The following is a 277,500-nucleotide window of genomic DNA, read 5'->3' on the forward strand; positions in this document are numbered from 1 at the left end:
AACTCCGTTCAGACATTGATAATATTATACTGAACATGCATTGTTTTGATTTAGATGGAGGGTGGACCTTCTGAATTAATTTCTCTGGTGGGCCCAAGGACCCCAAATACGATACTGCCTCCCTCCCCGAGTCCCCAGGCTACATCTCATTATTGCAGCGGGTCCCCCCTCCCAGCTTTTTGCTGCTTCAGAATACCTGTGCTGTGTGAGCCCGTATCCCCTCCGCCTGCCCACATACTTCATCCCGAGTGACAGCGCAGTGTTGCGATCACCTTACACAGCTGAAGTCAGTCAGAAATAAGTCAGACCTAAGGCAAGGGCCAGTCTGTCCACAAACTCTCCTCCACTATAAGGTAAGTAAATATATTTACAAATTACTGTCATCCCCACCCTCTCCATGGGGAACTGTAACTTCCAACATGACCTTAAAGCTGTAGACCAGGGGTCAGGAACCTTTTTGGCTAAGAGAGCCGTAAACGCCACATATTTTGAAATATAATTCCGCGAGAGCCGTACAATATGTTTAAAGGGCCATTGACAGATCAATCGCTCCAATGTTCACTTAGTACAGCAAGGAATGCTCCTCCCTGCTGTATAAAGCCACAACTGGACTGAAACAATGGTAATTAGCAGTAAAAAAATTAAATAAATAACTTACATTGTGAGCTTGCGATGCATGACATCAGTCCAGCAGTCTGGCTTCTTCTTTTTCCTGCGCATGACTGGAAGCTGGCATTATTCCCACCTGATGTTGAGAGAATGCCAGCTTTGAGGCATTCGCAGAAGAAAGAAGCTGGAATGTTGGACATGTCACACAACGCATTGTCAGTTATGTCAATTATCTATTTTATTATTTTACAGCGAATTATTGTTTAGGTCCAGCGGTGGCTTAGTGCAGCAGAGAGGAACACTCCTTTGTGTACTAAGTGACCGCTGGAGCAATTGTATCTGTCAGTGGCCCTTTTAAAAGTGTTGGTCTTACAGAAAATGAACAAAAAAGAGAGGCTCAGACCCATAGGGAACTAAAGCATTTACTACTTAAAGTGGTACATACAAGCAGGCACACCCAGCGTAATAAATAATTGAACTTTATTAAATAGTCTCACTGTACATAAAGTGCACACATTGACTTGTATTTAATTTTAAAGAACAACAAATCTCCGAACTCTTTTTTTTATAACATAATAACGTTTTAATGCTGTTGCTAACCAACGACGAATAGAATACTTCCTACCGTTAACGTCCAAGGGAGACACAAGGGAGGAGGCAGATGCCGCTTCACTAGGGGACGCAGGTGCGTGCTTGCAGACGGCGCGGCTATGCAGGGAGTTATGGGAAATGTAGTCCATGCTCCCTGCCGCTCACCACTGCCGCCAATGCTTATCAGGCCATCAAAGAACTACCAATATCAGCGTGCACCGCGGCCTGATGGAGCGCGGTGCACGGGCTGATGGAGCGCGGTGCATGCATCCTTCCCATAGACAGGTAGGAGCCCTGTCTGCGAGCCAGATACGGCCATCAAAAGAGCCATATCTGGCTCGCGAGCCATAGGTTCTCGACCCCTGCTGTAGACCTTCAGGACCTGCAGGGTATTATAGTTTTCCCCACAGATTGCATTCAACAATTATGATATGCCATCACTTTATGATCTGTTGTGGTCTGACCTATGGGACCCCCTATGATTCAGAGAATAAAGGGACCCCAGCGCATATTTAGCACTGCACCCACTACGCTGATTTTTCCTGCAAAGCGGTGCTCCCATTCACTTGTTGTGCAAGAGAACATACAAAGAGGAAGCCCGACGTACCCCAGTCTGACTTTGGACAGCATGCATGGTGGGCCTGTGGGCTTTGAAATGCCAGGCATTCCCTGCTTACATCTTGACCCTCTGCTTCTGCAAATAAGTCTGTAGGTTAGCAAGAAGAGAGGGTAAGAGTATTTGCAATGTTCGTTCATTTTTCTTTATTTTAAATGCACTGGTACCATAGAAAATTCTTGAAAAGGTGTATGTACCCTTCAACTTATACCTTCCTATTATTGATGAACTTGTACTTTTCCCTAAACAGGTCAGGTTTATGCAGCGCTTTAGTAAAAGAGCTTAGGTACAGTATGTGCTCAATCAATAGGCATTAAGAATAAATTCTGAATTGCTAACAACATGTAATATAATCCAATCTGTATCATAGCCAATATCCCAATAACACAATACCTTTCAATGAATAGCAGCATCAAGATGAAGAGTTCAGAAGACTTATCAGATTATGACTGGCTGTCCCAGGATTTTAAAGAGGACTCACCATATCCCTTCTGGGCTATATGCAGAAAAATGTCAGATAAACATATTTTAATAGTCTTACTTACAGGGGCTATAAACAAATCCTAAAAGGCCATAAACATATATTGGTAATACACTGTCAAGCTCAGTTATGTGCTTACAGCTGTAAGGACAGAAATAATTATATAGAAATCAATATAAGCCTCTCTGTCCTTTGTAGCTATGAGGAAAGATGTGACCAAAAGTCCTCTGATTTTCTCCTAGAGTCACCATCTGTGACAACATTTTGACAATTTGTACTGGAAAGAGTGAGGATGATTTGTGTTCCCACAACTGTGGATTCCCTTTAAATATGACTGTTTTGTTTAATCATAGGATACAAACAGACCTTTCCCCGGCCACCCCACTCTTCCACAACCCACTGAACCCCAGGTATTTCTCCTGGTAGAGACCCGAAAAATTGACAAAGCTCCAGAACTTTTTGATTCAAATTAAACTGATAAAATTCTCACACTTTAATGGAAATGTCTCATGTATTATATTTTCATTTATGTATCATGCCTCATGTATTTAATTTTAGTTTCATTAACTAGAAGTACAAGAGAAATACTGTCCCAAATTCACTAATGCTGTCTAACAGTTAGGCCACATGCATGTGGCCGTGTTCGGTCCGTGATATACGGACAGCATGTCGGCTGCATCTCCCGGACCGAACACAGTGCAGGGAGCCGGGCTCCTAGCATCGTAGTTATATATGACACTAGGTGTCCCTGCCTCCCCGCGGGACTACTTTCCTGAACTGAAACATATCACGGTCGTGTGCATTAGGCCTTAGACAGCGTAATCTTAGTCCAGGCAGTCACAACATTCCCAAATTTGCTGTATGATCATTTTCCCACATCTTGCATGACCTGTTAGACACTTTTTTCTTACTTATACCACTTTAATTGTGCTTATTTTGTGCCAGTTTTTAGCGCATTTTTGGTGCACATTGGAGTATTTTAAGTGACACCCCTCTCTACCAAGTGACACCCTTTCTCTCTAAACCATGCCCCCTTTTTGAAGCCAATTAACGCCAAAATATGGTGCATTTTCGACATATTGTAGAGTAAGACACATTACTAAATCTGCCCCAATGTGTTTGTTCTTTTTTTTTTAAATGTTGTAGCTATTTATTTTTTATTATTTATAAAATTCCAGGGAGTACAGTGTTAGCATCCTGCCTTATCCAGTACAATAGAGCTGTCATTAAATCTTCCATTCTCTGCTGACCCTGCCCTAGTCTACACAGCAAAGCTGTATTAGCTTATTGTTTATGTGCTAGTGGCCAGCGTGAAAACGGGAAGATTTTTTTTCTATATGGATAGTTAAATAAACAAAAATATATAAACAAAATTAAAAAATTTATTTATTTATGTCATTTTCTGATAACCTATTTTCTTTTATCATATGTCTACCCTCCCACCTAATTCATGGATGATAGCTAATTCAAAATTCTCTTTTTTTATACATCTTGTTGAGTAGTTTTACAGATATACATTTTTTAGAATCCTCTTTGCTTTATACACCACTTAGGAGGAGAATTATGTCTCTTTCTACAGTTCTTTTTATGTCATATAGTGGGAAGGGGAAAAGGGCCTTTCTAGGTCAATTCAGAAATGGCACCAGTGTTGCAAGATACTGAGCAAAGGTCACCCTAACGAAAATGCTACACAGGACATATGTACCTCCAAAATCTTACCTACCAGTCTAAACCCTATGTTTAAGAAAGTGTACCAGACGTGTGTGTCTTGTCCTGTTGCTAGGATTTATTAGATGTTGATATCCATTGTTCTTGCCGTAAGAGTTCATAGGTAGTTTGCTAAAGTTCATCAGGAATTAAATTGTGTCCATAGTCATGTGATGAACACACAGGTGCACGGCTCGTTACAGTATGTGTATCAGAGCTGTGTCTTGTAACAATCCCAGCTCCTGTGTGTCCATCACATGACCATGGACAGAATTGTATCCACTGGAAGTAAATAGTGAATGTTCCTACTGAATAATAACAAGCAGAGATCTTGAAAACCGTAAAGGAATTAATCCAGAAAGTATTTTGGAAAATTTTATAACTTTATACAAAAAATAACATTAATTTGCTGAAATCGGACAACCCCTTTTAATTAAACATAGCTGATCTTAACATTGTCCATATAGTAATACCACTTATAGAAGTGCACATAAGGGTAGAGCCTTCATATACATTACATGTAATGACAGTCATAACATGGCCCATACTATATGTCTAACCATTAGAACGCCTACATAGTGCCAGAGACAGATGAGCCAAGACATTGTAGGCCCCGTCCAGTATTTCTAACAATAGCTGTAAGACAAATTCTCAACGTACAGAGGATGCGCTGCCGTCTACATCCTGAAACATACAACAGAACAGACTTTAGTGATAACCTGACATAAGAATTTACTGTATCACTGCTCAGAAAAATGTGAATTAATTTGCCAGTGTGCCCACTGGGCTGTGCTGGTACCTGGTGCTATATTGGCTCCAAAAAAACTGACCAGAAGTTTACCCTACATATAAAAACATGGCTTCTGCTAAACAGGAAGACTTTGTGTTATCTGTATTTCCATCAATGTGTTTAATAATATCACCTCAATCATCATAAGTAGATTTAGTGAGCGCAGTTATAAAGATTAATGTGATAATAATGTAAAGTCACTGGTGATATGTTTGTGGAAAAACAATAAAACTAAGAGGTTAAAGTTTGTGGTATAATTACTTTTTTCCAGACAGTCAGCAACCTTCACATGACAGTCAGCGATCCCGGAAAATAAGAGCAACTCATGCTGTAATATAATGGATCATTCATTCATAACTCTACACTCATAGGTTCTAGTTGAAGAACCGGTTTTTGTCCAGGACTTGCACGGTATATTTTTAATACTATGTGTCTGCTTGGTATTGCTGGATGAGCTATGAACTTCACTGCATGGAATACATTCATTGCATGGAAAGCAATTCCATATCGTAGTTTTAGGTCCCAAACCATTCCTTCTATAAGTGGAAGGCTTCTGATAACAAGATGACGGGACTGCTGTTTTTTAATGGGCTTGTGTCTCCAGTTTTATTTATTTATGTTGCTTATATAGCACCATCATATTCCACAGTTCTGTACAGAAGTTGTCATCAGTAAACCCACCCTGTTCAAATGTTTGTGTTGTTATGTGATTCATATATGTGGGGTTAGCGACTGCCTCCATTTTTTGTTCTTGCACTCCTCCCATTCTGCCCTGGGTGATTTTAATTAGTTTAATGCTGGTTGCTACCATCCCCAGATATATGTGTGCTTAATCCCAGTTCTGGGTGTATGTGCAAAGTAGGTCCCCACCTAATAGAGATCTCCTTGTCGTGGCAGATGGGCTCACACAATTTGATCAATATGTGTGCTTAGAACCTCCCTATTGTTAGTAGATTTAGCAGTAATGCATATTTATTTATATTTAGCAGTTTAGGTTACATTGGTGTTCGCAGTGTGCTGTCGCCATTTTTTTGTGTGCTTAATCTGGCATATGATATTCCAAAAAAATCTGATAATCTGGCACAGATGTAATTTCACAAGACCAGATACAGAAGCCCAAGCAAAGATCAGTAATTAAGAAACTCCTCTTCCATTTAACCGGAAGGTTCCCAAAACCCTTACAAGCGAGTTTTAGATATGTTTCTATGACCACACAAAAATCCAGAATATTTGATAATTTGGTACACCAGACACTTTGCATTATGCAAAATTTATACTCGACCTAAAATGAGTCATGCAAACCAAAATACTGGATTCATGGATATATTTAAAATATACATTTTATTGGAAAATCTACATTAACAAAAAAGTATAGAACAACATTAAGCCAGTGTACACGTTGGACTGAATACACAAAATAACATACATGGATAGGTATCAAGCTGAGTGTTTAAAAGTATATGGTCAAATAGGTATATAGCTTGCCTATCATCAAGGTTACTTATAGGTGGCTAACAGAGACATATATTACATGTAGATAAGAATTTATTTTAAAACTGAATGAAAACAGTAATATACCTATATACCTATTTGACCATATACTTTTAAACACAGCTTGATACCTATCCATGTATGTTATTTTGTGTATTCAGTCCAAAGTGTACACTGGCTTAATGTTGTTCCATACTTTATTGTTCATGTAGATTTTAAAATGTATCCAATAAAATGTATATTTTAAATATATTCATGAATCCAGTATTTTGGTTTGCATGACTCCTTTTAGTTCGAGTATAAGTTTAGTATATGCATATGGAGTTTGAACCACGTTTAATTGTTGTTTTGGACCTCATATAAGTTTGTTCACTTTGCATTATACACAATACTGGAGGTGAGACGATTGTACGTGGATTGGGGTGTCATATAACATAATCTCTCCTGCCAGACAAATTGTCAAGCTTCATTACCTGTATTTGCAATAAACCCTATTTTTTATTGGACCTGTTTGGGGATATCATTGGAAGGAACACAGGAAAGAATTATACCAGCACAAGAGCGCCCCACGAAGGAGTCTTTTTCCCCAATCCTTATCAATTTGATCCAGACTACGGGAAATCTTCATTTTTGCAGAAAACACCTAGAGTCTACTCCGAAGGCCCGCAGACTGTATGCACACCAGCGGCAATCGACTCGATGCGTTTAAAAGTTGAGTTGTGCCGATGAACCTGCACAACTCATACAGGTGAGTCTATATAGAATGACCATTTTACATTACACCTAGCCCCTACGATATTACTTAGTGCTGGATATCGCTGTGTGAGATCAGACAAATTACATTGGTCAATACCAGGTGTTTTCCAGTTCTCCTCATCCAAAAGGCAAACATTTTAGTGAGCGAACCCAACAGCAACATGTCAGATGCTTGATGATGGTTCCAGCAAATTTACCAATGATTGTTTTTAAAGAAGTTCTATGCCTCTCATTAGACCAGGAAAATATTAACCTATGAAAAAGCCCCAAATGATTAAAACTATGGGGTATTGGATAATATTAATGATAATGGGAATTTTTCCTGATAGTTACCACGTGTCTGGCACCTAAATGATAAGTCATAATCAACAGCGCCAAAAAGGAATTCTATTGGACATTATTGATCAGAAATTGTTATGTAATTGTAACATGTTACATTATCTGGACCATTATTTCCATCTAGTCATGCTGATGGTCACTTTTTATGTATTTATTTTTGGTAAGGGACGTTGGGTAAGTATATTGTGCTCAGATATAAATATATATATATATATATATATATATATATATATATATATATATATATGTGTGTGTTTTGGATATACTCATCACAAAGTGCCAGCATTTTGAAACAAATTGCACAAAAAAAGTGTGGCTTACAATTTCTCTTGTATTTTAGACACTTTTTATGCCTCCCTGTCCAGAAAAAGGGGCGTAAGATGTGCAAAATAAATTACCATCCTGTTGACACAAAATATTGGAGATGGCAAAGGGGAGGGAAAAGTGTAACATGTTCAATGAGTTGTGCCAAATTCATATTGTTCGCCTTTGTGATAACCATGGTGCAGATTCTGCCTGTCTGGTCTAGTTTTATCCTAACTTTAACACAGACTTAATAGATCTGCCCCATTGTTTTTTTTACCAACAATCCCTATTATACTGTATATGTTCTGCTAAATTTGCACTAAAAAGTTGTTACATTTGTCATTTTTCATTAATATATAAAAGGTACTTTTTCGGTGGCCCTTTTCTTTAAGGTCACTATAGGCAGGAAGGAAAGGTGGAGGCACTCAAGGTGAAGTAGACATAAAACTGACAGAGGAATGGAATAAAAGGAGTGTCCTGGGAGGTGCAGGGGGAGGGCTGATGACTGTCACTGCCATATATACACTGCTGGGTGCTGCTTCCAACTTCAAGTCAAGCAGCAGCTACTTTCAGCACCAAGGACAGCAGCAGCCTCAGCAGCACATTACACTATGGCAGAGACTCACCTCCAAGGAGTGGAAATCTCAGCCACACAGTTCCTGGAAATCTGGCGTCATTATGATACAGATGGTGAATATCCTCTACTCTTTAAACTATATCCTCTGCCTGCATAACCATTTCATTGCCAGAGAGATGCAATGCCCTGGCATAGAAACGGTTAAAGCTCTTTCTCTTCTTATTGCTGTCATTTCCAGGCTGGCTTTATCTACATACTGGACTAATGACATCTCTTAGGTAGTTGTCTATTACTCACAGTGCACTGGAGTGGATCTCATTGTGTGTTGGTATCTGTTTTCAGGCAATGGGTACATTGAAGGGAAAGAGCTGCAGAACTTTATTCAGGAGCTCCAGCAAGCCAGGAAGAAAGCAGGACTGGTATGTGGCTATACAATATATATATATATTGCTATTTCTGTACTAAAATGTGGACCTTCCTTCTAATAATCTTTAATAAATCTATCTCTGTATGTGTATCTATCTATCTATCTATCTATCTATGTATGTATGTATGTATGTATGTATGTATGTATGTATGTATGTATGTATGTATGTATGTATGTATGTGTGTGTGTATCTATCAGTGTATGTATGTATGTATGTATGAATGAGTGTGTGTGTGTGTGTGTGTGTGTATTCATCTATGTATGTATGAGTGTATATATGTATGAGTTCATGTATGTTTGTGTGTATGTATATATGAGTGAGTGAGTGAGTGAGTGTGTATGTATGTTTATATGTATGTATATGATGTATATTTGTGTGTATGTATATATGAGTGAGTGTATGTATGTATGTATATGCTGTATGTATGTATGAGTGTATGTATTTATGTATGTATGTTTGCACGTATGTATGTATGTATGTATGTATGTATGTATTTATAAATATGTTTAGTGTTATGTCAACCACAGCTGCAGAAGCTGTAAATGTATTGATGCTTATTGACACTCCCCTTAACTAAGATTGGTGAAGTCTAAATCAATTTAAGTTTAACTGCAGCATCTACTTAAAGTATCACTTGTCACCTGCTCCATCCCCTAGAGCCTTATGTTAGGGGTTGAGACACAGGAGCAGGATTTTTTTTATCTCATGTCTGGAAATCTAATGACTTGGTATATGTGTGTGTACAAATAAATAAATGTATATATGTATATGTATGTGTATGTATATATATATATATATATATATATATATATATATATATATATATATAAAAGCCTTGTTCTTTGAATTTTTGACTACTTGATGTCCATCTAAATGACAGTCACTGGTGAAAATGTTAAGTATATGATTTCTTTTGTAAAAAGAATTCTGTTAACTATTTACTGTAGACACTTAAAATAGACTCTAAAAGGACATGAGGGACTGGAAGGCTTGATCCCTATGAGATGGTATTTTTAGATGTGGCTTTTGATGCATTGTAAATCTGCAGGATTCATATCATGACTTTCAGAGATTGCTGTGTATAGATGTCACCCATATGGTCTTGCAATGTCCATTCATTAAATGTAATGTTTGCACTGAAGTTACATAAAAATAATTAGGACTTATTGATTAATTGTCCAGACGTGTGGATTTGCAGGAAAGTCACAACTTTTTTTTAGATATTTTATTTACGGAGTTGCTAATTTACTTTATTTAGCTGGATGCTAATTTTACTATGCTTTTGTATTTTTTGTAGGCTTAGGCACAATTGAGCAATGTTAGCAAATAAATGACACGTGTTATTGAATGCTGACTAATATTTCTGTGAACTTATTATATATAGTTTAAAACATAAATACACAGGATAGATAGATAGATAGATAGATAGATAGATAGATAGATAGATAGATAGATAGATAGATAGATAGATAGATAGATAGATAGATAGATAGATAGATAGATAGATAGATAGATAGATAGATATGAGATAGATAGATAGATAGAGAGAGAGATAGATAGATAGATAGATAGATAGATAGATAGATAGATAGATAGATAGATAGATAGATAGATAGATAGATAGATAGATAGATAGATAGATAGATAGATAGATAGATAGATAGATAGATAGATAGATAACACTACTAGAATACATTAGTTATTTCGTTTTTTAAAGTTCATACAACGTAGTCATATTTGTTTTCCTACTGCTGCTGAGGGAGACAATATTTAGCTTTAACATTTCTCTCCAGCAGGTTGACATATCTTCATACAGAATAATGCACTTGTTCTGCCCAGAGGTCCCCTGTATGCTTATGTATATGTAAATAACTAAACAATCCTTCCTGCCTGCAGCCATGTCACTGAGATCATGACTTGGGGGAGGACTGATTTTTAGCTCACACTATATTAAAGAGCAGAAATGTCAATTAAATAAGTTGACAAAAAGCTATAGAACTCTAGTTTATCGTGGGTGTTCCCCAAAATAATGACCATTCAATATTAGTAAAGCAAGATTTGAGGGCAATCTTAGTGTTATCCAGGACTTCCTAAAACTCTTACAAAGTCATTTAGCATAGCTTATATAAATGTTTATTGAGCCTAGAGGACCATTGAACTGTTCATTTAGCTTTTAGAAATGTGATTCACTGACGCAAATAGATCACATATATACAAATGCCAGACAGATAGATGGGTGACCTTGGTTTACAGGACGTACAGGACGCTCATTCTCCTGGCTCTCTTTTTAGAATGGTTTTGTTATTGTTCTTATACAGGATCCATTGGACACTAAAGTAAATATTCAAAACTGAATGGCAAAGAAACCATGGGCCCTTTCTTTGTCAGGTATTCACCAACTGTCTATTCCTGACCAATATTGTCAACCTATCTAATCTCCTCTGATCCTCTCACTTGTTCTTTTCTTTACCCGTTCATTTAAGAATGTGAATACCTACTAATCTATTTCTAGAAGTCTATCTCATTCCATCTATCCTTCCTCTTCTTCTCTCATCTTCTTTTACCTTTCCTTCACCCTACCTAACCCCTCTCCCACTCCCTGTCTCCTTTCTTTTCCTATTCAATTTCCAATCCCATGTCCTCTATCCTTCCCTTTCCTCCCCCTCCCTTACATACGCTATTCTACTCCCCTTACTTCCTATATTAACCTCTCCACTCCCTTCTTTTCATTGTATCTTCTTCCATCCTCTCCTTTCACCTGTCCTTCCTTTATCTTCTGAACCCTCCACGTCCCTTACCCTCACTACCACTCTTTTCCCTTTTCTTTTTCAAGACTCTGCTTTCTTCTCCTCTCAATTTCTATTCCCATCCCTTATCTTCCCTACCCTTCCTCTCCTTTGCCTTCCCTTCTCCACTTTCCTTATTTTAATTCTATCCTTTTCTCCTTTCTGACCATTCCCTCCTTTTTCCTGTCCTTCATTCCTCTCCTTCCTCCCTTCCATTCCCTTCCCTTCCTTTCTCCTCCATACTTCCACTGCCTCTTCTAGCCCTTTTATCCCTCTTTCCATCTTCCAGGCTCTCTCCTTCCTTCTCCCTTTCAATATCCATCCCTTATCTCCTCTCTTATTCTTATTCTTCTTCCTCTCCCTTCCCTTCTCCACTCTACTTATTACTTCCTTTCATTCTATCCTTTTTTCATCTTTTTTCCTCTCCTTTGTCCTATCCTTCCTCTCCTCCCCCCTTCTTCTATCCACACCAATAACCCCATTCATCCTCCTTTTCTTCTTCCAGCCTTTTCTTTCTTTTTTTTCCCCCTCCCTGACATTTCCTTTTTCTCCTCTTCCTTCTTCATATATTTAATACAAAAGATCACTCAACATTTATGGAAAGACCAAAGCATTGACTACAAATCATTTTGACATGTTACTGGGTATCTACCACTATTGCCTTTTATTGGAAATTGCTGAGACGGTTATACAATCTAGTTATTGTTATATATTGAAGTCTTTCATTTAATCAACTGCTTAAACTGAATGTAACATCTCAGAGCAGATAGTCCAGGAAAAAAAATAATGTTAAATCAGCAGTACAAATAATTCAGAATGTAAGGAATACGGCAAGTTTCTATCATCTTATCATAAGAACACCTGACTGTACCCGACATCCCTATAAAAACGAATCTTGGTATCTGCTTTAGTTGGTAACGGCGCAAGTACATTTGTTATATTGTCGCTGCACTTACAATTTCTTCAGAACATTGGCTGTTACAGGAAGGAATCTTGAGGTATCTAGCCGTGAATTATTGGTGTTTTTATCTTTATGGTTTGGCTGTGACAATTTCTTGACCTTGTAGCACAAGACTATGCAGCACTGAAAGTTCCTTGGCAATTTTTCTTATAAGATAAAAAGTCCCAAAAGGCAATCACGCTCCTGTGACCCTTTGTTAGACTACCCTAAAAGTGAGCAAATGTTGTATGAACTGCGCCATCAGCGGACTTTAGAGTGATCTGGGCATTAAAGGTCATGGGCCCCCCATTAACCGTGTTATACATGGTTCACTTCAGTTTAGTTAATAAAATGTATTTTACATGCAAATGCATTTTTTACAGGTTCTGCACTTAAGTTTTAATAAGTGCTCTAACTGACTGATGGGCTGCAGTCCCATTCTGGTCATGGGCACTCAAGCACTCCCCTAATGCCCAAATGGTCACTCCACCCCTAAACTGAACTATTGTTACCAATATTTATCAGTACTTATCCCTGCAGAAAATTCAACGTCAGTGAAGTGTTTAAAAATATGTAAATATATATATATATATATATATATATATATATATATATATATTTTATAGTTCTATCTCCCTCTGACTGCATCAGTTTTATTTCATTTTCTACTTTTGTTACCTCTTAATTTTGATGAATTAGTGCAGCTTATGATACACTTGAATTGAAAATAATATTGAAATTACTAAATTGCTAAATAAGATTTACAGCTATGTGTAAGCAGATTTATACAGCTCTATTTGAAAGCAAAAAAAAAAATTGTATGCAGTAAGCTCCCCCTAGTGGTGGCTTCAGGCAGTCTCAATTTTATAATTTGAAGGGGCTGTCCAGAATTAGAAAGACATACCTACCGTTCTTCCAAAAATATTACCACCATTCACTTCAATGGTGTGGCACTGTTTTTGGAAGAGAGCAGCCACGTTTTTCTAATCCATGTTAACCCCTTTACCTCCATTGTTATGCAGGAAATATGGGGATTGGGGCTCTGTATAAGACAAACAAAACTCCGACTCCTATAAAGATATATTATGAAATTAATCAGCACAGATTTTATACCTAAATATTAAATGAATATTCACTATTCTGCATTTTCTAACACAAAATAATAATTCCACTCTCGACTCATCTATGAATCAGACAGACCCCTTTAAACCAGGGTATGTGTAAACAAAACCTAATAAAACTAAACTAAATGGACCCTGAATCGGGTATTTTAAAATAAAGCATGACCTATTTGCTATTGTAGCACTTATAAAAAGCACATTAGTGCAGTTCACTTCAGACTCCAGTAAATTTGCCATTTTTCTTGTTTGCAGGAATTATCAGATAAAATGAAAGCCTTTGTGGAGCAATATGGGCAGAACAGTGATGGAAAGATCGGGATAGTAGAGGTAAGATTCATGACCAATGTTTAGATGCATTTTATGGTTTGCTCACACACAATGGTCCGATGTGCAGGATAAATTGTATTGTATAAATTAGTGACTTTTCATCCATTTATTCAGCCATGAAGAAAATGAACAGAGCTCAAGAAAATTAGCAAGGAACAGTATAAAGGAAGCATATTCATTATCTCGTGTTGTAAGTCTGAGAGCAAAAGGCTTTTGAGCTTCTCTTTAGGGAAAGCAGAAATAACTCATAGCAGGGTAATGGGACATTGGATGGAGGCGCTAAGTCAAAATAGCCTTATTTTTTTACAGTATTTATTAGCAAAGAGAATTTGAATTACATTTTGATCTCATTTTCTCTCCATGAACGGAAATTCAAGGACAGTGCATTAAATAAATTCACTAGAAAATACTTGTAACCATGGTTTACATTGAAGAAGGAGGGCGCTATAGAAACATTTTAAGTGCCCGTGCTTCTATCCTGGTGCACACCTTGTACAATATGGTGGCCCCAAGTGAAATCTGCCCCCCTGCCCTTTTATGCTCGTGCCCCATCTCTACTCCAGATGGGGAGTAATGCGGAGCTTTTGTCTTGAAAACCATGGGGCAGAAGCAGGAAAGGGGCTCATTTCCACATACATGTCCAAAAGTGGTGTGGTAGGATGTAGCAGTGTTACACATGCTCCTAGTTCTGGAACCAATAGAGTATTTGGGCAAAACAATGACCCCCCGGTAGTGTGACAATTCTTATTATGTGCCTCTATATTGTACCACTGCAAGTGAAATGTGATATGACATGGCACCCATTGGTGATTATGTAATACATGGTCTTTTGCTGAGTCCTTCACCCATTAAGTCCTCCATGATACCGCTGAGTCTTTGCAGTGGGTCTTTGCTCTGGCTAATAGAGGGGGTCACTAGCAGGTGACGCTCTCTTATGACACCCATATGCCCTAAAAGAGCATATGGAAAAGGGTTGTTAACATATAAGTCGTTTTTACAGGTACTAGATGTTCACATTTTAACGACCTCTTAGTACTAACTGGAGACATATAATAGGTTTTAATAACAGCAGTAAGCCTACCAACAGATGGTTTCCAAGTAGCAAAAAATAGTAAAAATGAATGCAAAAAAAAAAAAGGAAGGTATCTGAGATATAACATACATGCTAGATTCTAGATCTGCTGATTATATAGTCAAAGGTGGCGCTTTACTTACAGGAAAATGTTAGACAATGATGCTTAAAAACCTCCATTGTATCAAGTGCTCATTATGTTGAAATGATGGCGTATTACAAATGTTTTAGAGCTACTAAAAAAAAAATGTAGGCACATCTTGTAGATAATGACAAGCTTGTATATAAGGCAGAATATTACGTTACACTTTATAACTGTGTACAATGCTGTAAATATCCATTATCAGCAAGTCTCCATAACAAGCAGCAATTATATCTAGAACTTGATGATAGACACTTTCTGCCTCTGTAATTGTACCGGTTAATGACAGTTCCGTGGACACAGTTAAGCGTAGATGTGGTTGTTTAGAAGATTATATGAAGAGGAAGAGCATCATTGATTGTGGACACTCACATTGACCTGTCCAGAACATAGTTACCTATACTAAGGAGCAGGACAGAATCTGCAGGTGGTGAGTGTGTCAGCAAAAAATGGTTGGCCCATGAGACTTTGATGTAAATGTTGCAGATGTAGATGTCGATGACTGGTATGGTTGGTATGGTATGGTATGGTTATGGCAGCAACAAGTCAGCATTAAAGAACGATCTGCACTGAACATAACACAGTATGCTGGTTTCGCCCAGACACTTAGACTAACTGCTAAATAGGCATTTACACCAAAGTCTCCATGCTACAAGGAAGATCCTCTGATTTCCCGGTGAGTGTATGGTGGTCTTGTGCCAACACCAACGCATGTGAACATAAAAAGCTGCAGTGTAAAGCATGGGAAAGCAGGAGTCTTTCAGACAACTTCAGACCTCCTATCCTGTTTAGACTGCCATGCAGCTAAGTTGCAATTACTGGGCATATTTGTGCCCTAATGGAGCAGAGCTGAAAAGCTACCAAGCAGCCATCACTAAGGAAAAAATAGCAGTTAAGCATCACCCACAGGGTAGTAACATAAATATACTTTTAAAGACCTGACTTGGAATAAAAGAGCTCTCTTGATACAGGATGTCTGTTTTAGTAAATACTTGCATTTTCCATCTCTTAGAATTGTGCTTTGTGCCATTTCCATATTTTTCCTTCTGGAAATGTATGAATAATTTGACAACTGGACGTTACTATTTCCCTTGTCTATAAGATGTTTCCCTACATAGTCTGACACTGTAAGCACTGATTGGACAGCGTCAGCAGGCATAGGGATATGCTCCATGGGCAAGGGGAATGGTAACACCCAGTTGGTACATTTCCAGGAGGAATAACAGAGGAAAATCACAAGAAAAGATGATCCAGAATTGTTATTTTATGGGGAATACAAGTATTTACTAAAACAGAAGTGTCAGGAGAGCAGAGAGGTTAAGAATGTATTAAAGGGGTATTCTCAGAATCGACAGGAAAGGTGATAAGTGTCTGATTACTGGGACTTCCACTAATCACTAGAACGGGAGTCGCGATCCCTCCTTCCTCCTCACTGCTCCCCCTGCAGGAGAATCTTGAATGAGCCGCTCCATTTAATGTCTATGGGACTGACATAAACAGCTGAGCATTGTACTCGACCTTTCTCCATTAGTCCCATAGATTTTGAATGTAACAGCACAGCCAATGCTCATCCACCTCACCAGTCAATGTTCTCCTCACTGTGGATGAATAGGGGGCTTGGGACCACTGTTCTAGAGATCAGTAGGGATCTTAGCGGTCAGACACTTATTACCTGTTCGGTGGATAGGTGATAAATATAGATCCTGGGAATACACCTTTAAGGGACGCAACGCCATACTATATGGATAATTCCTAAGATGTTTTTTTTTCCTTTTAAGGGAGTTAAAGGAGATTTGTGTTAAGGGTTGCAGCTTTCTGTTTACAGGAAATGCAATTTTTGTGTTGACGATCCATTAGCTTTCGTTTAGGAAAACTTCTCCCAAATTTTGCCCAATTAAAATCTGTACGACTTTTCCAATATTATGTGTGTTTAACGCTTTAGCACAAATCTTGCTTAAAACACATCAATATTTTTTAAATTAACTCGGCCTGCAGCTAAGCACAGCGCCGTTCCTATTCCAATGACGTCTAGCAATAAGGGGTATATAGTGGATTTTACAATCCTTATGACTTGTGATGTATTCACAAGCACTCTTCCTATGAATAATATAGGAATATACAGCTGCGCTCACAGATGCATTGCCAAATATATTCTTTAATGTACACAGACAATGTATAATTTAATCACTCACCAAACATACCTTAGAAAGCCTTGCATGAAATTTCAATATCAAATGTTAAATCCTATACATTCTGTATGATAACCTACATTGTGGCTACAGCATCATTGACAAGATACATAAATATTGCCTACATTTACAGTATATTTAAGGTTTCATGTATAATGTATAAGCTCATATTATAGCAATGTCTCTATATTTATATGACATCAATCTCTCTTGATGAGCACTGTACCATATAATGATTTTACCATGTAATATACAATAGTGTCAAGCTGTTAAAAAAAATAGAGAAAGGAAATGTTAATATATTACAGGGTTACGATTGTGGGTATCGTTGGCAGCATTTGAATGCAAGTGATCTGTTTACTAGGAACCTTCTGATATGTGAGGTTATATAGAGGTATACTGGCTGTATGGTGGTATGTGAGGTTATATAGGGGTATACAGGCTGTATGGTGGTATGTGAGGTTATATAGAGGTATACTGGCTGTATGGTGGTGTGTGAGGTTATATAGAGGTATACTGGCTGTATGGTGATATGTGAGGTTATATAGAGGTATACAGGCTGTATGGTGGTATGTGAGGTTATATAGAGGTATACTGGCTGTATGGTGGTGTGTGAGGTTATATAGAGGTATACTGGCTGTATGGTGATATGTGAGGTTATATAGAGGTATACTCCCTGTATGGTGGTATGTGAGGTTATATAGAGGTATACTGTCTGTATGGTGGTATGTGAGGTTATATAGGGGTATACAGGGTGTATGGTGGTGTGTGAGGTTATATAGAGGTATACTGGCTGTATGGTGGTATGTGAGGTTATATAGAGGTATACTGTCTGTATGTAGGTATGTGAGGTTATATAGTTGTATACTGGCTGTATAGTTGTGTGTGAGGATATATAGAGGTATACTGACTGTATGGTGATGTGTCTGTGAGGTTATATAGAGGTATACTGGCTGTATGGTGGTGTGGGAGGTTATATAGAGGTATACTGGCTGTATGGTGGTGTGTGAGGTTATATAGAGGTATACTGGCTGTATGGTGGTGTGTGAGGATATATAGAGGTATACTGGCTATATGGTGGTGTGTGAGGTCATATAGAGGTATACTGGCTGTATGGTGGTGTGTGAGGTTAAATAGAGGTATACTGGCTGTATGGTGGTGTGTGAGGTTATATAGAGGTATACTGGCTGTATGGTGGTGTGTGAGGATATATAGAGGTATACTGGCTATATGGTGGTGTGTGAGGTTATATAGAGGTATACTGGCTGTATGGTGGTGTGTGAGGTTATATAGAGATATACAGGCTGTATGGTGGTGTGTGAGGTTATATAGAGGCATACTGGCTGTATGGTGGTATGTGAGGTTATATAGAGGCATACTGGCTGTATGGTGGTGTAGGAGGTTATATAGAGGTATACTGGCTATATGGTGGTATGTGAGGTTATATAGAGGTATACTGGCTGTATGGTGGTGTGTCTGTGAGGATATATAGAGGTATACTGGCTGTATGGTGGTGTGTGAGGTTATATAGAGGTATACTGGCTGTATGGTGGTGTGTGAGGTTATATAGAGGTATACTGGCTGTATGGTGTTATGTGAGGTTATATAGAGGTATACTGCCTGTATGGTGGTGTGTGAGATTATATAGAGGTATACTGGCATTATGGTGGTGTGTGAGGTTATATAGAGATATACTGGCTGTATAGTGGTGTGTGAGGTTATATATAGGTATACTGGCTGTATGGTGGTGTGTGAGGTTATATATAGGTATACTGGTTGTATGGTGTTATGTGAGGTTATATAGAGACATACTGCCTGTATGGGGGTGTGTGAGGTTATATAGAAGTATACTGGCTGTATGGTGGTGTGTGAGGTTATATAGAGGTATACTGGTTGTATGGTGGTGTGTGAGGTTATATAGAGATATACAGGCTGTATGGTGGTGTGTGAGGATATATAGAGGTATACTGGCTATATGGTGGTGTGTGAGGTTATATAGAGGTATACTGGCTGTATGGCGGTGTGTGAGGTTATATAGATGTATACTGGCTGTATGGTGGTGTGTGAGGTTATATAGAGGTATACTGCCTGTATGGTGATGTGTGAGGTTATATAGAGGCATACTGGCTGTATGGTGGTGTGTGAGGTTATGTAGAGGTATACTGGCTGTATGGTGGTGTGTGAGGTTATATAGAGGTATACTGGCTGTATGGCGGTGTGTGAGGTTATATAGAGGCATACTGGCTGTATGGTGGTGTGTGAGGTTATATAGAGGTATACTGGCTGTATGGTGGTGTGGGAGCTTATATAGAGGTATACTGGTTGTATGGTGTTATGTGAGGTTATATAGAGGTATACTGGCTGTATGGTGTTATGTGAGGTTATATAGAGGTATACTGCCTGTATGGTGATGTGTGAGATTATATATAGGTATACTGGTTGTATGGTATTATGTGAGGTTATATAGAGGCATACTGCCTTTATGGTGGTGTGTGAGGTTATATAGAAGTATACTGGCTGTATAGTGGTGTGTGAGGATATATAGAGGTATACTGGCTGTATGGTGATATGTGAGGTTATATAGAGGTATACTGACTGTATGGTGATGTGTCTGTGAGGTTATATAGAGGTATACTGGCTGTATGGTGGTGTGGGAGGTTATATAGAGGTATACTGGCTGTATGGTGGTGTGTGAGGTTATATAGAGGTATACTGGCTGTATGGTGGTATGTGAGGATATATAGAGGTATACTGGCTATATGGTGGTGTGTGAGGTCATATAGAGGTTTACTGGCTGTATGGTGGTGTGTGAAGTTAAATAGAGGTATACTGGCTGTATGGTGGTGTGTGAGGTTATATAGAGGTATACTGGCTGTATGGTGGTGTGTGAGGATATATAGAGGTATACTGGCTATATGGTGGTGTGTGAGGTTATATAGAGGTATACTGGCTGTATGGTGGTGTGTGAGGTTATATAGATGTATACTGGCTGTATGGTGGTGTGTGTGAGGTTATATAGAGGTATACTGGTTGTATGGTGGTGTGTGAGGTTATATAGAGATATACAGGCTGTATGGTGGTGTGTGAGGTTATATAGAGGCATACTGGCTGTATGGTGGTATGTGAGGTTATATAGAGGCATACTGGCTGTATGGTGGTGTAGGAGGTTATATAGAGGTATACTGGCTATATGGTGGTATGTGAGGTTATATAGAGGTATACTGGCTGTATGGTGGTGTGTCTGTGAGGTTATATAGAGGTATACTGGCTGTATGGTGGTGTGTGAGGTTATATAGAGATATACTGCCTGTATGGTGGTGTGTGAGGTTATATAGAAGTATACTGGCTGTATGGTGTTATGTGAGGTTATATAGAGGTATACTGCCTGTATGGTGGTGTGTGAGATGATATAGAGGTATACTGGCTGTATGGTGGTGTGTGAGGTTATATAGAGATATACTGGCTGTATAGTGGTGTGTGAGGTTATATATAGGTATACTGGCTGTATGGTGGTGTGTGAGGTTATATATAGGTATACTGGTTGTATGGTGTTATGTGAGGTTATATAGAGACATACTGGCTGTATGGTGGTGTGTGAGGTTATATAGAGGCATACTGGCTGTATGGTGGTGTGTGAGGTTATATAGAGGCATACTGGCTGTATGGTGGTGTGTGAAGTTATATAGAGGTATACTGGCTGTATGGTGGTGTGTGAGGTTATATAGAGGTATACTGGCTGTATGGTGGTGTGTGAGGTTATATAGAGGTATACTGTCTGTATGGCGGTGTGTGAGGTTATATAGAGGCATACTGGCTGTATGGTGGTGTGTGACGTTATATAGAGGTATACTGGCTATATGGTGGTATTTGAGGTTATATAGAGGTATACTGGCTGTATGGTGGTGTGTCTGTGAGGTTATATAAAGGTATACTGGTTGTATAGTGGTATGTGAGGTTATATAGAGATATACTGCCTGTATGGTGGTGTGTGAGATTATATAGAGGTATACTGTTTGTATGGTGGTGTGTGAGGTTATATAGAGATATACAGGCTTTATGGTGGTGTGTGAGGTTATATAGAGGTATACTGGCTATATGGTGGTGTGTGAGGTTATATAGAGGTATACTGGCTGTATGGTGGTGTGTGAGGTTATATAGATGTATACTGGCTGTATGGTGGTGTGGGAGGTTATATAGAGGTATACTGGCTGTATGGTGGTGTGTGAGGTTATATAGAGGTATATTGGTTGTATGGTGGTGTGTGAGGTTATATAGAGGTATACTGGCTGTATGGTGGTATGTGAGGTTATATAGAGGCATACTGGCTGTATGGTGGTGTGTGAGGTTATATAGAGGCATACTGGCTGTATGGTGGTGTGTGAGGTTATATAGAGGTATGCTGGCTGTATGGTGGTGTGTGAGGTTATATAGAGGTATACTGGCTGTATGGCGGTGTGTGAGGTTATATAGAGGCATACTGGCTGTATGGTGGTGTGTGAGGTTATATAGAGGTATACTGGCTATATGGTGGTATGTGAGGTTATATAGAGGTATACTGGCTGTATGGTGGTGTGTCTGTGAGGTTATATACAGATATACTGCCTGTATGGTGGTGTGTGAGGTTATATAGAGGTATACTGGCTGTATGGTGTTATGTGAGGTTATATAGAGGTATACTGCCTGTATGGTGAGGTGTGAGATTATATAGAGGTATACTGGCTGTATGGTGGTATGTGAGGTTATATAGAGGTATACTGCCTGTATGGTGGTGTGGGAGGTAATATAGAGTCATACTGGCTGTATGGTGGTGTGTGAGGTTATATATATGTATACTGGTTGTATGGTGTTATGTGAGGTTATATAGAGGTATACTGGCTGTATGGTGGTGTGTGAGGTTATATAGAGGTATACTGGCTGTATGGTGGTGTGTGAGGATATATAGAGGTCTACTGGCTATATGGTGGTGTGTGAGGTTATATAGAGGTATACTGGCTGTATGGTGGTGTGGGAGGTTATATAGAGGTATACTGACTGTATGGTGGTGTGGGAGGTTATATAGTGGTATACTGGCTGTATAGTTGTGTGTGAGGATATATAGAGGTATACTGGCTGTATGGTGGTATGTGAGGTTATATAGAGGTATACTGTCTGTATGGTGGTATGTGAGGTTATATAGTGGTATACTGGCTGTATAGTTGTGTGTGAGGATATATAGAGGTATACTGACTGTATGGTGATGTGTCTGTGAGGTTATATAGAGGTATACTGGCTGTATGGTGGTGTGGGAGGTTATATAGAGGTATACTGGCTGTATGGTGGTGTCTGAGGTTATATAGAGGTATACTGGCTGTATGGTGGTGTGTGAGGATATATAGAGGTATACTGGCTATATGGTGGTGTATGAGGTCATATAGAGGTATACTGGCTGTATGGTGGTGTGTGAGGTTAAATAGAGGTATACTGGCTGTATGGTGGTGTGTGAGGTTATATAGAGGTATACTGGCTGTATGGTGGTGTGTGAGGATATATAGAGGTATACTGGCTATATGGTGGTGTGTGAGGTTATATAGAGGTATACTGGCTGTATGGTGGTGTGTGAGGTTATATAGAGATATACAGGCTGTATGGTGGTGTGTGAGGTTATATAGAGGCATACTGGCTGTATGGTGGTATGTGAGGTTATATAGAGGCATACTGGCTGTATGGTGGTGTAGGAGGTTATATAGAGGTATACTGGCTATATGGTGGTATGTGAGGTTATATAGAGGTATACTGGCTGTATGGTGGTGTGTGAGGTTATATAGAGGTATACTGGCTGTATGGTGGTGTGTGAGGTTATATAGAGGTATACTGGCTGTATGGTGTTATGTGAAGTTATATAGAGGTATACTGCCTGTATGGTGGTGTGTGAGATTATATAGAGGTATACTGGCATTATGGTGGTGTGTGAGGTTATATAGAGATATACTGGCTGTATAGTGGTGTGTGAGGTTATATATAGGTATACTGGCTGTATGGTGGTGTGTGAGGTTATATATAGGTATACTGGTTGTATGGTGTTATGTGAGGTTATATAGAGACATACTGCCTGTATGGGGGTGTGTGAGGTTATATAGAAGTATACTGGCTGTATGGTGGTGTGTGAGGTTATATAGAGGTATACTGGTTGTATGGTGGTGTGTGAGGTTATATAGAGATATACAGGCTGTATGGTGGTGTGTGAGGATATATAGAGGTATACTGGCTATATGGTGGTGTGTGAGGTTATATAGAGGTATACTGGCTGTATGGCGGTGTGTGAGGTTATATAGATGTATACTGGCTGTATGGTGGTGTGTGAGGTTATATAGAGGCATACTGGCTGTATGGTGGTGTGTGAGGTTATATAGAGGTATACTGGCTGTATGGTGGTGTGGGAGGTTATATAGAGGTATACTGGTTGTATGGTATTATGTGAGGTTATATAGAGGTATACTGGCTGTATGGTGTTATGTGAGGTTATATAGAGGTATACTGCCTGTATGGTGATGTGTGAGATTATATATAGGTATACTGGTTGTATGGTATTATGTGAGGTTATATAGAGGCATACTGTCTGTATGGTGGTGTGTGAGGTTATATAGAAGTATACTGGCTGTATAGTGGTGTGTGAGGATATATAGAGGTATACTGGCTGTATGGTGATATGTGAGGTTATATAGAGGTATACTGACTGTATGGTGATGTGTCTGTGAGGTTATATAGAGGTATACTGGCTGTATGGTGGTGTGGGAGGTTATATAGAGGTATACTGGCTGTATGGTGGTGTGTGAGGTTATATAGAGGTATACTGGCTGTATGGTGGTATGTGAGGATATATAGAGGTATACTGGCTATATGGTGGTGTGTGAGGTCATATAGAGGTTTACTGGCTGTATGGTGGTGTGTGAAGTTAAATAGAGGTATACTGGCTGTATGGTGGTGTGTGAGGTTATATAGAGGTATACTGGCTGTATGGTGGTGTGTGAGGATATATAGAGGTATACTGGCTATATGGTGGTGTGTGAGGTTATATAGAGGTATACTGGCTGTATGGTGGTGTGTGAGGTTATATAGATGTATACTGGCTGTATGGTGGTGTGTGTGAGGTTATATAGAGGTATACTGGTTGTATGGTGGTGTGTGAGGTTATATAGAGATATACAGGCTGTATGGTGGTGTGTGAGGTTATATAGAGGCATACTGGCTGTATGGTGGTATGTGAGGTTATATAGAGGCATACTGGCTGTATGGTGGTGTAGGAGGTTATATAGAGGTATACTGGCTATATGGTGGTATATGAGGTTATATAGAGGTATACTGGCTGTATGGTGGTGTGTCTGTGAGGTTATATAGAGGTATACTGGCTGTATGGTGGTGTGTGAGGTTATATAGAGATATACTGCCTGTATGGTGGTGTGTGAGGTTATATAGAGGTATACTGGCTGTATGGTGTTATGTGAGGTTATATAGAGGTATACTGCCTGTATGGTGGTGTGTGAGATGATATAGAGGTATACTGGCTGTATGGTGGTGTGTGAGGTTATATAGAGATATACTGGCTGTATAGTGGTGTGTGAGGTTATATATAGGTATACTGGCTGTATGGTGGTGTGTGAGGTTATATATAGGTATACTGGTTGTATGGTGTTATGTGAGGTTATATAGAGACATACTGGCTGTATGGTGGTGTGTGAGGTTATATAGAGGCATACTGGCTGTATGGTGGTGTGTGAGGTTATATAGAGGCATACTGGCTGTATGGTGGTGTGTGAAGTTATATAGAGGTATACTGGCTGTATGGTGGTGTGTGAGGTTATATAGAGGTATACTGGCTGTATGGTGGTGTGTGAGGTTATATAGAGGTATACTGTCTGTATGGCGGTGTGTGAGGTTATATAGAGGCATACTGGCTGTATGGTGGTGTGTGACGTTATATAGAGGTATACTGGCTATATGGTGGTATTTGAGGTTATATAGAGGTATACTGGCTGTATGGTGGTGTGTCTGTGAGGTTATATAAAGGTATACTGGTTGTATAGTGGTATGTGAGGTTATATAGAGATATACTGCCTGTATGGTGGTGTGTGAGATTATATAGAGGTATACTGTTTGTATGGTGGTGTGTGAGGTTATATAGAGATATACAGGCTTTATGGTGGTGTGTGAGGTTATATAGAGGTATACTGGCTATATGGTGGTGTGTGAGGTTATATAGAGGTATACTGTCTGTATGGTGGTGTGTGAGGTTATATAGATGTATACTGGCTGTATGGTGGTGTGGGAGGTTATATAGAGGTATACTGGCTGTATGGTGGTGTGTGAGGTTATATAGAGGTATATTGGTTGTATGGTGGTGTGTGAGGTTATATAGAGGTATACTGGCTGTATGGTGGTATGTGAGGTTATATAGAGGCATACTGGCTGTATGGTGGTGTGTGAGGTTATATAGAGGCATACTGGCTGTATGGTGGTGTGTGAGGTTATATAGAGGTATGCTGGCTGTATGGTGGTGTGTGAGGTTATATAGAGGTATACTGGCTGTATGGCGGTGTGTGAGGTTATATAGAGGCATACTGGCTGTATGGTGGTGTGTGAGGTTATATAGAGGTATACTGGCTATATGGTGGTATGTGAGGTTATATAGAGGTATACTGGCTGTATGGTGGTGTGTCTGTGAGGTTATATACAGATATACTGCCTGTATGGTGGTTTGTGAGGTTATATAGAGGTATACTGGTTGTATGGTGTTATGTGAGGTTATATAGAGGTATACTGGCTGTATGGTGGTGTGTGAGGTTATATAGAGGTATACTGGCTGTATGGTGGTGTGTGAGGATATATAGAGGTCTACTGGCTATATGGTGGTGTGTGAGGTTATATAGAGGTATACTGGCTGTATGGTGGTGTGGGAGGTTATATAGAGGTATACTGGCTGTATGGTGGTGTGGGAGGTTATATAGAGGTATACTGGCTGTATGGTGGTGTGTGTGAGGTTATGTAGAGGTATACTGGTTGTATGGTGGTGTGTGAGGTTATATAGAGATATACAGGCTGTATGGTGGTGTGTGAGGTTATATAGAGGCATACTGGCTGTATGGTGGTATGTGAGGTTATATAGAGGCATACTGGCTGTATGGTGGTGTAGGAGGTTATATAGAGGTATACTGGCTATATGGTGGTATATGAGGTTATATAGAGGTATACTGGCTGTATGGTGGTGTGTCTGTGAGGTTATATAGAGGTATACTGGCTGTATGGTGGTGTGTGAGGTTATATAGAGGTCTACTGGCTATATGGTGGTGTGTGAGGTTATATAGAGGTATACTGCCTGTATGGTGAGGTGTGAGATTATATAGAGGTATACTGGCTGTATGGTGGTGTGTGAGATTATATAGAGGTATACTGGCTGTATGGTGGTGTGTGAGGTTATATAGAGATATACTGCCTGTATGGTGGTGTGTGAGGTTATATAGAGGTATACTGGCTGTATGGTGTTATGTGAGGTTATATAGAGGTATACTGCCTGTATGGTGGTGTGTGAGATTATATAGAGGTATACTGGCTGTATGGTGGTGTGTGAGGTTATATATAGGTATACTGGTTGTATGGTGTTATGTGAGGTTATATAGAGGTATACTGCCTGTATGGTGGTGTGTGAGATTATATAGAGGTATACTGGCTGTATGGTGGTGTGTGAGGTTATATAGAGGTATACTGGTTGTATGGTGTTATGTGAGGTTATATAGAGGTATACTGGCTATATGGTGGTGTGTGAGGTTATATAGAGGTATACTGGCTGTATGGTGGTGTGTGAGGTTATATAGAGGTATACTGGCTGTATGGTGGTGTGTGAGGTTATATAGAGGTATACTGGTTGTATGGTGGTGTGTGAGGTTATATAGAGATATACAGGCTGTATGGTGGTGTGTGAGGTTATATAGAGGCATACTGGCTGTATGGTGGTATGTGAGGTTATATAGAGGCATACTGGCTGTATGGTGGTGTAGGAGGTTATATAGAGGTATACTGGCTATATGGTGGTATGTGAGGTTATATAGAGGTATACTGGCTGTATGGTGGTGTGTGAGGTTATATAGAGGCATACTGGCTGTATGGTGGTGTGTGAGGTTATATAGAGGTATACTGGCTGTATGGTGGTGTGTGAGGTTATATAGAGGTATACTGGCTGTATGGCGGTGTGTGAGGTTATATAGAGGCATACTGGCTGTATGGTGGTGTGTGAGGTTATATAGAGGTATACTGGCTATATGGTGGTGTGTGAGGTTATATAGAGGTATACTGGCTGTATGGTGGTGTGTCTGTGAGGTTATATAGAGGTATACTGGTTGTATGGTGGTATGTGAGGTTATATAGAGATATACTGCCTGTATGGTGGTGTGTGAGATTATATAGAGGTATACTGGCTGTATGGTGGTTTGTGAGGTTATATAGAGGTATACTGCCTGTATGGTGGTGTGTGAGATTATATAGAGGTATACTGGCTGTATGATGGTGTGTGAGGTTATATAGAGATATACTGCCTGCATGGTGGTGTGTGAGATTATTTAGAGGTATACTGGCTGTATGGTGGTGTGTGAGATTATATAGAGGTATACTGGCTGTATGATGGTGTGTGAGGTTATATAGAGATATACTGCCTGTATGGTGGTGTGTGAGGTTATATATATGTATACTGGCTTTATGGTGGTGTGTGAGATTATATAGAGGTATACCAGCTGTATGGTGGTGTGTGAGGTTATATATATGTATACTGGCTTTATGGTGGTGTGTGAGGTTATATAGAAGTATACTGGCTGTATGGTGTTATGTGAGGTTATATAGAGATATACTGGCTGTATGGTGTTATGTGAGGTTATATAGAGGTATACTGGCTGTATAGTGGTGTGTGAGGATATATAGAGGTATACTGGCTGTATGGTGATATGTGAGGTTGTAGGCTTTGTTGTAAGGACACATAGAGACTAGTGTTAATATACTGTCCAATATTTTAATAGTAGTGACTGGCACACTGGCAGGGCTGGTTTTAGTCAAAGTGTGGCCCTGGACAAAGTTAAAGTGTGGCTCCAAATGCTGAATTAGGGCCTGTTCACATCGGCGTCTGGGTTCCATTGATGACTTCTGTCAGACCTTTCCGTCAGAGGAACCTATGAACGGAAACCAGACCGAAACCATAGCTTTCCATTTGCATTACCATTGATTTCAAATAATACCCGCATACTGTTACTGAATAATATAACCACATAGTGACTAAATAATACCTCCACACCATAACCACATAGTGACTGAATAATAATCCCCATATTGTTACTGAATAATACCGCCACACCATAACCACATAGTGACTGAATAATACCACCACACCATAACCACATAGTGACTGAATAATACCTCCACACCATAACCACATAGTGACTGAATAATACCTCCACACCATAACCTCATAGTGACTGAATAATACCCCCATACTGTTACTGAATAATACGCCACAACATAACCATATAGTGACTGAATAATACCCCCATTTCGTTACTGAATAATACCACCACACCATGACCACATAGTGACTGATGAATACCTCCATATTGTTACTGAATAACACCACCACACCATAACCACATAATGACTGAATAATACCCCCATACTGTTACTGAATAATGCCGCCACACTATAACCACATAGTGACTGAATAATACCTCCACACCATAACCACATAGTGACTGAATAATACCTCCACACCATAACCTCATAGTGACTGAATAATACCCCCATACTGTTACTGAATAATACGCCACAACATAACCATATAGTGACTGAATAATACCCCCATTTCGTTACTGAATAATACCACCACACCATGACCACATAGTGACTGATGAATACCTCCATACTGTTACTGAATAATACCACCACACCATAACCACATAATGACTGAATAATACCCCCATACTGTTACTGAATAATGCCGCCACACTATAACCACATAGTGACTGAATAATACCCCCAGACTGTTACTGAATAATACCGCCACACCATAACCACATAGTGACTGAATAATACCCCCTTATTGTTACTGAATAATACCGCCACACAATAACCGCATAGAGACTGAATAATACCTCCATACTGTTACTGAAAAATACCGCCACACCATAACCACATAGTTACTGAATAATACCCCCATACTGTTACTGAATAATACCACCACATCATAACCACATAGTGACTGAATAATACTGACATACTGTTACTGAGTAATACCGCCACACATTAACCACATAGTGACTGAATAATACCCCCATACTGTTACTGAATAATACCGCCACACCATAACCACATTGTGACTGAATAATACCCCACATACTGTTACTGAATAATACCACCACATCATAACCACATAGTGACTGAATAATACCACCATACTGTTACTGAATAATACCGCCACACATTAACCACATAGTGACTGAATAATACCCCCATACTGTTACTGAATACTACCGCCACACCATAACCACATTGTGACTGAATAATACCCCACATACTGTTACTGAATAAAATATACAATGTCCAATGTAACAATTTCAAAGGAATAAATCCAAGGAAAAAGGCAGCACTCCGGAATGTAGTACAAAAAGAGGTGTTTATTCACCCAGTGTATAGGCAATGTTTCACCTTCCCATTGAAGGCATTTTCAAGCAATGAATCAATGTGTGTACAGTTTATAAATCATTTTTCAGTGATACAATCAAATAATTTAGGATAATCAATAAGATTAATGTAAATCAAGTACAAAAATCGTGTTACATTGTGACATACAAATCAAGATAGAATCCATACAACACGTATGGTAAATATAAATAAACAATACAAAAGTGTTTAAAGATTGTACAACAAATAGAGCTAAAAACATCTTAATTTTGATAATAATGTCATAAGTAACAGCTGAAACACACCTCCGAGTAGTTACAAACAAATGCACGTGCCTACTTACATAACATGTAAATGTATGGCAGAACGGCATCTCGGCGTTGCATTGGACCCCTTCAGCATGCGCCAAGCGCCTCACTCAAAACATTCAGTGACGCTGTACCATATGATCAATAATTGTCACCAAGCCTCATAAGGCTTAATGCGCATGCGTATCCGGAATCTCGGGCGCTGAAAACGCCATCTTTTCGGAGACCAAAATAGTCAGCGGGCAGAACACTACCCTAGCGAAATATGGCGAAAATTGCATGCGTGCAACTAGAAGCTGTATACTGCAAAGCAGAATAAAAAGACCACACTTCCAATAACCAAATTATTAGGATGATACAAAGCACCATAAAGGGCTCTAGATAGACCTAAAGATGGAATCCAGCCCCTATAACCAGGGACTAGATACCATCTCAGAAAAACAACCCACAAATCTTAGGGAAGCGTAAATAATGCTCACCTCGATAGTAGTGGGTTAAATAAAATGGCTCACATGACCACTACACAGTATACAGCCTCTAGTTAGTCTTAGTACCCAATATACTCTACATGACTATGCAGTTCCTATTTCTTTGTATAGTAAAATCCAAACGAAGACAAATATTACCACCATGTAGTGACCATATAGTGGTAGATGCCATTTATACACAAGAGCTCTGCAGACAATATAAGTGATTACAGCACATTTATATCTAGTGACTCACAGGTGATGTCTTCTCTGATTTGAGTCGTTCGCTTTCCCTTTTTTCTCCATCTGGCCTTGACCACTGTGACGACTTAATCCAGCCATGACTCGTCTCTGCAGAATTTGACATACAGACATGTTGGTTTCTCGCCTATTCCAGCACCCTCCCCACCTATACCCCATCCTCTAAACAAACTCGTAATCTACAGAGCCCCAGATCATAAACAATAAAAGTGCCCCATCAGTAACCGTGCCCCCTTTGTGCTCAAACAGTAATAATAACCCCTTTGTGCCTCCTGTATATAGCGCCACACACAGCCCCCTGTAGATAGCGCCACACACAGCCCCTTTTAGATAGCTCCACACAGTCCCCCTATAGATAGCGCCACAGTCCTCCCCTTGTATATAGTGCCACACAGCACCCCTTGTTTATAGTGACACACAGACCCCTTGTATATAGTGCCACACAGCCCCCTCCCTTGTATATAGTGCCACAAGGCCCCCTCATCCCTTGTATATAGTTCCACCCAGTCCCCCTTAGTAGATAGTGCCACACAGCCCCTGTAGATAGCGCCACACACAGACCCCTGTAGATAGCGCCACACACAGACCCCTGTAGATAGTGCCACACACAGCCCCCTGTAGATAGCCCTTCTTCCTTGTAAATAGTGCCATACAGCCCCCCCTAGAAGATAGTGCCATACAGCCCCCCCTTTGTACAGTGCCACACAGCCCCCCCTTGTATATAGTGCCACATAGCTCCCCCTTGTGTATAGAGCCACACAGCGCCCCTTGTATATAGTGCCACACAGCCCCTTTTGTGTATAGAGCCACACAGCCCCCCTTGTGTTTAGTGCCACACAGCTCCTCTTGTGTATAGTGCCACACAGCCCCCCTTGTATATAGTGCCACACAGCCCCCTTGTATAGCCCCTCTTGTATATAGTGCCACGCAGCCCCCTTCCCTTGAATATAGTACCACACAGCAATACCCTGCAACCTATAGTATTCATTTGTATCTGCGTCCTGAGGATGCAGATACAAGTGAATGTGGCTGTCGCTAGCACCGTGGCCCACACCAGTGCTAGCGACGCCACCGGGAATGAGGGGGCCCCTGCCGCCCGACCCACAAATGTTATGGGCCGTGCGGCTTGGGCCCCTTAGCAGCCACAGGCAGGGGGCTCTTATTGGATGGAGGCCCTGGGCATTTGCCCAGTTTGCCCCCCTAACACCAGCCCTGCACAGTGTACAACACATATGACGCCTGTCCTCTGTAGAGGACAGTGGCTAAAATACTATAAACTGAAGGCAGCTAGTGGTTTTGGTAGTTTAGCCATTGTCCTCTATGAAGGACACACAGCATAACTAATGTAGAATTGCAGCCACCACTGTAAAGATACTATACGATAGCACTAACCTGTACCACCATCCTCGTGACAGGAACAGCAGTTATTGGAGATATTTGTGTGTATATATTGTCTACAGGGGTCTCCTTTATGGTGACCTGACATCCACTACCTTACCTCTTGGCAATCACTTACTTTACAACGCTAAATGGTCTGATCGTGCTTCCAGATATATCCCTGCCAATGTTAGCTTATTATCTGCCACTACGTGGAGCCCAGAGGTTTGAGGTGGCCACCCTGACAGCATTATTTCATTATTCCTGTGCCTGGCTAATATCATCATAATATTAGAACATAGTATTGCATCCACTGGATTACTCCGGGGTTATGAGTACAGTGTTTGTTTTACGCCTCACTGGTCGCTTTATTCATTTGTTTGTAATAAAAGGCTTATTATAAAATATTACAATGTTAAATGATATAATTAAATATTTAGTTTGCGGTCATATATTTGGCAGCTTTTTATTGTACAGACTTATCAACCCATTAATCGTTTTAACACGCCAACTTTGCTATTGATTGTTACTGAGGAGAGTGTAATGGGACTGCTGTGGCGAGGGTGATGTGGCAGCAGACTACGTTATATCTTAGCCATAGTCTGGGAATCTCATACTATGGTAGATGCATTACACAGTGCTATATCTGCTAAACAGAAAATGCTACAAAATCAAATAACACTTGCAAATTTCATAAAACACAATAGATCTGACACATTCATTACATAGAGAGAAATATAATATCACATTTGTATGTGTTTGTTAAACATCTCTTCACTTTACATGGCTCCGGGCCCATTCAGCTACTGCAAGAGCATTCGGGAGGTCAGGCACTGATATAGGACGACACTGCCCTTCATTTAGAAACATCTTTATTATACTGTACAGTATAGAATTTTTTTTTTATTTGTACCTATTTTCTATGTAAATGATAATGTGTTTTTATAAACTGATTGTTTATTAGGCTATGTTCACACCAGCGCTGTGTCATTCCATTGTTCTGCTCCGTCAAAGGAGCAGAACAAGGAAATAACGAAAGCAATGGTTCCGCTGCACGATGGACACCACCGGCGGCCGACGGAACCCTTTGACTTTAATGGGTTTTCGTCGGCTTGCCGTCGGGGTGTCCGTCGTTTTACAAGAGACAATAGCGCAGCATGCTACGCTATTGTCTCCGGTAATCGCGGCCAAATCTGCACTGTAGGTCCTTATGTGTTATATTTTTATGAGTTTACTCAAGTTAAGATGGCTATATATTGAAAGATACAGCTACTTGTCCAAAGTGCCATGGATCAGATCAATGTACATTTTGTAGCTCATGTATTTAGACAGACAGGATGCTCGAATTAAGGCCTCATGCACACATTAGAGTGTGCCGGTGTATGATGCCTCCGTATTGTATCACATCACAGAGGTATTTTGCCCTGTAAATTTTTTATTTTATTAATCAAACAAAAAAAAAATTCTATATGCAGGCACAATGTGGCCCCATATAACATTTATGTAATATTAATTGTGCGTTAATGAGTGCCATATTACAGCTCTGTACAACTCAAAGAATTAACGGAGCCATAACACAGCCATGGGCATAAGCCTATAAAAAAGTTGAGCAGATTGGAGAAAAAGATCTGCTTTTTTATTAACAGCTCCATATCTGTTTGTGGGCTGTGTCTGGTATTGTAGCTCATCCCTGCTGAGTTACAATACCGGACACAGCCTATGGACAGGTGTGGCGCTGTTTCTCGAAAAAACACAAATCCTTTTTTCGAATTCTGGACAACCCCTTTTTGAACCTGTCTGCAATACACAAACCCTTTTCATTGGAACTATCAATGTATATTCACTAAAAGAGGGAGGACCCTACTTCGGACTTTACTCTATTAGTTAAAACCAACATTCTTATACTGCACAGCTCTCCGCAATAGAAAACAACATGGCACTTACTGTAATCAAGGGACGTGATAGGTGTTTATTGATTTAATGGGTGCCCTGTCATCCTTTGTTTATCTCGCAACTTATTTTTTCGTTTAAGAAGTTTGTGGCAAATGTGCAACCAACAAAAGAACATGTTTTGGCCAGTTAGGTGGAATAAGTCAGTCTATTGATACTTGTCATATTATTCCTTAAGAATTTTTTTTGCTAAGAAGCAATTGATTACAAGGACTTTAACCCCTTCCCGCAAATGGGCGTACAGTAACGCCCTGAGGATGAAGCAGGCACAGGAGCTGTGCGCGCTTCATCCTCAGCGGGTGTCGGCTGTAATATACAGCTGACATCCCGCTGCAACGGCTGCGATCACTGTTATGTCCGATCGCCGCCATTTAACCCCTCAAATGCCGCTGTCAATAGCGACAGCGGCATTTAAGTGATTGATACAGAGGGAGGGGGCTCCCTCTGTACCCCGTTGGCCCCCCGCGAAAAATCGCGGGGTTCTGATGTTTGCAATGGCAACCAGGAAGCCTAGCAACGGCTTCCTGGTTGCCAGGCACGGGAGCCTATTAGGTCCTGCCCAAGGCAGGACGTATTAGGCTCAACTGTCAGTTGTAAAGTGACAGTTACAATACACTGCACTACATCAGTACACACAGAAGTAGTGCAGTGTATTGTGCAGTGGATCAGAAGATCAGATCTTCCAGTCCCCTAGTATGTGTAAAATAAAAAGTGAAAAAAAAGTAAAAAAAAGTTCTAGATAAATAAATAAATAAAAGTTTTATGTAATTAAAACAATAATCATCTTGTGTCCCTGATCAAGTCCTTTATAATTAGAAAAAAATGGAAAAAAAGACAAAAACTAGACATAATAGGTATCGCCGCGTTCGTATCGGCGTGACCTATAAAAATATAATATTATTTATCCCGCACGGTGAACACCGTAAAAAAAATACAATAAAAAACAATGCCAGAATTTCCTTTTTTGGTCACGTTGTTTCCAATAAAATGGAATAAAAAGTGATCAAAAAGCCGCATGTACCCAAACATGGTACCAATAAAAACGACAGTGTGTCACGCAAAAAACAAGCCCTCACACGGCTCAGTCGACATAAAAATACAGAAGTTATGGCTCTCAGGACATGGTGACACTAAAACATTTTATTTAGAAAAAAGTGTTTTTATTTTGTAAAAGTAATAAAACATATAAAAACTATATAAATTTGGTATTGCCATAATCGTATCAAACCGCAGAATAAAGCAAACATGTTGTTTATACTGCACAGAGAACGCCGTTAAAAATTGATTTAAAAAAAACAGCGAGAGAATTTCTGTTTTTTGGTCTCCTCACCTCCCAAAAAATAGAATAAAAACTGATCACATTATCACATTTACCCCAAAATGTAACTAATAAAAACTACAGCTCGTCCCAAGAAAATCAAGCGCTCACACAGCTCGTCAGCGGAAAAATAAAAAGTTATGATTCTTGGAACGCAATAATGAAAAACGACGGCCCAGACTAATTTATATGTGCAGTTCTTCACCTAAAACCCCACGTCATCATTTGCAGCCCCCATTGGTAGACCCTGTAAATCCAGCGAAAACGATGACGTTTTGGGGTCTGTGCTACATATGGGGCTAGTGAAGTCAAAGATTAGACAATGCTGGAGTGCGGATATTTTGTACAATACCACGGACACCCTTTAGAAGTGCGACTCCTGCACCCAAAAATCCAGCCTGTGCATGAAGGATTGGTTGAAAGCGTACGTCACTATTACATATACCCTGATGCACTCCACCCAGCTAACATATACCCTGATGCACTCCGCCCAGTTTACATATGCCCCCATATTATAAGCTGAAACACCAGTAAAACACTAAACAAAACTACTACCAAGCAAAATCTGCGCTCCAAAAGCCAAATGGCGGTCCTTCTGGGCCTCGCAGTGTGCCCAAACAGCAGTTAATGAGCACATATTTAAAAAATACAAATCTGAGGGTACAGCTGTAGCCTTTGTAAAATATAAAGAGCTTAATAAAATCTGTAAAAAGGTAATAAAATTAGCAAAAATACAAAATGAAAGGCAGGTGGCCAAGGATAGTAAAACAAATCCCAAAAAATTCTTCAAGTATATAAATGCTAAAAAGCCAAGGTCTGAACATGTAGGACCCCTAGATAATGGTAATGGGGAGTTGGTCACAGGGGATGAAGAGAAGGCAGAGTTACTAAATGGGTTCTTTAGCTCTGTATATACAACAGAAGAAAGAGCAGCTGATGTAGCCGGTGCCAGTGCTGTTAATATATCAGTTGATATACTGAATTGGATGAATGTAGATATGGTCCAAGCTAAATTAAAGAAAATAAATGTGCACAAGGCCCCGGGACCAGATGGGTTACACCCTAGAATTCTTAAAGAGCTTAGTTCAGTTATTTCTGTCCCCCTTTTCATAATATTTAGAGATTCTCTAGTGACTGGTATAGTGCCAAGGGACTGGCGCAGCGCAAATGTGGTGCCTATTTTCAAAAAGGGCTCTAGGTCTTCCCCGGGTAATTATAGACCAGTAAGCTTAACATCCATCGTGGGGAAAATGTTTGAGGGGCTATTGAGGGACTATATACAGGATTATGTGACAATAAATAGCATTATAAGTGACAGCCAGCACGGTTTTACTAAGGACAGAAGTTGTCAAACTAACCTGATTTGTTTTTATGAAGAGGTGAGCAGAAGTCTAGACAGAGGGGCCGCTGTGGATTTAGTGTTTTTGGACTTTGCAAAGGCATTTGACACTGTCCCCCATAGACGCCTAATGGGTAAATTAAGGTCTATAGGTTTAGAAAATATAGTTTGTAATTGGATTGAGAATTGACTCAAGGACCGTATCCAGAGGGTTGTGGTCAATGATTCCTTCTCTGAATGGTCACCGGTTATAAGTGGTGTACCCCAGGGTTCAGTGCTGGGACCACTATTATTCAACTTATTTATTAATGATATAGAGGATGGGATTAATAGCACTATTTCTATTTTTGCAGATGACACCAAGCTATGTAATATAGTTCAGTCTATGGAAGATGTTCATGAATTGCAGGCAGATTTAAACAAACTAAGTGTTTGGGCGTCCACTTGGCAGATGAAGTTTAATGTAGATAAATGTAAAGTTATGCATCTGGGTACGAACAACCTGCATGCATCATATGTCCTAGGGGGAGCTACACTGGCGGATTCACTTGTTGAGAAGGATCTGGGTGTTCTTGTAAATCATAAACTCAATAACAGCATGCAGTGTCAATCAGCTGCTTCAAAGGCCAGCAGGATATTGTCGTGTATTAAAAGAGGCATGGACTCACGGGACAGGGATGTAATATTACCACTTTACAAAGCATTAGTGAGGCCTCATCTAGAATATGCAGTTCAGTTCTGGGCTCCAGTTCATAGAAAGGATGTCCTGGAGTTGGAAAAAATACAAAGAAGAGCAACGAAGCTAATTAGGGGCATGGAGAATTTAAGTTATGAGGAAAGATTGAAAGAATTAAACCTATTTAGCCTTGAAAAAAGACGACTAAGGGGGGACATGATTAACTTATATAAATATATTAATGGCACATACAAAAAATATGGTGAAATCCTGTTCCTTGTAAAACCCCCTCAAAAAACAAGGGGGCACTCCCTCCATCTGGAGAAAAAAAGGTTCAAGCTGCAGAGGCGACAAGGCTTCTTTACCGTGAGAACTGTGAATCTATGGAATAGCCTACCGCAGGAGCCGTCACAGCAGGGACAGTAGATGGCTTTAAAAAAGGGTTAGATAATTTCCTAGAACAAAAAAATATTAGCTCCTATGTGTAGAAATTTTTCCTTCCCTTTTCCCGTCCCTTGGTTGAACTTGATGGACATGTGTCTTTTTTCAGCCGTACTAACTATGTAACTATGTAAAAATATGGGGTATTACTGTACTCTGGAGAACCGCTTAACAATAATTTATGGGGTGTGTGTCTACGGTGGTACAAGCTTGGCCCAACGCATTGGGCACTGAAATAGCATATATGTGGAAAATGGCAATTTTAAATCTGCAACATCCACTGTGCACTAATTTCTACAAAACCTTTGGGGTTAAAATGCTCACTACACTTCTAGATGAATTCCTTGAGGGGTGTAGTTTCCCAAATGGGGTCACTTTTCGGGATTTTTCACTGTACTGGTACCTCAGCGCAATGCAACATGGAGTAAAAAACAAATTTTGTAAAATCTCCACTCCAAAAACGAAATTGCGCTTTTTCCCTTTAGACTCTTGCTGTATGTCCAAATAGCAGTTTACAACCACATATGGGGTACTTCCCTATTCAGGAGAAATTTTTTCACACATTTTGGGGTGTCTTTTCTCCTGTATTGCTTGTGTAAATGAAAAATGATGTGCTAAATCTATAGGTTATTGGAAAAAAAAATTTTTTCATTTTCACTCCCCAATTCAAATAAAATCTGTAAAACACCTGAGGGATCAAAATGCTCACTACACCTCTAATTTAATTCTTTGATAGGTATAGTCTACAAAATGGGATCACACCTGGGGAATTTCTACTGTACTGGTACTTCAGGGGCTCTGCAAATGCGACATGGCCCCCAGAAACCAATTCAGCAAAATCTGAGCTGCAAAATCCAAATGGTGCTCCGTCCCTTCTGAGCCCTGCCGTGGGTCCAAACAGCAGTTTATTACCACATATGGGGTATTGCCGTAATCAGAATAAATTGCTTTACAAATGTTGAGGTGCTTTTTCTCCTTTATTCCTTTTAAAATTAGAAAATTCTATGTTTTTTCAGAAAAAAAGTATATTTTCATCTTCACAGACTAATTCTAATAAATTCAGCAAAAAACCTGTGGGGTCAAAATGCCAACTATACCACTAGAAAAATTCCTTGAGGGGCATACTTTCAAAAATGGAGTCACTTTTGGGGGGTTTCCCCTGTTTAGGTCCCTCCAGGGCATTGTAAACACGACACGGCACCGAAAAATATTCCAGTAAAATCAGTGCTCCAAAATCCAAATGGCGCTCCTTCCCTTCTGAGCACTGCCGTGGGTCCAAGCAGCAGTTTATTACCACATGTGGGGTATTTCCGTAATCGGGAGAAGTAGCTTTACAAGTTTTGTGGTGCTTTTTCTCCTTTATTCCTTGCAAAAATTCGAAAATTCTAAGTTTTTCCACAATAAAAGTAGATTTTCATTTTCACAGACTAATTCGAATAAATTTAGCAGAAAACCTGTGGTGTCAAAATGCTAACTATACCCCTAGATAAATTCCCTGACTGGTGTAGTTTCAAAAATGGGGTCACTTTTGGGGGTTTCCACTGTTTTGGCACCACAAGACCTCTTCAAACCTGACATGGTGCCTAAAATATATTCTAAAAAATGGAGGCCCCAAAATCCTCTAGGTGCTCCTTTGCTTCTGAGGCCTGTGTTTCAGTCCATTAGCGCACTAGGGCCACATGCGGGACATTTCTAAAAACTGCAGAATCTGGGCAATAAATATTGAGTTGCGTTTCTCAGGTAAAATCTTCTGTGTTACAGAAAAAAATGTATTACAAATGAATTTTGTAAAAAAAAAATGAAATTTTTAAATTTCACCTCTACTTTCCTTCAATTCCTGTGAAACGCCTATAGGGTTGAAACACTTTCTGAATGCTGTTTTGAATACTTTGAGGGGTACAGTTTTCAAAATGGGGTGTTTTATGGGGGTTTCTAATATATAAGGCCCTCAAAACCACTTCAGAACTGAAGTCGTCTCTGAAAAAAATAGCCTTTTGAAATGTTCTTAAAAATATGAGAAATTGCTGCTAAAGTTCTAAGTCTTGTAACGTCCTCGAAAAATAAAAGGACGTGAAAAGAAACGATGCAAACATAAAGTAGACATATGGGGGATGTTAATTAGTAACTATTTTGTGTGGTATTACTATCTGTTTTACAAGCAGATACATTTAAAATTAGAAAAATCATAATTTCTTCAAATTTTCTCTAAATTTTGGTGTTTTTCACAAATAAGCAAGAAATTTATCGACCACATTTTTTCACTAACCTAAAGTACAATATGTCACGAGAAAACAATCTCATAATCGATTGGATAGGTTAAAGCATTCCCGAGTTATTACCACATAAAGTGACACGTCAGATTTGAAAAAATGGGTCTGGTCCTCAAGGCCAAAAATAGCTTGGTATTGAAGGGGTTAACTGGACAAATGTCAATATACAATATATTTAGATACACAGAAATGTTTTATATGGTCAACATAGCTTTGGTGTCTGCAGAAAACGCTGAGTAACTATGTAAATACATTGTATTACTTATTTTTTCTCTAAGGCTATGTTCACACTGAGGTTTTTGACAACTTTTTGGACGCGGAAACCGCGCCGCAAAACTCGTCAAAAACGGCCCTAAAATGCCTCCCATTGATTTCAATGGGAGGCGGAGGCATCTTTTTCCCGCGAGCTGTAAAACCGTCTCGCAGGAGAAAGAAGGGACATGCCCTATCTTCGGGCGTTTACGCCTCTGACCTCCCATTGACTTCAGAGGGAGGCAGAGAAAGCGTATTTCACAGCGTTTTATGCCCACGGCGCTCAATGGCCGCTGGCGAAAAACGCAGCGAAAATCGGCGTGCAGGGAGAGGAAAATCTGCCTCAAACTTCCAAACTGAATTTTGAGGCAGAAATTCCGCCTGCAAAAAACTCCGTGTGAACATAGCCTAAGCTTGAGTTACAGCCTGTATTATTGTTCAGAGCCGCTGGTTGACATAGAAAAAAGTCAATACGTTTGTGAACAGACAGATTCCTAATATCTTAACGGAGCTCCTATAATGCACTTGGACAATGTATCCTATACTCCCCGCAATGCAAGTACATACATTAGTTGAATGCAGACATTGAACCAAAAGGGGATGCTAGGAAATTTGAGCTCTGAAGCCAACAGAGATATAAATGTGGCTCATTGCTATAATATAGACCCAGGACTAAAAGATACAGGCGACAATGTATTTACAGATATTCAATGTTTTATGTAGATTCATTCTTTCTATGAACTGTAAAATGGCAGTCGTGTCTAAGTCTTGTTCTGGTTGTTGTTGGTACAATTAGTACTTTAGGAAATTTCAGTTCATTGTTGACATGAAGTCGCTCCCTGAACTGTAATCATTTCTATTTCACAGTATTTTATTTTAGCGTGTCAAATGAATAAAGGAGAGCGTTCTCTCTTTAAGGGTATGTTCACACGATGAGAGGCATTTACGTGTGAAAAGACAGACTGTTTGCAGTTGCCTCGTTTCACACGTAAATGCTCCTCCTCGTAATTTACGAGGCGTCTGAGACGCTCTGAGACGCTCGTAAATCTTGAGCTGTGCTTCATTGAGTTCAATGAAGAACAGCTCAAATTACGTGGCAAAGAAGTGCCCTGCACTTCTTTGCCGAGGCAGTCCATTTACGCGTCGTCGTTTGACAGCTGTCAAACGACGACGCGTAAATGACAGGTCGTCTGCACAATACGTCGGCAAACCCATTCAAATGAATGAGCAGATGTTTGCCGACGTATTGTAGCCCTATTTTCAGACGTGAAACGAGGCATAATACGCCTTGTTTACGTCTGAAAATAGGTCGTGTGAACCCAGCCTTACATTGCTTATTTACAGCCAGTTCTAGAGTCCTTCGTTGTTTTCTACAAGGGCAATATTCCCAGAAATGTATTGTCCTTTTTTTGTCCTTTTTGTAAAGTGAAGATTGCATTATAAGTAGCTCCCAAAAAAAAACTTCCACATAACGCTATTTTATTGAGCTCTAGTGCAGTCCCATCCCGCAAGACTAAAACTATAAGCCAACTTTAAGATACTCTACAGGTTCCTCCTTACAAAGACTCATTCGGAATCATTCACATTCATTTAGACTACCTTAGACTGCCTGTAGGCAGAGTAGATAAGCTGTAGTCACATATCACTAATGGAACGGAGCTGAAAAGCAGCCAAGCAGCAAGTACTCAGGGCAATACAGCGGATATGCACCATCTATTATAGGTACTGACTACATTTATTTAAAGTGAAATTTTAACAGAAACCCTAAATTATCCATTTCTACCCATCAAAGTTTTATTTACCTGCATGATAGTTTTCCAGGCTGCGGAGATAAGCAGCGTCCCCTCCACCTGCTGCCTCCTTCCGATGCCCACCCATCAGCATTGTCATGATTTTCATACATAAAGTGCTGTCTAGCAGTGAGAGTATTTTCTTTGTAGGTTAATGAGCTGCTCATGACAACACTGGTTGATTGGAACCCTAAATATCTCCATGCATGGAGTAAAGAAGTAAAAGCTAAGATCAAGCATAAATTGATTTTTTTTATGAGATGTAAAATTAATATATATTAAAAAAAAAACTGAAATTGCTGAAATGGCGACAAACTTAAAAAAAGTTTTCTCTAGAGTTATTTCTTTATTCTCTGCGTTTCCTACATTTTATCAGGACGTGGTATATGTGTTCTTCAGTAGTAAAAGGCCATGGAGTCAGTGTGGTAGAAATGATTTGTTAAAGGTCAGAATAATAGGCCATGCCTAGAAGGTTATGAGAATTGCACTTTGCTAAGATTTGGTGCTCGCAAATTAAAAAGATTAAAAGAAAAAGCAGTGAATGGATAAGTGTATGCAGAATTCAACTTTTACTTCACAGCCCATAGTTACTGAAGCTTTAAATTGAATGAATGTTGGAGAAGTAGTTTATATAGTCTGGAATAAGCTTTCTGGAACGCTGCCTGTAGGCCTTCACATAGGAATCATCCTCAGTATTCTCCGATTAGATTTTCCTGACTGTAAAAAATATGTCATATAGTCAACGTAATTTCAAATTAGGACTGATTCCAAACAATTACATTAGTCAACTTGCTATAATTATATTCCATCATTGAGGACAAGGATTTCTGTGAAAGTAGTCCTCTGATAATTAGAACTCTAAAATAAGCTTCTTGTGTCTAGTTATTCTACCTATTGTGTGCAGATCTCCCACTGTCCTCCAAGAAAGAACATTTAGGTATAAGAACTAGGGAAAGAATAGAAGATGGATGGATGGATGCCCTGGCATCTGGAGGAGCTGGGGCTGGAGAGTTAGAGTGTGTTTAATTTTAGAAGTCACTGCCAGGGGCACACACGGTAAGCAGAGAGTCCATGTGCAAGAACAGTAAATGGGCCCCATGCTCTGCAACAGGCCTCGTGTTGTCTAGCACCAAATCCCTCACAAATAAGAAAATTTATTTTCTGCAGTAGAGAGTGATGAGAAAGAAAGTCATTTTATGCATTACATAGATGGCCTATTGATTTCAAAGAGTACCATGCAATGTTTTATTTCCCCTGTAGGGGCACTACAGGAGAATTGAACACCTGTGTCCAGATCTTTCCCTTAAAGATCAGTCTATCTATCTATCTATCTATCTATCTATCTATCTATCTATCTATCTATCTATCTATCTATCTATCTATCTATCTATCTATCTATCCTCTAGGAATAAAAGTAACAAAGGTGTTAAGAAATGACCAGCTACACTAAAAGGACAAATGTATTGGGACACCAACCTGAGCTTTTATGATATCCCATTCTAAATCCATAGGCATTAATATGGATTTGGTACCCACTTTGTTGCTAAAACAGCTTCCACTCCTCTGGGAAGTTTTTCTACAAGATTTTGCCCATTCATCCAGAAGAGCATTTGTGAGGTCAGACACTGATGTTGGATGAGAGGTCTGGCTCGCAATCTCCATTCTAGTTCATGCCAAAGATGTTTAATAGGCTGAGGTCACTGCTCTGTGAGGGCCAGTCAAGTTCTTCCACACTAAAATTACCCAACCATGTCTTTATGGACCTTGCTGTGTGTACTGGGGCATAGTCATGCTGGAACAGAAAAGGGCCGAACCCCAAACTGTTCCCACAAAGTTGGAAGCTACAATTATCCAAAATGTCTTGGTATTTGGAAGCATTAAGTTTTCCCTTCACTGGAACTCAGGGGTCCAGGCCAAGCCCTAAAAAACAACCTCATAGCATTATCCCCCCTCCACCAAACTTTACAGTTGGCACAATGCAGTCAGGCAGGTAACGTTCTCCTGGCATTCACCAAACCCAGACTTGTCCATCAGACTGGCAGATAGAGAAGAGCGATTCATCATTGCACAGAACATGTTTCCACTGAGTCCAGAGTCCAGAGGTGGCGTGCTTTACACCATTCCACTTTACACATGCCTATTACAATTCTAGCATCATTATTCTGGGATCTACTGACAGATTATAAACCGCTGGCTGTGATATACTGACAGATTTGCATGTTAACAATGGAGAACGTCAATGTTTACCTCCCTGCATATAAAGTGGTCAAGTTCCCTGGTTTAAGCAACTAAGAATCTCAAATGAAGTGATGTGACTAGTCCCTACTACCTGAGAACAAGGTTTTGGGGGCCCTCTAAACTTTGCTATGGAGCCCTATGAATTTTAATTATGCTCTAGCTGTTCCTGTGCCATAAGACATACAGTATATTCCTCATAAACACACTGGGGCTTTTAAACATTAAAAAAAATGTTCATTGAGACTTGTCAGATAATGACATAAATTGTAGCATAAGCTTGTATCCCTAGCATATACTGTAGGGCGAAAAACAAGTAACACTCATCGGTGATGTCTACAACTTGGATCACGCCAGCGACCTCCCCATTCAGGAATCAATGGACCTTCCCCGACTTGTATGTCTCACGGTAGAAGATAGCTCCTGGGGTAAAATATTTTGGGTTGAGTTACATTTATTTCTGTGTATTACATTAATAGGTTGAATCTAAGACATCATCATTTTCTTTTTTTCGAATTGCCAAAAAATGTATTCTTTATATAAATGCCAGGTAGGAAACTATCGTACTTATTAAATGTGTAAGGGTCAAGCCTGGGCTAAAACCCTAGAGCTGGAACGGTTGATCCCTCACCCTTGGGAGTAATTTCTGACTTAACCCTATAATAGCTCCTGAGGGCTTTCAAATTTCACTAAATGGTAGAATTATTTGTCCACGACTACACGAGAAGGTTCTGTATTCTATATAGGTCACTCGAGTTCTCTATTCACTACATATGGGTCACGAGAATGTTCCTTGTCCGTATATAGGTCACTAGACTCTTAGTTTTATATAGAAGTCACTGTAATATCCATTATGCTGAATATTGGACACTGAAAAGAGAGTTTCATAGAATTATATTAGACCGTATTGAGTATGTGAACAGTGGCGTAAACAGCTGCATTTATATAAATCATTAAAAAACAGTAATCATAAAAAGCTAGTTGTGTCCATTGTGTGTTCTACAGAGTGTGTACACAAATTATATTTTAGATCCGTACAATCAATACAATTTATTTCTCTCGGTACAACCTCTGAGATGTGTGGAACGGAATAATAAGGGCACCTGCAGACTTCTATGGGGTTTTACGGTATCTCCGAATGCTCTAATTTCAAAGAAAGGTTTTTTCTATTGATTTCCTTTTGAACGTAAGGGCATGGCCCCACGTGGCGGATTTCTTCCGCAACTGTCCGCATCAATGCCGCACAGAATCTGCGTTGCAGATTCTGTTGCGGCTCTGCCCAAAATGTGCAGTAAATAGATGCGGACTAGCCGTTGCGTATTGAGGTGAAAGTACTTCCCTTCTCTCTATCAGTGCAGGATAGAGAGAAGGGACAGCACTTTCCCTACTGAAAGTAAAAGAAATTCATACTTACCCGGCCGTTGTCTTGGTGACGCGTCCCTCTTTCGGCATCCAGCCCGACCTCCCTGGATGACGCGGCAGTCCATGTGACCGCTGCAGCCTGTGATTGGCTGCAGCCGTCACTTAGACTGAAACGTCATCCTGGGAAGCCGGACTGGAGAAAGAAGCAGGGAGTTCTCGGTAAGTATGAACTTCTATTTTTTTTACAGGTTGATGTATATTGTGATCGGTAGTCACTGTCCAGGGTGCTGAAACAGTTACTGCCGATCGCTTAACTCTTTCAGCACCACGGACAGTGACTATTTACTGACGTCGCCTAGCAACGCTCCCATAATTACGGGTGCACACACGTAGTCACCCGTAATTATGGGTGCACACACGTAGTCACCCGTAATTACAGGAGCCCCATTGACTTCCTCAGTCTGGCTGTAGACCTAGAAATACATAGGTCCAGCCAGTCATGTTAAAAAACTAATACGCTCCACAGCACACATTACATGTGCATGACATCTGCGGACTTCATTGCGGAATTTAGAATCTCCATTGAAGTCAATGGAGAACTTCCGCAATGAGTCCGCAACCAGTCCGCCACACGTCCGCAACAACCATTGTATGCTGCGGACACCAAATTCCTCACCGCAGCCTATGCTCCGCAGCGGAATTTTCTGCATCGTCTAAATGAACACAACTAAAAAGCTGTGGAAGGCAATGGAGAAACGGGTCCGCTGCGGATTAACGCTGCGGAGTGTCCGCCGCGGAATTCCAGAGCAATTCCGCCACGTGAGGCTTTGCCCTAACAGAAAAAAAATGTGTCATCATTCATCAGATTCTGTATTATGGTCCTGAATGGGGGGCCTCTCTCTATTAATTCCATAACAGGGTATATGAAAATGGGTTTTCTAAACCAGACCACCCTTTTAACTAATCTTACTAACTTTTCCTTCCATGTGTCTTGTGGTTCCATTAAATCTCTATCTTCCTTATTTTCCCGTCTCTTTTCTCCTCTCTTTATTTCTGTGTCCTATATCCTGCCCTTCCCTGCACATACATTAAAGTATACAGTTACACTGGACATTTGAGGCACATATTCCGCTAATTATATGCCACAAAAGTATTATCTTTAACATTATTTATTTTATACCATATTTCAGATTCATGGATTTAAGACGGAATATAAGATGGACCTTATATCAACCTGTTTATTCCTCATTAAAATATTTCTATCATTAGATACGGTGCTAAAAAAAATCTCAGTGTGCAGGGAAATTGACTTGTGAGGACCTTGGAAATAGCCCCAGGTAATTTGTGTCACACTCCAAGGCAGACAGAATCTAACCTTCCATTCTGTTGGAAGACGAGCACAGATTTGGCCATTAATGACTAGTAGCTGGGAACAGCAAAAGTACAGTATCATGAAATGAGGTCAATAAATCTGCCATTCTCCCCGGACTATAAGAGGTGATTCAGACGTTTATTGGCTCTTATACCAGTTAGGGAAAAATATAATTAAACTATTTTGTATGACCCAGGCCTTAAACATATGCAGCCCGACGAAAGCCTCTGAGCTTAAAATGCAGATTGCTTTATGTCAATAAACTAGTAGCTATATTCACAGATAAATACTAATATGCAAATGATTCCGAACCTAGTTGAATGTCAGAGAATGTGAAAGTCGGCAAACTCATTTTCATGATGTTCCTTCTGCAGATGCATTACATGGAAGGTAAATGAATACACTTGGGGGCAATTATAGAAGGTATAGTAATGCAAAGCAACAGTAGTGGTGCCAGTGGCAATCATTTAGATGGTTGCCTTTATTATCTACCCGGTTACGATGGGCAATATATCCTTTCTTATTTGCACTATTTGTGTAAATATTCCTCAATATCTTGAAGAGTTATTCAAGTCCCAAGCACTTCAATTGGGCTCTGTTCACACTGGAGACATGGCTTTTATTTATAACCGTTATGCCTTATCCCGTTTCCAATCCTGGCAGATCCCACTGACTTGTTATCAGAATTTCCATTGGGGTTCCTATATTTTTGATGGCAAGAATAGCGTTGCAGGCTGTGTTATTGTTGCACTCAAAAATGCCAGAAATTCTAAAAAAATACCAATTATGCCAACGTGAAAAAAGGGCTTATTGTGTGCACATCAGCCATGTCAGGATATAACAAGGACATGTAACTAAAAGCCCCCATGACCCTTCACTCTGAATTAAAAGCTCCTTCTGAGCATTATAACCCAACCATTGACCCCTCCACAGTCCTTTGGGACACCCCCCTTATTTGAAGCCGTGGCTATTTTGGGGCATCCTAAAATCAAGAGAATTGGGAGGTAAGCAAAGGGCACAGCAACATTTATGTTCATTTGTATCAATTATTATTTTATACTTACAGTAAAGTGCTACATTGTGCATTTGGTACCGTTAATAGTGTAAATAATTTATACTTCTCTGTATGAATATCTAAGCAGCTTATTACAGTCTACACAGGCTCTAACAAGCCCAGATTTATTATTAATTCATAATTGAGACTATTGACAACCACATGAATAGTGTTTCACTGCATTGCCCTGTGATCTCCTCAGGTGCTCATACTGATCAATGGCATGTTCTTTATCAATGTCTTCTTCTACGTCTTCTCTTATCAGCTCTTCTGGTAGAATTGTCTGTGAACGTGTTCAGATTATGGTTCATCGTGTCCATTGGAGCGCTGTGTAGAGGATCAGGTTTTATTAGCTAAAGGGTTTACTTACTTATTTCAAGTAGACAATAGCTGTTGCTTCAACTATGTTATCACAACCAGCTCTACATGTAGCTGTCTTCTATATATATATAGCTCCTTTTCTCTGTGTTTTTTTTTACTTTTTCTTATACGGATCTCTTTAGGGCTTCTTTATTTTCAACTATAAGTGTATTGTCATCGGCATACAAAAGATTAATGCTTCTTCCATCATGTTCAGCGTATAGACTGTATAAGGCTGGGTTTACACGTGGCGGAATTTCACTTGAATTCCGCTGCGGACACTCCGCAGCGTTAATCCGCAGCGGAGCCGTTTCTCCATTGACTTCCACTTCTATTTAGAAGTGTTCGTTTAGACGATGCGTAAAATTCCTCTGCGGAGCATAGGCTGCGGAGCGGAATTTGGTGTCCGCAGCATGCTCTGTCTGTTGCGGACCAGTGGCGGACTGGTTGCGGACTCATGGCGGAATTTCTCCGTTGACTTCAATGGAGATTCTAAATTCCGCAATGAAGTCCGCAGCTGTCATGCACATGTTATGTGTGCTGCGGATGCGTCTTGCTTTTTTGACATGACATTTCTTCATTCTGGCTGGACCTATGTATTTCTAGGTCTACAGCCAGACTGAGGAAGTCAATGGTGCTCCCGTAATTACGGGAGCGTTGCTAGGAGACGTCAGTAAATAGTCACTGTCCAGGGTGCTGAAAGAGTTAAGCGATCGGCAGTAACTGTTTCTGCACCCTGGACAGTGACTACCGATCACAATATACAGCAACCTGTCAAAAAAATAGAAGTTCATACTTACCGAGAACTCCCTGCTTCTGTCTCCAGTCCGGCTTCCCAGGATGACGTTTCAGTCTAAGTGACGGCTGCAGCCAATCACAGGCTGCAGCGGTCACATGGACTGCCGCGTCAGCCAGGGAGGTCGGGCTGGATGCCGAAAGAGGGACGCGTCACCAAGACAACGGCCGGTAAGTATGAAATTCTTTTACTTTCACTAGGGAAAGTGCTGGCCCTTCTCTCTATCCTGCACTGATAGAGAGAAGGGAAGCACTTTTACCGCAGTCCGCAGCAGCTAGTCCGCATCAATTTACTGCACATTTTGGGCAGATCCGCCGCAGAATCTGCAACGCAGATTCTGTGCGGCATTGATGCGGACAGTTGCGGAGGAAATCCGCCACGTGGGGGCATGCCCTTAGTATGATGATGGTCAGCAGCCTTGCCATGACTTTTTTTAAAGCAGACATCTTGCTTGGGACCTCTCTTTATACTAGGCCACCTGCTGATGTTTGACTGCGGCACGGGTTGTCTATATCTTCAGCTTTACTAAATGTAACCCTGCTAATGTTTTTCTTTCAAGCAGAAATGCAAATTTTATACGTTCATTCAGTTTAAACAAATGTTTTGGAAAGGAGTAGTTTATTCAAATGCAGTATTTGCAAAACTAGTGTCATTCACTGAAGCCATAAGCTGATGATCACATTCTAGTGATTTCCAATAGTGACTTACATTGTTCATGATCTCCGATACTCTACGAGTCATTTGATTCCATAGTTTACATTTCTGATAAATAATAATACTAAACCACTAATGTATAACATGAGCAAAAACCACAACAAAAGTTAAACGTTATAAAAGTATAAATCTTTTTGAGACATTTTACTCCCGTATTTATAGGGGTTTAATGTAAATAAAGCTTAATCATTGTATAATGGAGGCTTGGCACGGTCTGAAGGCATGGGTGCTTTTGGGCCCCTGGGTTGCTCTGTCTGCAGGAGCGGTGCTGCGGTGGTGGTAGCCGCCATGTGGTGCTGCAACCGCTAGAGTAGGGACCCACTTTAAAGAGGTCGCCGTGAAGTGGCAAGTGGGCTTATACAGTTTGATCAAAATGTTTACAAAGAACCTCATGTTCATGTTTCTAAATTATGCCTAGCGGCTCAGATCAACGTATATACTGTGGATTGTGCGGTCCATGTCTAGTTTCTCACAATGCTGATATTGTATAATGAATAGTTGCACAACTTTTCAAGATACTTTGTGTTTTAATTCCTTACCACGTTCAAGATCATTGTTTGCCATAAATAGAAGGGGTCATTCATTTTTATATCTAGAGGCTGACAAGTCATACAGACCTAAGGCTGGCCATACGCTTTAAATAGCTGTTGGCTGAATGATCATTTGTCCGACAGCGTTTCCCAACGACTCCCCATATACATGCACACTCGACTTGGTAGTGCGTGCATGTGGTCTCAACAGGGATGAAGAAAAGAGCTGCTGCCAGACTCCTCTGGCAGACGCTTATCACCCTACAAATAAAAGTATAGGGCATGTTGAAATTTAACAACCCGATTTATTTCTCCCCCAACATTTACTGTTGAGGGAGAGTGGGGACTCCATACACATTAGATGGAGAGCCAGTCCCGCTGAAATCGGCGGGTACGACTGACATAGATCTAATGTTTATGGTCAGCTTAACACTTCTCACAGCTGAGAGTTTGCTACAATTTTATGTGAGCTACTCCAGGCTGATTCTTTTTGCCTACACTTATACATTGTAGCAAATTATCAGAATAGGAGAGAGATTTGTGCGTTTGATGTGTTAAAGGCTATGTAAACCTTTGTAGGCTATTTTTTATTTTATTTAATCTATGTGTTTAGTGGTCTAAAATAATAAATAAATAGACATTTATTAGAAAATTATATTCAGTTTTAAGGCTGCAGCTTCTATATATCCACTATACATAGAAGCTGCATAGCACCGCAGTAAGCTGAATCCATCAGTGAGGCTGACAGCGGTTCTGTGTGCCTCTGACACACAATATCATTTTAATACCAATCACATCTAATTTGATCAACTTAGAGTTCTTAGACATCTTATACATTGCATACCATTTTTATGGGGTTGTCATGGAGCACGTCCCTAACAGTCAGACAGTCTCACATTTTCAGCTCTAGGCAAAATTGGCACGAAATCAAGGCCAGAGTTTGGGCTTGAGTTTGGTTAAGTACTCCAATTTCTCATGAAACAAATCCAATGCAATATCGTGATATGCTGCAATTTACATCACAGACACTAAGTGGCTCCACATAGACACATATAGCATAGACATCACATGACAGAGTATCACAAAATTATGTTGAGATAAGAGAAATGGTAAGGAAGGGCACATCTGTATATTATTAGTATGTTCAGAATTTTGGGGAAAGTACATATATGTTTGATACACTTAATATTTCTAGTATAGTATGAGCCCAAATACAAATCAAATACATCTGTGGAAAACATAATGAAACATTCCCTTCATTATCTGCACAGAATATATCCTTCAGAAAAAAATATACATTTACCTCCTTCTACAAGTCATATCGTGGTTCAGCCCACTCTATTTTCTTGATTTCAGCACACAATATAATCTTAGCTATACATTAGTAGCTCTGAAGATACAGCAGCAGCCATAGTTTGGTATTTTATTACAATGGCATAATCCTGTTTTGTTGCGGCAGCCATTTAAAAAAAAATACAAAAAAAGCGACAACAGGAAGTGCAACTATATTGGTCGGCACCTTTGACTTCTCAGCAGCTGATGGGAAAATCGCTGTCACTTTGTTATTGATAGAACATTCTGAGAAAATGAAAGTTTACCGTGAGTTTCTGAGAAGACCATTCAAAAGTGATAACCAATATGGCTGCACTTCCTGTTGTCACATTTGCAAAAATGGCAACCAAAATCTCGGTTAGTAAACAAAAAATAATTAGACTTCGATGCTGCTCTAACTATTATACTATAATGTAAAGTTTTGGGTGGGAATACTCTTTAAATATTCTCATTTACAGGGTATCTGTCACCATAGAGAGTTTGTGCATCAGCATCAACATAAAGGGCCCCAATATCATATTAAGCAAAAGGTTACATCTGTGTTATGCTAATAAAGGACGGGACTCCCAGGAGCAACTTGAGAGTTCAGCAGAAAAAAATTCTATAAAACCGGTTCTCCAGAAAATTATAAACACAGAGGGGGCACGGGTCATTTTGTCTACATATACTCCACTCTCAATCCGTGTAGTTCCACAAAAAACCCAAAACAAAGAACTTTACCACTAAATACTGGGTAACATGAGGCATAACCTCTCAGTCGCCCTTAGGTAGCAATGTCAATAGCCCAGATGGATCTTCAGTGACTTGACTGCATTTTATGTTTTACTTGCAAATCTTCAGCAATATAAAGTAGAATTGCAGAACTAAGACGGAATCCCAGATGTTTGTAGACTAGGATTTTACATTCATTCAGTCATGTGAACCGTGAATTGCTTTTTGTATTTCACAGCTTTGTTAAGATGTGCTCAGGTATAGGGGAATCTTCCAGTCGCAGAGGAGAACAGATGTTATTTCACTCTCTGCAAGGACTCATTAGTTGCATAGTCCCTGCGCCTTAATATATTCACTTAGTAATGTTTCTCTTTATTGCACAAACCATGTGTTGCAATTTTCTTTATAAGTCCCAAAGTGTATCATATCAGGCATACGTGGGCAACATTTATCAACCCTCTGACATCTCTTATGTGACAAAGCAGATCCCCATTGTACTATAGCATTTTTATCGTAATAAACATAGGTCCTTGAGTCGTCCTAATCTCTTTTCGTAAATTTCTTAGCCCTTTCTGGAAAATCTGGGTGAAAACTACCAGTATGGCTTCAATAACCGCTAGCACAAGGGTTAGCCGGTAAGGAAAATTTGGTTAGTTGCACGCGCATAACCGGGCAGACGTACAGTAGGTAAGATGGGTGACAACCCCTGTGGGAGCTGCAAGGATAGCTATATTAGTGGTCACCCAGGTTTTCCAGAAACAGATAAAATCCAGAAGTGGCTAAATGGAATTATTAACAACTTGGTATAACAACTTCTCCTTCTATAATAGTTTTTCACTGAAAGTGGATATACGCTTTAGGTTACGGACATTGGAGCTTATAATATGCAATTACCCTTCGCTGTGGTGCTGAACACAGCAAAGGACAGAAACGAATGCAAACTGCTCTTTTATTTCTTGTAAAACATTAGTAAAGTGAAGCTCCAGTTTTGGACAGTTACTGCCCATGGGCATAGTTGGGTTACATTATACATGTATCATAGAAATGCCTTTATTTTTTGTTAGCGTCTCCAGTTCTTTATGGAGAAAATGTTAGAGGGAACTGGTCAGTTGGATCGCTGCAGGGAAATGTCTCATTACATACCAGCCCGTCAAATGAATGGTGAAACATGTAATGCATGGATGGGTTAGGTCCCCCTGAGCAGGACCTGCTCTTATACAGCGGCTGAACATTTTGGCTGATCATAGAGGGGGTTCCGATCACAATCAGATCCATGTGCCCAAAGTGTGCCGATCTGTAAATGCAGCACAGACTTTCACATCTGGCTCTGAAAGTTTTGGCACCGTATTGGAGGGCACATCTGAATCTCCTGCTACCGCATATATACTACATTTATATGTACCACATTTGTTCTTTGCTCTTGATATTGATGTACAACAATGTAATGTATTGTAAAGTTGTGTACTTTACTTTTAATAGAAAACTATTCTGCCTGAATTTCTGGTTGATATGGAGTATACAGCACATGAATGCTCTGTTCACACTGTTGTCATGAATTCCATTTTACCAGGATCCATGATGGATGTGATGCATTATGAGCCATCATCACGATCTGTCGTATTGTATGGGTCTATTAGCAGAGCATTCTATTTTGACCAGCAAAAAAACAAATAAAAAATGTATAAAAAAAAAAAAAGGACTAACGCAAGTGTGAACATATCTCAATATTCAGTATGAGATCTCAATACACAGGGGCAGATTTACTATCTTGAATTTAGACAGCTAAAAAATTAGACAAGATGCACCCATTTTTTTCACAGTGACTCATGCTTGATGATGAATTAGGCGCATCCTTAGACTCTTCATACCACCTATTGGCTGGCTTACTTTAGACCACTTATTGTGCCAAAATTTTGGTGCAATTTGGGGCATCTTTAGCCATGCCCCTTGCCTGCTAAGCCACGACCTCTATCAGACTAGTCGCAAACATCTGTTCTTTTTAGCGCATTTCATTGATACATTTTTCTTTCTAAATTGATTTGTGCCAAAAAGAAGGTGCAACTTAGGCCATAATTCTGGAGCAACACCACTGATAAATCTGTCCCACTGTAGCGGCATTGGCTCAGAGAGGTAAGCCAATGTAAGTTTGTGTAAAGTTCCACTTTAAGGCTATGTTCACACAGGGTGGTTACTCTGCATAAAGGTACACAGCGTATCTGCCCTGGTGGCCGCAGGGAATTCTGGATTCCATACCACACCAAATTGCTGCACGTTTAAAAAAAATCAAAAAAAAATCATTCAAATCCTTTCTATATGGGAACCTTAAGCCTACTACCTCGCTTCCAAAACTCCAGGGTATACCCCACAACCTTCTATGGTATCTCTCCTTTAAGTACGTGTGCATTGTAAGGCTGGGTTCACACGACCATGTTATGTCCGTAATGGACGGAACGTATTTCGGCCGCAAGTCCCGGACCGAACACAGTGCAGGGAGCCGGACTCCTAGCATCATAGTTATCATGTTTTCAGTACGGGACAGTAGTTCCACGGAGAGGCAGGGACTCCTAGCGTTGTACATAACTATGATGCTAGGAGCCCCCTGCAGTGTGTTCGGTCCGGGATTTGCGTCCGAAATACGTTCCGTCCATTACGGACGTAATGCTCGTGTGAATCCAGCCTTAGTATACACTTGCTCCTGATTTGGGTTACCAGACTCAGGCCATTCCTGTTTCCTCCTTTTGTCCTTTATTACCTCCCATACGATTGTGTCATTTCTATTTATGCAAACTACACTGTTGGCATTGATGTAACCATGGAGGGGTAGTAGCCGCCTGATCTGATCTCATCTTACGCGTACATGTGGCGTTTATCAAATGCTAATATTTTCGTTTATTCCCGCCTTCTCTTTGATGCAGACAACATGATAAGTAACGTTGTTGGTGGACATTGTTTTCTTCTGTTTCATTTTCTTTACTTTATTATTATTTTTCCTTTTATCATTGTTTTCTTGTCTGACTCACTGCTTGGTCCTACATTGTCTGTTGGGCCACGCGCTTATTTCTACAATATGATGTGTTGTACTTACTCCATTGTTATTTCAACATTAGCGTGTTTGCCTGTAAAGTACATGCTTGGACCTTCTTTTCTTTATCAAATACTACTTGTATTTGCAAAAACATAAAATGTAATATTAAAAAAAACAAAAACTCATATTTACCCTCTGATGTAATGCAGACCAGCCTCCTAGATGACGTTTTATCCCATGTGACCTCTGCAGCCTGTGATTGGTTGCAGCGGTCACATGGGATGAAACATCATTTTTTTTAGTTGCTTTTTTAGCGGCGATACCGTAGCTTTTCCGCAACATCTGTTATTTGATGCAGGTTTTACATCCCCATTGAATTCAATAGGGAAAACCCGCACCATAAAAGCAGCGATTACGCAAATACAATTGACATGCTGTAGATTACAAAAACATACCGCAGGTAAATTTCTGAGCGTTTTTTCCGCTCATCATTTACGCAGCGAGTGGATGAGATTTGTTCAAATCTCATTCACTTTGCTGCTACTGTATTACACTGCGGATTTTCCACAACCAAATCCGGTGCGGAAAATCTGCAGTATTTATGCTACGTGTGAACTTACCCCTACAAGCATTATGACGGTGAGCTGTAGAGTATTCCGGAGCTTTTAGAGTTAATGATAAGGGGCAGTGACTAGGATGACACATTCATCCATAGCAGAGATTTATGCTCCACCATCCAGCTCCTACTTGCACAATGTATAACTGCAGAGTGATAATAAATGTATCTCATTTCCATTATCTGCCCTTTTTTCAGCTCGCCCAGATCTTGCCAACTGAGGAGAATTTCCTGTTGTTCTTTAGACAGCAGCTGAAGTCAAGCGAGGAGTTCATGCAGGTATCTCAGAACTGTTCTCTTTGAAAAGAACATATAGACCTTCAATCTGATGTGCGATCAACTATGCAGGTTACAAGAAAAAAAAAATGCTGCCTCCATTAATAATCTTTTACCATGAAGTTTGTATTTGTATTTTTTGGGATAATCCTCTCAGCCATCGCTGGAACATTTTTCATGGTATATAAAGTTTTGAGATATATACAAGCTATAGATATACATCTGCCCCCTATGTTTATCCGGAATTAATGACCATATCCCTCTATATAAATGTGTGTCAGATGCTTAGAAATATGACCCATTAACTCCTAAATATCTCGTCCGAATCTGAACACGGCAATAGTCTCCAAGCTGATGGAAAACTACAACTCTCAGCATGCCCTGACAGCCACAGGCATGCAGATATCTAATATATATTGTTTCAATCACTCAATATTTTCATGGTATCTCTGTGCGGTCAGTCGAAGACGCATTGTTTTTAAATTAGTGGCGGCTTCCCTCCTCCTGTCAAGTTCCTGACTTAGCAAGCTTTATTAATTATGTTTAATCTGATTCAGGGTGCCCTTACAGCAGGGAGGGACTGCGCGGCAGAACTGCGCACGGTTTTACTGCGAATTGCCACGGTTTTGCGATGCAATTTTTGGCTGCGCAGATTGCACAGGTAATACCCATAGTTTTACTGTGCTTCACCTGTACAAACCGCACAGCCATAAAAAGCACCACAAAACCGCGCCAATTTGCAGTGAAGTAAGGTTTCTTTTTTTTGTGTGGTTCTCGGCCCCGTGGCACACACGTAAGGGAACCCTTAGAGGAGTTATAATTTATTTGTCTAGCATATAGCAACATTACCTCATGCTCATATTGAGGTTTGTTGCTGTATTGGCACTGTATATAGGGAGCATGTAGCTGTTCTGGAACTGTATATAGGGGGCATGTAGCTGTTTGTAGCTGTATATAGGGGGCATGTAGCTGTTCTGGAACTGTATATGTTGGCATGTAGCTGTTCTGGTAATCTACTTAGGAGGCATGTGGTCTGGCACAGTATATAGGATGCAATTTGCTGCGCTGTCTATAGAGGTTATTGGATGGCATTCTGTAGCTGGCACTCCTAGAGGGGAGGCACAAGTATCGCAAAAGGCAGAACTAAAAAAATTTGCCCCAGTCTGCCACAGGCTTATGATCATTCATTTCCATATCTTCAATTTGCTATAATCGAGAGTGGTGGCACATGCACAACCACCTCTCTGCCGCCAACGAGGCAAGGGATATTGAATGTAATGTTCAGTCCTTGGTTGGGGCCCACATAATGTTGGGTTTATGTCCGCTGCACAATGAAAAAAAACTTAGATTTACCCCCAGCAGTAGTCATGGCAACGCATCCCTCTGTCCTGACCGCAGCCTAGTCTCCTGGTATGACGCTGCAGTACATGTGACAGCTGCAGCCTTTGATTGGCTGCAGCAGTTACATGGGATGAAACGTCATCCAAAGAGGATTGTGTCACTAGGTCTATGACTGGGTGTAAGTACATGCTTTTTTTGTTCATTTTCTTATTCACGATTTCCACCGCAAAAAGTCGCAATACTTTGTTGGGGGTTTTACCTCCCCATTGAATTCAATAGGGAAAACCTGCAACAGAAGAGCAGCGATTCCACACTGCTGCTACTTTTATACGCTGCAGATTTTCCGAATGAAATACATATTTTTTCAGAAACTCTGCAGTGTTTGGGCATATTCACACGTAGCGGAATTTTTCCGCTGCAAATGTTGGTGCAGAATCTGCACCAACATTTGCATATTTGACAGGTAATTCCAACATCATATGACGCTGATTGGTCACTGATTGGTCAGCGTCATACACTCCTCTGTACAACGCCCAGTTGGTCATATAGTAAAACACGTCCAGTTGTCCATTGAGAAACTCATTAGCATAAAGCTAATATAGGTCATAACTCAGTCAAAAATGATCGTTTTTCTAAATAAAAAACACTGCTGTAATCTACATTACAGCGCCGATCACATCATGTACAATATAGGGCACTTACAATGTGGTGACAGACTTTAACAAGTCGATAGAGTAGATTCAAGATGGGTGGGCTTACCAGCTGCCGTACTCCAAGTCCCACCAATTTAACTTGATAAGGTGGAACTATATGGTTTTATTGCACTCCCCCCCCCCCCCCCCAAGTCTATAGGGAAATATAGGAATGCACATTTTTCTGGAATTGTTCATCATAGAAAATGTATTTTAAAATGCAGAAAATAGGTCTGTGAAGTAGGTGGTAAAGAGGACCAATCGCCTCCTGGAAATCCGCATGAAGAAGACCAAAATAAAAAGCTTTTTCACATATACATTTAAGAAAATAAAAAAATGTCCTCTCTAATCAAGAGATTGAATCTTTCTCCCATTAGGAAAGGGAGATGACTTCATCTGAAGCAGCAGTGTGCAGTCAGTCTCACTAGATTGTGACTGCTCTATAGGACTGATTGCTGCTAAGATGCGAGTGTATACTGTGTGAGGTGAGACTGTGAGTGTGACAGCGTGTGTCTGTTGCTATCTTACTTCATGTCGGATGTAGTAACACTAGCAGCAATGTAAGGCTGAGATCACACCTGCATCCGTTGTTCTGCTCCGCCATTGTGAAAAGAACCTATGATGGTTTCCTGTATATTATGGAGCAGAAAGAAGCAGCAGCAGAGGTAAATCCTGACACAGCTTTCTCCTCAGTGCGTGACTGCTGCTGGTTCTGTGTGAATGTAGTGAGAAACTCAGATTAACCCTTTACTCGCAGCTGTCTCCTTTTCCTAGCAGATTAACCCATTACAAGCAACTGTCTCTTCCTCTAGCAGATTAACCCTTTCAAAACAGCTGTCTCCTCCTGCTAAAGCTGGGCTGCATAATACACAGGGAAATCTTATTACATAGATGATAAAGAACAATATAGTGTATGAAGTTCAGGCTCCTGGCTAGAGTTAAGGAAATTATCCACCTAATTTACATCTCCCATTACAGTGCATTGGAGAATTAATATATAAGGCTTGAGACACACTTTTGGAGAATTTGTGAGCAAAATAAGCAAATCGAACCTCTGCCATAGTATTTTATGGAATGGCAAATGATCAAAATGGCAAAACAGGTGAATTGATTCGCTCACCCCCTAATCCTGGCCTGATCTGAGCACAAGGCTCTCCTTTGCCATTCAGATGCTGTATAAAATCAGCTCCCCATCCCCCCCCCCCCCCCCCCCCCAGTCAAGAAGAGAATCTCGCAAGATTTGGAACTCACTTTGCTAAAAATAAGATAAAACCTGTCTCCTGTAATGCTGAGGGAAATCCGCTGTTCTGCTAACGATATGAATAGGAAATAATTCTTATAATTTCATCTACTGTCACTTTTTGTGTTTTTATCATAACTGACAGCATTTATTTAATCCCTTGGAGACACAGCCAATATTCCCTATTTTATTTACATTTTTCCATAGTTGCATTGCAAAAGCCATAACTTTTTTATTTCTCTGTCCGTATAAGGGCTTGTTTCTTGGGTGACAAGTTGTCGTTTTTAATGGCTCCATTTAATGTACCATATAATACGCTGGGAAACTGACAATAAATTCTTTGTGTGGTGGAATGGAGAAAAATATTGCAATTCCTCCATTGTTCTTTGAGGTCTTGTTTTTAGGGTATGTGCACACGACCCCTTTCCAGACGTAATGGAGGTGTTTTACGCCTCGAATTACGCCTGAAAAGATGGCTCCAATACGTCGGCAAACATCTGCCCATTGCTTGCAATGGGTTTTACGATGTTCTGTGCAGACGAGCTGTCATTTTACGCGTCGCTGTCAAAATACGGCGCATAAAATGACGGCTCAACAAAAGAAGTGCAGGACACTTCTTGGGACGTTTTTGGAGCCGTTTTCTCATAGACTCTATTGAAAACATCTCCAAAAACGGCCGTAAAAAATGCCGCAAAAAACTCCACGAAAGACGCGAGTTGCTCAAAAAACGTCTGAAAATCAGGAGCTGTTTTCCCTTGAAAACAGCTCCGTATTTTCAGACGTATTTTGTTAATCGTGTTCAACATACCCTTACGGCGATTACTGTACAGTAAAAACGACATGTTAACTTTATTTTGCCGGTCAGTCCGATTTTGACAATACCAAATGTATCTAGTTTTTTTCATGATGTACTCCTCTTACAAAGAAAAGAACTATTTGTTAAAAAAAATTCGTTTTGTGTCGCCATATTCTGAGAGCCATAACTTTTTATTTTTCTGTCGATGGAGCAGAGTGAGAACTTGTTTTTTGTGGGGTGAGCTGTATTTTTTAGTGGTACCATTTTGGGGTACATACGGCTTTTTGATCACATTTATTCAATTTTTCAGGGGAAGCGAGTTGACCAAAAAATAGCAATGCTTGCGGTTTTCAGTCGCAGAAATTTCTGCAAAAAAAATCTGCCGTGTGTGACTGCACGCTTATACCTTCTGCAGGTGCAGTCATTCAGTTGAAGCTGTACAGTTGCTCCAGCACATGAGATAGACTGCAGACCACCCATCTCTTCTCCTGGTCATATCCAGCTTTTAGTTAAACTGGGTTATGAAAATCATTTTCAATCTCACATAAGACAACATTTCTTGTACATAAAAATTTCCTGGGGGAAAAAATACACCCCGTTCAGCATTTGTCCGGTCACCATCTCACAGTTTGTATAATATGTTTGTTATATTATGTCACCCCCAGCCCTTTGTCATTTGTCACTTTGTCTGTCTTAAAATACCTCTAAGTTACCTTCTTCAATATGATCCCTCTTTAACCGTCTGATATGTTTACTTATTCTACATTCCCGCAGAATTGTTCAGTTGAGGATTACTATTGCATTTTACATACTAAACTATGACAAGGTATTCATTTCACAAAGGTTTCTATTTCTATAACAAAATGTATCAATTCATCCAGTCCACCTACATTCCATAGAACGGCTCTTATTTTAAGCCATAAAGTAAAGGATGTAGGTAAGAAAATGAATAATAGCTCTATCCCTTTTTTCAGCCTTCATTATATATTTTTTTCCCCCAAAAAAAATGTAATGAATTTTTTTTTCACATTATACAAAAATACTCAAGTGAAACATTCAGGTGAAGCATAGATTTTCATGCATCTTATTTCCTGACTTTTAAATAAGTCCCCAAGGCTTATATGTGTGACGTAGTTTTGAAATGTTTCTATATTTTTGCCACATTTCCTATAGTGATTTGTGATTTTTATTCTCTCCATCGCATACCTCCCAACTTTGAAATACAGCAAAAACTGACAATCTTTTTCCGTTAAGCCATGCCCTAACCCTGCCCAATCCCCACCCATACACACCCAGTTCCTCCCACACAGTTAAGCTCCCATAGTGCCTCCCCACAGTATAATGCCCCTATAGCTGCCCCCCACACAGTATAATGCCCCATGGTGCCCCCACGCTGTATAACACTCCCATAGCTGCCTCTAACACAGTATAATGCCCCCATTGTGCCCCCGTACAATATAACACCCCATAACTGCCCCTAACACAGTATAATGCCCCCATAGTGGCCCCACACAGTATAACAACCCCAAAGCTGCCCTAACACAGTATAATGCCCCATAGCTGCCCCTAACACAGTATAAAGCCCCTATACTTTCAGTTTAATGCCCCTATAGTGCCACACCACACAGTTTAATGCCCCACAGCTGACCCCATATCCAGTATAATGCCCCCATAATGCCTAATCAAAATAATAAAATAAATACTCACCTATCTCCGTTCCTACGACAAGTGTAGGAGATCCCTCTGCTCCTCCAGTCTGTGCAGTGTGTGGCTCGCAACAGACATGTGCAATGACATCAATGAACTGCGTCCACTGCACCGAGCCGCTCCCGGCGGCGTTGCATAGTGAATGGCGGAGCAGTAAGCTGGCGAATCCCTGCTCCTCCATAGGATGCAACTGTATCTGCGTCCTAAGGATGCAGATACAGTTTAAACCGAAACATACCACTGGCTGTCAAGGACAGCGGGACACCGCCCGGAATCCGGGACTGTCCTGTTGGATCCGGGACGGTTGGGAGGTATGCCATTGGTCCGTGCCTCCTCTACCACATGTGCCTATCATATTTCTCTTTGATTGCTCTCTTCATCTGTCTCAGCACTTCAATAATATTTTTCCTTATGTTTATTAGACCTCCTTTACACACACACAAACACACACACACACACACACACACACTTTGTTTTTTTCAGTGTTTTAGGCCAGGATCACAGTTTTGGTGCAGTTTTTGTGGCAGTTTTGGATCCGTTTTTTGAGCCAAACACAGGAGTGGACACAAAAGGAAAGAGATGCATTGTTCTTTACTTTATAGCTTTCCCTCCTTTTTAATAAACTTCTGGCCAGTGGTGTAACTACCGCCGTAGCAGACGTACGGGGCTCGTGGCATGAGGGGGCCCGTGTCACCCGCCGGCTCGGGCCCCCACCATGGCCAGAGGCTCCGCTAGCAGCCTCGCCACTGAACACGACTTCGGCAGAGCAGGGAGGTATCTCCCCGCTCTGCCATTAAACAAAAGACATGTATCCCCTATCCACAGGATAGGGGATACATGTGTGATCGCTGGCACTGATAAGGAGAACGGGGGACTGAAAGTCCCCTGAAGTTCTCCATCACAAACCTCGGACTTCCGGGGTCTGTGTCGGCAGCTCCGTAGAAATGAATGGAGGTTAGTCATGGAGAATTTCAGGGGACTTTCAGTCCCCCGTTCTCCTTATCAGTGCCAGCGATCACACATGTATCCCCTATCCTGTGGATAGGGGATACATGTCTTTTGTAGGACACACTGTAGGTCGCATTTTTTTGGGAGGGGGGACGCTGTATGGCATTCCCTACGGGGGGGGGCTGTATGGCGTTATCTACAGAGGGGGCTGTATGGCTCTACAGGGGGGCTGTATGGCGTTATCTACAGGGGGGGCTGTAAAAAAGGCACTATCTACAAGGGGGGGTTGTGTGACACCCAGGGGAGGGGGGACCCCAGTCAAAAGTTTGCTATGGGTCCCAGTCTTTCCTAGTTACGCCCCTGCTTCTGGCTTAGGCTAAACAAAACTGCACCAAAAACTGTGTGTGTGATCCTAGCCTTGAAGGCTTTTTTACATTAGTTTTTGTGGTCCAGTTTTTATCAAGATATAACAAAATAGCAATATCAACTCAATAAAAACATACTGTAATAAGGCTTTGTTCATATCTGCTTCAGAGGCTCAGTCAGGAGGCTCCATCGCAGGTCCAGTCATATTTGAACCAAAAAAGAGATCTTGATATATTTGCCGGACAAAATAGTGCACCATGAAGCGCTATTTTGTCTGACAAAATGACGGAAACCACGATGGAAGCTCGACGGAACTCAATAAGGGGCGGTATCTGGCACTTCCGTTATTTTTGTTATTATGCCCCTATGACAGAACAGAATAACAGAAAAGGGAGCGCTAATGTGAACAGAGCTTACTAAAGTAAGCCCAGTCATATATCTTGTAATTTATACAACACACATAATTTAAATATGAAGAAACCCGAGTACAAATAGGACATACAAGATACAGACAACATTTAAGATTAACTATGAGGACACGTAAGGAAAAGAAAGGGAGGCAAAGGGTTAGGCTAAGGTAAGTATAGATGTCCAGAAACCTAATCCAGACCTATTTGTGAGCTTCAGGTGTTCAAATCCCACCAGGTGCACTTAGGAGTTTAACCGAAACCGATCTGTGACTAAGATAACCATAGTGTTTAGGTCCGCATAGATCTATTAGTCATCCTCATAATGTAGTTAAATAAGAGCAGCTGGTTATTGGGCTCTAGTCCTGCGATTTCCATAACAAGGGGATTACCAATCTAGTCGTTAGGTACTTTCACATTAATTTATGGTCACGTTTTATATTTAGTGTCATTTTGGACATGTATTTTTACTGGTGTTTTTTAAGTCTCATAAAGAAGCCTGTGGGAAAAATGCCAGAATAAACAACATACTAAAAGCATGCTGCGTTTCAATAAAAACGCCACTGACCCAAAAAAATGTTACTGAAATCCCACAAACCGAAACGCTGTGTATGTAGACATTTTCATATTTCACGATAGACTTTAAACTAACATCTGAATGCAACATTCAACATGCAAATAAAAAACGCACAAAGAACGCTGCGAAAAACGCCACCGAAAATGTGGCAAAATGCTATGTGTAAATTCAGGCTTAGGTTTTCCTGATACTCCATTAAAACCACCAGAAATCGAAAAACTCGCACTGTTGGATGCATGAATCCTGGTCTTTATTAGAGCAATGGGTAACCATACTAATTGTCACCTATTACCTATAGTAACATGCAAGATTATCTTCTTTTGCTCTACTTTTGGTGGTACGTTTAATATTTTATTTTTCAAAATGTAAAGATCAGAAAAACTGCAGGGACGTAACCATAAAGGATGCACAGGGTGCGGTTGCACCTGGGCCCAGGAGCCTGAGGGGCCCAAATAATCTTTGCCCCATATAAGCAGACCAGTACTATAAATTTGGTGGGGGTCACTCTGTTATAAATTTTGCATTAGGGTCCAGGAGCCTCTAAAAATCTGACCTTGTTGCCTATAGCAACCAATTAGAACTTTTTTTTCTCATTTGAAAAATGAAAGCTGCTCTGTGATTGGTTGCTATGGACAACAGGACAATTTTTTTCTGTTATACAATTTTGATAAATAAGGGCCAGTATCTCTTATCCTTGTTATTTCCTTGAGTTATATGTCTAATCATATTGGCAGATAATAAACATCTATTATCTTCATGTTGGAAGATACATGATGATGCTGAACGTACTAGAAAATGAGAAAAAATTCAGTTTATAAGTTATGTGACTTTTTTTGATAGCAGTGCTTGAAATAATAACTAAAATGTTTCCATTAAGAGCAGAACATCTGCACCGCGACCAATTTCCAGACATCCACCCCTCAGAGGGTTTTTCAGGATACATTCCCATTGTCATCTTCTCTATAAAGGACGGGGGACAGGTCAGCGCGGTATCATTACCGAACATCATTGGGTTCAATAAAGCATGCGGAATCAAATGTTTACCTCAAAGATTTGTCGAAAACCTCTTGAGACAGGGCGGCCAGACTATATACATAAATTGATGTTCTTTTTATAACTCAATACATTTTCCAATACTAAGACAGTGAGTCCATTTTTTGCTGTAAAGGCAATCATAGTATTAGTCGTATAAAAGATTTTTGCTTTTTTTAATCATTCCTAAAAGAAGTAACATTTTTCTATGTTAAGACGAATGTTTTTGCTTTTGGTTTAAGTATATACACCGCGTTCCAAATTATTATGCAAATGTTATTTTTCGCTGATTTTTCTAAATAGTCGATGCAAATGACAGTCAGTATAATCTTCAAGCCATCAACCGTTGGAGTATAATGCGAATTTTATTGAAGAAATCTCAAAATGCTAATTATTATGCACAACAGAGATCAAAACATTTTAAAGGTTGTAAAGAGAACTAAAATGGTAATTTGTTGAATTTGCAGCATCAGGAGGTCATATTTACAGAAATCAAAAGCTCTTTCAATAAAAAAAAAACTTAGCAGGCCAAGTTACATGTTAACATAGGACCCCTTCTCTGATATCACCTTCACAATTCTTGCATCCATTGAATTTGTGAGTATTTGGACAGTTTCTGCTTGAATATCTTTGCAGGATGTCAGAATAGCCTCCCAGAGCTTCTGTTTTGATGTGAACTGCCTCCCACCCTCATAGATATTTTGCTTGAGGATGCTCCAAAGGTTCTCAATAGGGTTGAGGTCAGGGGAACATGGGGGCCACACCATGAGTTTCTCCCCTTTTATGCCCATAGCAGCCAATGACACAGAGGTATTCTTTGCAGCATGAGATGGTGCATTGTCATGCATGAAGATAATTTGCTACGGAAGGCACGGTTCTTCTTTTTGTACCACGGAAGAAAGTGATCAGTCATAAACTCTGCGTACTTTGCAGAGGTCATTTTCACACCGTCAGGGACCCTAAAGGGGCCTACCAGCTCTCTCCCCATGATTCCAGCCCAAAACATGACGCCGCCACCTCCTTGCTGACATCGCAGCCTTGTTGGGACATGGTGGCCATTCACCAACCATCCACTACTCCTGCCATCTAGACCATCCAGGGTTGCACAGCACTCATCAGTAAACAACATGGTTTGAAAATTAGTCTTCATGTATTTCTGAGCTCACTGCAACCGTTTCTGCTTGTGAGCATTGTTTAGGGGTGGCCGAATAATAGCTTTATGCACACTTGCAAACCTCTGGAGGATCCTACACCTTGAGGTTCGCGGGACTCCAGAGGCACCAGCGGTTTCAAATACCTGTTTGCTGCTTTGCAATGGCATTTTAGCAGCTGCTCTCCTAATCCTATTAATTTGTCTGCCAGAAACCTTCCTCATTATGCCTTTATCTGAACAAACCCGTCTGTGCTCTCAATCAGCCACAAATCTTTTCACAGTACGATGATCACGCTTAAGTTTTCTTGAAATATCCAATATTTTCATACCTTGTCCAAGGTATTGCACTATTTCACGCTTTTCGGCAGCAGAGAGATCTTTTTTCTTTCCCATATTGCTTGAAGCCTGTGGCCTGCTTAATAATGTGGAACGTCCTTCTTAAGTAATTTTCCTTTGATTGGGCACACCTGGCAATCTAATTATCACAGGTGTCTGAGATTGATTACAATGATCCAAAGAGCCCTAAGGCTGGGTTCACACGACCTATTTTCAGACGTAAACGAGGCGTATTATGCCTCGTTTTACGTCTGAAAATAGGGCTACAATACGTCGGCAAACATCTGCCCATTCATTTGAATGGGTTTGCCGACGTATTGTGCAGACGACCTGTAATTTACGCGTCGTCCTTGACAGCTGTCAAACGACGACGCGTAAATGGACTGCCTCGGCAAAGAAGTGCAGGACACTTCTTTGCCACGTAATTTGAGCTGTTCTTCATTAAACTCAATGAAGCACAGCTCAAGATTTACGAGCGTCTCAGACGGCTCGCAAAATGCGAGGAGAAGCATTTACGTGTGAAACGAGGCAGCTGTTAACAGTCTGTCTTTTCACACGTAAATGCCTCTCATCGTGTGAACATACCCTAAGACACAATACCATCCGTGAGTTTAATTGAAAAACTAATAATTAAAAGTTTATGACACTTAAATCCAATGTGCATAATAATTTGGAACACGGTGTAGACTGTAGTATACTGGGGAGATTCATTATCCCGATTATTAAAGATTTCTAGATATAGAAGTAGATATAACATTACATTGTTATTCATCTTATTAGTTGTAACAGTATGATCTATTATTTTGTATGATTTGTATTGCATTGCTTATCTGAATTTTGATGTACTGACAATTACATCAAGTGTTCATGAGATCTGCCCTAATAAAACATCAGTAGGCCGGGTTCCCACGTAGCGTAAACGCTGCGGAATATCCGCAACGGAATTCCGTGTGGAAATTCCGCAGCATTTACAGTATCAGCAAACTGGATGAGATTTTGAACATTTCATGCCCTCGCTCCTGAAAAAAATTCAGCAAAAACATTAATAAATTGACCTGCGGTGGGGAATTTAAATCCGCAGCATGTCAACTTATGCTGCGTTTGTGTTGCGGGTTTTCCACATTGAATTCAACAGGGATGCAAAATCCGTAACAAATAGCCAAGTGTTGCGACTTCTGCGGCAGAATCGCAACTCAAAAAATAAACAAATAGTATAAACTTACCAGAATTCCTTGCTTCTTCCTCCAGTCCGGCCTCCCGGGATGATGTTTAATTCCATGTTGCCGCTGCAGCCAATCTCAGGCTGCAGTGGTCACATGGGCTGCAGCGTCATCCAGGGAGGCCGGACTGGACAGCAAAGGAGGGAAGCGTCACCATGACAATGGCCGGGGTACGTAAGAACTGTTTTTTTTGTTTTTTTCGCAGCTTTCTGCAGTTGACATATTTGGTGCGGTTTTTTGGACGGAATGTGCTGTGGGTTCCAGATCGGATATGCTGTGCAGTTCAGTGTATCCGACTTGTGGGAACCCAGCCGTATAGTATCATTTTTTGGACATTGAAGGCTTTTGTTAAGAATGGAAGCCAAATGCAAATGTGAACATAGTCTAGTACTTACTCCAAACGGAATTTTGAGGCAGATTTTGCTGCTGCAAAAAACTCTGTCTGAACCCAGCCTAAGGAGTGGAAAAAATCCTCCCTGATCCTTACTGGCAATTGGACAGATCTCTAGATTAACAGTCTACAGTAGCCTACCATATAGTGTTTCTTCTGGAAGATGTCTATAACTTTCTTAAATCTATCCACACTTTCAACCAGATTGTCACAGGGAGGATGTTATGCTATTGGACCCACAATGTAGGATTTTTTATTATTATTATTATTATTATTATTATTATTATCATTATTATTATTATTATAGGCAAGACATGTATAGTTAAATAAAATGCCCTCCCAAAACCTTTTTTATTCAACATAACCCTAATGGGTTTGGGTTGGAAGGCGGTAAAGGGAGCTACATCTTATTCTGCCAATTTATATGTTATATATATATATATATATATCGATGATACTTATCCAGCTTCACACAAAACTTTATTTTAAGTAAAGTCACCTTTTTAAGTTACTATTTTATATACAAGTGAGACTACAATTACATATACATTTATATGTTAGTATTATTAAAGCACTACAGTCATAGAATAATTTTTATATGAACTTTGCTATTCTTACAGATATGGCGGAGGTATGATACTGATCACAGCGGCTATATAGAAACAGAGGAACTGAAGGTAATGTGTATATATACTACGGGGACATACAAGTTAGGGCTATTGAAGAGGTAGTTTGAAATGATAGTTTTCTGCCTCGAAATAAAGGCATAATTATACCATACTTTGCCAGTCAGGCATGCTAATGTTTTTTATAGGGCAGCCTCGAAATTAATGGGGTTGCATAGGATTAGAAAAAAATGGTCTGATTTTTTTTTTTCCATAGACAGCGTCACTCTTGTCTGCGTCAGCTCAGTCCTACTGTTTTCACTTAAATGGAACTGAGCTGCAATACTTTAGCTAACAGCAAAAAGGCGGGCAGTCAAATGTATATAGGTAGTGCAGAAAAAAAATCCCCAATATTACAAGATATGAAGAGGAAAGAGAAAGAAGAGGGAGCACTAAAAATAAGCGCACATTCAATGAAAAAATATCATTTAACAGCCTAAAAATCTGTGTACAGAAAGAGGAACTGTGTGATAATCCATGATACCGTCTATTGGTATGAAGCCCTAGCAATACATACACTGGACTTATAAAGGTCAGTAAATGTGAGGAGAAGGCAGAGATTGGATCCAGCGCTGAGATGAATATAAAAGGGGAAACTTCTTCCAAATTTTATTTTGTTTTTAAAAAAAAAATGAAATCTGAAGGATATTTTCCTTGATACAAAGGGTAATACAGGATATATACAATGCCTACGCGTTTCATACACTGGACTTATAAAGGTCAGTAAATGTGCATGAAGCATGTAAGTATGCAAATAGAATGTGGACAAATGCATTCAAAAAAGGAAAGGACTGAATAAACCAGTATATAATAACAAGATGTCCAGGCTTGGGCTAAATATCAACCCTGCCCCACGCATATCGCTGGAAAGTCTGGTCATTTTCAATATATATATTATATTTCATATCTATATCTATATATATATATATATATATATATATATATATATATATAGTCCAAGGGTAGATGAACACAGCACTCCAATGGTTCAAAAAACCAGGCCATGTGCTCGTTACCAGGGGGTGAATCAATTCCCCAACATCAAATAGAGAAAAATATAGAGTGCAGTAACGGCACCAGGACTTCAAGATAGATGAAAGCAAAAAGCGGATTTATTCACCTCAACACAGCAACGTTTCGGTTCAACAGGAACCTTTATCAAGGTTCTCTGAGAAAGGTTCCTGTTGAACCGAAACGTTGCTGTGTTGAGGTGAATAAATCCACTTTTTGCTTTCATCTATCTTGAAGTCCTGGTGCCGTTACTGCGCTCTATATTTTTCTCTATATATATATATATATATATATATATATATATATATATATATATATAAATGTATCCAAATGATCATGCCAACCAATAAGAAATTAATTGATCAAATAAATTAATGTCTGTTTGGGCGAATACTGGGTACCCGGTATCTCTAGTGTAATAATGAGCCTGGGTCAACACTCTGTATACAGATTTTTTAATCTATTAAATGTTATTTTTTGATAATAAAGTGCAGTTTTTGTATTTATTGGAGGTGTGCTGATTTTTGGTGCCCCCATGAGCTGCAATACTAGAAATAGCTTATGTACAAGAATAACGCTCTCTTTGGGAAAAAAAAATTGTACGGTATCAAAAAATTTGGAACCAAAAGGCTTGTAGTTCTTCGTCTTTTGCTCCAGTAATAGACCTAATTAGAAACTATGATACCAAACTTGGATTTAACAATACCATATAGATAAACCCAATGTGTGCAGCAAAAAATATTTATGACTTGAGTAAAAGTTCCTACATCATTAAAGTTAGTGCAACTGCAGTAAAAAGAGCTGCGTTCTCTTGTGATATACTATACCATTAAATTATATTATTTGCATTCACTCTGTGTACATAAATTGTCCCATATCATATGCAGATTTTTCTAGCAGGTCCCATTTATCTGGTTCTGAATCTGTGGGGTTGGATTTTCCTGTTTAATATAATCAGTCAGATATAATAATTCAAACGCATAGCACCGAAAGCTGCTGGACCTGCCAAGTTTTAGCCAAACTACTGTAATATTTCTTGTGGTCTCATACTGGCGGGTCTCCAATGCAAAATGCTAAATCTCACCTGTGGGAAATTGATCGGTGATGTATTTTCTGCTCAGTCACGCAAAATGCTTATCTCTCTGAAATATACCTCTTGTCTTTTGTCCTGACAGAGTTTTCTTAAAGACTTGTTAAAGAAGGCAAACAAACCGTTTGAAGAATCAAAGCTGGAGGAATATACACAGACTATGGTGAGAGTCTTCTGTTTTAGGGACTTTAGAATGATATAATGCACTCATTTTACCTTATATGGTAATAATCTTATGATGATGTCACTAATGACCAGTAAATTAAGACATTGTGTCCTCATGAATATCGAAAACACAGTCTTGAGTCCCCGGCATGTACTAGAAGAGGACTGGTAGAAATGGTAGCAGGGTAGAGGGGAGGAGGGTGCATTAAATATCTTGTTTATGTTATTTTAGGCGGAGCAACTTTAGATTTGGTGACCGGAAATTGTTGTATGTATGATCACCCTGCTGAATATATTAATTCCAGGACTAGATTGCTCTAGATTACTTCATACTATAGGTTTTTATTGCAATGATTGACGTATAGCTGGTGCCGAAAAAAACTTAGGCTCGCGGCCACTGATTGGTCTACTTCAATAGTTGCCCAGCCCTCAGCTAGTCGTCTATATAGTGACTCTATATTCTGACACTGTTTTATTTTTTTGTGGATGTTTCTTTTATTTTATATTTTTCCTGAAAGAACTGTTATGCATTTATCATGTACAGTACATAGTTATTTGTTAATAGGTTCAACTATGGATATTGGGTAAAGGAGGGGTACTGTTAGTGTGGACGCTGATTTAATAGCTGTAGGGACATGGGGACAATGCAGTGACTACTGTTGGGGGCTGACTGTATTGATTGCTCTTGGGGAGAGTGACGCAGCCTAAAGTCCCAAGTATTCTATGCCTATAGGCTCCTCACATGTAAATCTGGTGCAGCTTGCATATATGCCTTCAGTGGAAATCCAAATTGCCCACTTCACTCAACACTTTGTCAGAGTAAATGCTGCCCTATCTGACTCTCTTATATCTAACCTTCCCGTCTTCTGTGGAACACAGTATCAAAGAAGCATTTGAGGCTAGACGTCTTTCAAACAAATGTTTTATCACATTAATATTATGGAGTTAAGTGGCACAAGGTATTCTATAGCTATGGAATATTCCTGGAACATAAATCACACCCCACGTCTACTCTTTAAGAGGAAATGCCAAACTGTCTGACATGTAGCATGAAAATATAGTGTGGGGGCTAATAAATGCAAATATAGGGTAAGATTTTACCTAACATTCCAACATCAAGTCAAAACAATGTCCTAAAGATGTGAGAAGGAGCTGAAGTGTCGTTACTGTAGGATATAAGATGGTAATATGCTACTCTTTAATGGAGAATTATGTCAATGTACCTCGGGGCAAAGTATTCCACCTTCATAGCCCGTACTATACTTGTTTAATTGTAGATTTTAGTGATGCCCATGATGCAGAAAAAAAAAATTGTCTCTCTACCTCTCTTGCTAAAGGACAAAGCTTGGTCACTATCAATGTCAGATAGGAATTTGATAGTGAGGACTTGGCAGCTGTTAGATATGCAGATATAAGTCTGTGTTTGTGTTAATCCGCGATAAAAGAATTACATATCCAGGTGATCTGATGATCTGGCCCATCAACCCTCATCAGATACAATGACATAAATTAAATATATCAATTATTTGCAGCAAACAACAGATTCATAAAGCAATTTTTCAAGTGTTTAGTTCAAGTTCTTATTAAAGGGTAACTAAACGTTCAAAAAACATCTGACATGTCAGAAGTTTTGATTGGTGGAGTCTGAGCACTGAGACCCCCACCAATCGCTAAAACGAAGCTTCAGAAGCACTCGTGTGAGCGCTCAGCCACTTCGTGTCTGTTCGGCTTTTTCTGGAAATCAATGTAGTGGAGTACGGACTCAATAGAATAGAAGAGCTTGTACCCCGATTTATCAGCTTTCCGGAAAACACCGAACAGAAACGAAGCGGCTGAGCTCTCACACGAGCACTTCTGCCGCTTTGTTTTAGCGATGGAGCCTCACCAATCAAAACTTCTGACATGTCACTATGACATGTCAGAAGTTTGTTGAACATTTAGTTACCCTTTAAGGGATTTCCTAGCAGGATTTATTTTGTTTAACTGTCGGTAAAGTAAATGCAATCCATGTAAATGCGCATTTTACAGTAGCTCAAGGCAGCGGTATATGGAACCTGTAGAAAAAAACCTTAGAATAAAAACTTCAATGGAAAGCCAAGAAACTATGTGGTTGTGAACCTGAGGTCTGAAAGCATGAAATTTATGCAGTTGGTTGTTAGCAGATCTTAGAGGGGTTGTCCACTTTGGGCAATCCCTTTTTGTTAGAACGGTCCCATCAGCTGATGATAGCAGATTCCACCGCTGGGACCCTCCACAATAAGCTGTAATTGTGGGAGAACCCGGCAGCAAGTGTCAATTCCCCTGCAGCGCTACCACAGGGATAATGAAGAATTACACAGTGCCTGTAGAAATCAATGGGCTGGCCTAGTAATGCATAGATGTGCTGGGTCATCCAAAGCGAGAGACGCTCTTTGCTCCACTTTGGCAAAGAGATGAGGTCATGAACATGTAATCGCCTCTTCTATAAACTCAGAATTACCCAATAGGATATTTGAAAATGCGTTTTCTACAAGCTTTAATACAAAGTATAGTGAATAGTTGTAAAAGTATCAGCTCACGTATCAGACATCATACATTGTAGTTGCTCTGTGTTTGAGCATGAGCTTATAATACACCTAATATTACGCCCTCGTCTGTGAGTGTTCATTCCTTCCACAGTGTTTTAGAGTTGTACTTGCTGCTTACTGTCTAGACATCATATTGACCATATTCCTCACTTTCCAAGTCCTTACATATTCTGTTACTTCACACTTTTCTTAGAAACATAGCAAAACTCAGCTTCTTATTTCTGACATAAATGATGCACAGATACGATCCTAACACAAGTCATTATCCTTTTTAAACTGCTCTAACGGATCTAAAGGTGGTTTTACATGGACGGATATATCGCCCGAAGGTTTACAACTTTTAAAACAAGTGCCGATCGACAATACAGCTTGTTGATCGGTGCTCAGTGCTCCCTTTAAACGGAGCAATGATCTTTTAGTATGGGGACTATGATCGCTCGTCCCCATGAATTTGCATCATGTTGGCAGCACATCTCCCTGTTTACACAAGGAGATGTGCTGACGACAATGATGATATTTTGTGCTGTATAAAAGATGCGATCAGTTGATGAACGAGCGTTTCCTCGTTCTTCGGCTGATCATTGCCCTTTTTATACAGGGCAATGATCGGGAAGGAGTGTTTATATGAACGCTAGATTGCTCGATCATTGGCCCGTGTAAAAGGGCCTTAACTCAATAACTATAGCTTCATCACCGATGTCTACTGGTATTTCTATTATGGCAAAGATCTTTTACTGTTAAATTCTACATCCTCTTTATCTTTTCATAATTGCAGATGTACTGTATTTCTAAAAAATCATCCCAGTTTTAAAATCATAGTTTATTTTCCTAAAATGTTCCTTCTGATTGGTCAGAGAAGTTTAAAAAACATTTATCTTCCCCATGGCATGACCTAATCCACTTATCTGCCCCTTTATTGCCTGTAAATACAATAGGGGAAATTTAATATCAGGTTTATGCCCCTTCAGTTTCAAATTTTAGCACACGTTTGTTTTAATATTTAGAATTTTTCACTTTTACGCCTTACCCAGAACTTTTTAAAATGGGAGGTATCTTAGCAAAAGGGGCGGAATACTAGCGGGTTCGTCAAATTTACTATAATTTACAAAAGAAACTGGAGTCAATTATGGTGCAAAGCTCATAACTGACGTCAATTTCACTTTCTGACGCATGGACAGACAAAAATGTACCTGATTTATTAGGAATTGTGCACTTCTTAATAAGTTAGGCACATTTTACCCCAACGTTCTTGAGATTAAAACTGGTATATGAAAGGCTAGTTTTAAAAATTCCCCCTATAATTAATATTTTTGCAATGTCATATGTTAAAAAAAGCAAATGTTATTATTAGTATTAGGACTTGTGTACATCACTGATTGTAGCATTTCCCTTCTGCAATCACGCCAGAAGGAAAAAGGAAACCATTCCATAGAAAACATAATAGTCAGATCTACTCTTCATGTGCCAGAATTCTGGTGTACATGCTATGTGCCACATTTATGAACAGCTTAAGACACCTTTGCACTGTGTTTGACAAAAAGGGCATGACTTAGCGGCAAATGGGGCGTGTACTAGCTAAAAGGGTGTGGCTTAAAATGTGATACCATGAGGCAAAATGTTGGCGCAATAAAACTGGCATAAACTCAGCCAATCAATAGGTGGTATAAGGTAGAAAAAAGTGTCTAGAATGTCTAGAAAGATGCGCCAAATTTATCATATAACTTGCACCACGTTGATAAATTTGGTGCATTTTCTGACTGACCCATCTTACTCTACGCTGTCAAAAACTCAAACAATATTAGTAAATCTGCCCCTATTAATCTTTAGTTAAAAATGTAGGGGAAAATAGTTGCTAATTGATCGTGTGAATGAGCCCGAAAGATGAAGAGGAGCATTTGTTGATTTCTGTTAGGATTACACCGATATCATTTGTGGTTTGAATCTTAATAGATACATTTAATACTTTATATTGGAGAATAACTTTGAAGATTTGAAGCTGACCAGTCCCAGAGCATGGTCACTAGATGGCTACGTGTCAGTTCTTCAGCTCTAGACATTATCATGGAAGACAAATATAGTGTCACAATAGAATATCATGCACAGTATCATAAGTATACCTCAAGACTTAAGATAGCAATGGCAAGGTCATCTGAGGATTGGCACTCAAAGGAGAAGCCTTCAACTACTAGCCAACAATTCATGATTATGGTCTTCGTGTTAGGACATAAAGTGTATCCTTCAGGATACAAGGAAAAAAAACAGGCTGCACTTCAAATGATACATGCACAATGTCAACTGAAGCGAGAATTATCTTCTTCATTGACAAGTTCAGATTTGTTGTAAGTAACCAGGGACACATGGTCAACCATCAGAAGAGATATTTGCTGGCTATGCAGATTAGAATAAAAATGGTCAAACTAGCCAATTTCAGTAGCCTGCAAGTTCCCTGACAGATGACGTTGGGGAAAAGAAGGATCAGGAACGCTGGATCACGATCATTTATTTTGCTGAAAGATAAGCCGCGGCCAGAAATATCCCCATTCAAGTTAAAATGCATGTTCAGCCAAGCTGCAATTGGGAGAGATAAGTGTGGACCAAACATGTGGAGACATTACATATATCATTCAGATCAAGCTTTAAGGCAATAACAAGCTACACCAGGAGTAGACACACTTTTTTTTCTAGGGGATATACTTTTTGTGGGGTCTGAGTTACATATTTCACTTGCTTCATAGCCTTGACCATGCTATTCTTCCCCTTTGCACTTCTCAGTGCTTGAGTATATTAGTGAGTGTGGTCAAGATTATTTTTTGAATGAGAATTTTACTAGAAATTGATGGTGACCGACACACTGACCTATGAGATAGCAATTTTTCCACTTCTGTGTTGAAGCCAGCAGTAAAACAGCTTGGTGATCCAACATAAAGCTATACTCATTCCCCGCTCTGCTCTGAGGTCTACTGGTAGATCACAGTCTATTATTTGAGCACCCTGGGCTACACAAATAGACCTATCATTTAAAAATATATTTGTTACCCATTTTCTCCTCTAGGTATCCTTCAATAAAATATTTACGCATTACATTAACTAGAAATCACTAGAAAATCTTGAAACTAGTGGCAAGTAGGAATATATTTTGAAACATAAATGTCATGAACATCAGTTCCTGTTGGTCTGGACTTTATATCCCATTATGCCCTGCACTGTAGCTTTTGGGGTACTGGTTCTCCTGGCGGAGATCCAGTTGGTGTAGGGAGTCTAACAGGCAATGATCCCTGGGTAAAAGCATGCAAATTAGCTCTCCTTTAGTAGGAAAAAAAATGTCTCTCTAGTGTCACCTATAGCCGAGCCTTGGAAAATGACCTGGGTTATCAGCCATACCAAAGAACACCCACCTGTAGACCGCTGTTTCAGAGTTCTTGTTCCTTGTCAGCACCGAGCAGAGAACTGGTTGGCTGGGTGAGATGCCTTTGGACATTGACTTACCGGGAGACAATTTTCTTCCGTCTGTAGAAGAGCTCATTTGCATTCCCTGCATTATACATACGGTATATCTACAGTTGTCATATTCCAAATCTTCTGCAGGTGATAGAGCAGGTGATATTATTCCCTGGTGCGGTTACAGAATATTCTTAATAACCAGTGCAGAAATAATAAAGAAAGAATTGGAGGTAATGGTCATTCCTGGGTTCATACACATGGAAGGAGCACACTATGAATTATTTGGATACTTAGACACCTGAGATGAAGAAATTATAGGAAAAGAGGGTGAAGACTATCGATGACACTTTATAAGATGAACATTACATGATTTATGCTACAATCCCCTATGTACTGTACAGTATACAACAAGGAAAAAATCAGGCTAATCGAGGCCGTCATTTTAAAGATTTCCCAAGACCATTGTTCAAAGCACTACTGGCAGGATATTAACCACAATGCAGTGTATTTCATTTTACTTCATTAACATCTAATTGAGAGGATTCCCAAGTCTGTGTGATTGTGAGTCGTGCTCCCAGTGCTATCTTCACACTACACACCCGAGTATATCTGCCATCAAGTAAAGTATTATGAAGTGTGTGAGCGGTAGAGTTCATTGTTCATTGTTCTGACTGATTATGATGGTGGAAATGTTAAGTGTATCCGACTGAGTACAGGGCTCTAGGTTTTGAGTGAATGTACATTATAGGATTATCTAAAGCTAAGTACAGATGTAGTAGAGCCAGAGCTACCATTTGAAATATCTTGCACCCAGTCAGAGGCAATTAAATAGTCAGGGTCCTTGAGGTACACCCTCCCACGTCTTCCATCCTCCATCTGGTAATCCATTATGCACATTTGGTGGACAGATGAGGAAGGATGTTATGGGGAGTGGGATCACACGATCATTAGGAATCAAAACGGTCATGTTATACACTTTTTCATGCACAGTGGCAGTATCTTTGGGCCCTTGTTGGAGGAATAGGAGAGGAAATTATGTGATCTTAAAGGATTATTCCCATCCTATAAAGTAATGGCATAAAGTTAGGATAAGCCTTCACTTTATAATCGGTGGGGGTCTGACCACTGAGACTCTAACCGATACTGGGAATGAAGGATCTGCAACTTAGAAGGGAAGACAGCGCTAAATTAAAGGCTAATTCATTCTCAGGATCGGTGGTGGTCCCAGAAGTCAGGCCCACCTATCATAAAGTGTTATACAGTGCCTTACGAAAGTATTAACCCCTCCCCCCCTTGCTATTTTTCCTGTTTTGTTGCATTACAACCCTGAGTTAAAATGGATTTTGGGGGGTTTGTACCACTTGATTTACACAATAGAACAGGGGAAAAAAATCTGAGTGTCTAGATGTGCTAAGCTAATAGGGACATACCCCAAGAGACTGCTTCTGTAATTGCAGAAAAGCTGGCTGCACAAAGTATTGATTTTTTTGTTGTGATGCAACAAAACTGGAAAATCACCAAGGGGGGGGGGGGGGGTGAATACTCTTGCAAGGCATTGTATTTGAGCAATATGCCATAACTTTAGAAAATGGGAGTACCCCTTTAAAACACCTGTGTATGGGTATGGTAACGGACAGATTTGTTGCAGAAATTTCTGTGACTAAATAAATATCTGTCCAATACATCTGAATAGGGTTTGTAAAAATCACACACACATGCTGCAGATACATCGCCATTCATGTGTATGGAGCAGTTTTTTCAGTCGCAGTATTTTCTGTAATCAATCTGCGGTGTGTGAACTTACCCTTATTGAATGAGTCCCATCCAATGACCTGTGGACATCAGGGGGCAGCTGACAGGGGAGTGTGTGGACATTTTTTTTTCTTTAAACTTTTTCCCTAACTACACTGTCCTCTCCACTGCCTGGGTGGAAACCCTAAGCAGAGCCAAATGTGTCATTTAATGTTCCATTGTTTGTGCAACATATTAAAAAAAATAAAAAAAAATAATAATAAAACATTGTGATATAATATGGTAAACTCAGCTTTACTGCTCTTGACAAATTCAGCCCTGCTACATCTGTATTTGTGACCAACTAAGCGTATTATGGCTCTGTACAACCTCTGAGTTGAACGGAGCCGTTATATGACCTCTATGGCGCCCTACTCTACCTCCTTATGCCCAGATTTTATACAGAGGTTTCCCTATAAACGTCACATTATGTAAAAGCAAGGAGAATATCTCTATAATGCGGTGCCGTATGGAGGCACCGCAGGGTGGCACTCGGATTGCTTACAGCGCCATAGTACACACCATGTCCAAGAGGCGTAAAGCACATCAAAGACTGTGAGAAATGGTTGATAGTGAATCTATAACTGATCACAGCTACAAAGAAGTAAATTGTGGAACTGCAAAGTGTGAAAAGCGGCGATGCTTATATGGATACCTATGGTCTAGTGATGCCAAGTAATATGGTGGTGCAGATGCAGAACATAGATGATAGATTGGACAAGTCAAGCTGACACATTCATTTCATCTGATCATTAAATGGCCTTCACCGTTCTGCTAACATGATGTATTATGTGATACCAGGTTTAATTATAGCATCACATTTATAGATTGTGAAGTGAGCTTAGTTGCCAAGTGCTAGTAGTTAATAGGTGTAGAGGGAGAGATGTCTTTTTTATTTAAGCTTTGTGCTCCAAAGTCATTATAGACGGCGATATTCCGCTCTGAAAGGCGCTCTCTGCTATTATTAAGTGTCCTAATTCTTAATAAGTAAAATGCATGTCATTTGGAAAGGAAAGTTAACCGACAATTCGCCGGCCTATGTGCAGTCAATACAGAAGCTCCATTTACAACATAATACCCATTCACTTTTTGGATCTAGTTTAATGGTATTTAATACTTTTTTTTTTTTATTGTAATAAATTTCATTAGGAATGTTCTGACTTATGTAATGTGAAGAAAAATCCAATTCCAGTATAAAGTTTAGGAGTTCCGGCTGGCTCAGTAAAATCACGGTTCTCCTGGGCGATACGCTCATCCCATTGCGACTGTTGTAATAATGAGGTGTTTTATCAGCTACTTAGCAGCCAGACGTGCTCCTTGCATAAACATGAGCTGCTTGTGGCTGGAGATACAATGGGGTTTTGCTGAAAGGTTGGTCCCATCTCCTTCATGTATTGATATCACAGTATGACGTTTTTATTTTAAGTACCATTCAGAAGGGCTTCATCCTCTCAGGTGGCAAGTGACGTGCAGTCAAAAGTACATTGCTTGTCGGAAACTAGCCAAGTGCAGCCTTGGTTTCTCCACAATGCCTCTATTCACATTGAAATCATAATCTGATGATGAGCTGAATGTGTTCAGGTGTCAGTGAATACCAACAGCAATGACACAACGAAAACAAGATCAGTAAAATATCAAAGTTACTTCTTTTTCTGGAAGTTTCCATTCTACAATGACGAGACATATAATGGTGCAAATCAGTGCTGGCCTTAGAAGTGTACCACCTACGTGGTTGCACAGGGCACATCGGCCACCTCTGCTGACGGGAGAGCCTCAGGGGCGCATGTTCATATTAGAGCAAATGGTAATGTTCATTTTCTATTGTATTGTATATGGTATAATATTATGCAAGGAGTTGTTATTCTGTTAGGCACCATGCACACGACCGTGCCCGTAATTACGGGCGCGGATGGCCGCAGACAGCCATCCACATTTCTGGGCCACGCTGCCATTATAAAGTATGGGACCACGGTCTGTAAAATAAAAAAAATAGGACATGTCCTATTTTTTTCGGAAAATTTCTATGGCACGGACACCTTCCCGTAACTATACGGGAAGGTGTCCATCGGCCACAGAAATGAATGGGTCTGTAATTACAGACCATAATTACGGGCGATTTTACAGTCGTGTGCATGGGGCCTTACAGTATATTGGTATTATATGAGCACTGCATGTTGGAATTATTTGAGCACTGTATGGGGGCATTCACGTACTGTAGGTATGGCACTTAGATTTGCAGTGTATGGTGGTGGCAGAACTGTATAGACAACTGTGTGGAGTGTTATTTATCTGACGCTGATGCAAATAGGATCAGTTACAGGGGTCGTCCAGTTTAGAACACTTATAAGCCCTATTAGGGAATTCTGAGTTTATAGAGGGGGGGTTCCTTGTCCAGGATTTTAATCTCTTGACCAGAGCCGGGAGTGGTTACAAAGAGCGTCTCAAGCTCTGGAGGACTTGTCCTGTTCTGCATTACACACACAACTCATTAATTCAAATGGGCACTATGTAATGCTTAATTTCACCTGTGGTGGCGCTGCAGTGAAATTGAACACTTACTGCCAGGTTTCCCCACAGATAACAAATGATGGCCGGGAAGGGGGCAGCAAGGGGACATTTTGTGATCTGCTTATTGCCGAAGTGGACAACCCCTTTAAATGATACGCAAATTCACAGGTCCATTAGCTAGAGTCCCAAAATCCAAAAAGCACAGCAGTTCTGTCAGACGATAAAAGCAACTGAGCCAAATGTGGTCTTATAAATAAGATAACTGTTAGCCTATAGATTGATAGTTATCCCACCAATAACATGAACTTTCAGTTTGGCCAAATACGAATATTTCAGTAGAGCAAGTTGAAAGCAACTGTTCAATACCTCTGGTGTTCTCTCCTAGGCAGGGACCGACTGAGAATTGTATGGGCCCCCAGGTGATTAGCATCATGGGCCCATTACCACGGAGGATACAGATGACTATGTTTTTTCCATGCTTTGTATTCATTTAAAGGTTTTCCAGGATTCGTTATAATTGTTAACTACAATAAGATGAAACAGTGAGGTAACCTGAGGCTGAACTAAGGTTCTTCAGATTCAGCCTATCATTTACTACGTATTATGTTTTTTTTGTAAATACAGTATACTTGGATGGATTAAATATTTTACATTTCAATATCTGTAAAATATATTCTCAATGTTACATGTCATATATTTTAAAAGACAAGGATTCAACCAAGATTTTTCTCTTATGTGCAGCTGAGAATGTTTGATTCAAATAATGATGGAAAGTTGGGTCTTACAGAAATGGCAAGGTAAGTCCTTGAAACTATCGCTCGCTTACATAACTGTATGGTTATGGTAGAGGATGAATATATTTTTTACTGCATGCAAAGTTCCTGGAATGGTGCCACAACTTAGGCCCCATGAACACAACCGTGCCTGTAATCCAGGTCTGTGATTACGGGCGCGGCCGGCGGCTGACAGCCGCGGACAGCCACCTGCATTTGGGGGCCGTGCACCCATATAAAGTACGGTCTGTAAAAAGCAAAAAATAGGACGTGTCATAACTTTTGCGGAGCCTTTCTACATCACGGACACCTTCCCGTGAACATACGGGAAGGTGTCCGTGGGCAATAGAAATGAATAGGTCCGTAATTATATGGTGTAATTATGGATGAATTCTAGGGTCGTGTGCATAGGGCCTGACCCATTGCTTTAAGACGCAGCTGGGTTGCAATGCTTTGCACTATGCGACAATATGTGCTGGCTATAGGTGTGATAGCATGTCATGGTAGGCCCTGGTTTCCATCTGTTTGTTTTTTGGGATGTTGCCACACTTGCCATACCAAACCTATATGATGTGTTGTACAGTACATGAGAATACAAATGCACATTTTTTTCATCAATCACTTTTTATATTAAAGATGGAAGATGGAAAAATAGTAGCTATAATCAAGCAGATTTTTTTTTTGTCCATCATCCCATCAACCAAAACAATGCACAGAGAACGCATATCATTCCAATGCTGGATCATGTTTTTCATCCATGGTTTTTTGCAGTGAAGTAAATGGGTTGACAGATAGAAACACTGATGGAGTAGATTACAAATAATGTCAGTTCTCATCCATAGATAATCAAAAAAGGATGGCTCAAATTGTCGTAGGGTAAAAAGAAAAAGGGCCTTGGAGCAAAGTTGTAACAATGCTTTCCTTCACCCGGGGCAAGGATTCGGTTTGATTATCCAGCAGGATGCAGAAATCTTTACTAGATACAAATATTTGTGGATTAAATAAAAAATATTAGTGATTATCTACGGAAATTAGTAACATTGTGTACAGCGGTGGCAGAATAAATCCCAGATCTCAGGTCTTCAGTCCGGTACATCGCCTTTGGTGGTAGGTAGTAATGAGGTTGTGGGGAGGTTAAGGACTGGCTGCAGGGTAAAGCTAAGGTAAGAGTGCTGCTTATTATAGGCATTACATGAGGTTATGGGGGGAATTGCTACTATTTAAGCAATTACATGTGAGTTAGAAAAAAAAAAAACATTTCCTGTTAGACAATCTGCAGTAAACCCCAATTATTAATCTTTTCTGTTGCACTGAATGAGCAGATTACATTGTATCACAGACAACATATTCACAGGAGCAGAAATGTCAGACTAACTCACCAACAAAGTACTGGTTCAACGACATAGAGAAACACTATGTATGCTCGTTCTATGGAGCGGGCTCAGCCCTTAATCCCGCTCCATATCCCCCACCCAACCTCCACTGTATATCCTGTCACCTCTGTTTTAGTAAATACTTGTAACTCTATAAGAAGAAACCATGCTGGAGCACCTTTTCTTGAAACATGGCGTTGTGCCAATTCTCTGTTATTCCTCCTGGAAATGCACGAATAAAATTGACAACTGGGTGTAACCATTCTGCTTGTCAATGGGATTTGTTCCTACACAGTTTGATATTGTCAGCAATGACTGTAGAAAGACAGACTGTGTAGCGACACACCCCATTGACAAGGGGAATGGCAACACCTAGTTGTAAATTTAATCATACATTTCCAGGAGGAATAACAGGAATGGCACCACGTCATGTTTTTTATCATTATTTTATTTATTTTTTTAAAGTGCTTGTTATTTCTTGGGGAATACAAGTATTTACTAAAACGGACATGTCGGGAAAAATGACAGATCCTCTTTAAATAATTGTATTATAAGAATAATAATAATAATTATTATTATTATTATTAATAATAATACTAATAATAATATTTTTTTCTTTGTTAAGCATGGTGCAATACATATTAACTAGTACGTATATAACCACTGATGAGCAAATGTCTCATATTCTTTTGTTATCTATTATTAGCTTTACATTGGTAGCTCTATTTATATAAATGACAAATCCTGGAAGTCTACACTAGAGCATGAGGAGTAGATACTGACATGAGGAGCAGATACGGACATGAGGTGCAGATACGGACATGAGGAGCAGATACGGACATGAGGAGCAGATACGGACATGAGGAGCAGATACTGACATGAGGAGCAGATACGAACATGAGGTGCAGATACGGACATGAGGAGCAGATACGGACATGAGGAGCAGATACGGACATGAGGTGCAGATACTGACATAAGGTGCAGATACTGACATGAGGAGTAGATACGGACATGAGGTGCAGATACGGACATGAGGTGCAGATACGGACATGAGGAGCAGATACGGACATGAGGAGCAGATACTGACATGAGGAGCAGATACTGACATGAGGAGCAGATACTGACATGAGGTGCAGATACGGACATGAGGTGCAGATACTGACATGAGGAGCAGATACTGACATGAGGAGCAGATACTGACATGAGGTGCAGATACGGACATGAGGTTCAGATACGGACATGAGGTTCAGATACGGACATGAGGTTCAGATACGGACATGAGGTGCAGATACTGACATGAGGTTCAGATACTGACATTAGGTTCAGATACTGACATGATGTGCAGATACTGGAATCGCTGCAACTGGCTGCAAAAAATGCAACCACTGCATGAGGTTCAGATACTAACATGAGGTTCAGATACTGACATGAGGTTCAGATACTGACATGAGGTTCAGATACTGACATGAGGTGCAGATACTGACATGAGGAGCAGATACTGACATGAGGAGCAGATACTGACATGAGGAGCAGATACTGACATGAGGAGCAGATACTGACATGAGGAGCAGATGCTGACATGAGGAGCAGATGCTGACATGAGGTGCAGATACTGACATGAGGTGCAGATACTGACATGAGGTGCAGATACTGACATGAGGTGCAGATACTGACATGAGGAGAAGATACGGACATGAGGAGCAGATACTGACATGAGGAGCAGATACTGACATGAGGTGCAGATACTGACATGAGGTGCAGATACTGGAATCGCTGCAACCCGCTGCAAGAAAGGCAACCACTGCTATTTGTTTCCGGTATTACCTCCCCATTCACATCAATAGGGAAAACACGCAACAAATAAGCAGCGTTTACGCAAATACAATTGACATGCTTCGGAATAAAATTCTGCACTGCAGGTCAATTTTTGAGTGTTCTTTCTGCTCAGTATTTAAGCAGCGTGTGGATGAGATTTGTTCTATCTCTGCTGCTATTGTATTATGCTGCAGATTTTCCGCAACGAATTCCGCAGTATTTACACATGTGAACTGACCTCATCCATTACAATCTGTGCATCTGTGTGTATATCACATGACCATGGACCGAATTGTATCCACTGGAAGTAAACAATGAATGTTACTACTAAATGACAACAAGCAGAGTTCTTGAACACTGTGAAGAATTAGTACAGACAGATTGGTAAATTGTATAGCTTTTAATCATACAAAAAAAATAACCTTAATTTGCTGAAAGGGGACAAACCATTTAAGATTAGAACATAATGGGACACATGCTGCTTGCAGGGCTCTAGGGTATGCGTTATAATGGGCGATCTAACTGCGATCAATACGCTCCGTCCTGCTATAGTACAAGAGCACTGCTTCATGTCATGGACTGGGCACTCCTGTTTATGTACCTTTGTACGAGTAACAGACTATTTTATGCCTATCCTTATTTTTTTTAAAAACGACTTTTAACCCAGCAGCATGGTGTCTTCACTGTCATTTCCTGTAATGACTTTAATTGCAGACTTTGTATATACAGCAGTGCCCATGGAAAGGCACTATATATTGTTTGACTATAATGATGGAGGAGTCACTTCAAAGTACAATTCTATGGTATATTAAGATGTCAAAAAATATAATGTCATATAAATCAGAAAAAAATTTGCTTCACGTGATCTGAACTACTTAACACACTCATAACATTGTCATAACAAATCATAAGTCTATATTCTCATGGAGCATTTTCACTGCAGCGTTTCCTTAGCAGTTTTCCTTATACATGGACTTTCTTACTCCCAGGGTGCATGAGGGTATTACTTCCTCAGTATTAAGTGTCTCCCCTTTTTTGTATTAGTCCGTAAGCTTCGAAGGTGCAAGGGAGTAACAAACAGTTGTATGCAGCATCAGACTGTCTATGGCAGGTGTGTATGCAGGTGGGTGACCGGGTGACCAGAAGCCTCAACCTCATAACAACAACTAGAACTCCCTGTCCCCAGTTAGAGTAGGAAGATCAGCTGCGGAGCAGCGAGAAACATTCATCAGCTTATGTGGAGTTTCATTATTTGGATGGAGAAGCACTTTAAAGGCTTTTATTCCATTTCTAGGCTTAATTGACGGAATGGTAAATGTATTATTATTATCATATACTGTGGAGCTCTACAGGAACAAGGCTATTTTCAGCTTCTGTTTTCCATAGAAGTCATAAAGAGCAGAGGTTACAGTTCTTCCAATAGGCCTATGTCTGAATGTGAACCACTAGAAATATTATAATAGGGAATTATGTTATGAGCGACTGCCTAATATAGGGATATTGCTCCTTTTAGGAGTGGAAGTGATCAGACCTATGGTGTTTTATTTCTTGTTTTATCATTTTTATGACATATTATTTTACTTTCTTGCTTCATGAAACATATTATAATAATAATAATAATAATAATAATAATAATAATAATAATAATAATAATAATAATAATTATTAAAGGAACACTAAGCAAAACTTAGACACTGTGCTCTGGTTAGAACAAGGCCTCAGGGGGGCGGTGCATGACACAGGGAATCAAAGTTTAACATGCGTATCCTTAACTTTCTATGGTTTGATATTAGAAAGGTTTGTACGTGCCTGCATAGATTATTTTAAAGTATTGCTACAGTCTTTAACATTAAAAACTTTGTTTTCTCCCTAAGATTGCTGCCAGTCCAAGAAAACTTTCTTCTAAAATTTCAGGTATGAGTAAAATTTCGTCACATTCAAATAAAAATCAGTATCAGTCCATATGAATGTTATTACATTAGTTAGTGCCGGGGTTTAGATAAACAGGGTGCAGGGGCAGCAGTCGCACTTGGGCCCTGGTGCCAAAGGTCCCTTTGCCGTATAAGAAAAAGAAGAAGACACCAGTATAAGGCTATGTTCACACGGAGTATTTTGCCGAGTTTTTTGACGCGGAAACCGCGTCGCAAAATTCGGCAAAAACGGCCCGAGAACGCCTCCCATTGATTTCAATGGGAGGCGTCGGCGTCTTTTTCCCGCGAGCAGTAAAACTGCCTCGCGGGAAAAAGAAGCGACATGCCCTATCTTCGAGCGCTTCCGCCTCTGACCTCCCATTGACTTCAATGGGAGGCAGAGAAAGCGTATTTCACGCTGTTTTATGCCCGCGGCGCTCAATGGCCGCAGGCGAAAAACGGCGAGAAAATCACCGCGAAAATCGGCGTGCAGGGAGAGGAAAATCTGCCTCAAAGTTCCAAACAGAATTTTGAGGCAGATATTCCTCCCCCAAAATACTCCGTGTGAACATAGCCTTATACTGTAAATGGCGCACTGTTAGTGTAGGGCCTATTTACCGACTTTGTATTGAGGTTCAGAGGCTTCTCTGGGAATGCTGGTAGAGAAATGAATCATAGTCTGTTTGACTAATAGTGGAAAAAGGTTAACCCCTTGATAACTCTCACCGTAATGTTGCAGCGCAGGAAGGAGCCTGCAGAGGACCTTCACCGTACTATTATGGCATTCTGATCTAGTGCGCACTGTTACTGTGTCCACGCCATCAGGATTAGGACTACGGCTGTAGTACACAGGCAGGGTCCTGCTCTAACAACAGAGGTCAGAGAAACCTCTGATCTCCGTTATTTATTCTGATATTCACATCAGTTAAAAGGGTATTCACAGCTGAAACATTTAAGGATATGCTATAAATGTCTGACAGATACAAATCCCAGCTACCAACCCCCCTACCGCCTGGTTGGTGGCCGCCACATCCTAGCAGAGAATGAACGGAGAGGTGGTTGTGCATGTGCGCGGCTGTCTTCATTCATTCTTATGGGAGTTACGGAAACGGCAGGACAGGGTCGGGTGATCCCCAATCTGGTAATAGGGGCAGATCCCAGAACTGAGACCCACATCTACCAGATATTTATGGCATATGCCGTGGATATGCCATAATGTTTTCATTGGGAATAACCCTTTAACTAAGCTCTGTCTCTTAGCTAATGATATTCATATAATTAGGAACTACTATCTCTTCTTTACATCTGGCGTTTTTTATTTTTTTATTATTATTATCTTACAGAATGTTAAGATGTGTGGCAAAGAATTTAACAAAGCCTTTGAATTATATGACAAGGTATGTTTCTGATGTTTATATGCAAATCTTTTACATCTCCTGCACACGACCGAGTTCGGGCCGTGAAAAAAGGTCCGTGTGTCGGCCGCATTTCCAATCCGACCGCGGTACAGGTGAACGGGACTCCTGGCACCATAGATGTTTTATGATGCAAGGAGTCTCTGACTCCCCACGGAACTGCTGTTCCGTACTGTATAATTTTATACAGTAGTTTCGTGGGGAGGCAGAGACTCCTAGCATCATAAATGTCTATAATGGCAGGAGTCCTATTCACCTGTACCGTGGTCAGGCTGTGAATTGTTTTTCACGGCCAGAACTCGGTCGTGTGCAAGAGGTGTTACTGTGATACACTACCTGGTAAAAAGTATGTGGACATTTCTACTAATTATTGAGTTTAGATGTTTGTCACACCCATTGCAAACAAGTGAATAAAATAAAGCACACGGCCATTCAATCTCCATAGACAGAGACTTGTAGAGGTAGTAGTAGTAGTAGTAGTAGTAGTAGTAGTAGTAGTAGTAGTAGTAGTAGAAGAAGTAGTAGCAGTAGCAATAGTAGTAGTAGTAGTAGTAGTAGTAGTGGTAGTAGCAGTAGCGGTAGTGGTAGTAGTGGTAGTAGTGGTAGTAGTGGTAGTAGTAGTAGTAGTAGTAGCAGTAGTAGTGGTAGTGGTAGTAGTAGTGGTAGTGATAGTGGTAGTAGTAGTGGTAGTGTTAGTGGTAGTAGTAGTAGTAGTAGTGGTAGTGGTAGTAGTAGTAGTAGTAGTAGTAGTAGTGGTAGTAGTAGTAGTAGTAGTAGTAGTAGTAGTAGTAGTAGTAGTGGTATGAGTCATACTGGAGAGCTCAGTTACTTTACTGTCAGAAAATGCCACCTTTGCCACAAGTAAGTTCGTAACATTTCTGATCTTCTAGATCTGCTCTGGTCAGCGCTTACTGCATTTATTATGAAGTGGAAGCGTAAATCCCCTATCCTCTGTTGTAGCACTAACTACAGAGTCACAAGCAGCCTCTAGAAGTGACATCAGCACAAGAATTGTGTGTCTGGAGCTTCATGAAATGGGTTTCAATGGTCGAGCGACTACGCACAAGCCTAAGATCACCGTGCACAATGCTATGTGTCGGCTGGAGTGGTGTAGAGGTCGCCAGCACCGGACTCTGAAGTAGTGGAAACATGTCCCCTGGAGTGACGATGGATCATAACTCACTATTTGGCAGTCGCCAGGAGGACACTACCTACCGAAAGGCATAATGCCTGCTGTAAAATTTGGTGGAGGAGGGATAATGGTCTGGGGCTATTTTCAGGGTTTGTGCTAGGCCCTAATTTCCATTGAAAGATAATATTATTACTACAGCATAACAAGACATTTTAGACAATTGTAACATCCAACTTTGTGATAACAGTTTGGGGATGGTCCTTTCCTGTTCCAGCATGACTGTGCCCAATGCACAAAGCAAGGTCCATAAAAACATGGTGTGGAAGAACATGACTGCCCCGCACACAGCCCAGATCTCAACCCCATCACACACCTTTGGGATGAATTGAACGCCGATTGCGAGCCAGGTCTTCCCATCCAACATCAGTGTCTGACCTCACAAACGTTCTTTTGGCTAAATGAGCTAAAATTCTCACAGACACAATCCAAAATGAACAATCCCAGAAGAGTGGAAGCTGTTAAGGCAAAAGGGCCCCACTCCATATTAACGCCTATTGTTTTGGAATGAGATGTCCAACAAGCTCATATAGGTGTGATGTCAGGTGTCCATATACTTTAGGCCAAATAGTGTACTGTATTTATTTAATGAGCAGATATTAATAATTAGTTATTTTATTGCACACCAGACTTGCTGAATATAAAGGACACTGCATGACATTTCCAGTCGACTATAGTTATTAAGGGAGAATCACCAAATTCACAACATAAAACTGTGGAGCCATAGGTAGTCTGGGTGCTCCCGTGTGGTGCCTATATATTACACCGTACTATGGCATCTGCGGGAACGTGCCACAATTTATGAAATTGGATGTACCATTTGGCCTCATAGAAATCTATTTATGCTGTATTACCGCTCTGTGCAATGTGGAAATTATATGGAGCCATAATACGGTCATGTGCCTGAGCTCTAGAGTTGACTTTAGACATTGTGGTTGCATGTTCTGATATAAGATTATAAAATGGGGGCGGCTCCGTTCAGCTCCGAGATGGTATAGAGCCGTAATATATTAGTGTTCACCAAGAGATAGAACCTCCCAAATAGATGTTTGAAATCAGCACTTAGGCTATAGTCCTAGACCAATATTTTACCAGTCCCATGAATTCAGTAATTAGGGGCAATACATGGATGTTTATTACATCCATATATGTCTGTATTCGTAAATACTTGTATTACCCATGAAATAATTCTGGAGCATGTTTTTTTTAGAACCCTGTATTGTGCCGTTCTTCTGTTATTCCTCCTGGAAATGTATAAATAAATTGAAAACTGGGTGTTACCATGCTCCTCATTGGGATGTGCCCCGAGAGTAGACAGTCTGATGCTGTCAGTACTGTACAGTGTCCGACTGTGTAGGGACATGCCCCATTAATAAGAGGAATGGTAACACCCAGTTGTCATTTTATTCATACATTTCCAGGAGGAATAACAGGGGAATGGCACAATTCAGAGTTCTAATAAAACATGCTCCAGAATTGTTTTTTTCATGAGGAATACAAGTATTTACTAATACAGACACATTAGGAGACCCATAGGTCCTTTGTAAATAGGTATGCCGGTCTCAGCAAATGAATGTTATTTTTTGTATAATTAAAAATTATACAATTTTCCAAAGCACGGCTCGTTACAAGACACAGCTCAGATACTGTAACTGTAACAAGCTGTGCACCTGTGTGTCCATTACATAACCAGGACAGGTTTCCATCCGACGGAACTAAACAATAAAGGTTACTGTAGAATGACAGCAAGCAGAGATCTTGAAAACCATTAGGAAATGATACAGAAATTTATTGGAAAATTGTATAACTTCTAATTATTCAAAAAATGTAAGTGATTGTGGCTCATATTGCCTAGAACACTGCTAGGCCTAAATGAGTCGGTCCCCAACTTTTTACTGCATTACATTTCACCACCCGTAACTTATTTCTATAGTTACAATAGTTTCCTTGTTTCTATTGCTTCCTTATATGCGTTACAACTCGCTCATGGTCACAACTTCAAGACTATATAAAACAAGAAAACTATATTAAACTTTACAATTCATTAAAAAAAAGTCAGTAAAAATGATTCATTGGCACGTTTGCATGAAGCGCAGTCTTGAAGGCAGCGGCGCGCGCATTAAATGCATGTCTTTCCCTTGACGACTTTCTATTTATCATACAGGATGGCAGTGGCTATATAGATGAAAATGAATTGGACGCCTTACTGAAAGATCTCTGCGAGAAGGATAAAAAGGTAAATCTCCGACTTTATTTTTGGAAGGGATAATTTGGTTTTAAATTAGATTTGAAAAATCTGGCTAATTTATAAAGGCAGGAAAAGCGAAGAACTGGAATTGCTGCAAATCCATTTCATCTCTTCAGCCCAAATCTTAAGAATTCAAGTCCTGCCATAGGCACATTTTAACAAAACCTCTAAAAGTAATTCAGTCATATAAAATAAAGTAACAAGTGACTTTCTAAGGAGACAATAGTTTACACGGACCGCCGTGTAAAGCTGGAGGGTCACGTGGCTTTCCAAATTGGATTACAAGGTATTATCTCTTCTTTAAATAGGAACTAGACATTAACAGCATTTCAACTTACAAGAAAAGCATCATGGCCTTATCAGACGGAGGGAAGCTGTACAGAACGGAGCTGGCGCTAGTCCTTTGTGCCGATGAAAACTAGCGACTTGTCTTCTGCTAACTGTATCTCACAGGCACTAGGAGGAAATAGGCTCCAACATCAAACTTCTTTTATATCTGTAAATCTAAATGCATATAGAGAATTAGCCAGAATGTGCTGCAAATTATTCTTTTTTTCCTTTTTAATTTGTTTCTATACTGTTTGTAATGTACAGTTTTTGTAACTACAGGGGAGAAACATAAGAACGTCTTTGTAAGAGACCATGTATGTTAAAGAAGAGAAGTAGTGGGGGCGATATGCTAAATAGGTTCACCTATATTATTCACATGCAAAGAGCCCTAGAAATCCCTGTAAACACTCAATTACAGCAAGGCAACCCATAACTTTCTCATGCCAGTGGAACTGTAAATCCCAGCAAGCCCTGCCACCCAAGGCCTCAGGGAAGCTGCCGCACAAGTTTTTGAAGGCTTATCTGAGGAGATGACGCACAATTTATGGCAGGGTCATTAACTAGCGCATGATCTTGGCATATGTATGTAACAGTAGGACTTTCTTTTCTTGTATGGCTTTGGTGCATAGCCCTTTAAACAATCTTTTTTTTTTTTTTTAAATACACTAACGATAGAGCAGGATATGTTTCATTTCTATAAATTTGGTACTTAGAGGCAATAGAGCCACAACCTAAGTGTATGAATGATGTTAAAGGGGGTCTACAGTATATACATATGGCATTGAGTTATCGGAAGGCTACTTTGCTATTTCATTTCAGGGTATGTGATTGTATAGCTATGTTGTGTTTATTTCTACAAGCACATCCAGCTGTAACTACGGGGCCGGCTGTATACCTTAGAGGGAATGTCCATTCTTAAAAAAAAAAAAATATTATCTGAAAATGTCCAGAATTCTGTGCTGAATAATTTCTTCATAAATCTCTATAGGGCTCGGGGCTCCGTTTTTATCATACAGAGCTACAAATTCCAAAACAAAGTTTAGCCTGTCTGCACTAGAGGGAGACTACGAGCTTACTGCATACTGTTTATACAATGTACTTAATAAGGCCTAGTTCACACTGAGTTTTTTGGCTCTGTTTTTGATGTGGAAACTGCGCCAAAAAACAGCTTTCAATGGGAGGTGGAATCGTTTTTTTTCCCACCAGCGGTAAAAAAATGCTCGCAGGAAACAAAAAGCGACATGCACTTTATTCAGGCATTTCCATTTCTGACGTCCCATTGGCATCTATGGGAGGCAGAGAGAGCATTTTCGCTGCATTTTTTGCCAGCGGCGCTCAATGGCTACAGCCGAAAAACACAGTTAAAACGCGGCAAATAGGGCAGGCAGGTCAGGATCTTCTGCCTGCAAAAAACTTTGTGTGAACTAGGCCTAACAATGCCAATACATGTAGTAAGTTCCTAAACTCCCTCTAGTGGCAGCAGCAGGAAGACATTATTTTATAATTCTAACTCTATGTTTATGCGGGAGATTTGGAGCTCTGTATCAGAAAAAAAGGAGCTCCAAACATTATAAAGATATATTAAGAAATTAATCAGCACATAATTTAGAACCTAAAAATCCATGGTGTTAAAAGTGGACATTCACTTTAAAGGGGTTGTCCAGGATTAGATAAACATGGCTGCTGTCTTCCAAAAACAGTGCCACACCCGTCTACAGGTGATATGTGGTATTACAGCCCCATTTTCTTCAAAGGAGCCGAGATGAAATAAAAGACATATAGACAGGTGTGGCACTGTTTCTGGAAGAAAGCAGCCATGTTTATTTAATCATGGACAACCAACCACATCCTTTAGCGTTCGTTAACTACACGCTGTCTTAATATTGTGGAGCCCCTTTAAAAACTGACTTTGAAATGAACAATGTATCTTCTAATAAACATACACTTTTGGCCGGTGATGAAGAGAACAATATAAAAAAAACTGTACAGTTTTAAGCTGCAAGCTGTCTTGGTCTTTTCTTTTAAAGTCAACTAAGAAATTGCATAATTAAACCATTTATTGAAAAGCATGTCGTCTGTTATCATTCAGGCTAGATTTAGTTGAATGGGATTATCTGGATGGGATCTGAAGCAAATCCTTAGTCAAGGGGGTTGTAGTCCTGTCAAAGGAAATAGTGGTCATCATTGACAGAACCAGCTGTCCCTAGACTTCTTATTGGTGTCTATTGCGTTGAATTTACGATTTATAAGGGACTCTTACTAACATATTTTGAGTTTGCTTTTTCGCTGCACGTGAAAAGCTTAAGAAGTTGGATAGACTTTACTAATGGTGAACAAGTGGGATGTGGCACAGTATCATTTACTTTTAAAGGCTGGCTACTTTTACAGCCAAATGTTTTTACATTTCTCTAATGCAGCTAAAATGTAAAATTAAGCAAATCGGCAATGTATACATCTCCTATGCAGACCATGTGTCTCTATGGTTACAGACTACAAACAAACCCTGTGTAGTCTGATCCTGCAGTCATACTTCCTGTCATCCATCCTCTACCTCCTGCTTTCCTACCATGTGAATGTGTCAACACCCTAAAGAGCATTTTCACCCAAAACGTTAAATAAGCCATATATTAGTAGATCAGAACAGTAGCCAAAGTTTGACTATTACATTTCACAGACTTGATGGTAATTTTTGCAAAGTGACACCATGTAATAAAACCAGTAATGATCACATGTCATTCTGTCAGCATGTTGAAGCAATAAAAAAAGTGCCAGTCTTACCATCAGCTACTGAAAAGCTAACTTAAAAGTGATATCCAATATGGCTGCATTTCCTGCTGTCACTTTTTTAAAAATGGCATCTATAACAAGGCAGAAAAATGTGAATGTTACTAAATAAAACATCATTATCAAACTGTCATTAGTTCTTGAACTTTTGATTTACCAATATGTGCACAATTTTATGTGTTGGATGGAAATCCTCTATAATTTTCGTGCACTAGAGAACATCAAACATTTTTCTGCTTCTGGAAAGCTGCCTATTTCCATTGTGATGTGTGTGATTACATCTTGTTTTTTTTTTACTATTTGCTCTTTACATATTTGGTAAAGAAGTATGAATTACATAAGAGTTAGGGGTCTCCTATCTTAGCATTTTCAATACACTGGCACCCTCATGGCATCATTCTCATTTTTCATTCTCGAAAGTTGACAGGTGCCCACTGATCGGACCTGTATCATGTCTGTCATATGTACAAAAGTAGAATTTCTGTTTAACTGCCTTCTCTCACTTTATCTAGAATGTAAGCACAGGCAGTAACAATATAGCGCCAATAAACATCTATTATCAAATAATAGCAGAATTTTTTTTAACGAAAGGGTCAAGTTGGTCAAAGCACAAAATGTTGTACTTTTCTCTTATTACGGGTAATTATCCTACCGTATCTGAGCTCTATTAAGACCTAGGTACCATACTGAAGATCTAGGGACAGGCCATAAGAAAAGATGACAGGTTGACAGCACATTGCCAGGTGTTTCTCACATTCCGCACACAATGCTGCTCAACTTGCCAGCTTTTGTTACTTAAAAAAGAGAGATAGGAATCTGTAGACACCGAAGTGTCAGCGCTGGACAACTCCAGTTGTCATTCATTACATTGACGAACAGATATACCATGCAGTGAAATGTATGCCACCTTCATAGTAATGTATAATTACCATTCTCAAACCATGGCTCTCCGATTACTGCTGAACTAGAGGTATTACCATGTGCTGGTATATTGTAATCCATCAACAATAACTGGGCTGCAGGGATGGTGCTGGGTAGGTGAGTAGCACCCAAGGGGCTGGCATATGAGGGAGCACAATACCCCCATCTGGCGCACATAGACTTTACAGCTCAATATGGTCTGCAGCACTATGGTCCACTCCACACCTTCGGATGCACAGCCAGGTGATGCCCCGGAGTCCGTATCAGACTCGGTGGCATCACTTATGTGCGTCAAAACCAGGTTACTCTGGGCAACAAGGTAATTTTTTCTGATAGACAGTTTTGATAAATGAGGCACAGTGTTTCAAAAATAACAGTCCCATAGATATTAAATTCCCAATGACATGTTGAATTCAAGTGTAGAACATATATATATATATATATATATATATATATATATATATATATATATATATATATATATATATATATTTATATATATAAGATAGACACTAAGCCTGAATATGTACACGAGGACTATTTTAGTATAATCAGAGAATATATATTACAACTATTTCTGTAATTCTTGTATCATTCTATATATTTCACTTGGAAACAATTGACGGTTAAAGACATGAATAGTATCTTCTTTACTGTAAAATATATAACGCTCCCTGGGAAGAATATAACACGTTCCTACACTTTTCTGGCTTAGGAATATGGAATTATACCACTGGCTGTATCAGCAGAAGACAAGGTTTTATATAAATGTTCTGGAATTTTTCATTGGTGGCCAACTCAAAGGATAAACCAATAATGTCAAATCTAAAGACATCCCTTTAATTCAGAAAAATACATGGATTAGAAGTTCATACCCCCAGATATGTACAATACTATTAATGAAGATCCTGTGTGTAGACATCTCATATAAATGATGTGCAGTCGACTGTAGGAAATGTATATCCTTGGTAATTTGCACTGATCTGCAGGTCGTATCGATGATTCTAGTGATGTTTTACACCTTGCTCTCTGTATTCTCAAATTAAAATTTATTGCACAAATTCTGTCTTGTGTTCTTATTGATTTACTTATTTCTCATGAGGGTTATAAATAATAGTGCTTTGTACATCAATCATTTGACCATCCATAAGTGTATCCATAGGTCTATCTATAGGTCCATCCGTAGGTTTATTATAATACTTTCCATAGGTTCATAATTGTGAATAAATATACAGTTGCATGAGGAGATAAAGATTTTGGAGCCCTGTATGATGGTGATCACAAGGGCACAAGCAAGAGTGTATGTACCAGAGAGACTGCCTGCCCTATATGGTATAGAGGTCATGGCATCTGATGGAACATGTGTGGAGTATAGAGAGGGGGCAGCAGCTCAAGTTGGTTATGTTCATAAAGAGACAAGTCATCCGAAGCAAACAGAGGGAAGAGAAACCAGACATACAGTCACCGCCTACTCATCCCTGTAGAGAATAGAGGATGAAAAGGCATGAACCAAACATAATTTTTGTTATGCGGCCTGTTCCCCTCCGATAGATTCAGACCTAACGTTAGCCTATTTATCGGTCATCACAGTGCTGTTTTTGTATATTTTTGTGAACGGAGCCTGTACAGAGGCACATGGATTCTGCTGGCCCATACTACAGAGTCATAGGCAATCTGTGTGCCACCGTATGGAGCCTTTGTGCAGTACTGTTATATACTGTAGAATAGTCCAATGGCATCTGATGGAACATGGCACATTTTTTTTTCTATTAGTGTAAGGCCCTATAGACTTCTTTGTGTAGCGGATTATAACGGCAGTTTTACAGAGCTGTAATACGGTAGTGTATATGAGAATATATTCTACACTATGTAAAACATATTTTCCTGTTGAATGTCATCTGTGCTTCATAAATAAGATGGCTCATTATGAGTATTCATTAGAGGTTCCTCTGACTGGCCTGTCATGTGACCTCAGATTGACTACTGACCGACGTGACCGTGATTGGTCAAAGTTCTTTCTGAACAAGTCTCTGAGCTCCACCCACATAGAGATAGGCAAATCCCTAATTACATTTTCCTGAATATTGTCTCAATGAAACATTACAAAAAGTACTGTAAGATACAACATTTAGCTGAATACTTCCTAAGATCATATCAAAAACATAACTTTGCATACACACAATTCCACTTTCACAATGTCACAGTTCAATCTACATATAAAGTAGGGAAACTTTGTATATACTTTGCTTATTTGTTTTTGTATGAAGTTTGATGTCATATTTTCTTTTCATATACATAGATGCTTCCAAAATTCTTCTGGTTGCACCTGGATCCAGACATGAGACATGACCTCTTAGCTATTAGGATGGATTCACACCAGCATGTTACATCCGTAATGGACGGAACGTATTTCGGCCCCAAGTCCCGGACCGAACACAGTGCAGGGAGCCGGGCTCCTAGCATCATAGTTACATAGTTAGTACGGCTGAAAAAAGACACATGTCCATCAAGTTCAACCAAGGGAAGGGAAAAGGGAAGGAAAAATTTCTACACATAGGAGCTAATATTTTTTTGTTCTAGGAAATTATCTAACCCTTTTTTAAAGCCATCTACTGTCCCTGCTGTGACCAGCTCCTGCGGAATCTAGTTCAAGTTGCTGTGCAATTATCTAAAGTATCGGAAAATGATATTTCTCGTATTATGAGAGCTCAGCTAAGCTGTTAAGTATGTGTCTGACGACAAGCTTGCTGACAGTTTCCTGTAGCATGCTACAGAATTGTGAATGCTGCTCTGGGCTCATGATCAGTGCACTATAAGTATATAGACGTATAACTCTTGTAAAAGTAAATATTATAAAATGATGTTATAACTGGTCTATACATAAGGTATAAACATAAGTGTACAGTGGGGTTTATCCTGGTTTCAAAGCTTGAAATACTCTCTAAAATGTATTAATACTGCATAAATATGCCAAGCAGTAGAAGAAACGGGGCCATGTTTTGCAGACCCCTTGGGAATGCCGTAAACTAAAAGTCTGCACATTATACTTAATTAGTAAAACAGTTCTTGTGAAAAAGAGGAAAAATATCATTCTAAATTAAGGTTTCACGTGTAAGACACTGATTTGCACGTGTTAAGATACTGTACCTACAGGCCCCACATATTACAGTAAAAAATGCAGAATATATATATATATATATATATATATATATATATATATATATATATATATATACAGTGAAGGAAATAAGTATTTGATCCCTTTCTGATTTTGTAAGTTTGCCCGCTGTCAAAAACATGAACAGTCTAGAATTTTTAGGCTAGGTTAATTTTACCAGTGAGAGATAGATTATATTAAAAAAAAAAAAAAACAGAAAATCACATTGTCAAAATTATATATATTTATTTGCATTGTGCACAGAGAAATAAGTATTTGATCCCTTTGGCAAACAAGACTTAATACTTGGTGGCAAAACCCTTGCTGGCAAGCACAGCAGTCAGACGTTTTTTGTAGTTGATGATGAGGTTTGCACACATGTTAGATGGAATTTTGGCCCACTCCTCTTTGCAGATCATCTGTAAATCATTAAGATTTTGAGGCTGTCACTTGGCAACTCGGATCTTCAGCTCCCTCCATAAGTTTTCGATGGGATTAAGGTCTGGAGACTGGCTAGGCCACTCCATGACCTTAATGTGCTTCTTTTTGAGCCACTCCTTTGTTGCCTTGGCTGTATGTTTCGGGTCATTGTCGTGCTGGAAGACCCAGCCACGAGCCATTTTTAATGTCCTGGTGGAGGGAAGGAGGTTGTCACTCAGGATTTGACGGTACATGGCTCCATCCATTCTCCCATTGATGTGGTGAAGTAGTCCTGTGCCCTTAGCAGAGAAACACCCCCAAAACATAATGTTTCCACCTCCATGCTTGACAGTGGGAACGGTGTTCTTTGGGTCATAGGCAGCATTTCTCTTCCTCCAAACACGGCGAGTTGAGTTAATGCCAAAGAGCTCAATTTTAGTCTCATCTGACCACAGCACCTTCTCCCAATCACTCTCAGATCATCCAGATGTTCATTTGCAAACTTCAGACGGACCTGAACATGTGCCTTCTTGAGCAGGGGGACCTTGCAGGCACTGCAGGATTTTAATCCATTACGGCATAATGTGTTACCAATGGTTTTCTTGGTGACTGTGGTCCCAGCTGCCTTGAGATCATTAACAAGTTCTCCCCGTGTAGTTTTTGGCTGACCTCTCACCTTCCTCAGGATCAAGGATACCTCACGAGGTGAGATTTTGCATGGAGCCCCAGATCGATGTCGATTGACAGTCATTTTGTATGTCTTCCATTTTCTTACTATTGCACCAACAGTTGTCTCCTTCTCACCCAGCGTCTTACTTATGGTTTTGTAGCCCATTCCAGCCTTGTGCAGGTCTATGATCTTGTCCCTGACATCCTTAGAAAGCTCGTTGGTCTTGCCCATGTTGTAGAGGTTAGAGTCAGACCAGTGGCGTAACTACCGCCGTAGCAGCAATAGCGGCTGCTACGGGGCCCGCGGCATGGGGGGGCCCGTGTTGCCCTCCGGCACGGGCCCCCACCATGGCCGGAGGCTCCGCTAGCAGCCGCTATGGCTGCTACAGCGGGACGCCACTGAACACTACTGCAGAGCAGGGAGCTATCTCCCCGCTCTGCCATTAAGCAAAAGACATGTATCCCCTATCCACAGGATAGGGGATACATGTGTGATCGCTGGCAGCGATAGGGAGAACGGGGGACTGAAAGTCCCCTGAAGTTCTCCATCACAAACCTCGGACTTCCGGGGTCCGTGTCGGCAGCTCCGGAGAAATGAATGGAGCGCCGGTCGCGCTTGTGCGCCCATCGCTCCTTTCATTTTTATTGAGCTGCGCAGACGCCGGAAGTCAGAGGTTAGTTAGTCATGGAGAACTTGGGGGACTTTCGGTCCCCCGTTCTCCCTATCGCTGCCAGCGATCACACATGTATCCCCTATCCTGTGGATAGGAGATACATGTCTCTTGTCGGACACGCTGTAGGTCGCATTTTTTTGGGAAGGGGGATGCTGTATGGCGTTCTCTACAGGGGGGGACGACGACGCTGTATGGCGTTCCCTACAGGGGGGGGACGCTGTATGGAGCTTCCTACAGGGGGGGACGCTGTTTGGCGCTCCCTACAGGGGGGGGGGCGCTGTATGGCGTTCCCTACAGGGGGGGCACTGTATGGCGTTCCCTACAAGGGGGGGGGGCGCTGTATGGCGTTCCCTACAGGGGGGGCTCTGTATGGCGTTCTCTACAGGGGGGGGCTGTATGGCGTTACCTACAGGGGGGGCTGTATGGCGTTATCTACAGGGGGCTGTATGGCGTTATCTACAGAGGGGGCTGTATGGCGTTATCTACAGTGGGGGCTGTATGGCGTTATCTACAGTGGGGGCTGTATGGCGTTATCTACAGGGGGCTGTATGGCGTTATCTACAGAGGGGGCTGTATGGCGTTATCTACAGAGGGGGCTGTATGGCGTTATCTACAGTGGGGGCTGTATGGCGTTATCTACAGAGGGGTCTGTATGGCGTTATCTACAGAGGGGACTGTATGGCGTTCTCTACAGGGGGGGATGTATGGAGTTATCTACAGGGGGGTTGTATGCCGTTATCTACAGGGGGGGACTGTAAAAAAGGCACTATCTACAAGGGGGGGTTTGTGTGACACCCAGGGGAGAGGGGGCCCCATTCAAAAGTTTGCTATGGGGCCCAGTCTTTCCTAGTTATGCCCCTGAGTCAGACTGATTAATTGAGTCTGTGGACAGGAGTCTTTTATACAGGTGACCATGTAAGACAGCTGTCTTTAATGCCAGGCACCAAGTAGATTTGAAGCGTGTAACTGGTCTGGAGGAGGCTGAACTCTTAATGGTTGGTAGGGGATCAAATACTTGTTTCTCTGTGCACAATGCAAATAAATATATAGAATTTTGACTATGTGATTTTCTGTTTTTTTGTTTTTTTATATAATCTCTCTCTCACTGGTAAAATTAACCTAGCCTAAAAATTCTAGACTGTTCATGTCTTTGACAGTGGGCAATCTTACAAAATCAGCAAGGGATCAAATACTTATTTCCTTCACTGTATATACATATACAGTTAGGTCCAGAATTATTTGGATAGTGACACAATCTTCATGATTTGGGCTCTGCTGCCACCACATTGGATTTGAAATGAAACAACTGAGATGCAATTGAAGTGTGGACTTTCAGGTTTAATTCAAGGGGTTGAACAAAAATATCCTGAGAAACGTTTAGGAATTACAACCATTTTTCTACACAGCCGCCTCATTTCAGGGGCTCCCAAGTAATTGGACAAATTAACATTACCATAAATAAAATTTGTTTAATACTTAGTATTGAATCCTTTGCAGGCAATGACTGCCTGAAGTCTGAAACCCATGGACATCACCAAACGCTGGGTTTCCTCCTTTGTGATGCTTTGCCCTGCCTTTACTGCCGCGGTCTTCAGTTGTTGCTTGTTTGTGGGTCTTTCTGCCTTAAAGAGGCTCTGTCACCAGATTTTGCAACCCCTATCTGCTATTGCAGCAGATAGGCGCTGCAATGTAGATTACAGTAACGTTTTTATTTTTAAAAAACTAGCATTTTTGGCCAAGTTATGACCATTTTCGTATTTATGCAAAGGAGGCTTGCAAAAGTACAACTGGGCGTGTTGAAAAGTAAAAGTACAACTGGGCGTGTATTATGTGCATACATCGGGGCGTGTTTACTACTTTTACTAGCTGGGCGTTCTGATGAGAAGTATCATCCACTTCTCTTCAGAACGCCCAGCTTCTGGCAGTGCAGATCTGTGACGTCACTCACAGGTCCTGCATCGTGTCGGCACCAGAGGCTACAGTTGATTCTGCAGCAGCATCAGCATTTGCAGGTAAGTAGCTACATCGACTTACCTGCAAACGCCGATGCTGCTGCAGAATCATCTGTAGCCTCTGGTGCCGATGTGTCCTCGCTCGTCTGACACGATGCAGGACCTGTGAGTGACGTCACAGCGTGATCTCTGGAGAACACGGCTGTGTCTGCACTGCCAGAAGCTGGGCGTTGTGAAGAGAAGTGGATGATACTTCTATACACAACGCCCAGCTAGTAAAAGTAGTAAACATGCCCCGATGTACGCACATAATACACGCCCAGTTGTACTTTTACTTTTCAACACGCCCAGTTGTACTTTTGCAAGCCTCATTTGCATAAATACGAAAATGGTCATAACTTGGCCAAAAATGCTCGTTTTTTAAAAATAAAAACGTTACTGTAATCTACATTGCAGCGCCTATCTGCTGCAATAGCAGATAGGGGTTGCAAAATCTGGTGACAGAGCCTCTTTAAGTTTTGTCTTAAGCAAGTGAAATGCAGCTCGATCGGGTTGAGATCTGGAGATTGACTTGGCCGTTGCAGAATATTCCACTTCTTTGCCTTATAAACTGGCTTTCGCAGTATGGTTTGAGTCATTGTCCATCTGTGCTTTGAAGCGACGTCCAATCAACCTTGCTGCATTTGGTTGAATCTGAGCAGAAAGTAAATCCCTGTGTAATGATAGGGATAGGGAAACGGACAAGTGAGCCCTAATCTACCCGCCACTCTGTCCCTGCCTACTTGCAACGACCCGCCCTAGGCGATGGGGTACAACTGGGCGGCGGTCCCTACGCTCAGTAAGTGCACGAGACAAAACATACAAGGGAATATAAAGCAAAGGGAAAGGGGCAGTTGCCCACGGCAACACCGTGAGCAACAGAGTGGTGAACGAGCCAAGTCAAACCAGGAGAGCACGAGGTACCAAACGCAGAGCAGAAGAGAAGTCAGAAAGCCAGGGTCAGAATGGAGCAGGATCAAATTGTTAGGAGCTGTAGCTGGGCCAGGAAACCACACGGAAAGAATCACAAGCAAGGAGGAAAAGGAAAGGCAGGTATAAATAGACAGAGGGCGGGAGCTAGCTGAGTCTGGCCAGGCTGCAATAGGCTCTCCCACTCCTAAGCCTGCCAGCCTGAGTGGTGGAAGCTGGAGTCAGTCTCAGAGAGATAGACTCAGGTGAAGACTGATTACCTAAGGAAGTTAACCCTGAAGCTGTGCCTGGCAGATCCTTTACACCCTGAACACTTCAGAATTCATCCGGCTGCTTCTGTCTTCAGTCTCATCATCAATAAACACTAGTGACCCAGTGCCTTTGGCAGCCATGCATGCCCATGCCATCACACTGCCCCCACCATGTTTTATAGAGGATGTGATGTGCTTTGGATCATGAGGCGTTCCAAGCCTTCTCCATACTTTCTTTCTCCCATCATTCTGGTACGGGTTGATCTTAGTTTCATGCTGTTCCTGGACTTGGCTGGCTTCTTTACATGTTGTTTGGCAAAGTCTAATCTGGCCTTTCTATTTTTGAGGCTGATTAATGGTTTGCACCTTGTGGTGAACCCTCTATATTTGCTCTCATGAAGTCTTCTCTTTATGGTAGACTTAGATACTGATACACCTACCTCCAGGAGGCTGTTCTTCACTTGGGTAGATGTTGTGAAGGTGTTTCTCTTCACCATGGAAAGGATTCTGTGATCATCCACCACTGTTGTCTTCCGTGGACATCCAGGCCTTTTGGAGTTTACGAGATCACCAGTGAGCTCTTTTTTTCAAGAATGTACCAAACTGTTGATTTGGCCCCTCCTAATATTTGTGCTCTCTCTGATGGATTTCTTCATTTTTTTCAGCATACCGATGGTCTATTTCACTTGCATTGAGCTCCTTTGACCTCATGTTGTGGGTTCACAGCAACAGCTTCCAAATGCAAATGCCACACCTGGAATCAACTCCAGACCTTTAACCTGCTTAATTGATGATGGATTAACGAGGGAATAGCCCATGCAGCCCATTAAATAGCTTTTGAGATAATTGTCCAATTACCTTTGGTCCCTTGAAAAAGAGGCAGCTACATATTAAAGAGCTGTAATTCCTATACCCTTCCTCAAATTAGGATGTGAATACCCTCAAATTAAAGCTGAGAGTCAACACTTCAAGCCCATATTGATTATATAACTGTATATTCAATATGTTTTGGTAAACAGCTAAAATGCCAAAACTTGTCTCACTGTCCAAGTAATTCTGGACCCAACTGTAATTATATATATATATATATATATATATATATATATATATACAACAAGAGCAAAAAACACAGCACTCCACGAATCTAGAATATCAGGCCATGTGCCCGTTACCAGGGGATGAATCAATTCCTCCTCCTTTTAGACAAGAATCAGCATAGAAAATAGTAACGGCACCAGGACTTCAAGACGGATGAAAAACAGGGTGGATTTATTCACCTCAAGCACAGCAACGTTTCGGTTCAACAGGAACCTTTCTCAAGCCATCCTGCTACAGTTGATTCTGCAGCAGCATCAGCGTTTGCAGGTAAGTCGATCTTACCTGCAAACGCTGATGCTGCTGCAGAATCAACTGTAGCCTCTGCTGCCGATGTGGCCGTCACGATGCAGGACCTGTGAGTGACGTCACAGATCTGCACTGTCACAAGCTGGGCGTTCTGAAGAGAAGAGGATGTTACTTCTCATCAGAGCGCCCAGCTAGTGAAAGTATTAAAAACGCCCCGATGTACGCACATAATACACACCCACTTGGACTTGTACTTTTAAACACACCCACTTGGACTTTTGCAAGCCTCATTTGCATAATTACAAAAATGGTCATAACTTGGCCAAAAATGCTCGTTTTTTAAAAATAAAAACGTTACTGTAATCTACATTGCAGCGCCTATCTGCTGCAATAGCAGATAGGGGTTGCAAAATCTGGTGACAGAGCCTCTTTAAGTTTGTCTTTTTTGCTGTTGTTTTGATGGCATTATATATATTTTACCTTGATATATCGGATACTTAAAGAGCAAACGCAATGACCACTTTTGCAACCAGTTTTTTTTCACTCTAATGAATCTAGACTTTGCAATAAATTCTGTGGGGCAGATTTATGTCTGTGTCTAGAAAATGCCAAAAAGTCTGTTTAAGAACAGATGTTCTGGCTGAAATAAGAACATCTAGTGCACCATTTCGACTACCGACCTGAGATAGTGGCTATATAATGGCAGTGACCTTCTCTGTTTCATTTTATTTGTACTTGACCTGACGAAGGAGCCGGTACAGCTTCGAAACACATATAGTGCTGTTGTTTTATGTACAATAAAAGTTTTTTCAAAGACAGCTGCGCCCTTGGATTTTCCGTCCCCTTTTTACCCCTCATCTTCAGGAGTTGGTATAAGGAAGAGAAAAGTGTCTAGCCAGATGAGCCAAATTTATGACACAGCGTGCACCACTGTGATAAATAATTAGAAATAAATAATGAATCAACCCCTGATTAATAATATCCTGCCATTTTGTGTATTAAGCTCCTATGCAGAGCTATGTGTTTCTATGGTTATAGACTTTCATCTTCTTTTTCTACTGACTGTAGTTTAGCAAGAAAATGAGGTAGATGGAGAGGAGTAACACAAGAATGCAGGTTCAGAGAATAAATTTAAACTAGCATAGTGGGGATCGGCTATGAAATGTGGGTCTCCATGTGGCAGTCTCGACGCAACCCACTTATTACAAGGCCGACCTTAATTGAATACTACATTTCCTGTGTGGTTGTCCGCATTTATGTGAGACTCGCTTTATAGAGTGTTATCCACTTGCGACAACCTCTTTAATTATGAGGACTCCACCATGAAAGGATGTAGAATGTTCCCGATCAAGTTTAGATGTTAACCCTAAAGTGCCATACCTCTCAGCTGAGATGGAGTCCTGTATACAAATACAAAACATGATTATTAAGATTATTGTGTGAGAGGCAAAGCTGGCATCCTCTTAAAAAAAAACTGTGCCTGCCCTCGGATCTGGTACTTACCTTGTCCTTGCTTCCGGCTCTGGCCAACTTCTCAACACTTGAGATGCCTCACCGTTGTGTTTAGGGTATGTATCAATAATGCAGTCACAGGCCCGTGTGCCAGAGAGTTTAGTGTGTACGTTTTAGATAAACTAACACTTGTCCAATCTTAAAATTGACTGAAAATAAATCTTAGTGTCATTGATTTGCAGGGAATTTTCTTAACCTCTGAGTCAACTACAAGATTAATGTGACTGACTTGGTGAAACAGCTGACATTGAAGAACATTGCTGCATTGGCCTCACTGATACAATAGCACAGCAAATCGAGGACAGACTTGAGTTTTTTAAGTATTGAGGTTATGCACACTTAAAGGTTATGGAAGCCTCACCACAGAAAATACTGTAGTATAAAAGAAAACCTGCTGTGTACATCAAAATGGTTACTGCTAAAACACTACTAATGCACATATTTAAATTTACATTTAGAATGAACCAATTTCTTATTGAATATTCTCATCTATGTTTTTAGGACTTCCCCTATGAAATTAATCTGGTTGAGTCTTTAACAGTGAAGCTCCACTTTAAGTAGCCACTTTGAAGAGTACATTAGGGAATGGCAGAATTATTTTGATAGTCTAAAGGACTGTGGAGAATGTCAAATTCTTTTCGCTTTTTCTGCAAAAATATTCTCAACACACAGCTACTATGGGGCCCGGGAGAGAGGGGGCCTAGCCATTGTTGGTACTATCGCTTTTACTACTAGGTGACAGGACTGTGCTGGACTCCCCTCTTCAGATGAACTGCATAGTTAGCAAGAATGTGGGTGAGGAATTGACCCAAGTGTATTGAAACGGGAATAGAAAGGGAAACAAAGCTGATGCCTGTCCTGAGTGTCAAAACGCGTCACCATATAAAGGCCCCTCTCTCCTATGTAAACCACTGGTCTATACTATGTTGGTGGTTTCTATAGGAACCCAGTAGCCCTTTATGTTTGGTCATAACCCACCCCCTCACTACAGAAATGATGGAGTCCTGTAATAACACTGTATTGGGGGGGGGGGGGGATGTTATATATATGCAGTACGTTAACATTAGAAAATAGTTAAAAACGTGAGATTCCCTACAACGTGCCTCCCAAATTAAAATCCCAAATGTAAAGTCCCAAATTACAGGACATTTAACCCCTACCCTAGTTCCGCCATGGACCACCCCAAAGTCACATGGAAATACTCTTTTATGCAAATCTATATATGCTCCACCTCTTTGTGCTTCAGTCTAGGGCACAGTCCAGTGGAAAACGGGAGATGTGCAACAATATTACATCTTTAAAGAACAATTTGAGGCCCTCTAATGTGCGTAGTTCATATTTACCCAAGCAAACTTATATAGCAAACTTCACACTCCTTCAAATACTACACATTTGCTGCTAAGAACAACACACGTCCTATAAGAGTTTAGTAAAAATAGGGGCTGTCAGATTGAACGTATTTTTCGGAGTTGACTTGCTTATTTGTTATGTGGGACAATAAAATTTGAAGGAGAGGTAAAGGTGAGGCTACATTTATACTTTAGGCAATTTCATATACAGCAATGGCTATCTCCCCATTTAGGCCTCTTTCAGACTGGCGTATTTCAAGTCAGTGCACAGTCCGTTGAAATAATGAACAGTACACTGACCCATGCAATTCATTGGGGCTATCCACATCGTGATGTTTCACGGAGCGAGTGTCCATTGCATGAAACTCATTGTCTGTCCTATTCTGATCCGTATTTGCAGACCTCGTCGCTCATTGAAGTCAATGATTGCATGAACACAACGGAGAGCACACAATTGACTCTGTGCACTGTCCGTGTTTCACACATCAGTTGCTAAAGAAATACAGAGGGAAAAAAAAGTTAAACCAGGAAGTATTTGCAGAGGAGAAACATAGACGAGAAAAACGGACACCACACGGAAACCACACTGGTGCCATACAGACAGTCATATGCGTGAAACACGGCCCATTTTTTGCAGACGCACAATGGACACATTCGTCTGACTGAGGCCTTAAAGAGGCTCTGTCACCAGATTTTCAAACCCCTATCTCATATTGCAGCAGATCGGCGCTGCAATGTAGATAACAGTAACGTGTTTTGTTTTTTTTTCAAAAACTAGCATTTTTGGCCAAGTTATGAGCATTTTTATATTTATGCAAATGAGCCATTCTTAATTACAACTGGGCGTGTTTAAAGTTATGTCCAAGTGGGCGTGTATTGTGTGTGTACATCTGGGCGTTTTTACTTGTTTTACTAGCTGGGCGTTGTGAATAGAAGTGTATGATGCTGACGAATCAGCATCATCCACTTCTCTTCGTTACCACCCAGCTTCTGGCAGTGCACAGACACACAGCGTGTCCTCGCGAGATCACGCTGTGACGTCACTCACTTCCTCTGACAGGAACTTCATCGCGTCGGATGAGCAAGGACACGCTGTGTGTCTGTGCACTTCCAGAAGCTGGGCGTTGTGAAGAGAAGTGGATGATGCTGATTCGTCAGCATCATACACTTCTATTCACAACGCCCAGCTAGTAAAACAAGTAAAAACGCCCAGATGTACACACGCAATACACGCCCACTTGGACATAACTTTAAACACGCCCAGTTGTACTTAAGAAAGGCTCATTTGCATAAATATAAAAATGCTCATAACGGCAAAAATGCTCGTTTTTAAAAAAACAAAACGTTACTGTTATCTACATTGCAGCGCCGATCTGCTGCAATACGAGATAGGGGTTTGAAAATCTGGTGACAGAGCCTCTTTAAGCTAAGGCTCTAAAGTGACACAATGGAGGAAAAAAAAAACAACTATTTTTTGGGCGACGTAGTGTCACCATTGAGCCCTAACCTAATAAATGGGGAAACAGCGGTGAAATAGTATTTGTATTTGCCCTTGAGTATCATGAAAGTGAATTTTTAACAAAAAAATAAATTTTTCATATATTAGTAAATCAGAGCACCAGCTGAAGTTTGGTAACTATGTTTCTTTTACTTACAGAGATATTGATGGCAATTCTTCAAAACTGACAATAGGAAGTGCAGATATTTTGGTTAACACGATTGAATTCGCTTCTCAGAAACTGATAACCAGTAGTCAATTTGTCAAGATGCTTAAGTAAAGTTGCTAAAGTTGACAACCAATACAGCTGCAAAAATGGCCGCTACAACAAAACCCAAAAAATTAGGTTAGTGTAATCCAAAGGTTAGGTGGTAGACAAATGCTATCAAATCAGTTCAATTAAAAAAACATAATTACCAAACTTTGGCTGCTGCTATAGCATTTGATTTATAAATATATGGCCAATTTTAGAGTTAGAAGCAAATATTATGGCTTACATATATCACTATTCTTCAGAATAAAGTTTTGCATCTATATACAATTTACATAAACAGCTCAATAACTTTAATTATACATTGCTTCACTTATTTTGCAGTGATCGAATTTTTAGTATAGCCCAGAGCTGAATTCCAAATTCTGCAGCCTTCAGATCTGAACTTCCTCTTGCTGACTCAATGTCTGCAGAAAACTAGCTCTGGTGATTTACATTCTGGGTAGTGTCATCTTTACACTAGGAGCTGTGCTGTAGACTTATGAAGAACCCCCCCCCCCCCCCCCCCCAATTATAAGAACAGAGCTTAGATATTAAGATGTGTGCCTAACATCATAAAAAAAAAAATGTCCGTTGTTTCTGATGACAGGTTGCAGAATTACAGGCTGTAACTTAGGATAAATACAAGGTAAATAATATAATGTATTTAAAAAAAGTTGCTCAACTCTTTACGTAGATTGTATCTATGTATAAAGTGTAAAATGGTGTTGAATGGTGGACATGCCCTTTAACAAAAGATAGCAGCTTAATATTTATTGAGGAGATCTGGTTACATAGTTACATAGGTTGAAAAAAGGCACAGGTCCATCAAGCTCAGCCTTTAAAACACATTTTCTAAAATATAAGTCTGGTGTATCCGTAATTATAAGTTTTATATAAAAATGATATTTGGACAGTCCCTGATTAGAGGAGATAGTCCCCTCCTATAGTAAAAATGCTAATCTAAGAGAGACAGGTTCTACAAATTGTACTTACCCTACGAATATAATGAATTACGAGGCTGAAAACTAATCATGATGTTTTTAATTCTTAATCAGGGAAATCCACAAAATGTAATTATCTCCCTGGTCTTGCACCGAGTATGTTCAGTTGTTTGCAGAAAATATCATTTACATAGTAAGAGCTGGGATTCTTCTTGCAAAGATTTTTTACCTTATTTACATAACTTATATTGCTTTTTTTATGTCACGTAAAAAATTTGAAAGATAAGAACAGCTGAGGGAGGCCGAGCCAACAACATGAAGTGATGATATTCACAGGATACTTTATATACCTTACTTGTGTACCTCATGTATCTTACAGATGTCTTAATAAACTGAATTAGAGGGTGCAATTGCACACACTAAAGTGCCAACCCAAGTGCCCATCGTGGGGCTGAAAAACGTCTTTTTATCTTCTCTTATCCCTGGCAATCAGCTGTCATCTCCGAGGGAAGCCACTTCAGGACAGAAAAGTGGCAGCTGCTCAATTTATTGCCATATGGTCCTCATAGAGGGTGGGATGGGGGGCTCTTTTCGAGCCAGAATGCAGGGCTTCTCTCTCGCTCCGGCGGACCTGGCCCATCCATGCATTACATGGACGGCCATTCATTTCAGCGGCTGCCATGTAATATTGCATTTCTGTCCTGAAGTGGCTTCCCTGGAATTAATAGCTGATTGCCAGGGATAAGAGAAGGCAAAAAGCTATTTTTCAGCCCCACAACAGGGGTTGTCTTCATTAGAATGGAAATCCCCAATATTTACTCTCAGGGACTGAAAATCTGTCCTGGTTATGTATAAATAAGGAGATAGAGGCAGCACTCAACATGAATGATCTGTTTATTCAGCCTTGAAACATTTCAGTTCAACAAAATTTTCTCAAGCTGTGTAGAGTTGAAATATTGCAAGGATGAAAAAAAGGAACTTTCATCTAGAATGCTGCCTCCATCTACTTTTTCTGTCTGTGACAGGGGATTTAAGATTGGGTCTTTTAGAGGTTTTCTTCAAGTATATATTGATGCTGCTGTACTTTTATCTGTATATCCTGGTCATGTGATGATCACACAGGTGCATAGCTTGTTATAAGGGAGAGTTCTGATAACTATGCCATAACAAGCCATTCACCTGTAAGACCATCACATTACCTGGACGGATTTCAGCTTCTGGAACAAAACGATGAGTGTTTCCATTCAAGGACTACAAGTAGAGATCTTGATAACATAATTTTTTAAGTCTAATGTGTGACTGGGGAGCACAACACTGCTGAAGAGGGTGCCCTATGGGAACCTCAAGTGTGCTTGTGATTGCAATATATCTTAATATACATTTTATAGGACTGTTGTTAATTACTTTATGTATGGAGCGGTTATCTGGTCACTGTATGCGGTTATTATTTGAGCACTGTATGGTGGAAGAGTATTTATTTAGGCATTGTATGGCACCGTTACTCAGGCAGTGTACAGTATATTATTTTTTCTGTGTATTGGGTAGCAGCACTGTATAGTATTGTTATTTAGGCATCTTCATGGAAGTGTAAGGGCTTGTCCACACATAACCGAATTGCTGCAGAAAATGTCTGCAATTCCGCAGAAAGTAGAAGAAATTCCGTTTTTTACTGCAGAAAATGATGCAGATTTCGATGCTCTTTTGTCAGTGCTGGGAGATGGTGATCTCTCCTCTGAAAAACACAGCAATTCAGTCCACTTTCCACAGCAGGAATTGACATGCTGCGATACAAAAAATATGAACCGCAGGTCAATTTCTGGTATGAAATTTTACGCAGAATGTGGATGAGATTTGTTAAATCTCTCCCACTTTGCTACTGCTGTATTCTGCTGCGTATTTTCCATCCGCAATTCCAGACAGAATATACACAGCAATTCTGTTACTTGTGGACAAGCCCTTATTTAGCCAACATATGGCACTGTTATTTGGGCACCATACAGTATGGTTCTTATAATTAGGCACTATATGGTATGGTTATTTGTACACTGTATCACAAAGCATCATATGGGGGAAAGGGGTGGCAGCAGAAGGTACCGAACAGGGCACCATCCAACGGAAGTCTGGCCCTGACTGGGAGGGACTGTCATAATGCCCATTTGCAGCACCTCTGCTACATCTCCTCTGCCCCATTACCTGAATCACTCCCTCTTCGGGTAATAGATGTATAAATCATTGTGTGGTACCTAATATATTGGTGAAAGTGGTTTCCCTTTATGTGGTGAGAAGAAAACACACACATTTCTTTAGTTGCAGCTTTTTTTCCATGTTTCAAATAAAATCTATGTACACACAATAAAGAAAAAAAACAACTTTTTAAATAATGCACATTGAAACTTCAGAAAAGTAAGAGTGAAGATTACAAGATAACCTTCTGGTCACCTTAAATGATGCAGTCAGGTGTTCTGGACAGAAAAGAATTCCTCTGCATCTTGAGGCATAATGGAAAATAAAAACTGCTGACATACTTTATTAACCACTATGAGAGAACATAGACTGGGAGATAACATCTCAATTGTGCAGTTTCGCAGGACACGGCAATAGTAAATTTAAAAGATTCATGGAAGTCACCAAAACATAACAATCTACTCTTGGCTGTACCCATAGACTGGGTTAAGAGATGCAAAATCAGAATAACACCCGATAGTATAATGCTGACTATGGGAGTCTAACAATGAAGTGTTTAAGCGTTCGGCAAGTGTGATTGTCTATTGTGTGCGTTGTGTCACAGGAAAATGGCAAGATTTCTGACATGGTGGGACTTTTTGCGATCATTCTTCAGAGCCCTAGCCTTATTACGTCTTCTGTACACCTGCAACTATCTAAATAATGTGTCAATGACTCAATACATAAAAGAATGCAGATATAGTCAAGACATTCAGTTGTTTTTCAGAATTGGGAAGAAACATGATTTGTGAGACTCGGGCAATGGAATGACTGTTGGTTCGATTGACACTGCTAATCTGGGATTTTCTACAGAGAATAAAGCACACAAAAAAAAACATCCAATGGTTGCCAATATTATAGGCAAAAACATAATGTTAATGATAGAAGTCCTAAGTGTATGCCAAGACTGGGTCAAGCAGACAGGAAGGCGATAGTAACCATCTGTTGCTGTAAAGGATCTGCCGGGCACAACTTCTGTGTATGCGCCCATAGGTAATCAGTCTGCACCTGAGTCTATGTCTCTGAGACTGACTCCAGCTTCCACCACTCAGGATGGCAGGCTTAGGAGTGGGAGAGCCTATCGCAGCCTGGCCAGACGGAGCTAGCTCCCGCCCTCTGTCTATTTATACCTGCCTTTCCTGTTCCTCCTTTGCTTGTGATTCTTCTCGTGTGGTTTCCTGGCCCAGCTACAGCTTCTAACTATTTGATCCTGCTCCATACTGACCCTGGCTTACTGACTACTCTCCTGCTCTGCGTTTGGTACCTCGTGCATTCCTGGTTTGACTCGGCTCGTTCACCACTCTTGTTGCTCACGGTGTTGCCGTGGGCAACTGCCCCATTTCCCTTTGCTTTGTGTTCCCTTGTCTGTTTGTCTCGTGCACTTACTGAGCGTAGGGACCGGCGCCCAGTTGTACCCTGTCGCCTAGGGCGGGTCGTTGCAAGTAGGCAGGGACAGAGTGGCGGGTAGATTAGGGCTCACTTGTCCGTTTCCCTACCCCCGTCATTACATAATCACAAGCCCATATACCTAGTCTACCCTGGTCGCTGGCACTACTATGGACCCCCTTGAGACCCTGGCCCAGCAAATGCAGGGTCTCTCCCTACAGGTCCAGGCCCTGGCTCAGAGGGTCAACCAGCCTGACGCTATCATGGTAGTGCCCCTCACCTCACCTCTTGAACCCCACCTCAAGTTGCCTGACCGGTTCTCAGGGGACCGGAGGACTTTTCTCTCCTTTCGGGAGAGTTGTAGGCTCTACTTTCGCTTAAAGCCTCACTCCTCAGGTTCTGAGAGCCAGCGGGTGGGTATAATTATGTCCCGGCTCCAGGAAGGGCCCCAAGAGTGGGCCTTCTCCTTGGCTCCTGATGCCCCTGAACTTTCCTCCGTTGATCGTTTCTTTTCTGCTCTCGGACTCATTTATGACGAGACTCACAGGACTGCCTTTGCTGAGAGTCAGCTGGTGACCTTACGTCAGGGTAAGAGACCTGTTGAGGAGTATTGTTCTGACTTTAGGAAGTGGTGCGTAGCTTCTCGGTGGAATGACCCTGCCTTAAGGTGCCAGTTTAGGTTGGGTCTGTCGAACGCCCTGAAAGACCTGCTAGTTAGCTATCCCTCTTCTGACTCCCTTGACCAGGTTATGGCTTTAGCGGTACGACTTGACCGACGTCTCAGGGAACGACAATTTGAACGTTTTTGTGTTTTCCCCTCTGACTCCCCCATGATGCCTCCCGAGGTCCCGTAGCTTCGCTCTTCCACGGAAGACTCGGAGGTACCTATGCAACTCGGGGCCTCCGTGTCCCCCCGACAACGTAGAGAGTTCCGCAGGAAGAATGGTCTCTGCTTCTATTGTGGGGATGACAAGCATCAAGTGAACACTTGTCCTAAGCGTAAGAATAAGCAGCCGGAAAACTTCAGCGCCTAAGTGATCATCGGGGAGGTCATTTGGGCGCACAGGTATTTCCCGTAAATATGAAACGTAATAAAATCTTGCTTACCTTTCAGGTCTCTTTTGGGGGTAGGTCTGCTACCGGCAGTGCCTTCGTGGATTCAGGGTCTTCTACTAATATCATGTCTGTGGAATTTGCAATGTCTCTAGCTATGCCTTTAATTGATTTGCCTAAACCTGTCCCGGTAGTGGGTATCGACTCCACTCCTCTTGCTAATGGTTATTTTACACAGCATACCCCTGTTTTTGAACTCCTTGTTGGCTCCATGCATTTGGAGCAGTGCTCTGTACTGTTGATGCAGGGATTATCATCCGATTTGGTTTTAGGCCTTCCCTGGTTGCAGTTGCATAATCCCACGTTTGACTGGAATACTGGGGAGCTTACCAAATGGGGTAATGAATGCTTGACGTCATGTTTTTCTGTTAATTCTATTTCTCCCCCTGAGGAGGTGAACACGCTACCTGAGTTTGTTCAGGACTTCGCTGATGTTTTCTCTAAGGAGGCCTCAGAAGTGTTACCTCCTCATAGAGAATACGATTGCGCTATCGAATTGGTACCAGGAGCTAAGCTCCCTAAGGGTAGGATATTTAATCTTTCTTGTCCCGAACGTGAAGCCATGAGAGAGTATATCCAGGAATGCCTGGCCAAGGGTTACATTCGCCCCTCTACTTCTCCGGTAGGTGCTGGCTTCTTCTTCGTAGGGAAGAAGGATGGTGGTCTTAGGCCATGCATTGACTACCGTAACTTGAATAAGGTCACTGTAAGGAACCAGTATCCCCTTCCTTTGATTCCGGATCTCTTTAATCAGGTTCAGGGGGCCCAATGGTTCTCTAAGTTTGATCTACGGGGGGCGTATAACCTTATCCGCATCAAAGAGGGGGATGAGTGGAAGACTGCGTTTAACACGCCCGAAGGTCATTTCGAATACCTAGTCATGCCCTTTGGGTTGTGTAATGCTCCTGCGTTCTTCCAGAATTTCATAAATTAGATTTTAAGAGATTACCTGGGGGTATTTCTTGTAGTGTACCTTGATGACATACTGGTGTTTTCCAAGGACTGGTCCTCCCACATTGAGCATGTCAGGAAGGTGCTCCAGGTCCTTCGGGAAAACAAACTGTCTGCGAAAACCGCACTGTCTCATGCACTTACTGAGCGTAGGGACCGCCGCCCAGTTGTACCCCGTCGCCTAGGGCGGGTCGTTGCAAGTAGGCAGGGACAGAGTGGCGGGTAGATTAGGGCTCACTTGTCCGTTTCCCTATGCCCGTCATTACAGTTGCACTAGTGGTACGCAGAAAAGTCCCCGTAAGGTGGGGTGGCTACAACAGCAGACCACGTCAAATTTTCCAATCCTGTGAGCTAAGAACTAGAAACCAAGGATACCGTAGGCACAATTGGATAGTGAAAGATTGCCCGGACTGACAAACCTTGATTTCTACTGCGCCATCCAGATGGTAGGTTCCAAATTAGGTTAAACCACGTGAATAGATTTTTACTTGCTGGTGTTGAAATGTTTTGGGGAAGAGAAAAAAAACATTCTTTAAATTCAACAACCTACTTCAGCATTGTTGATGACTATGAACATGGTCTTTACGGCCACAGTCTACCCATCTTCTATCAGAATACCGTGCCATGTCACAAAACACATGATCTTAAAGAGGACCTGTCACTAGGTCCTACAAAGTTAGTTAGCAGTGTCACCTAAAAGCCGCTGTGTCTGTGAGTCCAGCGGTGTTTGTCCTGTAATTGTGCGTCGTCCTAGACCAGCGTCATCGCGTGAGTTAGTCTACAGCCAGCGTGGTCTCACCCGATTACGATGGTGGCCAAATCCACTTGGCTACCCAGCAGGCCATTTGCATATTGGTTTCTAAATTAAGGAGGGTCCATAGCTCAGCAGTGGGAGGAAGCACAAGTACAGGACAAACACTGCTGGACTCACGGACACAGCGGCTATTAGGAAAGACTACTAAATCACTTTGTAGGACCTAGTGACAGGTCCTCCTTAGGGTATGTGCACACGTAGTGACCAAAAACGTCTGAAAATACAGAGCTGTTTTCAAGGGAAAACAGCCCTTGATTTTCAGACATTTTTTGAGCAACTCGCGTTTTTCGCACCGTTTTTCGCACCGTTTTCGCAGCATTTTTTACGTCCGTTTTTGGAGCTGTTTTCATTGGAGTCTAGGAGAAAACAGCTCCAAAAACGTCCAAAGAAGTGTCCTGCACTTCTTTTGACGAGGCTGTATTTTTACGCGTAGTCGTTTGACAGCTGTCAAACGACGACGCGTAAATGACAGGTCGTCTGCACAGTACGTCGGCAAACCCATTCAAATGAATGGGCAGATGTTTGCCGACGTATTGTAGCCCTATTTTCAGACGTAAAACGAGGCATAATACGCCTCGTTTACGTCTGAAAATAGGTTGTGTGAACCCAGCCTCAAGCTGGTTTTATGAACATACCAATGTATTCAGTGTACTTCAATGGTCAGTAAAGTCACCAGATTTAAATCTAAGAGAGCGCCTTTCAGATATTGTCGAATAACAGACTCGTAAAGGGGTTTAGTCGCGATTTATAACACAGTGGATTGCAAAAAGATCTGTCCATCAACCCTTTATTGCAAAGTCAATCCAGAGGAAGGCCAAAACTACCCCTGAATGGCATAGACTAATTTACCATAAAGTGAAAAAATAATCCTTCCTGGCCGGCCCCTATATTAATATCAGTAAGGTCTGAGTCCCACGAGCGTTGAATATGTCCGTGTGACAGCCGTTGTAATTCAATGGGGACAATCACACGGTCGTTGTTTCAACGGACCGTGAGAAGGGTCCTATTTTGTTCCGTTTACACGGATCCCTCCATAGACTCAAGTCTATAGGGATCCGTGAAAACGGAACCCGCACGGGGGCACCTCGGACGTGAAAAACATCACGTTTATCACGTCCAAGTTTCCCCACGCTCGTGTGAATCTAGCCTTACCCTGTGTATTTTGTGTTTTACAAATCTCTGTGCAGTCATTACACACTTGAGATGAACCCGCAAGCAGTGACCATACATTCTCTGCGGGGTCCACATAAAGAATAACTTATTGCATTGATGGCTCACCATTTTAGTGTCCAGTTGTGCCACAAATTGATCCATAGAAAACAGCATTTTGGTGACAGATTCTTTAGTGAGAAGCTGCACCTACATGACGCCACCATGAAATCATGAGCCATTGAATCCATTCCATGGAGATTCAGACTATTCGGCAGGCAAATATATACCTACAGGTGTTTACATTTAATTGCATATATGTGTATTTGTTCCTAGACTTGTCTTCTGCCAACAATGTCAACAATCCTTTCCTAGACAATTCTATAATCCGATTGTTCCGGTGGTGACTGATGAGCATACAACCATTTCGCAAATTTTGAGAGACAAGTTTTTAACATCTGCTGTGTCTGCTTATTCAACAGCTAAATGGTCATTTCCATCCATTTACCTGGATAGCACGCTGTCTATTTCCATAATGAGGAGACCAGAATAAACAGCCCGTTGTCATGCTTGAGTGGTACTAACCCGGGCAGCTGCTGAGTTCTATATAAATGTAGATAACAGCCACGCAGAGTATAGGGGAACATGTTTTATATGACACAAATGCTGAGAGGGATATGTAGAAGCAAATATCTAATGATAAATATGCCCCATATTTGAAGTTTGGCTAAATATATAGCGAATACTGAAATGCACAAAAAGGGTAAGGCAAACCAATGAAGATGCAGAATATTGAACACCATAACCTGCAGTAGAAGTGGTTATCTCAGATAACCCCTATCTATAGGCCCTATTAGGGCATATGTACAGTACGTCATAAAGTGGGGGCTCCCCGTTCGGGATCCCCCTCTATGAGCCAGAACAGATTAGCCGGCCTCCATACAAAAAGGGGTTATCCTCATGAGACAAACTCTTTAACTAGCACTAAACTAATAAGACAATGCTCCAAATGAGGGTATTCTAAATTTGACCATTTACAGAGTGCCAGCCTCAGGTGACATAACTGTTTCAACTATATACATCCCATAGATCAGGCACAGAGGCTACATATCAGTATGCATACCCTCCAACAGCTTAAAATTGAAGAGACAGTCAAAAGTTGCCGCAGCAAATTGAGACCTAACATGTTATATGGAGCGTCAAAGTTTTTTGCATTGCTTTTTTTATTGGCATCAACTTTCCTGAGAGTAAACCACTCAAATTCCTAGTGTGCCTGCTATAGATGCCTCCCAACAGTATGTTAGCCAGAGATACCCCCTAACCGCTACTCCAAGGTGGTGGTCCCACTGCCCCACCATTCCCCCTTAATTCTTTTTTCAGACCTGCACAACTTAGTAGGCTCAGAGGCCGAAATAGAAGCGTGACATTGCAAGATATTGACATCACATCTCATTCCCAAGTAGGCCCAGCACCCATCTACTAGTGATTAAAAGGGATTGTGTGTTGGATGGCCAGTATTGCGATCTACTGATTGTTTTGCTAATGTGCATACTTTTTCCCATGGAGCATTGCCTTTAAGTCTCCAGGCACTCGCTCAGTCTCTTCAATGAGAGCAAGTCATTCAGCCAACCTAAGCTCTTCTCCGTACCGATGAGAGGCAAGAAAACGGAGATAATGCGGTCTACAGATCGGTCCTTACATAGGGTAATTATTGCTGGATACAATGGAAAAAAAAATCTGTCAAAAAAATGCTAATAATTGGATTTTAATTGAAGTTTTTCTGTGAGTTTGTCAGGCAGGAGAAAGCTAGTCAATGCCTGCTCCTGTTGGAAGGATAATGCACTGATCTCTACTAATAAAAATTAGTCAGCGCTGAAGGGAAAGTGACATGTGAGCAGTTTCACGTGGGCAAATCACGTGAAATTAGGGGACAGGAAGTAACACCGGTGCCTGGAGGAGGTGACTGTTTTTTGTTTTTTTTCAATTAGCACTCATGGGGGGGCTTTAGCGGTCACGGTAGATTTTTTGGAAGTCTATGGACGTCAAGGTACTGTATTTTCCTGACTAATATAGCGTACCTAACTTTCCAGGTGACTCTTCAGAATAAGCTCTCATAAGTGTATAGATGAGAAATAACATTATGTTTAGCCATTATACGTCGGTATCGTTCTCACTCTGCTCCTCCTCCTCTCTCTAGACTTGTATTGGCAGTGTGTCTGTGTCTCTTTCTTTATCTGCGCTCTCCTCCTGCTCCCCCGCCCCTCTCCATAGACTTGTATGAGTAGTCAGTGAAGAAACACACCCCCAACTTCTGCAGTCAGTCAATTCTGCTCTGTAACAAGGGACGGATTTTGCCTGACAACACAGGCTGGACAGCAGATTAGTGGAAGGGAGACACCTAGCGGCAGTAACTTCACAATGAATTTGCATGGATAGAACAACTGAATTTTAACAGTAAGTAAATGACAAAGTTGATCTAAATCAGGTATACTATTAGATTAGCACAAGTTGTTTGAATGGACGCTAACTTTTCAAACACACATTTTTGGGTAAAACCAGTTCTGCCTGGTGATCTCAATGGGGGGTGAGGGCACTATAGCTGCAAATATGATGGATTACTGCAGCACTGCAGCTGACATTTTACTGGGACACTGCGTCTGGCATTGTGGTATTGTATCTGTACATAGAGATTGAAAAATAGCCTTAGGAAATGTACAGTGAAAAAAAACAACCCTTTTCTCCTCTTTTATGCTTTTAATTATGGGTGTGATTTATGGTTTGGGACATCATATACTCAAAAAAATAAATAAATACGGTAATTTGTGAAGACCTCTCTAAAAACAGCAAGTGATACGGATTGCACAATGACAGGAGGTGGATCAAGATTGCATTCAAATTTCTGTGGCCATAATTATGGTAGGATGTTGCTTTGATGTCCTTTTAGAAGGTGCCATGTACGGACAGCCTTGTTATGAACGGAGATGTGATAATTATTAGCTGGATCCGGTGTGTCAGAAACACACAGGACCAGCTCTTAGCCGAGCAGCCAGTTTAGCTGATCTGACGGACTCGGCTCAGACAGAACGATACAGCTTCTATGTATACAGGACTTTATAAAAGTCAATTTAAAAATTGTTTAAAAACACATAAAACATTCATTTATTTTTATTTATTTTTTAAAAAAAATTCAAAAAGGTGTACATAGCCTTTAACAGTCCTCATGTTATTATGAAGAAGGTCCATCCATAATTAGGATATGTTTTTGCTATGGAAAACCATAAAGATATGATATTTTGGGGTTAGTGAAGACTGGATTGAAGAAAAAAAAAAAACAGGTCTACTGCAGTAGCAGTCCAGCCCTCATAATCCCAATCATGATTTGTATTTTCACATTTGCTCAGAGCCGCAGGCTCCATGGGATAAATAGGTAGCGATGATAAAATAGATCTTCCGTATTCTTCCTCATGTTTGTAAATTTTAGCCATCGCCATAAGCAATTTGAAAGACTGCCCACATGGGAACATACACAATTCGAGAAGTGATGTCTTCTGACTAAATAACTTGGGTATTAGTTATAAATTAATAGGGATATACGTGTTCTTTTTTGAATTCCTGAATGTATTATCACATCAACCAAAGTCATGATATTGTTTGAATGACATAGAAAATACCAATCATAACTGATATGCATTGCACTGGAAATTACCTAACTCTCAAAAGAATGTATGTAAAATAAAAAGTAGTATCCTTTGGATACGCCATAAATGTCTAATAGATGAGGGGCCCACCTCTGGTCCAGAACCGGGGACCCCTGACCCTGACCAGTGAGGCGGCTGCCGGCTGCCTCAACACGGCGGAGGTTCACTGAAAAGGTGTCCAGGAATTCTGGAAACATCCAGCTCACAGCGCTACACTGTTTTAGTCACTCCCATAGAAGCGAATGGGAGAAACAGTGAGTTTGGCGGTTTCCAAAACTCCTGTCTAGTTTTGCACCAAATCTCTACCTGGATGCTACGGCCAGTGGCTTCCTCTCCAGGCAGAACTGGGTATTCCCATTCAGGAGATACTGGTCAGATATTTATGGCATATCCTGTGGATATGCAATAAAAAGTCTGTAATAAGAACCCTTTAAGCGGCATAGCTTAGTAACTATCCCTGTTCCGGGAAAGTCTGCTCCCACCCAGACCTCCCCACATTTAATGATCGGGCAGAGTACTTTTGAAACATCTCTATAATCATTGCAGGGAGAGAACAGGAAGTTGAACAGTCAGTATTCTGCTTCCTGTTACAGCCTGGACAACGCTGGAACCTGGGGAGGAGGGATAACCACTGGACCCTAGGTATGAAAGATTAACCCCTTTACTGCGCTCCATCAGGGATCCTAAAATTAACCATTCCACTGACCTAGACCAGGTATACTGAAATTAACCCTTTCACTGCCCTAGACAAGCTAATTATTACGGCGCTGTGTGTGAATATTTATTTGAAGCTGTACGGTTTAAGCTCAATTCAAATCATGTCAGAGCATTTCCCCGGAGGTAGACGTCAGGAGTATTTCCCAAAGTATACCTTCAACGGAAGGCTCTAATCTATGCCATACATTGTTTAGGGCTGGGCAATTAATCTAATTAATTTGATTAATTTACCCTTTCAATAAATACACAATTCTAATTATAAATCATGGAAGTTGAGGCCTCAGCAATACCCTTATAAAAACTGCTCCATGCTATAGAATTTGAGGTGGTATAGGAGTCAACTTGACTTGTACTTCGCACTATAGTAAATATTTATGCAGGTATGACATACCTACCTGCGGATATAGCTAAGGAAAAACAGGCAGTGCTGATAGAAAGGGCGAAGAGGTGACGATCCCTTTTAAAGTGCACTGGTCAACAAGATGCCCATAAAAGCGTTAACCTAGTGGTTGCAGGGAAAGTTTGCTTAACCCTTAAAGGGAACGTGTCATCAGAAAATGACCTATTGTTAAAATCAGGTTTTTATGTTAAGCATTTTTTTAAAGAATTTTTGGTGATTTTGTTTTTTAATTTCTATGTCATTATCTATATTAAAAAATAATCCTCAAATCTGCCCACTGAGCATCACAATAGACTGACACTTCCTGTTCTTTAGAGATCACTTCTCAGCAGTCATCTCATTATCACAGGCAGGATTACTACTGCCTGTGCTTCAAAACTAAATAGTCAAAGAATACAGCCGGTCTTGGGGTGCAGGCATAAATGAGTGGGAACGCTCATGGAAGATGCGGAGTAATATCATTAACCCCGTCCCGACATTTGACGTATCCATACGTCAAAGTCGGGTAGGGGAAGTATGGAACGGGCTCACGGAGTGAACCCGCTCCATACGATGCCGGTGTCAGCTGTTTGTTACAGCCGACACTTCAGAGTAACTAGCGGCATCGCGCTCGATCCCGCTCGTTTAACTCGTTAAATGCTGCGGTCAGTAGCGACCGCAGTATTTAAATCATTAGAAATAGGGGGGCGACCCCCTCTAACAGCTCATCGCGCCTCCCCACAACGCAATCGCGGAGGGGGGGGGGGCCATGGTTGCCATGGCTTCCTGGGGGTCTAATGAAGGCCCCCAGGTCCGCCATCTTTGTGCACCTACTAAGCCCTGCCTCCGGTAGGGATTAATAGTTGCCGGTCAGAATCACGATATACGATTAGTAATACGATATACGATTAGTATTGCAGTATATCGTGCAAGCGCTCTAACGATCGCTGGTTGAAGTCCCCTAGGGGGACTAATAAAAAAATTAAAAATGAGTTCGTTTTTTTTAATGTAAAAAAAAATAATTAAAAATTTAAATTTCAAACAAAAACCCTCTTCCCATTTTCCCCCTAGAGCATAGTAAAAAAATAAAAAAATAAACATAACTGGTATCGCCGCATCCGTAAAAGTCTGAACTATTACAATGTATCATTATTTAACCTGAAAGGTGAACGCCGTAAAAAAATAAAAAAAATTGTAATTGCCAGAATCTCTATTTTTGGGCCACCTAATCTCCCTCAAAAAAATGAAATAAAAAGGTGATCAAAACATCTGTAATGTCCATGGCTGCGGGCTGTCAGCTCCAACCTCCCCCTGACAGCACTCGCATCCACTCACCTCTGCCGGATCCCATAGGGTGCGCGCTTAAAGGGGCAGCGAGCGCACAGGACCTCATGGACGAACCTTGACCCGTGAGTACCCTGGACTATAAGAGGGGTCCAGCCCCCTAGTTCTATGCCGCAGCGTTGTTGTGTTCCCTAGTTTGTCTATGCAAATGATCCCCTAGTGTTTCCTGCTTCCAGTGTTTCCTGTTCTTGTAACGTGTATCCTGATCTAGTGCCGTGCTTGCTATAGTCGTGCTGTGCTGGATACGCCGGTCTGCTTCTCCACGCCTGACGCCTACCTGCTGCCAAGCTACTGTCCGTGCTGCCACAGGTACCCTATATACTATAGACTCTGACCTGCGCCCTGTTGGCCAGCTGCCTTACCGCCAAGGCGGTTCGGCCCAGTGGGGCCACAGACCCTTCGTGACAATGTTGCATGTACACCAAAATGGTATTATTAAAACTACAGCTTATCCTGCAAAAAATAAGCCCTCATACCACTTGATCGACGGAAAAATAAAAAAATGATGGCTCTCGGAATTTGGCGACACAAAATAAATTTTCTTTTTTACACTTAGGTTTTTACTTGTAAAAGTAGTAAAATATAGAAAAAAACAATATATATATGGTATCGCCGTAATCATATTGACCCACAGAATAAAGTTAACACGTTGTTTTAATTTCAGTGAATTCCGTAAAAACGGCACGCAAAAACCATGGAGGAATCGCTGTTTTTTCCCCGTTTCCTAGTACATTATATGGCAAAATAAATAGTGCTGCGAAAAACAACTCGTCCCGCAAAAATCAAGCCCTCATAGGACTATATCGACAGAAAAATAAAGACGTTATGGCTTTTGGGAGGTGGGGAGGAAAAACTGAAAATGAAAATCTGAAAAAGGGCTGCGGCAGGAAGGGGTTAAAGTAGAAGACCGTTTTCTTACCAATTTTTAGTCTGAAAACTCGTCACAGTGCCCATCACCTAAAGTATTCATGTGAAATGGCAAAAGATTTTGCCCCTGTGCCTGGGTAGTTGTTCACATCCTCAGCGAACTCTTCTGCTTGTAGGAACAGATGGTCATTCCACATATATATATATATATATATATATACACACATATACACATATACACACACACACACACACACACACACACACACACACCTTCTGGCCTCTGCTTAGAACAAAATGTAGCTTCATCCAACTTTAGAAACAAAGTTATAAGTCGCTACTTTGATCAACTTATCATTATAAATCTCACTTCAAAGGTTGTTTAGACCTTCGTGTGTGAACTGTGATGGCATCTGTAATAACTATCTGCTGGGTCTTAAATCTTCCTTTGTAACCCGACTTTGTTCTTAAATCTCTCTTCCTCTATAATACACTGATAATCCCTACTGTCTTTCTTTTATTCTACAAAGATATACATTACTTTTTATGTAGCTATGACAACCGTCCTCCTTTGTATTTCTATTCTGTATCACAATTTACTGGTTACCTGGAGCTAGAACTGATCTGCTCAATCACCTGTGTACATTCTGTATCAAAATCTTTATCTTGTCTTCTAAAATAAGGCACTGACAGGAAAGTCTACAGATCAGTTAGCTGCTTGTATCTTCTAATCTTAATACAAAAACTTTGTTTTGTGCATTTTACAGAAAAAAAAAAATATCAAAAAGGATAAAAAGTCTCCTTTACACACAAAAGATTTCTTGTGAGATTCTTCGCTGCTCAAGTAATTGTGTTTTAGGTAACATATTAAAAGGAGAGACTCAATGCATGAATTGAGAGACCTGAATAAGAAGCAGAATTTTCTTTCCTTGCATAGAAGCCCTTTTTTCCCTGAATTTCTTGCAGAAATCTCTGATTGCTTAATAGAAATAAAGTACATGCAAAGAAACTATATATACTGCATTTTTTATCTACAGGATGCTATTTTTTTTAATTAAAAAAAAAAGCACAAGTGACCACACCCTTCTGAGGGGTTGTGTCACGACAGACATTTATGGCATATCCACAGGATATGCCATAAATGTCTGGGAGATGATGGTAACACCTCTGTGACCCACACCTTTCTTAAGAACAGGAGTCCCCCGACCCTGCCTTGTGAGGCAGGCACTGGCCACTGCATCCAGATGGTGAAGGTGGTCGGGCTTCAGAAACAGCTGAGAAAAGCTGTTTCCGTAACTCCCATTCAATACTTTGGAAGTAACGGAAACAGCGTAGCACAGCTAGCTTGGCGGTTTCCTGAACTCTACCACGTTTACCACTTGGATGCAGTGGCCAGAGTCCACCTCACCAGGCAGGAACGTGGTACGGGGACCCACGTTTTTAAGATCGGTGCGGGTGCCAGAGGATATGCCAACTCTGTGACCCGCACCTACAGTATCTGCCAAACGAGCACCCCCTGACCAGCCTGGAGACGCAGCCACATCCAGGCGGAGAATCAGTGCAGAATTGTTCGGGAATCTCGGAAACAACCCCGATCCCTGTGCTCCTCTATGAGTTACAGAAACCGCAACAGAGCAGCAAGCTCGTCAGTTTCCGAAATTCCCGGCCACCTCTTCATTGAGCCTCAACCTTGATGGGGTTCACACCGTGTGGGATGAGGTCGAGGGACCCCCGTTCTGGAGATACATGCAGGTCCCACCTCTAGGACCAGCATCTATCAGACATTTATGGCATATCCTGTGTCGTGAGACAAAACCTTTAATGGTCGGGCAGAGTACTCATGAAGCACTCGAACATAGAAGGAACTGTGCCGCTGCATAGTCCTCTGTCCATTCCTTGTATGATCAGTATCGTGCGTTCAGCTTCCTGTCAGAGAAAAAAAAGAGTATCTTCGATAATATCGTTTCTTTGCATGTATTCATTTGCATTAAGCAAGCCGAAAGATTTCTCCCAGAAATTCAGAAAAGTTGGCTTGTGTGGAAGCAGAGTAGAATAAGCTTCTTATTCAGGTGCGGTATCTGTGAATTGAGTCTGTTACCTGCAGTACAATAGCTTGAGGAGAAAATCATTTCACACAAAGGTACGTCATCAATTAGGTTTACAGGCAGTGGGACCAGAGGCGGAGATCTGAAGAGCTCATGAAACATCCGCCTGGCCCACTGCCAGTTAACCTAGTTGATGACGTGCCGTATCTCTGCTCTGCCGGAAGCGCTGGCTGAGCAAAGACCGGGAATGTCGTCTCTGCTAGTACACGCCCCCTCCTCCTCAGAGTCCCAGCACTGCCTGCCCGTCTCCTCTCATCGCCCACACCCTCCCTGATAGTATATACCATTATTAGAGGGGTTATATAAATACAGGGATGACGGGTGGTTATATAAATACAAGGATGATGGGGGTTATATACAGGGATAATGGGGCCATCATCCCTGTGTATTACCCGCATCAGCCCTGTGTATAACCCCCATCAGCCCTGTGTATAACCCCCCTTCATCCCTTATTAGGATGTTGGGGGTAATACACAAGGATAAGAAGGTAATACACAGGATGATGAGGATTATATACAGGGATGATGAGGTAATACACAGGGATGATGGGGTTTACATATGGGTTGTATACAAGTATGATGGAGTTATATCAACCCTGTGTATAACCCCCCATCATCCCTGTGTATCATCATCCCGGTTTATAACCCCATCATCCATATGTACAACCCTAACATCCCTGTGTATTACTCTCAACATCCCTGTATATAACCCCCATTATCCCTGTGTGATTATTACTGGGTGTGTGTGTGACAGTGCAGGGAGCTGGGTGCCTGTAATTAGAGCAGGGAATGACCTGTGAACAGAGGGGCGTGGCAGTATGCAAATAGCTGAGATTCTGTGGAGGAAGGGGGGGATGTAAGCTGTCTCCTCAGATGCAGCAAGGGATCATGGGTATGGTGGGTTACAAGACAGGAAAAAGAACAGAAGTAAGGGATGTAAACAAACAGAAAGAGCAGCAGTGACGATTGAGATCAAACAGAAACTGGTTAGAAGTTTAGTAGAGGGTTTTAGGGAAGGCAAACCAAGGCTGGGGGACACTTTTTAGAAAATATTTTTTCCCTGTACAACCCCGTTAAGACAAGTCAGAAGATGCTCCAAATTTATCAAAAAGGTTAATTCTGTATGATCAATTAAGTAGTTAAATGTGCCAAATTTAAGGGGGCCTAGTAGGGTGAGTAACCCTGTTATAAACCCCTTCACTGCCCAGGAGCTTTTACCCTTACATTACTCTAGACTACCAGGGAAGCTTTCATTACTACAGACCACCAGTTAAGCAGACATTAAATCCCCAGTACCATAAGACAACAAGGAAGGGCAATATACTAAACCACCAAGGAAGTGGGCATTAACCCCTCCACTAGTCTACAATGTTAAAGAATATGGCATTAACCGCTCTGCATCAAAGGAACACCAGGGGAGAGGACATTAAAGGGTTATTCCCATCTCACAAAGGGACGGTATATCGCTAGGATATGCCATCAATTTATGATCGGTGGGTTCTTCTAACCTCTGGGACCCCTGAGAATGAAGGGGCCGAAGTGCTGATTTAGCGCTACATCCCCTCCTAAGTAATCCCTGCAGAAGACCGCTCCCGTCAACCTGCCTGTGCAGGGGGCGCAGCGCTAAATAAGCACTGCGACCAGTTCATTTTTGGGATCATGGGTGTCCCAAAGCTTGAACCCACACTGATCATAAAGGGATGGCACATTGTAACAATATTATAAGATAAAAATACCCCTTTAAGTCCTCTACTACCCTAAAACACCTGGGAAGCTGGCATCACCTCCTTCACTACCTTAGATCATCAGGGAAGCTGACATTAACCACTCCATTACCCTAGTCCGCAAGTCTGAAAATATTCGACCTTTCTTGTCGTCCGTGTCTGAGCATGGGTGCATCTTGTAGTCCAAAGAATGCAGTGTGTGTATATATATATATATATATATATATATATATATATATAATTATATATGGAGCACAATTTGCTTTATGACCCTAATCTAGCGACGAATCTGAAGGACATTCAACTTAAAGCCCACAGGTTTTTATGGAAATGTTGCCCCGGCTAAAATAGCTATTCTCGTACGTATTATTTTATATTTAGGAATTGCTAATCTGCTTTTTCCCTCATACTGTGTAAAGCAGCTCCAAAAGACAGATCTTTATTTCAACCCCCCCAAATAAATACGTTCTTGAGTTTCCAGGTTATGTCAATGACTCTGAAAAAAAACTGTGCAATCTAAGGAAATCTATAAAGCCAGACGGATGTACTGTACTTTTCAGCTCTAAGAATATTCTCCGTGTGGACATCCATGCGCCATGTGAGTCCGCCATCACTGAAATGTAACGTGTATAGTTATACTGAATAAAACACAGTACATCAGTTATCTATAGTATTTAATGACACGGATTAAGGCATCAGGTGATGATATGATATCATTCATTACACTTCATCACAGAATCTGTTATTTTTAGCTGAAATGTTCAATTAAATACCAGTCTCCTTTTAGAACTGGACTAATTCTTACATTGTGAAAACCAGTTTTTGATTACTTGGGATAAATATCTCTTTTTCCAAGTAGAGGTAGAAAAAAAAGACTCTCCTTACAGGGACAAAAATGTCTAGTAAGACACCAGTAACAAAGTGGAGAATCATTAAGTGGAAGCTTAGTGGAGCTGATGTACGATATAGCGGCAGTGGCGAATTATAAAAAAAAAAAAAAAGCACTTTTCTGTAGTTGAAGATTGTTAAGATCACAGAAAGGGTAAATCCTCAATTATTCTTCACCATAAGGACAGTGAGAGGAGTCTACATTAGGAGCCTTTTGTTTTCCGGATTAATTTTTCCATCAGATCCCATTGCTCACTAGTTACCTGTAGGAGAAATATAATGATAAATACAGGTTAGGTAGTAGTGACTAGATTGAGATCCATTACAGAGCTCATACACAACCGTCTCTCCGAAAAAATTCAAACTTATTCAAGAATTGCTTCCATTCTTTCCAGTTCTACTTGGCGACCACTGGTTTGACCTTACTCTTTCTAAAAATTCAACTGCTGGGGGCACCCAACAAAACCTAGAAAGAAGACGTCAACGGTGCTCAGAAAAGTACAATGACCCCTTTAGCCGTTTCTAAAATACTGCCAGTCTTGTAAAGAGTTAGTTCTAGGCATTGATGTGGTTCTCACATCATGCCAATTGGGCATCGTTTCAATTCTGACACAGTGCTGGATAAAGAGCGCTTTCCAATCAATGCTGACAATGTTCCAGAATTATTATTTCACGAGGAATACAAGTATCTACTAAAACAGACATTTTAGGAGAGCCAACAGATCCTCCTTAAGCAGGTCTACAAAATTACTGAAAAACCCCTATAAGTTACTTAAAGGGGATCTGTCACCAGAAATTTGCCAAAGCAGCAGCACAGTAATATAGTGTAGCCTCCCCTGAATAGAACACGGTTTTAATTTTTGAGATGCGTGGCTCCGTTGCAGCAATAATAACTTTATTTTTCAGATGCAAATTAGCTTTATGGAGCAACGAGGGCATTACCGTTGCTCCAAACAGCTCTACCTTCTCTCCCCAGTCCATCCCTCCTTCCTTCTTTGATTAACAGGGCCAGGCAGTGTAGAAGCCGTGATGATGCCTGGCCCTGTATTCTCCTGAGGGTGCCCGCGTCTTGTCTTCTGAATCGGCACATGCGCAGGACAGCACTCGAGTGTAGTGTGATGTAACCCGCACATGCGGAGTAGAGCCGATTCAACAGATGAAACCGATTCAGAAGCCGAGACGCGGGCATGCTCTGGAGAATACGGGGACAGGCGTGATCATGGCTTCTACGCTGCCCTTCTATGCTGCCTGCGCTGTCAATCAAAGAAGGGAGGGACGGACGGACTGGGGATAGAAGGTAGAGCTCCTTTAAGCAACGATGACGCCCCCGTTGCTCCAATATGCTCATTTGCATATAAAGAATAAAGTTATTACAGCTGCAACGGCAAAAACAGTGTTATATTGAGATGAGGCTACACTAGATTACTGCGCTGCTGTTTGATAGGCTAATTTCTGGTGACAGATCCCCTTTAAACCATCTGCAAGGTGTAAGCCTTTCCTGAAACTTCAAGAAATAGATGAATCGCCTAAAGAAATATGTACAATATTATTGACATGTATACTATACCTTTTGTAAGCTGTTAAATTCTCCAGCCATTGAAACATATTCCCCTCCATCCATTCGTATGACCTACATCAGAAAAACATATTTATTCATTCTACCAAGGAAAAATTAAAAAAATTCAGAGAATCTGAAGTTTTCGTTTAACCTTAAAGGGGTTGTCCCACAATTACATTTCTCTGTTAGGACACACAAAGAATAACACTTTTTGGGTTGGAAACCCATCGCCTCCCATGTACAAGAGGATCCGGGAGATAGGACTGAGCTACTTTGTTATACGTGTCCACCGGCACTGAACACATTAGGTAGACGTTCTAGAAAAAAAATTTCAGCAAGTACTAGAAACTGCATGCGATAAGGAGGCGAACATACTTACCGCCCCGGACACCCAGCTTGCATAGTCACTGCACAGATATACTGCAAGATTTGCTATTTCCCCTGGTGTGCCCAGGCGACCACATGGGATCCTCTTGAGCATGTCACTTTCAAAGGCTCCTGTGGGGTCCAGGCGGCTAAATGCACCCTTAGAAATGCAAAGAAGTTCTTAGTAATTCAGATTTCATCAAACTATTTAGAGCGTACCTCCAGTGATCCACTTAAAAACCCTCTTGGGATATGTATTTGAGTATGTAAATTCAAGATCTGAATTTAGAATTAAAAATTGGTGCACTGTGCCATTTATTAGCTTTATTCAATTGCAGGATACACACTCCTATCATTTCAGTATGTGGCAGAGCAGGAGGAGACTTGAATTACAGCAGTCCTTTACTTCCTCCCTGCTGATTTAAGCAGTCGGAGCATATAGATGGATAGAGGTGAACTACAAGCTTACAGAAACAGTGACTATGACCGGGCTGCAGCTCCACTGTGTGTGTATAACATGGCAGATAGTTAACTACCAAGAAGTTGTTCTCACAAAGAGGAAGGAGAGGACTGCAGTTCACATGGCTCAGCTTTGATGGGAAATGTTCCACGCAATGTGTTGTACATAAGGATCTAAGAGCACTGTGACATTTTCATTTTCCATTGGGGGTACACTTTAACCAATTTATTTTTCTCTCTTAAAAAGTCAGTGTACCTTAGTTTTTATTGGTCCAGGCTGTATAACATTAAACCTCATGCCATATCTTCCCCATTCAGCTGCAAGAGATCTACAATACAAATCATTACACTAAAGGAAACTTATTTTAGCAGCACAATTCATTTAAATTAAAAAGCAAAAAGGCAAATACACTGGTACATGGTAATGAGATGTAAGTATTAGGATGTCGAGAGCTCTAACTTGATATTGACAGTGATCCCTAAAAGAAGACATGCTTCCCACCTCTAGTGTCCCGATGTACAGCATAACAAATCTGTTATTATACAATAAACTGCTTTCTTATTGCATGTATGTCACCTCATAACTCATGAAAGAATAAAGTAACGTTAAAACCAAGCACACCATTGTTTTTCTTGTGAAATTCTCGATAAGTTTGATGTGTCACATGACCCTCTTCCCATTGAAAAAACTAAAGTTGGATACAAAATGGCCGACTTCAAAATGGCCACCATGGTCAACACCCAGCTTGAAAAGTTTCCCCCCTCCCATATACTAATGTGCCACAAAAAGGAAGTTAATATCACCAACCATTCCCATTTTATTTAGGTGCATCCATATAAATGGCTCACCCTGTACTTATGAATGTTCTCGGCATCTTGTGGAATCCATAAAAAAAAGACCAACCGAGGATTGTACAAACAACAAAAACAGGTGTATTAAAATGTGGGCTCTAAAGCCGACATGAGTTAACTCCGCCAAGCGTGCATGTTTATTTTAATGGGGAGAGGGGAATAAGTCACTGCCAGACACTTATAGCAGCGGTTTAGATATTTCGTGGTAACAAAGTATCAGGTACGTTGAAATCCAACATGTCTTCGGGAGGCCCCGTACACAAGTCTGTCTAACCAACTTTGATTTGTGTATGGCCGACTTTAGTAAATCCTGCTGCACCTTCGAAGGGATTGTAATGGATTAGAAAAACATGGTGGCTTCTTCCAGGAATAGCGCCACCTCTCTCCATAGGTTGTGTCTGGTATTGCAGCTCAGTTCTATTGAAGTGTCTTGGGGTTGAGCTGCAATACCATACACAACCTGAGGCAGTCTTTCTGGAAGAAAGGAGCCTTGTTGATCTATTTCTGGAAAATCCCTTTCAAGTGGTTGTTCCATAAAGACAACCCTGGTCCATATGCCGCTTTAAAAATGGCATATGTACGCCATACAAGAAGATTCCCTATTCAGGACCCACCTCTAGGAGTAAGAAAAGAGCATTAGATGGCAACAGATCAGTTGGCGCTCTACACCACATCATTACACATGCTGGTTGGAATGCCATAATTGGAGTCATAGTTTGGGTACTATGTATTCAATGCATACTCTACATAAAAAAAGCACTCACGTGCACAATGCTTCCACGCCAGCCTTAGCAGAAGCGCTGGGAACAACAAACCCAGATCCACTCTCTGCATATATTGTCGTAATAGCCAGAAACGCAGCACCTGAACAAAAACAAAAAATGGCAACATATATTTAAAAGTATATTTAAAAGAAAACGGTGAGTCACATAAGCCAAACTGATTTAATAAAGAATCGTACTGGAGAGCGAGTATTTTCAGAGGTCAGGTCATAGTGGACTTAACATTTTGGAACTCATTTTATAGAGTAGATGGTCTTTTACTCGCGTTCAGTGGGTGGTACGTTTTTAAGAAAGAAAAACATTCACATATAAAATTAAATGGGCCAATACATGGATTAAATTCTGGTTAAATAAATCTAAATCACAATACAAAACAATTTTTACAGCAATAATATGGGTAACATCATTGCTACAAATTGACCTTTTCAGGTTTTCAGAAATGTTCATGGCATTTATCACTGGCAGAGTTTTGAGTTGGTCTTATTTGGTTCTACTCTGTTTTACCATTTGTGCCAAAAAGCAACAATACCGAAAAAGCTGAACCTAACCAACAATAGTCATTTTCATATGGCTTGTTAAAGTCCTATAGCTTCTTCTGAAGGGGGGGGGGGGCGGGGGGGATTTGGGCAATGACTTTAAACATCACACCCAGTATAGCGGATTTGAATCTCTCAACCACCACCAGACTTTCAGTACTAACCAAACCGTCCAGCAAGTGGGCAGGAACGGCTTGTTGGGACAGTCTAGTGGTCATTGGGCAGGTTGAACCCTACTTATTTTTCACTGAGAATTGACACTTTTTAGAAACGGTTTTCAAGTACTCCAGCATAGCCATCAGAGTACCAGACCTCCCAGTGCTGCCCCTCCACAGTTACACAGTCTGCAGAAGTTCATTAGAGGTAAGTGACAGGCGAGGCAACGGTGGAGAGTAAAGTCATAATAGTTTGGTTTCCGAATTTAAAAAAAAAGTAGAATAGTAGATACACCTCTAGTGTAGTACAATGTACCCAGCCTACTCATGGTTTCTTCAGAGCCTGGGTAGCAGTGCCCATAAGGTGGGTATCCTGCAGGCTTATGTCAGGGGAGTGGCGTCTAATGGATTTAAATGATCATGTCAAATGGTCTTGCAGACTCCGATATTCTACGTCATACACATTAGTCTAGCCTTCATGCCATATGTGAACCATAGAATATGGAATTACAGAATACCCATGAATTTCCTCGCATACTGGTTATACCAGGAAGTACTGAAGTCCGAGACATCGATTATAAATCCCAACTCTTATGACTTCCACCATTAAATGGATGCCATAATAGTCTATAGAGGAGTGCCACAGGCATATACCAGCCACAAGGACACTCATTTAGCCTCCGTCAGGTTAGTGGAGCCTTATGGAAACATTTAAGCGTGTACATTAGGAGATTTCCTGACACATTCTAAACACCGGACCAAAACGCGATACGAACAGAGCCCAAATCTTACTACCGTAATCACTGTATTGTACCTTCTGGGCCTACATGGATTAGCATGCACGTGTAGAAATGTCCACGTGACATCTGTATACTTATCCTTCTAAAGTTTATATCTCATTCAATGGAGGTGGTCAGGCAGAGAATAGAACATTTGGTGATGGTTGCAAATTTTAAATAGAAATGATAGCATTTTAAACACCGCTTCGGGACACCGCTACGTGAGAAAATTTGAACAAGTAACTGGAAATATAACTCAATGATGGACTCTTCAGAACAAGTATGATCTAAAAACTACAGGGCACTTTTCCTATAAACACATCAGACATTGGAACCAACATTGGGGGCGATCATGTGTCGAGTTGCAATACTGAAAATATAAGTTGGAAGTGATAAGAATCTGCAGCAGAAGATTGTGTCTTTTTTTCTTTTGTGAGAAAACAGAATTATACCAAACAATTCAACACATGATAATGGTACCCATGTCGAGGGTCACGCGGCACAAGAGATGGCAGTGCCAGAATTTCCTGTCATTTGCAAACCAACAATCAGAGTGCTGCCCCGGCTAACTTCACAAGATACATTTGTATTCTGAATCCAGCTTATAGTTAAATTATTAATGACTTAATAATAAAAGGAAAAGTTATCAAAACAATTCTAATTAAACGATTCCTGCCTAAAGGATATCCATACAAAATTTAATACCGCTGTGAAAACAGGAAATCTGACTCAGCTAATCAAATTTTATTGTGGGGAATGATGCTTCAATCCGAGTACAATAAATGGAGTCATGAACTATGTACACATTTACAAGGCATGCCTGGGGACAGCACAATGACTAAATTGAGTTTCAGATTGTATACTCCAATATTTGACACAGTGGAGCAAACAGCTGATAAATCAAAATGTGGACGGGAGCGCAAAAAACGGCAAACATTTCAAACAAAGTTTCATAAACCGGACCTATTAAAGCATGTCACGTAATACTCATTATGGACAAAATCGAACGAGGGAAAGGAGGCCAGTTCTTTCAAGAGCAGGGCAGCAGGTATTGACTATACATATGCCATGTATAGTCAATTTTTTTATTTGGACTAGAGGGTCGCTTTAAATATTGATGACTTACCCTTTGGAAAGGTCATTAATATTTGATTGGTGGCCACCCTCCAGGACTCTGCCAATAAGCAGAATAAGGGGGCCATGGCACTCCCATTTCACTTGAATGGGATTGAGCTGAAGTACTGGACACGGCCACAACCATAGGTATGGTGCTCTGTCTGCGTAAACAATTCTGTCGATTAACAATGGTCAAATATTAATTGTGTATCTTAAAAATAGGCCATCAATATTAAAATCCTGGAAAACCGGTTTCAGGGAACTTGTCTGCTTTGGACTATCTTGTTTTGTAAGAGGGGGTGCCCTGAAAAACAGCTTTACACAGAGGCAGCAAAACCTCAATCCTCTGCAGCGCCACCATAGGCAAAACTAAGCATTACATGGTGCCTATTTATATTAATGGACTATCCAAATAATACACTGATTTTTTTCCTCCGAAAAAACACTTCAGATAACTGATGGAGGTCCCGTATATTATCTTAAAATTTCCTAATAGGTCCTGGTGTGAAAAGCTTGAGAACCACAAAATTTTAGCAATTATTATACATCAATATTATTATATTAGGCCTCTATATCAAGAACTAGGCACTACTTCCCGGATAAAAACAACAAGGAGTCATCGGCATAGTCCAACATCTACTGGGTGCTGTCCCAAGTTGCATGTCAATTTTATTTTATTTTTAATCGCCGCAATGTGTCAACTCATTCCGAAAAAAATAAAAACCACGCAATATGGAGAATAAAAAAAAAGGACACTAGTGGACAATGTAACCACACTGCGGACAACGCACAACAAACCCTGCTGATGGATGTTCCGTACAGAACAAGGCTCCTTTCCTCTCATCTCCCATTCATAACAGGAGATGTTCTCAGCAGATTACGCCAAGATCTTCACACCCTAATCCGATTGCCCTTTTACAGGATTTGTTGAATTCTGTGCAGCTCCTGAATACTGCATCTGTCACCCAAGACTTTAATCATTGTATTGTCCATTGCTGCCTGGCATTTTCTCTATAAATCTATGTTTAACCACATTTGATTTGATCAATTCTTGTAACATGGATCTATAGTGATAAGCAGCGCTATTACCCACAACTATTTGGAGGGCGATTCATTTATCTTCAGTACAATTTTCTTTTTGTTAGTGAGGATTTCATCATGGCCTGTGCGCTGCAGACAAAGTCCTATCAGATCAACACATACTCTGGTGTAAAAGTTACGAGTCTTCCCTAGGTTGTGACATTGTCAGCTAAAATGAATGATAGATGTTCATGGTTTAGGGTCACGGACACATGATGTTGTAGCGGATCTTTGCTGCAAAGTCAATTCTTGAGTGGGTGCTGTGATGGCCAGATTAGATTGCGAGCCCCATGGGAACGGATGTGTGTGATTTTAATCTGAATACAACGCTGCAGAATAGGTCAGCACTATACAAACAATATCTGCCACAAACGTTAACGTTGTCAGTGTGTAAGTACATTGTGATATGTTACAGTTTATCAGAAGATAATTTTTTTACCCCTCGATGTGTTCATACAGTATCATCCTCTACAGCAAAAGTCCTCAAATTTCAGACCACAGCCCGAACCCAGACGGCAGTTGTCCGGACCAGTGGTGTCGCTAGTAACGGGCATCCGAGGCAGACGACTGCCACATTCAATTGTATCTGCGTCCTCAGGGCGGAGATGCAATTGAATGTTATGCCGGAGCAGGGAGCTACTAGCTCCCTGCTCCACCGTTTACCAGGCTACAAGCGATGTTTGGCCTGCAGCCTATAAAACGCTGGGACAGTATCCCTGCACAGGCTGGCACGATGGTATCACTTCATCGCGCCGGCCTACACAAAGGTCCGGTCTCGGCGTATCATAGGCAGCATGCCTAACGTGGCTGGGGAGGCCTGCAGAGCAGCTCTATTCGTCGTGGGAAGGGGGCTGTAAGTACACGTCTATTTTGTTTAGTGGCTCTATCTACAAGGGGGCATTGTATACAGGGGGCACTGCGTGACAACTAGATGCAAGGGCACTATGTGTGGCACTATCTACAGGGAGCAAATAAGCCTCAGATTTTTGCTGCAGATACACGGATCAGATTTGCCTATGGCAAAAATCGACCCGTATGAATAGAACCCTACTATTGGTGCTCAGCTTGGACCTACACCTGACGGCAGGTACATGCACCTGTACCCCCTGCTATACGGCAAAGACATGAAGCCTGATTGTATGAGACAGCCGCGCTTCCTATACAACAGCAGAAAACTGGAGCAGACAGAGACACAGTTGTCTGCCTGGCCTATTTACCCATTTGTTACTATGCAGTGGCTTAGATATCAGGGATATTCATGTTAATAATTAGGCATAGAGTTAGAATTTAGATTTTGGACCCAGCAGCCACGAATACTATATTATATGGTCTACCCCCCCCCCCCCAACTTGAGGGTCTGTTTATGTCATTTGTTGTATGATTAACCCTTTAAGTATGCAGCTAATTTTGTTCTCGGACGCAGGGATTTAAAAAAAATGTTTATTTTGCATCACTGTGTTCCAGCAGTTATTACTTTATTTTTCGATTTACATACTAGATTAGGGCTTGTTTGTTACGGGACGAGCTGTAGTATTCAACAGCACCATTTTTGGGTACATATATCTTAGCATTTAACTTCTAGAAACGCTTTGAGGTGATAATGAAAACAAACAAACATTCAGCTATTATTTTGACGTTATTTACTATGCAGTATAAATAATGTGCTGGCTTAACTTTGCAGGTTGTTACATTTCTGGGGATAACAAATATGTATAGTTTTGTTTTTGTTTTTTTGTTTTTTTTAAGTATGAACAAGTTTATTCAACAAATGGTATTTTTATGGAAAAATTTGTTACTTCTTTAAATTTGTTTGTATATCACAGCGGTCCACCAGCGGGTGATGGCTCGGGCACGGGAGCGGTGCCCGCATCACCACTGTGCTGTACATCCATGGCTCTTGTTCGTAACGAAGGCTTCCGGCGCCACAAATGTATGGCTTGCGGCACCAATGGGGTTAAAGCCTCACGCACCTAGCCTGATGTAGGCTAATACTGTACCCCTGATTCTGCCTTTGACTCTACACAGAGACACACAGGTATTTTCTGATGAAATCACACGCCGCTCCATTGTGACAACATGTTGGCTGCAGCAGTAAAGTTTCGTTTATAGCGACATTATAGCTGCGGCCAGTGATTGGCCGCCATGGTCACCTGACCGGTTGTCACAATAAACTTTACATAGACGGTGCAAGAACATGGACAGCGGGGAACCTTTTTAATGCAAACAGCATTTGGTTTCATCTGTAAAGTGCACTATTATTTTCATGTTAGATCTCATTTTAAATTGCTATTATCCTCTATAGTTATAAAATCGTCCAACTCAATTAGTTTCTGATGAGCAAGAAATAAGATCAAAACAAATTAATGAGTTCTTCGGAGTGCTGGCGATGTAACAGGTACAATATGACATCTGCATTGTGAAGGCATCAGCAGAGGATAAAATGTTTGGGCTAGAACTGTGGAGATCTTTCACAGCCGGTAAAGGTCAAGTCAGAACAAGGTCGATACGTGGCTTACCTTTTCCCGCTTTAATTAACTCTTTCCCAACCTCAAGCGTTACGTAAGCTGTGCCATTAAGAACGGTGTCTGTGATGGTTCTCCAGGCATTGGCAGAAAGTCTTTCGGAAGGAGAAATAAAGTTCCCGGCTGCGTTGTTTATAACAACCTAACAAGAGAGAACATAAAGCAAAACCTCAGCTAAAATCAAGAACAAACCGAACGAAAGAGTCAAATAAAAAAAATCAAACATCTCTTTAATTCTGTCAAGTAAATGAAGTTATAACAACTTCTAATGGAAACTGTTAATAAAGTATTCACACAAACACTACTCCTAGGTTCAGATATGAGGGAGAGGAATAGGACAGCGGCAGCTTCATGATCCATTATATTACACATTAAGACTCCAGTCACCCAGACAGCGCTTAAGGGGGACGGTTACCCACCCCGGTAGAAGTCCCTCTATATGATGGTATTGAAAACTCTCTGAGGCATGGCCTCCTATGTTCTTCTACCCCATAAACTTCCCTCCAAGTCTGGGTTTAAAGGGTAACTAAACTTTAAAAAACAAAATTTGGGGTCTGAGCACCAAGACCCCCACCGATCGCGAAAACGAAGCGGCAGAAGCACTCAGGTGAGTGCTGAGCCACTTGGTTCCTGATCAGCTTTTCTCAGAAAGACGAGCAATTGGTGTACAGGCTGAATAGAAAGTTTATGAGCTCGTACACCAATTGCTCGGCTTTCCGAGAAAAGCTGATCAGAAACATAAGCAGCTCGAGTGCTTCTACCGCTTCGTTTTAACAATCGGTCGTGGTCTCAGTGCTTGGACCCCCACCGATCAAAACTTCTGACACGTCACTATGACATTTTTTATTGAACATATTCCCCCCCCCCCCCCCATCTAGGCTTGTTTTGTTATTCTGCTCTTCTCGATTCTTTCCACAACGGTGGCGCACAGATATTTATTGCATTCCAACGAGGTTTGCAAAGTTGTCACAGTTCTTTATTGTACTCAATTTGGATGTGCCACTCATATGCATGCCCATACATTCTTCTCAGACTCTTCCTTTCAATGGTTACCAGTCTTTCTTCTATTGTCCATGCCTCACATCCAGACAAGTTTCCTACATTAAAACAAATGCATTCCTTTGCAGGGATATATATTATATACCGATTGACACATACCCTGAAAAAAAATTAAGCAAAGTCAACAATTTATGATAGATACACACACACACACACACACACACACACACACACACACAAAATGGGTGGAATTTATCATTGGCTATACGCCAGTATTATGGCATAAAAAAATTCAATATCATATATGCGTAATAGTTTGCAACTTTTTGCTGTTTTAGGCCGCCTCCACCACTTTTTACTCCAGCACACTTTATATTAAGACTGGTGTATGAAATGCCAGTCTTAATGATATTCCCATAATCTATGTCAAAAGTGGAGGAACTCTGTAAATACATTGCATGAATTATTTTGTACTGATCCAGAGTTACAGCCCGTATTTAGTGCAGAGCTGGACAAATAAGAGAGCCTTCAGCAAACATCCCCATAGACGTACATGTTATTTCCAATTCATGTTTCCCCTGAAGAAATGTTGTCGGGAGACGGTTGGGCTGTCCCAATACATGTTAGAGTGTTGTCAAATTCTGTAGAAATTGGGCAACGAGTCCGCCAATAAATATCTAATATCAAAGAGAATCGCTCACGTCTCCTGACATGTCTTTTAGTATTAACCATGAAATAAAAAAAATCTGGAAAATCTTTTCTTAAAACTCTATGTTGTACCACTCCTCTGTTATTCCTCTTGGAAATGTATGAATACATTTACAACTGGGTGTTACTAGTTAACGGTGTGTCCCTACACAGACTGACTGTCAGCACTGATTGGACATTGTCAAAGTATGTAGGGACACGCCCCTTTGACAAGGGGGGATGGGAACACCCAGTTGTCAATTAATTCAAACATTTCTCGGAGGAATAACAGGAACAGCACAATGCAGATTCTAAGAAAATGTGTTCCAGAATTGTGATTTGATGGGGATTACAAGTATTTACTGAAATATATATATGTCAGGAGAAGTGACAGGTCCTCTTTGAGGAGTCCTGGACGCGGTTGCCTACAGTGACCAGTCAGAGTACAGCGGTTTCTATTTCCAGTGCAGGTTGCAAATAAAAATAGTGACCGAATTTGCTGCTCTGTGGAAGACGTTCGCTTTTCCTAATACACTGGTTTCTATGAAGCTCCCCCATTGTGACAGGTCTCAATTCAGAAGCAGACAGTGTATGTCATCCAGCGGGAGCCCTGCACCGAGAAGCTGCATCCTCTAGATAAAGTGATTTATTCTCTGTACGATCAATATAAGGCAGTGTTCCCAGCTCACAAATTGAAGTTAAAATCTAATATGCAATAATGAAATGTGCCTAGAATGAGTTTAAGATCCCAGTGGTAGAAGGGCTTTTTAATTCTAATGATCTTTGGGAAAGCCTCGGGGATCTCCACCAGATTAGCTGCCCAATTTAGTCCATGGTGCGTTGTGACCCATTTACAAAACTTAATGACATTTTAGAAAGCCTTACCTTGTCAAAACAATTAGAACTCCTCATTTACTGTATGTGCCGTTTTATTCCAGGTTTAGTCACACATCACAGTATAGTCACTTTCAAGCAGCCATAATAAGGGCGCAGTTTAGCGACCAAATCATTGCCGGAATATTCCGACATCCCACGATTCTACTAAACTAGAGTTCCAGTTGTAGCTTTCAGTTGTAATACAGACACTAAGTTTATTATGTGCCATACTGACAAATTTGTCATAATTTGTGACCCATGAATTCTTGCACCCTATGAAACTTAATTTATCTCCCTCATGGTCTCAAAATGTGCCTATTGCGGCTCCAAAGTTAGCTCCAAATGGGGTTGTTCTCTACTGAACATGTGTGGCACATTGTCAGAGCCTGGGTCCAGGAGGACCCTCTGGCACATAGGTGGGCAAGTCTGACCCTAGAAGCAGGGGAGTAAATATTGGTTGCACCCCAGCTCTTACAGGTAAGGCCAAGTTCACACTTGCGTTGTATAATCCATTATGGATGAACGTGCAGAGTGCAGGACTTTTCGCTGTTCAAAAAAAGGTTGTCCAACGGATGGATTATTGTTATCATTGGTGTCCATGTAAAACGGATAATTATCTGTCATTCTGATCTAAAAACGGATCATGCAACGCAAGTGTGAACTTCGCCTAAGCCCTTACCTACTGGAGATGTATTATTTTATATAGTGTAAGGTTCTCCCTAGAACAGACCTATATGTAAAAACATTAAAAAAAAATAAAAAATAAAAATAAAAACATCGGCCTGAACTTGACGATGCGCATATTTACAAAATCGTAAAACCGGTTTCCATACACATATACCGGTAAACAACTTACTACATTACAATTCTACCTTGAAGAGATTCTATAACATGAATCAGTATATCCGTTCTCAGAATACTTTGTTTATATACTGCGGCAGGGCAGGTGCTGCACAAAGATCATGCAAATCTTAAATTTGCAAAGAAAATATAGAAAGTTATTTTTTTCCCTGTTTCATTGTATGGAGCTGTAGAACTAGTTGACTGATGTAGTCGAGCTGAATATACCGATGCAGCAGAGCTTTATTAATCATTCTGCACGTAGAACCAATATATGAAAAAGTTGGTTTGAAATAAGCAGATGTCGATTTTTCGCTGTTGTAATGGCAGTTCTGGGCAGATAATCTTTGTTATAAATATCTGCTTTCTGCCATCACCAGTGATTTTTACCCTTATAACTGGGTAAGGTTTTCAGATTAGTAGAAAAACCGCATAAGACATATTAAAGAAAGTTTAAGATTCAGGTCCTAGAGTCTCCATGCACCTGAGATATACACGTGACGTGCCAATGTTTCCATGGTTACAGACTACAAACAATCCCTGTGCAGTCTGATCTTGCAGTTATACTCATTTACATTTGTCCCCGGCTTCTTGCTAATGCACATTCGGTAGTTTAGCATGAAGTAAGGAACTAATGCAAGGGAGTAAAACTGCTGGATCAGACTGCACAGGGTTTATTTGTAGTCAGTAACCATGGAGAGTGTCTAAAAAAAACTCACCCAGTATAATACAGACATCAGGTGCATGTTAGGCTATGTTCACACGCTTAGGGTATGTGCACACACACTAATTACGTCCGTAATTTACGGACGTATTTCGGCCGCAAGTTCCGTCCCGAACTCCGTGCAGGGAGCCGGGCTCCTAGCATCATACTTATGTACGATGCTAGGAGTCCCTGCCTCGCTGCAGGACAACTGTCACGTACTGAAAACATGATTACAGTACGGGACAGTTGTCCTGCAGCGAGGCAGGGACTCCTAGCGTCGTACATAACTATGATGCTAGGAGCCCGGCTCCCTGCACTGTGTTCGGTCCGGAACTTGCGGCCGAAATACGTCCGTAAATTACGGACGTAATTAGTGTGTGTGCACATACCCTTAACCAAAAACGTCTGAAAATACGAAGCTGTTTTCAAGGGAAAACAGCTCCTGATTTTCAGACGTTTTTTAAGCCACTCACGTTATTCGCTGCGTTTTTTATGGACGTTTTTGGAGCTGTTTTCAATAGTCTATAAAAATGGGCACGTAAAAAAACGGCCCGTCGGAGCATAACGCCGTATTCCCATTGAAAACAATGGGCAGATGTTTGGAGGTGTTCTGCTTCCGATTTTTCGGCCGTTTACGGTCCGAAAATACCATGTGAACATACCCGAATAGTGGAACAGAAGATCAGACGAAAATAATCCAGCATCTAAATAACACTTCTTTATTAGCAAGTGGTAAAGGGAATGTACTAAAATAAAATAATATTGAGAATGGGGGTCTCGCACTCCGTTTCTCCTCACTGCTCGATTGGCGCTCCATTCAATCTCCTTTTAAACTCTACGGCAATGATGGAAACAGCAGAGTACAGCGCTCGGCTGTTTCCATAAATGTCAGACATTGAATGGAGCAGCGGGCGATTGATCGACCGCTGATTCAGTCAAGCTCCTCCTCACAGGGTTCTGGACCCGTTTCTGTGATCGGTGGGGGTCCCAGCAATCAGACAATTCTCTATAATATAATATGGATAGGTAATGATTTTTTATTCTGGGACAACCCATTTATAATCCCACAGCATCTGCATTCCTTAGCGGTCCAAATAAAGAAGTGTTTTTAGGACTTTTTATATGGCGGATTATTTTCCCCTTTGCATTGACACACATAGGTCTTCATAGGTGCTGTACAGTAGAATATTTAAAAAATCAGGACTACTTCATCTGCCAAATCATTGGAGACAAAAAAATAAAAAATGGATTGTGAAGGTGTACTTAGCATTTAAAGTATTTCTTGGGAATCACATTAGTAACAATTCCCTAATGCCATTATTTTTAGTCCAAGAACGGTAAAAATGCTGCACGGTATAATCTGTAAATCCCAGTAACTAGCATATAAAACGTGTACAATAACATTATATTAGGGAAATGCCATTTGAGCAATTCTTTAATGCATTTTTATAAAAATGGGAAAGAAAGGTGATGCAGATGTTTAGTTGGGAGCGTAAAATGACATGCAGTCGGCACCTGGGCCATGTTGATCTGCTCCGAGCTCTGCTGTTTTGGTCAGCCCCATAGACTTTAAATGGAGCAAAGGACCTGGCATGTGCAGTCCGGCTTCATTCAAACTTTTCCTAGCTACCGTCTGGCAGCTGGGGAAGAACGGCGTCACCCATTCTGGCTATCAGTGGTGGTCCCAGCGGTTGAACCCTCACCAGTCTACAATTGTTCACTTATCCAGTGAAAAATGCTGGAGGCTGGACTGCCCCTTTAAGTTCTGCCCCATCAGGCCAGACTTGTGACCGTGCCTGCAGTTAGTCGGAGGTGATCAGAGACACATGATCGTTTCAGGCTGCTGCTCCCTGAAGAGTCGCTTTTCATGCTCTCTCGCGCAGACTACAGTAGATCAGCTCCAATATCAGCGCTCATTTCTCGTTGCGGCGCATGACATTCATACAATATTGCTGTCAAATTAACTTAATACGTAATTATATAAGCACACAACCATATTTAATGCAAATTATACTGTGAAAGAAACGTCTCTGTGCTTGAAAAGAAGTCTGGCCATAAGGTCACATTCGGAGTAGTGATGTGCAATAGATCTGAGCCATTTAGCCAGGCTTCTTCCTAAATAGCGCTCATCATACATCAAACAGAATAGAGAAACCGTCTTAATGAGTGAGTTGTCCGTTTACTTTCATCAGTCATCCAGGCAAGTCACTAATAGGTCAATGTAGATGAGGAGGGAGCGGTCATACAGGGATATATTAAAAGAGGCGGCTGTGTCAGGAAGATACAAGCAGAAAGGAGACCGGGGAGTGAGTACATAGATCTGCCAATAATTCAGCTCCAGCGGGTGATAAAGTGACGGAGTTCAGAGGGAAGGCATGTGGAGACCACACAAATGAACAGAACAGGGGACGTCTGGGGTCTTTACTGTCTTCCCAAAAACAAAACATGAGCTGTATAGAAGATTTTCAATCAAAAAGGAAAAAAACAAAAACGGGATTAGTGTGTGGAACTACAAGCTCCAGCACATCTAACCAGAGCAAAAGCTTGTAGAAAATGTATGTTTCTGGAGTTACATTTGTGGCATGTCTTGCTAATCAGTAAAGAACCTCGTGGCGTTCTTCAGGAAACGCAAATCATCATACTACCCGGCAGCCAAACGCCCCCTGCCTGCAAATAATGGTCAAGAGCAACCGAGGGTCCGCATGGAGCCCAAACCTACAATCATTTATTCAGAAGAAAAACACCTGCTTGATATTAAACATTTTCTAGAATTGTAAGGGGGACGGTCACCTTTCTGTTTAGACACATTACAAGAATTGTAAAGAAACATTGTATTTTACAATATTATAATACGATAAACAAGGGGCAGACATCATATGTGCAAGCTGTGCAGGTACACAGTGGCCCCCTAGGTAAGAGGGCCGACTATCGCCTTAAAAGCAGCTTCCTATTGTCTAGAAGATTGTATGCAAGAGACTGAGATAATGGATTTTATAGATCACAATTACTAGGGGATTGTTCGGATATGTTCACAGGCAGTAAATTCGTTGCAGAAATTTTTGGGCTAAAATTTTTTTCCCGTACATCTGAATAGGGCAGGATGTGCATGATTTCTGCGGGCCCGATTCAGATGAATGGGACAGTCACAGAAACATCTGCAACAAGTTGAATATACCCTTGTGTGAATATACCCTTAGACAGACATAAGGGAGGTGCTTTATGACGAGCTATTGGAGATCAAGGTGCCCATATACTGGTCTTGCCCGGGGATCCTCTGCAGTCTGTGTTGGCCTGTTCCTTTTCAAATTTGCATACAAGACAATTGTCCCCTAGATGCAGACAGGTTAGAAAGCCAGCAGACCTTCTCGCCCGCCTCAGCATGGTCACTAGGCTTTGAAATGACAGCCGAGATTGGAGAGATCTTTCCCAAGATATACTGATTGGGAGCGCACTAAAGAAAAACCTACTCGGGCCAAAATGGTGGGACCACTGAATGTTCTGGACAGGTAAATTACCTATGTCTGTGGACATTGATTTAAATAATAAAAGTGTGAAACTGAATATTAGGTCACATAAGGAAATTGTTAAGTATAACAAATAAATGTTACAGGCCCTCCTGAAAATAGAACAAGCAGAAAATTTGTGTAAAAGCATAATTTTTACCAAAGGGAGAGGAGAGTGGTAGCCAGAAACTGCTGGCCGGTCTCATCTCCCCTGGAACAAAGGATTGGGCATGTTAAATTCCAACTTGTCACGTCCTTATTTACCCCAAAAGCAGACATCAGTAATATTTGGGCTGCCGCCATACAAGTTAGATTTTTTTTTTGTGGATCCGGTTTACATTTTTGGGATTGGTTCATATGGAACAACCCGGTATTGCCAGTTGTAGTTTGTTTGGCGAATATAAAAAAAACAAAAATAAGAGAATTTTCTCTGCAGCCTGTTTTCCCCTGTGCCCATGACAACACTTCCTGGCCCTGTCCTCTAGCAGAGTTATTATACCCCATTACAGATACTGTGGTCCGTATTACTGTATACCAGGGTATCTGCGCACAGTATGGTGTAAGGCAAAAAGGGCCAGAATGGTGCCCTATATAAAGGATACTCACATTTGGATGTCCTGCCACTTGAATAACTTCTGCTACAGCTTTCTTAACAGACTCTGGATCTCGGATATCGCACTGAACAGCATGAACCTACAGATTAGAAGATTGTAGAATGAAGAATGATGTTACTTTGTATCTGTCTGTACAGTTATTCTCAGTTTTAGCTGATGAACATGTTATACTTTATGTACATTGCATCCTGATGTAACACAACCGATACCGTAATGTCGGTGACCGATCCTTTGAAAACTCCTAACTGCGGGATTGTGAATAGACATGACGTCCTGGTTGGAGGTAATGTATATTCACTGTCAGGACACTTGAGTAACGTTATAGTGTGTGTATGTGGCTGCACATCGTGATATAGCTATATCGCTATGTGCCGAGTACATGAATGGAGAGAAGTGTATGACGCTGATTGGTCAGCGTCATACACTTCTCTCCATAACGCCCACTTGGTCAAACAATAAAACACGCCCAGTTGTCCATTAAGAAACTTATTAGCATAAAGCGAATATAGGTCAGAACTCCTGGGAGGCAGAGGCATTTTTAATTTTTTTTTTTAAAAACCACGGCACGTTCTTTCTTGGCGCGGTTCTATCTCTGACCTTCCATTGAAATCAATGGGAGGCAGAAAAGGCGTTTTTCGCAGCATTTTTTTTACTCGCGCTCCTCAATGCCTGCGAAAAATGCCATGAAAAGCGCGCCAAAAAAGTGCAGGCTGGTCAAAATCTGATGGATTTTTGAGGAAGCTTTTTAAAACCTGCAAAACGTGTGAACTAGGCCCAAGAATAATATAATTTCTCACGCCTTTATTTGCGTGAGGTGTGTAAATAAAGACTCATCACCATTCTGCAACGTACTTTTCAACGCGGTTATTTAGAAAAAGATTAAACAATGACGATTATTTCGTGTCTTGGCCTACATGAAAGCGGCATACATGTTATTTGTGACTAAAACTTGCACACACACACATAGTTATAGCCATAATGTGTCCATATGAAGAGTAACATGGCAAGACAAATGCACCATTGGCATTATATACAGCAGATGTAAAACACTGAAATATGGAAGTTTGCAGTAAATCCAATCAGAGACCGTACAGGCTTCATTTTAAAATGACCTTATTTCCAGTTTCCGATGTAATTTCAGCCGCAGATGCTTTCAGAACATCCAATTTCCTGCAAAAAAAAATAAAAAATTAATAAAACAAATAAAAAAAAAGTGATAAAATGGTCATTCTTGGTCACCGAAGAAAAAGGTTTGGACTGTAGCAGGAAAAGCTACAGCACCTATGTGGAAAATTACTTGAAGATATTCTCTACTGTAAGTAAAGGGACAAAGGTCACCCAGAATGCTTATAACACTACTTAGTTTAGATTAATGGTGAAACTTACTGTAGCCACCAGATTAGCACATTAGTAACCTCAACGATAGAGTCAAAGGGCCACGGACTGTTTTATAACAATGGAACTTGATGATGTTTTCCCATCTTAGACTTTAATAGCATATCCACAGAACTCCCTTCCTGAAAGCGGAGGCGGCCTGAGGTGAGAAAGCCACATGTGCGCAGTTCACGTCCTGGCAGGGTAGCACTTCAGTAGCCTAGGACAAATATGCATCTAACTGAGCCAAGAATCCTCTGTCCAAGCTAGAGCAAGCTGAAGTGGGAGCAGCATAGACACTTTAGCCTGCGTGAAGGAGAAGAGGAGGGCCCGCAGGGGACATGACAGCGTGAAGGGACAGGAAGAGGATCTGCGATCCTCCATTTGTCCCTGTATGGCTTTAGATGAAACCAGGAGGAGGGGTAACAAACTTGTTTATTTATCACCTCCCCTTATCAATGAGGGAGCATATATTTGCTATACGAATGTCACAAATAGGAGTTTGTTTGTTTTTATTTCAAGAGATGGAGTGAGATGATGATCTTATAACCCCTCTGCACCTAACTAGTCCATGTACTGATGCCACGACCCAGACGTTTACCAGTGTTTGGATCCCGGCGTCAAGTAAATCGCACCAAACACTAGCACCACACACAATCAAGAAAGTTAATACGGTCCCAGTTTGTAGTCAATCATTATTGTAAAATCCTGATGGCTGCCCTAGCAATACCCGTTACACTCCATAGCGATTATGTATGGTCACTAGAGTGGAATGTCTAATAAAACTTGTACAATGGAACAAACTTCTGTCAGTCAGAAATTAAATTTTCACCCACTTTGCTGCCATAAACAAATGTTTCTAACTAGTTACACAAAAACAAACAAAAAACACTGCATATGGCCATTTTTTTTTAAAGGGGTTTTTCCCATGAGGGCCATTTTTGACATATCCACAGGAGATGTCGTAAATGTCAGAAAGATGTGGGTCCCACCTCTGGGACCCGCAGCTATCTCTAGAACGGGGCCCCCTAAACCCAGTTCTAGCTTTTTGTGTTCATGCTGCCTCCCGGCCACTTCCCGATTACACGGTTGGAAGTTACGGAAACAGTGTAACTCACTGAGCTGTTTCCGTAACTCCCATAGTAGTGAATGGCAGTTAGGGAAGCAGCGTAGCATACGAGCTACGCTCTCCTCTCTCCAGCTCTTGCTGTGGCACTGATTGGACAGTGTCACAGCCATAGTAACACGCCCCCTTGCCATTACACGCCCCATTGACAGTTCAGGGGGTTATTTAAATATTGTGTGCCAAATATAACGGAGGAGGGTAGAATTTTTTTTTTAAAGTGCCCCAGGGTTTGTGCAGCCCTGCCCATTACATGCTGCACATGTATGGACAGGTGAAAGGTTCACTTTAAGGTCAGTTTTTCAAAAGTTTTGGTTGGGTTATGAAATAAGTTACCACGCTGCAGCAAAATATCAAGTTGAAGATTGCTACATCTGTATGCTATAATATTTCTGGTCATCATCACTGGTAAGTAGCCACAAATAAAAGGGAAATTTTCTAATAATAGCACGAAAATAGACAACTGACAATTTACCACAGCATTACAAACAGGAAACATGTTTTATATAAAAGATGGGTGTGAATAGAAGTTAAAAAATATAGCTTAATATCAACAGTGGATCAAGAGATCGTCCACCTTAAAAAGCTTACCTGCTGGATAGAACACATTCTGCGCCCAATCTGGACAGGGCTGTCGCCATCCCTTTCCCGAGGCCTGTGCCACCTCCTGTGATAAATGCCACCTTTCCTTTGAATGTATCAGGAGGCAGCATCACATTCTGAAATGGCGGGTAGAACTTCGCTTGAGGGGCTTCCTTGTTCTCGTTTGATAAAATTGGTGATCCATTGCTGAATACCTGACAGCACAAAAACAGCAAGATTAGTATGGAGCGCACACAAGAATCCATGGTGGACGTGAAAGAATAGGAAACTAAAAACTTATTTTGATTGTCTTAGAATTAAATATAAAGCCAGACCATAGAGTGCGCGGTCCCATTGTCATTTAAAGGAAAAAATATATAAATTTTTTTTAAACCGCTATTGTGTTTTTTTTTTTTTATATTAACATTTTTTGCAGAAAAGAATATAAAATGCAATGATCTACGCGGAAAACACAGCGAGCCAGAAAGTGGTATATTTTATATCACAATAGACTCCATCATACGTGCTCAGCTCTGCTTTTCCACTTGAATGCTAAAGTTATCAAACGTTAATTCAAAAGGTCTTTTTAATTTTTAATTGAAACGGCAAAGTAGACGTTACATCAAACACGTTTATTTAAATAATGTTATAACAGGCGCATCGAAGGAGAAAGCCCAAAGGAGGCCATATCCACCACCCACCAAACAAAAAATAGCAAAAACTTTACAAGTTTTGCCATTCATTCCACCAGGAAACCTCTGAAGGCCCAAAATTTAAACCATATAGAGTTTTACAGGTTCCACTTCTGTAGCTGGCAAACGTCATCTCACAAACCCTCGAATGAAAAGTTCAATGCTCGGCTGGAAGTATGATCATTAAATCCCAACTGTAGACAACAGCACCTTGTATGAATTACACCCCCCCCCCCCCACTTCATGTCAAATAGAACGTAAGTTCATAGTTCGCTCCCTTTGCCTCTTTATTTGCATCTCCGTAACATTTGTTCACTACTATTGTACAGCCTACAGGTTTGTTTATATGAGGAAAAGAGATTGGGTGAAACTAAAGTGGCCAATATGTCCGCTATAGAAAAATAAAAAATATTACTGCAAAGATTCAATAGGCCAAAGAGGCAATTTGAGTGGATTTTTCTTGGAAGATACTGATCCTCCTTGTGGAGATCCAGCTAGTAAAGAGAGTCTTTAATGCAAAGGTCTCTGGGAAAAAATATGCAAAATAGCTCTCCTTAAAAGGAAGAAAACTGACTCGCACCACCTGTGTTTTAAGTCAATGTTATAAGACAATTGTTTACTATGTGGGTTTTACTCTCAGCAATCTGCTTTTTAAATAACCAGAACATACCACCTAACTGCTAGATTCCCACTACATGACATGTACTGGCACACAACACCAAAAAATGATTTGCGGATACGGATTAGGTTATGATCCTTAAAGATTTAGGGGTATAAAGCCTCTATGAAAACACGCACAAAGCAGAGCCATAACATGGCCACGTACAAGAGACCTAAAGCTACAAAAAAAAGTCTGCAATGAAAAGCCACTAGAGCAGAAAACATACATAGGAGGACAGAAGGCCAAATTGCAAATATTAAAGTCAGGTAGCCCGACACCACCACACTTCTTACCACCTGTGCAGGAGATCTTGGTGCCTCCATCTGATTTTCCCCATTTCTGGTTTGCCAACATTGCAGCCACTGTAGAGACAATGTCCCGATTCAGATTCGCACCACCCATTAAAACGAGGACACGAAAAAACCTGGAATGGGCTCCCGCCCTCCAGGGGCCCCATATCAGCAGAATGGGCTGCCTATATGTTATGTACTAGCACTAGAGATAGGTTAGAAGTCTTTGCTCATTATAGGTCATATAGATCGTCCGTTGTACGAGCAGCAATATAAGGAATCAGACAGAGATCTCAAACCATTCTGCCGTATCATTTACAAGTGCGGCGCCCCCTGTGCTCGAGAATTAACAGCCATTACATGTTCTTTCCCCACAATAAGGATATAAAACGTCAAGACCAGAGATAAAAGTACTGACATATGGAAGCACAGATGTCATATTGTAAGAGCACACGTTGAGAAGGATGTAGAATACATTCAATATAAAAAGGTCACTTGTGTAATGGCGTTTATTAATTTCCAGTGACATCTGGATTTAATAAAAAGAAAAAAAAAAAGAAAATTCCGCTCATTAACGAAAAATAAAAAAAACGTAAATATAAAAATATTTATTCATTGCCTTCAAGGTCAGTAAAAGGCAAAACTTCTGGTAAATCAAATCTACACTATATGGACAAAAGTATTGGGACACCTACAAGAGCTTTTATGACATCCCATTCTAAATCCATAGGCATTAATATAGAGTTGTTCCCCCTTTTCAAGTAAAAACAGCTTCCACTCTTCTGGGAAGACTTTCTACCAGATGTTGCAGTGTATCTGTGGGAATTATTGCCCGTTCATCCAGAAGAGCATGCATAATGCAGACACTGATGGTGGAGGAGAGGGCCTGGTTTGTAATCTCTGTTCTGGTTCATCCCAAAAGGTGTTTTTTTGGGATTGAGGTCAGGGCTCTGTGAGGGCCAGTCAAGGATCTTCCACACCAAACTCACCCCACCATGTCTCTATGGACGTTGCTTTGTGCACTGGGGCACAGTCATGCTGGACCAGAAAAGGTCCGAACCCCAAACTGCTCTCACAAAGTTGGAAGCTACAAATTGTCCAAAATGTCTTGGTATTTGGAAGCATTAAGATTTCCCTTCACTGGAACTCAGGGGTCCAGGCCAACCCATAAAAAACAACCTCATAGCATTATCCCTCCTCCACAAAACTTTACAGTTGGCACAATGCAGACAGGCAACGTTCTCCTGGCATTCACCAAACCCAGACTCGTCCATCAGACCGCCAGATAGAGAAGAGCGATTCATCATTGCACAGAACACGTTTCCACCGCTCCAGAGTCCAGTGGTGGCGGCTTTACACCACTCCATTAAACGCTTGGCATTGTGATGTGAGGCTGGTAGGCAGCTGCTCGGTCACGGAAACCCATGCCATGAAGCTCCCGGCATACAGTTTTTGTGCGGATGTTAATGCCAGAGGAGGTTTGGAGCTCTGCAGCTTGAGACAGCAGAGCGTTAGCGACTTTTATGCGCTATATGACTCAGCACTCGGTGACCCCGCTCTGTAAGGCCTTATTCACAAGGCAATAAAAAAAAAATGACGTGTAGACGTTTCAAAAACACTTTAATGTGACCCATAATCTGTACAATTCCATTGAAAAAACAAACATTTTCAGAGGGGAAAAAGTGATTCTGAGTAACCCCATATAAAGTTCAGCTGTTCTATTAGGATTTTCCTGACATTTTCTTTGGTGCATGTGACAGCAAAAGCCATGGTCCGTAAAGAGCTTACAACACATCAAAGGGATCTGATTGTTGAAAGGCATCAGTCAGGAGAAGGGTACCAAAGAATTTCCAAGGCTTTAGATATACCATGGAACACAGTGAAGATGGTCATCAAGAAGTGGATTACATTTGGTACAACAGTGAAATTACCAATAACTAGACGTCCCTCAAAATTTGATGAAAAGACAAGACGAAAATTGGTCCGGGAGGCTACCAGAGGCCTACAGCAACCTTAAAGGATGATGAAATTAAGGAATTGATCGGCACCTGCACCCCGCGCACAGGTGCAGCAAAAAATTAGCATTATCCACACTGGAGCAACAAAAACTTTCTTCGGAAGATATCAAATGGTGGTGCTCAGTGTCAAGTGAACACAAAGCATTGCAATCCTCATAAGCAAGAAGAAAAAAAAGGGAAGACACGGCACTCACCAAATCCAGATTTTCTTCACTTTATTTTCACAATCCTATATGATAAAACCACATGGGCTATGAGGACACAAACACAGTACTCCCAAAAGACCGACACGTCACCCATGTTACATCACATGACGCTTCATCTTGGTGCCTCCCATAATGGGTATCACGTGTTTTTATAGCGATCACATGACCGCAACGGAGTCTCACATGTGATAAGACAGAACACACAACATAAACACAGAAGTAGCAATATGGTTCCAAAAAGCAGAAACATTGTTAGAGCTTGTCCACACACAACGGAATTGTTGCAGAAAATTTCTGCAGCAATTACGTTGAAAGTCAGAGACTTACTGCTGCGGCAAAAACGCACCATTTCCTGCGGTTTTTGTGACAGAAAATGGTGCGTAAATTGCTGCGTTTTTCACAATGTTAGGAGATGGAGACATCTCTGAAAAACGCAGCAATTCTGGACACTTTCCGCAGCAGGAATTGACATGTTGCAGTCCGAAAAATACGCGCCGCAGGAGTTTTTATGCAGCTTGTGGATGAGATTTGTTAAAGCTCATCCACTATGCGGCTACTGTATTCTGCTGCGTTTTCTCCGTCAGAAATAAACGCGACAATTCCGCAGCGTGTGGATGAGCCCTTATATTGAAACAAGTCATAATGCAAGGAACTCATGTTAGCATAGTATTCCAATCGTTACGTTGGTTTAACCCCATAGGAGCCAATGCATCAAACCGTGCAATGCATATCGTTTCTAATCTCAACAATTTCTCATGTCCGTTATGACCTGGTTTAACTCACATTAATCCTGCAAACGTCATACACGTATCATCACCTCCGTGACATTCTCCCATATGTTGAATCAAACGTGGGGAACCATGTCCCGTAATTAATGATCTACAGTGTTCCCTAAATCTAATAAACATAGGTCTAATGGGCTTGCCTATAAAAAAAAAAAAAAAAGACAGGGGTATTCGATGCAATAAACTACATAATCTGTGCGACACGTAATGAAAGCTCTAACCTCAAAAATAGTCGAACCCACTCTAATGCACCTATCCCTAATAATGAACCTACAGAAGGAACAGCTGCCACATCTGTGGTGACCAAGTGATGGAGATCGGTCCAACCAAGTACCTCGACTAGAGACGAATTGACTCCTGACTAATTAGTCTCCAAGATTGTTAGACCTTTTAAATTAAACTACAAGAAGCAACATTAAGGCCTCATGCACACGACCGTATTTTTTCCCACCCGTAAATACTGGTGTAAATACGGGTCCGGTGTCACACGTATTCGACCCGTTTTGCACCAGTATTTACGAACCCGTGCCCGTAAATATGGGTCCGGTGTCACCCGTATTCCACCCGTATTTACGGGCACGTTTTTGGCGGCAAAATAGCACTGCACTAATCGGCAGCCCCTTCTCTCTATCAGTGCAGGATAGAGAGAAGGGACAGCCCTTTCTGTAATAAAAGTTAAAGAAATTCATACTTACCCGGCCGTTGCCTTGGTGACGCATCCCTCTCTTCACATCCAGCCCGACATCCGTGGATGACGCGGCAGTCCATGTGACCGCTGCAGCCTGTGATTGACCTGTGATTGGCTGCAGCGGTCACATGGGCTGAAACGTCAGCCAGGACGTCGGGCCGGATGTAGAGAGGGACGCGTCACCAAGGCAACGGGCGGGAGACCGGACGGAGGAAGCAGGAAGTTCTCGGTAAGTATGAACGTCGTTTATTTTTATTTTTTACAGGTTTATTCTGATCGGTAGTCACTGTCCAGGGTGCTGAAAGAGTTACTGCCGATCAGTTAACTCTTTCAGCTCCCTGGACAGTGACTATTTACTGACGTCGCTTAGCAACGCTGCCGTAATGACAGGTGCACACATGTAGCCACCCGTCATTACGAGAGCTCCATAGACTTCTATGGACTGTCCGTGCCGTTATTACGGCCTGAAATAGGACATGTTCTATCTTTTTCAACGGCACGGGCACCTTCCCGTGAGAAAACGGGAAGGCACCCGTCGCCAATAGAAGTCTATGAGCCCGTTATTACGGGTCGTAATTACGTCCCGTAATAACGGGAGTTTTTACGGTCGTGTGCATGAGGCCTAAGGCTGGGTTCACATGGAGTTTTTTGCAGGAGAAAAATCTGCCTCCACGCAGGATTTTTGCCCGCGCCACTGAGCACCGCGGGCATAATCCGCCGTGAAATATGCTTTCTCTGCCTCCCATTGATGTCAATGGGAGGTCAGAGGCGTAAACGCCCGAAGATAGGGCATATCCCTTTTTCCCGTGAGCCGGTTTCTCCGCTCGCGGGAAAAAAACACCTCCGCCTCCCATTGAAATTAATGGGAGACATTTTCGGCCGTTTTTTGGTGCGGTTTCCGCGTAAAAAAAACTCCATGTAAACTGGCCCTAAAGGAGCTGCAGGTCTTTCTGGCAGGTACTGGTTGTGCAGTGCACGTTACAACAATCTTCCATATTCTTGATATGTCTGGGCTGTGGGGTAGGGTGGCAAGACGGAAGCCTTTTCTAACAAAGAAAAACATCCAAGCCCGGCTATGTTTTGCAAAGACCTACATCAAGTCCGCCAAAAGCATGTGGGAAAACGTGTTATGTTCTGATGAGACAAAGGCTGAACTTTTTGGCCATAATTCCAAAAGGTATGTTTGGAGCAAAGCAAACACTGCACATCATCAAAAGAACACCACACCAACAGTGAAGCATGGTGGGGGCAGCATTGTGAAGCACGGTGGGGGCAGCATTATGGAGCACGGTGGAGGCAGCATTGTGGAGCACGGTGGAGGCAGCATTGTGGAGCACGGTGGAGGCAGCATTGTGGAGCACGGTGGAGGCAGCATTGTGGAGCACGGTGGAGGCAGCATTGTGGAGCACGGTGGAGGCAGCATTGTGGAGCACGGTGGAGGCAGCATTGTGGAGCACGGTGGAGGCAGCATTGTGGAGCACGGTGCAGGCAGCATTGTGGAGCACGGTGCAGGCAGCATTGTGGAGCACGGTGGAGGCAGCATTGTGGAGCACGGTGGAGGCAGCATTGTGGAGCACGGTGGAGGCAGCATTGTGGAGCACGGTGGAGGCAGCATTGTGGAGCACGGTGGAGGCAGCATTGTGGAGCACGGTGGAGGCAGCATTGTGGAGCACGGTGGAGGCAGCATTGTGGAGCACGGTGGAGGCAGCATTATGGAGCACGGTGGAGGCAGCATTAGGGAGCACGGTGGAGGCAGCATTAGGGAGCACGGTGGAGGCAGCATTAGGGAGCACGGTGGAGGCAGCATTAGGGAGCACGGTGGAGGCAGCATTAGGGAGCACGGTGGAGGCAGCATTAGGGAGCACGGTGGAGGCAGCATTAGGGAGCACGGTGGAGGCAGCATTAGGGAGCACGGTGGAGGCAGCATTAGGGAGCACGGTGGAGGCAGCATTAGGGAGCACGGTGGAGGCAGCATTAGGGAGCACGGTGGAGGCAGCATTAGGGAGCACGGTGGAGGCAGCATTAGGGAGCACGGTGGAGGCAGCATTAGGGAGCACGGTGGAGGCAGCATTAGGGAGCACGGTGGAGGCAGCATTAGGGAGCACGGTGGAGGCAGCATTAGGGAGCACGGTGGAGGCAGCATTAGGGAGCACGGTGGAGGCAGCATTAGGGAGCACGGTGGAGGCAGCATTAGGGAGCACGGTGGAGGCAGCATCAGGGAGCACGGTGGAGGCAGCATCAGGGAGCACGGTGGAGGCAGCATTAGGGAGCACGGTGGAGGCAGCATTAGGGAGCACGGTGGAGGCAGCATTAGGGAGCACGGTGGAGGCAGCATTAGGGAGCACGGTGGAGGCAGCATTAGGGAGCACGGTGGAGGCAGCATTAGGGAGCACGGTGGAGGCAGCATTAGGGAGCACGGTGGAGGCAGCATTAGGGAGCACGGTGGAGGCAGCATTAGGGAGCACGGTGGAGGCAGCATTAGGGAGCACGGTGGAGGCAGCATTAGGGAGCACGGTGGAGGCAGCATTATGGAGCACGGTGGAGGCAGCATTATGCTCTGCGGATGTTTTTCTGCAGATGGAACTGGGGCTTTAAACAAGGTGGAGGGAATTATGAACAGTTCCGAATATCAGTCAATATTGGCACAAACCCTGCAGGTATCTACTAAAAAGCTGAAGATGAGGAATTTCACATTTCAGCACAAGAATGACCCAAAGCAAAACCTCCAAATCAACAAAAGAATGGCTTCACCGGAAGATGATCACATTTTGGAATGGCCCAGCCAGAGCCCAGACCTGAATCCCATTGAAAAATCGGTGTGGTGACCTGAAGAGGGCTGTACACAGGAGATGACCCGCAATCTGACAGATTTGGAGCGCTTTTGCAAGGAAGAGTGGGCAACAATTGCCAAGTCAAGATGTGCCATTCTGATAGACTACCCAAAAAGACTGAATGCGGTCATAAAGCCAAAGGGGAATTCAATTAGTTTAAGGGTGTGAATATTTATGCTACCACATTATTTTTGTTCTTTATTTTTCCACCCTAAAACATTTCAGTTTCTTTTTCAATACAATTGTAGAGATTATAGGTGACTGCGCTATTGGTTCTGTGAAGGACGGTTTATTTGCTTATATTCTCTGTATGGAATTACATTATGAATTATCAAGCAGGAGGCCGAATTACTAAGATATGTATTATGTGAAAGTGATGATAATGTTTAAATGATTTAATTTCGTGCAGCAGCCATCTCGTCTGGAGTTCCCATCTTGGTTCTTTTGTAGTGAATAAGAAAGTCATTGTTCCTTTAACACAAGTATATTAATGTTCATTTTGTATGTTTTTTAGTTCGTTATCTTTGACCTTGGTTCCCATACGAAGCTTGCAGTGAAGGCACAGGGAGTGAGATGGGAGGGTGGCAAATATGCTTGTGGGAGTGCCTCCCCCATCTTACAGGAACATTCTTGCCAAGAGAGATAAGGCCTCCTGCAAACCGGATATGTGAATTATAATGATGTATCTGGAATGTATCGTATGTCTGCTATTGGCTGAATAACAAATATTGTCACATTGTCTCTGATTGGTTAACCTCAAGCCTACACCCCTTCTGAAGGATAGTATTGTAATTGAGTTTGGAAATAAACCCCCAGAGGAGTATTTTGAGCATATCAGCAGCGTCTGTGTGTTTTTTCTCCTCTCTCGATATATATCGGTATGAAATATCCTGATTAAAATGCTGGATAAAGTGCCTGGCCTGAGAGTCTGTTGGAACACTCGTCTAAATTTCAGACTAATATATTTTGAGCCATTGACTTCCACGACTGTTCCGTCAAGAACAACGGAACCCTGTCACCACAGTGACGAACAGAAACCATTAGCTAGGTTTCCGTCACCATTGAGTTCAATGGTGAGGGAAACGGAAGCTTAGATTTCCCTTTTCCTTTCAATTGCGGGGTCAACACGATGGAAACCTGAGACAGAACCCCTCAACAGAAGGGCAACAGTGATGTGAACAGGCCCTAACACACTTATCTCATGAGACCATATGAGAGTATATATATATATAGTCTCCGCATTGAGATATCTTAGAACACGATGTGTAGAGAACAGCATGCTAAATGCCATACAAAGCACACGGGCGGAGGATGCCAACATTGGACAGGAGACACCACTGCAAGGTGAATTTCTGAACGGCAGTGAGGCGATGAAGCGTTAAATTAAAATCTTACTTTTTCCTTAAGGACATGTTTGTTAGTGATTCGATGTCCTTGAAATGATAACTGCATACATAGTGAAATAATGCTGAAGCATCAGTCTGCTGCATAGTAAGATAGCAAACCAACTGCAGGCGAATCAGACCCGAGACAACGCGCTCTCCATTCATCCCGGCACAACCAGCAATGTAGATAACCACAAATGTCAAAAGTCAGCAAGCAACTCCTCTACAAGCAACGCAAAATAACAGGTCACAATAAGATTGAGCTTACAAGTTTGCAGAATTCAATGCTGAATATGCAAAAAAGTCATACCTATATAGTATGTAACTGCATACAGCAATTGTCTCTCATACTATATTAAAGAACTGCATATACAGCAATCCCCTATACTTTCTCACTTAACGGCTAGATTTCGACTTTTGCAACTTTTTTTTTTTTTAAGCTCTGTTCACATCTGTACTATGGCTTCCCTTCATAACTAAGGCCATAGAAATATGCTGAATCCACCACTTGACAGATCTGAACAGCGCCTGGAGGCCCCCAATAACTTACAATGGAGCCTGTCAGGTTTTATATGGTTTTGACAGGAAGAATAGCCCTGCATGCTTCACTATTCTTGCTGTCGAAAGTTCCAGAAACCTTTAAAAAAAACAAGAAAAAAAAACAAGAACCGACAAGTGGAGGGCCAAACGCAAATGTGAAGATAGCCGAATTGTTCCAATTCATATTACATACCCCAAAAATTGTGCACCACTGTAAATAGTCGTGATTAAATTTATCCTACCGTTTTATGAACACGGCTCGTATGCACACCTGTGTCTCCATGGTAACAGACTACAAACCAACCTGTGTAACTCCACTGCATTTGTCACTTCTTTTACGGTCTGCGATAGTAAGGATAATTTGCCAGTGTGAATAAAGATAAAACTATTGTTGGTCATCGACCAATCTGTAAAAATTATCATTATTCGTGGCACGAAGAGTAATTAGGATTCACATACAGTACATTTTTTTTTTTTTTTTTTTTAAATGCTGGGGAAAAAAAGCGTGTGTGAAGGAGGCCTGAATGTCATTTCCATGGACAGAAAGCGGGAATGATTCCTCTCCATTATCTGCGATGATCAGATCCATGACCAAGATTTTTAAAACCACCAATCATTTGTCAGGGGTCTGAAAAATGTCGGGGTATAAACATGGCGGGATCAGTCTACATACAGGGTCTGCTCGTAGTTAAACACTACAGATATCTTTGGTGGCTTTTTTTTTTTACGTATGCATTTAAACATAAAAAATGCTTTTGCAATTCACTTTCATTAAACATTTGGGACCGTTTTGCTTCTGCATTCTGCAGCTTTTATGTACTGTGATACATAGAAGCTGCAGGAGCCAAACGGTCCAAAATTTTTAATGAAACTTTGGCTACATTTACACGAGCGTACCAGATTCACGCGCGTGACAAACGCGCGTGAATCTGGTCCGTATGTGTTGCATTATTGCATCTGTGCTTTGCGAGTGGCATGCGTTATTCATACATTATTATATTCAATTGAATTGAAACAGAAAACCAAACCAGATTGTGGTGCAGTTTTTTAGCCGGAATGTCCGCAGAAGCAAACAGAAGCGAAAAAAAAAAAAAAAAATACATACTTTCCTCTTGACGTCCTGCAGGCCAGCCTCCTGGGAGGACAATTCATTCCATGTGACCGCTGCAGCCTGTGATTGGCTACAGCACACATACAGGATGAAACGTCCTCCCAGGAGGCTGGCCTGCACAAAGAAGGCGGCCTCATGCACACGACCGTAGTGGTGAGCACGGACGTGATTTGCGGCTCGGACGGCCGCGGAGTGTCACCCGTGGGCCGCCCACAAATCGCGGGCCGTGCACATGGCCGCGTGCATTCATTTCTATGGGCCTGGACCGAAAAATACAACCGTAATAAGACATGTCCTTTCTTTTTGCCGTTCAGGCTCCTGGGCAATGCACGGACCGTGGAAACAACAGTCGTGTGCATGGGCCCATTCAAACGAATGGGGCCGCAATTCGCCCGCAGATTTGCGGCCTCAAAAATACGTTCGTGTGCATGAGGTCGAACAGAATTCTGGTAGAAGTATTTTAATTTTTCTGATTTGCTATTTTTGTGGTGAAATCATAGCTTTTCCGCTGCAAAAATCACATCTGCGATTTGTTCTTATCGAATTCAATGGGGATAACCCGCAACAAAAAAGCCGCGATTATGCAAATACAATTGACAATTCTCATTTACGCAGCGTGTGGATGACATTTGTTCAAATCTCTTCCTCTCTGGACAATTAAAGGGGTATTCCGGAACTAAAAAATTACATTTATTTAAATAAAACAATGAAAAAGATATAACTTTCCAATGTACTTACGTTTCATCAGATGGCTGTAGCGTCGTATATCCTCCTCCGTCGCTGTCCCCTTAGCAATGCAAAATCTGCACTTCCTGTGCAGACCCGTCCATTTGGTCTTCTGCCTTGCTTCCGGTTTCCGGCTTTCACACTGTACGGTTACGTCAAAAATGACGTAACCGTACCACGTGCTTCTTTATTGAATTAGAGCATGCGTGGTGAACACACTCCACCGCGCATGCTCTGTGAAATTATGTGGCTGCGTCTTCAGCGGCCGTGTATATTACACTGCGCATGCGCAAGGTTGAAGGTGTGTAGCGGTGTGTATACGAAGTTGCAGGAATAACGGCCGTTTCGGCCGTCTTCCCGACAGGTGCAGGAGCTGTGACAGCTGCTGTCTCGTACAGCAGCTGCCGCAGCTCCTACAGCGGGGACCGATCGCTGTGTCCCCGCTGTCTAACCTCTTAAAAGCCGCGTTCTATAGAGATCGCGGGTTTTTAGGGGTTAAGTTACCATCGCCGGCCTGCTACAAGATAGCGGCCGGCGATGGTTACTATGGCAACCGGACACCAAACAAAGGCGTCCGGCTATGCCATCGACGGAAGCCTAGTGGGTCCTGACAAAGTCAGGACCCACTATGCTTGCTGTCAGTGAATAGCTGACAGTTCTAATACACTGCACTACGGATGTAGTGCAGTGTATTAGAATAGCGATCAGGGCCTCCTGCCCTCAAGTCCCCTAGTGGGACAAAGTAATAAAGTAAAAAAAAAAGTTAAAAAAGATGTGTAAAAATAAGAAATTAAAAGTTAAAAAAATCCCCCTTTTTTTCCCTTATCAGTCCTTTTTTATTAATAAAAATATATAAATAAACGATACATAATTGGTATCGCCGCGTCCGTAACGGCCTGAACTACAAAATTATTTCGTTATTTATCCCGCGCGGTGAACGCCGTAAAAGAAAATAATAATATACCGTACCAAAATCACAATTGTTTGGTCACTTCACCTCCCAAAAAATGTATTAAAAATAGATCAAAAAGTTGCATTTACCGAAAAATGGTCCTGATCGAAACTACAGTTCGTTACGCAAAAAATAAGTCCTCGCACGGCTTTATTGATGGAAAAATTATAAAGTTCTTGCTCTTAGAATAAGGAAACACAAAAAGTGAATGATTTTTTACAAAACGTATTTTATTGTGCAAACGCCATAAGACATAAAAAAACTATAAACATCTGGTGTCACCGTAAGGCCGAGTTTACACGAGCGTGTGCGTTTTGTGCAAGCAAAAAGCGCGGCGTTTTGCGTGCGCAAAAAGCACTTAACAGCTCCGTGTGTCAGCCCTTTATGATGCGCGGCTGCGTGCTTTTCGCGCAGCCGCCATCATTATGACACTCCGTTTGGATGTTTGTAAACAGAAAAGAACGTGGTGCTTTTCTGTTTTCATTCATCCTTTACAGTGCTGTTGCGTGAATCACGCGCGTCCCACGGAATTGCTTCCGTGCGACATGCGTGGTTTTCACACACCCATTGACTTCAATGGGTGCGTGATGCGCGAACAGCGCACAAATATAGGACGTCGTGCGTTTCACGCAGCGGACATACGCTGCGTGAAAATCACGTACCTGTCTGCACGGCCCCATAGAGTAACATAGGTCCCTGCGACGCGCGTTGCAAAAACGTATAATACGCTCGTGTAAATGAGCCCTAATCGTATCGCCCCATAGAATAAAGTGAATATGTCATTTATAGCGCACGGTGAACGCTGTAACAAAAATAGAATTAAAAAACAATAGAATTGCTGTTTTTTAGTCACCGCGCCACTTAAAAATAGAATAAAAACTGATCAAAAAGCTGCATGCACCACCAGGAAAACTACAATGTATTCCTCAAGTGGTCTAGTTTCCAAAATGGGATCACCTTTTGGGGGTTTCCACTATTTTGGTACCACAAGACCTATTCAAACCGGACATGGTGCCTAATAAAAAGGCGGCCTCAAAATCCACTAGGTGCTCCTTTGCTTCTGAGGCCGGTGCTTCAGTCCATTACCGCCCGAGGGCCACATGTGGGATATTTCTACTGCAGAATCTGGACAATAAGTATTGAGTTGCGTTTCTCTGGTAAAACATTTTGTGCATAAACTTTCTAAATGCTGTTGTGAATACTTTGAGGGGTCTAGTTTCTAAAATGTCGTGTTTCATAGGGGTGTCTAATATATAGGCCCCTCAAAGCCACTTCAGAACTGAACTGGAAGCCCAAAAAAAATAATTAGGCAATACTTCGCTTCTATACGAACTAGTTAGCGATTCACAGTGTGATGAAGTAAGGGGAAGCAGCGCTTATACGAGCGGTGCACCCCCTTCAAACAGCCGATGACTTTTCAGTTCACAGGTAGCAGAGTTACATGATGGGGAATTTGTTTTCCTGTTGTGTAACTCTGCTACCTGTCAATGGAAAAATCAGCTGCCAGAGTGAAAAATGTTTCCACACAGAGGAGTACCGCAAAGAAACACCTGGGAATCAGACATGATGGACTAACATTTTTCCCTGTGGTGGATGACTTTTCAGTTGACAGGTAGCAGAGTTACATGAAGGGGAATTATTTTTCATCGATGGCTAGTTAGGAGCGCTGCTTCCCTTTAGTTTTTTCTTGCTCACTGTGAATCTCCGACACAGGATGCAGCGGCGATCCACAGGTATTGCTCCTTTTATCCCAATTCACATGTTAGAATTCAATTTTTTTTATTTTATATATATATATATATATATATATATATATATATATATATAAAATACAGTATTTAAAACTAAGACTGTATAAACAGTTAATATACATTTAGAAAACTTATAATTATAAAGACCAAACTTTACGTATCATCATATAGGGTCAGTGTTGTTTAAAAACGCAGATATCCAGTGATTTCAGCTTGTGCTAGCAGTAATAGAATGAGAGCACCAAAATGAAGACTGAGATTGCAGAAGTTAGTAGAGCTGGGTGTAGTAGGCGGAGCAAGTGCACTGCTGCATGCACATTGCATGCTGGGACTAGAGCAGTGCATGCAGGGAGGAGAAACACAGGAAGAGAAGAGGAATGAACTTACTGAGCAAAACAAACCTCTCAAGGTAAACAATAGGGAGTAATGTTACTAAAACCATTTATTATCAAGAAAAAGCTAGTCAGAGTGCACTAATATATTAATAGAGGAACATTGCATTGATTTAAAAAAAAAAATAAAGTATTGGAAAACCCCTTTAAATTGCGGAAAATCCGCATTATTTACACCACGTGAGAACCCTCAGAGATTCCAGTAAGGCCTCATGCCCACTTCAGTTTTTTTCGTCCGGGCGCTATCCGTTTTTTTAACTGATAGCACCCTGACACACGCATTTCAATGGGGCCATGCACACTTCCGTTGTTTTAATGGAACCTTGCGACCGTTCCGTCAAAAGTAGTGCAGTTCCTACTCCTGCTCGTTTTTGACGGAACAGTCTCGGCCTTTGCATTGATTTGGTCCGTGCAACAACGGGCTGCACACGGAAGTGTGCATGAGGCCTTATAAGCGGAAAACTAAAACCGTACATTTCTAGCTATTTTTGGTAATTGTCACAAGGATATATACATAAAGTGCAAAAGGAATAATAAAGTGCAAACCTGAATTTGATTATGAACCTATCAAAAATATATGCAAAAAAAAAACCACCAGAAAACCCACAGTAGAAACAAATCATTTTATAAGAAACACAATGCGATGTTAAATACTTGGGTAGAAACACAAACAGCATGTACATGGCGGATATGCTGTGTCAAGCTGTGCAGCGAATCCGCTCTGAAAACCGCAGGGAATCCTGTCCGAGAAACTGGTGCGTTTTTCTGGTGGAATTTCCGCTTTGTAAAGCAGCGCCGGAAAAATAAAAACTTCATACTTACCCCCTCCTCCGTGCGTGGTCCGGCCTCCTGGGATGATGTTGCAGACCATGTGAGCACTGTAGCCTGTGATTGGCTGCAGCAGTCACATGAAATTAAACGCCATCCCAGGAGGCCGGACTGGAGAAGAAGCGGGGAACTTTGGGTAAGTATAACTTTTTTTTTTCTTTCTTGCGATTTTCTTGGCGGAATCACTGTGATTCCAGCGCAAACGTCGCAACACACAACACTTTGTTGCGGGTTTAAGCACCCCATTGAATTAACGGGGAAAACCAGCAGCAGAAAATCTGTGTGGCTGAAAAAACCCAAGTCAATTTATGTGTTTTCCGCAATTAATCCGTTGCTGAAAATCCAGTGTTTACGCCCAGTGTGTTCCTACCCTTTTAGGTATGATACCTTTATTGGCTAACCAGAAAAAGATGTTTGCAAGCTTTCAGAGCACATACGTCCTTCGTCAGGCAAGTTTGCAAATGAATGACTTTTACACAGGCCAATAATTGTGTAAATGAGTGCACATATGAATGCTCGTTACCGATCATTGCCCTGTGTATTAAGGGCAACGATCAGCCAATGACCAAGCGACCACTCATTCATAGGCTGATCGTATCGTTTCTGCAGCATGAAATTCTATCGTTGTCAGAAGCACTTCTGTGTGTAAACAGTGAGACGTGCTGCCGACATATTTTTTTTCGTGCAGTATCGGAGTAGAAAAAAAAATCACTGTAAATTATATCAATTTATTTGAATATAGGAAAAAGATTTTCTGCATCGTTTTTGTGTTTATTTTTTATCCCACTCACGTTTCATGCTAAATAAATTGTTAGATTAATTCTTCAGGTTATTACGGTGGTGTAGATACCTAATACAGTATTTGTTTTATTTATTTATTTTTTTGTTACTTATTACCCGTTAAGGCTTTGTTCACATGTGAGTCAGGGTTCCTTTCGGACGTTCCATCTGAGCTTTCCGTCAGAATGGAACCCTGACTGAAACAAACGGAACCGTTGATTTCAATGATGACTGATCCGGTGCAAATGGTTTCAGTTTGTCTCAGTTGTGCAAGGGTTCCGTCGTTTTGACAGAATCAATACCGTAGTCGACTGCGCTATTCATTCCGACAAAACCCTTGCACAACTGAGACAAACGAAAACCATTTTGCACCGGATCCATCACTACTGAAATCAACGGTGATGCAAACGGAAACCTATGGTGTCCGTTTGTTTCAGACAGGGTTCCGTTTGGACGGGAAGCTCCGACGGAACGCCAGAACGAAACCCTGGCGCAGATGTGAACGAAGCCTTAGGGATAACTTTATTTGCCACTTTATTTTTTACTTCTAATGTATTAGCATACTCTTGTATTTGAAAACATTACACTGTGTCACTATGACACAGGCTTAATAATAATAATAATAATAATCTTTATTTATATAGCGCCAACATATTACGCAGCACTTTACAATTTAGAGGGAAACATGAAACAAACAATATCAGACATTACATAGTGACAAAGTTCATTTACAATTCAAACCTGGGGAGTGAGGTCCCTGCTCGCAAGAGCTTACAATCTATGAGGACATAAGGGAGACACAAAGTGTAATAGTGTTTGTTCAGTACAATGGTCCGGCCATTTTTATACACATGCGGTGGTAACATAAAGCTGCATGAGCCGGTCACCAGCCAGTATCTGTGTATGACGGACATGAAGAGAAGGAGTGTGAGGGAATCTTATTCTGATGACTAATCTAAATGGAGGGCCATGGAAAGGAGTCAGATTAGGGAATGTTATAGGCCTGTCTAAATAGATGTGTTTTCAGGGCACGTTTAAAACTGTGGATAATGGGAATTAATCTGATTGTCTGGGGTAGCACATTCCAGAGGACGGGTGCAGCACGAGAGAAATCCTGGAGACGGTAGTGGGAGGTTCGGATTATGGAGGATTTTAATCTAAGGTCGTTGGCAGAACGTAGAGCCCGAGTAGGGTGGTAGACAGAGATGAGGGAGGAGATGTAAGGAGGTGCAGCACTGTGGAGAGCTTTGTGGGTGAAGTTTGGGTGAAGTTTGAATTTTATTCGGAAGGGGATGGGCAACCAGTGCAGTGACTGGCACAGATTAGAGGCATTGGTGTGGCGGTTGGTCATAAAGATGAGCCTGGCTGCTGCATTGAGGATAGATTGGAGAGGGGAGAGTTTAGTGAGGGGAAGACCGACTAGTAATGAGTTACAGTAGTCAAGACGAGAGTGAATCAGAGCAACAATGAGAGTTTTGGCAGTTTCCTCCGTAAGAAAAGAGCGGATTCTGGAGATGTTTTTGAGGTGAAAATGACAGGAGCGTGAAAGTGATTGTATGTGAGGAGTAAAGGAAAGATCGGAGTCAAAAATAACCCCGAGACAGCGGGCGTGCTGCTTAGGAGTGATGGTAGTGCCACACACAGAGATGGAGACATCAGGTTTAGGGAGGTTAGTAGATGGTGGGAACACAAGGAGCTCAGTTTTAGAAAGATTCAGTTTCAGATATAGTGAGGACATGATGTTAGAGACAGCGTACAGACAATCACTGGTGTTCTGTATTAGAGCAGGGGTGATGTCACGGGAAGAGGTATATAATTTGGTGTCATCATCGTAGAGATGGTACTGGAAGCCAAATCTGCTGATGGTTTGTCCAATAGGAGCTGTGTAGAGAGAAAAGAGGAGTGGACCTAGGACTGATCCCTGAGGAACCCCGATATCAAGGGGAAGAGGAGAAGAAGTGGAACCAGCAAATGACACACTGAATGAGCGGTCAGAGAGATAGGAGGAAAACCAAGAGAGAGCCGCGTCCTTGAGGCCAATAGAGTGGAGCATGTTAAGTAGGAGTTTGTGGTCTACAGTGTCAAAAGCTGCAGAGAGATCCAAAAGAATCAGGAGAGAGGATTTACCGTCCGATTTAGCCACCAAGAGATCATTTGAGACTTTAGTAAGGGCAGTTTCTGTGGAGTGTAGAGTGCGGAAACCAGATTGTAAGGGGTCAAGAATGGAGTTAGCAGAGAGATAGCGGATAAGGCGAGAGTAGACCAAGCGTTCCAGGAGTTTGGAGATGAAGGGCAGATTAGAGACTGGTCGGTAGTTGGCAGCGCTGGATGGGTCAAGGGTTGTTTTTTTCAATAATGGGTTTATAATGGCATGTTTAAAAGCGGAGGGAAAGATACCAGAGGAAAGAGAGAGGTTAAATATTTTAGTGAGGTGACTAGTGACAGCTGGGGAGAGGGACTGGAGGAGGTGTGAGGGGACAGGATCACTAGGGCAGGTAGTAGGACGAGAAGAAGAGAGGAGCCTCGAGACTTCTTCTTCAGTTATTGGGTCAAATGCTGAGAGTGAAGAAGAGGGAGTGCGGGAGGGAAGGTGATCGATGTTACTAGGGGGCTGGGAGATAATATCATGCCGGATGTTGTCAATTTTAACTTTAAAATAAGTGACCAGGTCTTCAGCACGGAGATCTGTAATTGGCGTCTGCACTTTAGGACTACGGAGGGAGTGAAAAGTATCAAAGAGGCGTTTTGGATTATTAGATAGTGTGGAGATGAGAGAAGTGAAGTAGACTTGTTTGGTGCGGTGAAGGGCAGAGTTGTAAGTTCTCAGCATAAATTTGTAATGGAGAAAATCTGCATCCAAATGCGATTTTCTCCACAGTCGTTCGGCACATCTCAAGCACCGCTGAAGAAAGCGGGATTGAGGCGTGTGCCAGGGTTGTCGTCGTCTTTGTCGGGTGGTTCGGAGTGTAGGGGGGCTGCTTCATCCAATGCATTTTTGAGAGTGTTATTATAAAGTTTGGCAGCCAGATTGGGACAGGAGAGGGAAGAGATAGGGGACAATGAGGACTGTAGATTGTCTATGAGTTTCACAGTGTTAATGGCATGTAGATTTCTGTATGTCTGATACGTAGGGATGACCTGAGGAGGCAGAGAATATTTGATAGTAAAGGAGAGAAGGTTGTGGTCAGAGAGCGGGAGAGGAGAGTTAATAAAGTCAGAAACTGAGCAGAGCTGGAAGAAGACCAGGTCAAGTGAATGCCCGTCTTCATGTGTAGGAGAGTTAGTAAGTTGTGACAGACCGAGGGACGAGGTTAAAGATAGAAACTGGGAGGCAGATGAGGAGATTGGGTTATCAATGGGAATGTTGAAGTCACCCATGATGAGAGTGGGTGTTTCCGAGGATAGAAATTGTGGAAGCCAGGCAGCAAAATGATCCAGGAATTGGCGGGGTGAGCCCGGTGGGCGGTAGACAACTGCCACTCGGAGGGGAAAAGGGTGAAAGAGTCTGAGAGTGTGGACTTCAAAAGAGGGAAATGTGAGTGAGGGGACCGGGGGAATGACCTGGAAAGTGCAGTGTGGGGAAAGAAGTATACCTACTCCTCCACCCTGCCTGTTCTCAGGTCTGGGGGCATGAGAGAACTGGAGACCACCATAAGATAGAGCAGCAGGGGAAGCCGTGTCAGACAGGTGTAGCCATGTTTCTGTAAGAGCCAGAAGTTTGAGAGAGTTAGAAAGGCATAAGTCATGAATAAAGGTGAGTTTGTTGCACACGGACAGAGAATTCCAGAGAGCACAGTTAAGAGACAGGAGAAGACATACAGGGAATGGCAAGAAGATTTGCAAGGTTTCTATGTGTGGCAGGTAAGTGGTTGAGCTTAGCAGAAGAAAGGGAGGACCAGGGTTGGGAGAGATGTCCCCTGCAGCTAGTAGCAGGAGAATGGAGAGAGACAGCAGATGGTTCTGTGATTTATGAGAGCGATTTTTATGTTGGGCAGTGGGATGAGATGGGTTAAGTTGACTGAGGAAAGTGAATAGTGAATGGGAGCTGTACATGGGTGAGGCCAGGAGAGAAGGACTGATGTGTACTGTTTTTGGGCAAGTCTTAAATGGGCGATAGGATTGAAAACCAAGAGCAGCTATAATGATGAGAGCGGTAGTGAACATGTTTGTTTACAGATAGTTAGAAATCTAATATTTAGAGCGTGGGCTAGTTTGTCTGGTTTGGTAATGCAGCTTACCTGTCACTGACCCTGTGCAACTGCCATGTATAACTGCCATGTATAACTGCCATGTATAACTGCCATGTATAACTGCCATGTATAACTGCCATGTATAACTGCCATGTATAACTGCCATGTATAACTGCCATGTATAACTGCCATGTATAACTGCCATGTATAACTGCCATGTATAATGTATAACTGCCATGTATAACTGCCATGTATAACTGCCATGTATAACTGCCATGTATAACTGCCATGTATAATGTATAACTGCCATGTATAACTGCCATGTATAATGTATAACTGCCATGTATAACTGCCATGTATAATGTATAACTGCCATGTATAATGTATAACTGCCATGTATAACTGCCATGTATAACTGCCATGTATAACTGCCATGTATAACTGCCATGTATAACTGCCATGTATAATGTATAACTGCCATGTATAACTGCCATGTATAATGTATAACTGCCATGTATAACTGCCATGTATAACTGCCATGTATAACTGCCATGTATAACTGCCATGTATAACTGCCATGTATAACTGCCATGTATAACTGCCATGTATAACTGCCATGTATAATGTATAACTGCCATGTATAACTGCCATGTATAATGTATAACTGCCATGTATAACTGCCATGTATAATGTATAACTGCCATGTATAACTGCCATGTATAATGTATAACTGCCATGTATAACTGCCATGTATAACTGCCATGTATAATGTATAACTGCCATGTATAACTGCCATGTATAACTGCCATGTATAACTGCCATGTATAACTGCCATGTATAATGTATAACTGCCATGTATAACTGCCATGTATAACTGCCATGACACTTTGACAGTATGACACTTTGACAGTATGACACTTTGACAGTATGACACTTTGACAGAGATGACTTCTGACGTCGTGCCCCCCTGCACGAGTGCCTTCCCCATATGCTACATCTAAATTTATAGGGAGTAGATGCTCAGATCTAGGACTAATTAAGCTCGTTCAGCTATTAATCAAATCAACTAGACACATGAGGTGAAAAGCTCTGCAGAGATAAACAAACAAACTAGCAGGTCTGGATGATCATAAAACTTAGCGACGATCAAACACTTTGACAAAACTTTGAGATAACATTAGACTATATAGCAAGACAGGAAAGCAGAGTACCATAAAATAAAAGTTTCAGCTTTTTGAAATGCAGCTACAGCAGGGATGAGGTTCATGCAGGAATGAAATGGATTATATACAGGCTTCTATTAGGACAGCACATAATATGCCCTAATAGCAGGCAAACTGAATACACAGCCCTGGGGTCCTTTCTAGGACCCCAGGGCTGACTGCAGAGGGTTTTCCCGGTCTTTGATTGCTTCACCGGGTTTCCAGTGACGCAATCAAAGAAAGGAGTTCCATTTGATCATGCCGCAGTCACGAACCGCAGCGATCAAAGGGTTAAACAGCTGGTGTCGGAATGTTTACAGATCCCAACTGTATTCACTAGGCTTCTCTAAGCAGGAGCTCTAAGTTACAGCTCCTGCTTAGAGGATGAGCGCTGAGCCTCTTCTACAGCGACGCCAAAAGATGTTACTGTAGATTAAGGACCTGCACCGCCTGCCGTCAAGAGACAGTGAACGGTCGTTAAGGGGTTAAGATAAGCCGAGGCAATAAAACTGACGTTATAGGAGTATGACAAATATGTACCCACAGCAAGCCAGAAAAAAAGTTGAGGGGAAATAATACGTCACCACATAGGAATAAGGGGCCCCACGCGTATCACCGCTCCAAGTGGCGGCTTCATCAGGGGTCAGCGCTGGAATGACCATAGGGAGGTTTTCTATTATGATGGACCCAGAGCTATGTATGTTGTAAATATTATCTTTGATCATGACATAGTAGAGTTGGAGTGCCTGATTTTACAATGCCCACCTGTTTCTTTTGAATTTTTAAAAGGACTCTCCTTTTGTTATCCATTGGGCCCGTATGGGTCTACAGACCTATTCAGCCAGGAGAATATATTGGCGCATACACTGAATGTCCCCACCAAACCTAGTGTAAACATTAACTGCCTAGAAAACTCCCCAGGATTATGGTATATGTCTATCACAGGGATACAATGCACAAACAAATATTTTGGTGGGAGTTTATCAAGCACTGTACGACAATTTTCAGGTGTGGAATAGAACTTTTGCATTTTCACGCCACCGCTACTTTTTTTCTCCGGTGGTCTTTATAGTAAGACTGGCGTGTGAAACGCCAGTCTTGATAAATCTGCCCCATTAAGTACATGAAAAGGACTGAATCTATTTATTATTTTTTCCAAAAGTCTGCAGCAGCCAGGTAAGGCATACCACAATACAATGCTGCCATCTAGTGGACATCTTTGGAGAATAAACAAAAACACACAGCAATGTTACGGCCTTTAGAGATAAGCAAATTTGCAGATACAAGCAAATCTGCGGACCATTATATATTGATATATTCCCCTTTATTACACTCGTTCAACTGTATTTCTAACATATAAGGCTTAAAGCACACAGACCCGTTCATTTATATGGCCCAATGCACTCAACCGTGATGTTCACAGATCCACAAGGGGCCGCAAAAACTTTATTACATGTCGTTTTACTGTCTATATTTGCTGATCATGTGACCTACTCAGGGGTTTGGGACAAACTGGCAACATCAATTCCAGCCTTTGTTTCTTGCGGACCCGTGAATACTGATGACATACGGATTAACTATCAACAGGTTTTTTGCGGACAAATGGACCGCTAATACAGACAACGGATCAGTGTTTTTGCGGACTGCAAAATCACCACGGTCATGTGCATTAGGCCTTAGACAACCGTGATAAAGGTTTATTAGAAAGTGAAACATCACATTGGTTGGACAGCCTGGCACAACCCCCAAAAAAGTACAGTACAATATATGTGAATGGGGCTTAAGGCCTCACGCACCCGACCGTAGTGGTGGGCACAGCCGTGATTTGCGGCTCGGACGGCCGCGGAGTGTCACCCGCGAGCCGCCCGCAAATCAAGGGCCATGCACATGGCCGCATGCTTTAATTGCTATGAGCCTGGCCTGCAAGATGCGGCCGTAATAAGACATTTCCGCTCTTTTTGCGGTCCAGGCTCCTGGGCAACGCCCGGACCGTGGAAAATACGGTTGTGTGCATGGGCCTATTGAAATTAATAGGGCCACTATTCACCCGCAGATTTGCGGGTGAATTGCGGCCGCAAAAATAAGTTCTTGTGCATGGGGTCTAACAAAACCTCATTCATAGGTCCTGTCCATTGAGGGAATGCTGAGGATTTCCAAACGTTCCGATACTTAGGGTATGTGCACACGACCTCTTTTCAGACGTAATGGAGGCGTTTTACGCCTCGAATTACGCATGAAAAGACGGCTCCAATACGTCGGCACACATCTGCCCATTGCTTGCAATGGGTCTTACAATGTTCTGTGCAGACGAGCTGTCATTTTACGCGTCGCTGTCAAAATACGGCGCGTAAAATGACGGCTCGTCAAAAGAAGTGCAGGACACTTCTTAGGACGTTTTTGGAGCCGTTTTCTCATAGACTCCAATGAAAACATCTCCAAAAGCGGCCGTAAAAAATGTCTGATAATCAGGGGCTGTTTTCCCTTGAAAACAGCTCCGTATTTTGAGACGTTTTTGACTCTGCGTGTGAACATACCCTAAGGATTCTACACAGAAATTCCACAGATTTCACCTATATTACTGCAGTGAAATGAGACGTGTCCCAGTATTTGTGCCTTTTTTTATGCATGTTAATCCAAGTGTTCTGATGTGTGACATTAATAAAGGGGTTCTCCGGACATTTTATATGGATGGCCTAGCCTTAGGATAGGTCTTTAATATTAGATTGGTGGGGGTCCGACTCCCAGCACCCCCACCGATCAGCTGACAGAAGGGCCACGGTGACGGCGCCGCACACATCCGAAGCGGCTGTGCCTAGGATTGCAATTCCGGTACTAATCAAGTTAATGGCAGTGCCAGGCACAGCTGCTACGGAGGTGTACAGTGCTGTGCAGGGTAAACACCAGGCCCCATGCAAACCAACGTGTTTTTGCAGGTGAATTGCGGGCCCATTCATTTCAATGGGCCCATGCACACGACCGTGGTTTCCAAGGTCCGTGCATTGCAAAAAGATAGGATAGGTCTTATTACAGCGCATTTTGAGGTCCAGGCTCATTGAAGTTAATGCACACTAGCTGTGATTTGCGGGTGGCCGAACTGCAAATCACGGGCCGTGCACACCACTACGGTCCTGTGCATGAGCCCTAAGAGGCCGGGGCAATGAACTTAGCAGCCCCATCAATCAGCTGATTGGCGTTGGTTACAGGAGTCAGTCCCCGGCCGATCTGATATTGATGACCTATACGAAGGATAGGTCATCAATATAAAATGCCTGCAGCACTCCTGTAAAGGGTAACTAAACTTTTTAAAAACTTTTGACATGTTAATGACATGTCAGAAGTTTTGATTCGTGTGGGTCCGAGCAGTGAGACCCCCACCGATCACTTAAATAAAGCAGCAGAAGCAGTTGGTTGAGCACTGTGCCACTTCATTTTAGCAATAGGTAGGGGTCTCCGTGCTCAGACCCCCACCAATCAAAAAACTTCTCACATCTCACTATGAGGGTATGTTCACACACAAACTCAAGAACGTCTGAAAACACGGAGCTGATTTCAAAGGAAAACAGATCCTGTTTTTCAGAAGTTTCTTGAGCCACTCGTGATTTTTCACAGGCATTTTTGGAGCCGTTTTCAATAAAGTCTATGAAAATCGGCTCCAAAAACATCCCAAAAAAATGGCCAAAAACTCTGTGTGAACATACCCTGACTTGTCAAAAGTTTAGTTACCCTTTAACGGAGAAAGGAGGAGAAAAAAAATGGATCGTCTGGAGGCGCTGCTGCGTGGCGAAATTTGTAGAAATGACGGTAAAGTCCAGATATAATAAAATCGTTTATTTCAATATGTGGCTACGCGTTTCAACGCTGAACGAGCGTCTTCCTCAGGCCTTCGTTCATCGTTGAAACGCGTAGCCACATATTGAAATAAACGATTTTATTATATCTGGACTTTACCGTCATTTCTACAAATTTCGCCACGCAGCAGCGCCTCCAGACGATCCATTTTTTTCTCCTCCTTTCTCTGTTAATCAAGCGGTCCCTTCTGGGAACCGATCCGGATCTGGCAGCAGCATATGTGGATCTACCCTTACGCTTTAAACACCCTACCTAGGTGAGCATGGTAATTGCCCCCTTGCTTCACCCACCTAACATATTGACCTGCACAAGGTGGCGCCGTGTGTTTTTTGCTCGCTCTCTTCACTAGTTACCCTTTAATCATTCACACCAGAATTTAGAGACATTTGTGCCATGAATGTCGGTGGGTAAAAGTGGAGTGAAGTGGGCGTGGCTTACAACTTGGCTGGGATTTTCTGCTGTAAAACATGCGTCTGTATTACACGTGTATGAAACCGGCCTAGACGTATTATGGGAATATTCCTCCCCCCAAAAAGAGAGACGGTGTGAATGGAAAAGGAGGGACTCTGCCATTGGATTAGCATTTGGCGATATTTTGCACAATCTATTGACTATTAGGCGAAACAACTTTGGTGATTTTTAAAGAAAGTGACCATTGCTCCCAGTGTATGCTGTGACCGCTGAATCGTGAACATTTGGCGAAGGAGATGAAAATTTCCCACCTAATGTCACTTTGACAAGGTCATGACACAGGCGCGATTTTTCTCCGTATTACAGTCACAACGTCTGGACATCCCGTGGTTTTAAATGAGCCAAGCAAAACAGATTACCAGAGATCCCCACAGTACGGAGATATTAGTGAAGGTCGTTTGAAATGTGGGATGTCCGTACATTGCTGCCCTAATGCCGAGACTAAAAAGCGTCCGTAACATGACCGTGTGAAAGTGGCCTAATTCTGATAAAACGGATGGATAGAAAAACATTTTTATTTTTAGCAATGCGGCTTTAAAGTTGCAATTACAATGTAAAAAAAAAAAAAAAAGTGAAGATTCAGTCTTTCCATGGTTGTGCTGCGAGCTGCAGTGACTGACTATAGAACTTGACGAACCCCGCGCTGGAGGACATTCTGCCCTCACTGCATTATAAGGTCTCAGTCAAAACTACAACCTTGCCCACATCAAAGATGGCAATTTATATCGCTCAAGTGAATGCGGCCGTCTATTGGTTAGGAATCAGTCACGTGTGAAGCGACCTGTGTGCCCCTGCAACTCGAATGCTCTGTTCGGCGCTAGTTGCAATGCATTGACTGACGCTCGTATAACAAACGTTGCAGGACGAAGACAAAATAAAAGCTTACCCTGATCCCACTCAGTGTACCTCTAGAACCTAGCACCGCTCGCCGCCCCACAGCTGATATTAAGGCCGCCATCTTCTTTTTTTAATATCAAAATCGCACAACTTTATTCACACAATTCACTAACACAGCAAAATCATGTGACCCATCATCGTCAGAAAAGACCCTGGACTATGATCTGTCAATAGTATAGGAAGATACTGGCAGTTATATAATAAAATACCTTCTGTTATGTTACGTTCAGTCAGAGAGTGCTCCTATACACAATGACAGTCATAGAGGGCTCTCATAAACAGTGTCAGGCATAGAATGCCCGATAAACAGTGTTAGTCAGAAAATGCTCTCATACACAGTGTCAGTCCCGGAGTACTCCCATAAACAGTGTCAGAGAGGGAGTGCCCCCATAAAAAGTGTGAGTCAGAGAGTGCCTCATAAACAGTGTCAGTCAGGGAGTGCCCCCATAAAAAGTGTGAGAGAGTGCCTCATAAATAGTGTCAGTCAGAGAGTGCCATTATAAACCGTGTCAGTCAGAGAGTTCCCCCATACACAATGACAGTCATAGAGGGCCTTCATAAACCGTGTCAGTCAGAGAGTGCCTCCATAAACAGTGTCAGGCACAGAATGCCCTCATAAACAGTTTTATTCAGAGAATGCCCCCATACACAGTGTCAGAGAGTGTCCCCACAGTGACAGTCTGAGAGTTCCTCCATAAACTGACAGCCAGAGAGTGTCTTCATAAACAGTAACAGATAGAGAGTCCTTCCATAAACAGTGTCAGGCACAGAATGCCCTCATAAACAGTTTTAGTCAGAGTGCCTCCATAAACAGGTTCAGTCAGAGTGCCCCATAAACAGGGTCTGTCAGAGAGTTCCCCATAAACAGTGGAATGCCCCTATAAACAGCTTCAGTCAGAGTGCCCCCATAGACAGTATCAGATGCAGAATGTCAGTGACAGAGACAGCCCTCATAAACAGTGTCTGTCAGAGAGTGCCTCCATAAACATGTCAAGCACAGAATTCTCCCATAAACAGTGACAGTCAGAGTGCCACCCATAAACACTTAGTCAGAAAATTCTCTCATAAACAGTCAGAGTGCCCCCATAAACAATATCAGTCAGATAGTGCTCCCATAAACAGTGTCAGACAGAGAATGCCCCCATACACAGTGTCAGACAAAGAGTGTCCCCACAGTGACAGTCAGAGAGTTCCTCCATAAACTGACAGCCAGAGAGTGTCTTCATAAACAGTAACAGATAGAGAGTGCTTCCATAAACTGTATCAGCCAGAGAGTTTCCCCATAAACAGTCAGTCAGAGAGTGCCCCAATAAACAGTCAATCAGCAATGCCCCAGTAAACAGTCAGAGTGCCCCGTGTCAGTCAGAGCGTGCCTCATAAACAGTGACAGTCAAAGATGGCTCTCATGAACAGTGTCAGTTAAAGAGTGCCTCCTTAAATTTTGTCAATCAAAAAGTGTCTCCTTATATAGTGTCAGTCAAAGAGTGCCTCCATAAACAGTGTGAGTCAGAGAGGGCCCTCATAAACCTTGTCAGTCGGAGAGGACCCCACCTTAAACAGTGTCAGTCAGAGTGTGCCCCCCCATAAACACTGACAGTCAGAGAGGGCCCATAAATATTGACAGTCAGAGAGGGCCCTCATAAACAGTGTCAGTCAGACAGTGCCCCCATAAACAGTGTCAGTCAGAGAGAGCCTCCATAAACATCGTTAATCAGAGAGGGCCCCCATAAACAGTGACAGTCAGAGAGTTCCAATATAAGCATTGACAGCCTGGGTGTGTCCCTATAAACAAAGTTAGTCAAAGAGTGCCCCATAAACAGTGTCAGACAGAGAGTGCCGTTATAAACAGTGACAGTCGGAGAGTGCATCCATAAACAGTGTCAGGCAGAGAGTGTCCCCAAAGTGACAGTCAGACAGTTCCACCATGGACAGTCTCAGTCAGAGAGTTTCTCTATAAACAGTCAGTCAGAGAGTGCCCCCATAAACAGTGTTACTAACACAGTACCCCCATAAAGAGTGTCAGTCAGAGAGTGCCCCCATAATTAGTGACAGTCAGAGAGCACCCTCATAAACAGTGTCAATAAGAGTGCCTCCATAAGTGTCAGAGAGTGCCTCCATAAACATTGTCAGTTAGAAAATAGCCCCATAAACAGTGTCAGAGAGGACCCTCATAAACCGTGTCAGTCAGGGAGTGCCCCATATACAGTGTTAGTCAGAGTGCCCACCATAAACAGTGTTTGTAAGAAAATGCTCTCATAAACAGTCAGTAAGAGTGCCCCATAAACAGTGTCAGAGAGTGTCCCCATTAACAGTATCAGTCAGATAGTGCCCCTATAAACAGTGTCAGAAAGAGAGTGTCCCCACAAACAGTGACAGTCAGAGAATTCCTCCAAAAATAGTGACAACCAGAGAGTGTCTCCATAAACAGTGACAGCTAGAGAGTGTCTCCATAAACTGTGTCAGTCTGAGAGTGCTTCCATAAACTGTATCAGTCAGAGTTTCCCCACAAACAGTGTCAGACAGAGTGCCCCATTAACAGTCTCAGACAAGAGAGTGCCTGAATAAACAGAGTCAGTCAGAGAGTGCCCCAATAAACAGTCAGAGTTTGCCCCTATAAACAGTGACAGACAGTGAGGGCCCTCATAAACAGTGTCATTAAGAGAGTGTCTCCCTAAAAAGTGTCAGAGAGTGCCTCCATAAACAGTGTCAGTTAGAGAGGTCCCTCATAAATATTTACAGTCAGTGAGTGCCTCCATAAACAGTATCAGTCACAAAGTGCCCCTATTAACAATGTTAGTCAGAGAGTGCCTCCATAAACAATGTTAGTCAGAGAGTGCCTTTATGAACAGGACAGTCAGAGAGTTCTTCATAAACAGTGTCAGTCAAAGTGCCTCATAAACAGTGTCAGCTCGAGAGTATTTCCGTGAAGTCAAGTGCATATGCAGCAGATCATTTGCGGATCTTCCACATGGATCTACATAAAAAATTCTGCACCAAATGTACAGTACAATGCATGGGAATGGAGTTTCACAAAACGCTATACACAAGCTGTGAAAGAAACTGACTGAATTGGAGGGCATCCTGCAGATTTTCTAATACCCAGCATGCCGTGCATTTTTTGGGATTTTGCTGTGGACTTTACCCATTGCTATAAAAAGAGTGAAATCTGTGGCAAAATCTACATGTAACATGCAGATTTTGCAATGGATTTTAGGACATCTTCATAACGGAAAATATCTACTGCATGTGTACATGGCCTAAAACAGAGGGTGCCGCAGGTGTCACCTTTTTGTGCCTCAGCCACAGATGCCCTTAGCTAAGAGCTTCCATCCAAGGTATATACACAGTTGAGTCACATTATTATGACCAGCAGCTAATATCCAGAGTAACCGCCGTGTGCAGCACAGACAGCAGCTAGATGGGCTGGGAGTGACACAATAAGGTGCTGGTCGGTTGTCTCAGGTATCTGGAGCAATGCGGACTGCAGTGCATCCCACATTTGCTGGAGGCTGCATGGGGATCCATATAGACCATGGACGTAGCTAGGGGGGGCAGGCGGGGCACTTGCCCCGGGCGCAGTTCAGAGGGGGGCGCCAGCGCCCCCTCCTCCTGCACTATAATTGTACCTGTGTCGCAAGGACACAGGTACAATTAGAAGCAATGAATGACCGGGCACGTTCTGTGCCCGGCCATTCAGCGCCTTTCCACGAATGAAGCGACTGGTACCTTTTGTACCAGTGACGCTTCTGTCGATGAAAGGCGCTGACTGACTGGCAGGGAAAGTCATCCTGCCCAGCCAATCAGCGCCTTTCATAGACGCTGTGTTCAACCCCCTGGAGACCTGCGCAGAAGAGAGCAGGTCTCCATAACTGCCGGACGGCGTGGGAGCGGGAATAAGGTGAGTTTGAAATTTATTTATTTTTTAATTGTAATAGAAGTGTGGGACCATATCTACAGGGGGACTATAAGCTACAGGGGGACTATATCTACAGGGGGGCTATATACAGGGGGACTATATCTACAGTGGGGCTATATCTACAGGGGTGGGCTATATACAGGGGGACTATATCTACAGGGCTGGGCTATATACAGGTGGACTATATCTACAGGGGTTGGGCTATATACAGGGGGGCTATATCTACAGGGGGTGGGCTATATACAGGGGGACTATATCTACAGGGGGTGGGCTATATACAGGGGGACTATATCTACAGGGGTGGGCTATATACATGGGGACTATATCTACAGGGGGCTATATACTGGGGTGGGCTATCTACAGGGGGACCATATCTACAGGGGGTGGGCTATATACAGGTGGACTATATCTACAGGGGGTGGGCTATATACAGGGGGACTATATCTACAGGGGGCTATATACTGGGGTGGGCTATCTACAGGGGGACTATATCTACAGGGGGACTATAAACAGGGGTGGGCTATCTACAGGGGGACCATATCTACAGGGGGTGGGCTATATACAGGTGGACTATATCTACAGGGGGTGGGCTATATACAGGGGGACTATATCTACAGGGGGCTATATACTGGGGTGGGCTATATACAGGTGGACTATATCTACAGGGGGTGGGCTATATACAGGGGGACTATATCTACAGGGGGGCTATATACTGGGGTGGGCTATCTATGGAGCACCATATACAGGGGTGGGCTATAGTTACAGGGGGGCTATATAGTATATAGCCCCCTGTATCTATAGCCAACCCTTGTAGATATAGCCCACCCCTGTAGATATAGCCCACCCCTGTAGATATAGCCCACCCCTGTAGATATGGTCCCCCTGTAGATATGGTACCCCTGTAGATAGCCCACCCCTGTAGATAGCCCACCCCTGTATATAGTCCCCCTGTAGATATAGTCCCCCTGTAGAGATAGCCCACCCTTGTATATAGTATATACAGGGGTGGGCTATCTGTGGAGAACTATATACAGGGGTGGACTATCTAGTGGAGCACTATATATAGGGGTGGGCTATATGTACAAGGGGGGCTATATACAGGGGTGGGCTATCTGTGAAACACTATATACAGGGGTGGACTATATGTGGAGCACTATATACAGGGGTGGGCTATATCTATAGGGGGGCTACATACATGGTTGGGCTATCTGTAGAGTACTATATACAGGTGGACTATATCTACAGGGGGTGGGCTATATACAGGGGGACTATATCTACAGGGGGCTATATACTGGGGTGGGCTATCTACAGGGGGACTATATCTACAGGGGGACTATAAACAGGGGTGGGCTATCTACAGGGGGACCATATCTACAGGGGGTGGGCTATATACAGGTGGACTATATCTACAGGGGGTGGGCTATATACAGGGGGACTATATCTACAGGGGGCTATATACTGGCGTGGGCTATATACAGGTGGACTATATCTACAGGGGGTGGGCTATATACAGGGGGACTATATCTACAGGGGGGCTATATACTGGGGTGGGCTATCTATGGAGCACCATATACAGGGGTGGGCTATAGTTACAGGGGGGCTATATAGTATATAGCCCCCTGTAGCTATAGCCAACCCTTGTAGATATAGCCCACCCCTGTAGATATAGCCCAGCCCTGTAGATATAGCCCACCCCTGTAGATATGGTCCCCCTGTAGATATGGTACCCCTGTAGATAGCCCACGCCTGTAGATAGCCCACCCCTGTATATAGTCCCCCTGTAGATATAGTCCCCCTGTAGAGATAGCCCACCCTTGTATATAGTATATACAGGGGTGGGCTATCTGTGGAGCACTATATACAGGGGTGGACTATCTAGTGGAGCACTATATATAGGGGTGGGCTATATGTACAAGGGGGGCTATATACAGGGGTGGGCTATCTGTGAAACACTATATACAGGGGTGGACTATATGTGGAGCACTATATACAGGGGTGGGCTATATCTATAGGGGGGCTACATACATGGTTGGGCTATCTGTAGAGTACTATATACAGGGGTGGGCTATATCTACAGGGGGCTATATACAGGGGTGGGCTATCTGTAGAGCACTATAGGGGGAGTTATTTGTGGGACACTATACAGGGGTGGTCTGTATGGGGGCACTATCTACAGGGGACTCTATGGCAGGCACTATCTACATGGGGCACAGTGTGTGTGTGTGTAGGACACGGCGTATGGTGCTATTATAATTAGAGGTGCAGTGTTTGGCGCTATTATATTTAGGGGCCTAGTGTTTGGTATAATGATAACTTTATATTTATTTATAGGTGCAGAAATGTTGGAAAAGTGGGAAACTGAAGACATGTGAGTGGCAAACTGCAGAAATGGGCTGTGACCGGGAGAAGCCACCATAGAGGTCTGGACCGGATGGAGACGTCACCGGTGAGTCACTTAATGTAAATGTTTATTCTGCCTCTAATCAGCACTGTAGTCACTGTATGATCTGCAGCGAGATGATGGGTGATATGATTATGATAGGATTTATTTTTTGTGAAACGGCATCTCCCAGCATATCCTTACCATTGTTCGGGCCATGCTGGGAGCTGCAGTTTTACGCCGTACACACCTATACGGCAGGGGTTGCACTAAATTGAGCTGTATTTGTGCTGGTGTTGTATATATGTAGTGAGTTTGCTTCTGGGGCTGTATATATGTACTGAGCTTGGTTCTGGTGTTGTGTATAGAACTATATTGCTTGTAAAATGTACAAATGTTTTTATGCTCGCGATACATAAAAATGAATGACACGTCGATTGGTAGAGAAAACAAACACGGCGAGGGGGAAGGAGATGTCGGGAAAGAGGTTGGGGGGGGGCGCCAAACTGAATCCTTGCCCCGGGTGCTGGAGAACCTAGCTACGCCTCTGATATAGACAACAAGACAATAGTGGTGGTCCCACAGATGCTCAATTGGGTTCAAGTCTGGCGAACTAGGGGGCCAGGGAAGTACTTGGAAGTCTTGGTCGTGCTCTTCCAACTACTGTCGGACATTTCCTCTCTCGCTCTGGCCCCAAAAAGAGGAGGCGTAAGAGGGGGGATACTGTAGCGTCCATGGTCGTGGGCCGTCGGGTTTACTCACCTCCCGACGCCCGCAGCCATGGATCTGTGAGCGCTGGTCCCCATCTCCTTCCTAGGAGCTGCCAGCGCTCACCTCCGGTCCGCTGTGTCCCGTCGGGTGTGCGCACTCTCATGCCCGCACTCTTAAAAGGCCAGCATGCACACATAAAAATAATAATCATCATTATCAACTCACATGACTTCCTGGACTATAAGAAAACCCCTGCCCTTCTGAGCCTTGCCTGAGTAATGTTAGTTTATCCCAGGTCTGTCTTGCAAATGGTCCCTTAGTGTTTTCCCGTTCCAGTTGTTACCCGTGCCCTGTTACATAGTTACATAGTTAGTACGGTTGAAAAAAGACACATGTCCATCAAGTTCAACCAAGGGATGGGAAAAGGGAAGGTAAAAATTTCTACACATAGCAGCTAAGATTTTTTTGTTCTAGGAAATTATCTAACCCTTTTTTAAAGCCATCTACTGTCCCTGCTGTGACGGCTCCTGCGGTGACTATTCCATAGATTCACAGTTCTCACAGTGAAGAAGGCTTGTCACCTCTGCAGGTTGAACCTTTTTTTCACCAGACGGAGGGAGTGCCCCCTTGTTTTTTGAGGGGGTTTTACATGGAACAGGATTTCACCATATTTTTTGTATGCGCCATTCATATATTTATATAAGTTAATCATGTCCCCCCTTAGTCGTCTTTTTTCAAGGCTAAATAGGTTTAATTCTTAAAATCTCTCCTCATAACTTAGATTCTCCATGCCCCTTATTATTTGTATTTTTTCCAACTCCAGGGCATCCTTTCTATGAACTGGAGCCCAGAACTGAATTGCACATTCTAGATGAGGCCGCACTAATGCTTTGTAAAGTGGTAATATTACATCCCTGTCCCGCGAGTCCATGCCTCTTTTAATACACGACAATATCCTGCTGGCCATTGAAGCAGCAGATAGACATTGCATGCTGTTATTTAGTTTATGATTTACAAGTACAGCCAGATCCTTCTCAACAAGTGACTCCCCCAGTGTAGCTCCCCCTAGGACATATGATGCATGCAGGTTGTTCGTACCCAGATGCATAACTTTACATTTATCTACATTAAACTTCATTTGCCGACTGGATGCCCAAACACTTAGTTTGTTTAAATCTGCCTGCAATTCATGAACATCTTCCATAGACTGAACTATATTACATAGCTTGGTGTCATCTGAAAAAATAGAAATAGTGCTATTAATCCCATCCTCCTGTATCCCGAGCTGTGTTTTTGTTCCTGTGCCTACTAGTGTTTTGAGTTGTGTCTACTGCACCTGCTGTCGTTTGCCACGTCCAGTGTCTTCTGCCACGTACAGTGTCTTCTGCCACGTCTTCTACTGTCCGCCACGTCTGGTGCAACCTGCTGCACCTACCTCCATCCGTGCTGAAGCAACAGCCACTGTCTGGACTAGTTCAGGTACCCGTGTGTTATGAACTGCTATAGACTCTTGTATAGACTGTGACTATCCCAGCTGCCTCTCCGCTACGGCGGAGCGGCCTAGTGGTTCCACATACCGTGTGATCGTGACACAAATAATACTGCCATACCATAACCACATACTGACTGAATAATACCTCCATACTGGCACTGAATAATACCACCACACTATAACCACATAGTGACTGAATAATACCACCACACCATGACCACATAGTGACTGAATAATACCCCCATACTGTAACTGAATAATACCACCACACCATGACCACATAGTGACTGAATAATACCCCCATATTGTTACTGAATAATACCACTACACCATAACCACACAGTGACTGAATAATACCCCCATATTGTTACTGAATAATACCTCCACACCATAACCACATAGTGACTGAATAATACCTCCATACTGGTACTGAATAATACTGCTATACAAAGACCAATATTGCCAACATATAGTGACCACATAGTGGAAGTTTCCAGTTATACACAGGAGCTCTGCAGACAATACAAGTGATTACAGCACATTTATATCCAGTGACTCACAGGTGATGTTTTCTCTGATTAGAGCCGTTCACTTTCCCTTTTTTCTCTATCCGGCCCAGACCACTGTGACAACTTATTCCAGTCACGACCCGTCTCTGCAGAATTTGACACACAGACATGATGGTTTCTGACTTTTCCAGCACCATCCCCACCTATACCCCATCCTCTAAACGAACTCGTAATCCAGAGTGCCCCAGATGGCAATAATGATCCCTCAGTGCTCGACACAATTAGTGTATGTTCACACGGCTTAGCAAAATACGTCTGAAATTACGGAGCTATTTTCAAGCGAAAACAGCTCCTGATTTTCAGACGTTTTTGTAACTACCCTCGTTTTTCGCTGCATATTTTACGGCCGTTATTGGAGCTGTTTTTCAACTGAGTCAATTAAAAACGGCTCCAAAAACGTCCCAAGAAGTGACATGCACTTCTTTTTCGTGGGCGTCTTTTTACGCGCCGTCTTTTGACAGCGACGCGTAAAATTACACCTCGTGGGAACAGAACATCGTAAAACCCATTGAAAGCAATAGGCAGATGTTTGTAGGTGTAATTGAGCCGTTTTTTTGGGCGTAATTAGAGGTGTAAAAGGCCTGAATTACGTCTGAAAACAGTGCATGTGAACATACCCTATCTTTTGTATGTACCATTAATATATTTATATAAATTAATCATGTCCCCCCTTAGTCGTCTTTTTTCAAGGCTACTCTCCTTTCTCTGTCCTTCTGCCAATCTGCTGTGGGACAGTTGTAAATTATATTTTCGTCTGAGACCTATCTCCTCTGGAGCTGAGCAGCAGCGAGTGGGTATCGTTGTTCCGCTCTTGCAGGGTGATCCTCAAACCTGGGCCTTTTCATTGGGACCTGATGCCCCTGAACTTTTTTCTGTGGAATCCTCTTTTCGAGCTCATTTATGGAGAACCAGACGTCACTGCAGTAGTTGAGGCCAAGATGTTATGTCTCCAGCAGGGACTACGAACAGTCGAGGATTATTGTTCAGAGTTCAGACGATGGTCTATTTCTTCTCAGTGGAATGATGCTATGCTCCGTTGCCAATTCTGCCGATGCCTTTCGGAAAATTGAAATGATTTCTTAATTAATTATCCTCCACCCCTTAGGCCTCGTGCACACTTACATCACCGTTTTCACGGCCGCTTTTGACGGGTCCGTGAACCCGTTTTAGCGGCCGTGTGATTTCCGTGTGCACTGCCGTGTGCACTCCGTGTTTCCGTTTCCGTGCGCTGAGCATGGTACTGTCCAGGGTGCTGAAAGAGTTAATGGACTGCACTGATCGGCGGTAACTCTTTCAGCAACCTTGACAGTACATGCTCGGCGCGCGGAAAATCAAAATTTTATGTAATAAAAAAAAAAATAATAAGTTCATACTTACATTCCTCCTGTCCGGCCTCCAGCGATGACGTTCAATCCATGTCGCCTCTGCAGCCAATCACAGGCTGTAGTGGCGGTCACGCACTTCAGGATGACGTCAGAAGGCCGGCCTCCAGGTATGACGCTTCATCCCACGTGACCGCCTCTGCAGCCAATCACAGGCTGCAGCGGCCTCTGCAGCCAATCACAGGCTGCCGCGTCACAAAAGAAGGTTGGACTGGGGGAAGAAGAGGGACTCATCACCAAGACAACGACCGGGTACGTATGAAATGCTTTTTATTTTATTTTTAATCAGCAGCCTCTTTTCTCTATCAGTTATTGATAGAGACAAGTGGCTGCCGATTAGTGTAATATTTTTCTAATGTTTTTCTGCCCCCCCCGGCGGTTGTTAGGCAACGGCTCCGTCACACACGGACGACACACGTATGCCTTCCGTGTGCCTTCAGTTTTTTTGACGGCCCCATTGACTTGCATGGGCCTCACGGTCACGGATTCTCGGACCAAAGTAGGACATGCTCTACTTTGGATCGGAACGGACCGTCAAAAAAACTGAAGTGTGCATGGCCCCATTGAAATAAATGGGTTCAGGGTGCTATCAGTTACAAAAACGGATAGCACCCTGAAGGAAAAAACTGAAGTGTGCATGGGCCTTACTCTAGAGGAAAATTATTATGGATGCTCCCCTTCCCTGTGCTGGACCATCTTCTGATGGACCAGAACCCATGCAGTTGGGCTCCACTATGTCTTCTCAGGAACGGAGACTTTTTAATAAATGCAAGGGGCTGTTTTTATTGTGGTTACGCTGGCCGTACATTCAAGAACTGTTCCAAACGCCCAGAAACGCCCGGCTCCGGAAAACTGCAGAGCCTAGATGGTCCCCGGGAATGCCATCTGGGGAATCAGGGTTTTCCCACATTTTCAAAAAAAATCCTTTTGCCTGTTGATTTATGTTTTGATAATTTTTGTGTTTCTGGACAAGCTTTTGTGGATTGTGGTTCTGTAGCAAATTTCTTAGATAATTTAGGTGGCTAAAAAATTGATTTGTACCCCAGTCAAGGTTTCCGCTATTGATAAAACTTTCGTTCAGGGGTCAGTGAAGTTCCCTACTCCGCCTGCTACATTGAAAGTGGATACTTTGCATACTGAACAAATTTCTTTCTTTATTTTAGAAAATTTGCCCTCCGAAATAATATTGGGTATCCCATGGTGGCAGACACATAATCCAGTTATTGATTGGGTGAAAGCAAGTTTAGTTAAGTGGAGTTCTAAATGCTACGATTCTTGCATGTCTTTGTCCTACTAAAATCGCTTACATCACACCATCATTGCCTGAGTATATTCAAGATTATGTGGATGTCTTATCAGAAGTTGGTTCTGAATCTCTCCTTCCTCATAGACCGTACAACTGTCCTATCATACTCCTCCCTAATGCTAAGCTGCCAAAGGGGCGAATGTATAATCTTTGCTCTGGAAAGACAGGCCATGAAAGATGATATAAAAGACAGTCTCCGTAAGGGTCATATCCATCCATCTACTTCTCCAGTGGGAGCTGTTTTTTTCTTTGTTGAAAAAAAGATGGCGGTTTAAGACCCTGCATCGACTATCGTGAATTTAATAAGATTACTGTTAATAATCAATATCCTCTTCCACTCATCCCGGACCTGTTTAACCCCTTCCCGACATTTGTCATGGAAAGCTAGTGCTTCCCGCATTTTGTTGTATCCATACGCCAAATGGATGGCACCAGCTCAGAAGCTGAGTCGGTGCCATCATCGCCGGATGTCAGCGGTGTATTACAGCTGACATCCAGCTGTAATGGCGGGGACTGAAATTAGCTTCGATCCCCGCCATTAACCCCTTAAATTCAACGGTCAAATGTGATCGCTGCATTTAAGGAGTTTGCAGCTCATCGGCACCCCAGCAATGAAATTGCTAGGGTTCCGTTGGCTGCAATGGCATTCCGGTGGTCTAATACTGGCCTCCGGGTCTGCCTAGCACGGTAGCCGTTCAGGCCCCGCCAGTAGGTAGAGCCTGAAAGGCTTCCGTAGCTGACGGCAAGATGGTGCCGGCTCAAGAGCAGAGCCGGCGTCATCAGCGGTGGATGTCAGCTGTATGTTACAGCTGACATCTACCAGTAACGGCAGGAACCGGTGCTAGCTCTGATCCCTGCCATTACCCCCTTAGATGCAGCGATTCAAAGCGGACACTTCGGTAACGTTTCTGTGGTACTTACAGCACTGCAAGCGTAATCTCGCGAGATCACGCTGTAAATGACAGGTTACAGCGAGATTACGCTTGCTCTCGTGTATGTACCACAGAAACGTTACAGAAGTGTCGGTATTGTGAATAGACATCCCGTCCTGGCTAAAATCGCTCATAATGTGGTAAAAATAGATCGTTTTTCTAAATAAAAAGCACTGCTGTCATCTACATTACAGCGCCGATCACATTATGTAGGAGATAGGACACTTATAATGTGGTGACAGAGCCTCTTTAAGGCTCCAATAAGTCAGGAAATAAAATAATATGCAGTTGTGCCCGAGCGGAACATTTCTTCTGTTTCAAGAGTCGAATTATCAAGGCCCTAAAGTTATGGAACCAGGAAGGGAAATGCCCTAACATATCTGCTGGAAGCGAGGGTGCCCGTTTCATACCAGGACAACACTTTCCCAGCAAAATTCCCCAAACTGCAAAGGTGTTGAGTGTGGACAAAAAGGGGGTAAGGAAGGACATTTATCAGTGCGACACTGGCCTGTGCAGAAAGGATTGCTTCACAGCGTAACACACATCTATGGATTATTTTATTGTTTTTTTTTTACCCCATTATTATACCACCTGACTATGCCCCTGATGTACTCTGCCCAGCTTACATGTACCCCCACATTATAAACTGAAATACCAGTAAAACTTGAAACAAATCTACTACCAAGCAAAATCCACGCTCCAAAAGCCAAATGGTGCTCCCTCCCTTCTGAACCCTACAGTGTGCCCAAACAGCTGTTTACTTCCACATATATGACATCGCCATACCCGGGAGAACCCTTTTAACAATTTTTGGGATGTGTGTCTCCAGTGGCATAAGCTGGGCACGACATATTTGCCACTGACATGGCATATCTAGGGAAAAATTTACATTTTTACTTTGCACCATCCGCAACGCAATCATTTATGGAAAAGACCTGTGGGATGAAAATACTCACTACACCCCTTAATAAATGCCATGAGGGGTGCAGTTTCCAAAATGGTGTCACTTCTCAGGGGTTTCTTTTATTACTTCACATCAGAGCCTCTGCAATTTTGAACCAATACTTTGAAAGTCGCTAAATTAGGCCTCAATTTTACATGTTACTATTTCACTCCTGAGCCATGTCAAGTGTCCAGGCAAAATATTAAGGTCACATGTAGGATGTTTCTAAAACTGGGAAACACAGCATAATAATTAGAGAGCTGTCTTGTTATAGTGGCACAAGCTGGGCACCACATATTGGCATATCTATGAAAAAAATCCCATTTTCACTCTGCAACATCGAGTGCACACTAATTTCTGCAAAACACCTGCAGGTTAACATGCTCACTACACCCCTACGTGAATACCTTGAGGGGTGTAGGTCCCAAAATGGGGTCACTTCTGGGGTTTCCACTGTTTTGGTCCCACAGGAGCTTTGCAAATGTGACATAGCGACCAGAAACCAATCCAGCAAATTCTGCACTCCAAAAGCCAAGTGACGCTCCTTCCCTTCTGATCCTTGCCGTGTGCCCAAACAACAGTTTATGACCACAAATGGGGTATTGCCATACTCGGGAAAATTTGCTTTACAAATGTTGGGGTTCTTTTTTTCCTTTATTTTTGGGAGTATGAAACATTTTGAGCTAAAGCTACATCTTATTGAAGAAAAAGGATTGTTTTTATTTTCACTTCCCAATTCCAATAAAATCTATGAAATACCTGTGGAGTCAAAATGCTCACTACACAACTAGATTAATTCCTCAAGGGATGTAGTCTCCAAAATGGGGTCACCTGTGGGGCGTTTACACTGTTTTGGTCCCTCAGGGGCTTTGCAAATGCGACATGGCCTCCGCAAGGCATTCCTGCTAAATTTGAGCACCAAAAGCCAAATGGCGCTCTTTCCCTTCTAAGCCCTGCCCTGTGTCCAAACAGCCATTCATAACCAAAAGTGGGGTGTTGTTTTACTTGGGAGAAATTGCTTTAGTCCTTGTGGAAATGAGAAAAAATTAACTAAACCTACATTTTCTTTGAAAAAAATTTAGATTTTAATTTTCACAGCCTACTTCCAATAATTTCTGCAATAAACCTGTGGGGTCAAAATGCTCACTATACCCCTAGGTAATTTCCTTGAGGGGTGTAGTTTGCCAAATGGGTTAACTTTTGGGGGATTTCCACTGTTTTGGCACAGCAAGAGCCCTTCAGACTTGACATGGTGCCTAAAATATATTCTAATAAAAAGAAGGCCCCAAAATCCTCTAGGTGCGCCTTTGCTTCTGAGGCCGGTGCATCAGTCCATTAGCATGCTAGGGCCACATGTGGGATATTTCCTAAAACTGCAGAACCTGGGAAATAAATATTGAGTTGCAATTATGTGGTAAAACTTTCTGTGTTGCAAAAAAAATTTATAAAAATGAATTTCTCCCCCAAAAAATTTAATTTGTAAATTTCACCTCTACATTGCTTTAATTCCAGTGAAACGTCTAAAGGGTTAAGAAACGTTCTAAATGCTGGTTTGATTACTTTGAGGGGTGACGTTTTTAAAATGGGGTGACTTATTGGGGGTTTCTAATATATAAGGCCCTCAAAACCACTTCACATCTGAACTGGTCCCTGAAAAAATAGCCTTTTGAAATTTTCTTGAAAATGTGAGAAATTGCTGCTAAAGTTCTAAGCCTTGTAACGTCCTAGAAAAATAAAAGGATGTTCAAAAAAACTATACCAAGCTAAAGTAGAGATATGGGGGATGTTAATTAGCAACAATTTTGTGTGGTATAATTGCCTGTCTTACAAGCAGATACATTTGTTGGTGTTTTTCACAATTAAATACTGAATGTATCGAGCAAATTTTGATAGTATCATAAATTCCAATGTGTCACGAGAAAACAATCTCAGAATCGCTTGAATAGGTTATAGCATTGCGAAGTTATTACCACATAAAGTGAAACATGTCAGATTTGAAAAATGAGGCTCTGTCAGGAAGGTCAAAAGTGGCCAAAGAGGGAAAGGGTTAATCAGATCTAAGGAGCCAGGTGGTTCTCTAAACTAGATTTACGTGGGGCCTACAATTTGGTTCGTATCCGTAAAGGAGATGAGTGGAAGACATTTAATACTCCTGGAGGTCATTATGAGTATTTGGTCATGCCTTTTGGTTTAAGTAATGCTCCTGCAGTTTTTCAAAACCTGGTTAATGACATTTTCAGAAATTTTATTAGACGTTTTGTGGTCATGTATCTAGACAATATTTTTGTATTTTCTTCTGATTGTCCTCTCATGTCCAACATTTAAGGTCCGTCCTTCAAGTACTGAGGGAAAATTGTCTTTATGCGAAGTTTGAAAAATATGTTTTTGGAGTTCTGGAAATTAATTTCTTTGGGTATGTGCTGTTTCCTAATGATTTTCGGATGGACTCCGCTGAGGTTCAAGCAATTCTTAATTGGGTTCAACTTACTTAATTTAAGACTCTGCAGAGGTTCTTGGGTTTTTCAAATTACTACCAAAAATGTATTTATAATTTTTCCTCCATTGCCAAACCTTCGACAGATCTAACTAAAGTGGGTTCTGATCTTGTATATTGGAAACCTACTGTGGTCTCCGCATTTGAAATCTTAAAACAATGTTTTATGAAAGCTCCTGTACTTCAGCCTGACCAGTCTAATCCCTTTATTGTTGAGGTCGATGCCTCAGAAATAGGTGTGGGGGCTGTTTTGTTTTAAGGGTCTTCTGTATTTATCAACCTACACCCCTGTACTTTTTTTTTCTCGTAAATTTTTTTCCACTGAAAAGAATTATTATATAGGTAATCGTGGGGCTCTTGCTATTGAGTGGGCGTTTGAAGAGTGGCGCCACTTTCTAGAGGAGGCCAGACATCAAATTACTGTACTGACTGACCATAAAATCCTGACTTTTTTATAATCTACCAAAAAACTCAATCCCAGACAGGCTAGGTGGGCCTTGTTTTGTTGTTTTTTTTACCAAATTTGACATCATTGTAACCCACAGACTCGGGTCTAAACATTTTAGGGTCGATGCATTATCCCATAGCTTTTGTTCCTCACAGGTCCCGTCTTTCATCCTGAACCTATTTTATCTAAGGGGTTAGTGGTTTCTGCAATATCATCTGATCTTACAACTGAAATTAAAGAATGTGTCAACAACTTGCTCCGAAAACTATTCCTGCAGGGAAGTTCAGATTTCCTCAGTTCAGATTTTGTTTGCTCAATGAGTTACATGATTCTGTTTTGTGTGGTTATCCAGGTATAACTGGTACTAAAAAATTGGTCTCACGGCTCTATTGGTGGCCGTTCTTGTCTCGTGGTGTAAGTCCCTATGTCTGCTTGCGATGTCTGCGCTCACGCCAAAACTCCTCGAACTCATCCTATGGGTGAATTATTGCCATTACCTGTTCCACAGAAACCTTGGTCTCATCAGTCAATGGATTTCATCACTGATTTACCTTCCTCCAAAGGGAAAACTGTCCTATAGGTTGAGGTGGACTGTTTAAGTAAGATGTGTCATTTCATTACTTTGCCTCAACTCCCTGATTCCAAAACCTTGTCTAAACTATTTATTGATCAAGTTGTTCGCCTGCATGGTACTCCAGAAAATATTGTCTCTGATAGAGGTGTTCAATTTGTGGCTAACTTCTGGAGAACTTTCTGTAAAAAACTTGGTATACAGTTCTCATTCTCTTCTGCATTCCACCTTGAGTGTAAAGGTCAAACCGAATGTTTTATTCAAACCTTGGAACAATATGTTAGTTGTTATATTGCTGATAACCAGATGGAATGGGTCTCATACCTTCCTTTAGCGGAATTTGCTATAAATAATCGCCACCATGTTTCTATTGATAGTTCGCCGTTTTTCTACAATTATGGTTTTCATCCTCGTTTTGGTTCATTTTCCACCTCTTCTAGTGATAATCCTGAGGTGGAAGTTGAATCAAATAAACTGCACAGTTTGGGCTCATGTTCTATTGAACATGAAGAACTCCCAAGTTATTCAAAAGAAAAATGCTAACAAAAAACTTACTGTGGGTCCTGTATTGTGTGTGGGTCAATAGGTTTGGCTTTCTATGAAAAATCTGCGACTGAAAGTGCCTTCTAGTAAGTTTGCCCCTAGGTTTATCGGCCCATATAATATTGTTGAAATTATTAACCCTGTGTCATTTCGTCTTGCGATTCCTGCATCCTTTAGGATTCATAATGTATTTCACAAATCTCTCCCAAAATGTTTTTTCCATCATCTTGTCCACTCAAGAAACCTCCTCCTCCTCTAGTTCAGGTAGCGCGAGATATGGAGTTTGAGGTCCAGAGAATTGTGGATTCTAGAAGGGTCAGGGGTACGCTACAGTATTTGGTGCACTGGAAAGAGTATGGACCAGAAGAACGTACATGGGTCCCTGCCCATTCAGTACACACCAGTCGTTTGGTAAAACATTTTCACTTGAAGTTTCCTTTGAAACCTAGGCCAAGACTTAAGGGTCCAAAGGGGTGTACTATTAGGAAAACACCTATTCCCTTAAGGTCGCTGTGACAACCTGTCTAGCTTCTGGGCGGTTCTTCTTTTGCTTCTCTCTTCTCTGTCCTTCTGCAAATCTTCTGTGGGTTTGTATTTATACCTGTCTCTTCCCTCCTGTCTTTGATTGTGAATCTTCCTGGTTCCTGATCAAGCTCCTGACTGCTCCTGCATTTCTGATTTCTGGACCTCGTGTATACTGACCTTGGCTTGTCTCTCTTTAACCCTCTGCCTACAGATTCTGATTATCTGCTCCCGACTGGTTTTGACTGTGGCTTTTCTGATTACCTCTGCTCCATTTCTGGACTTTCAGTTAAAGAGACTCTGTCACCACATTATAAGGAGATGGGCGCTGTAATGTAGGTCACAGTAATGCTTTTTATTTAAAAAAAAACGATCTTTTTTCACAAAGTTAGGAGCGATTTAAGTTTATGCTAATGAGCTTTCTTAATGCCCAAGTGGGCGTACTTTTACTTTCGACCAAGTGGGCGTTGTACAGAGGAGTGCATGACGCTGACCAATCGGCATCATGCACTCCTCTCCATTCATTTACACTGCACTAGCGATATAGATATATCGCTATGTGCAGCCTCATACACAAACCCTAACATTACTACAGTGTCCTGATAATGAATACACATGAAATCCAGCCTGGATGTCATGTGTACTCAGAATCCTGACACTTCTGACTCTTTTTTTGTGAGATTCCAGCAACGGATACGAAATCTCGCGAGATCTCGGAGCTAAACGAGATTTGGTTTCACTTTCACCTTAGAGTAGCCTTATATTCCGTCGACCAGAGTTGTTACGGATTAGATGTTGCGGGTTTATGTGCACGCTCTCTCCCAACAGACTCCAGCAGCCTTGAGGTATCGCTCCACTTGCATTTACATAACAAATATAGTATCAAAACCAAACTCGGTACATAAATGCAGCACCAGAACAAAGCTCATAATATATATATATATATATATATATATATACACTACCGGTCAAAAGTTTGGGGTCACCCAGACAATTTTGTGTTTTCCATGAAAACTCACACTTATATTTATCAAATGAGTTGCAAAATGACTAGTAAATATAGTCAAGACATTGACAAGGTTAGAAGTAATGATTTTTATTTGAAATAATAATTTTCTCCTTCAAACTTTGCTGTCGTCAAAGAATGCTCCATTTGCAGCAATTCCAGCATTGCAGACCTTTGGCATTCTAGCTGTTAATTTGCTGAGGTAATCGGGAAAATTTCACCCCATGCTTCCAGAAGCCCCTCCCACAAGTTGGATTGGCTTGATGGGCACTTCTTGCGTACCATACGGTCAAGCTGCTCCCACAACAGCTCTATGGGGTTGAGATCTGGTGACTGCGCTGGCCACTCCATTACAGATAGAATACCAGCTGCCTGCTTCTTGCCTAAATAGTTCTTGCATAATTTGGAGGTGTGCTTTGGGTCATTGTCCTGTTGTAGGATGAAATTGGCTCCAATCAAGCGCTGTCCACAGGGTATGGCATGGCGTTGCAAAATGGATTGATAGCCTTCCTTATTCAAAATCCCTTTTACCTTGTACAAATCTCCCACTTTACCAGCACCAAAGCAACCCCAGACCATCACATTACCTCCACCATGCTTGACAGATGGTGTCAGGCACTCTTCCAGCATCTTTTCAGTTGTTCTGCGTCTCACAAATGTTCTTCTGTGTGATCCAAACACCTCAAACTTCGATTCGTCTGTCCATAACACTTTTTTCCAATCTTCCTCTGTCCAATGTCTGTGTGCTTTTGCCCATATTAATATTTTCCTTTTATTTGCCAGTCTCAGATATGGCTTGTTCTTTGCCACTCTGCCCTGAAGGCCATCATCCCGGAGTCGCCTCTTCACTGTAGACGTTGACACTGGCGTTTTGCGGGTACTATTTAATGAAGCTGCCAGTTGAGGACCTGTGAGGCGTCTATTTCTCAAACTAGAGACTCTAATGTACTTGTCTTGTTGCTCAGTTGTGCAGCGGGGCCTCCTACTTCTCTTTCTACTCTCTTTAGAGCCTGTGTGTGCTGTCCTCTGAAGGCAGTAGTACACACCGTTGTAGGAAATCTTCAGTTTCTTGGCAATTTCTCGCATGGAATAGCCTTCATTTCTAAGAACAAGAATAGACTGTCGAGTTTCACATGAAAGCTCTCTTTTTCTAGCCATTTTGAGAGTTTAATCGAACCCACAAATGTAATGCTCCAGATTCTCAACTAGCTCAAAGGAAGGTCAGTTTTATAGCTCCTCTAAACAGCAAAACTGTTTACAGTGGTGCTAACATAATTGCACAAGGGTTTTCAAATGTTTTCTAATCATGCATTAGCCTTCTAACACAGTTAGCAAACACAATGTACCATTAGAACACTGGAGTGATGGTTGCTGGAAATGGGCCTCTATACACCTATGTAGATATTGCATTAAAAAACAGACGTTTGCAGCTAGAATAGTCATTTAGCACATTAACAATGTATAGAGTGTATTTCTGATTAATTTAATGTTATCTTCATTGAAAAAAACTGTGCTTTTCTTGCAAAAATAAGGACATTTCTAAGTGACCCTAAACTTTTGAACGGTAGTGTATATATATATATATATGCACTATTCATCCTGATCCTTCTTATTCATGAATTGAATGAGGAATGCAGTGAACAAATGAGGGAGAAACTGTCCGACCTAGTAATGTAATTTAGTCACAAAGGACAGCAGGCATGTCAGGTAGGATACCTCAAGTTCACCACATTACTCCGTGCTGGTTATTTAAATATATACAAGTGTAACCTGGAGTAAAGTGATCATGTACAGTACTGAAAGAAAAAAAATCACATCTCAGCCAAATTGTCTTGCAGCTTTAAAAATTATCCCTGTTCAGTTATCCTCCTTTCTATGGGCAAATAGGATCCATTCTCACGAAGATGCTCCTGATACATGACACATCGGCTCGATATGGCTTTTTCTTTGCCACTCTGCCCTGAAGGCCAGCATCTCGGAGTCGCCTCTTCACTGTAGACGTTGACACTGGCATTTTGCGGGTACTATTTAATGAAGCTGCCAGTTGAGGACCTGTGAGGCGTCTATTTCTCAAACTAGAGACTCTAATGTACTTGTCTTGTTGCTCAGTTGTGCAGCGGGGCCTCCCACTTCTCTTTCTACTCTGGTTAGAGCCTGTTTGTGCTGTCCTCTGAAGGGAGTAGTACACACCGTTGTAGGAAATCTTCAGTTTCTGTAAAGGATCTGCCAGGCACAACTTCTGTGTATACGCCCATAGGTAATCAGTTTGCACCTGAGGCTATGTCTCTGAGACTGACTCCATCTTCCACCACTCAGGATGGCAGGCTTAGGAGTGGGAGAGCCTATCGCAGCCTGGCCAGATGGAGCTAGCTCCCGCCCTCTGTCTATTTATACCTGCCTGGTCTCTGCTTCTATTGTGGGGATGACAAGCATCAAGTGAACACCTGTCCTAGGCGTAAGAATAAGCAGCCGGAAAACTTCCGCGCCTAAGTGATCATCGGGGAGGTCACTTGGGCGCACAGGTATTTCCCGTAAATATGAAACGTAATAAAATCTTGCTTCCCTTTCAGGTCTCTTTTGGTGGTAGGTCTGCTACCGGCAGTGCCTTCATGGATTCAGGGTCTTCTGCTAATATCATGTCTGTGGAATTTGCTATGTCTCTAGCTATGCCTTTGATTGATTTGCCTAAACCTGTTCCGGTAGTGGGTATCGACTCCACTCCTCTTGCTAATGGTTATTTTACACAGCATACCCCTGTTTTTGAACTCCTTGTTGGCTCCATGCATTTGGAGCAGTGCTCTGTACTGTTGATGCAGGGATTATCGTCCGATTTGGTTTTAGGCCTTCCCTGGTTGCAGTTGCATAATCCCACGTTTGACTGGAATACTGGGGAGCTTACCAAATGGGGTAATGAATGCTTGACGTCATGTTTTTCTGTTAATTCTATTTCTCCCCCTGAGGAGGTGAACACGCTACCTGAGTTTGTTCAGGACTTCGCTGATATTTTCTCTAGGGAGGCCTCCGAAGTGTTACCTCCTCATAGAGAATACGATTGCGCTATCTTATTGGTACCAGGAGCTAAGCTCCCCAAGGGTAGGATATTTAATCTTTCTTGTCCCGAACGTGAAGCCATGAGAGAGTATATCCAGGAATATCTGGCCAAGGGTTACATTCGCCCCTCTACTTCTCCGGTAGGTGCTGGCTTCTTCTTCGTAGGGAAGAAGGATGGTGGTCTTAGGCCATGCATTGACTACCGTAACTTGAATAAGGTCACTGTAAGGAACCAGTATCCCCTTCCTTTGATTCTTGATCTCTTTAATCAGGTTCAGGGGGTCCAATGGTTCTCTAAGTTTGATCTACGGGGGGCGCAAACCTTATCCGCATCAAAGAGGGGGATGAGTGGAAGACTGCGTTTAACACGCCCGAAGGTCATTTCGAATACCTCGTCATGCCCTTTGGGTTGTGTAATGCTCCTGCGGTCTTCCAGAATTTAGGTAATCAGTCTGCACCTGAGGCTATGTCTCTGAGACTGACTCCATCTTCCACCACTCAGGATGGCAGGCTTAGGAGTGGGAGAGCCTATCGCAGCCTGGCCAGACGGAGCTAGCTCCCGCCCTCTGTCTATTTATACCTACCTTTCCTGTTCCTCCTTTGCTTGTGATTCTTCTCGTGTGGTTTCCTGGCCCAGCTACAGCTTCTAACTATTTGATCCTGCTCCATACTGACCCTGGCTTACTGACTACTCTCCTGCTCTGCGTTTGGTACCTCGTGCATTCCTGGTTTGACTCGGCTCGTTCACCACTCTTGTTGCTCACGGTGTTGCCGTGGGCAACTGCCCCATTTCCCTTTGCTTTGTGTTCCCTTGTCTGTTTGTCTCGTGCACTTACTGAGCGTAGGACCGCCGCCCAGTTGTACCCCGTCGCCTAGGGCGGGTCGTTGCAAGTAGGCAGGGACAGAGTGGCAGGTAGATTAGGGCTCACTTGTCCGTTTCCCTACCCCCGTCATTACAGTTTCTTGGCAATTTCTCGCATGGAATAACCTTCATTTCTAAGAACAAGAATAGACTGTCGAGTTTTACATGAAAGCTCTCTTTTTCTAGCCATTTTGAGAGTTTAATCGAACCCACAAATGTAATGCTCCAGATTCTCAACTAGCTCAAAGGAAGGTCAGTTTTATAGCTCCTCTAAACAGCAAAACTGTTTACAGCGGTGCTAACATAATTGCACAAGGGTTTTCAAGTGTTTTCTAATCATCCATTAGCCTTCTAACACAGTTAGCAAACACAATGTACCATTAGAACACTGGAGTGATGGTTGCTGGAAATGGGCCTCTATACACCTATGTAGATATTGCATTAAAAAGCAGAGTTTGCAGCTAGAATAGTCATTTACCACATTAGCAATGTATAGAGTGTATTTCTGATTAATTTAATGTTATCTTCATTGAAATAAACTGTGCTTTTCTTTAAAAAATAAGGACATATCTAAGTGACCCTAAACTTTTGATCGGTAGTGTATATACAAAGCAACAGAACCAAGCTCAGTACATAAATACAGCAACAGGACTAAGCTCATTACATAAATACAGCACCAGAACTAAGCTCTGTATATATATACAGCACTAGAACCAAGCTGATACATAAATACAGCACCAGAACAAAACTCAGGACATAAATATGGAGCCAGAACCAAGCCCAGTACATATATATGGTGCCAGAACCACGCTCATTACATATATATAGTACCAGCACAAATACAGTTCAGTACAGAGATAATTTGCAAACTCAGTTTAACCCCTGCTACATAAGTTTGTCCTGGGTAAAACGACAGCTTCCAGTATGGCCTGAACAATGGTAAGGATATGCTGAGAGTTGCTGTTTCACAAAAAAGAATGCTGCGACCCATCATCTCTCTGCAGATCATATAGTGACTACTGTATTCTGAGTCAGAGGGAGAATAAACATTTACATCCAGTGACTCACAGGCGACATCTTTTCAGATTTGAGTCGTTATTTTTCTCTTTTCTTCTCCATCAGGTCCAGTTCCCTTGATAGTGATAGTTACTGATACTTATAGTCCCCTTGCCTCGCTAGCGCTATGCTGCTCAATTGTATCCACACCGCAACTGATGGAGGCACCCTACTTGTGGTTTGGTGGTGAAGGCCCTGGGGTGCGCAACCCGGGAAGCCACCCTTTATTCCGACCCTGCACAGAGGTGCACAGCTTGCTACAAGGCATAGCTCTGATACATATACTGTGACTGCAAACATCCTGCACCTGTGTGTCCATGACATGACCAGGACAGATTTTTATCCCCTGGTTGTAAACCATGAAGGTTCCTATTGGAAGAAAAACAAGCAAAGATCTTGAAAACGGTGAGGAATTGATATAGAAAGTATAATAGAAAAGGGCATATCTTCTCAGTATATAAAGAATAACATTTGCCAAAACCAGTATACTCCTTTACTCAAGATGGAACTGGAAATATGTTTATTTGAAAACACTAGCTCAAAGTGGGTCTTAAAGATGAAGGATACATTGCTTACATTTTCTTCTCTCCTGTTTAAGACAGTTCTTTTGGGTCATGCTATTCACACTGTAGTGTAGGTCTCTGCTCAATGGAAAAAAAATTACAACATCTTAGGGCATGACCACACGTGGCGGAATTTCACTTAAATTCCGCTGCGGACACTCCGCAGCGTTAATCCGCAGCGGTGCCGTTTGTCCATTGACTTACACTTTAATTTAGCAGTGTTCGTTTAGACGAGGCGTAAAATTCCGCTGCGGAGCATAGGCTGCGGAGCGGAATTTGGTGTCCGCAGCATGCTCTGTCTGTTGCGGAGCAGTGGCGGACTCATGGCGGAATTTCTCCATTGACTTCAATGGAGAGTCAAAATTCCGCAATGAAGTCCGCAGATATTATGTGTGGTGCGGAGCGTATTGGTTTTACTACCATGACATTTCTTCATTCTGGCTGGACCTATGTATTTCTAGGTCTACAGCCAGACTGAGGAAGTCAATGGGGCTCCCGTAATGACGGGAGCGTTGCTAGGAGACGTCTGTAAATAGTCACTGTCCAGGGTGCTGAAAGAGTTAAGCGATCGGCAGTAACTGTTTCTGCACCCGGGACAGTGACTACCGATCTCAATATACATGTATCTGTAAAAAAACATATAAGTTCATACTTACCGAGAACTCCCTGCGTCTGTCTCCAGTCCGGCCTCCCAGGATGACGTTTCAGTGTAAGTGACGGCTGCAGCCAATCACAGGCCAAGCACAGGCTGCAGCGGTCACATGGACTGGCGCGTCATCCAGGGAGGTCGGGCTGGATGCCGAAAGAGGGACGCGTCACCAAGACAACGGCCGGTAAGTATGAAAATCGTTTACTTTCACTAGGGAAAGTGCTGTCCCTTCTCTCTATCCTGCACTGATAGGGAGAAGGGAAGCACTTTTCCCGCAGTCCGCAGCAGCTAGTCCGCATCAATGTACTGCACATTTTGTGCAGATCCGCAGCAGAATCTGCAACGCAGATTCTGTGCGGCATTGATGCGGACAGTTGCGGAGGAAATCCGCCACGTGTGGTCATGCCCTTAGGGTACAATCTGAGGTACAATTTAGCAACCTATAGACTTGCACACTGGGGTACCGTAGATGTTTTACATGCTCTGTTATGCAGGGGCGTAGCTAGGGGGGGCAGGCGGGGCATGTGCCCCGGGCACAAAGGAAGGGGGGGCACCGAAGAGCAGCTGATCGCTGCTGATAGGCGCCCCGTATGTTTACACAGCGGCGTTCTGACTGGGTTCTGTGACGGCCAGGGAGTGGACCAGTCCAGTCACCTGACCTGTCGCCTAGCTGCATCTGCCTCTACTCTGCTCTCCTGTTACAGCCGACGAGCAGAAGAGGAAGCTCCGCCCACAGCCTGTCCTGACCTGTCAGCAAGGAGACATGGTGAGTGTCTGTGTGTATATGTGTGTGTGTAGTGTGAATACAGTGTGTGTCTCTGTCTTAGGATGTGTATATGTTACAGTGTGTGTGTGTGTGTGTGTGTGTGTGTGTATGTGTGTGTGTGTGTGTCTCTGTCTGTCTGTGTCTCTGCATGTGTTTGTCTCTTACATCTACAACATTATCTGCACTCAGAGAGTTATCACTGTGTCATCTGTGGTGTTACATAGGACTGCAGGTAACACTACTAGATTATCTGTACTCAGAGAGTTATCACTATGTCATCTGTGGTGTTATATAGGACTGCAGGTAACACTACTAGATTATCTGTTCTCAGAGAGTTATCACTGTGTTATCTGTGGTGTTACATAGGACTGCAGGTAACACTACTACATTATCTGTACTCAGAGAGTTATCACTATGTCACCTGTGGTGTTACATAGGACTGCAGGTAACACTACTAGATTATCTGGTACTCAGAGAGTTATCACTGTGTTATCTGTGGTGTTACATAGGACTGCAGGTAACACTACTACATTAACTGTACTCAGAGAGTTATCACTGTGTTATCTGTGGTGTTACATAGGACTGCAGGTAACACTACTACATTATCTGTACTCAGAGTTATCACTGTGTGTTATCTGTGGAGTTACATAGGACTGCAGGTAACACTACTACATTATCTGTACTCAGAGAGTTATCACTGTGTTATCTATCTGTGATGTTACATAAGACAGCAGGTAACATCTACTACATTATCTGTGCTGTGTACATATGTTCCTGTGTGAGTGTATATATAGGTCTGTTTGTGAATGTGTCTTTGTGCTTGTATATTTGTGCCTTTTATGTATTTGTATATGTCCCTGTCTGTGTTTTTATCTGCTGGTGTGTGTGTGTGTGTGTGTGTGTGTGTGTGTATATGTGTCTGTACGTCTATATATTTAGCTGTATGTATATATTCCAGATGTGTGTATGTATATTTGCCTGTATGTCTAAATATCTGTCTTTATGTATGTACAGTATATATGTTCCAGCGTGTCTATATATGTGGTTAATTTTTTGTTTGTGTAGGGGACGGCAATAGAGAGTCTCGCACAGGGCGCCATCCAACCTAAGGCCGGCCCTGGCGTTCACCAACCCTAGTCAGAAGGAACTCCGCCGCTGCCTGCGCCGCATGACCTCCTCGGCTCCTCCGGTAAGTCACACCAGGCAGAGCGGAGAGTGGTAGCGGTAGGCTACCGCTCACCGGTCTGTTCACAGTGTGACGCTAAGTACAAGGGGGGAGTATGGCGCTATTTACAAGGGGGGGGGGGGAGTGTGGAGCTATTTACAAAGGGGCAGCGGGCTGTGTGTGGCACGATCTACAAGAGAGGGGCTGTGTGTGGCGCTATCTACAGGGGGCTGTGTGTGGCCTCTTTAATTTATTTTCTTTTAATTTATTTTTATGTTAATTACATTATAGAACTACAGCGCTTGTAAAATGTAGAAATGCTTTTATACTCGAGTTACATTAAAAAAATTGTGAAAAACAATTACACCTCATTGATTGGTAGAGAAAGCAAACATGGCGAGGGGGAAGGAGATGCCGGGAAATAAGTTGGGGGGGGGGGGTGCCAATCTGAATCTTTGCCCCGGGTGCAGGAGAACCTAGCTACGCCTCTGTGTTATGCCTCCACAGAGTCTCCCAATAAACGATGAAGTCACTGTGCTCCAAAAGCTGTGTATGTCGCGAATCCTCTGCCCAACACATGGGCAGTAGAAGCGGTCTATTCTAAAGTAAAGGGGAGCTATAAATGCACTGCTTCTACTCTGCTGGGTCGGGAAATCAGTGTACTGAGACACATCTACTGCGCAAGTGCCAAACAGGGAATTCTGGACATACATACGTAGAAACCAGAAGACGGGAGCCCGCATAGAGCCATGGAAGTTAGGGTCAGGTAACCACCTGGACATAACATCGCATGAACAAGAAGCGATACATGACCAGTAGAGAGAGCACTGCATATGGAACAGGTATCGGAAATTCAGCAGAATTGAAAATAAAACTATATTAGTAATATTTACAACTTTAGATCATATATTTAATTAAATATGTTTGTAAGAAATTGGCCAATCCCCAAGCAGCTTGTCGGGACAGGATGAAAAGCTGTCATCCCCCTTCTGGCCCTGTATAGCTGTAGATGACCCCAAGGAGGAATTTTCTTCATGTTATGCATACTTGCTCTCTGATTGTCACATACGGGGGGTCTTTTTTTTCAGAAAAGGAGTAAAAAGAGGAGCCGTAGCTCATCCAATTATCCCTCTATGCCTGATTAGGCCATTTATTGACTCCACCACCCGGATATTTACCAATGTCCGGATCATGACATGAAATAAATTGCACAAAGCAAATACATTTTGTACGTTTTACACTGTTCCTTTTCTGTCAGTATGCAATCTTTAGCATAAAATCCACTGATGGCATTTTAACCCTTTAAGGACACGGCCAATTTGAGTTTTTTCCTTTTCGTTTTTTCCTCCCCGCCTTCCAAGAGCCATAACTTTTTTATTTCTTGTCGACATTACGAGGATTACGCCATTTTTTTTATGGTGTCCATCAGGCGGTAAAAACTACATATTCACCTTATTCTAAAGGTTGATCCGATACGGCGATACCAAATTTATATTGTTTTATGCTTTACCACTTTTAAAAAAATATAACTATTTGCTAAAAAAAACTTTTTGGTCACCATATTCTGAGAGCTATAACTTCCTTATTTTTCCATCAATTTACTGGTGTGGGAGCTTAAATTTGGCAGGGCGAGTTGTAGTTTTCACCGATACCATTTTGGGGTACATGAGACTTTTTGATCACTTTTTATTCCATTTTTTTGGAGAGCTAAGGTGACAAAAACCAGCAATTTGCATGTTTTATATATATATTTTTTACGCCATTCACCGAGCGGGTTAAACAACGCTATATTGTGATAGTTCTGACTTTTACGGATGCGGTGATACCACTTATGTTAAAGTTTTTTTAAATTTTAACTTTGCTTCAGGGGAAAAATTGTAAAAGGTTTTTTTTTTGATCTTTTAAAACGTATTTTTTTTTGTAACATACATAAAAAATTATTTAACTGTTTTTTACTTTGTCCCCCTAGGGCGACTTGAACCAGCGATCGTTGGATCGCTTGCATGATATACTGCAATGCTAACGTATTGCAGTATATCGTGCTTCTGACAGTCTCCCTTGTAGCCCTGCCAGAGGCAGGGCTTCAAAGGAGTACAAAGATGGCAGACCTGGGGCCTTCATTAGGCCCCCAGGCTGCCATGACAACCATTGTCGCCAGCCGATTGCATTGCGGGGGGGGCAATGGCATGTTTGAGTGTGTGCCCCCCTGATTCTAACAATTTAAATGCAGCGGTCCCGATTGACAGCGGCATTTAAGGTGTTAAACGGGCGGAATCAAAGTGATCTTTGATTCCACCCGTTACAGTGAGGTGTCGGCTGTATAACACAACCGTCACCCACTGAGTATGGCGCGAGCTCAGCCCGTGAGCCTGCTCCATACTTCCCATTAACGTCTGTCACGTACTAATACATGCCATGTCGTTAAGGGGTTAAGCAATTCCTATTACACGCTACAGTCAAAGCGATAACAAATATCACTAGAGAGTAATTTCTAATCGATTTTCTGATGGATGGAAAAGATTGCCCTCAGTCAGAAAATACATTTCCACTGATGGGCGTCATAAATGATCATTTCCAAGTATTAGTTAATGCATTAGATTAAGTTCAGGGAATTGCGATTATTGATTAGGGTTAGGCTGTGTTCGCACGTTGCAGTCAATTTGTGTTTTTTGCCGTAATTTTTGTAGAATTGCTGAAAAACAAAACTATTTTCCTACAATTTTTTTTTAATCGCGACAAAAAGATGCTACTTGACCACGACGTGTGAACATTGTTTTAGAGTTTGTATTGGGGGATGGAAACGATATACACTATATGGACAAAAGTATTAGGACACCGACGCATTACACCTACAGGAGCTTTTATAACGTCTCCCTCTAAATCCAAAGGAATTAATATGGAGTTGGTCCCATTTGCAACTAAAACAGCTCCCACTCTTCTGGGAAGGTTTACAACAAGATTTTTTGAGGATGTCTGTGGGAATTTTTTCCCATTCATCCAGAAGAGCATTTGTGAGGTCAGACATTGATGTTGGATGAGAGGGCCTGGCTCGCAATCTCCGTGCTAGTTCATCCCAAAGGTGTTGGATTGGGTTGAGGTCAGGGCTCTGTGCTGGTCAGTCAAGTTCTCCCACACCAAACTCACCCAACTATGTCTTTATGGACTTTGCTTTGTGCATTGGGGCACAGTCATGCTGGAACAGAAAAGGGAAATCCCCCAAATGGTTTCCGCAAAGTTGGAAGCTACAATTGAGGAGAGGCTAAAGATAACTTGACTATAGTGACAGGATAAACTTAGAAGCAGATACCTTAGGTAGTATGCTCTTTTCAGAGCGCTTCCAAGATAGTTCAGACTATACTGTTTGGAAGGGATAAAAGGAATTTGTACATCTTTCATGCTGTTACTGTAACGTCTATGGCCACGGCCCGTCGTTCTGACTTAAACCTCGACAGCCGTGGCCATGGACATCTTACCTGCGTGCAGCGTCATCCTCCTGTGAGGCATCGTCACTTACTTCCGGACATCGAGACTATCTCCGGCGGGCGCGCGAGCCCGCGCGTGCACGGTCTTAAAGGGCTAGTGTCCGCATTTTGCAGGAAGTCTGCAATCTAGCCCAGGTTGTCCTGGGCTATAAAAAGGGTTCTGCCCTCTTGCTCTTTGCCAGAGCGTTTTTTGTTACCCATAGTTTGTCGTGCTAATTGTCTCCCAGTGTCTTCCAGTTTCCCAGTGTACCTTGTTCCTGTATCCTGTTTCCGTGTTACCCAGTTCTAGTGCTATGCTGTGCTATTGCCGTGCTGTGCTACAGTCTACGCTTGATTTGCTATGCCTTACCTGATGTCTTCCCGCCGCCTGGTCCAGGACGTGCCTGCCTCGCTACTGTCTACGTTGCCTCAGGTATCCTCGCTGAACTATTGAACTCTGTACTTTACCTGTTTGGCCAGCTGCCGTCCCGCTACGCAGTACGGCCCAGTGGGTCCACACCCCGCTTCGTGACAGTTACTCCCTGAATGCAGGATTAATAAGGCTGTAAGACTGCTGGAAATAGGAGATACACTGAATGACTAACTTGTAGTACTCCAATACAGCAGCCTTTCATGCCACCTGTATATCCTCCATGCTGTGACTCTCTGAATTCAGGGTTATTGAGGCTGTGAGACTGCTGGAAATAGGAGGTACACTGAATGACTAACTCGTAGTACTACAATACAGCAGTCTCTCATATCACAAGCATCTGTATGTTAACAAACTATCAAAATAAATATCTGATATAGACTATTAGGGTATGTTCACACGGCGGGGGTCCGTAACGGCTGAAATTACGGGGATGTTTCAGCCTGAAAACATCCCCGTAAATTCAGCCGTACCGGCATGTGCAGGCGCTTGAACGCCGCGTCAATTACGGCCGTAATTAGCGCTGCTATTCATTGGAGTCAATGAATAGCGGCTCCAAATACGGCCAAAGAAGTGACAGGTCACTTCTTCTACGCGGGCGTCTATTTACGCGCCGTCATTTGACAGCGGCGCGTAAATATACGCCTCGTGTGAACAGACAAACGTCTGCCCATTGCTTTCAATGGGCAGATGTTTGTCAGCGCTATTGAGGCGCTATTTTCAGACGTAATTCGGGGCAAAAACGCCCGAATTACGTCCGTAAATAGGCCGTGTGAACATACCCTTAGTGTAAGACGAGCAACCACTGAATGACTTGAATGGTGCTCAAAAATCACTTTCTTTCTACTTCTAACCTCACCCACCATTGGGGTAATCGTGAATACGAGCATATCCCGTGGACTAGGGACCTTATACATTCATTTACAGTATATGTGAACTTTTTTAAGTCACCATTTTTGTTGATTTTAAAGCATATTCAATAAAAGTTATTTATTAATATTAGTGGATAATCTATTCCAGTGATGGATTGGAAGCTGCAATTTGTCCAAAATGTCTTGGTATGCTGAAGCATTAAGATTTCCCTTTACTGGAACTAAGGGGCCTAGTCCAACCCCTGAAAAGCAACACCATAGCATTATCCCACCTCTACCAAACGTTACAGTTGGCACAATGCAGTCAGGCAGGTAATGTTCTCCTGGCATTGGCCAAAATCCAGACTTGTCCATCAGACTGCCAGATAAAGTAGCGTGATTCGTCATCCCACAGAACACGTTTCCACTGCTCCAGAGTCCAGTGGCGGCGTGCTTTACACCACACCATCTGACACTTGGCATTGTGCTGGGTGATGTAAGGCTGGCTTGCAGTTGCTTTGTTGATTAAGAGGTATGTCCAAATACTTTTGCCCATATTGTGTACCTATATAATCCCCATTTTAATTTTATGGTTTTGGCATTTCTTTAACATACGCACCTTTATACATAGACATGTGTAATATACATGAACTCCTCATATCTTACGGTTCTTTGCGTGTATGTTTTGTTTGCATAAGGAGTCTGGTTGAGCATGCATTTTAATTACAAAGTAAAATTGTCATAAAATTTTCATAAAACTTTGCTAATGGTTTCCATTTGTTACCATTGTCAAATGGTTCAGTTTTTTTTTTACGGAATCAATAGCGCAGTCATCTGCACTACTGATTCCGTAAAAAAACGGAACCCTTTCACAATGGTAACAAATGGAAACCATTAGCAAAGTTTCCGTCACCATTGAGATCAATGGTGATGCAAACAGAAGCTATGGTTTCTGTTTGCCTTTTCGTTGAGGCCTAACGCCTCATGCACATGACCTTTGTGGCACTCGGGCCGTTTTTGACGGCATCCGAGTTGCACCCGATAGTCTTCACTGACCCATTCACTTTAGCGGGTGAATTGAGTCCGTGAAAAATGATCCGAGTCTCCGATCCAAGGAAATATAGGACATGTTCTATCTTTCCTCGGATCACTGACGGGAATTGGCCGGCGCACACGGTCGTGTGCATGAAGCATAATAGTTTGCTTGTCAGTGTAACACTGTGTAATCCAAAGCATTATGTAAGCGATCAAATGATTGCAGCTTCAAATGTTCTAGTGGGACAAATAAAAAGGTCAATAACATTTTAATTTGGTTTAATAAAAATAAAACGATTTGGCTAAAAAAAATTAAATAAACCCCTTTTTAAAAAAAATAAATTAATAAAAATAAAATAAAATAATTTGAAAAAAATAGTCCACAATGGAAAAAAAATTTGGTAATGCCGCAATCGTTACGGCGAGTTAATTTATTATCCACACAGCACATGGCAGGGAAAAAAGAAGATGGTGGATTTGCTTCCCCCCCCCAAACAAATGTTATAAAAAATTGGTCAATAAATTATATGTACCCCAAAATAGTACCAATAAAAGCTACAACACATCCCGCAAAAAACAATCCCTCCTATGGCTAGATCGATGGGAAAAAGGTAATGGCTCTTGGAGTGTGACGATGAAAAAACATCCTTAATGCCGGGTTCCCACGTAGCGTAAACGCGGCAGAATTTCCGCAACAATATTTTGTGCAGAAATTCCACAGCATTTACAGAAGCAGCAATGTGGATGAGATTTAGAAAATATCATGCCCACGCCGTGGAAAAGAAATGCAACCTAAACGTTAATAAATTGACCTGCGGTGCAGAATTTAATTTTTTTGCTCATTTTCTGTTGCGGCTTTTGCATCCCTATTAAATGCAACAGAAAGTAATCGCAGTGTTTACACCGCAAAAATTACAACTCCGGAAGAAAAATCATACTTACTCAGAACGCCCTCCTTCTTCCTGCATGGGATGAAGCTTCATCCCATGTGACCGCTGCAGCCAATCACAGGCTGCAGCGTCACATGGCCTGCAACGTTATCGTAGGAGGCTGGAGCGGACGTCAAAGGAGGGAGGGGGTAAGCATGAGCGCTTTTTTATGCAGCAGAAATTCCAATATGTTGCAATTTTTCAGACGGAAGGTCCTGAAGGTTCCAGGTCGAATGCGCCGCGTGATTTTTACGCAGCGTATGTGACCCCTGGCAACTCGGCCCAAAGGCATAGCTCCCAACCGTCCCGGATCCGGCGGGACAGTCCCGGTTCTCACCGCTGTCCCGCCATCCTGGGCGGTCTGAAAAATGGCGCTGCAGCTGTATCACAGCAACTGATCGCTGCTAACAGGCGCCCTACATGCTGGGCGATTGCAGCAGCGATTAGCGATCAGCGTCAGGAGGCAGGGGGTCTTGCAGCAGCGTTCTGACGGGTCGATGCCGGCCCGATAGTGGACTAGTCCAGTCACCTGACCTGTCATCTGACTTCACCGGTCAGGTGACAGGTCAGGTGACTGGACTGGTCCATTCCCAGGCTGGCATCGACACCAGTCAAAACGCTGCTGCCAGACCTCCTGCCTTCTCCTAACGGTGAGTGACGTGAAGGCAGGGCAGAGAGTGGAAGAAGTAGGCTACCTCTACTGCCCTCCGCTCTGGCAGCATTGTGGCACAAAGTATAAGGGGGAGGAGGGTTGTGTGGCACTATGTACAAGGACGGAGGGGAGTTGTGTGGCACAAAGTATAAGGGGGAGGGAAGTTGTGTGGCACAAATTTATATGGGGGATGGGGTTTGTGTGGCACTATGTACAAAGGGGAGGGGGGTTATGTGGGACTATGTACAAGTGGGGAGGGGGATTGTGTGGCACTATGTACAAGGGGGAGGGGAGTTATGTGACACTATATACAAGGGGGAGGGGAGTTATGTGACACTATATACAAGGGGGGAGGGGGGTTGTGTGGATCTGGCCGTGATTTGATGTGCTTATGCCGGATATTGGGAGTGGTTAGGGGGCATGACTTAAAAATGTCCCACTTTTCCGAATTCAAAAGTTGGGAGGTATGCGAAAGGGGTTTTCCCATAATCAATATTTGTCAGCTATTCATAGGATAGATGATAAGTATCTTAGCGGTGGGGATCTGACCGCTGTGATCTCCACCGATCCTGAGAATAGGCTTACCTGGTCATCCCTGCGCGCCCCATATGAATCTAGTGCCACTACGCATGCTCAGCCACTACTACATTTCCATCGGGCTGCTGTAGATAGCGATATCTTTGGCAGGCCAATAGAAATGAATGGAGCAGTGGCTGAGCATGTGTAGTACCACTCCATTCATATGGGGCCCACAGGGACGACCAGGTAAGCCCATTCTCGGGATCTGTGGGGGTTCCAGCGGCCGGACCCCCACCGATCAAATATTTATCATCTATTCTGTGGATAGGTGATAAATATCGATTATGGGAAAACCCCTTTAACCCCTTAACGACCGCCCACCGTCTTTTGACGTCAGGCGGTGCATGTACTCAGTCTACAGCGATGCCTTTTGGCGTCGCTGTAGTAGAGGGGGTTTATCGGCACCCTGGTGACATCTGCACTAAAAACCGGCTGTAAGTAACAGGTCCGGTTCTTAGTGCAGCCATCAGGACCTGCCGATTTCGTCGTAACAGCATGTGACCGCTGTGACAGCCAATCACAGCGGTTACATGCTGTTACTGTGTACAGAGCCGCTGGGAGTGTCTAAATGACAGCTCCTGCTCTAAGAACGAGCTGTTGTTAGCAGCTCTATTCTTAGAGCAGTGATCAGGAGCCAATAGTATTGGTTCCTGATCTTTTGTGATCACTATGAGATCCAATCATAGTGATCACTACTGTAAAATAAAAGTAAAAACATGTATCTGTTTCTCCTCACTGTTCTAGCTGTGGAGAGAAACAGATACAAGTGTGTCAGTGTCCCCACACAAAATCACTTGTCCCTTACACAGTTTATTTTAAAAAAAACACATTTTTTTCAGTATTTTATAGTATATAGTATATACATATATATATAAATATAAATATATTTACTGTATATACTAAGAATCGTACTATAAACGACTTTCTTTTTAGGGTACGCTGTTAGACGGCGTGTACGCTATTAGGCCTCATGCACACGACCGTAGGCGTGTGCACGGCCGTGATTTTCGGGTCGGCCGGCTGCGGACTGTCAGCCGCAGGCTGCCCGCAAATCGCGGGACATGCACATGGCCGCCACCATTGTTTTCAATGAGCCCGGACCGCAGAACAGGGCCGTAATAAGACATGCCCGTTCTTTCTGCGGTCCGGGCTCCCGGGCCGTGCAAGGACCGCAAAAACTACGGTCGTGTGCATGGCCCCATAGAAAAGAATGGGGCCGCAATTCTCCCGTGGATTTTCGGGGGAATTGCGGCCGCAAAAACACGTTCATGTGCATGGGGCCTTAGACGGCGTAGGGTGCTGTTCTGGGCTTGGGTTTACGGTTTACGGTTTGTGTTAGGCGTAGGGTTTAGGTTTAGGTTTGAAAAAAAAAAAACTAAAAAAAAACAATAAAAAAAAAAAAAAAGTTTAATTCTTTTAGTGTTCTTAGTTGATTAGGCTTCATGCACACGACCGTGCTCGTAATTACGAGCACGGCCGGGCACGGCCGGCCGCGGGCAGCCGGCCGCTTTTGCGAGCCGTGCTGTCATTATAAAGTATAGCAGCACGGCCCGTAAAATAGAAAAATAGAACATGTTCTATTTTTTTTAATGGCACGGGCACCTTCCCGTGAGAAAACGGGAAGGTACCCGTGGGTAACAGAAGTCTATGAGCCCGTTATTGCAGGTCGTAATTACGACCCGCAATAACGGGTGTTTTTACGGTCGTGTGCATGAGGCCTTAGTTGATAAAAAAAAAAATTGAAAGCGCTAGTTCCATTTATTATTTGCGGTTTAGACTGTATAATCATTATGGCTGCCAGAAGATACAGCGTTGAGGAAGCCTATCAGATGCTATGCTCAGATACGGATTCTGCATCTGAAGTTGAGCTTTTAGGGTATGTGCACACGTAGTGACTAAAAACGTCTGAAAATACGGAGCTGTTTTCAAGGGAAAACAGACCCTGATTTTCAGACGTTTTTTGAGCAACTCACGGTTTTCGCGGCGTTTTCGCTGCGTTTTTTACGTCCGTTTTTGGAGCTGTTTTCATTGGAGTCTATGAGAAAACGGCTCCAAAAACGTCCAAAGAAGTGTCCTGCACTTCTTTTGACGAGGCTGTATTTTTACGCGTCGTCGTTTGACAGCTGTCAAACGACGACGCGTAAATGACAGGTTGTCTGCACAGTACGTCGGCAAACCCATTCAAATGAATGGGCAGATGTTTGCCGACGTATTGTAGCCCTATTTTCAGACGTAAAACGAGGCATAATACGCCTCGTTTACGTCTGAAAATAGGTCGTGTGAACCCAGCCTTACTTGAAGGGATTCTATGGATATGAGACCCAGCACCAGTGATATGGGAGACGGCGCAGTTGCCACAACGTCCGTTCAAAGTGCAGCCCCTGAAATTGCACAACCCCACCAAACCGATTTAGTGTGGGAACCCACGAGTTTATTTTCTCCCACCATAAATGACTTTATTGCTACTCCTGGCATACAAATTTGTATGCCATGCAGTACATTGCCAATAAGCCTTCGTCACCTAATGCCAGGTTGTGGAATCCCACAAATTTCAAAGGGCGTCTCTCATTCCGTCAATTCATACCCTCAAAAAGTGCAAAATACGGGGTAAAGATCTACAAGTTATGTGAAAGCACTACTGGCTACACATGTGCATTTAAGAGCTACGAGGGTAAAGACAGTGAATTCAATCCACCAGGGTGCCCTCCAAATATTGGTACCACTGGTAAGATTGTGTGGGATTTAATTGGCCCTTTCCTACACAAGGGGTATCATGTATACACGGACAGTTTTTATACCAGTGTGCCATTGTTTAGCGCCCTTTATTGTGCCAACACCGGAGCCTGTGGCACAATACGCAGGAATCGCAAAGGTTTCCCACGTCAACTTGTGGATAAAAAACTACGAAAGGGGGAGTAATGCGCTTTTCAAATTGAGAAGATGCTGGCTTTAAAATTTCGTGACCGCAAGGACGTCTACATGATCAGCACTGTCCATTCAAGTGCAACAGCAACTATTAGAGAACGTGGGGCCTCTGCAGATAGACAAAAGCCTGTGTGTGTCATCGGCTATAACAAATTCAAGCTGCGATGCAGAACGCATTTGTCCTGTACAAAAAATCAGCGGGCAGGGCGACATTCTTTGAATTTCAGGAGAAAGTGATTGAAGATCTCCTATTTCAATCTGCAGACCAGAGAGTAGTCCATGAGTCAGACTTGTTGAAAAACATTTTTTACACCCCATCCCTTCAACATCTAACCACAAATACCCCAAAAAACGGTGTCGGGTCTGCAGCAAACGAGGACAGCGAAGTGAGTCACGATATTATTGTTCCGCTTGTCCTTCCAACCCTGGTCTATGCATAAGTCCCTGTTTTGTCCTTATCAATACACTATGGGCTTTATTACAGTTTTGTTCGGGTTTTTGGTGGACCTCTTACACCCGACAATACTTCTAGAAATAGTGACATTAATTTGGGGAGTAGTGGTCCTTTACTGTATCTATACATACGGTGTGGGACACTGCCCCTTTATATATTCTACAGGTGATTGGTTGTTTTGTGCACATGGCGGTTCCTACCTTGCCGGGCAGGGAATTGTTATGGTGTACCGCGTCACTTGGCACATTCGTCCCTTATATAGGGATTGATGGAGCTAAAGAGACGTTGTATGACCAGTCACTTTGAATAATAAAGTCATTACAGCCCTACAAATTTTCTTTCATCCTGTGAACATGCTCTAGTTTTCCACATAGCTGGATACATTCTTCCTCCTTTTTTTTTGGATATATTGCCTTTTTCCGCCAACAGTTTAATACATTTTCCCACTCTAACTTACTATATATCAGAGCGGGTTGATATACATAATGTCTATGCACTGACATGATTTCAGGACAGCTGCTTTCTTAGCACGACATAGTCATAGGGTGTAGAAACTGTTAGGGACATCTATTTCTCAATCTAGAAAAGTAGAATCCTCCCATTTTCAAAGCAAAATGTGTGTCCTGAAAGCCTCCGGGTGCTCCCTTCCTTTTGGGTCCTGCCGTGTGTCCAGGAAACACATTAGGGCCACAATGGGGATATTGGGGAAGAAATCTGACCTTAAAATGACACATTTGTGAAAAAAAGTGAAATAAAATTTTCTTTCCACCTGCTTTGCATTAATTCCTGCGAAAACTGTGGTGTCAAAATACTTAGTACACACCTAGATGAATACCTTAAGCGGTCTAGTTTTCAAAATGGGGTCATTTATGGGGAGTTTCCAGCTTTTTGGCAACTCAGTGCCTCTATAAATGTGTAATGGGACCTGAAACATTTTCAAGCAAAATGTGTGTCCTGAAAGTCATTTTTGAAAACGGGAGAAACCGGGTGATAGATTTTGGGGGGTGTTTCTTCATTCTCATGGTCGCTTTACAAAGAAATCGGTCTTCAAAGTGATACTTTTATATAAAAAGTGTTGTTTTTTTTTTATTTCACCTGCTATGCATTCAATTTAGCAAAAAACTGTGGGGTCAAAACACTCACTACAGCCCTAGATAAATACCTTAAGGGGTCTAGTTTTCTAAATGGGGTCGTTTATGGGGAGTTTCTATCGTTCTGGTAGTTCAAAACCTCTCCAAATGTACATTGGGGCCTAAAACATTTTCAAGCAAAAATGAGACTTGAATGCCTCCGGTTGCTCCCTTCCTTTCGGGCCCTGCCGTGTGTCCAGGCAACGCATTAGGGTCACAATGTGGGCATTTTTGAAAACAGGAGAAACAGGGTGATAGATTTTGGGGTGTGTTTCTTCATTCTGATGGTCGCTTTACAAAGAAATTGGTCTTCAAAGTGATACTTTTATATAAAAAGTGTTTTTTTTTTAATTTCACCTGCTATACATTAAATTTAGCAAAAAACTGTGGGGTCAAAATACTCACTACACCCCTAGATAAATACCTTAAGGTGTCTAGTTTTCTAAATGGGGTCGTTTATGGGGAGTTTCTATCGTTCTGGTAGTTCAAAACCTCTCCAAATGTACTGTGGGGCCTAAAACATTTTCAAGCAAAAATGAGACCTGAATGCCTCCGGTTGCTCCCTTCCTTTCGGGCCCTGCCGTGTATCCAGGCAATGCATTAGAGTCACAATGTGGGCATTTTTGAAAACAGGAGAAACAGGGTGATAGATTTTGGGGTGTGTTTCTTCATTCTCATGGTCGCTTTACAAAGAAATCGGTCTTCAAAGTGATAATTTTATGAAAAAAGTGAAATTATATTTTTTTACGCCTGCTTTGCATGAATTCTTACAAAAAAACTGTGGGGTCAAAATACTTACAACACCCCTTAATAAATACCTTAAGGGGTGTAGTTTTCAAAATGGTGTCATTTGTGGGGGTTTCCACCATTCTGACACCTACGAGCCTCTGAAAACCTGGCTTGGTGCAGGAAAACAAAATGTACTTCAAAATGTATAAAATCATTACTAAACTTGCTCAAAAAAAATATTTTTTTTCAAAAGTGCTGCCAAAATAGAGTAAAGCGATGGAAATATATATTTAATAAAAAAAATTGTACAGTATGTATGTACATAAGTGACATATTGCCGTTAAAAATAGGGAAAAATGATAATTTTTAAAAAATTTCTTCAATTTTTCTATTTTTTCATTAATTTCCGCAAATCGTATCAGTCTACTTTTACCACTAAAATAAAGTACAACATGTGACGAAAAAACAATGTCAGAATTACTTGGATATTCAAAACTTTCGCACAGTTATTCTCTGATAAAGTCAGACATACCAGATTTAACAAATCTGGCTTGGTCATTAAGGTCTTTTCAGGCCCGGTCATTAAGGGGTTAATGCCCAAAATAGGCCGGTTCTTAAGAGGTTAAAAATTAGGTAAGAAAGGTGCAGTGTTGTGAAGAATTTAGTCTTGCAAGTGAGGTATTGTGTATTCACTGACAAATAACATCTAGCGCTCTCCTCAGCAACAAACTGTCCTGTAATTTACACCTATGACCACTTGATGGCGCTTATGTAACACGCTTATGGGGCTATGGGAGCGTACAGTAGACAGAGCGGGAATGCGTGACGTCATGACAGTGCGACTGTGTATACAGAAGAGCAATGTGGAGACTGGAGAGGGAGAGTGCGGGAGGTAATAACTGCGGGGCGCCAGTCCTATATACAGTGCATGGCGGCACCGCTTAATTACATGTCATGTGTGTACCGTGCATTGCGGCACCGCTGAACTACATGTCGTGTGTGTACCGTGCATTGCGGCACCGCTGTACTACATGTCATGTGTGTACCGTGCATTGCGGCACCGTCGAGCTACATGATTGTGTCTTGTGTATACCCACAGCAGCTGTGTGTGTTATCAGTTAACCCTTTAGTGACCAGCCTATTTTGGGCATTAAAGAAGTTGTCCATGACTGGACAACTGATGACCTATGCACTAGATAGGTCATCAGTATATGATCTGTGGGGTTCTGACGCCTGGACCCCGCACCAATCGGCTGCCCCGGCTGCCGCTGGTTAAGGATCAGTTGTCTGGTCGTGGACAATGCCTTCAATGACAGCGGTTTTTTTTGTCACTTCTTTTTTATCGTCGCATTTCAGGTCTTAACGTTTTTATTTTTTTGTTGACATAGCTGTGTTAGGGCAATTTTATTTTTTTTAGGGATGATTTGTATTTATAATGGCACCATTTTGAGGTACATGTAAATTATTACATAAACTTTTACTAACTTTTTTCATCGGGTAATGAAAGAACCGTCAGTTTCACCATTACTCTTTGTGTCTTGATTTTACGCCGTCTACTTGTGGTATAAAAGATATAAATCAACTCTGCGGGTCGTTACTGTTACAATAGCAAATTTATAATTTTTTTTATGTTTTGCTGCTACTGCACAATAAAAACACTTTTCGGGAAAAAAAATGATTGTGTTTTTGTCGGCATATTCTAAGAGACATAATCTATTTTATTTTTCCGCCGACGTAACTGACTGAGGACTTCTCTTTTGCGGAACGTCTTGTGGTTTGTATTGGTTCTATTTTGGGTTACAGACGACTTTCTGATCGCTTCTTATTGCGTTTTTTGGAATGCAGGGTGAACATTTTTGATAATTATGTTTAGTTTCTGGTTATGTGGGGACCGAAAATCCTTATCAGTGTAGTCCCTGCAGTATATGAGTACACTCGCTAATATACATTCCGGTCCACGGTCGTGCGGAGTCTGAGATTTTCTTAGTTTATAGCGCTGCCGGAGGACCGGAGTCTAGTTGCACAGCCTTCTTTGATGATGATACGACTCTTCGTCATGTGACCGGTCCCGCTGTACTCTATGCACAAGCCGCAGCAGTATACAGCGATTACATAGAGTACCGTGTGGCCGGTCACATGACGAAGAGTCGTATCGTCATCAAAGACTGTGCAACTAGACTCCGGTCCACCGGCAGCGCTATACAAATCCATGAAAATCTCAGACTTTGAACGACGGGGGAACGGAATGTATATTAGCGAGTGTACTCACATACTGCAGGGAGTAAACTGTTAATATTTTTGGGTTTCCATATAACCCCTTTAAAGCCTATGTAAAAGGCTTCAAAAGGTTGTTTGTTTGTTTTTTTGCTAAATCTATTAGAGTGTTGTGCAACTTTGTAATTTATCTTTAGTAAAAAAATGTTTTTACTTTTTCAGATACAGCTTCTATGTATCTTGGATACATAGAAGCTGTATAGTGCCCTGAAACCTGAATCTGTCAGGTCAGTGGTACTGACGACTTTAGTGACAGCAGTTCTCCGACATGCAGGATCCAGTTGTTTTCGATCACATTGAAGTTATGAACGGCTTATGTCATTACTGCAGCTCTGCTCCTATTCACTTGCTGCACTGCCGCATATACAGTGGTCAGAGCCTTCTGCTTCCAGCGCCAGGAGGCAGCTGGAACAACTGGTTGGTGCGGGGTCCGGGTGTACTGGGATAGGTCATCAGTATAAAAAACAAACCCCAACCTGGGCAACCCGTTTAACCCCTTTCCGCACCTTGACGTAACTGCACGTCAAGATGTGCAGCAACTTTGCGCACCTCGACGTGCAGTTACGTCTGTACTTTGACAGTTAGCCGCCGCGCGGCGCTACACCGCAGCAGTGGTTAACTGCAGGGTGTCTGCCCTGCATTCTCTGTTTCCAATCAGCGGCCCATCACGGGGGCTGGTGATGGTACCCATGGCAAACGGACGCCAGACAATGGCTTCCGGGCTGCCATGTACAGAAGCCTATGAGGACCAGCTGGAGGGGTAGTTACAGCAGAGCAAAGCGTAATCTCATTGTAACCTGTGATCTACAGCGTAATCTCGCGAGATTACACTTGCTCAGCTGTAACTACCGCAGAAACAGTAACAAAGTGCAGGGATTGTGAATAGACATCCCGTGGAATGTCTATTCACTGTCTAAACACTTCAGTATTGTTAATGTGTTAGTATAAGACAGCACATAAGGATCTAGCAGGATCCCTATGCACTGTAAATGAATGGAGAGGAGTGCAGGATGCTGATTGGTCACTGATTGGTCAGCGTCATACACTCCCCTGTACAACGCCCACTTGGTCTAAAGTAAAAACACACCCACTTGGGCATTAAGCAACTCATTAGCATAAATCTAAAATCGCTAATAAAGTGGTGAAAATAGATATATTTTTTTTAAAGTCACCTACATTACAGCGCCGATCACCTTATGTAGGAGATAGGCCACTTAATGTGGTGACAGAGCCTCTTTAAAGTCCAAGAGAGAACCCTTTTCCCAATTTTTTCAATAAAACAATGTAAAAAATACACAAAATTGGTATCGCTGCGTCCGTAAAAGTCAGAACTATTACAATATACCATTATTTAACTCACACGGTGAACGCTGTAAATAATAAAGAATTTAAACCGCCAAAATTGCTGTTTTTTGGTCACCTCAGCTCTAAAAAAAAATGTTAATAAAAAGTTGTACGTAACAAAAAATGGTACCAATAAAAACTACAGTAGGTCCCGCAAGAAATGAGTCCTCACCACTTTATTGACGGAAAAAGAAAAACGTTATGGCTCTTGGAATGCGGGGAGTGAAAAAACGAAAATAAAAAAGCAAAAAATGGATCAGTCCATAAAGGGTTAATTTATTTCTAATAACCATTTATGACCACATGTGGGGTATAGCCGTACTCGGGAGAAATTGCTTTACAAATGTTGGGCGGCTTTTTCCTCCTTTATCCTTTGTGAAAATTAAAAAATTCAACATTTTAGTGGAAATAATGTTGATATTAATTTTCACCGCCTAATTGTGATAAATTCTGAAAAAGACCTGTGGGGTCTAAATGCTAACTACACCCTTAGATAGATTCCTTAAATGGTGTAGTTTCCCAAATGGGGTCACTTTTGGGGTATTTTCACTGCTTTGGTCTCTCAGGGGCTTTGTAAATGCGACATGGCACCCAAAAACTATTCCAGCTAAATCTTCACTCCAAAAGCCAAATAGCGCTCCTTTACTTCTAAGCTCCGCTGGGGGTTCAAACTGCAGTCTATTAACACATATGGGGTGTATCCGTAATCGGGAGAAATTGCTTTACAAATGCTGGGGTGTTATTTCTCCTTTATTCCTTGAAAAAATTAAAATTTTCTATATTTTTTTCAGAAAAAAAGTAGATTCTCATTTTCACAGACTAATTCAAATACATTTAGCATAAAAACTGTGGGGTCAAAATGCTAACTATACCCCTAGATAAATTCATTGAGGGGTGTAGTTTTTAAAATGGGGTCACTTTTGGGTGGTTTACACGGTTTTCGTCCCTCCAGTTCATTGCAAACGCGACACGGCACTGAAAACGAATCCAGCAAAATCAGCGCTCCAAAATCCAAATGGTGCTCCTTCCCTTCTGAGCCCTGCTGTGGGTCCAAACAGCAGTTTATTACCACATATGGGGCATTGCCGTAATCGGGAGAAATTGCTTTACAAATGCTGGGGTGTTATTTCTCCTTTATTCCTTGTGAAAATTAAAAATTTCTATATTTTTTCAGAAAAAAAGTAGATTTTCATCTTCACAGACTAATTTAAATACGTTTAGCATAAAAACCGTGGGGTCAAAATTCTACCTATACCCCTAGATAAATTCATTGAGGGGGTGTAGTTTCCAAAATGGGGTCACTTTTTGTTACATTTTTTATTTTATTTTTTAACTGTCTTGGCACCACAAGACCTCTTCAAACCTGACATGGTGTCTAAAATATATTTAAAAAAAAAAATTGAGGCCCCAAAATCCTCTAGGTGCTCCTTTGCTTCTAAGGCCGGTGCTTCAGTCCATTACCACACTAGGGCCAAATGTGGGATATTTCTAAAAACTGCACAAACTGGGCGATATATATATATTGCGTTGCATTTCTCATGTAAAACCTGTGTTACAGAAAAAACTATTACAAACGAATTTTGGCAAAAAGAAATCAAATTTGTAAATGTCACCTCTACTTTGCTTTAATTCCTGAGAAATGCATCAAGGGTTAAAACACTTTCTGAATGCTGTTTTGAATATGCTTTGAGGGGTGCAGTTTTCAAAATGGGGTGATTTATGGAGTCTCTCTAATATATAAGGCCCTCAAAGCCGCTTCAGATCTGAACTGGTCCCTGAAAAAATGGGCATTTGAAATTTTCTTGAAAATATGAGAAATTGCTGCTAAAGTTCTAAGCCTTGTAACGTCCTAGAAAAATAAAAGAATGTTCAAAAAACTATGTAAACATATGGAATATATGAAATAGTATCTATTTTGTGTGATATTAACGGCCGTCTTACAAGCAGATACATTTAATTTTAGAAAAATGCTAATTTTTTCACATTTTCGGTGTTTTCACACATAAATATTCAATTTATCGACCAAATATTTTGTACTAACATAAAGTACAATATGTCACAGGAAAACAAAATCAGAATCACTTGGATAGGTAAAAGCATTCCCAAGTTATTACTACATCACGTAACAAATGTCAGTATTGAGAAAATCAGCTTCATCCTCAAGGACAAAACAGGCGCAGTCCTGAAGGGGTTAAGGAAAGTAGTAACAAATCCCAGTTTTTCTAGTAGTTATAGCATCTGTTTCCTTTATTTTCCTATATCCGTTTTTTTTTAACAGTAATTTGTTCTCTTTACATTACAAGGACTGACCTATCACTTTCTCATCGGCAATGACTACGTTGTGGGGCGCAGGAACTGTACAATATTAATTGCAGATGATCCGTCCGTTAGTAGAGCTCACGCTACATTTTCTGTCAGCCACTCTCTCGCCACTCTGGTAAGTTTCCATTTGATGATTACAGAAGTTTACAATTGTGTTCTCATCTACCATAACATCTCCTGTCCCTCGCTAACTCCACACCTCCCCTAATAATCCCCTATAATCAAGCACACTCAGTCAGTTCTGGGTGTGTTCATATGCAGTGCCCCCACCACTAGTGGTTGACCCCTGGCTGCTGTCTATCTGCATACGGCAGCCTGTCAATCGCTGCTGAGAAGGGCGGCGTCCGCTGTATTCTTTCATCGCTTCTATTAGCCAAACGGCACAATATTTATTTTTGCCGTTTTGGCTAATAGGAGGACGGACCTGGATACCTAGAGTATCATGTTCAGCCGGCAGATCTGCTTTAAATGGTGGCATGGATAATGAGGCAAGATGGTACATTCCTGATCTGTATAGCAGTAGAGAATATATATATATATATATATAGTATAATCTTATTTGTTTCTTCTTTCAGGGTCAACCAGACATAATCCCTATTCTAACGCTTAAAGACTCCTCGAAATATGGCACTTTCATTAACCAAGAACAGATGAAGATTGGCAGTTCTACAAACCTAAAATCTGCAGACAAGATCACATTTGGTGTTTATAGCAGCAAGTTCAGGTAAGCGCTTCTTTGTTGCTGGACCATTATAAATGATTGTAAAATCAGCTATTGGACTTGTGCTTTTATATTGGGGGAGGGGCTGAAAAATGTAAGGCTTTATTTCACGTGTATTGGCGATCTGTATTCGTACTGCATTGAAGAGCTGCTAATTGAGGAACCGATGTTAGTCAGTGGAGCTGTTCATATGGACTTATTCAAATAAATACAAATATTTCTATATGTAGTCTTCATTGCAAAATACGAATTTTATGTATTCTGGGAGTTTTCTCCATGTAGACGACGGTGTAGTGTGAAAGCGGACCAACTTGTATATGATCCATATTCGTATTTACATTGTTGGGGAAAAAAGAAAGGACAATACAAATGAAAATATGGATGCTCTTTAACCCCTTCCCGACAGAGCCTTATGTTTCAAATCTGAGGTGTCCCTTTATGTGGTAATAACTCCGGAATGCTTTTACTTATCCAAGCGATTCTGAGATTGTTTTCTCGTGACACATTGCACTTTGTTACTCCAAAACACCAAAATGTAGCAAAAATTGCGAATATTTGCATTTTTCTCAATTTAAATGTATCTGCTTGTAAGACAAAGTTACACCACACAAAATTGTTGCTAATTAACACCCCCCATTTGTCTACTTTAGAATGGCATCGTTTTTTGAACATCCTTTTATTTTTCTAGGACGTTACAAGGCTTTGAACTTTAGCAGCAATTTCTCACATTTTCAAGAAAATTTCAAAAGGCCATTTTTTTCAGGGACCAGTTCAGTTCTGAAGTGGCTTTGAGGTGCCCATACAATACAAACCCACACAAATCACCCCACTTTAGAAACTGAACCCCTCAAAGTATTCAAAACAGGATTTAGAAAGGGTGTTTTTTTTTAACCCTTTAGGCGTTTCACAGGAATTAAAGAAATGTAGGGGTGACATTTTAAAATTTTTTTTTTTTTTTTTTTTGGGAAATTACAACCCACAAAGAATTAATCTAGAGGTGTAGTGAGCATTTTGACTCCACAGATGTTTCATAGATTTTATTGGAATTTGGACATGAAAATAATGTCGTTTTAGCTAAACAAAACAAAACAATTTCCACAACGAATAAAGAAGAAAAAGCCTCCAAACAATTGTAAAGCAACTTCTCCAGAGTACGTAAATACCCCATATGTGGTCATAAACTGTTGTTTAGGCACACGGCAGGGCTCAGAAGGAAAGGAGCGCCATTTGGCTTTTGGAGTGCAGATTTTGCTGGATTGGTTTCCGGTCGCTATGTCGCATTTGCGAAGCTCATGTGGGACCAAAACAGTGGAAACCCCCCAGAAGTGAATCCATTTTGGAAACTACACCCCTCAAGGTATTTACCTAGGGGTGTAGTTGTAGTGAGCATGTTAAGCCCGCGTATGTTTTCCAAAAATAATTGTGCACTCGATGTTGCAGAGTGAAAATGGGATTTTATCCATAGATATGCCAATATGTGGTGCCCAGCTTGTGCCACCATAACAAGACCGCTCTCTAATTGGTTATACTGTGATTCACGGTTTTAGAAACACCCTACATGTGGCCCTAAACTTTTGCCTGGACGACCGCCAGGGCTCAGGAGTGAAAGAGTACTCAATTGAGGTTAATTTGGCGACTTACGAAGTATTGGTTCACAATTGCAGGGGCTCTGATGTGAAATAATAAAAGAAACCCCTGAGAAGTGACACCATTTTGGAAACTCCACCCCTCTGCATTTATTAGCGGTGTAGTGAGCATTTTCACACCACAGGTCTTTTCCATAAATGATTGCGCTGCGGATAAAGCAAAGTAAAAATTTTAATTTTTCCCTAGATATGCCATTTCAGTGGCAAATATGTTGTGCCCAGCTTGTGCCACTCGAGACACACACCCACAAATATTATTAAAATGGCTCTCCCTGGTTTGGCGATGCCATATATGTAGAAGTAAGCTGCTGTTTGGGCACGCTGTAGGGTTCAGAAGGGAGGGAGCGCCATTTGGGTTTTGAAGCACAGATTTTGACTGGTAGTAGTTTTGTTTGGAGTTTTACAGGTATTTCCGTTTATAATGTGGGGGCACATGTAAGCTGTGCGGAGTACGTCAGGTGGTATATTAATTGGGTTAAAAAAAAAAAACAATAAAATAATCCATAGATGTGTGTTACGCTGTGATCGATCCTTTCTACACAGGCCGGTGTCGCACTGATAAATGATGTCCTTCCTTATCCCCCTTTTGGTCCACACTCTTCACCTTTGCAGTTTGGGGAATTTTGCTGGGAAGTGTTGCCCTGGTATAATACTGGCTCCCTCGCTTCCAGCGGATATGTTTAGGCCTTCCCTTCCTGGTTCCCTAATTTTAGGGCCTTGATAAATCGCCTGTTGAAACAGAAGAAACGTTCCCCACGGGCCGGTACAACGGCATATTTTTCTTTCCTGACTTATTGGAGCCTTAACTAATTTTATTTTTTCATAGACGTAGTGGTATAAGGGCTGTTTTTTTTTTTACAGGACGAGCTGTAGTTTATTGGTACCATTTTGGGGTACATGCAACTTTTTGATCACTTTTTATCCTACTTTTTTGGGAGTCAATGTGACCAAAAAACAGCAGTTCCGGCATAGTTTTTTAGTTTTATTTATACTGCATTCACCATGATTTACAAATTACATGTTACATTTATTCTGCGGGTCAGTACGATTCCGGCGATACCAAATTTATAGCGCTTTGTTATGTTTTACAACTTTTTGCACAATAAAATTACGTTTGTAAAAAGAATGTATTTTTCTGTCGGAATGTTCTGGCAGCCATAACTTTTTCGTTTTTTAGTTGATGGAGCTGTGTGAGGGCTTTTTTTTGCGAGATGAGCTGTAGTGTTTATAGTTATCATTTTTGGATTCATGCAACTTTTTGATCACTTTTTGATCTAATTTTTGGAAGCCGAAGTGACCAAAAAACAGCAATTCTGCCATTGTTTTTTAGTTTTTCTTTTACGGCGTTCACTGCGTATCATAAATAACGTAATTTTTTATAGTACGCGGCAATACTAAATATGTATATATAATATATGACGTGTGTGTATATATACACGGATGTCGGGAAGGGGTTAATGCTTCATTCAGATGACTGTAATGTATAGTCAGTACATTGATGCCAGGGTTTTATTTAGGAAAGGTTTACCTGATTTATCCTGACCAGATCCAATCCAATTCTCTGCACTAAATACTTGGCTCTTGTATGAAGCTTTATTACAGCCCTCTGAATGTGGTTTAAATGGACAAATTATGTGTGAAGTTACTGCTACTAGGTGTCTCCCTACACTGCCTGCCTATACAAGTCTATGGACAGGGGAGGGGGCGCAGAAGGAGGGAGCCGAGTGATCGAGAGAGAGACAGAGAGACGCTGCCTACAGAAGTCCATGGAGAGGGGAGGAGTGAGCAGAGAGAGAGAAACACACAGATGTGATCGTAAGATTTCTATGTCACCCCAGTGCTGGATTCCCAGTTACACTGCTCATTACTGCTGTATAATGTACCCCATGTTGCTGCGGCTCCTATATATGTAGTAGATAAAGCGGGAGTCTCCTCTCTTTGTACATTAGACATGATAGCCGTTAGGCTTCGCCCACTAGCTCAGAGACAACTAAAAATTTGAGAGAGAGCCTTGCAGAGGGAAAAACTGCTAATGCAGTATACAAGTCATATTATGGCCAGAAATAGTGTTAATGTACACACATATGACCGCTTATTCTGAAAAGTCAGGTACGCTTTAAGGCCTCAGTCACACTTTCATGTAATAGTTGTATGTGCAGAATACAGAGCCGATGTTATTCTGTGATTTACACCTATACTTTTCTGCACAGACATTTTCCCTGCGGACACATTTTTCACTATTCAGCCTGTTCCATGTGTAATGCTTCTAGAAGGGAATATGGTACATTATACAACACCCATAAGGAATAGTACTTGCCACATTATGGTTCTATATTGCGCAACGTAGTGTGGATGGAAATTTCTAAATGTGAGCGAGGCCTAGTAGACATTGTAAAATGCATACACTAAGGGGAGAATGGGAGCCGCTCTTCAATACCCTCCCCTCTATATCCATAATAGTGTATGTTGTCTTCATGAGATAACACCATAATGGAAATCTCCGCTTTTGTACAACATACTTATTAACACAACCCTGCCTGAACTGTGGAATATTTTTGCTTTACTGTATTGCTTTTTAATTCTATAATGTTGTATTCTCTGTTCAAACAGAAAGCTAAATGAAAAAATCTGATGGGAATCCTGATACCAGAGAGCAGTGCATTGTGGGAGCTGAAATGGTAGTTAGGCTGGCGTCACATAACTGTAATACAGGCGCGTCTTTACGCTCCATACCATGGTCGCAAATCCCAGCCCAACCACGGGTTTAATGACCCGAACTAACAGCATGATAGGGACATATGATGCTGTTCAGGTCATTAGACCCACGGTGTAGCCGGGAATTGCGCTTCTGTGAAACCGTCCCTAACCAGTCAGAGCTAAGCTGCGAGGTCACATGACCTCATATAGATTTCTAGAAAGAAAAAGAAGAGTTTGTACTTTCACTGTTCGTTTGAATGACAAAGTAAATGTCTCAGCTCAAAATCCGTACAAGATAATTCAAGGACAGTATTTACGAAGTGTAACTGGGAAACAATGGTCAAAAGTGGAGTATCCTATTAAACATGGACACATACCTGCACTATGCAGCACATTGGCCTCTGCTATATTCCCTCTGGAAGCGGATAGTCACTCATTCGTGGACGTTCGGCCTTGGAGTGTATTATGTCGTTTGTGTGATGTTGTTCCCGTTCTTGTCTCCCGCCAGGGTAATATATGAGCCCCTCGTGGCTTGTTCCTCTTGTCTAAATGGCTCAGAGAAGAATTCTTTAACACAATCACTGCTGATGTTAGGAGGCCACGCTGTGAATAACTGGACAGAGAAATGCACTCACCTGGTTATGACTTCTGTTACAGTCACCATCAAGGTAAGTGCAGTCAGTGGGGGAGATTTACGCGCCAGCATTCAAGCTCAAATTGCGCTGCTAAAGTGGAGTTCATGCGATGTACCAGATTGATTGTGTGTTAGACTTTTTACACATCCCTCAACAGTTTTAATAAAGGAATGTGTCAAAGGGGAGTCATAAAATGTGCTAAATTTATTAAAGGTGTGCACTATTTTTTTTTCTGCGCAAAATACATATGTAAAGTACAGCAGCAGTGTTACGTAAGGGAAGTAAAAATGTCTTTGGCTCTGTTCACAACTTCACTAGCTTTTCCATAATTGTGTTCTGTTAGAGGAATGGAAAAACGGAAGCGCCAGATCCATCGCATGACGGAAACCATAGGAGACCGGCCGAACCCATTGATTTTAATGGGTTTCTGCGCTGCATATTGCACTGTTCTTTCCAGCAAACATCATGGAATCTGTGAAGAAGGCTCCCAACGGAGTCTCCGATGCAGATGTGAACAGAACATATGTCTATGGCCACCTTTTTGGTGTTTTATTTATATATATATATATAGTCCTTCTCAATGAGTTGAATACATTTTTTGATGATATTCTATTTCAGTAATTCAATTCAAAAAGTGAAACTCATATATTATATAGATTCATTACACACAGAGGGATCTATTTCCAGCATTTTTTTCTTTTAATGTTGATGATTATGGGAACAGCTAATGAAAACCCAAACTTTAGTGTCTCAGAAAGTTGGAATATTATATAAGCTCAAGTTAAAAAATAATTTTTAATACTTTTCAGTAGGCCAATACTTCTGTATGTCCAGTATATGCCCTCAATACTTGGCCGTGCTCCTTTTACATGAATTACTGCATCAATGCGGCGTGGCATGGAGGCGAACAGCCTGTGGCACTGCTGAAGTGTTATGGGAGTCCAGGTTGCTTTGATAGCGGCCTTCAGCTCGTCTGCATTGTTGGGTTTGGTGTCTCATCTTCCTCTTGACAATACCCTATAGATTCTCTATGGGGTTTAGATCAGGCGAGTTTGCTGTACAATCAAGCGCAGTGATACTGTAGTTATTACACCAGGTATTGGTACTTTTGGCAGTGCGGGCAGGTGCCGAGTCCTGCTGGAAAATGAAATCAGCATCTCCATAAGCTTGTCAGCAGAGGGAAGCATGAAGTGCTCTAAAATGTCCTTGTAGACGCTGCGCTGACTCTGGACTTGATATAACACAGTGGACCAACACCAGCAGTTGACATGGCCCCCAAACCATCACTGACTGGAAACTTCACACTGGACCCCAAGCAACTTGGATTGCTTCCTCTCCGCTCTTCCTCCAGACTCTGGGACCGAGATTTCCAAATGAAATGCAAAATTTACTTTCATCTGAAAACCGGACTTTGGACCACTGAGCAGCAATGTTGGTCCACTGTGTTATACCAACATTCATTATAATATATATTTTTGAGTTGGTCACAAATAAGATCAACAATAGTGCAGATAAATAACGGAAAGTCCTGCAAACATTAGTTTTATGTAAATAAAATATCATTGTGTTTCAATTTCACTTTCTTTAGAATCTCTGTTTGCTGTCAGTGAATAAGAAACCTTGTTTACATTCAGGAACTGAAAACGTAGACCGACCTAATTCTTCTCATATCTGAGAATTTGTATCTAGTCTAAGACATTCTTTTGTACACTAAAGACACCAGCAGCGCAGATTTCTCCCCTGTCCTGGTAGTTTGCTACAATCAATCAGTGTAGTTACAATGTGTCAGCCTGTAGTAGTCTAGACCAGGGTTCTCAAGCACGCGGGCCGCATGCGGCCCCTGGGGCTGACATCTGCGGCCCACGGGACACAGAGCCGCTAGTATCGGCTCTGCTCCGAGCCTCTGGAATTCCCTGACATCGCTGCCCATATATGGACAGTGTGTCAGGGTCTTCCCCAGAGCGGAGTCCCGGGCAGAGCGTTCGTATCGGCTCTGCTCCGGGACGCTGCGGAATTCCCTGACATAGCTGCCCATATATGGACAGTGTGTCAGGGTCTTCCCCAGAGCGGAGTCCCGGGCAGAGCGCTAGTACAGGCTCTGCTCCGGGACTCTGTGGAATTCCCTGACATCGCTGCCCATATATGGACAGTGTGTCAGGGTCTTCCCCAGAGCGGAGTCCCGGGCAGAGCGTTAGTATCGGCTCTGCTCCAGGACGCTCCGGAATTCCCTGACATAGCTGCCCATATATGGACAGTGTGTCAGGGTCTTCCCCAGAGCAGAGTCCCGGGCAGAGCGCTAGTATCGGCTCTGCTCCGGGACGCTGCGGAATTCCCTGACATAGCTGCCCATATATGGACAGTGTGTCAGGGTCTTCCCCAGAGCGGAGTCCCGGGCAGAGCGCTATTATCGGCTCTGCTCCGGGACTCTGGGGAAGCCTCTGACATCGCTGTCCATACATCGACAATGATGTCAGGGGCTTCCCCGGAGCAGGAGTCCCAGTGATGTCAGGAGCACAGCTGGAGTCACAGGAAGAGCCTACCCGGGACTCAAGCTCTGGGGTTGCCCCTGACATCTCTGTCCATATATGGACAGTGATGTCAGGAGCAGAGCTGGAATCCCAGGCAGAGTGCCAGAAGCGGCTCTGCTCCGGGACTCCAGCTCTGGGCAAGCCCCTGACATCACTGTGGTAGCATCTGCGGAGGGCACTGTGGCAGCATCAGCGGAGGGCACTGTGGCAGCATCAGCGGAGGGCACTGTGGCAGCATCAGCGGAGGGCACTGTGGCAGCATCAGCAGAGGGCACTGTGGCAGCATCAGCAGAGGGCACTGTGGCAGCATCAGCAGAGGGCACTGTGGCAGCATCAGCAGAGGGCACTGTGGCAGCATCAGCAGAGGGCACTGTGGCAGCATCAGCAGAGGGCACTGTGGCAGCATCAGCAGAGGGCACTGTGGCAGCATCAGCAGAGGGCACTGTGGCAGCATCAGCAGAGGGCACTGTGGCAGCATCAGCAGAGGGCACTGTGGCAGCATCAGCAGAGGGCACTGTGGCAGCATCAGCAGAGGGCACTGTGGCAGCATCAGCAGAGGGCACTGTGGCAGCATCAGCAGAGGGCACTGTGGCAGCATCAGCAGAGGGCACTGTGGCAGCATCAGCAGAGGGCACTGTGGCAGCATCAGCAGAGGGCACTGTGGCAGCATCAGCAGAGGGCACTGGCAGCATCAGCAGAGGGCACTGCGGCAGCATCAACAGAGGGCACTGCGGCAGCATCAACAGAGGGCACTGCGGCAGCATCAACAGAGGGCACTGCGGCAGCATCTACAGAGGGCACTGCGGCAGCATCTACAGAGGGCACTGCGGCAGCATCTACAGAGGGCACTGCGGCAGCATGTACAGGACACTGTGGCATTATCTAGGGGTGTGTTACATTATCTACAGAGGGCACTGTGGCCTTATCTACAGAGGGCACTGTGGCCTTATCTAGGGGTGTGTTGCATTACAAAATGTGAAAGGGTCTGTTGACTTTCCGAATGCACTGTGGACTCTGGCAGCATCCACAGAGGGCACTGCGGCAGCATCCACAGAGGGCACTGCGGCACTATCTAAAAAGGGGCTGCCCAATCTTGACATGTTTGCTAACTGAGCCGCCGGACTGCATTTAGCGACACTTAAAATGGAAAGCTGGATTGTTGAAATAAGCACGTGGAGAAATATCTAAAATTTTAAACCTAGCGGTATTTTTATAGTAATGTAGTATTATTATGATAGTAATATAGTGTTATATTAGTTCAAATAACTAATTGATTAACAATAATTTTGGATTGTATCAAATTTGAAAGTAATGCGGCAAAAATGTAAACATTTTACTGCCTGGAATGAACGATTAAAATCAATTTTAATTAATATTCATTAAAATGGGCTCTTAAAGCCAAATATAACAGGCTCAATTATGAGGTCAGCAGCAGAGACATGGCCTATAAGGCAATAGGTAGCATTAAACCCTAGACCCGTCTCTCCTCTTCTTTTATACTCGCTGAGCCAAATTAATTGAATAATAGTTGCGCTGTACCACGCTACACATTGCGCTACACTGCGCTAGTCCGGCTCTTTAAGCCAAATATAACAAGCTTAGTTATGTGGTAGAGATTGGTTCAGAGTGCACTAAACCAGAGGAGGTGCACGAATAGGGTCCCAACCCAATCGTATTTAGAAAAAGTATTCGGCACACAATCGTTGGTTTTGAATTCTTTGATTTTTATAAAAATAAAAATCAAAGAATTCAAAACCAACGATTGTGTGCCGAATACCTTTTCTAAAAGCTTAGTTATGTGGTCAGCAGCAGAGACGGAGCCTCTTATGGTGATAGGTAGCATTCACCCTGTTTTATGCTTGCTGACACACACTCACTCAATCTTTATTGTGCTATACCGCGCTGAAAGTAATGCGGCCCGTCAAATTCCCATTTTTTCTATATGCGGCCCACTTACCTGGCCGAGTTTGAGACCCCTGGTCTAGACTGTTTAGTTTACATAAGATTTGCCTAGAGTGGATTCAATTGTTGCGACCTCTCAGCGGTATAGGTCTGTATGGGCTTTCCGGGGTCCGAGGTGCCGGACTATCAGAAATTCTGTACAATTGGAACTTTACATTAAACATACATACATGGACACATACAAACATACTGAATGTTACATTTCAGACAATATTCTCCCCTAGAAGTGCTGTTTTAAGTTCAGTCTGAGCTAATGCACCTAATACAGAAGAATTTTGCCCACAATATGGCACGATATTGCGTACCGTGTTACAGACTGACATGCATGTGGTTGGGTGCGATGTATAACTACAATCAGAGATGTCATGTGGAGCACAAATTAAATAAGAAACGGCTGATAGAATTTTAAACGACCTAGGCCTTATTCAGACGACGGTGTTCACTCCGTGATATTGGCAGTATTTCCCGGACCCACCACAGTTTAGGTACTGGGCTCCTAGCATCAAAGTTATCTATGGTGGGAGTCCCTGCCTCCCTGAACTGTGGTCGGTCTGGGAAATACAGCCGACACACAGTCCGTATGCCATGGACCGAACACGGCCGTCTGAATAAGACCTTAATAGAGGTAAAAGAAAAAACTCAGGTTTTGTTGTTTGTTTGTTTTTTTAATAAGAAAAATCCATGTGGCAACACAGGCATATTATTTACTGTTTTGCATAAATCTACAAGTTTGGACTTCCGTCAAAGCTCATTATTGTTACATGTTATTTGCCTACGGGCAGTTATATAATGAATGAACAATACCGCTCCTTTATATATTCATAAAAATGTTTGGGACATGAAAGTGAAAGGAGAAACCAATGGGAATAAACAAGCCTTCTATTACTGTCTATCTGCTCTGCATTTTATAGTCAAATAATTTTTTTATTATCATGTACGCCATAACATTCATTATCACAGGATTATCGCTGTGTGCCTTATTAGGGCCCAGGCAACCTACAGTGCATTCGGAAAGTCTTCAGACCCTTTCACTTTTTTCACATTTTGTTATGTTGAGGCCTTGTGCTAAAATAAAAATCAAGTTTGTCCCCATCATTCTGCACTCAATACCCCATAATGTCATTGTAGAACAGAATTTTAGAAATTTTTGCAAATTTATTAAAAAAACTCGCATTTCGCATGAACATAAGTGTTCCGACCCTTTGCTATGACACTTTACATTTTGCTCTGGGGGGGGCTCACGTTTCTCCAGATTATTTCTGAACTTTTTCTACACCTTGATTGGAGTCCACCTGTTGTAAATTCATTTGATTGGACATGATTTGGAAAGACACACCCCTGTCTATGTAAGTGTCACAGCTGACAATGCATATCAGAGCAAAAACCAAGCCATGAGGAGGAAAGAAATGCCTGTAGAGCTCAGAGACCGGATTTGTGTGGAGGCACAGATCTGGAGAAGGGTACAAAAAAAATTTCTGCTGCACTCAAAGTTCCCAAGAGTACAATGGCCTCCATAATTCTTAAATGAAAGAAGTTTGGAACAAGCAGGACTATATCTGGAGCCGGCCGCCCTATCAAACTAAGCGATTGAGGGAGAAGGGCCTTGGTAAGTGGGGTAACCAAGAACCCAATGGTCACTCTGGATGAGCTCCAAAGATCCTGTTTGCAGATGGAAGAAACTTCTAGAAGGTCAACCTTCACTGCAGCACTCCACCAATCTGGGCTTTATGGCAGAGTGGCCAGAATGAAGCCTCTCCTCAGTAAAAGGCACATGAAAGCCCGCCTGGAGTTTGCAAAAAAAAATGCACCTAAAGGACTCTGACTGTGAGAAACAAGAGTCAGTGCTCTGATAGAACCAGGATTGAACTTTTTGGCCTCAATTCTAAGTGTCGTGTCTGGAGGAAACCAGACACTACTCATCACCTGCCCAACACTACAGTGAAGCATGGTGGTGGCACCATCATTCTGTGGGGGTGTGTTTTAGCAGCTGGGACAAGGAGACTGGTCAGGGTTGAGGGAAAGATGAATTGAGCAAAGTACAGAGATATTCTTAATGAAAATCCAGAGTGCCATGGACCTCAGACTGAGCCGAAGGTTCACCTTCCAACAGAACAACGACCCTAAGCACACAGCCAAGACAACACAGGAGTGGCTGAGGGACAACTCTGTGAATGTCCCTGAATGGTCCAGCCTGAGCCCTAAGGGCTTATTCAGACGAACGGGATATACGTCCGTGCAACGCGTGTGATTTTCACGCACGTCGCACGGACCTATATTAGTCTATGGGGTCGTGCAGACAATTGCGTGATTTTTACGCAGCGTGAGTCCGCTGCAAAAAAGTCACGACATGTCTATTCATTGAGCGTATTTCGCGCATCACGCACCCATTGAAGCCAATGGGTGCGTGAAAATAACGCGCACCGCATGGAAGCACTTCCGTGGGACGAGCGTGATTCGCGCAACACTAGTGAAAAGGATGAATGAAAACGTGATTTTTTTTTATTTTAGCACAAGGCCTCAACATAACAAAACTTGTAAGAATTGAAAGGGTCTGAAGACTTTCTGAATGCATCGTATGTCAAAAGGTGAACCCTGGCAACGCAATAGTCCGTGCTTACGGTGTTTTAAGGGTTAAATGTCTGGGATCTTCTGCGGTAATGCAGGTGTCCGTCACCGTTTCCCTCTTGCTGCTGATCCCGTGGGCACAACTGTTTTGCCTGAGCAGTCACTAGAGCATACTTGAACCTAAATGCTGGAATGGGTTCACGGAACCATCTACAATTTTTTACTTACCGTAATTTCTTTGGAATTCACAATGGGTTATTTTTTTCCCCTGAGTTTTTTTAGTTTTTGGTAGTGCGTTGTTGCAGTAAAATATCAATAATCTGGCACCTTGCGGACTGCCGTGGTGCTGGATTATAAAACGTTCTTTCATACATGCATACAAACATATACATACTCAAAAACACAATCATACGCATGTTTACTTACCAGGTGATAAGGGGGTCCAAACTATAGAATGCCAAGTATTTCAGTGGGCCTCTGATCCCAAACTGATTTATAAAAAGTTTAGTTCGGACTAAAAAGAGTACCCTGTATGGTTATTGAGCACCAGCCATGAGAGAACACACTGTCGTTCCATCCTCCGCACAGCGGATGCGGTCACATAATTCTGTTTGGCTAACTGGACGCTCATTTTCTGTATAGGGCACCCCAATATTCAGTTCATGGGGCTTAAACTATACTGCTTTTTTCCCTATTTTTTTTTCCATGTTATCGAAGCTCCAATTAATAAAATGTTGTGTCCACATGACAGAAACCCTCTAAGATGACAATTCGATTTTTGACTGCGAATTTGGTCAATTTCTATGAAATTTGCTGACAATATAATGTCTTCATAGGAAATACAATATCAGCAACCCTGCTGACAATATGTCAGCAGGAAATACGCCTGTGAATTTCGCAGCAAATTTTCAGCATTTCTGCAGCAAAATTCAAGTTTGACCCCCCTCATTGAAAAATTCACATTGAAAATATGAAATATAAATTGACATGCTGCGGATTTAAAAATCTTCACAGCAGGTCAATTTACTGGTGGAAAATTTATGCAACATGTAGATGAGCTATTTGTTAAAATCCTAGCTACTTTGCTGGTACTGTATTTAGTTACGGATTTTCAGTCTGTATTTCCCCACGGGGAAATTCTGTCCCAAGTGCAGGTACCCTAAGACATGCTCATGTAGTTAAAGGGTTAAACCATACTTAAGGCTTTAAGCTAAGTGTGGTATTTGTTCATAAAGACACGGAGACAGGACACATGTAACCACCACATTGTATTTTCCTAGCTAGATACATGCCCCTGTGTGTTTTAAATTGGGTATTTCCTATGAGGTTTCCCTTCCCAGCCTAATGTAGAATATTTCACCCCAAAAGTTTTGTGGTTTCTCATCTACTAATTTTCTGACCCCACTGAAATGGAGTTCAGTATTAATACATACAGTACAATCACTGGCTCATATACTTTAGACATCATTTTTTTTTTTTAAAGGGGAAACTTAGCCCTTAAAGAGGCTCTGTCCCCCCATTATAAGTGCCCTATCTTCTACACAATGTGATTGGCGCTGTAATGTAGATTACAGCAGTGGTTTTTATTTAGAAAAACGATCATATTTGACGGAGTTATGATCTATTTTAGCTTTATGCTAATGAATTTCTTAATGACCAACTGGGCGTGTTTTACTTTTTGACCAAGTGGGTGTTGTACAGAGGAGTGTATGACTCTGACCAATCAGCGTCATACACTTCTCTCCATTCATTTACTCTGCACATAGTGATCTTACTAGATTATGATGTACATACACACACATTAACGTTACTGAAGTGTCCTGACAGTGAATAGACATTGCTACCAGCCAGGACGTGATGTCTATTCACAATCCTGATATTTCGGTAACGTTTGTGTGAGACTTCCAGCACAGCACACGTGATCTCGCGAGATTACGCTGTAAACTGCCATCTACAGCGAGATTACGCATGCTGTGCTGTAAGTCCCACACAAACGTTGCCGAAGTCTCAGCATTGTGAATAGACATCACGTCCTGGCTGGTAGCAATGTCTATTCACTGTCAGGACACTTCAGTAACGTTAATGTGTGTGTATGTGGCTGCACATAGTGATCTAGTAAGATCACTATGTGCAGCGTAAATGAATGGAGAGAAGTGTATGATGCTGATTGGTCACTGATTGGTCAGCGTCATACACTTCTCTCCACATCGCCCACTTGGTCAAAAAGTAAAACACTCCAGCTTGGTCATTAAGAAAGTCATTAGCATAAAGCTAATATAGAATGATCGTTTTTCTAAATAAAAAACACTGCTGTGATCTACATTACAGCGCCGATCACATTATGTAGGAGACAGGGCACTTATAATGTGGTGACAGAGCCTCTTTAAATGATTTTCTGACATGTCATATGTTTCAATGGAGCAGCTGTGCAACAATTGTATTAAAGATTCCCAGTCCTGGAACACGCTGACAAAACTGAATGGGTTGGAAAGCTAGATGATGTACTACTGCCCCTTCAGTCTTGGAAACTAGAGGGGGTCGTGTCACAGTGACAAGTCAGACTATTTAGACATTTCTTAGTTACAACCTTTCTCCAATGTTTGTCAAACCGCTGCCATTAGGGTCGGCTCACTTCAGCGTCAATGAGGGTTTTCACCAAGATTTCCAATATTTTTAATGGCGATAATTGTCCCTTCTGCAGCGTTATTCTTGCAGTCCCCAATACTGGAACCTACATGGAAAAGCCCCTGGCCTATATGCCAAATTTATTCACAGGGCTCCATTCAAACGACAGATGTACTTTTGGCTTCCGTCGAGCCAATATATGTTAACTTTTTATTTTATTGCTTTAAGGAAAAGTGTAGCCAACTACGCTTTTCTATGCATAGAAATCTTGCAAAAAAGGAAGTATGCCACGCAGTATATAATATTTTTGTAACATGGGAGCCTATGGGTAAAGTATGCCACTGTATACCTATAATGTGGCATATGTCAGGGCCTTCCATCAGAGGTTTACATAGGCAATAATCCCAACATATGCATCTAACGGAAAGGTCAGTTGTTATCTATACAGAGCCTTAGAATAATTACATGTACTGAAAGCCAGCAGAGATCTTACAAATGTTAAATAATTAGAAGTTAAACTTCTTATTCTAGTAATGCTCTGACATTGACCCGACGGGCTCTGCACCAGTTTTATGTGGGTGTGTTATGAACAGTATTGTAATAGTAACACAGACGGTCTGTTTATTGGGACCGAGTGCTTCCGGCTCTTAACACATCTTTTTATGTATTGAATATTGTGCTGTCAGGTGATGATCATTCTCTCTCTCTGATAGCCTGAAGCCTGTTTTCCTTCTTGTCTTCTAGACATTATGTGCATTGATCTGTTGCAGATCCATCATAAAACCAGAATACTTTAGTGAGATGATTAACGCCATCCAGCAGAAGAAACCACTACCTGCACCTGCAAGGTATATTAAAATACACAACAGATGATTGATTTTGACTAATTTTTGAAAAGAGAAAAAAATATTTAATTCAAAAACAGTATTTACAAAGTTACTCAACATTATAAACGGTTCTAACTGAAATGTTGCATGTGGCTGTGGAGTGTTCCTTTAAATTTGCTCCTATAAATCATAATATGAAGTTTGGACTTTACTCTGAGAGGGTTGGGAGCTCATATTTGTGGATCTCCACTAACTACAGTTAGAACATTAATTAAGACCTAGAAGATGCTCCATTACAAAACTGAGAAAAAGGTAGTATTGTTGTTCAGTCTGGAAAGAGCCCGACACTAGTGTTCCTAGGGCCTCCGTCACACACGCTTTTTTCAGTATTTTAAAACGCATGTAAAAAGAACACCATGCATTTTTAACGGGCGTTTTGTATGCATGTATTTGGGCTTTTTTGTGACCGTCTTTGCAGATGTTTTTTTGTGGGCGTCCTATAGAGAAGCCATAACAACAGAAAAAAACGCCATTTCTAAAGCATGCTGAGTTTTGGGGGAAAAAACGCAACTGACCCCAAAAAACGCTGAAAAATCGCCACAAACCAAAATACTATGTATGTACCTTTTTCATATTTCACTGTATTTGTGCAAAATAAAACAAATCCTAGCAAATAAATGCAGCGAAAATCACTACCGAAAATCAGGTAAACGTTGTGTGTGAATCAAGTCTTATGGACTCTCCTTTGGATAGTACCAAAGCCCTTGCACCTCTCTGGGACCCCCACCTAACAGGAGAATGGAAGTCTGCTACATTTCACATAGGTGATAAGCCATACATGTCTGAAGTGGAGACTCCAGTGCTAACTTTTTGTTTCTTCATAGTGTGTGAATTCCTGTTCTTTAATTTAATTGCAGTCGATCGCTTGATAAATCTCATGTTCTTTCATGTGTTTCCTTTTTTTTTTTTCAGCTTCCTTCCTAGAATTGATGAACCATCTTTGCAGTCTGAGTCGTTGGACTTTTCAGAAAACGCACAGCGAAAAACAGTCTTCAAAGACAAGACGTTCTTTTTTCTGACTGCAAAGCAGGTATCTATGATACCAAAAAAATTGAAATTTCCTTTGTAAACTTCCTGAAACCAAATATATTGTGTATAATGTTTACTCTGTACAATTAATATAATAACAGAATATCCAGTCCTCATGACATACATAACATACATACCGAACAACATTAAAGAGGCTCTGTCACCAGATTTTGCAACCCCTATCTGCTATTGCAGCAGATAGGCGCTGCAATGTAGATTACAGTAACGTTTTTATTTTTAAAAAACGAGCATTTTTGGCCAAGTTATGACCATTTTTGTAGTTATGCAAATGAGGCTTGCAAAAGTCCAAGTGGGTGTGTTTAAAAGTAAAAGTCCAAGTGGGTGTGTATTATGTGCGTACATCGGGGCGTTTTTAATACTTTCACTAGCTGGGCATTCTGATGAGAAGTAACATCCTCTTCTCTTCAGAACGCCCAGCTTCTGACAGTGCAGATCTGTGACGTCACTCACAGGTCCTGCATCGTGACGGCCACATCGGCACCAGAGGCTACAGTTGATTCTGCAGCAGCATCAGCGTTTGCAGGTAAGATCGACTTACCTGCAAACGCTGATGCTGCTGCAGAATCAACTGTAGCCTCTGGTGACGATGTGGCCGTCACGATGCAGGACTTGTGAGTGACGTCACAGATCTGCACTGTCAGAAGCTGGGCGTTCTGAAGAGAAGAGGATGATACTTCTCATCAGAATGCCCAGCTAGTGAAAGTATTAAAAACGCCCCGATGTACGCACATAATACACACCCACTTGGACTTTTACTTTTAAACACACCCACTTGGACTTTTGCAAGCCTCATTTGCATAACTACAAAAATGGTCATAACGTGGCCAAAAATGCTCGTTTTTTAAAAATAAAAACGTTACTGTAATCTACATTGCAGCGCCTATCTGCTGCAATAGCAGATAGGGGTTGCAAAATCTGGTGACAGAGCCTCTTTAAGCTGCTTCTAAGCCAGTGTTCTTATTTGGATGCAAGTGAAAGAAGAGAATTCCACAATATTTGAGGACCATCTTGCCCCTGGCATCTTCAGTGTATAAATACGATTTGCTTCTATTATTGTAAGATGAATAATAATAATATAGTAGATAAGTAATAATATTGTAAAGATACAGTTGGGGAAATCAATTTCCTCACTTTTGCCCTATAAGTCCATTAGCAGAGTATAGGCCACCGTTCACGATAGCCTGTTTTGTTCCTACGGAGCGGCAGTGTTCACTATTGGGCTGCCAAGAATCCGAGAAGAATCTGATTTCTTAGCAGCATCTGTGCCCTATTACCAAAACAGTGATAAAGAGAGCGATTTTGATAATAGACGTTTTCAGTAGGGCTGGGCAATTAATCAAAAAATAACCGAAACCGAAATTCAGCGCAATTAACCAACGTCATCTTGGGCATTTGGTTTTCATCGATTTTATTATTACTTTTTTCCCAGGTTCAACTGTATCTGCGTCCTCAGGAGTGTGTGGAGGGCAGTTACAGGAGCATTATACTGTGTGGAGGATAGCTATAGTGGCATTGTACTTTATGGAGGGCAGTTACAGGAGCATTATACAGTGTGGAGGATAGCTATAGTGGCATTATACTGTATGGAGGGCAGTTACAGGAGCATTATACAGTGTGGAGGATAGCTATAGTGGCATTATACTGTGTGGAGGGCAGTTACAGGAGCATTACACTGTGTGGAGGATAGCTATAGTGGCATTATACTGTGTGGAGGGCAGTTACAGGAGCATTATACAGTGTGGAGGATAGCTATAGTGGCATTATACTATATGGAGGGCAGTTACAGGAGCATTATACAGTGTGGAGGATAGCTATAGTGGCATTATACTATATGGAGGGCAGTTACAGGAGCATTATACAGTGTGGAGGATAGCTATAGTGGCATTATATTGTATGGAGGGCCGTTACAGGAGCATTATACAGTGTGGAGGATAGCTATAGTGGCATTATATTGTATGGAGGGCAGTTACAGGAGCATTATACAGTGTGGAGGATAGCTATAGTGGCATTATACTGTATGGAGGGCAGTTACAGGAGCATTATACAGTGTGGAGGATAGCTATAGTGGCATTATACTGTATGGTGGGCAGTTACAGGAGCATTACACTGTGTGAAGGATAGCTATAGTGGCATTATACTGTGTGGAGGGCAGTTACAGGAGCATTATACTGTGTGAAGGATAGCTATAGTGGCATTATACTGTGTGGAGGGCAGTTACAGGAGCATTATACTGTGTGAAGGATAGCTATAGTGGCATTATACTGTGTGGAGGGCAGTTACAGGAGCATTATACAGTGTGGAGGATAGCTATAGTGGCATTATACTGTATGGAGGGCAGTTACAGGAGCATTATACAGTGTGGAGGATAGCTATAGTGGCATTATACTGTATGGTGGGCAGTTACAGGAGCATTACACTGTGTGGAGGATAGCTATAGTGGCATTATACTGTGTGGAGGGCAGTTACAGGAGCATTATACAGTGTGGAGGATAGCTATAGTGGCATTATACTGTGTGGAGGGCAATTACAGGGGGAATTATACTGTATGGAGGGCACTTATAGGGCGTTATACTGTGGAGGGCAGCTATGGGGGCAATATAATGTGTGGAGGCAGTTATAGGGACATTATACTGTGGGGGGCAGTTATGGGTCATTATACTGTGGGGGGCACTGTGGGGCAATATACTGTATGGGGCAGTGTCAGGAAGTATATTATATACAGCAGGCTCGGGATAAATATTCAATGGCGTAGAATGCAAATATGAGGCATGTCATTCAAAAAGGGGTGTGGCTTAATTAACCGTAATCGAGGTTAAATTGATTAAAGAAATCTCCTTTTTGTTTACTTTTACAGCACAAGAAATTAAGTTTACCAATTCACTTAGGAGGCGGCAAGACCAAGCTACTGACCGGAGAACTGGATGATACGTTTCTGTTGGAAAATCCTAATAATTGTGTTATTGATGTGGGAATGGCAGAGTCACAGTTATCAGAGTCCCAAGATTTCCCGACCTGGATCACATCTACATTGGATATACTGCAGAGGTTAAGCATTACTACTTTCTATAAATTCATCACTTAATGTGCAGACATCATTAATGCTTGTGGAATGAGACTTATCACAGGGCTGGTTCATCCGTTTAATCTGCTACTCCATCAGTATTTTATAACTCAAAAACCACCCACATGTGACCTGGTCATTGGTCTAAGACTCCAAATGGGGCAGATTTCAACAGCATATCTAAAATAACACCATAGGAATAGATAAGGCTTAAAGGGGTTATCCCATGAATCATTTTTCACCAGAAGTCCAGAAAGTTTGGTAATAGCGTTTTTTAAGAAATTTACATTGTTTCTAGCATAAAAAAAAAATTACCCTTCTCACATGTTTATCCTAGTCTCTGTCCCCTTTGGTGCTTTTTGGGGGGAAAGGCTCTGAGCAGAATCAGCCGTCTTCCCCTCTGACAGCTGGCAATATAGTCCCTTCCCTGCAGATAGGTAACATGAGATATATATATATATATATATATATATATATATAGTAGTGCAGATATATATTGTGTGACATCCACAGTATGCACTCCCTTAGAAACCAATGAAAATATAATGAATACAACAATAAGGCCCCATGCACACGACCGTGCCCGCAATCACGGCCCGCAATTGCGGGCACGGCCGGCCGCTGACTGACAGCCGCATTTTCGGCCCGTGCTCCCATACAAAGTATGGGAGCACGGCCCGCAAAATGCGAAAGAACGGACATGTTCCATAATTCCCGGAACATTTCCACGGCACTGACACCCTTCCGTAGTGCTACGGAAAGGTGTCAGTGTTCAATGAAAGTGAATGGCTCCGTGTGCATGGGGCCTTAAGCCTGAGTGGGCATGTGCAGGTTTAATATCTGCTGTCAGGATGCAGAGCTTTTCAGTCCTAACAAGCTGCGAAGTAGTCTCCTCAGCTATATACTGCCAAGCTATTGCACAGGCTCTGCTCCTTTCCTGACAAGCAGGGCAGAAAGCTATATATACTGTATGTTGGCTGCTCTGTGGTGAATAAAGTATCACTACGCAGAGAACTAGCTGTGGGGAGAGTGCACGCGTGTACGCCAGAACTCCGCTCATTAGAGGAACGTGCACATTTTTATACACTATGAACAACAGGTGGTGCCGTGCTACGTCAATAAATGTCATAACTCTTCACTGGATCGTATTTTTTTAACTATGTTTTTTTTCTGAAACTCTGTGGTGGCTCCCCTGTGGCTACTTCTGTGTCGGCTTGATTATCAGATCTCTCCCATCCGCAAATAAGGAGAGACCTGTCAATTGAGCCGTGTGGGGAGAAGCCAGAAGGGAGCCGCCCAGTAGGCCCTTCTCTCCATTCCCGGCTCTATTTGGGACTTTGTTTCCTCTAAAACATTGCAGTAAAATGTAGTCCTTCGTAATAAGGGGGACCTTTCAGTATTTTAGGTTGTCCTTGGTTGGCATTTAAATGGCAAACATTGTTAATTTTTTATGATCTATGCCAGGGGTACGCAGTAAATGTCCACTTGCTGTACCTGGGTTTGCCGTGAAGGTTCGAGCTGAACACCAACAGTAAAGATATCTTAAGGGTGCCCATACATGATGAGGCTGAGCTGCGGTAACTTAATACGGTTTACCGTGAATTGCCACGGTTTTGTGGCAAGTACTTAAGGAAGCACAGGGTTTTTCTGTACTTGCTGCAAAACCATACAGCAATTACAATGGCTCGGCCACAATGTATATGGGCACCCCCACTGGTAACCATCTGTGTCTCACATGAATAGTAAGTAACCCAATGTGCCTTACATAAGTGTTAATAATGTGAGACGCAAAGGGTTAACACGGTGCTCATGGGGTTCCCAATGGCAGGTACATGGGGTTACTTAATATTAATGTGAGGCACATGGGGTTACTAAATTAACCCTATGTGCCTCACAATATAATAGTAAGTAACCCCTTGTGTACCTTACATAAGTAACTCAAATGTGCCTAAAGCAATAACGTGACCACTCCTCTGTTCGGGCGATCAGGGCATCGTTTCTATATATTAAGGCAGGGCTCACACATAGTGATATAAGTGCAGTTTTTGCTGCGAACTGCAGGAAAGCCACACAGTTTTGAGGTGATTTTCACAAAATCGCACACATTTTAACTGCGATGCATTAACCCAGACTTACATGAGTAGTGTCTAGTTTATGGTTTTTGACGTGATATTTGTAATTTTGGCTAAACTCGACCATTTAAAAAAAAAAAAAAGACATTACAAAAACTGCAGCAAAAAAGAAGTAATGCAAATACACATCCATCCCTCCTGGCTTCCTCCCTCTTTTATTCAATTGGTGACGGTGGTTAGTCACTCAGTGGAGGAGGAATGTCTCTCCTCTTCTACAGTATCACCTAGCGTCCTTTGGAATTCAAAGCACCCTCACATGCTACTGCGGTAGAGGAAAGACGTTCCTCCTCCACTGATCGGGCTGCGCTGCTTTCATCCCGGCCGTCAGCTGAGTGGGGCGAGTATGGAAGCTGCGCGGCCGCTCGGCTGTTTAAACCAAGTTCATTTAAATTCCTTTATTGTTGTTTTTTCCCAGGACATCTGCCATTATTTCACCAGTATTGGTTAAACTACTGTGAGAGCCCGTGCCACTAAGGTCAATGGATGCTAATCCATTCCCTCAACCCTTAAGGGGTTGTGCAGGAGGAAAAAATAAAAGGCTTATTTTTTCCATGGGTTGTATGTATTATTGCAGCTCCGTCCACTGAAGTGAATGGAACTAAGCTGCAATATGACATGTGTGGTGCTGTTTTTGGAAGACGTGTGATGCTGCTTTTCTAAAACTGGACAACCGTTTTATTACTGGGATAGCATTTCTTGTACTTGTATTTGTTCGGTTATACACTTAAACCCCCTTTGTCAGGTCTCCTATGCTCCCCTATCTGCTAAATTCTGCCAGGACTCTTAGGGGGGATTCACACGAGCGTGTATTCGGTCCGTGCGGGCCGCGTGGTTTTCACGCGCCACGCATCGACCAATACAAGTCTATGGGGCAGTACAGACAGTCCGTGCTTTTTGCGCAGCGTTTGTTCGCTGCGTACAAAACGCGACAGGTTCAATAACTCTGCGTATTTCGCGCATCACGCACCCATTGAAGTCAATGGGTGCGTGAAAACCACGCAGGTTGCACGGAAGCACTTCCGTGCGAACCGACTGAAACAGCGCACCAGCTGTCAAAAGTATGAATGTAAACAGAAAAGCACCACGTGCTTTTCTGTTTCCGAACATCCAAACGGAGTGTCTTTGAGATGAGCGAACCCGGACAAGCGAACCGAACTTCACCGGGTTCGGCCGAACTCGTTTTGGCCGAACCCGGCAAAAAAATGTCCGGTACGCGACGTCAGGACATAGTCACTGTCCAGGGTGCTGAAAGAGTTAAACTGTTTCAGCACCATGGACAGTGACTACCGATCCCAATAAACATGAACCTGTAAAAAAAAAACGAAGTTCTGACTTACCGATAACTCCCGGCTTCTTCCTCCAGTCTGACCTCCCGGGATGACAATTCAGTCCAAGTGACAGCTGCAGCCAATCACAGGCCAAGCACAGGCTGCAGCGATCACATGGACTACCGCGTCATCCAGGAAGGTGGGGCCCGATGTCAAGAGAGGCGCGTCACCAAGGACGCATCACCAAGGCAACGGCCGGGAGGGCAGATCTCGGTAAGTACGAACTTTTTCTTTTTTTTTAACAGGTTGCTGTATATTGTGTTCGGCATTCACTGTCGAGGGTGCTGAAAGAGTTACTGCCGATTAGTTAGCTCTTTCAGCACCTTGGACAGTGACGGCCGTCGACTAGCCTCATCTCTACGATGGCGGCTGCGCGAAAATCACGCAGCCGCGCATCATACACGGATGACACACGCAGCTGTCAAATGGTTTTTGCGCGCGCAAAACGCTGCGTTGTTTGCGCGCGCAAAAACGCAACGTCCGTCTGTATCTGCCCTTAGGCCTAATTTACACGTCCTGTGTTCGGTCCATTATATACGGTCCGCATGTCGGCTGCATTTCACAGACTGAACACACTGCAGGGAGCCGGGCTCCTAGCATCATAGTTATGTATGACGCTAGGTGTCCCTGCCTTCCCGCGGAACTACTGTCCCGTACTGAAAACATGATTACAGTACAGGACAGTTTTCCCGCAGGGACTCCTGGCATCGTACATAACTAATGATTCTAGTAGCGTTCCTCCCTGCACTGTGTACGGTCCTGGAAATACTGACGACAGGGTCGTGTGAATTAGTCCTTTGATAAAGCCTGTGAGTCCTTCCTCCCCGTCCTCCACACAAAGATTGACATCTCTCAACATATACAAAATCCTACAAGAAAGCTGTCAGTTACTATGTGTGGAAACGTGACTTTAAGTCTTTCTCTAGGAGTCCCGGCAGCATCGAAACTTCTTTTTAAATAAAGTCATCCCAAACGATCTATCCCAGAGCTCAGTGTCTCCCCCTTTGCTGCCCTCCGATAGTAGACCGCAGTCTGGTGCAGCAAATTACCTGTACGTTTCCTCTGGTCGCAGTCTCACTTCTTGCATTGCTGTTAGCAGCACATTGTCAGGTGTCACAGTGTTCCCTGTTTGTTATATTTTCTGTGTAACTTGCTTGATTTTCATTATGATTTACCAGATACTTTGAAATGATCCTTTGCGACCTGTGTGTGTATATAACCGCTAGTTTTGTTTTGTGTCACGGGATAAACTAAACCTAAATCTTGCTTTACAGTAAGGGCATGAGAACGGTTCCTGAAGCTGAAATTGGTTTAGCCGTTATCTACATGTCAACAGAAATATATTGCAATCCCCTGCAAGGCTCCGCGAATAGAAATAAGACTGGTATGGCAGCACTTCATTTATTTTCTGCAGGAAAAAACCTGAACGGTCAGGCCAATAACTTGTACAGAGTTTTGGCTAATGTGAAGAATCAACGTCTATGTTTAAAGGTGCACTACCAGAAGTGTAATATGATAGACCCTTTAATGTAAAGTTGGAAGTTTAAAAGTTGACTTGTTTGCCAGGTTATCTGTGCTTCAAATTAGAGGCCTGATGTATGCATCTCTTCTCCTGTGTCCCTATGATAACCAATCCTGTCTATGCTCTTGTCATAGAGACGTTGTATGGACACAAATGACCATCCACATAATTGTGTACTAAACTGGCATGAATAAGGTTAATTATATTTATGGAAGTGTGCTCATGATGTGGATAGTGACTTGAATACCATCAGTGTCCCTATGACAAGAAGTGTTGTCATAAGAACATAGTAGTAGAGCAGATGAAGGCTTTACGCACAGCTAACATCAAACTCTGGTAACTCGGCAAAGTATTGTTCTTACATTTTTAATGTACTTTTATAGATTGTTACATATAAACATTTTCTGCTAGGTCTCCTTTAGTTAATTTAACATATAATTATGTACAATAAGTTATTTTTTTGTCATAAACTGAACTCTTTATGCTGAAGTCGAAGCTAAAGAATATATTCCAAATAAAGTAAGAACTTGAATGATTTTTATATTAAACCTCTCTTACATATTCTGAAAGTTTTTTGGATTTTGGAAGTAGAAATTGTATATTTATTAACACTTTTACTATAGAAGGCACAAATATTTTGTATGTAATGGTAATAATTAGTCTCCTCCAAAGCAAAAGGCAATCTCTGTCAATATGCAGTACTAGGACAAATTAATAACATAGATGGGTCCCCTGCTCTCCCCTTTCCTAGGAGCCAGATTGGGGATCTGCTAGCAAAGTGCGGCTCCAGCTCAGGTGGACCCAGACTTTCAATGTATTACATGGTCGACCATTTGAATGGCTGGCATGTAATACTACATTTGAATGTACTGCCATGTGACCCTTCCTCCGTAATAACAGCTAGACGTAGTTCCTATGAATATTCAGCCACCAGAAAGCCTTATGCCAGGGACCAGCCTGTACTAACACTGAAGTTTTGCATTAGTGTTCATTTTTAAAAAAAGCTCGGAGGGATTTATTTATATATTTCCTCTGTTTAGAAAAGAATGGCAGACATAATATGGGATCTATCCAGTCTTGCAGCATGGCTGTTGATGAGACTGTGTTACCTCCAGCCACGTTCAATGCCACAGCGTATGTGGCAAACACGGAGCCACAAGACAATACGGATAACCGGTAGGTACTAACTTTTCTAGATACAGTTACACTTACATGGCAGAGATGCGTGACATCCCATAAGTAAAAAAGTTTGTTTAGAATAAGATAAGCGATAATTTGTTATCTCACGGTTTAGGATGGACGTCAGCGGTGTTCGCGAAGTTAAAGAGACACCCAAAAGCAACAGTACAAGCAATAAACCCAATCCAAGGAAGGATCAGGAAGCTGGTGTCAGTGATGACTGCAGAACCGCTCTATTTCACGAACAGCTTCAACCGTCAGAAGAAAGACCACGGCCGCTACCGCAAACTCCTGCCTCAAATAGACAGAGAGCATCACAGAAAATGTCCTCAAATAAAATGCAGAATTATTTCCAGCCCATGTCCAAGAAACGGTAGGTAGTTACCCCCCTCCCCTCTCCGTGGTGACTGACAGGCAGCTGTATGTGCTTTCAGTCAGTCACTGAGGAGAGGGCGGGGGAGCAGACTCATTCTTTTATTGCTCCTATTAGCCAAATGGCACAAAACATTTTTGTGCCGTTTTGGATAATAGAAGTATGGACTTGTAGCTGTAATATGCTGCACTTCCATAGGGCAATATATCAAGCTGACAGATCCACAATTACATCTCCCATCAATGTCACAAATCAGTGACTGGAATCTGCTTAGTTATACAGTGATTTTGCATAAACATTGGCAGACATCTTGGAAAGATCAATGAGGGTCTGTAGAAAAGCCAATGCATTTTAAGTAGAAATATTTGCAAAAGCCTAGAATAACCTTTAATGAATTCATGTTTATACTGTATACACATTGTGATTATGCCACAAATCTGTGATATATTTGTTATAATGAAAGTTTAAGTCAATATTTATACAGTCGTTGCAGATGGGACAGAAACGAGTTTGCAGGATGTTTATACGCACATAAAAGAAATCAATGCAGCCTATAGTTTTTTTTAATGAGATTTCTTTGCTTTTTTAAAGAGACAGAAATGAAGAAGAAAGTGAATCCTCTGCTGCTAAATTGTCAAGAATGGGGAAAGTGACTTCTCGGTGTTCAGACCCAGTAAAGGAAATTGTGCCAATACAGAAAAATGCAGATATAGGTTCCGTTTATACTCCGGATACTGATCTGCAAACAGAGCCAGTTGTTTTATCTATTGACAGACTTGGTAGCTCATGTGGTCGGGATAATATGGACACATCAATAACCAGTCAACCAAAAGACTCATTCATGAAGAAGAGGAAGGAGCCTGAGGAGGTAGTGGAGGAGTCCGACATAGAAATTGAGGAAGAATGTGGTGACGAGATGAAAGATAAAAACAACACTAAAATCAATGTCAGCCAGGTGAAAAGGCCTCGAGTGGAAACCACTGAAGACTTGGAAACCCCGGATAGAAGAGCGAGAACCACAGTGAGTCTTGCTCTGATTTAAAGGGGTTGTTCATCACTCTATTAAAGCATATGATTGTCATAGAGGTGGGGGTCATTGATAATGGAAGTGGTTGCCGCAGTGTTTCACAACCAGAATTTTATGGTACGCGGTCAAGGATTTTGGGCAGACCTGGTCATTGCAGGGAACGGCAGACTGATGCTCAACTGTCCAAACACACTTGGCTTGGAAGTGGACGAAACCTTTAATTAAGGGCTTATTAGACAAAATGTTTATCGTACAAATTTTTGTGTAATCGTTCAAATAACCACGTGTAATAGCATGCAGGGATCGAACGATAAATCATTGGGTTTTCATGGATCGGCTACGTCTACCTGAGATTATCGTTTGTCGCCGCCAGCACCACATCCCATCCACTAATCAAAAATTTTCGAGTCATTGTTGTTCAGAGATGAGGTGTGGGTTAAAGCGCAACGGTCTCTGTAATGTCGGAACAGCGAAAAGCGAGCAATTAATGTCACATGTAATAGTCCGTTTTTCAAAAGGAAATGACTCGCTAAATCATGACTCGTCACTCGTTCATGAAAGAATATCTGCCTGTCTAATAGGATTTTAAAGGCTGATGCGTATGACCGTGTGCTTTAGGCCTCATTTACACGAGCGTGTGCGTTTTGCGCGCGCAAAAAACGCAGCGTTTTGCGTGCGCAAAAGGCACTTGACAGCTCCGTGTGTCATCCGTGTATGATGCGCGGCTGCGTGATTTTCGCGCAGCCGCCATCATAGAGATGAGGCTAGTCGACGTCAGTCACTGTCCATGGTGCTGAAAGAGTTAACTGATCAGCAGTAACTCTTTCAGCACCCTCGACAGTGCATTCCGATCACCATATCGAGTAACCTGTTTAAAACAAAAGAGGTTCGTAGTTACCGAGAACTTCCCGGCCGTTGCCTTGGTGACGCGTCCTTGGTGACGCGCCTCTCTTGACATCTGGCCCCACCTCCCTGGATGACGCGGCAGTCCATGTGACCGCTGCAGCCTGTGCTTGGCTTGTGATTGGCTGCAGCTGTCACTTGGACTGAATTGTCATCCCGGGTGGTCAGACTGGAGGAAGAAGCCGGGAGTTATCGGTAAGTCAGAACTTTTTTTTTTTTTTACACGTTCACGTATATTGGAATCGGAAGTCACTGTCCAGGGTGCTGAACCAGTTTAACTCATTCAGCACCCTGCACAGTGACTGTCTCCTGCCGGGTTCGGTCAAAACGAGTTCGGCCGAACCCGGTAAAGTTCGGTTCGCTCATGTCTAAGACACTCCGTTCGGATGTTTGTAAACCGAAAAGCACGTGGTGCTTTTCTGTTTACATTCAGTTTGACAGCTCTTGCGCGAATCACGCAGTTCGCACGGAAGTGCTTCCGTGCGACCTTCGTGGTTTTCACGCACCCATTGACTTCAATGGGTGCGTGATGCACGAAAAACGCACGATTATAGAACATGTCGTGAGTTTTACGCAACGCACTCGCGCTGCGCAAAATTCACGCATCGTCTGCACTGCCCCATAGAGTAATATAGGTGCGTACGACACGCGTGAAAAGCACGCGCGTCGCACGCGCGTATATTACGCTCGTGTAAATGAGGCCTTAGTCTCAGCCAGTCAGTTCTTTGTTAATCGTCACAATGGCCCAAGTTAACAAAGCAGTTCATGCCTGATTTTAGCGTAAACTGTGGCATTAATAAAAGTTATTCAATACATTACATGTGTCCCAAAATGGTTCATATAGAAAACAACTGGTCCCACAAAAAACAAGGTCTCAAATAGCAACATTGAAGAAAAAATAATTGAACACGGAGGGGTAAATAATTTTTTTTGTTTTTTTTTTCTACTGGTCCTTAAATTAGTTAAGTCCATAAGAGGTTAAAATATACAATAAAAAGAAAAAAAGTTAAATTTTTAGAAGTGTATTTCAATCTTAATGTGACTGTCAGGGGGTAAAGTTTTAACCCCTTAATGCCGTAGATATTGTAAACCTTAATAACCAAGACATTTTTTTAAGTTTTTCCATCATCGCATTCAAAGGGCTATAACTTTTTTTTTAGTTTTTCGTGGACATAGCTGTATGAGGACTTGTTTTTTGCGGGACAAGTTGTATTTTTTAATAGCACCATTTTGGGGTACTTATAATTTATTGATTAACTTTTATTAATTTAATAGGAAAACAACGAGAAATTTTGCCACTTTTTTGTGTCTTAAATCTACGCCGTTTACCATGTGGTTTAAATACCATAATAACTTTATTCAGCGAGGCAATACCAAATTTATAATGTTTTTTTATGTATTACTACTTTTACACCGTAAAAACACTTATTTTTTTCTAAATTATTTGTTTTTGTGTCGCCATGTTTTAAGAGCCATAACTTTTTTAGTTTTCTACTGACAGCTGTATGAGACCCTTTTTTTTGCGGGAGACTTAATTTTTATTTGTACCATTTTGGAGTACATGCGGCTTTTTGATCACTATTTATCACATTTTTTGAAGGCGTTCACCGTGTGGGTTCAATAATGAAATTGTTTTATAGTTGGGTTCGTTACGGACACGACGATACCAAATATGTGTAACTTTTCACCTTTTTTTCATATTAAAGTATTTCGTAAGGGGAAAAAGTGTGTTTTTTGTAATTTTTTTTACTTGGGACTTTTATTTCTTTATTTATTTATTACGAACTTCATTAACCTTTTTGTTAACTTTTTTTAGTCGCTCTAGGGGACTTTACTGTGCGATCTATTGATCGCTTTTATAATACACTGTATTGCAGTGTATTATGCCTGTCCGTATAAAACCGACAGACATCTGTTAGGTCATGCCTCTGGCATGGCCTAACAGGCAATCACTAAAGGCAGACCTGGGGGCCTTTGTTAGGCCCCCAGGCTGCCATAGAAACCATCCGCACCCCACGATTGCATTGCGGGATGCCGGTGGGGTGAAAGAGGGAGCCCCCTCCCTCTAAAACCACTCAGATGCGTCGGTCGCTATTGAGCGCCGCGTCTGAGGGGTTAAACCTGATCGGAAACCACTGCTAGTTGTCTCCGATCGATGCCCTGAATCCCGAGGCTGTTAGCAACAGCCCGGGCTTCAGGAGAGCCCCGCCCGATGCAGGAAAACCTTCTTCAGAAGAACTACCCCTAACGGCCGACGTAGAAACACTATATGCCGGTCGTTAAGGGGTTAAACATGTACAGCTTAGAAGAGAAATGGGATAGAGGTGATATAATAGAAACACTTAGGGACACAGTGCGGTCAAACTGCTTTTTTTTGCCGTGACACGCATTGCCATGGTCATGGCAAAAAAAAACATTTTGCCCGCACTGTGTGAACCCAGCCTTAAAGGCAATGTGTTGCCAGAAAAACATGTTTTTTTTTTTTAAATTAAACATTTAGTGTGTGGGTGATTTAAACATTGTTCAAATTTTTTTTATTTTTTTCACGAGTCAGGAAATATTATAAATTGGATTCAAATTTATAGTATTTACCATTTCTGGTCACTAGATGGAGCCATTCCCAAAAATATGTGGTAAAGCAACCACATAGCTTTTCTGCTGAAAAATTGGGTAAAAAGCCCTCGCTCTAGTGAGCTCTCAGCATCCCCCCCTCCTTTATCCTGGCTAGTGCCGGGATAAACGAGGGGTTTGAACGGTGTAACCTCCTACACTGTGTGTCGCCATTTTTTGAGCTAACACACAGTGTAGTAGGTTTACATACAGTAGTAAACACACACAAACACAAACATACATTGAAATCTCTTACCTGCTCCTGCCGCCGCGACTCCCTCCGGCCCGTCCGCTCCGTCTGCTGCCGCTGGTCCAAGTGCACAAGTCCGGAAGCCGCGACCGGAAGTAGTAATATTACTGTCCGGCCGCGACTTCCGGTCCACAGGAAAATGGCGCCGGACGGCGCCAATTTCAAATTGGACTGTGTGGGAGCGGCGCATGCGCAGTTCCCACACAGACGCCGTACACACAAGTGAATGGGACGGGAGCCGTTCGCAGTCCCTATGGGACTGTGGCTGCCGTATTCCATGTCTGTATGTGTCGTTAATCGACACACACAGAAATGGAACAAAAAATGGCAGCCCCCATAGGGAAGAAAAAGTGTAAAAATAAGAAAAAGTAAAACACAAACACACAAATAAATATAAACGTTTTTAATAAAGCACTAACATCTTGAACATATGAAATTTTTTTATGTGATGACACTGTTCCTTTAAGTATATACACCGATCAGCCGTAACATTACAACCATTGACAGGTGAAGCGAATAACATTGATTATGTCCTGAAAATGGCATCTGTAAAGGGGTTAGATCTATTAGGCAGTCCATTCTTGAAGTTGATGTGTTGTAGGCAGGAAAAATGGGCAAGTGTAAAGATCTGGGCGACTTTTACATGGTCTAAATTGTTATAGCTAGATGACTGGGCCCAAAGTGGTCTAAGAAAGGACAGCTGACGACAGAGTCATGATCGCCCAAAGCACATTGATATGCGCAGGGAGGGAAGGCTAGGTAGGCTGATCTTATCCCACAGTCGAGTGGCACAAATTGCTGAAAAAGCTTAACCCCTTAATGACCGGGCCTGAAAAGACCTTAATGACCAAGCCAGATTTGTTAAATCTGGTATGTCTGACTTTATCAGAGAATAACTCAGCGAAAGTTTTGAATATCCAAGTAATTCTGACATTGTTTTTTCGTCACATGTTGTACTTTATTTTAGTGGTAAAAGTAGACTGATACGATTTGCGGAAATTAATTAAAAAATAGAAAAATGGAAGAAATTTTGTAAAAATTATCATTTTTCCCTATTTTTAACTGCAATATGTGACATATGTACATACATACTGTACAATTTTTTTATTAAATATATATTTCCATCGCTTTACTCTATTTTGGCAGCACTTTTGAAAAAAAAAATAATATTTTTTTGAGCAATTTAGAAGACTTACAATTTTAGTAATAATTTTATACATTTTGAAGTACATTTTGTTTTCCTGCACCAAGCCAGGTTTTCAGAGGCTCATAGGTGTCAGAATGGTGGAAACCCCCACAAGTGACACAATTTTGAAAACTACACCCCTTAAGGTATTTATTAAGGGGTGTTGTAAGTATTTTGACCCCACAGTTTTTTGCTAAATTTAATGCATAGCAGGTGAAAAAAAAAAAACAACACTTTTTATATAAAAGTATCACTTTGAAGACCGATTTCTTTGTAAAGTGACCATGAGAATGAAGAAACACACCCCAAAATCTATCACCCTGTTTCTCCTGTTTTCAAAAATGCCCCCATTGTGACCCTAATGCGTTGCCTGGACACATGGCAGGGCCCGAAAGGAAGGGAACACCCGGAGGCATTCAGGTCTCATATTTTGCTTGAAAATGTTTTAGGCCCCACTGTACATTTGGAGAGGTTTTGAACTACCAGAACGAAAGAAACTCCCCATAAACGACCCCATTTAGAAAACTAGACCCCTTAAGGTATTTATCTAGGGGTGTACTGAGTATTTTGACCCCACAGTTTTTTGCTAAATTTAATGCATAGCAGGTGAAATAAAAAAACAAAACACTTTTTATATAAAAGTATCACTTTGAAGACCGATTTCTTTGTAAAGTGACCATGAGAATGAAGAAACACCCCCCAAAATCTATCACCCTGTTTCTCCTGTTTTCAAAAATGCCCCCATTGTGGCCCTAATGCGTTGCCTGGACACACGGCAGGGCCCGAAAGGGAGGGAGCACCCGAAGACTTTCAGGACACACGTTTTGCTTGAAAATGTTTCAGGTCCCATTACACATTTATAGAGGCACTGAGCTGCCAAAAAGATAGAAACTCCCAATAAATGACCCCATTTTGAAAACTAAGGTATTCATCTAGGTGTGTACTAAGTATTTTGACCCCACAGTTTTCGCAGGAAGTAATGCAAAGCAGGTGGAAAGAAAATTTTATTTCACTTTTTTTCACAAATGTGAAATTTTAAGGTCAGATTTCTTGTACAGAGGACATGAGAATAAGGAAATGCACCAGAAAATGTATCACCCTGTTTCTCCTGTGTTCAAAAATATCCCCATTGTGGCCCTAATGCGTTTCCTGGACACACGGCAGGACCCAAAAGGAAGGGAGCACCCAGAGGCTTTCAGGACACACATTTTGCTTGAAAATGGGAGGATTCTACTTTTCTAGATTGAGAAATAGATGTCCCTAACAGTTTCTACACCCTATGACTATGTCGTGCTAAGAAAGCAGCTGTCCTGAAATCATGTCAGTCCATAGAATTATGTATATCAACCCGCTCTGATATATAGTAAATTAGGGTGTGAAAATTTATTAAACTGTTGGCGGAAAAAGGCAATATATCCCAAAAAAAGGAGGAAGAATGTATCCAGCTATGTGGAAAACTAGAGCATGTTCACAGGATGAAAGAAAATTTGTAGGGCTGTAATGACTTTATTATTCAAAGTGACTGGTCATACAACGTCTCTTTAGCTCCAACAATCCCTATATAAGGGACGAATGTGCCAAGTGACGCGGTACACCATAACAAGCCCCTGCCCGGCAAGGTAGGAACCGCCATGTGCACAAAACAACCAATCACCTGTAGAATATATAAAGGGGCAGTGTCCCACACCGTATGTATAGATACAGTAAAGGACCACTACTCCCCAAATTATTGTCGCTATTTCTAGAAGTATTGTCGGGTGTAAGAGGTCCACCAAAAACCCGAACAAAACGAATAAAGCCCATAGTGTATTGATAAGGAACAGCTCGCTTATTAGAAATCCTCAGAATAAAAAGAAAAAATTATGCCGTATCTCCAGTGAGTAACAGCTATTTATGGCAGGACATAGTCATAACGGAAAAGGAAATAAAAAGCTTTCAGGGCACAATTTTATCTTGAATGAATTTCAGGGCCTTATTCCACATTATATAACTGGGTTATATCCCAAAATGACTCAATCTAGAAAAGTATATTTCCCTCCCTCCCAAAAAAAGAGATTAAAAAAAAGAAATCTCTAAAAGAACCCTAAATTTTGGCATCTCCTAAATATAAAGCGAAGCTGCTTCCCTAAAAAAAAAAAAAAAAAAGAGGTGTACAGAAAAATAAAATCCGAAATAAATCCTGCATTTTAACTTTTATAGCTCACAAAAGAAAATTAGTAATGTGCGACGGTATGATAGATTTCAAAACAGGGACTTATGCATAGACCAGGGTGGGAAGGACAAGCGGAACAATAATATCTTGACTCACTTCGCTGTCCTCGTTTGCTGCAGACCCGACACCGTTTTTTGGGTTATTTTTGGTTAGGTGTTGAAGGGATGGGGTGTAAAAAATGTTTTTCAACAAGTCGGCGTACATCCTCCGACTTATGGACTACTCTCTGGTCTGCAGATTGAAATAGGAGATCTTCAATCACTTTCTCCTGAAATTCAAAGAATGTCACCCTGCCCGCTGATTTTTTGTACAGGACAAATGCATTGTGCATTGCAACCTGGATGAGGTATATTGCCACTTTCTTATACCACGTTCTGGTTTTCCTTTTAACCAGATAAGGTTGTAACATCTGGTCGCACAAATCTACCCCACCCATGAATTTGTTATAGCCGATGACACACACAGGCTTTTGTCTCTCTGCAGAGGCCCCACGTTCTCTAATAGTTGCTGTTGCACTTGAATGGACAGTGCTGATCATGTAGACGTCCTTGCGGTCACGAAATTTTAAAGCCAGCATCTTCTCAATTTGAAAAGTGCATGACTCCCCCTTTGGTAGTTTTTTATCCACAAGTTGACGTGGGAAACCTTTGCGATTCCTGCGTATTGTGCCACAGGCTCCGGTGTTGGCACAATGAAGGGCGCTAAACAATGGCACACTGGTATAAATACTGTCCGTGTATACATGATACCCCTTGTGTAGGAAAGAGCCAATTAAATCCCACACAATCTTACCAGTGGTACCAATATTTGGAGGGCACCCTGGTGGATTGAATTCACTGTCTTTACCCTCGTAGATCTACGCCTAACACGAACTGTAAACCTAAGCCCAGAACAGAACCCTACGCCGTCTAACAGCGTACACGCCGTCTAACAGCGTACCCTAAAAAGAAAGTCGTTTATAGTACGATTCTTAGTATATACAGTAAATATATTTATATATATATGTATATACTATATACTATAAAATACTGAAAAAATGTTGTTGTTTTTTTTAAACTATGTGAGGAACAAGTGATTTTGTGTAGGGGACACTGACACACTTGTATCTGTTTCTCTCCACAGCTAGAACAGAGTGAGGAGAAACAGATACATGTTTTACTTTTATTTTACAGTAGTGATCACTATGATTGGATATCATAGTGAACACAAAAAAGATCAGGAACCAATACTATTGGCTCCTGATCACTGCTCTAAGAATAGAGCTGCTAACAACAGCTCGTTCTTAGAGCAGGAGCTGTCATTTAGACACTACCAGCGGCTCTGTACACAGTAACAGCGTGTGACCGCTGTGATTGGCTGTCATAGCGGTCACATGCTGTTACGACGAAATCGGCAGGTCCTGATGGCTGCACTAAGAACCGGACCTGTTACATACAGCCGGTTTTTAGTGCAGACTTGACCAGGCTGCCGTTAAACCCACTCTACTACAGCGACGCCAAAAGGCGTCGCTGTAGACTGAGTACCTGCACCGCCCGACGTCAAAAGACGGTGGGCGGTCGTTAAGGGGTTAAAGAAGCACTCCACTTTATTTTTTTATTACACCCTCCATTTGTACTTTGGTGTTTCAGTGGGGAGCTGTGTGCAAAAATACTTACCGATACCCGCATCTTGTATTTTTCAGGTCAAGCGCCGCCCACGTGATCTTCCCTCTGACTTGTATGGAGTCACTGTGCGTTGGAATAAACCGGAACTCAGGTTCTCAATGCATTCCTATGGGAGAGAGAACGAGGCTCCATAGGAATGCATTGAGAGCCTGACGTCCGGTTTACTGAAAATCAGCGATTCCAGACCAGGTCAGAATGAAGATCATGTGAGCGGCGCTGGACCTGAAGAACGCCAAGATGTGGGGATTGGTAAGTATTTCTGCACACAGCACCCCACTGAAACACTAATGTACAAATGGAGGGTGCAATAAAAAAATAAAGTGGAGTGCTTCTTTAATGCTGCCGGTTATAGAAAGATGTCAAAACACATAATACATCACAGCTTGCTGTGTATGGGCTGCGTAGCCGCAGACCGGTCAGAATGACCCATTCTGACCCCTGTCCACCGCCAAAAGCACCTACAATGGAGGATCATACCCAGATCATGGAGCAATGAAAGAAGGTGGTCTGGCCTGATGAATCATATTTTCTTTACCATCTCATGAGGACAACCAGGTGCATGTGCTTCGCTTACCTAGGTAAGAGATGGCATTAGAATGCACTATGGGAAGAAGGCAAGCTGGCGGAGGCAGTGTGATGGCCAGGTTCTGCTAGGAAACCTTGGGTCCTGGCATTCATGTGGATGTAACTTTGACATGTATAACCTACCTAAACATTCTTTTAGCAGGATAATGCCCCTGCCACACTGCAAAAAATGGTCAGGAAAGGTTTGTGCCGACGACCTGTCATTTACGCGTCGTCGTTTGACAGCTGTCAAACGACGACGCGTAAATTGACTGCTTCGGCAAAGAAGTGCAGGACACTTCTTTGCAACGTAATTTGAGCCGTTCTTCATTGAAGTGAATGAAGAGCAGCTCAAGATTACGGGCGTCAAAGACGCCTCGCATAATGCGAGGAGGAGCATTTACGGCTGAAACGAGGCAGCTGTTTTCACCTGAAAACAGTCTGTGTTCTCAGACGTAAAAGACCGTTCTCGTGTGCACATACCCTAAGACTTCATCAACCTGAATGTGACTTATTCTATTTTCACTGCGTTGCTATAGAAAAAAACACATCTAATTTTGTAATATTGAAAAATAAGAAATCTGCATCAGTCTTTCCGTGTATTGATTTCTATTATACATAAAACAAATTATTATTAAGCAGGTCAGTGAACATAACGAGTATTAATAATGACTGTTACTTTAAACATTTAGGTATTTCCTCTATTTGCTTTACAAAAGTAACAGAAAATGGCCGCCATTACAGTCTCCTTTAGGGTGGTCACCAAGATTTCCAAAAATCCTAAACAGTGAAGCTGTCTGGTTATATGTAGGAAGTCCATGAATATGTAGGAAAATTGCCATTCTGGACTCTGGGAAATCTTTTTTTTTTTCCCCCTTGTTATGACGAGGAAAAAAAAAATAATCAAAAACATCAAACTGTTCCAGGCTTCTTAGTCATCATCAGTGCAACATATGGAAACCATGACTTCACTCCTTTTTTTTTATTGCATGTTAAACATTTCAGTACAGAATGACGTACACATTTATTTCTTTTCAGGAGTAGATGTGATGTTAATGGGAAATGCATTTGTGTCATTTGAATTAATCTGTAATATCAGAGGCCGTGTCACCAAAGTGTTCACATCGTCGCTCTCTGCTGACTGTGTTGTCAGCCTTTGTTAGAATGTCACATTTTATCAGTCACACACATATGCACAAAAATAAAATGATTACATTTGTTCCCTAATGAAAAGAATTTGTTTCCAAAAGTACAGTACACTGCCCCTTACCAAAGCCAAGAATGCAGGGGGGCTGCTATCCTCACATCAGCACATTGCTGTGGGGTTATATGTGTCTGCAGCCACGAACAAGCCTATTATTGTTGGATAGTTTATATCATTTGATGTCCTTGTATATTTATATAATGATCATGTTTGTTATATCTGAAATCCTTTTGGTGTTTGGGGGTCCATGCCCACAACCACATTAGGGATCCGTGTTGTATGAATTTTCAATACGCTACCGATAGCGTTTTCATACGGAGCCATGCATTGGATGCTATAATACAGAGTAAAGGCCCTTTTACATGGACCAACAAGTATATATGAACGCTCGCTCCCCATCATTGCCCTGTGTAAACAGGTCAACGAACAGTCAATGAACTAGCAAACACTCGCTCATCATATCCTTTATACAGCATGAAATATTATCTTTGTCGGCAGCACATCTCCCTGTGTAAACACGGAGAAGTGCTGCCAATATGATAGAAATGTAGGGGGACGAGCGATCATAGTAACACTCGCTCGGTCCCATAAGTAACCAAGCATTGCTTCGTGTGAAAGGAGCAAACGAGCGCCGATCAACGAGCTCTCCCGACATGTTCACATCTGCGTCGGATATTCCGTTCTGCTCCGTCAGAGGAGCAGAACAGGGGAATATTGGACGCAACCGTTTGACTAGCACAGACACCACCTGCTGCCGACATAACCCATTGACTTTAAAGGGTGTCTGTCACCAGAATGTCACAGTGTATTGTAGAGGAGACTAACCTGCATCTAATGTTTATTTTCGGTTTCTGCTTTCTGCCTCCTTTGTAGAGAAATACATTACTGCGCATGCACCGAATAAAGAGCAGGGACGCTGCGCATGCGCAGTACTGCCGATTACAACATCGAGCAGAAAGATCATACTGCGCATGCGCCGAGTGAAGAGCAGGGATGCACGTGCGTTACAGATAGTACGGGGCTAGGCATGAACGCGTCAATGCCTATATGTCCGGGATAGGAACTCTAGGAACCATGTGTGCTGCCGTACAAGCTCCCTGCATAGAGCTTTGCTGGGAGACAGTATGGGATGTGTCCTATCTACCCAATCAGCAGTTTTACCTGCAAAGACCATATAGACATAATGCGGATTTGCCGGGGCGGTACTAGTGCCCAGCCCTTAAACACTATCAAATGAGGCAAAGAAAAAAATAGTTAAAAGGAAGGGACAGAGAACTAATATGGAGTAGCAAAATAGTATGACCTAAGGCAGCAAGTGTCTGTGGCTACTGAAGGGTTAAATAGATCGCCAGGTCTTTTTTTTTTTTTCGTTATTTTATTTCCGTTACATTTTTGGCTTGGTCATCAAATATCAAACAAATAGGGTGTAATTTTGACTGGGCCCATTTTCACAGGCTCTGTATGAATAGAGAATAAAATTTGTGCCCAGCTTTAAATTCCTGTAATATTTGTGTCGTTGCTTTAGCGGATTAATAATTTTCAGTTAATATTGAGTAATTATTCCTAGAATCCAGTTTATGTTACCACTGCCAATCTATTACGTTTTTCTATGTTTTCTGTAGGTGCCAGCACTGGGCGTTCAGAAAATAAAGACTGAGACGGACATTAAACAGGAACCTATATCTCAGCATGAAGATACAAAAGTAATGAAATGCTCTGGCATCTTGTTTTATGAGAACCTGTTATAAGTGTCAGCAAAACTCTTATTATATTCAGGTCATGGTTTTCTCTGTGCCCCCTAATGGGCAGATGGGGGAGGGTAGAAAAGCCCGAACCAGCAGTTATCTCCGTTTTAGGTGGATGGGTTAGGTGAGTAAGGGATCAAAAGGATAAGTGTTTTATGCAGGTATGGCATTGATCCCAATATTTACATAACCATGCCTCTTTGAGCTTTTTTATGTATAACCGAGTACTTAACTTATATGTTAAAGAGAACCTGTCACTAGGTCATATAAGTTGAACTGGTTAATTCACCTGAATAGCGCTGTCTCCCTGATTCCAGCTGTGTTTTTGTTTGTTTTTCTGGATCCCCCCGTTCCAGAGATATGGCCCATTGTTGTGTTGTCTCCCTATATGCTATGTTGCTGGGCGTGAACTAACCTTAAGCTGCCTCACGCTGAGTGGTTAGCGGCAGGGAAGCTAGCTCCACCCCATTGGCTAATTACAGCAAATTAGCATATAGGGAGCCAACACAACAGTGGGCCATATCTCTGTAAGGGTAGGGTCCAGGGGAAAAAAGAAAAACAGCGCTGAAATCAGGAAGACATCACTATTCAGGTCAGTTAACCAGTTTAACTTATATGACCTAGTGACCGGTTCTCTTTAAAGGGGTTATCCGGGACCAAAAATTGCATTGCAATAATATATTTGTGTGAAACTAAGTAACTTACTAATATACTTTAATTAAAATTCTGTTCTAAATGGTGCAGTTCAAACCTCGTGAATAATTCAGGAAGTGCTGGAGCTTTTCTAATAATGATGACGCTCCGACACGGCCACACATGACTGAGCTCTTGCTTCATGTTCTGTTCGTGAACATGACCGTGAGGGGCTGTCACATTGCCAATTGCTTGAGTCCCGAGCAGAGCATCCGCTTTGTTTGGGATTCCAGCACTGCTCCCGACATCCATATTTGGTCAATTCAGGGGTTTCCTATCACTGGAGTCCTCGAGCAGAGCATCAGCTGATGCTCTTCCTGGGGACTCCACAACTTCTGCCGACGCTCTGCTGATGCTCTGCTCCGGGACTCCAATACGGCTCTTCCCATGTCATTGTCCATATATGGACAGTGACGTGGGCAGAAGTTGTGGAGTCCCCAGGCAGAGCGTCAGCTGATTCTCTGCCCGTGGACTCCAGCGATAAGAAACCCCTGAATTGACCAAATAGAAAATCCACCTAGAATGATAGGTACGCTTTAAATGTCCTTTCATAGTACATTAGGTACCCCGCAAAGCACCTTTTTTAAAGTAGGACCTTTAAACACTTAAAAACTATGTACACATTTGAGGGGCATTTATTTAGTTAGTTAGTTAGTTAGTTAGTTAGTTAGTTATATATGTACAGTGCCCACCGAAAGTTCCTGAACACCCTCATAACTTTTGAAGTTAGAGGGTTGACATTTGGTGGGATTTAATGGGGTCATAAAATCTACCAGTTAACGCCAAAAAAAACATCCCCACCCCCTTGGGGGCGGTGGGGTGGGCAGGGGCAACTTAATCTTAAATGGCACAGAGGGTCATTTGAAAGCTCTTTTGAATACAAAAACGTTGCTGCAAACTATTTCACCATACCCTCTCATCATCAATAAAGTGATCCTTTCCGTTTCGGTCAAATGCATTTTGTGATATGACAATAGAAATGTACAAAAATTTAAGTTACTCTCCGAATTAGCGCTCTCTGAAATTCACAAGCGACTACCGAAATGTGTACACATGAAATCATGTTACAATCGTAGACAAGGTCCATTTTGTATCGCCGAGGCCGATTGTAATAATACGTAATTTAAAGTCACCTTGATGTGACATTCGCAAGCACACACACACACACACAAACGCGCCTGCGCCCACATACTTAAGATTTTACCCGCACGGTACATTTTGGGTAATACTAACACCGGCGGTAGCCGATAATGAAGATGATAACTTTAAAGTTAAATATCTCAGTGAAAAAATAACCTATCTCAAAATCGATTGCGGTGTTTTTGTATTGAAAAGCGCTTTCAAATTAACTAACTGGTAGATTTTATGACCCCATTAAATTCCACCAAATTTCAACCCTCTACCTCGAGCCGTTCAAAAGTTATGAGGGTGTTACGGAACTTTTGGTGGGCACTGTGTGTGTGTGTATATGTATGTATATATATATATATATATGTATGTATATGTATGTGTGTATATATATATATATATATATATATATATATATATATACACATATATATATATATACACACACACATACATGTTAGTCAGTGTGTTTGGTGTAACTTTATAATTCATTTTTATTAAAAACTAGTTTTTGTTTTTTTTAGATACAGCTGCTCTGTATTCTGTATACAGAGCAGCTGTATCTTTTGCTATGACCTGAATCCGTCAGTCCCGCGGACCTGACGAGTTCCGTGTCCACGGCTCCCGCAGGATCCACCTGTACTCTAATACATCTAAGTTATGAACTTAGATGTGATGGATAACAGGTTGATCCTGCCTGTCGGAGACACGCAGGACCTGCTGTCACTGAACTCGTCAGTCCCACGGACCTGACGGGAACAGGATTTAACGCTACATCCAGCTGCTCTGTATACAGAATACATAACCACTGTATCTAAAAAAAAAACAAAACACATTTTTTAATAAAAACTAATTAAAAAGTTACACCAAACTCACTGACTAACGTGTGTGTGTGTGTGTGTGTGTGTGTGTGTGTGTGTGTGTGTGTGTGTATATATATATATATATATATATATAATGCGCTTTTAATAAATAGCCTACTTATCCTCTACAACATTTTAAACTTTGCCTATTGTTTTAGACGCCTTTCGGACCAAAGCAAGAAAACTATAATGGGCTTCCAAGTAAAGTCTTGGTGTCGGAGTTCCGATCTTTAGTTGTTTGTCGACCAGCAAGAGACAGTCACGCCACAAAAAAAGCTAATCAGGAAAATGTGGCTAATTTTAAGAAATTCAGAAAGGTAATGTGGTGACTACCGTACTGTTGCTTTACCGCTCAGCTGTAAACCCATTGACTTCAATATGTTCCGTCGGCTTTCAGGCGGATGTCAGTCCTTTTACCGGAAGCTATAGCGCAGCACTATTGTTTCTGGTAATGTCTCCCGGATCTGCGATGGAGGCCCCTAACTGAGCCCCCAAGCAGATGTGAACAGCTCCTAATGTGATTTACCAATCTTCCTACTGAGCGTACCTTTTTTTTTTTTTGGGTTTTGCTCAATTAGTGCTCAGCTACAAACAATGATGCTTATCCGGCATAAAAGGGTCATTTGCAGAGAGAAAAGTTTTGTTGTCCTTGGCAGCCAGTCAGATGCATCCTTTACCTAAAGGGGATGTTTGGTTTAGAATACCGAATTAAAATACACTATAAGGTCTTCTTTACACGAGCGTGTCCGATTTCTGTCCTCAAAAAATAGCACTTTTTCATGCATATGACTGTCCGTGTTTCGTCAGCGTGGTTTCTGTGTGTCATGAGTTTTTCTCGACTGTTTCACGTCTGCAAGCAGGACAACTCCTTTTAGATGGCTGAAATTTTATATTTTATGCACAAATGGTGTTCATTCTGTTACGAATTTTTCTTTTTTTTAATTTATTTTTAATTTTTTATAAACAGGCTGTATTATGTATGAATACTTCATGCAATATTATTCTCCATGTTAACAGATAGCATATCCAGGGGCTGGAAGCTTTCCTCACATCATTGGAGGCTCTGATTTAATTGCTCATGACCGGAAGAAGAATTCCGAAATAGAGCAGTGGTTACGCCAGGAAATGGAGGTAAGAAGTCTGAAAAGGGGAATCAAAAAAGCAGAAGTTTATACATTGCTGCTCCCACATTATCATTATTATTATTATTAGTCCTTTAGTTGGAGCTTTTAAATATTTCTTTATTTTCTGGGGAGCATCAAAGACGAATAAACTGATTTACATACTGTAGTACCGGGCGTCACGCCATGTGCTTGTATGTGAGACCAGATCCTTGTTGGGATCCTGTAGGGAAGATAATTGTGTATAACATTATAATGGAGCATAAATATAAATTTACAACATAAGGTTATTTATTATAGGAGCAAACGCAGCAAGCCAGAGAACAGTCACTCGCTGATAATCTTTTCAGGTGAGTTTGAAAATCCCCTCACCATCTATCAGTGAATCTTGATCCACATCCCCCTCCTCTCGACATTACATCAGTTCCAACAAATATCATTCCATCTTCCAGTAGCTTCTGGCGGACTCTAAATAATTCTATTTGATCTCTGAAAAGCATCTTCATCTTTCCACATCTTGTAATGATTTTCTGAGGTGCGGCACGGCAGGTTCTGATTGTAGTTTTGTTCAATGGGTTTATTGGCACTAAATCCATAAAAAAAATCCTTACACTTTTTTTTTTTTGCATACCTCCAATCCCGGGAAGCTCCAGAAACCGTTTCATACATTTGTGTGAATAATATCAGCAGCTCATTTGCTATCCTGTACTTTTAGAAACTTGTTACTTAAAGGGGTCGTCCACTTAATAATAAAAAAAGGTATTGCCCTAAGGGTGCCCCGATGATGAACTGATCACAGGGTAAACCACTGCTGGAAGCCTGAGCGATCAGCGGTAATTTCTTGGGAACCCACAGCAAGTTCTCAAGTTAAATTCTTTGGCAATAGTTTAACACCTCACTGACGTTTGACGTAACTACACCAGGGTAGGTGGGGGCAGAAGCATTTGCAGAAGGCTGAGACCACTATGAACACCTTGTACTAATGGCTGGGATCTGAGAGAACTCCTATCCCGGCTTTTTAACCACTTAGATGCCGTGGTCAAGAGCCGTTAGAAAGAGGGGTTTCTGTCACTCTGGCAGACAATCGCGTCGTGGGGGAGGTTTGATAATGGTTATCATGGCAGACTGGGGGCCTAATGAAGGCCCCCCAGGTCTGCCATCTTGATGCTTCTATTAAGTGTTGCAGTGTATTGTACCATCCATTTAACGATCGCTTGTTCAAGTCCCCTAGGGGGACTAAAAAGACAAAAATTGTTTCAGAAATATGTAAAAAAAAAAAATGGTGAAAGTTAAAAAAAAAAAAAAAAAATAACGCATTTTTTTTTTTTTACCTACAGCAATGTAAAAAATAAAATAAACAATATTGGTATTGCCACACCCGTACAAGTCCGAACTATGACATTAACATTATTTACCCTGCCAACAAAAACAAAACGCCAAAATATAAAGTCTCGACTGTGAGGAGCTGAAACATTGCACGGAGGGTAATAAAGTACCCACACTTTTTCACTTGATCTACGGAGTGTTGCCTATTTTTTGCCATGTGTATATGTATATATAGATATATATGAAATAAAAAGTGATGAAATAGTCGTATGTACCCCAAAATTGTACTCCATTGATGGAAAAATAAAGAAGCTAAGGGTCTCAGAAAACGAGGAAACAAATTTTTTTTTTTTTTTTTACAATATATATATTTTATTTTTAAAGTACTAAAGAGGTATAATATCGCCATAAACATATTGACCCACAAATTAGTTTTTACAGCACAGTGGACACCATAAAATGTAAATCCAAAAAGCAATAAGAGGACGCTCTGTTTCTTTTCTATTCCATGCCACAAATAATTTTTTCCCGTTTTTCAGCACATTATATGGTACTATAAATGGCGCCATTAAAAAATTACAATTTGCCCCGCAAAAAACAAGCCCCCGTAGGGCTATGTCGATGGGAAGGAAAAAACTAAAATTTAAAATGGCTGTGGAGGTAAGGGGTTTTCCATGTGAGAAATGTATTGGATATCAAACTAAAGGGGTTTTAAAATATCCTTATTAGCTGAATATATGGGTTTATGCCTGTCCACAGAACCATTGGGATGGGAGAGGCAGGGGATTTGAGTAAATAACTTGTCACCTATCCTGACATGTCCATTTTAGTAATTTCTTATGTTCCCCATCAAATCACAATTCTGGAACATCTTTATTAGATCTCTGTGTTGTGTCGTTCCTCTGTTATTCCTCGTAGAAATTTATGACTAAATGGACAACTGGGTGTTACCATTCCCCTTGTTACCATTCCCCAATGTGTCACTGCAGTGTCTCACTAATTGGACATGGTCAGTCTGTGTAGAGCAGGGGTCTCAAACACGCGGCACCGTAGCTCCCTCGGGGGAGCAGAGAGCAGGCCGAAGAAGGAGTGAGTCGGCGCTCCTTCATGACGTCCCGGAGCAGCAGAGCCGGAGTACTGGGAAGAGCCTATACTAGTGCTCTGCTCTGGGACTCCAGCTCTGGGGTTTCCCCTGACATCACATTCCGGTCCAGGAGGATTCCCTGATGTCAATGTCTATGGAGGGAGCCCCTATGGTGCTATCTACAGGGGGGTGTGTGTGTGTGTGTGTGTATCATTATCTACAGAGGGCACTGTGGCATTATCTATGGGGGTGTGTGGCAATATTTACAAAGGGCACCGTGCCATTATCTATGGGGGGGTGTGGCAGTATCTACAGAGGGCACTGTGGCAGTATCTACAGAGGGCACTGTGGCACTATCTACAGAGGGTCTGCCCAATCTTGATATACTCGTGGCTGCCAACAGAGCAGCCAGACTGCATTAAGCGACACTTAAACTGGAAAACGGGATTGTTAAAATAAACACGTGGAGTAAACTGGCAAATTTCCAGTATGTTTAAACCTAGTGGTATTATTATAGTAATGTAGTATTGTTATAGTAATGTAGTATCGTTATAGTAATGTAGCATTGTTATAGTAATGTAGTATTGTTATAGTAATGTAGTATTGTTATAGTAATGTAGTATTGTTATAGTAATGTAGTATTATTATAGTAATGTAGTATTGTTATAGTAGTGTAGTATCGTTATAGTAATGTAGTATTGTTATAGTAATGTAGTATTGTTATAGTAGTGTAGTATCGTTATAGTAATGTAGTATTGTTATAGTAATGTAGTATTGTTATAGTAGTGTAGTATTGTTATAATAGTGTAGTATTGTTATTGTAATGTAGTATTGTTATAGTAATGTAGTATTGTTATAGTAATGTAGCATTGTTATAGTAATGTAGTATCGTTATAGTAATGTAGCATCGTTATTGTAATGTAGTATCGTTATAGTAATGTAGTATCGTTATAGTAATGTAGTATTGTTATAGTAATGTAGTATCGTTATAGTAATGTAGTATCGTTATAGTAATGTAGTATCGTTATAGTAATGTAGTATTGTTATAGTAATGTAGTATTGCTATAGTAATGTAGTATTGCTATAGTAATGTAGTATTGTTATAGTAATGTAGTATTGTTATAGTAATGTAGTATCGTTATAGTAATGTAGTATCGTTATAGTAATGTAGTATCGTTATAGTAATGTAGCATTGTTATAGTAATGTAGTATCGTTATAGTAATGTAGTAATGTTATAGTAATGTAGTATCGTTATAGTAATGTAGTATTGTTATAGTCATGTAGTATTATAGTAATGTAGTATTGTTATAGTCATGTAGTATTGTTATATGTAATGTAGTATTGTTATAGTAATGTAGTATTATTATAGTAATGTAGTATTGTTATAGTAATGTAGTATTGTTATAGTAATGTAGTATCGTTATAGTAATGTAGTATTGTTATAGTAATGTAGTATTGTTATAGTAATGTAGTATTGTTATAGTAATGTAGTATTATTATAGTAATGTAGTATTGTTATAGTAGTGTAGTATCGTTATAGTAATGTAGTATTGTTATAGTAATGTAGTATTGTTATAGTAGTGTAGTATTATTATAGCTTTGTAGTATTATTATAGTAATGTAGTATCGTTATAGTAATGTAGTATTGTTATAGTAATGTAGTATTGTTATAGTAGTGTAGTATTGTTATAATAGTGTAGTATTGTTATTGTAATGTAGTATTGTTATAGTAATGTAGTATTGTTATAGTAATGTAGCATTGTTATAGTAATGTAGTATCGTTATAGTAATGTAGCATCGTTATTGTAATGTAGTATCGTTAAAGTAATGTAGTATCGTTATAGTAATGTAGTATTGTTATAGTAATGTAGTATTGCTATAGTAATGTAGTATCGTTATAGTAATGTAGTATCGTTATAGTAATGTAGTATCGTTATAGTAATGTAGTATCGTTATAGTAATGTAGTATTGTTATAGTAATGTAGTATTATTATAGCTTTGTAGTATTATTATAGTAATGTAGTATTGTTATAGTAATGTAGTATCGTTATAGTAATGTAGTATTATTATAGTAATGTAGTATTGTTATAGTAATGTAGTATTGTTATAGTAATGTAGTATTGTTATAGTAATGTAGTATCGTTATAGTAATGTAGTATCGTTATAGTAATGTAGTATCGTTATAGTAATGTAGCATTGTTATAGTAATGTAGTATCGTTATAGTAATGTAGTAATGTTATAGTAATGTAGTATCGTTATAGTAATGTAGTATCGTTATAGTAATGTAGTATTGTTATAGTAATGTAGTATTGTTATAGTAATGTAGTAATGTTATAGTAATGTAGTATCGTTATAGTAATGTAGTATTGTTATAGTAATGTAGTATCGTTATAGTAATGTAGTATCGTTATAGTAATGTAGTAATGTTATAGTAATGTAGTATCGTTATAGTAATGTAGTATCGTTATAGTAATGTAGTAATGTTATAGTAATGTAGTATTGTTATAGTAATGTAGTATCGTTATAGTAATGTAGTATCGTTATAGTAGTTTGATTAACAATAATTTTGTATTGTATCAAATTTGAAAGTAATGCGGCCCGTCAACTTCACATTTTACTATGTGCGGCCCACTTACCCGGCTGAGTTTTGAGACCCCTGGTGTACAGGCATACCCCCAACTGGTAACACCCACTTGTTAATTTATTCATGAATATCTAGGCGGATTAACCGAGGAACGGCACAATGTAGAGTTCTAAGAAAATATATGTTACATAATTATTATTTCATGGGGAATACAATTATTTTCTAACAGAGACATGTCAGGAGAGGTGACCGGCCCTATTTAAGACCTATCCAAGGTTTTGGGTGTACCAGCATGGGACTCCAACAGATTAGACATTTATGGAATATAAAATCAATAAGCTTCATTTGATAGAAAAACCCTTTAACCCCTGGATGGGCCTTACTGACCAGCTACATTTTTCCATCTTTTCCTCTCTGCCTTTCAGAAGCCATAATTCTTTTTACATTTTTCATTAACATGGCTGTATGGGGCCTTGTTCTATGCAGGAGAAATTGTATTATTTTTTTGGGCGCAATTTGGGGGTAGAAAAAAAATCACTTTGTAAGTTCTACAATTAATTTTTACGGCGTGAATATAGGAAAAAGCGATTCTCTGCATAATTTTTTTTTTTTTTTTCCCGTTCACGTTTTACGCTAAAATAACCTGTTAAATTAATTCTTCAGGTTATTTCGGTCGTGTAGACCTAATATTTGTAGGTTTTTTGTTTTTATGTAATGTATGGGCGATAAATTATGTTTTATGCAAAATAATTACTTTTTTTTTTAATCCCATGAAGGGATCACTTTATTTACAACTTTATTTTTTCTTATAATGTATTCGCATACTCCTGTATACAAATACTTTACACTGTGTATCTATGACACAAGCTCCTATTCGGACAGCACATAGTGTGCCCTAATAGCAGGCAAACTGAACACACAGCCCTGGGGTCCTTTCTAGGAGGGATACGCCGGTCTTTGATCACGTCACTGGAAACCCGGTGACATGATCAAAGAGGGGAGTCCCCTTTGATGATGCCACGGTCACGGAACGTGGAGATCAGAGGGTTAAACAGCTGGGCTCGGAATGTGGAAAGCAAAATATAGGACATGTCCCATCTTTAGCGGAAGGTTTCTACGGCGCGGACACTTTTGTGTAAATATACGGGAAGGTGTCCGTGGACAATAGAAGTGAAAGGGACCGTAATTGCGAACCGTACTTACAGTACCGCAATTCCGGACGATTTTTACGGTCGTGTGCATGGGGCCTAAGAAATACTTTAGACAGATATATGCGTGGATTTGTTTCATAAATGTATTTTCCATTGATCGGTTTGTGAGTTTTTTGTTTTTTTTAAGGCTTGTGTGTGTAAGTTACTTTTCTCCAAATCTTATTTCATTGTAGATAATAATCTATATTTATATAACACCATCATTTTCCGCAGCACTTTACAATTCATAGGGAACATATACAAATAAAATCAGCCGTTACATAAGGCCCTTTTACACGGGCCAATTATTGGGCAAACAAGCATTCATACAAACGCTAGTTCCCGATCATTGCCTTTTAAAAAAACAGGGCAGCACTCAGCCGATGAACTCGTTCATCGGCTGATCTAATCGTTTACGCTACAAGAAATATTATCGTTGTCGGCCATTGTAAACCGGGAGACGTGCTGCGAACATGATGGAAATGTATGGGGACATTTCTCCTTGTGAAGGAGCAAACAAGCGCCGATCAACGAGCTGTCTCATTGATCGGCTCTCGTTTACACCGCCAATGGTCGGGCTGTGTAAGAGGAGCCATAGTGACAAAACTAGTTAACAATTCAAACAAGTGGAGTGAGGGCGCTGCTCTCAAGAGCTTACAATCTATGAGGATATGTATGGATAACACAGGTCTGTAAAAGGTT

General features: G+C 41.7%; 3 protein-coding genes and 1 long non-coding RNA gene across 5 annotated transcripts in view; 2 read left to right on the forward strand and 2 right to left on the reverse strand.

The window, feature by feature from the left end:
- Positions 1 to 8,250: 8,250 nt before the first annotated feature.
- Positions 8,251 to 93,939, forward strand: CALB1 (calbindin 1). Its single transcript, XM_075826021.1, has 11 exons — positions 8,251 to 8,376; positions 8,606 to 8,682; positions 13,791 to 13,865; positions 56,710 to 56,790; positions 69,614 to 69,670; positions 71,845 to 71,922; positions 82,973 to 83,028; positions 88,067 to 88,106; positions 89,446 to 89,499; positions 92,871 to 92,942; positions 93,263 to 93,939. The coding sequence occupies exons 1-11, from the start codon at positions 8,298 to 8,300 to the stop codon at positions 93,374 to 93,376; spliced, it is 783 nt and encodes a 260-aa protein (XP_075682136.1). The 5' UTR covers positions 8,251 to 8,297; the 3' UTR covers positions 93,377 to 93,939.
- LOC142651385 (uncharacterized) lies at positions 92,784 to 131,045 on the reverse strand. Its single transcript, XR_012847615.1, has 3 exons — positions 131,001 to 131,045; positions 96,063 to 96,142; positions 92,784 to 93,458 (listed from the first exon to the last, which is right to left on the reverse strand). It is a non-coding gene; the product is annotated as an uncharacterized LOC142651385 (long non-coding RNA).
- A 59-nt stretch (positions 131,046 to 131,104) lies between these two features.
- Positions 131,105 to 180,185, reverse strand: DECR1 (2,4-dienoyl-CoA reductase 1). Its single transcript, XM_075826022.1, has 10 exons — positions 180,079 to 180,185; positions 152,854 to 153,059; positions 150,878 to 150,935; positions 149,758 to 149,844; positions 141,535 to 141,682; positions 135,335 to 135,434; positions 133,975 to 134,047; positions 133,273 to 133,419; positions 132,903 to 132,965; positions 131,105 to 131,598 (listed from the first exon to the last, which is right to left on the reverse strand). Exons 1-10 carry the CDS (start codon positions 180,148 to 180,150, stop codon positions 131,539 to 131,541), a joined length of 1,014 nt encoding a protein of 337 aa, XP_075682137.1. The 5' UTR covers positions 180,151 to 180,185; the 3' UTR covers positions 131,105 to 131,538.
- A 41,215-nt stretch (positions 180,186 to 221,400) lies between these two features.
- Positions 221,401 to 277,500, forward strand: part of NBN (nibrin) — a 64,366-nt gene continuing 8,266 nt past the window's right edge. Inside the window, exons 1-15 of one of the 2 annotated variants that reach the window (XM_075826023.1) lie at positions 221,401 to 221,483; positions 226,513 to 226,646; positions 227,107 to 227,255; positions 232,104 to 232,263; positions 242,655 to 242,758; positions 243,710 to 243,827; positions 246,702 to 246,892; positions 251,643 to 251,752; positions 252,931 to 253,066; positions 253,185 to 253,442; positions 254,034 to 254,463; positions 266,685 to 266,765; positions 269,650 to 269,808; positions 270,509 to 270,622; positions 270,913 to 270,962. In XM_075826023.1, the coding sequence (XP_075682138.1) occupies positions 221,453 to 221,483; positions 226,513 to 226,646; positions 227,107 to 227,255; positions 232,104 to 232,263; positions 242,655 to 242,758; positions 243,710 to 243,827; positions 246,702 to 246,892; positions 251,643 to 251,752; positions 252,931 to 253,066; positions 253,185 to 253,442; positions 254,034 to 254,463; positions 266,685 to 266,765; positions 269,650 to 269,808; positions 270,509 to 270,622; positions 270,913 to 270,962 (2,225 nt within the window). In that variant the 5' untranslated portion in view covers positions 221,401 to 221,452. Of the gene's footprint in view, positions 221,484 to 221,563; positions 221,630 to 226,512; positions 226,647 to 227,106; positions 227,256 to 232,103; positions 232,264 to 242,654; positions 242,759 to 243,709; positions 243,828 to 246,701; positions 246,893 to 251,642; positions 251,753 to 252,930; positions 253,067 to 253,184; positions 253,443 to 254,033; positions 254,464 to 266,684; positions 266,766 to 269,649; positions 269,809 to 270,508; positions 270,623 to 270,912; positions 270,963 to 277,500 lie in introns of those variants that run through there. The other variant, XM_075826024.1, reaches the window with a different exon arrangement.

The sequence above is a fragment of the Rhinoderma darwinii genome, chromosome 5 (assembly GCF_050947455.1).
Source record: "Rhinoderma darwinii isolate aRhiDar2 chromosome 5, aRhiDar2.hap1, whole genome shotgun sequence".
NCBI lineage: Eukaryota > Metazoa > Chordata > Amphibia > Anura > Rhinodermatidae > Rhinoderma > Rhinoderma darwinii.

What these genes read in the sequence shown, in the direction of transcription:
- DECR1 (XM_075826022.1), bottom strand. Translation starts at nt 180,150, where the DNA reads ATGGCGGCCTTAATATCAGCTGTGGGGCGGCGAGCGGTGCTAGGTTCT. An exon ending in GTACACTGAGTGGGATCAGG is followed by an intron (nt 153,060 to 180,078) that starts GTAAGCTTTTAT and finishes TTGTGCTGTCAG; the next exon opens with GTATTCAGCAATGGATCACC. An exon ending in CTGGACCAATAAAAACTAAG is followed by an intron (nt 133,420 to 133,974) that starts GTACACTGACTT and finishes TGCATTTCTAAG; the next exon opens with GGTGCATTTAGCCGCCTGGA.
- CALB1 (XM_075826021.1), top strand. Translation starts at nt 8,298, where the DNA reads ATGGCAGAGACTCACCTCCAAGGAGTGGAAATCTCAGCCACACAGTTC. An exon ending in CCAGGAAGAAAGCAGGACTG is followed by an intron (nt 8,683 to 13,790) that starts GTATGTGGCTAT and finishes TCTTGTTTGCAG; the next exon opens with GAATTATCAGATAAAATGAA. An exon ending in CCTTTGAATTATATGACAAG is followed by an intron (nt 89,500 to 92,870) that starts GTATGTTTCTGA and finishes TTTATCATACAG; the next exon opens with GATGGCAGTGGCTATATAGA.